Raw genomic sequence first — 232,995 nt, forward strand, 5'->3', positions numbered from 1 at the left:
ATGGAAAACGATTACAGAATTTTACAAAAGTTACCCTCTTAAACACTAAAATTTCGAATCGTTAAAATATTCAATTCACAAGAGCTGCGCTTCTATTTGCTGAATTTTTAATAAAACGCATTTATGCACACAGACTTTTTAATATTGTGACTCTTACCTTTTTATATTCCGAGACCATATATCAGATATTTTGATTCATTTAAAATTTGTATTAGGCATTATATGCTCTAGGGGAGCTGGAACACATTATTGCAGTGGTTCGATACTTTTTTAGGAGCCGTTATTTTAGTTTGGTTAAGTATTTGGCGTAATCAGAATATTCCAATAATGCTTTAAATAGACAGATAAAATCATTCTTAGGCGATATACTGCTATATTTTCGTAAGTAGAATTAAAGTTAACATTAAGAGGCTCATACCTCTGACTATTCTTATATCTAAAGTTTTGGAACAGTATTTTGCAGATAGCTAGCTCCCTTCCATTGAGGATCATATTGCATCAAAAAAACTTTATTTAACATGTTGACTGCAGCACGTGTTTACAGTGAAATCTCCTTCAGACCATGAGTACTGCTGTATGAAGCATATTCTGCTGAGTACACACACCGCCGTTTGTTTCCATGGTATCATGTCTGTTCATTTGTGTCCGTTACTTCGCATCTGTTTCTCATCTCACCACTTTGCATGATCTTTGCCGTGTAAAGAGGAGTATAACTCAAAATCTTTACCCTAATGTGCTGAAATTTTGAAAAGAAAATATGGAAAACTTATTTCTTAGAGAGTCAAATAGCAGTGAACAAGAAAGCTTTCACGAGGCTCACAATAATTTTCTTAATAAATAATTGTTGCATTAATTTTATAACAATTCAATAGTTTTGTTACTTCTTGTGAAATATCTTTTCAAATGCATCCGAATATCCTTCGCAAGTAGTTGAATAAGCGTCACCCCCATATGGGTGACGCGTCCCGATCAGAAACTTTCCTGGTACTCGAATATGGGTGACACCGCTGGATCAGAAACTTTGATGTCACCCGAATATGGGTGACGTGGCAGTCAACGTGTTAAAGTGAGTTTTTGTATTTGAAAGTTTACTAAAAATATTGACTGCATTAATTAATTTGTACGTTTTGAGATCCAACCTACGAAAAATGAAGATGAAATCTTAGTGCGTGGAAATCCATTCATTAAAAAAATTTCAATTAGGTGTTTATTTTTTTATTTAATTTTTACTTTGCATGCTGTGCTAAGCAGGTCAGGGATTTAAGTAATAAGTGAAAATACTGCTTTTCTAATGTGAGCGTGACTCTGTCCTTAGACTTTAACGATTGTTTGAGAGAGTTTAAAACAAAGCTTCCCAATCTTTTTTTCCGTCAAGGACCGGTTATAGTTAGACAATTTTACCGCAACCTGCTGAGGGTTGCGGTGTAGCGTGAGTGGATGTAGATTGTTAATATTGTAGACGTTTTTTTTTTAATAATTTTAATTTATTTTCATTTAAACTTTAGATTTATTTGCATTTGAACAACAAAATAAACTTCTATGCACGGTATTGGAGCGGCTTTAGATGACGTTTATCAGCTCCCAGTTAACCACACAACGCAGTATTACAGCACAGTAAATAAAATGGAAATAATTTAGTATTACATGAGTGGCCCGTTAGCGATTTTAGATTCCAGATGGCGTTTAACGACTCGCTCTTCTGTTTGGAATTTTCCTACATAAGTTTAAAAAAACCTTGACTTTATTTCGATTTTTTTCTTGACTTTATTTCTATTTTAGATTATAAAGTTTAAAAGAAATAAATCTTGTATCATAATTGATAGCAGCTACAACCAAAAGAAAACTCTTTAAGCAAGAGAACGAGTCGTTAAAAGTCGCTAGATTGTAAATTAGCGACCCGGTACCGCTCGCGGCCTTTGGAAGAGAGGGACAAAAAGTAGTTTTTGCCTGTCACAGTGAAGATTTTAGGATTACAAAGATAAAAAGGTGTCCAGCAATTCTTAAGAGGTAAAATATTGTGATAAAGTAATTGTGGCTAAACGTTCTGTAGTATGAAAAATAGTACACATTTAATAAATTTTGATCTAATGATCCGATATTCTAATTTCAAAAGGCGACTTTAATGTTTCGAGGGCTTAACTTTCAATATACAAATTAAAATTTTGTAAGTATTTTAAGTTGCAGAATGAGACACAAAAGTAATATTTTTCTAAATAAAAATTCCTTTTTTAACGGATATGAATTCTTGGTCACAAAATATGGGGGGGGGGGTAGCCACAATCTGAAAAATATAGTCCCTTTAGTTTAACTTGGAGAGCTGTTGAAAGTTTTGGATACTTTGTGTTAATTTCACTTTTTGAGTATTTTGCGGTAGCTCCGGAATTAATAAAGGGATTCAATCAATCATAAAAATGATTTTTTTAAATTTAATTTAGTAATGGTCAAAAAATTAATTGTAAGATACAAAAAAGTATAAAGCAATTTAGTATAAGTAATTTTAATTTCCTTCAAATTTCAAACCCAAACATTTGAAGGGAATCTATAAAATAGTTCTTGAAAAATATAAGCTTAGAAATAAGACTTCGGATTGCGGACACAAAAAAAATTAAATTTAGAATAAGGGGCCCAAGCTTTCAACCACCTTCTTGCCTAAAGTATTGGGATCATATTTTCAAGTTTGTGACTATCCCATCCTATATTTTGTGGGTCAAGAATTCTAATTTATTTTATAAAAAGAAAGTTTATTCAGAAAAAGTACGTTTTTGTGTCTGATTTTGTAACTATAATCTGTCCAAATATTATTTTAAGATACAATTTTTAAAACCGAATCCTTATCCCTAGGGAAGTATAACCCAATTTCTAACTGAAACGTACTGCGTGTGGGTAAAAAGCAAGATTTGTTAAAACCATGGTAAAGGGAGGGATAAATTGTATAAAATGGAGATATCGCGTAACATTGAAATGCCTATTATATTTACAAAGCGTATAGCATATTAAAGGGTAGGTCTTTCCACCATTAGAATTGAGCCTTAGTATATGTGGAAATACGATCATAAATTATTAAAAGTGCTAGCTTTTTTGAATTACACATTGCATAGCGAGCGAGAAAGACACTCTGAATAATTTTTGATAGAGACCTGATTTTTACGCTATAAGACGCAATCATAATAGCTCGAAAGCAGACCTGAAATATGCTAATTAGTCAGTGCAGACGATATTTTAAGTCATAAAGTCAGACACCAAAAATTTCAGGCCCCAGTTCTTTCTCTCAATAAATATACCTTTCATTTTGGTTGATTAAGATTTTGACTTGATCCACAAAATTTCAGGAGCAGCCGCGATCTTGAAATTAGATCTTAATAGTTTGGTAAAAAGAACGGTCTTAAGTTTGGACCCTTTGACGTTAATTTTACTTTTTGCGTATTTCGCGATATCACAAAAATTTCTTAAAAGGAGCCAAAAAAGTTTTACAGACAATTATAAAATTCGTTTTTCCGTAGCTAATTCAATGCAGGGAATAATCTTTAGTAACTACTTATCGCTCCTTTTTTATTTCATTTAATAGTAGTTGAACGAAAATTGAATTTTTAGGTACACAAATTTTTACATCATTTTGAAGGATCTAGTTTTGTATAACAAAATGCAAACTTTAAGCGAAATAGATCGAATAGTTCTTTATTTTGATCAAATTTTGTATTTTTCGATATAAAACTACATTTAAAATTTTGTAAAAATTTGTAAACTTTGCACTTTATAAATTTTTCAATTATTTAAAAATAAAATAATAAAAAATAATAAATAATTATTGAAACTTTCTTTTGTGAGAAATTATCTTTTTGTAAGATTGACTTTTATAATTGTATTCAAAACTGTTAAATTCACTTAAAAAAGTTTCAAGATATGAAGAAATACGGAAAAAGTAAAATTAACATTAAAGCGTCCAAACTTAAGATCGCTCTCCTGATCAAACTATTGGGACTATATTCCCCAGTTTGCGGCTACCCCCTACATTTTGGGAATCATAATCAGTAGAGAAAAAAAAAGAAATTTTTAACTAGAGAAAGTAAGTCTTTTGTATCTGATTTCGTAACTTAAAATATTGTCTGCACTAATTCGTTGGCGAATTTGAAGTCATTCTCTCGAATCATTAAGATTGAGTCCTGTTACTTGAAAAAAAAATTTTTTTTTTGCGTGTTTCGCTTTTTCCCTTCCTTTTTTCGTACTGTACATAGAAAACTCTGAATCTTTTTGGAATCATGTATATAAAAGTTCTGGAACGTAAAAATCTGAAGTCCTTGAAGCAAACAATTGAGGAACTTGGTGCAAAAAGTAAGTTCAGATTTAGAAAATATTTTTGGGGTCTAAAAGAAATTAAAAAATTCCTTAGGTTTGTATAGCTTTTCCTATAGTATTTACAATATCCTCCTAAGTCCCAGCTTCGAATATATTAGGCATTTTTATCTTTCTCATGAAATATTGATTTAAGAATCTATACAATGACATAAAAAGCCATAGTAAGTACTTTTTAAATTGTTTACTTTACCTACTGTAAGTACTTTTGTAAAGAAGATCTTAAACAATTACAAAGTAAAAAGCATAATTTATTTATTAATTTTTACTCATGAGCATGCAGGCTTGTGTGCTCATTATTAAATGCAGCTTATAGGCCGTTGTCAAGTTGAAAAAGAAATAACAGAAGTTAGAGGACTCCACGAAGATGTATTTATAGTCATGGTGGTATACGAATCCGCAATCTCCACGCCACAGAGCGCTTGATGAGCGAATCCGCTCTCCCAAGGAGGTTCCGAAAAGCATAAAGTCGTTTTATTAAAGCAAGACAAATTTCAGTATACACATTTAATACCTCCATTTAAATGCACGAAAAACCCATAATAAATAATTACTTTGACCTTGTGTGGTATTTGCTTTTTAGGGATGAGCTGTCGTCACAGTACAACTACATTAATAAACTTGCGGTGATCGACTAAGTGAGTCGATCACCGCGTAATAAGTACGGTGATTGACTCCTTTCTTCTGATGGGGCGTTCCTGGCTGAGCGGTATCACCCGCCAAATGCTGTGTGAAGCATGGAGTTGGCGGGTTCGAATCCCGCTTTAACCCTGGATGTAACCCTTGTTATGTCCTTTTCTGAATTCTTCTGTCCCGCAATGAACTGATCGTAAAGACACGGTTCTCAGAAGAACACCAAGTCAAGCATCACTAGTTGCGGTCAGTAAGCGGGTGGGTGACCACTTTGCACCGAGGGTGCATGGTATCTGTCCTCGTTAAATTGCTCTACTGTAAAGTGCTCGACTTCACATGCAGGTCATGGGGCTACTAAAGCAGGAGAGCCATTCCCTCTCCAGAGGATCAAAATTGCGATGGCATGTCTTCGAAACATTCTCAGGGATGTTTCCCAGGCCGTCGCCAATAGCTCATTGTGCAGCTATACTGCGACTTCAATAAAATACTTAAATTGTTCTATCTGTCCTTCTATCTGACAAAGGTTTATAAGCCTAAATTAAGCAAACAAGCCAGCAAATGTATGTAATTTCAATAAAGCAATACTTCTAATCCAAAGATTATGCAGGTGCGTACGTTGAATATATTACCACAATTCAGCTCGAACCCACTGTCTCTGCACCCCATCTCCCAACCACCGAATCACGTGTGTATTTGTCTTTGCTCTACAACCAACTGGATATTACATTAAAATAATTCGAACAACTGAGATGGATGGGAGAACGTGCAGCATTCTCAACTATCTTTCCTTTGGGGATTCCCAATCTATAGAATATAGATTGTGCCAAGTCTCAGCTCAAATCATAGAAGACGAACCATGCTTCCATTAACCATTGTACCAATTTACCCGTCATAACAAATGGTCAGCCCTAGCTCGATGTTGGAATATGTGGTACTTGCTAGATAGAAACTGTTTTAAAAGTTTGTTCGTGCTCCAAAATTATGAAAAATTTTAACGTTTACAAGCGAATGGTACACAAGTGCTTAAATAAAAAAGGACTAACTTGGATTGATTGATTTGTTCATTTACGTCGCACTTGTGCTGCACAATGGGCTATTTGCGACGGTCTGGGAAACATCCCTGAGGAGGATCCGAAGACTAACTTGGATGCAGAGACTGGAGTAGTGCTCTTCAAACTGTAAACGTTCTGTGCACTCATTTCACAATTTAAGATTAGACCACATATTTTATCTTTCTAACAACAAATTTAAATCGCTCAAGCTTCACTATTAAATATTTGTATGCTTTATTTATTGTAAACGTCGAAATTCTTCAGTGATTTCGGAACACGTGATGCACTCCATGGTTGTCTTAGTCACTTGTCTTAATAAAACAATTTATTATATATATTCATTGATACACATACACTTTCAGGCTTGTGTGTTAATGATAAAGACAGCATATAAGCCTTTGAATAATTGAAGAAAATATAGTAAAGATTAAAGGTGGATGTTGTTGTTAATTTACGTCGCACTAGAGCTGCACAATGGGCTATTGGCGACGGTCTGGGAAACATCCCGGAGGATGATCCGAAGACATGCCATCACATTTTTGATCCACTGCGGAGGGGATGGCAACCCCCGCTTCAGTAGCCCAACGACCTGCGCGCGAAGTCGAGCACTTTACGGTAGCACAGTTTAACGAGGACCAAAACCGCACACCCTCGATCCCTACGCAGACTGATCCAAGTGGTCACCCACCCGCACACTGACCGTAGCCAGTGATGCTTGACTTCGGTGATCTGCTAGGAACCGTGTCTTAACGATCAATCCACTGCGGGACATTAAAGGTGGATATCACATCTAGTGTTATGGTGAGATTTGAACCTTCTACCTACATTCTGCGGAAGTATGTAGCAATGATTAACCTTACCCGGTTTGAAATCAGTTCATGTAAATTTTAACAGTAACTGGAAAATATATAAAAGGAAAGCTTCGTTTGGGCAATTTTGTGGTTAGATGTGCAATAGAAAGTAGCTAATTTTTTTTTAAAGTTCCTATCGGACTGTCTACAATGGTAGGTAAAAAAGTTTTCAACAATCGAGTTCGAGTTAGTTTAAAATACCGGTTTTATGGAAAAATTCAACAGACTATTATTCATTATCTTTTTGTCTGTAACATTTATCAAATGAAACAGCTGTTTTAAAATTCGGTGCAGAGAACTCTTAATTGGATCATTAATTTGATTTCACTGAATTTTTTATTTTTACTCATTACATTTTGAAAAAAAAATTGAAATATCTGCTCCAATAGAATTAACTTATCTCATAATTTTAAATAATTTCGAATCAAAATCTCTAAATTTTGAGGTTTTAGAACTCTATTTTTCTATACACTCATTATATTCATAGAATATATATAGAATTAATGTTTTTTTCGCTTCTATCTACATTATTTATGCAATTTTCTTACTGTATATATTTCAAGATTTGTCTTTTATGTGATCATAACTATTAATCCTGAAAATGTGATTTCTACTAATCTATTCTTTTGATGGGAAATTTATCCCAAATTTCATTAGCTTCCCTCTCTAATATTAAGTATGCATAATACATATTTAATCATGTTCATGTTATATTGACAATCGTGAAAACAGCGAAATGTTTCGAAGTGTTTATTGACTCTATATTACATTTTTTTCTGAAATATCAAGAATGATTGTTAGTCTCATTTGCTTGAATAGAATAAATTAACTCTAAAATGTAAGGGAAAACTGAAATTTTTCAAAACTCCATATTTCTGTGTTTTGTTTTCGTTTTATTTGTTGTAAATGCATTGATTAAATGCATTGAACATTAGGCATACCCAACATTATAAAAATATTTTTATAATTTAATTTGATAAATTATATCAATTTAATATGAAAAATTGTTTTAAGTGGAATTGGCGAATTTCAATTTACGTCATAAACTTTAATTTTAATGAAAAAAAATATATAACCTTGTTTGAGTTTTGAAAGAGGGAAAACACTTTATATAAGTGCATATGAGATTAAAACAAAATTATAACATTTGGTAAATTTACAGTAAATACATAAACCTGATCTGTTAACTTAAAACATAAATTTTTCCAACAAAAGAATCTAAACAGATTTGAAAACTTATTTCGACATTTTAATATAAACAAATCTCAAAAAATTAGATCCATATAAGGTACCCGATATTTACTTCCAAATAAATTAAAATTAAATAAATTAACTTAAGGCTTGTCATTTTGACCGTTTTCGAAAAATTTGTTAAAGTTTTATCTAGTTTAAGGTTTAATAAATTTTCAATTTCTAGGTGGTAATTTTTACTACATAAATTTGTACTATTTGTAATACAACATTTAAAGCTACGTTAGTTCCGCATTTACAAAGTGCTAAGATTAAATTAGTGCGAGATTTCCAAATTTCTGTTTATGTGATTGGTTCTCCTTATTATAAATTAAGATGCTTTTTAAAACTTAGTGTGATTGTTAAACGTAGATTCTAATACTTTTAAGAGCTACGAAAATTCATATTTATGTGGTCTAATTTATTTTTAAAAATTACTTTAGTTGTCGCTTAGTCTAACGAATTGTGTGCTTTGGCCCTCCAAAAGCTTTCCTAAATTAATATTTCATGTATTGTAGCATTGTTTATTTATGAGAAATAAGATAAAGTGAATGTAAAAAAAAATGAAAACGAGTATTTATTCAAAAGCAAAAATTGGTTGCAACCAGAATATTGAATCATTATATAGCGGAATCTAACAATTCCTTTTGTACTCTAGAACCGTTAAATCGATCTAATACCTATTAAGCATATATATATGTATAACACTATAAAATCAAAAACTTTTAGAATTGTAAACGTCTTAAATTTCTAAAGCCTACTTTAAACTAGTTTTGAGTTTTTAACCGTGCGAAACTTATGCACTAGTCTTGAACATAAATTCTCATAATTTTCTCAAGTTTCATTGCTTTAGCAAACTTCACTTTTTTTCAATGAAGACTGAAAAGGTAATTTTGTACTACCACATGAAAGAAATTATTATATACAAAATACAAGCAATTTTTATGTTACAAAATAACTAAACATAGTTCTGTTTTTGGAAATATCAAATTAATGTAATATTTTTAAAGTCAAAAGTATTCTTAATTACTGCTTAAAATTAATGACAATGTAACTTCGCTCTGCTCACTATCTGGTATGAAGATAACTTTTCAATGTAAAGATCTATATACATATATTGTATGTATATTGACGTAAATTAATAAAATCAAAATTTATTTTAAAAACTTTTTAAAAATGAGTTTTTATTAGTAAGGGTAAATTTCTTTGGTTGAACTCATTATTTGTTGAAGATACAATTGTAAAATTTTTGTGCATTTTTACCATTTGAGTTTATCTAATAAATAAAACTGAATATTTTTGTTTAGAGATCAGCCTACTTACATTTTATGTGAATTATGTTTACATGCAATGAATAATTTCAAGAAATAGACGCGGAAAGTTACTTGTCAATAAAATTGTAATTTTCATAATTAAATAGAATAAAAGAGTAATGTTTAACTCGAGGAACTCTTTCTGAACATAATGGAGAATTTCTCTTACTTATATTGATTATGAATTCAACTTAGTTTACTCAATCTAATTTTATTTCTTTCGTGTATGCTTTCATTGCGGAAGTCATTATTTGATTACTTTTCCTGGTCATTTTGGATTTTAGTTTAAATTTATGATGTTGGTTTTCATGATGACTTTTAGTGGACTTAAGATTACGATTCTAAATTATACTTTTCGGAATAGAAAAATAGACTTCAAATTGTTTGAGGAGAAAAATAGTTTTTAGCACTACGGAATTTTTTTAAATTTCAAAAGCAATAAAAATTTTGTCTTCAAGAATGTTGGTTATTACTACATTCGAATTAAATCTTTCAAAAGTAATCGTTTGTGTGTTCAGTAATATAAACAAAAGTAACAAACTTGGAATTCTTAAATTAGTTATCAAAATTTTTCAAAATCTGAACTGACAAGGGTATAATAAACTACGTTTATAAAAATGCTGACATAATTTTTTGGTATAATTTAAACAAAAAATATATTGAAATTCTAAAATTTAGAGCAAATTTTTCAGATTTTGATTTAATGACGGCATTTAATTCTAAGCTTCGAACGATACTGTAAAGTAAAGAGAGATAGTCAGTTTCTGAAAATTTACTGTAAATGATTAAAAAATTAACTTCCCCACTCTGTGACCTTTGAAGATTGAATTCGATAGCAGGAGAAGCCTGCAAACAAGTCTGCAAAATTTTTTTGAAATTCTTAATGTTCATGTTTAAAAATGAGTGGTCAAGTTGACTATTATTTTAGTCAAATTGTCATTCTAACGCTGAAAGTTTTGGACAATATCGGTGTTGGAATTTTTTTTATAGGGAAGCTTCATAATCAGTGCGATTTACCATGTATTTAAATTTAAGAAAAAAATATGTATAAACTAGAATTTTACTAATCGTGGCTTCGTACCATTTAAGTCTTATATCCATTTAAGTCTTGTATCTATTTTTATCATTTTTCAAAATGGCAGAATGGGAAATTTGTCTGACCAAAATGATCCCAATCTTATTTTCCTCTGTGTAAAAAATAATCTATACATTATGCTAAGCCTTGTATTTTGATCTGCAGTTATCACTAGATTATTTCCCCATCACTGAATACGGTTGTTTCAGAAATTCCATTTGAAAGTATGAAAAATACCCGCATACTTTTATCTGCACAAATAGTTGCTTATAAAAAAAAAACGCCTAAGCATATTTGCTACTAAACCTAATATTTTTAAAGTTAATGCGATTCAAAATAGTTTTCTTCCTTGAACTGCTTTATAACCTCCCAGGGACTAGAGCTTTATAGAATGGCAGAAAGTAAGATTTTCACTTAATATGCAGTTTAGAAAAGAACTTTCAAATACTATAAAAAAAAATTAAATTGTTACATGAGATACATTTTTACTTTTAGTTCTTTTTTTCTAGATATTGTGGGATATTTTATAATGTGTTTCAAATTTTAGTCATGAAAAAAATTCGACTAGAAGTCATGGACCATGAAACAATCAGTTTATTTGACTCAAATTTCTTACCTCGTCTTACAATTTTACGCTGTAAATAAAATACAGAGGATAAAAGAAATCACTTTGCTAACATAGAATCTGAATTGTGCTAAATGTTGAATTTCCACTAAAGTCCAAGCTCTACTCTTTCAAAATGTAAAGTGAAATAGAATGATTCAAAAAATAAAATGATTATTCCGGGTCTTTTAAACCTTATTTTTGGCGTTTGGTCAATTATGAAGCTTAAGACTAAGTTTCACAAATGGTCAATTATTATGAAACTTGGTCAAATATTTATGAAACTTTATAACTGTAGGCATCAGCACGTGATTTTGACTGGATAGATGGCGCGCCAAAATCGGGTACTGTTGTGCCCAACAGAATATTCGTCGGTGGCCTTTCTGAAAATGTAAGTATGATTACTTTTCTCAGTGTTGAGCGTTTTACTGTAAATACTGAACTTTTAGATTTTTCAAATTGCTAATCTAAATTGATTTGATCTATATTTGAGACTTCGAGCACTTTAAAGATCCATATTTTCAAAAGTTACTTTCTTAGATCAAATTGAGCCTAAGTCTTTTTTCCAGTTGGATGAAAATTTCCGGAATTTCCTCTAGGTGGCAGCACAATATACTTTCGCCTAACTATAAATCTGAGCATTTTTTACTAAACTAGTCTGAACTTAAAAAAGTAACATTAAAATGCCCTAAACTTTTTGCTCTATTAGTTCAAATACTACAGTAAAGATGCATGGCTAAACTACCTTTTCATTTAAATTATTCTAGTATATCTACTTTTTCAATTCAAATTTCTTTTTTTATTCTCTGTTTTTATCCATCCAGATGCATAATTTGCAATTTAAAATTAAAACCAACCGAGCACTTTTTGTATATTCAATATCCCGGAGTTCAAGTATTTTCTACATTGAGCGTGATTTTTCGTGTTTATTGACCACCAAAATTTGAAAAGCATAAAAGGATAAAAACAAGCCTGATCGGAATTTTTAAAGGCCCTTTGCAATTTGGGCAATAAGTCCCGATAAGGCGACAAAACAAACGTTTATTTTGAAATCAAATATTGCGAAACAAGATGCCCCCTTCAATACAAAGAGAAACACTAATATAGTAATGTGAAAAAAATCAAAGTGCTAGCAATTTATTTTGATTTCTTTAAATTTAACTGTCCAAAATTATTTATTTACAGAGTATAATATTTTAAATTTTTCTTGCAGACTAAGGATGAGGATCTGACTAAACTATTTTCAAAATTTGGAAACGTTAAGTCTGCGAAAATCATTGTCGACAAGGGTGGTATATCAAAAAGGTAAGCATTTCATTTAAAACTATAAGTTCAATTAAAACTTATGTTTGTAAATTGTACAAATACTTAGTATTTTAAAATCATAAGAATTGCAATTTTAGTTTATGCTGTCAAAAGTTTTGGAATAAGTAGGATAAAAATTTTAACTCGGCGGTCATTGAGGAAAGAAATTCCTAAAAGAGAACTGCTATTATGCAAGAGCATAATAGCAGTGATATATATGGAATGATAGTATATGGAATTCTGAAGCCTATAGACTTAATTGAACAATATTGCTCAATACTACGAGAACAATTTGATTCTTTGCGTGAGTAATATACCACTGGAACGGTGTAAAGCTTTGGTAGCCGAGAGTAGACATACGACTGTAATAATCCGCGGGGCAAATCCTTTTATAAAGTTAATTCCGTCAAGTATATTTCGTCAATAAATTTGAACTTAAGAAGCATTTGGTTAGATTGGAATTTAAATATTTTAATTTCAAATAAAGTGAAATTTAAGGGGCGTTTTTTAGAGTCCAGAAAGAAATTTTACACTTTTGAATTTCAATACTAAATCGCTCTCCGAGAAAGTAAAATTCAAAACAAACTTTAAATATTTGACTTAGCATTTTAGTAAGAAGAAAATTTTTGATTAATGAATTTTGTAAAAGATAGCGTTGGGACAAAATATTGTGGAATGACTGTGTATTTTAATGAAATTTTTAAATTTCAAAGCATAAATTAAACATTGATGTATAATCTGGAATTTTCTTTTGCTGAATAAAAATATATTTAATACCTGTCGAAGTTATTTCGATCACTTTATATTTGTCTTTTGGTACACTTTGAGCGGAAACTACTTGAAGTAACGCATCAAATTTTTTATTAAGTGAAAACTAAATTTTACAACGCAAATATTCTCCAAATCTATCTCTTAATGTTTTGAATTTTAATGTCCCAAAATATTAAACTTTGAAATAAAAACCTTGCTGCATTGTTAAAATTATGCAACAAATATTCAGTAAGCGTAGAATACACTATTCTTATTTAATAAATCTTTACTTTTTGAGTTAGATTTAACAGTGCGCCAAAGAACAAATTAAGAGTCAAATTTATAATATATGTTATGCAAATGTAATTTTATAGGAAGTATAATAAGGACTGCTGCAAGCCATTTGTTGTTCATCATAAATTATTTTCAGAGAAATTCATTTGACCTCCAAATATTCTAATGACTTTCCAGCATTTCAGTATTTCAAAATTTATTTTAGATTTGGATTTGTTACATTTGAAACTGAAGATGAAGCGCAGAAAATCCTAAATGAGGTACGTTTTAGTTTATACTTTTTTTAAGTCATTCTCCCAAATAAAACTAAATTTTGCTTTTCAAAAATAATATTGTATATTTTGGGAACTTGAAATGTCTTAAACGCTTTATAATAATTCTAGTAGATTGCTGATTAAGCACAATAAGAAACTTTTTGAATTGATTTTTAAAGTATACGAAGAATGTGCTTTGGCTCATATAACTGTATTTTTTATGCAAAGAGTAACAAATTTTGAAATGCTTACTAAGGTTGTCAATTAATCTTAAATTTTGAGCATAAATACTGCTACAATTTTATTCAAAGTACAGCGTAGTATTGTATTGACCTTCATAAACATATCGCAGGTTTAAAACGACACTTCTGCTCATGTTGTTCAATGAGAAGTGAGTGCAGAAGTGTCTTTTTAGTTTCGAACTAGCGACATGGTCTAGTGCCTTGAACCATTAGTTAACAAATTTTTGGTTATTTTATTTACAATTTAAGCTGATTGAATTTGGATATGCATGAAAATTAAAACTTATTTTTAATGAAATTTTCCAGTATCCTTCCTTTAGTTAAAATAAATCTTACATTTCGTGGTAATTCAATTTTACAAAAATGTTCAAAAAGATTTAATTTTTACGTGTTGCAAGTGGCAGTCCTCATGGAAGTATATTTGAACCACTTGTTAATCTGCAGGACCTGTTTTATATACCTTGTACCAGTTCGAGGTACAATAACAAGTCTGATCAAAGGAACAACAGATTTACTCTTTATTATATTAGGCCTAGAAATGGCTATTTTTCTTACGGGGTATTTATTTGAATATTACTTCAGTTCTGTTTTCAAATAAGTATTAAAGGGTTTTTCAAAACAAATTGATTGAAGAATTATTGATCGGGAAAATCTATTAAAATTTAGCACATATCTGAAATGGTCACAAACATATAACAAGGTATAAACTAAATACTGAAGGCCAATTCCTTAATTTGGTGACTAAATTATTTGCCCAAAGTTACTGAAGGTATAACTCTTATCATATACCAATAGTATTTTTGGTATTTAAGGTTTTCAAACAGTGTAAGACCTGTTGAACTCTTATAGTTATTGAATAATCTCAATAAAAAAGAATTTTCAAATAAAAATTATATTTGTAGGATAAACTCCTTGTAATGTTACAATTTCTTCATCCGTTTGCAAGTTCAATTATTCTTCAATCCACCTTAGACATTTGCTTCACACTTTTGCTAAGTATGTAATTAATAGATTAAAACAAATTACTAAACTACAATAAGCCTTTATTATTTTTTTTAATAGAAACTTTAGTACAAGTTCTAAACTTTTTATAGCATAAATTTAATTTCTTCTAAAAATAGCAACTTGCTGATCAAATTATGACCCTTTACTTTTAAAATATTCTAATATCCATTATCCAAAGAGTAAAAATGACAAATTGAAATTTTGTAAATGTGATGGTTTCGAAGTCTGAACGAATAGATGAGAATAACTTGAGGCCCAACTAAGCTGTAATTTTAACTGATAAATCAGATAGAAAAACATTTTGTTTAGGTGATTTAAGAAGTATCCTTTGTGAAGCACTTTAGACTACAATTACTGATTAACTGCAAGTCTTAAAAATGTGTATGATTTGATCTTGTAGGTCAGTATTAAACTTTTATTTCAGTGGCTGCATTTTTTTCTTATACAGAGTTTTAATATTTGTATATTAAAGCACTGAGATGCAATATTAATGGTGTGAGGGTGTAACCTTAAATATGCTAATTTATGCAGATATTTTATTTTGCAAACTTACTTTCTCTGAACAAACAAGTCTTACTTCAACTGATTTAAATTTTCGTCCCCTAAGTGTGGTGGATAATCGCAATCTAGATAATAGGATCCAAGTAGCTTAATAGTGGTCAAAAATTTAAGCCCTCTGTTAATTTCACTAAACATGTATTTTGCTCTATCCTATTCATTAAAAGAACTAAAGGTTTTGCACAACTAGTTTAATCGGAAAATTCCATGCAAGATATGAGTTTCAAAGATTCTTTAATTTTCGAAGAAAAATTTAATTGTATGGCATAAAATTTTTTAAATTTAAAGCGGAGTTTGAATTGACTGAATTTGAAAGAAATCGATGCCGTAGTTTTATAATAAGTAAAACTCCTATATTTTTTTTCACTAATATATTGTATTTTCATTTGAAACTATAATTGATGCATTTAAGTACCTTACAATTCTATGAATTAACTTTTATGGAAAATCAGTTTGATTAGTTAAAATTTTTATACGATTCAATAGATCGATATGTAAAACGAAGTGCGCTGTATGCTACAGCTCTCCACTAAATTATTGAGACCATATTTTTCAGGTTTATTTAATGTGTTTGTATTAGATTTCGTAAGATAAAATTTTATTTGCATTAATTAGTCGTCATAATTAAAGTTAGATTCCAAAATCAAGATAATTGCAGGTGTTAGGATGTGATAATCCGATCACTACATCGAATACTCGGAACACTTAGCCGATCAATCGGAGAGATCTCGTTTTGTGAGCTCAGTAAGCGACCCACCTGGAAAATCTTAGATTGGCAATATTTAGCTATTAAAAAAAATGTATATATCGATGGTTTATAAAGATACCGGCGCATCTGCAAATTTATAGTTTTGAGATTTGATTCATTTAAAGTTATTAATGAAAACTCTCCTGGTAAAAATGCTCCTATTCATTCAGTTTTCATTCAATCTGTATAATTTTTTGCACTTACCTATATTTCTACATTATCTACGAGGAAAATGAAACAAATTTCATATAAACCTTTAAATTTTGAAAATATTTGCAGATGTGTCATTATAAGATTTAAAGTTTTGCCCTGTAAGTGAGGCAAGTTTTATCTAGTACCGATGTATTCCATGTTATTAAGTTATTCAATGTTAATAGTAAGGGGGAAATTGAAACGTATAATGACATATTTGCAAGAAGTGTCGGTATAGCATAAAAACAATATCAATATACAGAGAGACTTTAAAAAGATAATGACACAACAACCATTAGTTAAATTTACTCACCAGCTGCGTGACTTCTCCCATCAATGTTTTGCGAACGACTGACACAACGGACAAAGCGTCACTATCGGCTGCTGGTATAGGCTCAAAATCGCGCGTAAAATTAAAAACACTAAAGACACTAGTGCCTCCAGGAGGTACATTTTTGAAGTTACAAAACTGTCGTTATCCTAGTAAAATAGAGCATAAAATTACAAATATTTTGATACCAAATACTCAAAAAGTCATTTTTTGCACTTGTGCCGGTATCTTTATAAACCATCGATATATGGTTGCTGACTTATACTCGGGTGTAATTTGTTCGGCAAAGTGTTAAGGTGTTCTGTTTTTCATTTTCACTGTTCAACTTTCATACAATCTTCCATTAGAATTTGGTTTTGATTTCTAGGTAGAATTCGTTAACCTGAAAGACCTTAAATTGAACATAGCTCCGGCTGTGAAGAAGGAGGTAAGTCAAATTCAATTGGAATATTCCTTATTAAATTTTTTTTTTTAAAGACATATAAATGACTCTTAAGATTTAAACCCTTATTTTTCTTATTGCGTTTTTTCTAAATCAAAATATGCCATTGTGCATATCAGTATTAACTCGCACATTCAATTTTTAGATTTTTATTGACTCACATTTAATTTTGAGTACAGTAGAGCGCCGATTATCCGAACTGTTCGGGACCGAACGTGGTTCGGATAATGAAATGTTCGGATAATTGGAAAGTTGCTTAAAACCTAGTTTAAATGATTATTATTTATGCACCAACTTTCCTTCACACTTTTTCTAGGCTTAGGACTGGCAGTATTATCTAAAATAGCTCTGGCGAGTTTAAGACTTTTTTTTTTCAATTTTTAAATATATTTTTTTAAACTTTTTTTTCCAATTTGAATCATTTTTATCATATTTCGGCTTTTTTTATAATTTTTTTTTTGTCTGATTTTGCCACATTTTTATTTATTTTCCATTGCAAAAGATATCCAGCAAAGACTTTTGTTTCAAAGAACATGTTCTTTTTTGTGCAGCCATATCCTTTATTCTTTTTATATAAATCAATTGAATTGGATCAACATCATTTTGACGTTCTGGGCAATTCATTGCAAAATCTAATGAATTGCATGCTTTTTATGAGAAGGTCCACGATCTTGAACTTGATCACGTACTTCTTCCTCTTAATCTGAGGAGTTCCGATTTTCATGCAAAATTTCAGAAACAATTTCATGATCATTTAAAATTTGAAATCCTGAGTCGTTTTCAGTGTCTCGACACCAGTCTTCTACTTCTTCTGCTGTATAACATGGCATATTTTCACCTGAAAGATCTACCGATTCACAAATTGCAGTTTCGTTTGCTTTTCTGATAAGAATTTTATTCCAAGATTTAAGATTCCAAGCACTGTAATCACTAATCATTAACCATGAGTGACAACTACCCATCCCCCAATTGTAGAATTTCGGCACTTATCTATTCATAAACACATTCTGCTTTTCAACAATTGTAGATTGTCAAAATGAAGCTCGCATTCTTTGATAATTTTCAGTTGAAGAGGGCTAAAGGGGTATGTAGGTTTAACTGTATAACAATACATGTATGTATGGCTACTATAAGAAAACTGCTGAAAAAGGTTGTAAATTAAATATGGTCTTCAGATCTAGTGGATATTATCTATCCCTCTAAATTTAGAAAAATTGTCGATAAGTTAAAAAAAATTCTAAACTTAAAAAAGAGAAGAAAAAAAACGAATTCCGACATAGTTCGGATAATTGGACGTTCGGATAATAAGGGTTGGGATAATCGGCGCTCTACTGTATTAATAATTTTAATTTGAGGTTTTCTGATTTGCTGAAGCTTCTAAATTTCAGTCTTCAAAGCAATTATTTAAATTTAAATCTCAACTTTTATTCCAATAGTTCATTTAATAAGTGTTCAGTTGTCAAGACTTGTTTAGTAATGTTAATTGATAAATAGCAATTAGTAAAAGCTAATTTCTAATTAAAAACTGGCATATTTGCTTTTATGCAAGTTTGATTTAACTTTGCCCACATTTATAAGAACATGCTTTGTTAATGGAGTAAATGACTTTATTAAAGTTACTCTGAACCATGCTGTTTCAAAGAACTATATTAAACTAAAATTTCTTTAAAAAAAAAACATTACGATCCATTTCTGAATTTATTTTTGCCATCTTTTAGTTATCTTTAACCTATAAATGAGCTAGATCATTCCTAAAATCGGTGATATTTACACCAATACTCATCTAAACATGGTGTCTGTTTTTGAACCGTATTTTGTTATACAATGTTTCGAGTTATGAGGTTCATCAAAAAAGGTTCAAGAAATGTCTTGTTTCACTGCATAACTATAAGCTAAATAAAATATTGTTCAAAATTTTTTAGTACCATGTCCTATTTGTTGTCCTAAGTTTAAAATATACCGAACCTAAAGCATGAAATTAATAAAATACGAATTTTGGGGAAACAGAATTGCTAACATTTAATTAGTACGCTATTTTAATTCCAATTTTTCTGAAAGAAATAGATATTGAGGACATTAATAAATTGAGATAGTGTCTGAAAAATCTGATTTTTTCCTTTATCTTCATATACAGGTAGAAAAGGTAATTTAAAATGGTTATAAAAATACCCAGCTTGAATATTAAGAAAAATATGCATCTAACAGAAATAGTTCATTTGGAAAATTGATAGCACCCGAAATTTTAAAGCGCGTGTAAACTTTTAAATTGAAAAAAATTTGTATGCTACAAACTAAATCCAATGTAGTTCTAATATACAAATTTTTTAACTGGAGCAAAATAAACTTGGATTAGTTGTCCATTGAAAATTAAATTTATTCCTTTTTAAAAAATTTTCTTTTTTATAAAACTGCATTTATAGAAAAATTATATTGCATTTTCTTTCAGAAGATCTGCTCAGGTCGAAGATCTGTGGGTAAGTTCAATCGTCAAATTCTAGAATTTTGTTAAACTCTCTTAAAAAAAAAAAAAAAAAATTTTGAAGCTAGGATAAAGTTTAGTCTCTTGTTTTTAAATTATAAATTCAAATCCAATCTATTGAATATTGTGACTTTATGATGAATATACTTATAATTTATGCTCATAATTGCGATATTCATGAATAAATTTGGCCTGACCATATGGATGTCTATTAGTGCAGAAGCCATTTAAAGTGACTAAATACGACACAAATGTACTTTCTAGGAACAGTATCCACCTTTATATCGATGGATTTGAATTCTAGATTCTCAAAACATGGGAATAATTTGGAAAATATGATTCCAATTCTTAGGAAAGCAGAGCAAAGTTTCGTCCCCAGTATGTTAATTTTAGTTTGCATATTTGACTCTGTCTAATGCGTTTCTTAAAATTGAAACTAATTTATTTTCTTCGCACAAAACTAGCCTTCTAAGGATAATTCAAAGTTAACTTTTTATAGTTGTAATTTATTAATAGTCAGACAAATTGTAAATGTCTAAGTATAAATGTTTTCAAAATTTTAATCTTTAATTTAGAATTAAATCTGAAATTAGATGAATATCGGTTGACTAGCACTTGATAAATGACTTAGTTTTCAATAAAACTAGTTAGACATAAAATTCCTGCATAAAATTTTTTTAATCTTAAATTTTCATAGATTCTGTGTCTAGTACTTCGATGGTATGGCCTGCACATTCTGCTTCGACTGGATTTTCTAGGGATTCACTTTACTATCCTCAGGTGAGTTCTATTGCATGAATTTGGTAACTGGAGTAACTTTTTTATAGTTTTATATATTTCAGTTTTGGGTTTAGAGTAAATATGGGGTTCCCAGTTTACGCACGTGGATCTTTTGCCATTAAATTGTACGTTCAATATTTAAAAGTTTTTATGCAAAAAATTTAAACGTTTTATATTTGTTCAAAAAAATTTCTTTAAAACACTGGACCGATATCGAAACAAATGTATTATGTTCATTACAAATGTGCAGGATTGGTTTATTTCAAACACGCACTTCGTTGTTTTCTCAAATATGCATATTTACACTAGCCAAAGCTTGGAGAGACTTTAAATTATCTGCTCTCAGAAAATGCTGTTTAACCATAATTATTCCTATTTTGAACAGCTGTGTTATGTAAATCCAAGTTAGAACTAATTTTCAAATCTAATGGAAGATTAAGCTTAAACTTTTGACCTTATTAGAGGATTGCAATAAATTTGGAACACATTGAATTAATTATCATACAATCTTTTTAGATTGTGTAAAACTGTCGAAAGAGAGAAATTAAATTTTCTGCCCGAAATGAACCAGCTTTAAGTTTTGTTCAAAAGACAGTCGCTAGGAATTTTTTTAAGGTCTTTTTTTCCCTCTAATGTTAAACGTTGTGAAAATGAGTTTATCCCAAACTTACTTAAATTAAAATGATATTTTCCTGTTAGAAAGGCTGAGAGTAAGGGAAATTTTTGAGAAAATAAGCATAGTTTAGACATTTGTTATAGCAGGAAAATGGAGAAAATAAAAATACTGAAGGGTTTTATAGAACTAGCTTGATGTAAGGTTATTTAGAAAGTTATGCAAAGAAAAATGGCTGCTTTAAAGCTTTTCTTTGTCGAATCCTTTTCGAAGCAAATGAGATTGAATCAGCAACTCCTAAAATTAAGTTAGAAAGCTGAAACAAATTTTTCGATAGGTATGCAAATAGCGCTAAAATTAAAATAACATGAAAATAGATTTTTCAAAAATATAACCTTCCAGGAAAGTTCAAAATTGCCCGAAATTTGCTTGGAAATTCAAACTTTCATGCTTTTTAAAAATTTTAAATTTGCTATAATTTGAAGTCAATTGGTGAGGATTTGAGTTATGTATGTAGCAACTTTGTGATGTATTAAATATTTGGAATAAATACTACTAAATATTTTTCCGCTTTTAAAATTGAGTACTTTTAAGAAGTTAATGGACCTCTTTTCGCCAAAACCTAGTGACCTAAGACACAGCAGAAACTTTTGTAGTAACTGGTCATAGGAGCACGTGATTATTTTATATATACACATACAAGAAAGTTGTTATGCACTAAAAGTGGTTGGAAAATAAAATCAATACCAAAGCTATTAAGTGCCAGTTTCAAATATTTCGTGTTTAGCAAGTTTGAAATTTGTGCCGAAAGAACCTGTAATCCCTTCTCTTTATTTTGCTGTTACCCGTACCATTGCGTGCCTAATCATTAAAAGCAGTTCAATCGTGAAAAAAACTTAAATTTTAAGCCTGCAACATTAAATAAATCTTGAATGAAAACTATAAAAGTTATAAGCGGCAATTATGCCATTTGTTCCTCTTGTTCACTTATCATAATGCATAGGGCTAAGAAATTCTCTAAATTATAAATTTTGATAAAAGCACTATAATCATTCATTCAACTTACTAAGGGAAATTTGAATTTTTTAATTTCCAGACTTCTTGGCCTCTAATGTGGCCTCATCAGTTCTACCTACAACAACAGTGCCATCTTCAATCTGTAAGTAAATTTTAAATTTTTTGTATCTAGAGTTAAGTATTTGTTAGCCTTATTAGAAAACAGAGCCAATAATTTTAGGATCACTTTCAACAGATTTTGGTGTGCTAAATGTGCAAGCCCAGTGAATTCTGAGATCTTATATTAAGAAGTTTAGTTGTACAAGAAAAGTACTAATTGTGTTAGTACGAATTATGCAAGCAAAATTTAAATACGCTTGTTAAAACAGACTGAGTGTCCAGTACTCTACCCTCCTGGGATCCAGCGACCAATATTTGAAAATTTTTCTTTCAAACAAAATATTTAGTTTGCTTTTACAAAGCGATTGATTATGTAAACATTGAGTTTACCCTTATTAATAAGAAAGTTATTGAAAGAATGCGAAAGGTAATTATTGGAAAGGGAAGGAAATTTGTTCATGTAATCTTTCCGGCTGTTTTAAAGCACATAATTTCGTTCAGTAAATTTTGTTTCGTGACCAAAATGTGCAGAAAAAATTTAAAAGTTTTACAATATGTAACTGCAAAAAGTTGTATTTAAAATTTAATTTATTCAAAGAAAATTCCATTCAAAATGGTTTTTTCTTTAGATGTCGGAGAAATTAACTGTAAGGTATACAAGCTTTGAAAAAAAATATTTAGCAAAACACAAAATTTAAACGAAATTAGTAATAGTTTCTGAGAAATAGATTCTTAAATATCTAATATCTGACTTATTTTAAAATTATAGTTCTCATCAGATTCAATATATTTTGCTAATAAAAATCTTTAAAATAATGTAAAAATTTTTATACCATTCACTTAGTTTCCTACAATTTATATAAAATAAAAATTGCATGCAAAATAATTTTGAATTATCTTTTGGCTAAGCTGATTTTATAATTCTGTGCAAAAAGTTTTCGATCGAAAGAAAAACTTTAAAAAAAATTAGGCTAATTATTCCTTAATTTTGTACGATGTGCAAACAAAAGATTTTAATTTTATGCAGTTTTCTTTAATAAAAATAGTAAATGTCTTTTTCTTTAAGAATTCAGAGATTTAAAAAAAATCGACCCACTCTAATGTGCTGCAGGCACCTTTAGAACATTTGGCTTATTTCATTGCCCTTAAAATGTCATATTGAAAACAGATCTAACTCTTTTCTTATGTCTCATAAACTTGGTTATGTGGGAACTCAAGATTGCCTGAATACTGTTTTAACGTTAAACCAAAACTATCTTAGTATAAAATTGCATTATGTATAAAATTCAAATTCTATTAATATTGCTGTGAAAAATGCTGAATTTATATTTTAGCCCATGCAGGCACAGTCTGGCTTTCCGCAATATGTTTGTTCCATTGCACCGACTGGATATCCATTTCAAGCAATGGGGACAGTCTCTGGCACAGATTACTCTGAAACTTCAGCTGACAACAATGAAGTAATTTTTATATTTTACTCTTAACTAAAATTTTCGAAATTAAATTTTGGTAATTGCAATTATGATGGAATGTATTCATTGTTATCAATTATCGAAGTCCTTCAGCTTTTTGATATATCTGCCTTTTTGCTTTAACAATAAATTTAAAATTTATATTTAAATTTAACAAATATTAAGCTTCAGTATAATACTTTACTAACTAAAAGCGAAAATACTAACTTTTATTCTTAACAAGACTTCCAAGCGTAATCTGTTTGGAATCTAGAAATTTCCGGACACTTTTAAAGCAGATGTCAGCCATTTCTGGCGCATTATTTAGAAACATCTGCAAAATATGTAGCATGGATAGCTTATGTTCTAAATTTTAATAATAAAAATGAATCTCAGTTGAAGAATGATAGAAATCCAGCAGAAGTAATATATACCATCACACTCAGTTTTTTTAATTTTTTTTTTACAGAAATGAGAATATTTTTAAAATTTAGACTTGAAACACTATTTGTGATAAAGCATAAAATTGCATAATGTTTAAATTTGTATTTTCTGCAGAACACAAAAAATCGCACTAAAACTTCCGGTGCAGATTATGATCGCCATCATTCAGCTCATGCTAAGCAGAATCAAGCTAGAACAACAAGCCCTCAACGTTTAGGTACCTCTTCTCTCGAAACTCCACCAAATGTTTCTCATTCCACACCAGTTCATCACATGCACCACCCAGTCTTGGCCAAAACCGTTAATGGTGTCACAGTTATGGCTTATCCTAGCTACATGATGTGCAGTCCAACTTTGGTCCATGTTGAAGATGGTGCTACTGATTCTGACAGCGATGTGACAGAGCTTGGATTTTTGCATTCACCATTCACTTCTGGAACTCTTACACCACCTGCAACACCCCTAGTATCACTGTCTTGCGAATTTAATGCCAATACTAGCATTGAATCTCTTCGCAAAAATTAATGTTTGTGTAATGAGGATGGAAAACGAATCTTGGAAAAAAAAATGAGTGATGGTTAATGTTTCCCTCTTTTTGAATATATTATATATATTTAAAATATTTATACCTATCCTATTTTTTTCCATTCAGAGTGTATGATTAGTTACATTAGCTTATTGTTTATGAAACATAATGTAATCGTTTTATTTATTGTTTTTATGCCCATATGCCACTGGTTGCCTTTGTATCAAAGTAAACCTTTTTGTCGGCCCCTTTACGTATTTAACTGTGCTTTTAGTTCGGTAAACTTCTGTCAACAATTCAATTGACTCAGGCTAATTTTATAAAACTGCTTCTTAATTATCAATTATATATTTCATTTAATTTACTTAGTATACTGAGTTTTATGTGTATATTTGTGTGCTTGTCTCCCTACCTTGTCTACATTATAAATACTAACTCAGGTTTGGAAGTCTTAAAGTGTAAACGTAGACTGATATTTTAGTATTTTTACCATCTTTCCTGACATTTTAAAGCAAAATAAACACTGAATTGTATCAATTGTAAAAAAAAAAATTAAAGGCTTAAAAGCCAATTTGTATGTGTATTTGCATTTGAAAACTGAATAAAAATATTCTGTTGAAGTCCTGTTTGCTACACAGCCTAATTAGAAACATAAAAGTTTGCAATTAATATTCAAGCTTCATGTTTTTAGAACTGAGCTTTGTGAAACCATTGCGAAATTTAGATGAAAGCAAGAGACTTAGTTGAAGTGATTAAGATTTAATTAAGTTTGGGAATAGGTCATTTTTAGGGTATTAAAAATGTTTACTAAAGTCGCATTGAATTTACAAATATGAAGGAGAATTCAAAAAGTTTCACTTGGCTCTTCTGCTAATAAACGTACTTCGTTATCTCCAGAAAATTCTTTGTCCTACAGTACTTAGTGTCCCAAATTTTACTCAAATAACAGGAACAAGTTTTTGTTGCATTTATGCAAATACTTGATCTTGTGTAATTCTAGTGTGGGAATTTCAAATATGAAATTAGTTTTGCTCTTAAAACTAGATTTTTTAAATGACATTTTTAGTCTATTGTTAAATTTTAAAAACGTTATATGGATTACGTGAATGTTTCTACAAACTTTTAAAGGAGTTAAGGCACATCAGATGAATTAAACTGCATAGGGACCCATGCCTCTAGCTTCGTATGAAATTTTCGGGTATGGGTGCCTATGCAATTTTAAACCTGAGGTCCCATAGAAGTTTGTCCCAACCTTTACAAAACACCCTGATATATTCTTTTAAACTTGTACAGTTTGACAAAAAATCTAATAATGTCCATAAAAAGAAACTAGTTTGGAGAGAGAAACTATTTGAAATCTGCGATCTGTTAAAAAATTTCCTGCAGCAAAAGTTCCCCGGTGTAATTTTGAACAAGAATTTTTTATAGTTAATGTTAATGTTCCATAATTAATATTCTATAGGGTTATATTCGGGTTTATTAAATGTCCCGGATAGATTTGCTATTTCATAGAAAATTTTCAATGAGCATTTTGTGGCTAAAATTCTAAGAGCTATATTTAAAGGAATTTTTATTCTGACTGCATAAATTAGACTTTTAGTACTACAGATGAGTACATAGCTTAGAAGCTACCCAATGTAATAGTTTAAATTCCTTTTAGTTACATGGCTAAATGTTTACGGTCCTAATATAAATTTTGTCATGGCAGATACCAAATCTAGTCGAGTCTATCAGAGTAGTTGTTTTAATGCTTTACGATTTGCAATGAATATACAAAGCAAGCAAATTAATATTTAAATTTTTTTTAATCTTATTTGTTTAGTTGCATACAAGTCAATTCTGTATCTGTTAAAATAAAAACCGTATCTTCATCTTTTGTAGTGCATTATTGTAAAATCCGTTTTATATTTTATAATATAAGTGTGAAATGTTATTAGTTTTTAAATAACACTTCATAGTTCATGAGTTAAAAATACTTCCCAAATTTTTATTTTAAAAGAGCGTTTCTATCCTTAAAATGGGTACAATGTAGTTATGTGAATGCAAAGTATTCTAAATTTTCTAATATGGCAGTTAAAGATCAGATTTTACATTGGTGCAAATAGTAAACTTGTATATATTAATACATTGGATATGTGAATTTATAAAACATTGCATCACGAACTATTAATTTCAAGAGTTTTTATTCCAGAAAGTTGAAAGTTCTTTGATGTAAATTTGGGAAGTAAACTGTGTGTTGAGTGTAAGATGACATTGGGTAACTTTTCAAGAAATTTACAAGCTTGTGTTTCAGAGTCACGTTTTTAAAATCTTTACATTCCAGATTCAAAGCAAAAACGGCATACTTTCAAAATAAAAGGAAATATAATCTTTGGATACTTAGAAACATTTATATAGCTAATACATAGGTTATAGATAAAAATGTTTTTTAGACATTTTATAAATATTTTTAACTCGTGCAATTTGCGTTTGCTGAAAAGAACTTCTTACTTTACAGTTCCATTCGTACTTTACAGTTTGTTTAACCCCTTTCTTCTCGTTCCCGTGAAAATGACGGGGTGAGGTTTCGCCCTCTATTTCTCGCTCCCGTGATATTGACGGGCTGGAGTGCTCAGTAGTAACGCGCCAATTAAAATGAAACTAATTCATTTCTTTTGCCCGGAAAGCATTTTATTTCTCATTTTACACACCAGATGGCAGTACCAGGATATTTTTAAGGTAATTGTGGAAGAGATGAAAACAATAAGAGATATAGGAAGGAAACTCGGTACTACTGTCCAGATTGCGACGTTGGCCTCCTGTATCTCATGCTTTGAAATTTATCACGCAGGAAAAAATTACTAATCTTTATTTATATTATTCGGAAGTTTAATAAAATTCTTTTCTGATGTTTAAAACACATATTTTTTAAATTTTCCCTGCTTGCTGGAAAGCCAACATTAAGTCATAGTAACCCTGAACGTTAGCTTTTCCTAAAGATTTAATTCTTTAAAATTTCAAGCGAAAAACAAATTAAAAAGAATATATATATATTGTTCATACACATATTTTTATATAATTTTCAGGGATTAAAAAATAGGCACTTTTATGACCGTTTTCTTGAAAATTAACCGATCGTTAAGGGGTTAAGAAGGTGAATTAAAATTTATCTCAATGGTAAGCGTCAATTATATTTGGGGCAATAAAAATCTAATTTTCATATTGTTCAAGGAAACGTTTTTTTTTTAAGAGACTCTTAGGATAAAAACTGCAATTCCAATGATTAATATGCTTCTGTGTATTGTTGTTGTTAATTTACGTCGCACTAGAGCTGCACAATGGGCTATTGGTGACGGTCTGGGAAACATCCCGGAGGATGATCCGAAGACATTCCATCACAATTTTGATCCTCTGTGGAGGGGATGGCACCCCCGCTTCGATAGCCCGACGACCTACGCGCGAAGTCGAGCACTTTACGGTAGCACAGTTTAACGAGGACCAATACCGCACACCCTCGGTCTCTACGCAGACTGATCCAAGTGGTCACCCACCCGCACACTGACCGCAGCCAGTGATGCTGTGTATTGTACTGATAGTTACGGATGATTCCAGAAACTTTCAAAGTACCTACCCGGGCCAATATAAGGAATAGATGTAAAGAATGTCACCTCGAGAAAAAGTATGACTTAACACTATACTTTCCTAAACCTTTCATCTGCCTTTTGACCAAGTTGCGTCTTCATCAACTGCTTGCTAGTAGGTGTTCTATGACAGACGGTTTTTAAAAATTTATAACAGGAAAACAGATAAGGGTAAATTAACAATTGTTGGTGAGAGTTCTTGTACCAGGGTATACAGTTTCTTCGCAGAATCCTTGTTTTTAATTAAACATTTTTCCCACAAATGGTGCTATTTTTTTTTTTTTTTCGTTTTGTTAAAAGTAAATTTCGTCTTCTGATTGCAACAAGTGATTATGGCCGATGGTGGACATTTCTAAAATATTGTGATGTGATTTTCGATTGACCTTCCTTAATTTACAGGTTTTTACTTGCAGCGCCATCCTTCGAAAGATTTTAGAACTAAAGACAGGAACTCTGGCATAAAAAAAATTATACCCCCCTCACATGGATTTACTTAATTGTTTCTTTTAACCTTAACCATTTTCTTGTTATAAAGTTAGAAAAACCGTCAATCTAAATTAGAATCCTGTATCTTATTCCACACACATGCACTTTTTTTATTAAAAAAGTGCTCAGAATAATTTATTCAAATGTTTATGAATATAGCGAAGCATGGGTGGAAAGACTTATGCTATTGTATCGATACGATGTCTTGTATCGATACCATAACTGTTACCTTGGTTTCTGAAAAGAAATGAATTTTACTGTTCACAATTTCAAATATTTAAAAAAATTAAACATTTCCTCAGGAAACGATTTCATGCTCTAAAATGTTTCAGTTTAATTGATTTTTCTTTATAACATTTAATTAACATCCAAAATTAATATATGTATATATATTATTAATCTTTATTATCTGTTAATTTGAAAGTAGAATAATACTGAATAAAGACAAAACATTTTGGAAACAGTTTCAATTTACATGCTTTCTGTAAGCATAACAAGACAGCTATAACTAACAAATTGGAATTCTTATTGACGAAGAAAGAACACATTTACACAAGAATAGAACAGTTGGAACATATAAATAATGAAATATGTAGGATGATTTACATGAAAGATAAAGTTCACTACAGACTTTTACATGGTTCAACAAAACAAAATGAGTGGCTTTATTTTGCCCCTTGCTCTTTTTTTTCGATTTTATGTGATTATTCGAACTACCTACTTTTAGAGATATCACTTATCAACGTAAAGTCAACAGCCAAAGACTTATTGATTCATTTTATTTAGCTTTAAAGTATTAAATTCATATTTAGGACATCCAGCGATAAAATATCAGAATTAAAAAAGCATTATTTCTTAAACAATTGTAGGCAAAATGAAGAAATAAGCCGTTTATTGATTGGGAAAGTGTTAGGTTTTTTATACACAATGTTCGAAATTAGTTTGCCAGCTGATAATGGTGTCTAGAACTGTAAACATAAACAAAAATTTACACTATATGCTGTAAAAATCTTTAAAGATAGACTCTGTAATGCTACAATAGCGCACAAGACTCAATTTATTTCCATTTTTATAGCTCCTAACAGCCAACAACGCAATTAGTTGAGAACTTTTATTGATATTTTCAGTTTTACCCCGCATACAGCGTCACCTGTAAGCTATTTTTGTAACTAAATTTGAAAGTTTTGTAAAAAAATAAAGTCTTATAGCTTTAAAAATCAATACACCACTTATTTTATCACTTAATTTTAGACGTTTCGGATGTATTTAATTTTGAAATCGGATACTCCTTTGCAGGCCACACTACATAAGTTAAGTTTATTTTGCTTAGTTTTAATACAAGTGGATACTCAACATGGAAAATTCAAACTTTAAAAGTTACAGAACACGAAAAAAAAACATACTTTTTCGCTTTAGAACTTGAGCTTGAAAAATGAAAATGGATAATAGAATCAAGTCAAAGCACCGAACAGATTCAAAGTATAGAATACCAGAAAATATTAAAAGCTCAGATATTTTAATGATAGTTTTATGTAAGTATTTTTTAGTGTTAGAAATAAACTGGTAGATTTTTTTTATAAATTTAACAACTTAGAAATATTGATTTTTAAAGTAACTAACAATTTAAAAACAGGTTCTTGAAAATTGAATTTTTGGAAACTTCTTATTATTTTAATTTACAAATTTTAAGTTTCAACATTAAGAAGTAACAGAAGTCCCACATTAGCACTCGAATGAGGAGAAAACATTATAAAATTAGGACGAGGCATTAAAAGGATCTATAAAAACAAGGTGGAAAATAAAATATAGCAAATTAGTTAATTTATGGGTTGAAGCTGAAAGGTGATTCCTAACAAAAGTCGAACACCATTCAGATTTAGTCAAATAACCGTTTTTTAATGATTTAAATTCCACATTTGTTTCAATTGGCCTCTACGTTGATTTATGTAAGTTCATTTACCGATTTTATTTTTGTTTCCTTACTTAAATTGAGTAAAGAAGTGTCTCTCGTAGTTGCGACATCTTTTTTTTAAAATTACATTTAAGGTAGTGATTCAGAAACAGTCTTTTTAAATTTTGTTTAAATTAAATCAATTGCATCAAAACTTGAAAAAGTGATGCATGTTTAAATTTTACTTATATCTGAACTCAGCTAAACAAAATAAAAACTAATACTATAACATTATCTTTAAGAAAAAAAAATCGTTTTTATTGACAAGTGTAATTTTATTAGTGTTTTAACTATGAAATTGAATCTTGAATAGTGAAATTTCTTTATGTATTGTTTTTAAGTTTAATTTTTTTTGAGGTTCACTTCATCACCACACACTGTTTAAATTTGTTTCTCATTTCCAGTACTTAATAAATATCATATTTAAAATAAATAACATAGCGAATAATTACGTAACAAAAAACATAGCGAATAATAGCAAAAATTATTTTCGTACGTGTTTCAGTAAAACAGGATGTTTCTATAAATTATAGGATGCCCCATGTCAAATAAATGTTTGATTATAAATTTGTTTATCGATTATAGCTTACAGTCAATATGTCAAATGATTAACAGGAGAAATAAAATAGACAACGGTTTACAGACAAAATGAAGTAGACAAGGACTTAAAATAGCGTAAGTGAAATTGTTAATCATCTTATTCAATGTTGGCTAAATCAAATATTGCATATTAGCCTTCACTGGTAAAACAAGAATCTTGTTTTTGGAATGACCTAAAATTATTATATATTTGAACTTTGACGACTGATCCGACATTTTTTTTGATTTTTTTTCTTCTGATTTTTGATTAGCAGTTAAAACATTTTTCTTTCAAGTTATTGACCCGAAAGCAAAGATATTCTGTATAGCTAGTTGACAAATGCTTTGCAATTGTAGGCAAAAGTGCATTTATGTTCGTGTATTGATGTTTGTTGATGTTGTTGATTTATTTATGTTATGTCTGTTTTGATAAAATATGCTCAAATCATTTCTTTGATCTTTCACAAGCTGCGCACCAAGAACTTCATTTTCAGTGAAACGTTCGTAAATTTTTCATGGGAATATAATATTTTTTAAAATTTCTAATATCCTAATTCAGTTAAAGTTAAAATTCGTATGAAGTATAAGAATTGCCTATACTAATATAATGAGAAAAACAACAATGTAATAAATAATAATAAATGATTGAATGAAAATTTGTCAAGGATCAACATTAGTTTTTGTAATATTTTATTTTAGTATTAGTTATACAATAAGATCAAAAAAGTTAACTTTAAAAAAATTCCCCCCATAAGTATATATTCAATTGAAAAATATATATTTTTCACCATAACTAATATTCGCAAACTAAATAAAATGATGAAAAATATTAAACTCTTCCTTGACTCGTACATAAAAAAATGTGTATACATAACAAAAGATATACATTTATTCAATAAAAAATAATGAACAATATATACAGGGTGTTCCATAATGACCACCTTTAATATTTTAGATATCTTGCCCAGAATGCACGTCAGAGGTCACAAATTAATATATAAGCAAGAAAAAATAGCCAAAACTTCTTCGAAAACTAATGAATCACTACTGAGGAGATCAGGACTTATGAAAATCAAATAATGTTTGGTTGCCGGACAAAATAAAGAGGAGTTAAAAAGTAGTTATTAAAAACACCTCAGAGTCTCATACGGCAATCAAACATGTTTTGATGTTTTTCACCCCTCTTTCTTCTACAAATGATTCAACATGTTTCGAACTTGCTTAAATATTAATTTGCTACCCATAGTGTTGCAATTTTTTTTAAAATTTCATTCTTAGCAGGAATCTGAAAAATGTATGATAAGGGTGGCAGTTACGGTACGCGATGCATTTACTACTCCAAACTAAGAAACATATTAAATTCAAACAGATTTAATAGAAAAATAACAGATAATGGACAACAGGCGTTTTAAATACTAATTGTTCGAATTATTAAGCATATTTTTTTCATCTATATTTAGTATTAGTTTTTTCGATTCTTTAAGATGCAAGTCGGAGAAATTACCGGAAGCGAATAAAATACATTTTTAAGAAAATATTATATCATTTCGGCTAACTACTTGGAAATTGGTTTCAAAAGTCAAAACTATTGTTGACATAATCTAGTTCACTGTCATGTACTCCTAAAATGTACTATTGTATCACAGACATATGAACAACCGCACCCACGATCCATAGCTCAAAGAGCAAGGGAATGAGCCACCATTGTGAAGTATTTCACGTAGCAATATAAGCAAAGAAAAGTTATTAACAAATCTAAGGCACACTTCAATTCTTCAGTGTTTCAGATAGTTTATACGGCAGAGATGCCTCTGAAGTGTATCAGATGGTGAAATTTTCAAAAATATACTGGGGGCAGCTCAATTACCAGAACATATCTGAATCTTCATCTAGGGCATCGACTGGATCCTTATCTTTTAGACACTCGCTGCCCCCTGCAATTTGTCACAACACAGTATTGAAGACTGTCATCGATTTCTTGATGTGTTCATCCTGTCAAATAAACAAACAAAAAAGTGATGTCTTAGAAATATCTATCCCGACAATGAAATACAATCTTCTTGGCAATTTTTATATTCCGTTATTGTTCAATTTGTTTAAAAACAAAACGCTTCAAATTAATTTTTTTAATCAATAACGTAGGGTGATTTTGTTAGAAAACTAGGATTACCAATAGAGTAATACAGAGACGACTTAATGAAATAAGCATAGATAAATAAATTAGAAAGAATGACTGTTCTTACAACATTATAAACAAGTACTGTCATTTGTGAAGAGACACGGCATGCAAATGAAGAAGATTAATCGAGTTGCTACAACTGCGTCTAGGCAACAAAAGAGAGAAGGCCTCTGCACAGATCAATTTAATTGTCCGATTTAATGAAGTGCAGTGGGGGTTAAAAATGATGTTACTACTTTCGGGCTACTGCGCAATGGGAGGAAAATACAAAAGATATCCCAATGACTTCAGTAAAGGCTCGGATTTCTCGTTTATGGTAACTCGTGCGCATGCCTTCTTTCTTCTTGAAAGCTGGTTGTGGTTTCTTATTTTTTTCGATTACGGAACCCTAAATGATCGAGATTCTTTGGCGGAACCTCAAATCAGTCGCGAGCACAAGGTATAAGAAGTTACGGTCCCATGCATCCAGCCAAAATTGACATCCGATCAACGACAATAATTTCAAACACACAATAATTTCAAATTAAACACAATAATTTAAACACAATAATAAATTAAGCACAAGAAAACAAATTTCACACAATAATTTAAAAATACACAATATTTTCAAATTAAAAATAAATTGCATTTTTTTTTTTACTCTGAAATGTAATTTTTAAGATTGGATTCTAAAGTAATGCGCAAAAAGGTGAAAGGTGATACTCAAAATATTATGGAATTATGAGCAATAAAATATGATTTTCAAACAAATTTAAATATCCTTTAAATTTAATAAAAAAGACTAAAATATTTTGCTTGAATTATTTTTTTTTACCATGGAATAATTTCCGCTTATATTTAAGTATAAAATTGACTTAAAATATAGATTTATATAGAGATTTACATTTGATAAGTATTTATTTTATTTTTAATGAAACTTCTTCAAAAGTTAAAATTTTTTTTCTTTCTCTCCTTTGATTATGTTTCTTTTTCAAGGGTATATAATCGAGGATTTTGTTCCATGGGGCTCCTTCCATTTAACTCTGGTCCTATTCAATTATTATCAGCTATGAATACATACTAACCCAGTAAAGGTTGATAATTTTTTTAATTTTAAACTTGTATGAGGTTTGAAATTTTAAATTTGAAAGAAGGTTTTTGATTGGTTGATGAATTAAAAAAATAAGATTGTATGTCCAGGTATTTGATTTTCAGGTATTCATTGGCTTCTAGTCTAGTTCTAATTTTGTTTGTGTATGCATAAGCTGAAAAGGAATAAAATAATCGCGGTTTTAGAAAGAATAAAAAAAATGCATTTTTACCTGAGTACAAGAATTCATAAATTCCTCCATTGTAACGACGCCATCATTGTTCAGATCCAGTTTCTAAAAGAAAAATAGCATTAATATATATTGCTGCGGAGATAAATTTAATTACATTAAAACAATTTTAAACAAAAATTTACATTGCGAATAAATTTTAAATAAAAACGGGAACTTCAAAATAAAATTTTTAATTTCCTTTTTTTTAAAATTTAACTAATGCATTGTTATTTTCATTATTTTAAAAATAATTTATCTAAATTTTTAAAATTTAAGATCATTTAGAGCGAATTATATAGGCAATTCCACAAAATTGCTAAAAAGTATGTTATGCACATATGAAAAATACAAAAATAATCCCTATCATCTCAACTAAATATCTTCAAAATTTATCTAGTGTGGCAGAATAGGAAGGCCTTATGGTCTTCGACCAATTTGTATTGCTTATAATAGTGCGTGACTCGAGACCTTGTGTCACATGGCTTGGTGCTTTGCCGGTATTTCGCTATCAAAGTAGTGGTTTTTCAGTTGTTTATGAATGGGCCTTTAGGACTCTGGGTACTTGAGATTAATTTCTCTTCTCCAACTTTTAAAGAATTTTAAATAAGCATATTAAGAGTAGTTATTATAAAATACAGAAAAATAATTATGAAATACCTGAAAAACTCGTTCCACATGGTCTCTAGTTGTGAATTCTTCCATTGGTGGATCAATGGATTTTCCCATCATATCATAAATTGAAGCAATAATTCTACTCATCTCATCTTTAGTGATGTAACCATCACCATTAATATCGTACAGACTGAAAACCCAACGCAGTTTTTCTTGCAAAGATCCACGAGCCAGTACCGATAACCCGATCACAAAATCCTACAAAAAAATTACAATCTGAAATTTATGATAATTATGGAAATGTAATAAATTTAATAAAATAATGCAATATATCATTTTATTAAAAGAAAACACGTTTGAAAAAATTTATGTATTTATTTCACTCAGTTTGGAAGCACGTGCATGTAAAAAGTTTGTCTTATAAGTTACTAAACTAACTTATAAGTCTAAGTAGTTAATAAATTAACTTAAATTTAAAATTTATGATAATTATGGAATTGTAATAAATTTAATAAACGCAATAGATCATCTTATCAAAAGAAAACACGCTTAAAAAAATTTATACATTCATTTTACTCAGTACATGTACATGTAAAAAGTTTGTCTTATAAGTTACTAAATTAATTTATAAGTCTAAGTAGTTACTAAATTAACTTAAATCTAAAATTTATGATATTTATGGAAAGGTAATAAATTTAATAAAATAACGCAATAGATCATTTTATTAAAAGAAAACACGTTTGAAAAATTTATATATTTATTTCACCCAGTTTGAAACATGTAAAAAGTATGTCTTATAAGCTTAAGTCGAAACTTATGTAAGTAAGAAAGATAAGTATATCGTATTGCATTTTGTGCGGATTGATAAAATAAGCCCAACGATTAGACTACAGGTTTGAGTGGCCCTTTTCTATTGTTATCCATGAAGATTAATGTTTTTTTAACCTTCCAGAATTTCTGAAATTAGAATAACTTTCTAAGATTTTCTTGAAATTATTCAAAATATCTTAGAAAAGATTATCTTCGGCATGAATAAAGTTCTCTCTAATTTCTAAAAGCAGCATTATACACTCTCAAACAGAATGTGTTGCGACTACTAGAGTGCCTAATACTAGAGCGACTACTAGAGTGCTACTAATGCAATTTATACTGATTTGGGCAAAATTGGTGAATTTCCTTCAATACAAATAGTTAGATTAAAAGAGCTACTATACAAAAGAAAATTACTAAATTTCAGTTAGGTGAATTTTTCTTATTATTTAAAAAATTAATTACATACTTTATCGGGGTATATTCTATTACTTATTAGGAGTTGGGGTATTGTAAAATTAATATTGAGATGCATTTTCTTTTTCAATGTATTTTCATAAGAACACTAGAGTCACTTTAAAGCCAATATTAATTTGCAGTGTAAGTGACAATATTTTTTCTTAGGTAATATCAAGGATTTCGATGACATTTATGCAACTAAAAATTTACCATCATGGGTAGACTTTAATTTGCAATCAAGATTCTTTTTTACTCCTAATTGTTTCTTAAATAAAAAGTTAATCTTAAATAGGCGAATTTTGTTTTTCATTCAGCTTGAATAATTTTTATTTATTGCTTAAATACATCGAACTAGTTCTTAAAATTAAATTTTAATAAAATTTATCATAAAAAAATTATGACCGAGGTTTTAGTTTTTTGGCATTGCATTTTTTTTTTCACAGTTTAATTGATTCTGATAGAAATCGAATTAAATATAAAAGTATTACCTATAAAAATTCTCCTCACCGTCTTCTTTAAATATAAATCAAAGTTTATTTTATTTTTTAGTATTGAAATAATTGATATCTTTCAAACGAAGGAAAAAATAACAATAATTTTTATATAGTCTTACGATACTTTGTAATTAAATAAAATGGCATTTCGTCCGTAATATATGTAGTAAAATAGTTTTTTTTTTTAAAGCAGGTTTATTTGAATGGAAAATATAACTCTTTATGCTGTTTAACAAAATAGGTTCAAAAGTGGAGGTGCGGGGGATCGAACCCCGGGCCTTTCACATGCAAAGCGAACGCTCTACCACTGAGCTACACCCCCGATAACTGAATGGTAGATTTAAACAATCAATTTCACGTTTTTTGGTTACATTTTTTAAAATGCCTCAATATAAAACTGAAATATGAATATATTATTAGACAATTATTGGTACCCTGGAATTTAATACATTGAAAAATTTACTTTTCAACTTACGTCAAAAAATATTTTTATTCCTTAGAACCAATTATTACATTTCGTTAGATATTTAGATTAGATATCTAGAGTAATTATTAAAACTCAGTTCAAAGATAGTAGATTTTAAATAATAATTTTTTTTCAAGTGAGGTTTTTCTGATTTTTGATCAATTTTATTTATAATGAACTTCTTATGTTTTGAAAACATTTAAAAGCGTGACTTGTGGCACCATCTCTCAGTTGATTTGAACACTAATTCACAGGTGCCCTATTTCTTACTTAAATAGAGGAAAACTAAAGGATATAGGAGACCGTTCTATGATTAATTTTCATAATTTAAAATAAAAAACTGAATTAAAATTTACTAATTACTGAAAGAAATTCTAATCATTTTCATTACTGAATTTTCATTACTAATCATTACTGAAAGAAATTTAGAATCAATTTTAAAAAATACAGCTTCATTGAATTAATTATTAATTAGAATTTATATTGTATGTACATAACATAAAATTAAATTTAAGAAGAAGAAGGATTTTATAAAAATACAAAACTTAAAAAAAAGTTTACACTTGGAAATAGAATAATTAAAAAGTTTTTTATTAAAATATATACACTTTTTGACGAAATTTTGTTTAATTTGAAACATTGTGTTACCAATTTGATTTTTAGTTAGGATTTACCGTGCATTTAAAAATTAAACGAGATTTATTATGTAATAATATCTTTTAAATATATATCAGTTTATATAATCATTTTATTTTCAGAGAATTAGATCATATGGTTTTCTTTTTAATGTGCGCATTTTCAATTACTTATTAAGATAACTGTTAAAAGATAACAGAAATAATTGTTAAAAGATAAAATGTATTTATACGATAGGGGAATAACAAATATCAATATAAATTAAGAAGTCTTTATGATTAAGAAAAAACAATTTTTTTTTTCACAGAATATGAAGTTTAGAAATAAATAAAAATTTGAAAGCAAATTAATTTTTAAAAATTCTTTACGTAAGTTAATTTTTTCTTCTTCTTTCTATTTGCCAACATTTCGTGCGTTCTGTTATTTCCAAAATATTTAAATTAATACAGAACAACCTTGAGTGTCTAATCAAAGCCACCAGATGAAATTTTTCAATGGATCCAACCCTGAGAAATATACATTAAAATATTTCAAAAATTGTGTACAAATAGTAATTATTTGTAATTAAAAAATAACGTTTTTGTGTGTTCATATTGGACATCTTCTTAAATAATTTAAATAATTTGTTTAGTGGTATTGAATCTAAAGTTTTTGGCACAAAATTTAATACATATGTTCTTTAAAAAAATGAGCTTTCATGTGTCAACAAATAGTTAATACTAAAAATTACTAAGAAAAAATTAGTTTAATCAATCCAATATATTAAATGAAACCTAGTATGTTAAATTATAGCCTAACCTAATATATTAAATTATACCCTAACATAATATATTAAATTAAATTAAAATACTGCTTCTTACTTGCGTGCCAAATTTCTCGAATTTTTTCGAGATTTTTTTGTAAATTAAAGAGTAAGTTATTGAAAGTAAGTTAAAGATTGAGTTTATAAATTTATCATCTTTGAACTGCCAATAAATATGTTGCTAGATTTTTAAATGGGTACTTAAGAGGTTGAATTGATAAATTCTTCTATTAGTTCACAATAAAGAAACACGTAATACTTGTTTATTGTTATGGTTAACTCAAATACTAACCTAATTATTTACTAAAGGAATTTTATTGGTTGATTTTAAAAGCCAGTCTATTCAAACCAACTCTGTAAAACATTTCTGTAAAAATACAGAGAGAGAAACAAAAATCTCCGTTTCCAGTTAACTGGCTATGACGAATTACTTCGTTATATACGAACTACTACTGTAATCGGCGTGACGACATTTTCCGTCATGGAAATTACTTGAGGTGTGATGATATTACTTATAACCATGAGGAAAAAAGTTCTCATTGTGAAGCAAGTTGAAGTAAAAAAAGTAATTTCTTCCTCAAAAGTAAATTAACGAGATTATCAATAATATATTAAAGAAAATTTCCTGATTTTGCCTACGCATTTATTTAAAGGGACTTTCTTTCAAATATTTCTATGAATCGTAATTTATTTCTTAAATAAGTAACTCTCCAGTTCATGAGGAGAGTAAAGTCTTCGCCTAACATGCCTTCGCTTAAGGCTCGTACCCCCATATTAAAATCTGGTAGCACGATCAAAATGCACCTTTTCTGTTTTAGTGGTTTGGATTCCGATCGAAAATAATATTCTCGATGATTTCAGATCCGATAAGTTATTTACTTCGGTAACTTAACTTTGTTCCTCTAAAATGACTGAATGTTATTGGCATATTTTTCTGCATTTTCTCTGAAACTTTCAATTTTGTAATTCTTTATAATTTTACATGATACTCCTTAGCGATGATTTCTTGGAATTTATATATATATATATATATATATATATATATATATATATATATATATATATATATATATATATATATATATATATATATATATATATATATATTGTAAATGAAAAATAAGCGAAAAAGTGGACAAGTATGATAGCGAAGGCAGCATTAATATTCAGGGTAATAAAGGACTGCGATATGAGTGCACCACTCACAATTTAATAAACACATGAGAGAATTAATGGAATATAAAGTTGATCAAATAAGGTTGCGTCTACAGCAGAACATCCTAAAGTAGTTCAATAGATTGCACCATAACTTCACTCAAATCAGGCGAAGTGCTCACTGTTCCAATTTTCATTCTAAAATTGCGGTAAAATAACCTGCAACTGCAAAGTTTACGGTAAAGAACATTTTCTACCTACACTGTTTTGAAACCGTTTGCCCCTAGTATGGTTGAAAAAACAACGCAAGCAAAACTAAACTGTTTTTTAACATTTTATTACTAGCACACGATCTTAAAAACCATAAAAAAATTTTAAACTTCACATTGGACATAGTTTAGCTTTATGGTGCTGTCATCTATGTGTGAATGGGAGCATGGTGTTCTAATAGCTCAGAGTCACAAATATGGAGAATCGAGACACTTGAAAGTTTTTCATGTGTTGAAGGGAATGGAGGAATTTTGTGGTGTCATGGCTGGGACTCGAACCTTCGTTCTGCTGGTCATGAGATTAACAGATTAGCCCTCTTGACTATAATATGCACACAGCTGCCAGAAACTAAATGGCTTCATTAAGTGGACCTAGTTGGTGTTATAAAATTCTGGTTGTTTAACCTTATTAGGTTAAAGCAATTAAGAAACGGTTTTTCTCACAGTTAACAGTTTGAATACCAACATATTTATGGTTATTTGACTGCTTTGTTTGAATATGGTAAGATAACAATTAAATAAATTGTTGTTTAACCATTTTCTCTGATACATTTCTAACAGTGCACTCAGATGACTCATTGATTACATGTAATTTTTCCCCCAACCACGGCAAAGGATTCATGGGAGATTATGTTGTTTGCTTGCCCTGATTCTTGGCAAATCGGATATTGATTTAATAAAAATTTTACTCTTAGATCGAATTCGTAAGAAACAGTAACAGGTCAGAACAGTCGAACTTAAATATCAGAAAAATGCTGAATTTTTGAAGTAGAATCTTAGTACTACGCGTTATTCTGCTATGTATGCATCCTTTTTAAAACAACGTTACATTCACTTAAAATGCTATCATGCGACCTGATTAATTCGTTATTTGTATTAGACGGTACCCTTCTTCTATTCTTAATTTATAACCCTGGAGGATGGTACTGTTATTGTAACTGTATATGACTCTATCAAACGGAAGCACTTTCCACTTGAGCAATCCATTATCGAACCTATTTTTATGAAAAATAGCATCCATTCGTCATTAATGGTTTTTTATTTTCTATAAGTGTCTATCAATGCTGTTAAATTTTTATATTCTTCGCATGTAATAAAATCAACTAGTTTTATTTCAAGAAAGATCCCAAGGACACTTATAATTTTTACTACAGAATAAATAAACTTACCGTACACATCAGCTCGTTGAGAAGATAACGTATGAAAATCTAAATTTACAAGTTCAGGAGCAGGAAGATTAATTTTGTTAGCCTCTTAAATATTTGCAATGCCTGCTGAAGCGATATGTAGTGAAAGAAGAATCCATTTTTGTAGAAAAGAAGGGACCAAATATGGAATTTTAGTTTTGATTTCGACGTTTAGTTACGTTACTCACAATAATTCTCCGTATTTATTTGTTGGTCAAATTCTTCTGCAATCTCAATAGATTCATGCTAACACTGCTCTTTATGAAAAACCACGTAGATTTCGGAAGAGATAAATGTTATATTTCATACAAAAACGTTTTTTATTGTTACTTTGCACTCTAAACTTTACATTTTTGAATTTGAACACCGCAATTTGCAAAATCTTAATACTTAGATAAATTAAAATTTAAAAAAAAGTGAAATGTAAAAACGAAGGTTTCAATTTTAAGAAAAATTAAAATTTACGTTTTTGACCCATGAAAATGAAATCCATTCCGGGAGACAAATATTTATTAACTTGACAAAAAATTTTAAAATTATGTTAATTTGATCAATATTTGACGACAGTGAGATTGTTTTTTATCTACTTGAAATTTTTGATTTAATTTTTTTTTCGTGATATACCCTAGTTTCAAATACATAAAAATTTCTCTAAAAATTTAAAAATAATTAAATAAGTATTAAAACGAAAATTTTTATGTCGTGTATTTTAGAAATGCATAAAATATTATATATTTTAGATACCTTTATTGAATCCTTTTGAAATTTCAATTTGAAATTTGCCATTTAATCAATCATATTTTTAAAACAATTTTATTATCACGAAATATTAAACTCTTTAAAAATAATTTTTATATGAAGACATGCGAAATAAAAAAAAAGGTATTTTCTTTTGACTAAAGAAAAAATTGACAAAAAAACAACCTTTATCTGAACAATGCATACTGTAAAAAATCTGCACTATTAAATAGTAAATCTCTCAATTTTCTTGAAATTTTCCTGCAATACGATAAATGTTTTTACTATGTTTACCCATATTAATGCTTCACCTTACTCACGCACTTATCTTAAGTTTCAAGGCAAACAATTTACATAATTTCATGTATTGTAAGATATATTTTAAGTTTTCCTTTAAAGAAAATAAAATCTACAAATTTTTAAACAAAATATATTTAAGCATAAAAATATGCTGCAAATATAAAGGAAGCTTATTCTATTGCGCATTACAAGAAGGCAAATCCTTTTTTTTCAACTGAACTGAAACTTAAAAACAAAAATAAGAACTGGAAAACAGAATTGATCTAACCACTGATTCTTTACTGTCAACTGCTGTAAGCCATAATTGTCCCGACTTGAGTGTTTGTCACCGATTCCTTTAAGAGAATCTTAAGAATAATATGATTAGTGAAAGAGGAAAAGATTGCATGTAAGTGCTCTTCTTGGATAAAATGTTTTTATCCAAGTTATTCTTACCGTAAAAGTAATTGCACCAGTGTGATCTTGATCAAAAGTGTTGAATACGTAATGAGCATACTGGCTAGTGTCAGCACCTTTTGGAAAATACTGGGCGTATATTCCTTTGAAAGTCTCTTCACGTACCATACCAGAAGGACATTCCTGTAAACAGAATAAATTAAGTGCACACTAACTTTCATTGATTTGTATAAACCTATTGTTTTCTTTTTCTTTAAGTTTTTCTAAAAAATAGGGGAGAGTGGGGTAAATTGTAACAGGGTACGATTGTAACAGAGCAAAAATTTCGAGTGTCGGGTTCTAGATTTGGTTCCTAGGTGGCGCACAAGGTGTATTTAATAAATCTACATGTACACCTCTGCTGGCAACCATTTTTATGTACTTTTGAAAGAGTTACATCACAAAAGATATTTTCAAGGTACGTAAGTACTTCTTTTGGTATTAGATTATTATATTGTAACAAAGTAATTTTGTTTAAACAAATAAAAATTATTAACCGAATATGCAAGTGGACACCTTAATCAACATTTCAATAAAAATGAATTAGTTTTGTTAATTAACTAGCAATGTTTTTAACAAATGAAGCTGAAATGGCGTCTTGGGAACGATTGTAACAATAAGTAAAGGGACGATTGTAACAGCTGAAAATAAATAATTTTATGTTTAAAAACCATTATTTAACTCTTTAAGAACCACCAATAGTTTCCTATATCATTTATATTATGTTGCATGTGCATTATTTTATTTTTCACCTTTCACAGCATAAATTAAAATTCTTTACCCCTTAGTCAAAAGTTTAACCCTTTAGGTCTTGCTCATTATTATTTTTAATCCTAAAATATCACTACTATTTTGATCAATAAAAAAATATATCACAACTATGATAACATGCATAATTAACTATGTTTTAGTTGAATTTATGAACTGTTACAATTGACCCTGTAAGTGGGGACAATTGTAACAAGTGCACGACTGTCAAAAATTGTTAATAACTAATATAATAACATTTAAAATAAGGTATTTTTTTTCTAGTAGAGGATAGTCTACTTTACTCGTCTGTCAATTAATACTAATAATGTATTGGATTTTTTTGTTAGTTAAAAATAGTTAAGTAAAAAATTTTACAATTGACCCTACTCTCCCCTATACAACTTTTGTCTTTATCCTTTATTCAAGCAATGAAACCATTTTATTTCATAATTTAGTATTCACAAAAGAATCTGTCTTAATAGTGTTTTTCGAAATCAATTAAAATAAAAGCAGCGGTAGCGTCTTAAGGCAAAACTATAGTTTTAAATCATATATTTATTTTTTACTATGAAGAATTATATAGGCTTTACAACAAAGAAATAAAATCTCGCCAAATTGGCGATTTTTTAATTAAAAAAAAAGGGTAAAAAATAATTTATTTTATAATCGTTCAACAATGGTTATAAAACAAAATCTTTGAAACGCTATTAAAAATTTCAGAAATAGCCAATTTGGCGAGATTTTTCCACTTAAGAGGATAATTATCAAAATCAACGAATAATTTATTTTCTTTTGCGCTAATTTTTATAAGCCCAGATAATGCAGGGTTACAGTAACTTTTTTTTGACAAATTAGCTCACAAAAGTGCTTCATTTTTCACAAAACTGCAGCTTTTCTGCGTGTTGACATTTCGCGCTATTTTTATAACTAGCATAGATGGAGCTGTCCATAGATCGGTAAAAATTTAATTTACAAATTTGTTTAATTATTAGAGAATAACAACAGTTATATAAATAATATATTATGCATCAAAAAGTCTTATTTTGAGTGACGACTAAGCCTTCAAAATTAATTTTCTTTAAACCTTCCATAATCTCTTTAATAATCCTAATAAACCTAAAATTTTCTTTTTAAGTTAGGTTTCCCACTTAAGAAGAGATCCATACAATCGGAATATCTAATTATTTAACATGTTCAAACTTCCAGATGCACTGTAATTTTAATTGCATTGAATCACCTTTCACAAATGATTTTGCCTTATTTTTCTTATGCTCTTGTGGAAAATGATTCACCTGACATCATGTGTAACTAACATACTATGGTTTAGTGATCAAATCTTAATATTATAATTTTCCTTTTTGAACGACGTGCTAAAAAGATATTTTAACGACAAATTTTTTGAACAGAAATAAGTGAAAGCAGTTTTTAAGACAGCAGTTAAGTTAATAAAGCATTGAAATACCGACTACAAAGCTAATTTATCTATTGATATTTCTAGGGAAAAATAAATTTGTATATTAGATTATGTTTAGTGGTTTTGTTGTTTCGTCAGTTAAATATTAATTTGTGACAACCCATGCGCACAATGTGTATACTTTTTTGTTTTCATTTTTTGATAAGGACTCCAATAACATACATTAAGAGTTTAAGAGTGGTTTTTACGAGACACCCGTTTATATTATCTAAAACATCATTATCTTTATAGTATTATATACATATATCTAAAACATGTAAGTCGGTATAACTTTAATATTTCATTCCCGAATATATTAGTTTAGAAATGAAATGTATTTTAAATTAAGTCCTAATGGGTCCACGCAACCTTTATATATGTCGGTATAACTTTAATTTTTCATTCCAGAATATATTAGTTTCAAAAGGAAATGTATCTTAAATTAAGTTCTAGTGGGTCCACGCAACCTTTATATATGTCGGTATAACTTTAATTTTTCATTCCAGAATATATTAGTTTCGAAAGGAAATGTATCTTAAATTAAGTTCTAGTGGGTTTACGTAACTTTTATATGTGTCGGTATAACTTTAATATTTCATTCTAGAATACATTAGTTTTAAAAGGAAATGTATCTTAAATTATGTCCTAGTGGGTCCACATAGCCTTTCGTTAAGGTAAGTAAAAATAATACGAAAATATAAATAAACACTGACGTTGCGACTTAAAAATTTTTCAAAATAAATATTAATTCTATATTTTTATTTTTTTCAGAAAAAAAAAATGAAAATAGTTGTTTGAAGAGCTATTTGAATCAGAAATATCTCATAAATTCCCTCAAAAGTAGCTTAAATAATATGACTTAAATCTAAAATGCGTTTTGTGCAATTTCAAATATTGGGGCTATTCAATGAAAACCTTGCATGCATTTTTGAACGCGAGTTAAAAGCAAAAAGAGAGAAAGATCTTGAAAAGGAATAAAATCTTACCTGCTTGAAGCCTCGATACATGAGTTGAAGTTCTCTTTTGTTGAATTTTGTCAGCTGACATAGGGTATCAATAGCTTCCGGCTTGAATCTTGCTTGGGCTCCATCCATTTCATCGAATTCACTGTCTGGAAAAAAAGAGCAAATACTCTCCAAAAGGCAGTTCTATCAACACAAGTCTATATAAACACTATAAATATAAATGATTTCTTTAAACACCAGAGAGCTAATATTTGTCATTTGAGAACCATCGGAATAGCACAAATATTAATTCTATATTACTGTTTGCTTAGTTTTTGGTGCAGCAACATTGCGACAGATTAAAAAAAAATAGTTTATTATTTTTAAAAAAAATATATATCTTTGATAAATGCTAGTTGAACAGCATGCTTATGACTGATTTTTTAAACTTTTTTTTATTCTTTGATTGCAGAAAATATTTTACATGTAGTTAGTAGTAACGGTGGCTCAGGGGATAGGGTACTCTCATTCCAAATGGGTATCCTGGGTGTATGTATCGGTGATGTCTACATATTACAAGTTCTAACCACGTTTTAGTGAATTCTTAATACTTCCATTAAAATAATTAACTGCATGTTAATCCCGATTATTTGTTTTACAGCTCCTGTTGCAAAGGTCTGAGTTTGAAGAGAAGTATAATTCATTTCTGAGCACCTAATTGTCATAATAATTGGAACAAAATATTACTGAAACTTGACCTTCAGTTGCAGCACATAGTTGCGATTTTTTATAACACTTACTTTCAGCTCATTGTAGCCTATTGCAACTTACTTTCAGCCCATTTTAATCCTAATAATTGTTCGTATTTTTTTCATTCTTAATTTTTTACTTTTATCTCTGCTTATATTGTCAATTTTTACACTTAAAAGCACAATAAAATTTATTTCGGACTAGAAAATTATCAGAACAGTTAGAAAAAAAAGTATTTAAAACTAGAACTTTAGTTACAGTTTATAACAGTAAACTTTTATGACATGTGGCTATTGCAAATAGCTGTCAGCTCCTCTTAATGCATTCCTTGTACTTTCACCATTAGAATTGACCTAATTTAAAAACCTTTATTTTTCATTCTGAGCTATGGTTACAAAGACTACTTTCGCTCTTAAAAATTAAAATTCTGAACATATAATTGTTAAAATATACAGTTGTGAATACATTTAAATGAGCTAAAGCAATTACAGGTTGCTATTCAAATAAATTCACACTACTTTTATCATAAAAACTGATTGCGTTTCAAGTCCAACACTACAAGAAATTATTAAAACTGAATCTTTAGACTCAGTTTATTCAGTCACTCTAGTAAAAAGTTGTGATATGTAGTTATTTTACATTTTTGCCAGATTATTTTAATGCATTCGTGATGCTTTATTTATAAGATTTGACAGTATTTTAAAATCTCGATTACAGACCTCTCGAATACAGAAACTCTGGGTGAAGAACTCATCTGTATATAAAAGTGCAATGTTATTGATTTCTGAACACATAATTATAATAACATTTAAGATAAGAAATAATTACAACTAAAATTTTAGTTGCAGTTTATAAGATTAAACTGTATGAAGTATAGCACTGATATAAATTTTAACCTCTGACAACAATTAAGTTTAAATTTAATTTACAATAAATTTATATTTCTGTTTATTGACATGACTTTTTGTAATATAAATTATTACAAAATTAATAGATACAATAATTACAATAAAAATCAAAAAATACAATAAAAATATTTTTTTCCAACCAAAACGGACAATTTAAGACATTCATGATGCTAACTGAGCTAATGCAACACCAAAATAAATAAATAAGTAAATAAAATAAATTAAATAAATGAAAATAAAATAATATCCAGTCGTTAACAAATAAAATTAAGAGTATGGAGTTTGAATAGATTGGTTACTTGACAAAATTCTTACCTAATAGTAGCTATAGATAAGTTATGTTTTGCTGTGTAAATGGATTGTAGAAAAAGCAATTTATCGTTTTGATGCATGTCCAAAATGCATCGTACGAAACCACGCTATTATTTTAACAAAAAATATATTGAATTAAGTACTTTAAACTTATTTATCTATCCTTGAAATAATTCTTTAAGCATTTAAGTATTTTCTTATGTTTCTATGAAATATTTCTGGAACAAATATCCTTGAAATAATTTTTTAAGCATTTAAGTATTTTCTTAAGTTTTTATAAATATTTCTGGAACAAAATGCCATTTTTTACGCATGAAATTTATCATTGTTTAATGTAACGTTTAATGTATTGTTTACTGTAACAAAAATGTAACGTACGCAACACCGATAGTCTTTTAACATAAATTTAGTATTTAAGACAATCTAATGTCCTGAAATTCAATGATAAAATTTATTTTAGTTTTGATTTTATTTAAATAGAAACTTATATTGCATAAGTAGTGAATATTTAGTGCATATAACATAAATACCAATAGAATTCAAAATTATCTGTTATTACGCTCTGTTTCCCATCTTTTCGAGCTACGTCGTTGTAGCAATTATTAATTGCTGTTAATTCATTCCATGTAGTTAATATATTAATTACTTTTGCTTTCATAACTGTAATTAATTTGAATGATCCCAGAATTGAAAAAAAAGTAATGATTATACATTTTCCCTCATCTTTAATTTTGGCATGAATTTTCATTTAAAAGAGTCTTTTGGAAACAAGTCAACACAAATGACATTTGAACAAATATTAATGCTCTTCATAATGACGAACAGCGAAGGAAAATTTAAATCAACTGCTCTAAAATATAATGCAGATTGAGTTTTGAAACAAATCCAAAAGCTTGTGACACTTTTACTTTAGTTAGTGTATAAATATGAATCAAATTAGACAACGCTTTGCAAATCTATGACTAGTATATTTTCAGTAGTTATTAATATTTTCAACTGACTGTGAATAATATTCTATAGATAATTAAGCATATTATATTTGAGAAAATTACTTTTCTCACAATTGCGAGGTTGATTTATTAAACTTATAAATTCTTTTTAAATAGTGAATTGATTCAAAAATATTTTCTGATTAATTCAGGGAAGTTGAATTAATTTGTTAAATATGCAAAATATACGAATTGACGATCATGTTTCATAAATAATCAGCTAAGATTTAATTTAATTTGCGACAAGCCGTACTATTTTGCGTAAAAGTTTTTTTTTCTTTTTTTTTTTTTAGTTGAAAAGTAAATGTGTTTTTCTTAAAAGTAAATAATTGGTTTTTCTTGCAAGATTTATTATTTTTTTTATGAATGCAAGAATTTAGTTAAATTTAAAGTGCGAGTCGTGAAGACTCAAGGGATAGAGCATTCGCCTTCCAATGAGGTGAATCGGGTTTGAATCCCAGTGATGTCTGGTCGATATGAATTCCGCATCCGGTTTGCACTGACCACAGTGCTAACGTAATATATCCTCAGTGGCTGTAGGATTATGGGTTAGAGTCCCTTTGCAGTCAGGCTAACCGAGGGAGGTTCTTGTGGTCTTCCTTTCCATGTAGCGCAAAGGCGGGTTAGTTCCATCAAAAGAGTTCTCAACGAAGGCAAATTTTTCACAATGCGTGATTTAGGAGTTCCCTTGTCTTCTGGATTTGATTCAAAATTATAGGGCTACGGAGTTGAACGTTATAGTCTTAAACCCAAAGAAATTGGGTCTGCTGCTCAACGACGGTTATAAAATAAAAAAATAATAAAATTTAATGTGCGTAAACACTTTTCAGAATCAAATGTCATATATTAAAGAGAAAAATTGCAATACATTTTATTTCATTTTTTAACAATTTCAAGCGTTTTGCTTAAAATGGTTTATTTGAATCTTTAAATATCGAATAGAAAACTGAATAATAACTGGAAAAATCAACATTACTTTGTAGTAAATTGAAACTTTAAAGTACAATTTTTAACTATGAACCTAATACATTTTACAAACTCGTCCTTGATTTTAAATATTTGCTGCACAATGCCCAAAAATTTAACCATAGCCTGAATAATTTCAATGGTCGAGTAATAAAATGTTATTTAATAGTTCAATGTTGATAATAATGACAATTAGGTAGTGAAAACGGTATTTTAAATTACGAAACTCAGACTCAAAAACTATAATTTCCCATAAATACACAGTTTAAAAAATTTTACGTCTATGTTACTGTCAGTGACCAAAAAAAAGTGTTCCAGCCATTGACTGCTTATGATGTGAAAATACAAACTTTTCGGGAAAATTTTTTCTCGTAAAATATTATGGACACACACCATAAATTAACATTATGTTCGTAAAAGGTATCTTTATTTCGGGAAAACTAAAACATGCCTATGATTTTTATGTCATTTTAAATTACGTAATTCTAAATGACCAAGCCTAACTTCAACACAATTAGTCAAAACATTCCAAAAAATTATTTTTTCATTTTCTCAAAACTTTTCGTTCAAGTTTCATATACCATTGAGAATTTAATAGTTCAAAATTATATAAAAATTGGTGGGAGCATTATTTTCTTTTTTTTAAACTTAAGAAATGCTAAATTCAGTTTTTAATTGTTATGAAAGAAGACTTTTACATAGAAATACTTCATTGTTTCAAATTAGTATTCATTTGGGGAAAATAAAATCAGCAATATTCTTTATTTTGAATGTCACAAACAAAGCAAATTTACCAATCACTCGTATTTTCTTAAAAATCATTGTTCTTATATTTAAAGAGAAAGGGTATGAAAATATTTCGAACTAAATATTCTAACTCCATTTGCGATAAAATAATCTAATTATGAAAAAAACAACTTAATTAACTATTATATGTGATGTACATATAAACGTAATTGATTACACATATATTGATATTTCGCATTTGCTCCAGTTTGGAAATCAAAACTGAACAGAGAAATATATTTTCTAAGCTTGAGCATTACAAGAGAAATATATCTTCTAAGCTTGAGCATTACAAGAAAAATGCGATTAAAATAAAAATATTCAAGACGAAACTTCAAAGACGAAATATTTTGCGGTCTTTTTCGTGCACTTTATATTCACGTTGGTTACCGTTTAAAATATTTTATTGCAAGATGTTATTTTTTTAAAGATAAAAAGTAATTTTTTATTTAACAGGACATCAGTTTTCTGAGAGCAAAAGGAATTTTTGATTAAGTTTTGAACTGATTTTTGGATTGATAAATGGAAAAGCTTCCGAAGCTCGAACGAATGTTTAAGTCGAAGGGTATTTTTGAAGAAAAAAAAATACCATTTTGAAAGAAATTTGGGATTTTTTTCTTTTTAAAAATATGTTTTTTTTGCATTTAGAATTAATTATGATAATGTTTTTCTTGACAGGTAGAGTAATAAATCGCTTTTCTTTAAAAGAATCTTGAACTTTAAAATTAATGAATTTACTCAGATTGTTTGTGAAAGACTTTAGAAACAAGACTTTGATGCATAAAAGAATCATATTAATGTCACATTAATATGATATTAATGTATTTGATCACTCAAATGTTTCTTTTTACGAATTCAAAATTTTTAAATTATTTAAGTTATTATTTTCTTTCTAATTCTGAATTTTTTTAAAATCTTATTTACCTATTTTTTACGCAAGTATGAAATTAAAATCATGCATTTCTATTTTTTTAAAAAAAATCTACGAATCTTTATGATAATTTAAAATGCTATTATCGTAATACAATTTAGGTAATTCGTATTACAATTCAGGTAAAATAATCTCACACGGAAATTGCTGGTGAAATTACCATACCGGATGGTAATGACACTTGTGGTAAAAAAAAATTAAAAAAAAACGTAGTTCCAGCTAATAAAATCAAAACATACGGTATTTGATAATTTTTCCTTTTATATGGTAACAGTTTGCGGGAAATTCTGGTTTTTAAAATTATAGTTCTCAATACTTAAAGTCCTTAATAAAAAATACAAAACTGAAAAGTTAATTAAACAGAATTAATGATTTCTATGCTATATGCTGTAAGGTATCATGATAAAATTACAAAATTTTACCGCATTTACCGAACTTTATGACACATTATAAAACCATATTTTATTGTTAATTTTACCAAAGTGCTTTAGTATAAACCACCGAGCTTTTTAGTGTTGTCAAGGAGTCAGAAACACGGTAAATTTTACCATATTCCGGTAGTTTAATTAGTGTATGTTTCAAAAACGTTTTATATCGCTTTTATTATTCTCTGTCACGAATAAAAACTTAATTATCACAATTACAGTCTGATGATTACCTCTACTTTACATTTACTTTCAATTCGATATCCTAATATTGTAGTAAAATAAATAACAAATATTTCAAAAAATTTTCCGTATGATAAATAAAAATTTAATTATTGCAATTGAATCTCAAATGCATTTAATTAAAGTATTTTTAAAAGTGTTTTTACAAAAGTTTTTTTTTCTTTTTCATAATAACTATCGATTTTTGCAATAGTGAGTGAATACAAAGTTAACGTAGATATTTAATGATTTTCAATTGCATCACATTTTTATTATGTTATGCGTTTTTTTTAAAAATCAAAGATAATTATTTATTTCGCATAATTATTTATTTCTCCTTATTGCTTAAAAAAAACGGAATAATATTTATTTAGTTTTATTTACAGTTATAAAATACTCGAAATTATTTTTATATGATAACGACTGAATTAGTGATAAAGTTTACTTAGTTCCAGGAAAATTATTGACTTTTTATCTAGTTTTAACATAAAATTTATAAACTGCTGTGATGCAGTTGATAAATTTGACAAATTAATGATTAATGATGATTGACAAATTAATTTTTGCTTAAAATGTAAATTTTCAAAATACTCATTTTTAATATACTGGCACTGTTTTTATCACAAACTTGTATAAAAAAAGTATTTTAGTTGAGAGATACTTCTTTAAAATAGAATATGAAGTTTTATTACTAAATTTGCTAAATTGTAATGCTGTGAGTGAATACAAAGTTAACGTAGATATTTAATGATTTTCAATTGCATCACATTTTTATTATGCTATGCGTTTTTTTTAAAAATCAAAGATTATTATTTATTTCGCATAATTATTTATTTCTCCCTATTGCTTAAAAAAACGGAATAATATTTATTTAGTTTTATTTACAGTTATAAAATACTCGAAATTATTTTTATATGATAACGACTGAATTAGTGATAAAGTTTACTTAGTTCCAGGAAAATTATTGACTTTTTATCTAGTTTTAACATAAAATTTATCAACTCGTCTCCTTCTTATATCTTATGGATAAACGAAGAAATGATTCTCCAGAGTTTCTTGTATTTAAAATATTACTGGTAAAATAGCCAAATATGTTTTTGAAAAAGTAAAAGTTAACCGTTGCCTTGTTTAAAATTTCACTGGATTTTAAATATTTGGAATGAGTCCTGTTGTCACTATCAATATTATGTAACTATATCCCATTACGCTTTTTTTATATTTGCAGTTTAGTACCCTAAATTTCTTTCATTATGGAATCAGTAATGGTTATGTTCATTTTCTTTTTGGCATACATTGATACGACCAGCATTGTATTGAAAACATTTGGCATGGTATCTCTTTCTATTGAAATCTTGGCGAATTTTTCTTATTTTAAAAACAGGCCGAGTGCCAGAGAAGATTTAACTCAATTCCCAGATTTATATTGAGCTCGTTTAAATTATGAATAACTTATGTATTCAAATACTGATAATTTTTTTTAACTTTATCTATCAAAAAATATTTTTTAATAACCTATAAATAAATCTTATCTATTATGTTCAAACTCAATTGCTGGTATTAAATTTTTATTGAAACTTGAGGTAGTTATATAAGCAATTCATACAGTCTGCAGTACGTATTGCTTATATAATTACCTCAATATGATTGACAAATTAATTTTTGCTTAAAATGTAAATTTTCAAAATACTAATTTTTAATATACTGGCACTGTTTTTATCACAAACTTGTTTAAAAAAATATTTTAGTTGAGAGATAGAATATGAAGATAATATAGAAAAATAGAATATATTTAGAAATATATATGAAGATAATATAGAAAAATAGAATAAAATAGAATATGAAGTTTTATTACTAAATTTGCTAAATTGTAATGCTTGAAATTAGTTTTAAAATACACTCTTATGCTTCATTTAAAAAGTTTTCTAAAATTTATTCTAGAAATATATCATTCGATGTCAAAACTTAATATTCCCAACAATTTCAATAGTTTTATTCAATTTATGTCTTTTATGGTCTTCTATTTGTCCTATTCTAGTCTTATATTCGATTTAAGTCTACTATTCAATTTAGGTCTTTTACATTTCTGAGCCCAATTTTTTAAAAATATGATATAAGCAGAATATACCAGAAACGTTGCTGTAAGTTATTATTTGGATAGCAGATTATATTGTGTGTGCCACTTGATATTGTCTGTAAAATATTGTATTTACGTTATAAAATGGGAATTGAATAGCAATGCCTGCTTTTCGTTTTGCTTTATCACTTTATCGCTGAGCATTTAACCCAGAATTTAGGGTCATTTTAACTGATTATTTTCTGGTAATAAAAAGTGTTTTTCTTTTTCTCAGGATATTCAATGGAAGCCTGAATAATACACATTAAATCAGTGGATAAAAAATAACACTTAAAATAAAGAAAAAATTAAAAATTAGTTGAAGCACTTTACGCAAAAATATCACGAGCAGAAGAAAATTATGGTAAAATTACCGTATTGTATTGACATTTTTGGTAGAAAAGAACATAATTCATAATTCTGGTTAATAAAACCAAAATATGTGGTATTTGAACAACTCATTTGGTAATTATTCCTTTCATATGATAACGATCCCCTGGAAATTCTGGGTTTCAAAATTACAGTTCTTATTATCACACATTTAGTGAAAAAAAAAGAAAAACTGATAAGTAAATTTGACTGGATAGATGGTTTTTATGCCAAGCTCTAAGTTATCACGATAAAATTATCAAATTTTATCACATTTATCAAATTTAATCACAAATTTTAAAACCATATAGATAAAATCATCACCAAAGCTATTCTTTAAAAATTATTGTGCTTTTTGTTGTTCTAATAAAACCCGAAACAAGGTAAATGTTACTACATTCTAGAAGTTTTGACCAGATGTTTTTTCTCAGCACATATTAAAGTATAATAAACATCAATATCTAAAGAGGAAAAATTTTAACCAATGTTTTTTACTCGCACTTACTTTTGCAGCATAGAATCTCACTAGGGAATCCTTAAAAAAACTTAGTATGAAAGTAATAGGTTAGCTGGGACAAATAAGTACTGAAAGATATTTACTCCATATCAGGAGAAATTATCGAAATCGAGTAGCATGAACAAGAAAATAAAAAGATTTTTACGTCATCCAAGGGACTAAATGTTTAAAGTAACAATGGGCTTTCCACATAGCATGAAGAACTAACAACTTCTAGATTTACAACATTTCGAACTAGAAAAAAAAGCGACCACAACTAAGGTGATTTGAGCCGCGATGGCTCAGGCTATAAAACGTTCGCCTCTCACTGAAATGACCCAGACTCAAATCGTAGGGCTGGCGGATTCTTGCGAATTCTACACCCTGCTCACACCGACCACAGTTCTGACATAAAATATCCTCAATTTTAGGCGGATCATGGGTTAGAATCCCTTTACGGTCGGGATAACCGTGAGATGCTTTCGAGCTTTTCCTTTCCATGTAACGGAAATGAGGGGAGATTTTATCAAAAAGGTATCCAAGAAGGCTAGTTTGACTCAATGTTTGATCCAGGAGTTCTCTTGTCTTCTCTGTAGGATTCAAAATTGCAAGGCTACGGAGTTGAACGTTGATATTCGTAAACTCAGAACTGAGTCAGCTGTACAACGCCGGTTATAAAATAAAATGAAAACCAAAGTTGGTTTAATGTTTTGAATTCCAGTTTCAAATTACATGAATTAAGAAGCAAGAGTAGGAGATCAAAAGTTTTGTATCGCTTAATCCTGTATTAGATAGATAATGGTTAAAGATAATGATAAGGCAATGAATACTTATTTATTTAAAAGCACTACCAACATTAAATGATTTCATACGAAATATCAAATAAATTTTATCTATATTATATGCATGGCTTAGTGAGAATGACTTGCATGCTTGGTGTTCCGTAATCTTAATGCTCATTAACTATTTTTCTTGTGAATAAAATAGTTAGAAATAGAGCAATGCATTGCATTGAAATATTTTATATTTTAAGAATGAATAATTTTATCACAAATATACCGTGGAACTAAATGTTCTCTACATCTATCTGAGCAACATTTCAAAATATTTTAAATATGAATTGCATTATTCAGCCTTTTAACCATCTATATTTGATATGGTATAAGCTCTAATTGTTTTATTTTTAACAGAAATGCAACAATAGAAAAATTAAAAAGAATATTAAAAAATTATCAGACTAAAAGTTTATTAAAAATAAAAAGCGCAATAATTTATTTTGTACAAAACAAGGCATACTATTTGCATTTGTTATTATTTTTTAGCAAACACAACTCATTTATTTTCAAAGAAATGTTAATATATGTAATACTAAAAAATGAAGGGAAAAAAAACTTAAAAAAAATATTGCAATGTTTGTCAAGATTAACTGACAATTTTGGAAAAAAATAAGAACAATAGAATAAACAACAAATTATAAAGCATTACCAAACAAAATTGATATTTAACATAAAAACAATAGTTTGTTTTGTAAAATATAAGATGCAGTCAATATTCGTTATTTTTCTCTAACAGCCATCACACACTAAGAAAAGTAAATATATTGCAAAAAACATAAATTCAGAAATTTATTGCAATATATTACACAATGTTCCATTGCACTTTTTGAAAGAAAAATTATTTTTAAAAAAATGCTAGGTATTGCTGGAAATCTCTTTCCTTATGGAAGAAAAGGAAATTGAAACTGTGCCCTGATTTATAGTGTCTACTCACGTCTGAAGATTTAAAGACTGCTTTTAGAGTATTTTAGTAAAAAAGAAAATATTCTATGATGTTCCTTGGATTTGAAAGTCTGATATCCGAATTTTTGAAAGTTTTCGAATAGTTCTTGTAAAAAGAAGAGAATTGAAAATAGATTGCCAGAAAAATGATATCATTTACTCAAATATCGTAAACTGTACCGTTTATTTGTCGATCTTTTCTGAAAGATTATTGTTTTAAAATGGATTGCTTGAAATGTTATAAATTATTTTAAATGCTTCACTTCTTTGCAAACTACTTTTCAACATAATGCTCTTAGTTTTGTTTCTTCAAAATACTATTGGAATTCTAAGAAATATGGAAATAAATATAATTTATATGTATTGCAAATAAATTTAAAGTAGTAATGAATAGCAATTTTTATTTACATTGTAATTAGATAAGTTTATATTATTTTTTAAATTGCATAATATATTTGACAAAGGATTTTTATATTATAAATATGATACGCTAAATGATTTTTATATATTTATATGAGATATAGATGACAATCATTTTCTAAAAAAATATGCTAAGTACAAATATTTTTAAATTTTATTATAATAATTAATTTAAAAATGAATTCAAAGTACTAATTTCTATTAATAATTAAGAATTATATTGTAAAAAGAGAAATTATAAAACGTTATCTCTTAATTTTTGTTATTGCGTTGTATTGCATTGTGTTGAGCAATACAACGCTTTTTCCTTTACAAATTGGTTTCGTGACCCCAGCATTTGTGACCTTTCCTCCTTTTAAGGTTCATTGCTATATTTTTTTAAAGGTATTTACATCAGTTTTAGTTTCTTGCATCATTTAATTTTATTTTTTTATGAAACTAACATTGCAATTTGCAATTACTTTATGACATAGCCAATTTCAACAATTACATCAAATTTTTGTGTTAAAAAGTATTTTTATAAAAAAAATTAAAATTAAACAAATTTTCAATAATTGAGAAAGTATTTGCTACTTTTTAAGTACCCAGTATATTTAATGAAAATAAACATTTATTACACAGCATGAAAACTAAGATAATTAATATACAACTGAAAAGAAATACATCAATGAATAGAAAAATATGAATGCAATGAGCAAGAGGTTAGTTACAAGTAATTATTATGTATTTCTTTTGGCATAATAAAATTAGATATTGTAACAAACTCTCCTCTTTCCCCCACTACAGCGCAGAGGAGAGTTCGTTACAATATCCATTTGTTTTAAAACATCTTTGAGAATATTTATTGAAAAAATATGTAAAAAAGAAATTTTAATAAGAAAAACACTTCTGGTAGTAACATGCTACTGTTAATTTGATAAATAGGAAATGTTAATAGGCATTTTAAAATATTCAAAAGGGTTTAATGAATAAAAGTAGCTATATTAAAAGTGGGTAAAACATAGTTGCTACAAATATTAATATGCCTTTTTACTATGTCTTAGTTATAGATACTAATTATGATATTTATTTATAATATATCAAAAAGTAAGCGTTAGAAGCAACAACTCCTTAAGTATGAAACTTTTTAAACTCAATGGAAAACAACTACTATTGAAGAAATAAATTTTATCGTTAACGTTATTTTCCTTCAAATCCTCTATTAAAAATCGCAAAGAACAAGCATTTCTAGATAAACGTGTCAGTTAGAGTTTCATACTTTATGACTTTTTCCTAACTAAAGATTATAATAGTCTTGAAATAGTTTTATAATGAAATCACCCAGCAAAGAAAAAAAGTCTTGATATATACCGAAGTAATTTTTTTTAGAAAACGTATCACAAATTTTACGCTCTTTTAAAACGATTTCATTGATGTGTTCTTGCAAGAAGAAATTTAGACATATTTGAAATATTTTATCGTTTCATATGTGATCTTTTTAAAATTAGCTAATATTTAAAAACTAGTAAGGTCATAACTTAAAAAATATAATAATTTTTGTTTCTGTTCCTTATGCGGCCATAATAGACATCTATTTCAACTGCAATTAATTATAAATACTGATTATACTGAAATTGTAATGATGATTACAAGCAACCTAAGCATACAAAGCATGTATATACATTATAAATATACATATGTTATATCAAAAATATTTGTTTTTTAATAAACATGTAATTTTAAGCAATGATTGCTAATGCATTATCTACCTACCACAGCTTTAATATTTCTAAAATCTAATAACAAGATATTATTAAAAGAAAAAACGGAGAGCATTAGTTACTAAGATTTCCCTCAAAAAACATTTATTTTAACAAAAACCTTCTTTAAACATATTAATTATGCGTCTCACACTGAGAAAAAATTATGGTCAAAACTGCCAGAATATGGTAAAATTTACCCTGTTTCTGGCTCTATAGGATCAACAAAAAGCTCTGCAATTTTTACCGACACGTTTTGGTAATCATTTTTGGAACATTAACACTAAAATATGGTTTTTTAATGTGTGATAAAATTTGGTAATTCTATCATGATACTTTAGACTCTAAAGTATCATCTAAAGTTTAAAGAATAACATAAGTCATTTATTAGGATAAGTTTACTTTTCAGTTTTATATTTTCTACTAAATCTGTGGTAATAAGAATTATAATTTTGACGAATTTCCAGAAAGGAAGAATTTATGGTAAACCATTACCATTTTAGTTTTATTAACTAGAACTATTTATATATTTATTTATTTTTATTAAAATCGTCATAGCTGTTAATGTCAAAATATCATGGAAGATTATTTTACAAGAATTTTTTTTCTTTGGGCAATGGCAAGTGATCATTTAAGTTGTAATCGTAATTAATGAGTGCATGATCATGAGTTGTGATCATGACTCTGCAATCATTGATCATGATTGCTTGTAATCAAAATTATCAAAGTTAGGAATATTTTTTAATCAAAGTTATGTATGTTAAAGTTATGATTTATCAAAGTTATTATGAGTACTTGGTTATGAATAATTACACCGTTTACGAGAAGTTGGTTATTTGTAATCAATTAATTATGAGCTAAGCTTTGTTGTGCCGGGCATTAATTAGCAGAACACCACCTGGTGCCTGAAACACACGTTGGAACCCTCGTTAAAAAGACATTGCACAAAAAAAAGGCGAAAGCCATGAATTACTTATGCTCTAATGATCGGATTTTAACGCACTAGAACTCAATATTATTGGTTCGGGGACTTACGCTTTAATATTCAAATAAACTATACTAATAATTAGTGGATATTTTAGGATATCAGACACAAAAACGTACTTTCTCTTGACAAACATGTTTTTTTCGTTGGAATTTGGTTTTTAACCCTCAAAATCTGGGACATAACAGCTATCTAATCATCAGATTAAAAGTTATTTGGAGTGTTCACCCCTTTTTTATTAATTTTTTTATTTATTTATTTATATATTTTGTGTACACTGTACACTGTTTAAAACTTTGGAGCAATTTGAGCTATAATATAGTTTAACTTAGCTAAAACACTTAGATGTTGATAAATTGAAAAATTGAACCATATTATCGCACTTCTTACAGTGAATTACACTATACTTAGGCTCAACCTGAATTCCATAGTTAAGTTTAACACTATAACAAGTTTAAAAAAATTTGCACTATATTATGGCTCAATGATGAACCATTTTTTTTTTCCAGAGAGAGAGAGAAGTGCGATGCAAACACATATCTCTATTTATTAATAATGTGTGCATTACTCTGTAAATAACGAGTAAAATTTTATTGTGCATTAATGTAATTAATAAAATGTATAATTGTTCAGTTAATTTAAGCTGTGGCTTTAAAGTAAGCCTATTCGTTAAAACTGGGAAAACATTTATTAAACTTCCACACTATTAAAAATTTCTCGGAAAAAATGGTTAAATAACAATTTATTTAACTGCTATTTTACCATAGTCAAACATAACAGCCAAATAACCATAAATGAAATTGTATTAAAATTATTACTGCGAAAAAAAACCCGTTTGTTAACTGCTTTTGCCTAATGCGGTTAAACAACCAGAAGATTACCGGACCATTAACTAGACACACCTAATGAAGTCTTAGTTCCCTTCAGCTGGGTACATATTATAGCTGAGAGGGATAATCTGTCAAAAGTTTCCCGTATCCTGCACTCTCGAATTCGTGACCCTGAACTATTAAAATACAATACTCTCATTCACGCATAGATGGCAGCAACATAAAGCTACTTCACACAAAAAAGGCTAGTATTTTCATGCCAGTTGCAAATGGTTAAAAAACTATATAGTTTTGTATTCATGGTTTTTTAACCGTGCTAGTTATAAACGATTCCAAAACCATAAAAGTAAATAAGCGTTTTTCACCTTAAACTTTTCGGTTAATTGGATGAACAGACTGCTGCCAGTTACTTTACCGAAATTTTGGAATGGAAGTTTTAAAAGTGTAGAAAAAAAAACTTAAATGAACGCGATTATCAAGCATTGAGTTTTGAAATTAAGAAAAAGTATGTATTCCAAAAGTTTTTTAAAAAATGAAAAGTACATTAAAATTCTTCTCCCTCATTTGAGATAGCAACATACTGAGATCGAAATAAAGACGTAGTTATTGCTTTTTTCAGAGTATTAAATCAAATAAGATAGAATAATTTATTTTTTTTATCTACTATTTCATTAAAATGATTAAATAACGTGCTTCAAACTGGATCCATTGATTATAATCAATGCTTCTCTATCTTGATTACTCGTTATCATAGCTCAACTTAAACAAAACCAAGGTTTGATTAAAAAGGACATTTGCTACATTCTTAGTAAGCATTAGAGAGATTTTGCAAAGCTCATTAACCGCAATTCTAATCCCGTTTTCCGTGATGCTTCGTTATGTAGGGTAATTTTTCGCACGTGCGCTGTGAAGCTCAAATAGCGTGAAGCTATTTTTTATAATAAATTAATTAAAATTTTACAAATAAATTAAGAGCTCAATAATTTGTCAACATCATAGTTTATTTTAAAATGATTTTAATACAACATTTCATTTGATAGTTTACCTTTAAAAAGCAAATAAATATCTTAATTTTTTTTTAACGAATAGCTTCAAATGAGCTGAAAATTTTTCTTCGATTTCTGCAACATTTTACAACATGCTAACCTAAAACGATAGCATGACTGATCATTTCGAAAAGCTAAATTAAACCGTCAACTGAAACTTTTTTTTAAAAAAGTAATAGTTATAGCTGAAAAGTTTTTCAAAAAAACATTTTACAAAGAGTTAGTTCTTTGAACAAGTTTCTTAAAACTGTGGGAAGATGGGAGAGGGTTGTTTAAGAGAATAACCCATGGGATTAAAAACGTAAATGGAGTGAGATGGGTTTGGTAAAAGGGTTCATGCACCATCAAACGGAAACTTCATACTTGTAGTTTCTTCCAGTCGGCTTTCGAGATTTTGTTGCTGTTGAATTTTTTGTTTCATTCTTTCCAACGTAGGTTGAAGGCATGGAATGCGAGAGGCTAAGAACTCCAAAACAACCTCTTGGATAGTTTCTGAATTTACCAAATGTATATAAATCTAATAACCATCAAAATATATTTTATGATTTTAAAGTAAATAATAAAATGATAAATGATGATGTTAAACCATTAGTGCTCACATTGGATTTTTTCACTAATAATTTTCACATATATTTTAAATTATAATAAAATAATCATGAAACTTTACTAAACTTTCTGACAGGAAAAGTCTGATTTACTTTTTTAAAAGTAAAATTAATGAATTTGTAAAAATTTAAAATGCAATGCTAAATGTAAAATAATAATAATAAATAAATAAATAACATCAAAAGTTCAGTCAGAAATTAATTTTGCAATTATATGCAGTAAAATATTTCAAATAATTAATAAAAAACTAGAAAAAAAGCTTTTTACTTTTTTCTAGATATGACAAAGTGAAACTTTCGAGTTTTTTCTTTGAAAATAATAATAAATATTAGCAGAACACTTAATACGTGCTTTCATTCAAAAAATTTAAAGGAGAGAAACACAATGCACTTTTTCTGAAATTTGAGCCAAAAACCAATTCATGGGAATTTAAATGCTTTTTAAGACTGTTCCAAAATGATATTCAACTCATTAATGGTTTAAATTACAATAAAAATTTATTTAGTATTAAATTGAACTTCGGTTTTCTTTCTATGCTTTGTTTCATAATGAAAATTAAATAAAACTTTCTGCTTTTTAAACTACATTTATATTGAATAAAATAACTCTAAAACCAATAACTGGCAAATAAAATTGAAAAAAAAACACAGTATGCAGCATGTTTCTTAAAAACCAACCGCTTCTCATGCGAATAATTAAGAATACACAGATCATTTTGAAAAACATCAGTCAAGTTAGAATAAAAATTATCTGAAAAGTTGAGAGACAGAAACAATTTAACTCCTTAATGGGGTAGCGGGACATTTAAAACAATTTTTCTTACACCAAGAAACTTGGTAATTTTCACCGAAGTCCCTTGGTAATAATTTTTATGAAATGAACTATAAAATATGGTTCTTTAATATGTGATAAAGTATAGTGACTGTGGTAAAGTTTGCCAGTTTTATCATGATACATTAGAGCACGGCATAAAAACAATTTATATGGTTAAATTTACCTTTCAGTTTTTTATATTTTACTAAATGCATGAAAGTAAAAACCACAATTTTGAAAACCATAATTTCCAGTAAATCGTAATTATATGAACAGAAAAATTCAAAAGTGCATGGATTAAATACAGTATATTTTGTTTTGTTTTTTCAATCAAAATTATGTTTTTTTTTTACCATGCAATACGGTAATTTTACCAGAATTTTTATACATGTAGAATGAGCAATTATAATTACAATAAAAATTTATAAGTAATTTAAAGAATCTAAGAATAGGCAAAGAATTTATGTTGATTTTTGGAAAAGAAGTACATATAGCTGGCTTTAATACAAAGGCAAAGTTTTTCCAAAAGCGTAATGCAGAATGTTTATTTCATAAATTCTCCAAAACAGAAACGTTGAAAAAAAGTTCTTCAAAAATTTTTTAATAAAAAAAACAAGCTAAATTGAGCTTTTTGAAATAAAATAACTCGAAGAATCCAAAATATAAGCAAAAGAATTTAGTGTTCAAGATTGAAGAAAAGAAACATCTTACTCGTTTCAATACTGAAATACTTAAATAAAAATATATTATTAGAAAGAAAATATCCAGAAAACTTTTTTTAAATTAGACTACGAATTTCATAATTTTGTTTTGAAGAAAATAAACTATTTACTTCAAAAATAATATCTTTTTTTTAAACTTAAGGTTGACCTTTTCTATAGCGGAGTTATTTACTTGGTGCCATAATTTTTCGTAGTCGATTGAAAAAGTAAGTCAAGATAATATCATTACTGTATTTTTTTCAGTATTTAATGCATTTCTGTAAACAAATTCGGATTTAATCGTAAACGGGTAAAAACTATTCAATTAATAGTGCCGCCATGATGGCTACTTTGGCCACTACAGAGCTAGAAAAATTGCCAAGATGACGGGGTCCCAAAGGGATCTTTTTTATGTCACTCGCATTGGGGATATGCCAAGTATCATTGTTTATTTTTGCCGCTTTTGAATCGCAACAAATACGCTATGCTTTGACTTTAAGGAAACAATAAAGACCAAAAAAGTATATCCCACGAGTTTTACAGCACTTTTTACGGTGTATAAAGGTGACAACCTTCCTTTTTTATTTAAAAGTGGTATAGCTCTAAGAGTGTAGATAGAATTGAAGAGAAACTTGACTTAACTTAAGAATGTGTTATTTATTTGAAGGTTTTTAGCCATCGAGAAAATTGCTTTTTCATTTAAATTTTATCTTTCTGCGTTGCGTAGTAGGTTTAAAAAAGATACACGTTTACTTCATGTTTATGCATAAGTGCGAAATAATAAAATGTATTTTGATTGTTTGATAAAATGAATTTTAGATTGATTAGTAAAAAAAGTTTAGGATGTAAATCATAGGAGTGATAATGAACAGCACCTAAAACTATATGGTCGAATTCATTATTGAAAATGTATTATTTGTGTACAGTGATTTATAACTTATTCAATTTAATAATAGCTATATAATAGTTCTATAAAAGTTATTAGTTCTAATTTAGTAAAATAATTCCTTTCAATAGTTTTAAAAAAATTTAGTGCAGCATGGAGCATAAACGTATAATAATACAAAATTCTTATATTCTAAGCTGCTTAGTATATTATAAGAGTGCAGTTTTTTTTTTGCATATTTGCATGACACTATAGAAAGTACATGACCAAAAGGAAATTATGAAATTTAATAAAATTTAAAATCTTAAAGAAAGGAGACCAAATGAGGAGACTGCGATACTAAATAAACGTTGTTCAGATTTTCTATAACTACACTGATAATGACAGTATGGTAAAAACTACTAGAATGTGGTGAAGCTTGCTGTGTTTCTGACTCTATGAAAACTCTAAAAAGCTCGATAATTTTTACCGAAACAGTATGGTAATGACTTTCGTAAAATTAACGATTAAACTTGGTAAAAGTGATAAAATCGTTAAATTTGCTTTTCAGCTTTGTATTTTTTTACAAAATGTACGGTGATAAGAACTATAATTTTTAAAGCTACAATTTCTGGTAAACCTTTACCATATGAATGGAATAATTACCATGTATATGGTTTAATTATCATATATTTTGGTTTCATTAACCAGGATTATGGTTTATTTTTTACTTGAAATGTCATTATCATGCAATACTGTAATTTTACCAGAATTTTTTTTCTCCGTTTAATATATAATAAAAACATCAAAATGATTTTGATTGCGTGTTGAAATGTAAAGGTTTTCTATCAATCTCCTTTCCAATTTTTTTCTGTTTCCTTCAGCATTCAAACATGTTTTGATTTCTTCAACCCTTTCTTCCTTACTTGCAATTCGTTAGGCTTCTAAGTCACTTTATTTTTCACACAAATATTAATTTGTGTCCCTTATTGTGCTTTCTTTTAATGCTCCATATTTTTGACAAGCATGTTACGGAACACCCTTCATTAAAAATGTATTATTTTCATCCTTATGCCCATGTCCTTGATTGAGAAAAATACAGCTCTAAATTTAAGCTATATAACTGAAATAAAATTTAATTAAATTATTACAAAATTAGTGCACTTACGAAGACTGAAAGAGCTTTAAACTGTCAATCTAAAAAAGTTAAAGTATTTAAATACGAAATATTCATCTATTATTAATGATGACGGGAGGTCAGTCGAAATTAAAACTGACACTTTCGCATTTCTTGGGTGCTTTGGTTTTAAACGACGTAACTTCAATAAATGATTTTAAATTTTTTTTTTTAATTTAATGAAAATTCTTTTTTTGAACTTACACGACAATGTTGTTCTTTAGATAATTGTATTTTTTCTGACGGTTTTTAACCTCAACATGGTATTTTAAAATATGTGAAAATGGATGGAAAAAAGAGAGTAAAATTACAATTTAAAAAAAGATTTTTTGCTCAAGTGTAATTATAAAATTATAGTTTATATAATTTATGTTTGAATTATAACATATATAAATATGCTATAAATTAAAAAATATATCTTCGTTTCGGTTTTATAATATAAATTGAGAATTTTTTTTCTTATAAAAATTTTTTTCTCAAAAATTAATGAAATAAAAAGGAATTTCTCTTTTTATTTTATGAGTTTATTTTTAAGCTTTTTTTTATAAAGCTGTTTTTGCTGGAAAATTATCTGAATTATTGCTTAGATCTTCTAAAACATTTTCTACGGTATTCCACTACACGAATGTTGACTTAAATCCTTAGACATGGTTCGATAAAAATATAAATTATTTTTTTTCAGAATTGCGAAGAAAAATTTGCGTATTTAATAAGTTATCTCTGGGTAAATTGCATTAAGTAAAAGGCAAATTTGTCGTTATGAAAGAGAAATTTAATGCACGTAGATTTTTCAAATTTATGCAAAAGTATTTTATAGCGTAATTTGTGCTCTTTTTAAAAAGAAAACTCGCAGCGAATGGAATTGTTATTTAACGCTTTTCTAACGTTACATATATAAGTTTTAAACTAGTCAATACTTCGTAAAATGTTACATATATTATATTTAAGAAAAGGAAAATGTACAAGATGTCATCAAAAGGTTTTATTTTTAATTAACATAAAAGTTTCAGAAAAACAGTTAATTTAATTATAGTGAGAAGTAGTAAAATACAATGATTGGAAAATCATTACAGAATTTATTTGATTTATGCCATAAGTGACAGGGATAGTTTACATTGTAAATTTCTTAAAAGTAAACGACATGGAAGCAATTATTCCTTTTAATATAATTTAAGACGGTGTTTAAAATAAGAGAATATAAAATTAAATTTATGATAAGTATTGATCGAGCTTTTACTTACTAATTTGAAACTTCAAAAGTCTTTTGTGCTATTTGTGCTAAGTTTATGAAGTCAATAAATTATTCAAATAAAAATAATAAACAAATTTATTTCCTCTGCGTAAAATCTACTGTTATCTCGAATCCTAAATATTTCTGAGAATATTTTAATTATAAAGTGTAAAATGTAACTTATTTAGTTCAAGTGTAATATATCTTAGTCATTATTTTCATGACTTATGTTGAAGTTCTACATTGTAAAAAATTCCGAATCAAATTACGGTATTAAGTACCGATTCTTTGAGGGAATCAGTCATAAAATATCATTTTTACAGTAAAATATTATACTGTAATTAAATTACGGTATATCAGATTACTTGCTCCATAACATGTTCCGAGAATAAGTGATTTTACAGTAAAAAGTACAAAGGAATTTTTACAATGTGGTAATGTCTTACAACAAAGCGTTTCCACAATTTTTTCTTTTGTTGAAATTGAAAGAGAATCCTTAACAATTTCTGACACAATAATGATTCTTTCACTTTTTTAATATAGATGATTCTCAAAAACATTTAAAAAAGTTTCAAGTTATAGTTTCTGAATTAGTCTACCCTGTACAAAATGCAGAGTAGCTAATGTTTATGAAAAGAGTAACGTAGGAGAAACGTCAGCAGAAATTTAATGTTTACTGTAAAATAAATTTCCCGAATATTATATTGCAAATAACAAAAGTCATTATTGATTTTGTATTATGCCATATATGTATAGAACATTTTTAAATTATGCTGTTCAAGAGAGAAAAATATCTGGAATACAATTCGAGAATAAAAAAATGGAATATCTTTAAAAAAATTGCTCAAATTTTTATTTACTAATTTGCAATCTAATAGTTTGAAATACATACAGAGACTACACTAAATAGTATGAGCAAACTTCAGTGAATTAAGAAATTATGAACATAGAAACGTACTTTCGTTGAATAAATTTTTATTCTTATGAGAATAAGAGATTTCATTTGAGCTACACATAAATAAAACAAAAAGAAGCTACACATAAATAAAAGCATATAAAGGTACATAATTGGAAATACATACTATAGTTTCGGTTCTATAAACAAGAACTTTCGTCTCTAAACTCACACTTTGTGTTTAGACGGTGAGGTAGGTTCCTGTTTATAAAACCGATGCTATAGTATGTCCCATTTATTTGCTTTTATCTGTGCTTTATTCAAGTTTCCTTTGTTTTAAATTTTCATTTTTATAATTTTCAAACTTTCGAACTTTCAAATTCTCAATCTTTCAACCAGAATATGGTCTAAGGCTTCAAGATATTCCCTTCAGTTGGAATATGCCATGCAGCTTCAAGATATCCTCTTTATAAAGTAATAACGTCTTGATTATCAGATAAGACAAAAATCTTGTGATAATTATGGATTAAAGCTGATGTCCGGTTTATTGAACACTAGGTCCCAAAATCCTCCTTTAACAACCAATTATTGACTAAAGAGGTCACGAAGTTTAAGATTCCATAATTTCGATACCAACGATGTAATGGTGGGGCGTATGGCTCACCAGCAACTTTTATTTCCCAATCAACCTGGTACCCAATGATATGAAGCTGACTTCTATCCAAAACCGAGTTTGGATAGAACTAATGTTTGATTTCTATCCAAAATCGGGGATTGAACCCCAGTTCACCATTTGCGAGTTCAGTAACTGAACCACTTTGTCATTGGAGCTCTTCTATATGTGTGATACGATAATAATATGTAATCTACAGTTTTTAATGAATGGGTAAATGTTTTTACAATGTAATGTTCGATGTTTATTTTTAATCGAGATAAAGTGCTATCCAATTTGTTGTAAATATAATATATTGCTAAACGGAGAGATAAAATTGTAAAATTCCCGCACTGTATGGAAATGACATTTTAGTAAAATAAAAACTATAATTCCAGTTAATAAAACCTAAATGTTCGGTATTTAAATCATTCATTTGATAATTTCTCCGCTCATATAATAACAGTTTATCAGAAATTCTGGTTTTCAAAATTATCGTTCTTTTTACCAGTTCTATTATAAAAAACACAAAACTGAAAAGTAGATTTAACCGAATAAACAATTTACATGCCATGCTTTAAGGTATCATGATAAAATTACGAAGTTTTACTGCATTTGCCAAATTTTATCACATATTATAAAGCTATATATTATTGTTAATTCTGACAAAATATTTATAAAAGTACTTCGGTTAAAATTAACGAGCTTTTTGGTGTTCCCATAGAGCCAGAAACACGGTAAATTTATTCTGGTAGCTTTGATCTTACTTTTTTTTCTCAGGGAACTCATTCTTTTTATTACAGGTGTTCCATACTTTCTTCTTTATTTTCAAGGCAACGTATCTTAATTTTTTGCCTTTCGTTTGATTTGAAGAGAATACTTTAAAAACTTATTTTTCAATTCTGCTTATTCCGCTATATTTTAATGCAGATTCTTAAACATGCATTTTTTTTTTTTTAGAAAAATGATCTATCATTAAATTGTTTACCCTATACTGCATGAATTTATGTGCTTTGCACTATGTAATGAGAAATAGTTTGAGAAGAATGAATATAATGAAAGATTAAAAAAAATTTAGTGTCACTAGATGTCAAACTCTTATGGAAATATTATTAAAGAAAATGTTTATCTTCAACTAAATGACTTGACCTATTGCAAACGTCAAATTTTTAGAAAACACCAGATTATAAGGCTTCTCAAAGCATCATAATTAAGTTTTAATGTTTACTTTTGAGACACAATTTTTTTCTTTCCTATAGCTGAAGTTTATTACAGCTGAATAAATAGTGAAATGAAAACTTCTATGTTTAGAAAACAACATTAATGGACAAAATCAATTTTTTTTCTTCAAAAATTTGCATAACAAGAGATTTGAGAAAATGGTGTTGATCTAAATAATCCAAACTTTCTCTTAATATGCAAATTTGAGTGTAAAAATACTCTTGTGTTGAGCTATAGGATATTTTTAATATAAAATATGTTAATTGAATTAGATTTAGCTTAGAAATATTTTGACGTACTTTATATCGGCACACCCATATATATATATATATATATATATATATATATATATATATATATATATATATATATATATATATATATATATATATATATATATATATATACACTCATGGACAAAAAATTAGCGCACCAAGAAGGAGTCGTCAAAATGAAGCGAAATTTTACATACGTAATGATTACTTTGATATAAGTAAATGATTAGAAAAATCAAAGAAAAACTATAATCCTTGATTTTCTAATCATTTACTTATATCAAAGTAGTCATTACGTATGTAAAATTTCGTTTCATTTTGTCTCCTTCTTGATGCGCTAATTTTTTTGTCCATGACTGTATGACTGTATATATATATATATATATATATATATATATATATATATATATATATATATATATATATATATATATATATATATATATATATATATATATATATATATATATATATATATATATATATATATATATATATATATATATATATATATATATATATATATATATATATATATATATATATATATATATATATATATATATATATATATATATATATATATATATATATATATATATATATATATAACAGTATTCGGGAGAACTGAATTATTTCTTGGAATGTTTTCAATTTTACAATAAGAGATGTAACTTAAAATTAAAAACTGATAACAGTAAACTTAAGCAGCAATTGTGAATAACATTTTAAAATTAATTATGAATAACAAATATATGAATAATAATTATTAATAATAATTAATTCCAGTTTATAACAGCATTTCTTGTAAACCTAATTTTTGAAACACTTTGAAAAACTAAATTCTTAATGTTTTCAATACATTGTGTATGATATAGTGTTAGCTATTTATGTTTTAAATGATGAATATTTTTAGCTGTATAATTTTAAGATGGTTAGTAAAAATGGTATCCAAAATTTAAATTTTTAGCTTCAAGAATTGCAGAAACATATTTTGCTTTGCTTAACAAATATATTTAACTCTTAATATTTCAAATATTAAAAAAACCTCCTTTTTCTTTTATTAAAACAATCCTTTAATTTTCTTTACCACCCTTATAATAACTATAAGCTTAAAAAGCGATATCATCATTTAATGTTTCCATTGATTTTACTCAGTTTTTAGAAACTGCATCATTTAATTATTTTTAAAATCAATATACTTCACAACATTTTAAGATATTACAACAAAGCGACATAAGTCAAAATCATCATCATATAAGAAATTAATAAATGAGCAGCGAAAATATTAATATAGCGCAGAGAAGCAGTTGGCAAGCCGTCTGTTATTATTTGCATAAAGCTGATGTTTTCATTTGCAAATAGTCATAGTCATACTCACTGCTCCCACTTCCCCCCTTCCGCCGCTGTCGTTTCTTGACAGGCCGGTTGCATGGAGTTGCTCTTGTCTGTATCCCTTGCATATCTAGACTGCTTTGAGAGTTAAAGAAAGAGTCCCCAGAGCTGTATCATCCACTTTTGGACTGTGTCCCAAAACTTCCCTATTTTTGTCCCACATTCATCCTCCCCCTGTAAAAACTTTCCCCCACACCTCTTTCCCTACATCCACCTTCTTAGGTTTGGAATAGGAGCCAGAAAGATGCTGGATGTTCAAACGATGACACCATTCATTAAAACAAGAAATTACGCGACATCTATGACATAAGAGTTAGCATAAGCATAAAAATCCACTTTATTTTCTTTTGTTTGCGACTTGGCTTTTTTTTCGTCATCTTTAAATCTAGATGCATTGTTATGTCTTAGAGAGCAGCTTATCACAATGCAATGCTCTTTTAGAATTATTATTCATTTTTTTTTCTATTTTGGCTGTTTGCACCAATTTGACAAATGAGTACAACATATTTCTTCGAAGAATCGAGATATGTTGTTGAAAATAGATTTACTAAATATATTACTTCCTGTCAAATATATCATCGATAATATTCTTTGAACTTATCCACTCCATTGCCTATCGGAACTATTATAAACTGATTAAGAGTACGACGTTTGGTTGAAATAGTTATATATAGTTACAGTTAAATAGTTATAGTTAAATAGTTACAAAACTGTTTGTTAGTTTAAAATAGTGATTTGAATATGAAATTCGAACAATAGATTTTATGTTTTAGTTTAATTTATAAGCTTTTGATCTATGTGTATTAAAATGGTTTTTTGAAATTTGGAGTTCATTGATTAATATATAGGGTGTGCAAAAAGTAAGGAAGCGGTAAAATATCTCGAGAAATATTCATCGGATCGAAATAGTTAAATTCATCATTTTATATTTTTTAAAAACTGTAAAAGGATACCTAACTCGATCTTTTACCCCTACCACTTAGTGTCGGGATAGGAGGAAACTTTCAAATCTTTAATACGAACTCCTTTTTATTGCAGATTCGCATTATCCAGAAAAAATAATCCCATATCACATATGGTGCTGTAGCCGAGGAAACCAAAATAAGGTACAAACTGTTTGAAATGGCGAATCACGAGACGTATCAGATTAAGAACAAAAAAATAAGCTACAATTTTTAGCAATTTTTATTTATCTATTTATTTATTTATTTTTATGAAAAAAATGCATAAACATTTTTAGTTTCATTTCTTTTTTGTTCAAGGAATAGAGCACTGGCCTGTCAGTGAGGTGACTCAGACTCGAATCCCAGTGACGGTTGGTCGATGCGAATTCCGCATCTGACTCTCACCGACCACATTACTCATCGACCGCACTGCTGACATGACTGAAAATATCCTCAGTGGTAGTAGGATTATGGGTTAGAGTCCCTATGCAGTCAGGCTAACCGTGAAAGATTTTCGTGTTTTTTCTCTCCATGTAACACAATTGCGTGTTAGTTCCTTCAGAAAGTCCTCCACTAATGTAAATTTCTCCCAATACTTGATACAGAAGTTTCTTTGTCTTCTGGATTGGGTTCAAAATTACAAGGCTACGGAGGTGAACATTGGTAGTCGTGCACTCAGAATTAAGTCGGCTGTTCATCGCCGGTAATAAAATAAAATTATATGAAATAAAATTTGTTTTAAATTTACTCTAAAATCAGGACAAAAACATGCTATCCTGGTATGCCTAAAGCATTTTCCAAGCATAAGATTAATTCAAAAATGGCTAAAAAAATCACCGAAAAAATAAAAATGCAGAAAAGAAAGTTTCATTTTTTATTATTATAGAAAAAAAATTTTATAGAAAAAATTGTTATGGAAAAAAAAATGTATTCTTCTATTGGAAATGTTGTTATTGAATTTTTATTTTTCGGAGTATGAAACAAATGTATGCTATTTTAAGAAATAAAGTTTTTACTTAAAAACAATATGTCAGAGTTTGGAATTTAGAAAGCGAACAAATAACAACGTAGCAAACTTTTATCACGTTTCGAAATCTTGTTACAGTTAGAAAGTGAAAAGGAATAAACGAAAGGGGAAAAAAACGAAATATCCAACAATCTAGCTGGTTACAAAATCTAAGCCTGTTTTTATGTGGTTTGAAGTTTTTGAATGAAAAATGTGTGAAATTTAAGCTTGAAAATGAAGGCATGTGAAGAAAAAGAATTTCAGAATAGTATCCATGTATCTCGATGAATTGCTATAAAGTCAAGCAAAACTGAAACTTTTTTCACTCTTTTCTATCTTATTTTAGTAACATACTTTTGTCTTTCAAAAGATGTTTTTAACTCTTTATTATAAATAAAAAGAAAAATAAGATGCATAGTCTTCCAAATTTGATGAATTCGTTACAATTATCACTATCACTGCTATAATTATTTTATCATTGTTATAATTATCATTGTCACATAAATTACAAAAACTTTTCGTACATAGGAGTTTAAAGTTTCTTTGTAACAAGCGGAATAGATTTGTTACCTGGTACATTGCCGTTTTTTGACGATGCTTCTTTAAATTAATGTTAATTAGTGTCAGTTTTTTTAATCTCCAAAATTACATGCAAAGTTCAAAATTATGAAAGATTTGTTCTAAAATGGAGTCAAAAATAAAAAAAAATATAGAATAGTTGATTTTAATTAATACTATTAGAAAAGGATAATTACTGATATCCAAAATGAACAATATCCAATCCAAAAGATTTCTCTACTTGATTAGTGCTATATTATTATTATTATTATATATTAACCATATTCACCTAAATACGTCTGTAATTCGTACAAAATTTCTAATAAATACCTTTAAGACTTGAATACATTAAAATACCTTATTCTGACAGCTCTTGATTAATGACTAAATAAGGAAAAAAAGGTGTATATTAAGTAGCAGCGTATATAAGTAGACATACTTGTAAACGTGTTTTAAGTAGTTAAATTTTGTTACTTGCTACCTTGAAATAGTATGCAAGCGTCTCTCATACTTATACTCATGCTCAGAAAGTCAAAAAGCTATTCACTCTACAAAATGAAGAATTATCTTATTCTTTGAATTTTCAATGAATTGTTATCACTTTTTTGAGAATTGTTGACAAAATAATTATTATATATGTAATGGGTATAATTAAAAATTAAATTAGGTCTAAATAAATACGAAAAATTAACATCAGGTTATTAGTCTTATGAAACTCCTAAAATTAGTTTAATAAGAATCTTAAAATCAGTCTCATAAAAGTCTTAAAATATAATATGACTTATAAATATAATATGACTTATGTATGACTTATAAAAGATGAATCTGCAAAAATGCTATATTGTAATATTATTTACATATTTTACTATGTGTTATTCATTAATTTTATGATAATTTAAATTTAATTATTGTAATTATTAACGTAATAATTAAACGAACATTATTTTCGCTATATTTATCTTAAATGCGTTTAAGCTTACCTATTCATTTTCAATATATTATTACAGTTATTATTATTTCTTTTTTTTCAAATTTCAAGCAAATAGGACTAACAGAAATTTCTCCTATTATTATTAACTCCGAATTCTCATATTGTTTTCAATTATTCTAATTATTTATTCTGTTGATCTAATATATTTTTTATTCATTTGTTATACTTTATTCAAAAGTTATATATTTTACTACTTTAATGTTTTTTATTTTGTTATTATATTATTGTTTACTATTCTGGAATTCTTCATTCTATTATTTGAATTTTTATCTTGCGTTATCAACTATCCTGAAAGTCTCACTAATAGGATGTTTATTAAGTAAAAACATTAAAACATTAATTATTTTTCTTGAAGAAAAACTTTTAAGAACCAAGCGAGCATCAACTATCATAAATTTTACTGAATTTTACTTTCATGCATTTATTAGAAAATTAATGTCAATCAGAACCTTTTCCAGAAAAGATTAAAATATATTTATATAGAAAAGAGAAACCTAACCATTTTAACTACTCTCTATATTACAACTAACGTACACCTGCTTGGTCATCTAACGTATTTGTTTTTGATGGTTTAACATTTAAAAAAAAATCACTTTCTTTAGTATGTTATTAAAAAAACCTATTATTTAGAATGTTATTAAAATCTCTTTCTTTACTATATTAAAAAATAAAAAAAAAACTAGTATTTTCTGTTCATTGAACTTATTTCGTAGAAAGCTTCAATTTTTTGCACAGTTTATTTCATTTAATTCAATAATAGTTTTTTAGAAGAGGAGGTAATACCGGAAGTGAATAAAACTCGAATAAACTTTGCCATGTCTAAAAAAAAAATGCATTTTGTATCTGAAATGCTTACGATCAACGGCAAGAGATGGCAGCACAGACGTAAACAGTATTGAATAAGATGAGCTAAATGATAACTAAGTAAAATAAGAATTATAATGAAGGCAGGTATCAATTATTGGTATTATTTATCCTTCTTCTACTCAAAAAATAAGCAAAGAAATTAATTTAAAGAAGAAATCGTTCATTGGATAACTTAATTTGCACGGATGTTTAATTATTTAAATATATAAATTTTATTAAATAGAATACTGAATCCACATTTATGGAGGTAAAACATCAAAAGTTAATATATATATTTTTTTAGTGCGAATAAATATTTTTTAAGACTACAATTTTCAAATCTAATTTAAATTTCTACATATTGATCTTTACATTTTTGCTTCCTTTTTATCTTAATTTTACTTTAAAAATCATATTCAGATCATTTCTTTTCTCCCTTAGTTTGTAAGTTCAATGTTACCACACATAAAAGTGAAAGAGAAAACTTTCGGTTCTATAACTTGTTAAAAGAAACATATCAAAAAACAAGTTTCCAAGCTTTTTATAGCATTCGAAGTGTTGCAGTAAAATTATTACTGAAAAAAAAAAGAGATCCAGCATGACAATAATTTTCAATATACAGATAATGAGAATATTAGATATTTCGACATAGTTTTTTCATTATAAGCTTTTTTATTAAACTATAAAATATCAAATAATTTATGGAGAAAAAATAATTTCTGTAGCAAGAGTTTGAATGCTGTGTTAACTATGATACACAAATTTAAACCATTTATCGCAAAAAAAATTTTAAAGTATTGTTAAACCAGCTTTTTCTTTAACATTAAGAATCATACAATATTTATAAAATAAAATTTTAAAAGTGAATATATTGAACACAATAAATAGTGAAAATATAGAACAAAGCTATTTAAGGAAATATATATTGAATTTGATTTGGTATCTTAAATGGTATAATGTTACGACTGTTGTATTTTTAAAGAATCAATTTGTGAAAAATGATAATTCGATTTTTCAAAGTAAGCTAATTAGTATATATTACTTTAGTACGCGCTATTTTAAGAGTAACGTAAGTGTTAAAAATTTGGGTTCATGTTTTACAATGAATTAGGCCATTGTTTGGAAGTTGCATACTCTAAGTAAACTATAGTCGCTACTACTTTTCGTAGTTTGTAGTGTAATGAGATATCTTTTTTTTTTAAAAAAAAGTTGTGCAGTGAGTTGAGTAATACAAAATAAGAAGAAAAAAAAACAATAGTAGCTATTCCACTTTTGACGTTAGTTTTGAAAACGAAGAAACGAAAGAAACGAAGCTGAGGCTTAACTAATTTTTGTAATCTGATTGATGCAATCCATCAATATAAGCGATGAGAATGCCCCAGTGGGCCAAGCGTTAATTTGTTCTGTGATTTGCACTTCTAAGAGAAATAAAAGAGCATTAAATACTTAACAAGATTGTAAGTAGTAGATAATTTCCTTGAATAACGAGAAGTTATAAACGTCTGGATTTATTAACATTATTGCCCTACTTCATATTTATAGAGTCACACAGTTTTTCAAACTAGGTTCATCTGAAGAGAACAATCTTTATTTATAAAAACGAAATTTAAATGTTTATCCAGTTTGCGTAATGAAGGTAAAGAAATTCTTCGATCTGGATTAAATCTCAAAAAACTGATACATAGATTTCTTAGATTCAGCACAGTGTTTCGATTTAGTTTAGAAACGTTAATATTTTAGTAGTTGATGAGAATGCTGCTGTTACATGCTGATGAAAATGCTGTTGTTACATGCTGATGAAAATGCTGTTGTTAAAAATACTGTAAAGTGTTGCAGTGAGTTGAGTAATACAAAAAAGAAAGAAAAATAGCAGCTATACTACTTTTAACGTTAGTTTTGAAAATTAACGAAGCTCAGACTCAACTAATTTTTCTAATCTGATTGATGCAATCCATCAATATACGCGAGGAGAATGCCCCAGTGGGCCAAGCGTTGATTTGTTCTTTGATTTGTACTTCTTACAGAAATAAAAGAGCATTAAATACTTAACAAGATTGTAAGTAGTAGATAATTTCCTTAAATAACGAGAAGTTATAAACGTCTGGATTTATTAACATTATTGCCCTGCTTCATATTTATAGATTCACGCTGTTTTTCGAACTAGGTTCATCTGAAGAGAACAATCTTTATTTATTAAAACGAAATTTAAATTTTTATCCAGTTTGCGTAATGAAGATAAAGAAATTCTTCGATCTGGATTAAATCACAAAAAACTGATGCATAGATTTCTTGGATTCAGCGCAGTGTTCTGATTTAGTTTAGAAACATTAATAGTTTAATGGTGTTAACGTTAATAGTTAAACGTTAAAATGCTGTTGTTACTTGTTATGTTTTCACTTTATTTCTGAGGATGTTTAGATGCTTCCCAATTATGCAAAGACCATGACACATATTTATCACTTTATAATTTGCGTTAATGTGTTGACCACTAAAAGGGTATCTATATAAACAAGACAATTGATCGTACAGATTTCTTTACATCAAGTGAATCTTTCTTTTTGTTGCCTACTTTTAAAAAGCGCTATGCTCAGCTTATAAAAATATAAATATTTATATAATTAATATGTTATGTTAGACAAACTATCATGTTTCTGTAAAATGGATCCTAATTATTGAACACTTGCGCTACCACATTTATCTATTTTGAAAAAAAGAATCGTCCTTCTTAAAAGAAGCTACAGTAAGAAAAATTCCTGATCAATTTCCGATATAAAGTAGAGCGTGATTTGGATGCGTCATCCATAAAATTCATTTTTGCTGTAAAATATTGTATAGTAATTATTATTTTAGTTTATATTTAATTATAGTTATTCAGTGATTTTAAGATAATTATTACTGTGAAAATTATGGTAAATCAGATTTTTTTGTTCCGTAACATGTTACGGTAAAATTGGATTTTATGGTAAAAAACCCCGGTGCCCTGCTACTGTTACCGTAATTTGATCCGTGCGTAATTTTGCAGTGCAGGCATAAATAGGTAAATAAGCTATCTCATGTAGGAAATACTTTTAAATTTACGATATGGCGAAATACAACTACAAGTTTCTAATCGTCACTTTTTAAATTTTTTTCTTCAAGAAATATTTAAAAAACCAATAGTATTACGCTGCAAAAAATGAGAACAAAAATTCTGTGATGAAGACTTTTCTTGATTCCAAATAAGAAAACTCTGAGTTGAAAAATTGAGAAGCTTGTTTCAAATTTATGCACACCAATAAATTTCTAACTGAAATTTTTTTTAAAATATTTTTTCCAGAAATACTTGAAAACTGTTAGTATTTAATAAAAACTGAAAAAAATATAAACTGGGAGTTTCCCTGAAATCTAAATTAAAAAAAATCTGCACTGATTAATCGAGTAATTTGATGCAAATTTATTTACAGCTACAATTTTGTAGCACTCACTTTTTTATGATTTTTATCCTCACAGGAATGTTCAAAAAACTTTTTTAATGTGACGCAAAGCCTGTTAAAAAAATTCAGAGGTTTTCTTTGGTTTTTAAAGAAAAATCTTCGTTCAGGAATCAGGGAGCTTGGTGTAAAAGCAATGCAAGTGTAAAAATTTCTTTTTCTTTTTTTATTACATTTGGGACGGTAGACGGTGCTAGTTGCTTCGACTAGTAGCAGAAATGTATGAAAAATGTTACATCCGTCCTCTTCTGTGTGGTAAATAATGCAAAAAAAATTACGTGAATTTTTTTTAAAAAATTCCTTTAGCTTTCCTTAGCAATGTGGGAACCATATTTTGCATCAAGTTCATCAAATGATAAACCTTGAGCTGAAGTAGCTCTGGAGATAGAGTGCTTGCCTCCCAATGAGGTGACCCAGGTTCCATCACAGAGTCGGCTGGTGGACTCAAATTCTGCTTCCAGCCCGCACCGACCACTATGCTGATATAAAATATCCTTAGTGACAGACGGATCATGGGTTGGAGTGCCCTTGCTATCGGGCTAACCGTGGAAGATTTCCGTGGTTTTTCCTCTCCAATGTATCGCAAATGCGGGGTAGTTTCATCAAAAAATCTTCCATGAAATCCATAGTTTGTCCCAATGCTGAACCCAAGAGTTCCTTTGTCTTCTGGGTTGGGTTCAACATTACAAGTTTACACAGTGAACACCGATTGCGGTAAACTCAGAATTGGATCAACTGTTCAACGCCGGTAATAAAATACAATAAAATTGATATACCTTTCATTAGAACTTGCTATTTCAAGGAATTTTAAAGGTAATGGTGAATACTGCTTAAAACTGGAAAAAAAAAATCAACTATTTATTTTTTCAAGAAAGGAAGTCATAAGAACTGTCAGATGCCGATAATATCAGAAATAAAATAAATCAATGAAATAAACTGAAATAAATTTAATTAAAAAATAAGTTTGGAAAATGAGTAAACAGATTATTAATTCTGCAAAATATGATGAAAAAAATTTTTGTTATTAATTATATTTTATCGCTATTATGTCTATTAAATTAATGTAAAATGTAATAGTAGTTTTATTTCACAATGGAGAGTATAGGACACTGGAAATTCTTCAGGCGTGTTAAAGGGGATGGAGGCGTCAACGTTGGGACACGAACCCCCGTTCTAACGGTCATGAGATTGACAGATTAGCTCTCTCGACTATAATATGTACGCCGTTGTAAGGTACTAAGTGTATTCATTAGGTAGTCCTAGTTGGTTCAATAAAATTCTTGTTAATTAACCGTTTCAGGTAAAAATAGTTAATAAACGATTTTTTTCACTGTTAATAGTTTCCTTACCATGTTTATGATTATTTGACTGTGTTTTGTTTAAATATGGTAAAATAAAAATTAAATAGATTGTTTTATAGCCATTTTTCCTGAGAAATTTCAAATGTACGAATACCTTTAATATGCATTTAAAGTTGTCATACTTTCAGATAATGCAATAAAAAAATAATTTATTATTTTCAAAAAACATTTCATAAATTTTGAAAAAAATTACAATAAAATTACTTAAGTATCTAGCTAGTAAAACAATACAACATCTTTCCCTATGTAGATATTAAGAAAAACCTAGATTCATTTAATTAAGCAAAATATAAAAAATGTAATTCGTAATAATACATTTTGGCCAATAACTCAAGGATAGAAAAGGAAGAAAAATCAGTTGCCGTTACTTCCGTTTGGTTATCTCTGTTTTACCGTTAAAAAAGTGTTAGTTTAAGTAAAACTTTTGCTTGTATCCATCTTAAATAAAGTTACTTTTTCTTTGTTGGTCGAGATTCAAAAGAGAAACGTATATCATGGATACAAATATTGCTTACGTGTCGACAAACAACAATATATTACAAATGCAAGGTGGAAAAATAAATTGAATTTTTTAGGAGAATGTTGTATCTACTATTTTTACATGAATAAAAACCAAAAGAGTAACATAAAAAGAATATTATACTTGTAAATCAAAGACAATACATTTTTTTAATATTATTTAAGCGTAAAATTGTTTCTTTTCATGTAGTTTGTTTTTAAGGAATTCAATTTAATTTTTGGAGAAGTGGTATATTTATATCTTTTGTTTTCTTATAAAAAAACAAATAGATAATCAACAACAATAAGAAATGAGGAGTTAATTTTTCTTATTGAACGGAAAATTAACTATTCTTGTTTCTAATTTATATTTAATTATTTATATTTTACTTTATAAGTATCACTTCTGACAAAAATCTAAGAGGAAAAGGAAGAAAAAAGTAATGATAAAAGAAAAAAAAATAAGGTGACTTTTTACTCAGCATTTAAGTTGCTAAAACCTGATTTTGTTATTTACCTATTTTATGAGTAAATTAAAATACTGTGCTTTTGTTTGTTCTCTAATTATTAGTACAGTTATACGAGTTTTTGTGCAAGGTAATAACAGTGGATAGACTAATGATTTTAAATCTTTAAATGCTTTGTATCTCAAAATCAGATTTTTTCACATTTTACACGACCTCAAACATGATATCTTTTGTTCTGTTTAATATAATTGTTTACAATTTTTCTTCAGTGTTTATGATTATAGCATAGATGTCTTGAACTCCAGACAAAGAGACGAAAGAAGAATTTCATTTCTTATGCATGTTTATTCGCAATAACAAGCGTGGTACCTTTTAAAAATTGGCTTTTTTAACTACATTGATACCTAACTTAGTGGCATATGCATTTGAAGATAATAGTTCAAAACATAGTTGCTATCCTTCAAAGCAAAATCCGTAAAGAGATTTTTCTTTTGAATGATAGAAATCTTTTTTTATAGTGTTTAGCGCATATTCAAAAAAGTGCCTTACTTTTACCTAAAAGTAACCATTGAAGAAAATAATAATGTTCTTTTTTGCTAGTTTTATAAGTTTTTATACATATTAAGCCAAATAAACTGATTTTTTATTTGTATTTAGAAAATAAGTTGTCAAAACTTGTCGGATACATTAACAGAAAATAATATTTTTTGGGGGAATCAATGCAATTTTAAGCATTAACGCTATAATTTGTTTTCAAGTTTTAATTATTCAAGTGTTGGGAGTTTTGTTATTTACTTCAAATCATAGGTTCAGGTAATGACTCTCTGACCTGACTCAACTCTCTGACTTTATATTTCTCTCAATATTTATCTTGCCAAATATCAATTAGTATTGTTATTTTTACTCCAACTGTGTTGACAAAAGTTATAGAATTAAGCTAAAATATTTGAGATTTTGTTAACCGGTAAAGATTTTAATCAAAGATTGCATAAAGATTGCTGACTAGTTTATTTAAAATTAAGTTTTCAGATTAAAATAATTACAATTTCGTTGGGGCAATAAATAGTTGCAATTTCTTAGTTTCTACTGCAGAAATGCACTCGGTGTCCTTAGTTTAATTTTACTACTTTTAAAATATAGTTAATTGCGAACAAATTCTACTTACCTAATAACTTTTTGATTTCACGTAAAATTGAATAAACTTAATAATCCCAAAAAGAAAGAAAGAAATAGGATAGAAATTCAATTTAGTATGAATCAGTAACAATTCTGATTTTCCAACTTTCTTTCGAAAGCAATCTATGATTAGATATTGAATCAGCACAAACGACTGATTTTTGAAAATCGAGATATTTTACTTCTTTGACTCTTTAAAGTGATTACAGTAAAACTTTTACGTAGGATTTGTCTAAAATCAGTTCCCATATTTCATTTACTGTATTTTGTGGGCATATAAGTTCTGCTCTAATCTATACGTCAATATTTCATTAGAATTAAATTATTAAAAAAATATTTCTGCTACTGCAATATAGTCGTTCGTAATTATTGGAATCTGATAAGAAAAGCCAAAAACTTAAACCCATCCGTGGTTAAACTAATCATTACTTTCAACTTTCGACTTTAAAATAATTACAAATTTGCTTTTGACAGTGCTTTTATAGATATATATCGTTAAAAGATTCTATTTCCTTTAATATCGTCGAAAGCAGTGTAGAAAATTCCAGATCGTAAAATTTTACGTAGCAAAGAATCTGATATACCGTAATTTTTACAGTATCATTGACTATAAAAATACTGTAATTAAATACATAATACTGTTAAAATTACGGAATGAAGTTTTACTGTAAAATGGAATTTACAGATGATGCACCCGGGATGCCAGTCGGAACAAAAAATCTTATATACCGTGATTTTTACAGAGTTATTTACTATAAAATCACTGAATCACTGTAATTAAATATATATTACTCTAAAAATTACATTACAAATGTTTATAGATGATGCACCCGAGACCTGAAAATAATAATTTGCCACATGACGAGTCAGAGAAAAAACTTGTTGAATTTTACTAAATAAACAACCAATCACTTTCTCCCATCATTTTAAAAAAAATCGTTTTATGATACATCAATGCAGTAATTAAGTACATCAATGCAGAAAGACTCGGGAAAACAGAATTTTCGTTAAAATGAATGTCTTCATTCAAAATTTTGATCCTTCAGAATTCATTCATTTGCGATGCAAAGATTAAATGTGTAAGGAAAGTTCTTTAAATATTCATATATTTCAAAAATGTAATGTCTACATTAAATGTATTTTGCTTCCCCAAATATTTTTAAATTTATATACTAATATTTCTAAATTTCTTTAAAATCAACATGCTTAACTAAATTGTGTAACATGTGTACATTATTTTTACTGTTGAATTAACTTTTTATAGCATTAGATTACTTCTAGTATGATTATTTTTTTAAATGATTTTATCCAAGCAAAAAAAAAAAAAAAAAATTAAAAAAGTGGCTATTAAATGAAAAGGGCATATCGATATTGGTCACCGGCTTATTAGGTTTTGAGGAAAAAATGGCTACTAAGTTATTAGAGTCTATTCGTCATTGGCTACTAACTAAAAATTTAAATGGCCTAGATGCCTAGATGCCAGTACTTTTCACCGCAAATTGATTCGAAGTTTTTTACCGTGTGAATATTCGGAGAAATACTAAATTTCATTGTTATATCCTTTTTCGTCATTGTTAGATTTCCATCTAAATCAGAAATAAGATTAATTTTAACTTTTAGTTTAGGAGTTTATAACTTTAATCATAAAGCCTTCTTTCTAAAGCCTTTTTTCTTAAAAAATTCTAACAACAAATGATGAACGCAAATTTCATGCTGAATTTGATGGGATTGAAATGAATGAGATAAATTAGAATGCATGTATCTTAATTGAATCCTATCATTTTCAAATTCCAATGCAATACAGTACAGAATTGATACCGGCAATGCAAACAATACGAGCAAAGGGTTTTTACTCTTTATTGCGCACATGTTCCAAGAAATGGGGCAAAAAATTGTTACCTTCTTGTATGCGGTATATTTTTATCTTTTTGCTTTTTAAAACTATAAAAGATAGAGTAATCGTTTTTTAAACAATCGAGTTACAGGTAGTCAGACTCGAGTAATTGAGTCTTAAAGTAATCGAGGTAGAAGAATAGTTCCCATGATACTAATACAATGAATCGTTTTTATGAAATGTATCAATAAGGATATTTTGATGAAATCAATATGAAAAGTCATTACGTTTATAATAAAATCAATGTAAGATAAAAGGGTTCGAATCGCATGAGAAAATCGAGTTATAGAATTATTAGAGTTATCCTACTTCGATTTAAAGAGAATTGTCTGTGTATTTGGTTAGGTAAATTCTTCCCTGCCCAATTACTTCTCGGTTGAGATAAGCAATTTTTTTTTAAAATTTCTGTTAGCTTAGTTAAATGATGACACAAAATCTGTGTGTTTTCCCATTTCCCTGTGCAAAGAGATGGCGCTACCAGTTCCATTTTTTTTTCACAATTTCCACAGAGAGAGTTCCCGTCTTGAATTGAAATCAAAATCGATTTGAATTTTTGCAATTTCGCTTTCATTAGTGTTACCATTACATGTCAAAATAGTTATGATGTTTTCAGAGTGAGTCGGAAGACAGTGAATTTACTATCCCTTAGTTGGAAGATGATAGTTCTGATTTATCAAGTGAAAGTTTTTCCTAAATATTTTTTACATATTTTTAATAATTATTTTATGCAGATATTTATTTCAAATATCTTAAAACAATAGGGTTAATAAACCTGATACCACAGTGTATTTCTTTTTAAAGATAAAACTTGCGTTCATTGCATGGAAAACTGGAGATCAGTGGACGGCGGGACATCACACATTTCACCACCAAGCAAAAAACTGCTCGTTAACAAAATTATTTTACTTTTTCGTATTTAGGATAGAACATATATTAATTGTCAGCAGCAAAAAAAATGCTTTTTTTGGGTCGGAAATTCAAAAAATATTCGTTAGAGAAGGAGAAAAATAATTTTATAAAGTTATCGAATTCAAAAGGAACTATCAAAATGTTGCTCTAAAGAAGAAACAATTGATAAAAAAATGATAAAAAAGAAAATAATTACCGATTTAATTAAGCAAATCTTGGTAAAACAAACAAAATAATAAACTGAAAATTATTTTTATATTTTTTAATTTTTTTAATTTTCTCCTCCTGGATTTAAAATGAAAAAAGGCAATTGTTTGTCTAAAAATGACTACAAGGTTCGTTGTACAGGATCTAAAAAATTTTTTAGTAATCGTTTCTTACATTGATTGGAAATTCTATAAATGCGAATCATTTAAGCGATTTCGGAAACAAATTAGTTTTCAGCACAACCTCATTAGTATAGCCCAGTCAACCAACTCTCTGGAGATGTTATTAACTAACCAAATGTTACTTTATCGCCACATCTGTAAAATACAATGTAATTTATTAAAATTTTATAACTTATTACTACGTATGACACGGATGTTGCTTATCTCAAGATTGTCAGACTGTCAAGATATAGACTCTATTGTTAACAAATTTATTTATTCACAAATAATATGTTTTACTTTTATTTCTAACGGATTGAAACTTACTGTTTAAGAGATGTTTATCTAATCAACACTATCAGAAATTTCGAACTAAAAATTATTAAATAGCAATTTGTTTAATTGTCATTTACCATATTTAGACAAAAGAGTCAAATAATCATAAAAAAGATGATATTAAAACTGTTAAGTGGGGAAAAAAAACGTTTATTGATTGTTTTACCAAGTACAGTTAAATTCCATCAGATCCAATTAGGCCCACCTTATGAAGCCAGTTTGTTCCGAGCAGCTGGGTGCAAACTGTTGTTAATAGTGCAGCTGTGTGCAAACAGTTGTTAATAGGGCTTATTTTTATTTTTATGGCTTAGAATAGTTCTAAACGGTTACTAAACCATTTGTATTTACGGTTATTTAATTCTACCAGTTGTAAATGGTTTTAATACCGTAAAGAAATGTTCATAACCATGGACAGATTGCTGCCGGCTATTTTACAGCATTTTCAGAATGAAAATTCTAACAGTGTAATGGTCTTAACCAAAAATTACATATGGAATATATATATATATATATATATATATATATATATATATATATATATATATATATATATATATATATATATATATATATATATATATATATATATATATATATACATATAGCGTATTAGCAATGCGTTAGGAATCACTGATTAGGAAAAGCTGGCCTAATAAAATGTTTTCTTATTCATGTAATGAACCACCAATTAAAGAGAACTCTGGTCGAATGAAATATTTTCTAATTGATTTCTAATCGCAAAAATATTTAAAATAATGGTGCTATAACGTGTCGCAATACACTGTTTGGAAAACTCTGACTAAACATAGAAGTTTTAACTTAAACATAACTTAACATTAGTGTTGCAAAACTTAATCAAACTCAAGTTTAACGTGTTGAAATAGATTGATTTAGAAACTCAGGCTGAATAATATATTTTCTAAATAATTTCTTATGGAAAAAATATTTCAAACTACATATCGGTAACTTGCCGCAATACAACGATTGAGAAACACTGACCTAATATAAAGGTCTTGTCTTTAGCCTACAAATGCAAAAACAAAACAAAGCTCATCATGTAATTGGTCCCGATTCAGAGATTGAAAAATACTTGCCTAACGTAGAAAAAAAATTGTAATGAACTTGTGCAAACAAAAATTTGTAAGTATCTCTTAAATGGAAAACTCCGGATGAAGGTAATGAAATTCTAATTCCTATAGGCAAATATATTTCAAATAATTTAAGAAAACATACCTTGAATACTGATTCAAAACAGGCAACAATTTTGTTATGTACGTTTGTAAGCAAATGTATATTCTGTACCTAAAGCAGTTCATAATGCATTGATTGAAAAAAACCAAGGATCAGTACAAGAGCTTGTATTGAACTAATGTAAACAAAAATGCTTACAAGAAACGTGTTTGATAAGCCAACATGCTGTCTACACACACGCATCAATTTCAGACAGACATCAACTTCTGACACACACATCAAATTCACAAGGTGTTATAAAGTTTGATATGAAGATTTTGAATGTTCTTTTGGTTGAAAAGATTGGTTTATGGAGCAACATAATTAGTAAAATTCACTTCTCCAAAAATAAGAAGATTTAGTCACACAGCATTTAACGTTTTTAAAAACTGAAGTAATTATCAAAGTGCATTTTCTCGACAATGAAATGCATTTCACGTGATCGAAAAAGTTTCAAACTTTGAACAGCAATTGGCTTTGTTTTGTTTAAAATCGATTTATATAAAATAGCTTTTGTAACTACTTGTTCCTCAAACAGGCTGTGTAGCAACAAGGTACCTAAATCAAAGGAAGAATCGGCCTTTGTGGATAATGGCAAAGAAGAGAATAAAATGAAATGGCACTTACGTTTGACAGGTTCTGGTGTTTTAGGAAGTACCTCCTGCACCACTCTCCTCACCCTGGAGGCAGTTAAAGCAAAAGCACTATTTGCTATCATCTCCGATTTAATTTACTGCCTATTTCTCAAAGGGCAGACGCTTTACTATTTTATCTAGCATTTCAGAAAGAAAGTGCGAATTTTCATTATTGATTTAGCTCAATGCACCTACCTGGGTTTTCTGATGTCGTGCGGTCGGACACACAACTATTTAGGAAGTCAGATCATGCACGGAATAAAAATGAAAAGAAAAAAGGAACTTAACAAACCTGGTACTGAAGTGTACTGAAAAAAAAAACAGAAGGTACTTAAGGGCTTGATATGAGACTTTATTTTTATTTTATAGGTTTTTTTTTTTTTTTTTTTTTTTTTTTTTTTTTTTTGAAACGTTATCGAGTGAATGAAAAGGAAATGGGTATGCTGGTTTTGTTCGATTCTTGCAATTATAAGTTGAAACTTTTTTTTTCAAAGCGTTTAGTTAAGGAAACTTTAACGAGCCTTGGACACCATTCTTTTCTGTGATTGTAAAGGGGAAAAAAATTATAGAATTTTTTTTATTGAGTTTAAGGACACAGCAGAACTTAAAAATCAAACTCTTTTACTTTTGGTGACAGGAATCTATTTTTTTATATTTATATTTTATTTGTCAGCTGCATAGTGCATAAAAAACGAGACATGGTGATTATTTTTTAAACAAAGGGTTCCTCTGAGGTTATGCAACGTAAGGGAAAAAAATGCTGGTCAGAATTACTATACTGTATGGTAAAGACATTTTTATTAAAAAAAATATATTAATTCTTATAATAAACCAAAAATATTCGGTATTTAAATCATTTGCATGGTGCCAGTTGAATGGAAATTCAGGCATTCAAATTTGTAGTTCTTATTACCACACATCAAGTGAAAATACAAAACTAAAGAGTAAATTTAACCAAATAAATGGTTTTGCTGTCATGCTTAAAGATATTATGATAAAATTACAAAAATTTACCGCATTTACCAAATTTTAAATCATATTATGAAACAATATTTAATAGTTAAATTTCCCAAAATCATTACCAAAGCTCTTCGGTAAAAGTAACCATGATTTCCGGTGCTTCCATACAGCCGGGAATACGGTAAACTTTACTATATTCTGGTAGTTTTGGCAATACTTTTTTTCTCGATGAAGATTTAGACTTTCAAGCTATAATAATACTTTGAAAGGTTGATATTAAATTGTCAAATGACTTAAATTAGACAATTATTTATGCTGCAAAACCATGCAAATTGCACTACCTCTTAATTAATATACTTTTTTTACGATTTTTATATTTTTATATTGCTAAAAATATTCGAAAACAGCCTCATTCTGGAAATTATGGTTTCAAAAACTAGTCAAGAGAATGAGCGAAAGTGTGTGCCTATTAAAGAAAATTTTACTTTTTATGTATGTATATATGGCTGTACTTTCAAAAATATTTGCGCAATTAAAGAAAAATGACTTACAAATTAGTGACAATAATTTAAATTTTGTGAATTTGATTAATTAGCCTTAAAGTTTATATATTGCTTTTTTCATTTCTTCTCGTGAATGCACTTTTTGTTGCTTTCAGTATTTAGGTATGTTGGTGAAGACTTAACAAAGTTTTGGTTGGTTCTGTCTTTTTTAATACGGAAGAATTTTTAATAATTTCGGTAGATAGCATCTCTGCTTCCATTCAAATAAAGTATGCCGTTTAGCATTAAGCATATTCACTTCTTAAATAGAAGACTGATTTAAATATAATTTTAATGTTTATAGCTGGCAAATGGGCAATGTTGCCCAATGCATGATAAAAGGCGCTTACGTCATAATATTTTATTAATAAATATTGCATTAATTTGCAGTTAACGTAAACATACTTCTCTTACACTCTTACGTAAAAATATATTTTAACAATTTTTTTTAATATTTTTCTATCAGTGAAACGAAAATATTTTGAGAATCCAATTTTTCAATTCGGAATGAATATGGAAATAAGAATTTTTCTATGTTTTCATTTAACTGATAAACCGGGTTGCCTTATCAAGCAACTTCTTCTAGATTGGTCTTTACCTACAAATGTTCCTCAGTTTTTTTTGTCCGCAGTAGCAGTAGATCTTTTTTTAAAGCAGTCTTACCATCTCAAATTTTGTCTGCCTTACCTTCAATTACCTGTTTGTCATGAGAATTTTTCAGTGGTGCGGTCTTCATTCATATTAATGAAATCATCTGTCTATTTAATTCTTCGTAGTTTAATGATATCTGGTTCTTTATAATAGAAGTATAGCTCTAAACTAGATCTTAGCAAAGATTATACTTAGGCTTTATTTCTTGACGGCAAAATTCCAATTTTCCTAATCTATAATCCATAATATTCATTTAGAATATTTTTTTACGTAAAACTTTAAGAAAATTCATTTCTTACCAGTGTTTAAATGTTTTAAATAGCATTTCATCTAACATTATTTCTATATCTTATTTGAGATATAATTAATAAAAACAAAAAATAAATTTAAAAAAAAGAAAAATCTTTTGTAGCAGAAAATACATTTTGCATGCAACAACGTAACTCTAAATAATGTCAAAAAACGACATTTACTGAATGATAACACTTTTAGTATGCAAGTGTCATAAAAGAAATAAGAAATATCTTAGGAAAATTTCCATGGAAACAAAGCAGTGAGAATAGCAAAGAAAACATGCATGCAACTCTTATGACTTGCACGCATAACTTGCAAGTTAAAAGGGAAAAGTCGCAAGACATGGGTGGGGAATAGAGTTTGATAATCACTCATTCTAAAGAAACCATTAAATAATACATCTCCTCTCACTTACCTAATGCTAGCAGCACCGAAATCTATCACATACCATATGAAAAATGTAACTATAATTTAACATTTTCCTGTTGAAAGTTCCATTGTAAGGGAATTTGGGAAACAAAAATTTAGAGTTTTAAATTATTATTGGAAAAAATCACACTATTAGAAAGTGAATGATGACTGAATTGCCTTTCTTTGTAATAAATTCTGAATGATATTGATATATAACATTATATTTTTTATACTTCTTTTTAAATTAAAAATGACAAGCTATTTTGAAACCTATGATCATGGTTAGCCAGGCCTTTCATAGGTTTGAAACCTATGAAAGCCAGATAAAATATAGATATCCTAAAAGCATTATGTGTCGTGTTTTTATATTAATCTCTAAGCCATTCTATAACTAGTGTTTCAATTTTTGTTTTGTCAGAATTAAAAGCCAAACCAATCATACAAAAAAAAAAAAAAAAAAGAGAAGGAAGAAAAAATCACATAAGAGCATGGAGTCAGAAACGTTATCCGCTAGAGGGTGTTTTTAACGAAAGTGCAAGGAAAAATCGCACGGCTACCATTGTCACCAAATTTGTCTCCCGTAGATTATTGTTATTATTTTTTTTTTAAGATTTTGTTAAAGGACTATTTCACTGAAGGAAAGCTTAGTAAAAAGAATTATTTAATATTTTGAAGAAGGCGATTTTTAGACAGAAGCAGAATGTGCCGAGATTATTTCAGTTATATTCAGTTTCACGAGATACTCTTTCAATACCAGAGAAGTTGAAGTTAAACTGTAATCAATTTCCACTAAATTTATAGTTTTACACAGTCAATGGCTCCTACTTCTGCGCAAATGCGTTCTTGTTCCTGGAGTGTGTTCGACATTGCTGGCTCAAAAACAGTGTCTTGAGCGTGTAGGTGAAATGATTGTCACTTAACCGCATGACCACTAAGATACCCAGACCTTATGTCACGTAATTTCCTATCATGATCATACATCAAAGACCCCGTCTATGGACCACCGATGTCGAAAGCATCTTTAAGTTTAGACAGGATGCTGAAACTTAAAAGGAACTTCTTTTAGTAACATTAGGATGGAGCGAAACTGTAAAATGCGTTTAACAAACTAGATTACAATTTAGATGTTTATCAAGTAACAAAAAGTAATACATTGAGCATATTTAAATGAAATAAAATACATTTTTGTCGAGTATCATTAATAGTTATATGTGTAGTAGCTTCGAAAATATACATTTTTATAACTCGGTCATTTATTTCTACTAAGCCTGCATAACGTATTTAACGCATTGAAACTCTTATAATCAGAATCTAAAACATGAATTTTGAGATTTTTTTAATTATTAGTAATTATTTTTAGTCCTTTCCTTCCGAAAATAACAGAAGAGCCTTTTATTCAGTATAGTCTTTTGTTAAATATGTTTAATCTTAAATAAATTGAAAAACAGTTAATTAGTTAGTAATTACGCAAATTAAACTTGCTCATTAAATGAAATTAAATTCATTTAGATAACGAGTAGTTTTGACTAAGATTAGAAGACAAAATTAAAATGTACACGAAAGATTTGAGTACTAACAAAGAGAAGAAATATGTGTACAAGATTTAAGTTAATAATTTATAATTAGACTGAATTTTTATAATTAGATGGCATTTGCATTCATTGTTAAAATAAATAATTGTTATACAGTTTCGTACATCTAGGGAGAAATTAAAATAAGTAATATTTTAAAAATCTTATAACTAAAAAACAATAAAAAAAAATACGACGCAACTTGATTTCGGACTCGAAAAAATAGTAGTAAAGCTTGAATGTGATAGCAACAATATACAATTATCTAAATAGGGCATAAAATCAAAAAGCTATTTAAGTTCAAAAATATTTCAAATACACATAAAAACGAAAAAATTTTTACTTAAACTTTTATTAAAAATAGGTGTCAGCTATTTAATAAAAGTATTTATTTACTTTTTACTTGTTTTTTTTAATTATTTTTCGCCGCAGGATAATTCTTTTAACGATTCAAATGAGATCAAGTATTTAGCTATATAATACAAATGACATAATTTAAACTGTATTTTAATGCCAGTTAAAATTATAAAAACTGTCTTCAAAGACTTGACCTTTTTATTAGATTTTTTTGCAGAAAAAACGTGTAGAAAAAACCTGAAATTTCACAAGGAATCTAATTCAAAAAACCGCTTTTTTGCAAATGTCGCCGAGATTTTGCAATGTGCCAAGTTTATTAGAAATCTCTTATGAATTTTCAATTATGCTTGACACTCTTTAGTTTATTAAAAACTGAAATACATATTGCTACGATAGTTTAAGTAAGAAATGAACAACGAATAACTCAATCAGACTGAATTTGCTGATTGAGTATTTGAAAATATCAATTCGATTCCCATTTTGTTTTTTAGAGCTTCTAAATTATCAAATTTTCCATAATGAAATGTGACAGTTTTTTTTCAAGCTCTAGAAATTTTTTATATAATGTAATATATAATATAATATAATATAATATAATATAATATAATATAATATAATATAATATAATATAATATAATATAATATAATATAATATAATATAATATAATATAATATAATATAATATAATATAATATATAATATAATATAATATAATGTAATATAATATAACTGTTTTTCTACGGAAAATTCAATCAGCATAAAGAGCTTTTGTTTATTGTTCCAAATAGCCCTCATTCCTAAAAACAAAAGCTTCACTCACCCTGGGTTTTGTCACTTGAGGGTTGTAAAGCACTCTTAATATAAATCCTATTATATTTTTGTTGATTTTCTGCCTTTTCAAAATTACTGGTAAAAACGATAGTTTTGTAGTAGTTTTTATTTGTTTAGTATTTATACGTTAGTCAGGAGAAGAAGAATTGAAAAGAAGACAATAACATAAATTCTGTATTTGATAATAAGTAATGCAATTGGCCTTGAGCCTTCCTTACCTGAACCTTTTACCTTAATGGACTGCCGACTCTTAAAAAAATTCAATAACAAATTGAGTGGATTCCTGGGGGTTTTTAGTTATTGGATAAGGATTAGTGTCAATTTAGATAAAGGCAAATTCTCATTCTGTTGATTTATGACAAACGTGCCCCTGAGCTAGCATTAAAATTTCAAGAAGAAAGTAAAAACGTTGTAAAAAGGCATTGGTGAAAGTAGTGTATCTACACTTTTTATTTATTAGACTTCACTACTGGTAAATAAATATTAAATAAGAACGGAAATTATATTAGGCCGAAGCAGTGGTGTTTTTTTTAACTGGTCAGTTAAATGAAAATGAGAAATTATTTAAAGAAGTGTAGTTAAACTTCCTAAGTAATTCAATTTATAATTTTAAGCCAATGAAGATTAAAGAATGCGAAATTATTTTAGAATACAAAGTATTGCATCGATTTTTCTCCACAGCAGAAATTTCCCTCCTGTAATTTTAAAATATCTCTTTTTTTCCTGGAAATACATCGTAATTTTAATTTAAAATAGAAAGTTTTGTAGAAAATAAAAATCTTGTGCGATGAAATACACTGTTAGAAATTTCTCGGTAAAATGCTTAAATGACACTTCATTTTATTGTTATTTTACCATATTCAAATAACGCAGTAGAATAACCATTAATAAGATGGTATTTAAACTGTTAATGCGAGAAAAACAGCTTACTACCTGCTTTCACCTAATACGGTTAAACAACCAGAATTTTATCGCACCAACTAAGCCTAACTGATGGAGCTACTTAGCTCCTTGCAGTTGGGCACATAATAAAACCGAGAGGGCTAATCTGTCAGTCTCAGGACTAACAGAACTGGGGTTCGAGTCCCAGCGTTGACACCACAATATTTCTTACATTCCCTTCAGCTCATGAAGAGTTTCCTGTGTACAGCTTTGTCCAATGCCTTACCTAACGAAAAGCATATGTGCAATGCCCAGTTAAATTTCCTTAAGCCGTAAAGGTAAAAAATGTTCGTTACCGTAAGCTTTATAATGAATCGAAAGACAATAGATCTGTTGAACAAATATTTAATTGAAATGGAGAATTGGTTCACAATCAATCTAGCCCACTGACAGTTTTGCACGTAAAAAGTCGTATTTTGACCTGCAGTCTTCTCCTCATAGAAAAACCGGTTTTTCCATGTTATTAGAGAGGGCAATAATGTATTGCGGAGAAGCAATATTGCCCATTTTCTAAACCGTCAGTGGGCTGAAAGCACCCTAATGTTTTTTTTTTTTTTTTTTTTTTTTTTTTTAAATGCACATAACACTTTAAAAGATAACGAATTGGAATGCTAATATTTAGTCAATTTCATTAAATATATTTAAGAAATCATTGGAAATCATTTTTGCTTTTAAACCTATTTTCAACAGTTATTTTTTCTTTCTTTTTCTATAAAATTCATTAGAATTTCTATTTAAACTAAATGACTATTCACGGAGAAGGAAATTCTGGGAAAATTACCGCACTGTATGGTATTGATATTTCTGATTAAAAAAATGGCATAATTCTGGTTAATAAACCTAAAATGTACGTTATATACGGTATTTCAATTTAACGATTTACAGGAAATTCTAGTTTTTAAAATTATAGTTCTTATTAACAGTCGTTTAGTAAAAAATAGAAAACTGAAAAGTAAATTTAACCGAGTATATGGTTCTTATGTCATTTTCTAAAGCATCGTGATAAAATTAACAAAATTTATCACTTTTACCAACTTTTATCTCTAATTTTACCAAAAGTCATAACTAAAGCATTTCGGTAAAAATTACAAAGCTTTTTGGTCTTTCATAGCGTCAGAAACACGGTAAATCTTAAAGTATTCTGGTAGTAATGACCATACTTTTTATTATCTCAACAAAGACAACACAAAACAATAAGCCACGTACACCATAGCCAAATTAAAATACAGCATTCAAAATATTTCAGAAAATTCTTAAAGTACTAAAATAATTTTCAAAATTTAAATTAAAAAACAAAGAATCCCCGGAAAGATTCGAATTATTATGAAACAATTCTAAGTTCAATTTTCACGTAAAGACTTAATTTAAATTAAGGATATATTGCAAAAATATAATACTATTTATTTATTAAAATTATTTTTTGCTGTTTTTTTCCGGATCTTCTAATGTTTCTAATTAATTTGTTTGTTTTTTTTTTACCCTTTTTCCTACATAAAAGTTTGAATGTAATTATATAAGAAAAGAAATTTTTACACAGAAGTTTATCCATTATACATTTGCATGTAATTTACTTTAACTTATATAAAATGAAGATAAATAAAGGACTGATTTCTTCCCATCTGTTTAACATTACCTAAATATTACTTTTCAACATTACTTATTATTACCTGTTTTTTAATAAAACATTTTAAAAGTTTTCACATAATTGATAGCCCTAAAAGTACACTGTAAAAATATTCTGGAACAAAATACTTTAAGAAGTACTGTCAGCCTAGGTGTCGGTGCATTTTACTGCAATTTGATTTGGATTTTTTTTACATTGTGTAATTTAATTTTAATTTTCATGTACCTATTTATAAATTAAGTCTTATTTGTACGTTTCTTTGTACACATTTTTATATTTGATATATGAGTATCACTTATTATTACTTAACCATTTGACGCAAATGGGACAATGAGGTCGTTTTTATAGATTTTCTTTCTGAAGCTCTAATTACAAGCAAAAAAACATTTTGATATTTTATAATTATGAAAAACAGTCTATATACTAAAAAAATTTTATTTTATCGGAATTATTTTTGTACTGAAATATAAAATCTAAAAGAACTAGTTTGAAAACTATTTTTAAAACTTAAACTTATTATTGTTTATGTAATTATATTATTAAATTTTTATGTCATAAAATTATTATAATTTTTTTATTTATTCAAAAAAATTGTAAATAAAGAATTGTTTTTGAAACTTTAATATATTTTCTTATTTAGTAAAATTATTGATGTAAATGCATCGTATGAAAACCCTTACAGCATAAGTATCTGATTTTTTTTTCGTTTCAATAAATCAATAAAACTTTTTTTTAGTTGTTTGCTGCGACTGTCATCACTACCCCTGAAATATTTCAGTTTTTATCTGCGAAACTAAACTCAGTTTTCATGTTATTTGCGTGTATTCTTCCATGGCATATAAACAATTTTAGGATGAGAAAGTTTTAAAAATATAGCTTTGTTGAAATAAATTATGATTTATTATGATGTATTGCTGAAACAAACAGTGAGATATATGTGTTTTTGAAAATGTCTTCAAGCGTTATGGAACGAAATTTGAAGAAGAGCAAATGTATAAATAGAACATTCTTTCAAGATATTTACCTTTGTAGTAACTTTATTTATCTTAATATTTAGGAAAGAGTAATTTAGTTTCTAAGAATTATGTTTACTAAATTTGTTTGAGCATACTATTCTATTGACTCATCTTATGTCAAGTTTAAAGCAAAATTGATTTAGTCGCAAAAATGTCATAGCTTTTAAATCTGAAATCTGCATAAAGTTGAAGTAAACGAATTACTGAAAACTTTTATTTTCAAATACTCTAAAATCAATAATACAAATGTAATGTAACAAAAGTAATTTCTTTGAATGTTTTTGTTTTTTTAAGAAATTTCATGCTTATTCATTTTGTTTTAAAGGTTTAAAAGACAACTTGTTTGTTTATACATAGATGAGATAATGAGATAAGACCGAAGTAGTGTGAGTTGCAATTTTTAAATTTTGTAATTTGTATTATTTCCTAAGCAACAAAAAATTGTACTTTCCGTACACCAAGAATGAAAACTATTCCTAATTGCCAATTACTATTTTGATTATGTTAAAAGGAAAAAAATCCTGATAAAAACGAATTAGTCCCCGTTACAAACAAATTTTTTTACCATATTAAGAAGTAAAAATATCCTTTCAGAAATATTTTATTAGAATTAACTAAATAACAAAATAATAAAAAGCATTCACGCGACTGCCAGTTGAGGGCCAGGGAGGTCACGGAGGTTCAGATTGCACAAATTCATGACCAACTGCATGATTATGGAACCAGGTCTAAGTTGGCCTCAAGCAGCCTTTACTTCCCAGCCAAGATGACACCCATCGTGATGAGGCTAAGTAGGCTACGAGCAACCACTATGGATCGAACCTTTACAATGGCAACTCAAAGATTTTACCGCCGGCCCATCGCTGCTCAGTATAAATATTACACAAGTATAATATTTCAACACTTTAGTAAGAAATATAATATTTAATAAAATTAATAAATAATAGTATAATATTACACAAGTAACAAGTGTAATACATAATAAGACTAATAAATAAAAATACTGATAAATAATAATATTTTGCCACACTAGTAGCAAGTATCTCAACAAGCAAAGTGTAAAGTTTTTTTTTTTTCAATGACCTCCTGGATATTGATATTCATCATTCGGGTATGGGAATAGCTAATTTGTTGACCACTCTTTCATGGGCATCATATTAGGTGGGTCAACGCAAAGTATAAAGTAGTTGCCATCATCTTTGGCGTTGTGATACTTTTACTAACTTTTGCTTGACTTTTACTGTAATCTTTTTTACTGAGTGTACGTAATTGGTGCAATCGGTACAGCCGTTTTTGTTCTTGATACGTTTTTATTTTTGAGTAGTGTTATTGTAACTATTATAAAGATCCTTCAAATATATTAAGTTCCAAATTATCTATCTATCATAATTATCTATCTATCATTATCTATCATAAACAGGGTGTAACAGCTACCCTAAACTAACGTGTTTTAATATACAAAGAAATATCTGCTACAAATGTGTACAACTACTCTCGGAGAACAATTGGTAATAGAGAAAACGTTTCAATTATAGTACGAAAAACGAAAAACTTGTTTTTGATAAAGCTAGTATTGCTGAATTTTTCTAATTTATTCAATTGTATCAGCAAGATAAAGAGACTATTTTAGTTACTCTAAATTTTTTGGTTACGTATACGACTGTTGAGTTATTTATCACATAAATCAAAAATAAAGTACTATAGTAAGTATTATATTAATGAAGTTTTTGTGGAACAGAAAGATTATTTTTATATGTGCGATTAATCTTGATTTTCTTAAGTGATAAATGAAAAAAGTTTCTTTGAAAAAAATAGGGTACAGTTGGATAAAATGGAGCAGTCCTAATAAAAAATTTAAAAAAATACTGCAATGTTTAACATTTTTGCGAGATTATTTCAACATAATATTTAGTCCATTCGATAGTAAAATACAACTTTTAACTAATTTTTTGACCAATTTAATTATATATTTTATTCTGTTTCATATTTATATTCTATTATATTCCTTTAAGAATAGTTTTTGCATTCGTTTTTTTTCTTAGCTCTCATTAAAACTTTTTTTAAATAAGCATTAAATGTCTATCGTCTGAAAATCTATTTAAGGTATTTTACTTTGATTTTCTTCATAAAATTTGAGAAATATTTTGAAATTTTATTTTTAAAATTTTCTGTGTTTAAATATGATTTTTTTTTAATTTAAGAAATTTTAAAAAAATACTATTATACGTTAACAGCAAAAAATTCTGAATAGCAAAGTAAAGTATGGATATTTTTATTCAAAAAAGACAAATGTCTTTTCTTCTTTTATCATCTTAATAATTTGGAATTTAAAACTAGCAAAAATTAGAGTAGTTTGTTAATTTAATTTAGTTTAGTTTTAGTTTAAACAGTAATTTTTTAATTTTAATATTTTTTTAAAATGACTAATTTAAGTGATTAATTTAAGAGTTATGAGTATATATATATACCTTTTATATGGCACAATTGTATGAAAATTCAACACAAAGCTTGCATTTTTTATAAAAATAAAAAATAAAAATTAAAAAAAGTAAATTTTTTTTTCATACTTTCTTAAAATATAATTTTTAGTACCATGACGAGTTTCTTAATTAACCAATAGATGAAACAATATCTTTTTCTCTGACTTGTTTTGAAAATTCAAAATTCAAAAAGAAAATGCAAGCACTGATTTAGCAGAACATAAATAATTTAACATAAAATTATGTAAAAATATTAACATAACATAACATTATATTTCATTACACTACATTAACATTGCATGACATTAACATAACTGAACGTAATAACGTAAACATAAATAACGCGAGTCAAAATAGTCATTAAATACTTATTATTAGTCTGTTACTTCTTATAGAATTTTGTGATGACAGCTTCTCTAAATTGCAATTAGTTTAAATGGTGCCAACAAAGAAGTATTCTACAGTCTTATGTATACTCAATATTATTTTTTTTTCTTTTCACGTTGTTATATTTCTTGATTATAGCTAATCGATTGAAAGGTAATTTAAGAACAATAAATGGAACACGAATTTATTGATTCTATAGCCGCTTTGGTATCAAAGTAATCTAATTTTCTCGGCAAAAAAACTCATTTATTATCGTTATAACACAGTAAATGTTTCGATGACTTTTGGACTTCAGGTCATTATTACTTCAATGAAAAATAATTTTCTCTGCTTTCTAATGAATCTTAGGATAAAGAGGAAATATATTTTTTGTTACTTCAAATTATATTTCCAAGAGATATTCAATCTTAACCATAAAAAGAGCTTAATATGAATGAAAATAATAAGATATAAAATAAAAATGATAAAATATTTATTAAAATATTAAAGATTTATCAAATGGACTAATTAATAAACTATAAAATTGATCCGAAAACTCTAAAAATATTATTGTTTCAACTTGTAAATGAATGAATAAATAAATATTCGTGTTTAAGGGAAAAAAACCTAGGTGATAATTTTAAAACAAAATAAATTTTTATATAATCGTCAAAACAAAAATTGAAAATTAACGAGAATTTCTTCGTTATTGACTGGCTCCGAGCAATTATTTCGCCGAATTCAAGAAATTACTTTCATCACTTTTTTAGTGATGGGAATTTCGCCATAAGCACGAGGAGTAATGCAACACATCAGTTATCAAATTTGATTCGGAAATAAATAGCACTACACAGAGAGTTCAATAAATAATTATAATACTTACTAACCAATTTATCAAATTAACAGTAACATATAATTAACATCTTTTTAATGTTAAAGTAAATTTTTCTAACTTATTATTTTTTAATCTCTATTCCTTATTTGAAATCACTAAAATAATAACATTTTAAATTATGAATTCTGACCAATAATACTTGATTGAAAATTTCATTGGTTTCAAAAAATATAAAAATGGTAATAAAAGTGGACATGTTTCAAGTGCTCAAAAATAAGCGCCCATTCTCAAGACTTGCTTGACACAGATGAAGGAAACAAAATTGATTTCAAAACATGAAACGTAAATTTGCCAGCTAAAAAAAGAAAATAAGAGGGAAAAACAGTAGCAGGAAAATAAATAATGATAAAAAAATCCTTAGGCCGGAAGAAACGATACAGGGCAAAATGCATTTCCATGTGCTATGGAAAAGGGGTGAGGAACTCGTGTCGTTAATAAGGTAATCCGTATTCGTATGAATGTAACCAGATTAATCTAGTGATAAATCATCAATCGTCGTACATTGTTGGAATCTTGGACACGAATTCAATATCGACAATGACAAAAATATTTTAACCCCTGCTACATCAGCTCATCTTGATGTTCTGGATTCTTGTTACATTCACATGAATGTTAAACCCATTTTGTTAACTGTTCACCTTTCCGTAGAGAGTGGTCCGTAGAGAGAGATTTTGTCGCTATGATTTTTCTCTCTCGGCCACAGGAACCGAGAGAGAAAATCACGCGAAGAGATAAAACGTGGAGTTATTGGAGTTTTTCTAGTTTTGATTTTTATCGTTATTTATTTTTCTGCTTTATTTTTGGCTACCAAGGTTTTTCTAGTGTTGTTTATCACCGTTATTTTTTCTTTTTTGTTGGCAACTATACTTCAAATCACTTTTGCTTCTTTCATTCACGTCTGGCAAGTGTTGAGAATGGGTACTTAATTTTAAGTGCTTCAAACATGTCAACTTTATGACAATCTATATAATTTTTTAAGCTAAGGAAATTTTTAATCAAGTATGTCTTATCGGTTCAGTTTTTTGGAAATATTCATTTAATTTAGCTAAACAATAATGTTTGCGATTATTATTATTTTTTGTCAGTTACACTTACTGATAATTGCATCTTCGAAAAAAATTTATCTTTCATTAAACAAAGCAATCAGTAAAAAAGGAAAAAGACGAAGATTAGTAACTTTTAAAGTGTCTTAAAATGTAGAAAACTGCACTTATTTACACTGCACTGTTTAACCAAAGTTGTAAATGAAGTTAGCATTAGAAGTAAAAAGTTATTAAAAAAATTAAAAAGCGTCTTTTAAAGAAATATAGATTTTTTTTTAATAAATGAAGCTTCATAATCACTTTTTGTAGCGAAAATAAAATTACCATTGCATCGTACATGCATTTATTTTATTTCATAGCTGGCGTTGAACAGACGACCCGATTCTGAGTTTACGACTATGAATGTACAACTCCGTAGTCTTGCAAATGGGAAGCCAACCCAGAAAACAAGGGAACTTTTGGATCAAGGATTGGGACAAACCAGCCTTCGTGGAGGACGTTTTGATGGAACTAAGCCGCATTTGCGTTACAAGGAGAGGAAAATCACCTATGGTTAACACGATGGTAAGAGGATTCTAACCCATAATCTGTCTACCACAAACGATGGCTTGCGACATCACCATGGTCGATGTGAGCGGGGAGCAGAAGTCTTATCAACCAGCCACCGCCGGGATTCGAACCTAAGTCACCTCATTCCATGACGGACATTCGATTCACTGAACAAGTTCTCCACGTTCACCCATAGTAGTAAACTACTGAAAATTCCAATGAATTACTTTAAGACTCATTTTATATGAATGGATTTAGCGAGTCAGAATTGCATCATCCGCTTTGAGTTCCCTAACAATTACTTGACTAAGATTTAATCAAAACAATACCAAACTTTTTTGTTGCTTCTCAAATATTTTTTTCAGTAATAAGAATACAATATTTCATTTGATATTAAAAATATATCATCTTAAATATTTACCTTCCTTCCTTCCGTCATTTGAAGCTAATTACTAAAATTCCCTTTAAGAATTATAGTACTTAGAAGTTTAGTTAATATAAATGGATTTCACAAGTTGAGAAAGTATCCCCGCTTTGAGTTTCTAAACAACCACTTAGCGAGCTCATTACTTCATTAAAGTCTGTCAAGAGAAAGCATAAATTGTTAGAATACGTTGTCTCTTCCTAATTTCAATCTGATTCTAGGGTATGTAACTACATTCTGGTATGTACTAATTGTTTCTCAGTCAGGAAATTCACTGAATTAGCCACGATGTTTAGGGAGCAAAGATTAATTGATTTTTACGAGTAATTAGCATGAGATTTCCTTTTATCTCCTGTAGAAAATAGACAAATGTAAATCAACCGTTTATTTAGGCAAAATTATTTGATTTGGGGGAGTAATTCATTGTTTGCTACTTTAATTTTGGGGTGGGTTTGTTTTCGAAATGTCAACCTCAAGGACAATATTCCGTATTGTAAGAAATGTTGGAAAGAGTTAGCACTCATGTAATTTGTTGTACCCTGCTTCGCTTCCCTTGTTTAACCGCCGTGAACAGTCAACAAAATTTTGCATTTATGACTACTAAGGTTCAACTATGTAGCCTTGTAATTCTGAAGCCAATCCAGAAGTTAAGGGAACTCCCGAATCAAGTATTGGGAGAAATGTGAAATAGGTTAAAATTATATAATCTAAGTGTTTTGTAAAAAACAGTTTTAAACTGTCAAATATATGATAAAGTATATGAAAGAACCGGAATTTCTTGTGGCTTGCGGGTAATGATTAAAAATGTAAAAAATCTGTATTGGTCTTCAAAGAGTTTTAATCTGTAAGAAATCTGGGTTTTTCCCAGCAGAATTTACAGTTATTTTTTCAATACATGTACACTTTAGCTGTTTAAAAATCGTATTTCTGGGTTCGAGAAAATCTATAAAATACAAATTTTTAATAATTGTATTGTGGTGAACAAAAAGCATGTTTATATGATTTACAAAAACGATTACTAACTTACCTTCGCTTGTTAAATATTTTAAAGAAACTATTTGTTTTTTGTTTTTAATCATATTCCATTTATAAGAGGTTTGATAGATTTATTATTTTTTTTTTAAATCATGAAACCAATCTCAATATTTTACAGACTTCTAAATACTTTCTTGAAACATTCTTTCGTAGACTTCTACATGCGCTCAAGCATTACTGTATAGGCTTAGTGAAATAGAATTTTGACATTGTAATTCAAATAATTTCTTTAAAATAATTGATTTTGATAAATGCGTCGTAGATGAAAAAAAAAATCCGTCATTTCGCATCTTCGGTTAGTAACACGACAAGCTAATTGATAACAAGCGAATTGATTACAGTAATACCATATACCTTTAAACAAATAATAAAATATACGAATCAGTCTGAATTTATGAAGGTCTATTGCAATGAACCTTGCAGCATGCCATCGCTTCGAATAGCGTAAGTATAGTAAATCATGTTGACATAAAGAATAGAACCTCCATCCTTCTCAATGTCAGTTCAATGTTAACCAATGAACTCTTAATTTACAGCAGTTTTTTTAATATTTTTAACTTGAGTACACTGTTACACTCTATACTTTACATTAGAAAATTTGAAGTTGAGGAATTTTCTCCATTGACAAGTATATTTTCCCTCCTAGTATCTAAGCATAATTCTTTTCAGGTATACTCTATGTTTGCATGTAAGAAAAGAAATTAGGTAGTTTAATTTGCACCGCAATTTAGGGTTACTTAAGACATTCCTTAACATAAGTTGTTTTCCTACTAAGCGATTTTATAACAGGGTTTTACCTGAATCAAAAGAGACAAAAAACTTCAGTGGAACTAAAATTTCAAAAGTTAATAGAAGTGTATATGAATAGAAAGTACAATTTCTTACAGACCTATTTATGCTTTTGACATTGCTATACAGACAAGTGAGCCATTGTTTCTTATGTATTGCATTCATGGCAAAGCCAATAAAACAAATTTTTATTCAATAAAATTAATAGTTTTGAAGTTATAATTGTTCTATGCTTTGACGGATATATACCAAAAGTTATAAATTTCACTCATGATAATTCTTCTAAAATTTCAGATCGATCACATTAATTTTCATTTTATTGGAATTAGAAAAAATACATAAAATATATAGCCTCACTTGTTGGTTAGGGAATAGGTTTAAGATTAAAAGAATACAAGTGAGTAAAAAATTGTATTTTTCATTTATAAACATTAATAACTTTTAAATTTTCAGTTTATCAAATTGGCAGTATTTTTATTCATTTCAATGCAATTAAGTACATTAGAAACAATTCCTTATTTGTCTAGAGAAGACTATTTTAAGTTTGTTCCTTTCAATAGAAGATATTTGAAACTAAAATCTATAAAAAAATGCACAAATTATTGCTTAAAAAATTTATTTATATCTAATCACACCACAGACTGGCCTCCAATTTCAGTCATTATTAATGACTTATAACTCTGAATGTTCTATCCATTTCGTTAATAAATGACAACATATTGGATTAAGGGCTACAGAAATGAAAATTTCACTTCACTATTTTTTCTAAATTTATTATCCAAGATATTGGTTTCCAAACACTTTTTAGTTTCAAATCAATTCTTTGGTTTTGGTTATGAATTAATTTCATTTTAATCGTTGAGAATGGAAATTAAAAATAAAATAAATGTTGTGTTTGTTGGTGTGTAAATGCTGCTTGACGAACAATTTTTAAAATAAATAATCAAAATGAGATGGATATGAAATTTTAAATTTATATTCTGCAGCAATCGCGATTTATAGTATACATTAAAGCACAATTTCAATCAAAACAAGTAAGTAATTTAAAATTCCCACCAAATAATAAAATAAAAATTAATAGGCTTCTGTCTTGCAAACAAAATTTACATAGTCTTTAATAGATATCCAGTAATATCCCTTAATAGCATAAAATATTTAAATGAAAATGTAAAGATATTCAGATTGAATCAGAAGTATCATTTCATAAACTTGCATTCTGTTCAACATAAAAGTATTGTTTTTATCCAATGAATTCGGAATAAATATCTAAAAAATATCAATTTTTCTTTAATATTAACACTAGAAAGACTGAAATATTGCATATATCTATATTGCCTGAAAGCAGTTAAAATGACTTGATTGTGACAAAATAACTAATATGCAAAAAAATTTGTCTAAGATTAATTTTTCATATTTTTTATATTATTTACAGTTATATAACAAGTTATTAGTAAATATTAACAATAAAAAAAATTATACGTTTTGCAAAAAGTCACGAAATTCTAAGAAATTGTGTCATTATACACACTAATTGAAATTAAAAAAGCAGTCAAAATGACTTCCTTGGGCAATCTTTTTATTTCAGATAATTATTGTTGCAAACTGATTTTTTGCTTCGTAATATAACTGGGTTTTTAAGAGAGTTATGTAGATGTCAAAATAATGATAAAAAAGGTTTTGACATGTGTTTGAATTAAAACATGAATATTTAACTTTGTTCTAGAAATAAATTTAAGAAAAGTACCTTTCAGCCATGCAAATTTGCATTTTAATTGAAAAATGTATTTGGAGGAAGGCATTATAAATTACACGCTTTTTGGAGTTTAGCATTCAACACTGTGCTCCATTTTCTTTTACTGTGTGAAGACTATTACATCAAAAAACAGTGTTTAAAAACCGTGTTTAAAAAACCGTGGCAATATAAAAAAATTTCATTTGAAGACTAGATCAAAACAAATTTAACGTTGGTTTTTTTTCTGACCTAAGTAGGTCGTTGAATTTTATTGAAACATTAGTTCTTACGTGATATATATTTCAATCGTGTTTCTTTAAAAATTTCATTTTAATAGAAATTGAATAAAGAAAAGTCTGAAATGTTTACATTGTATGGTTGTGCATGCAGGTCAATAATTAAGCGTTTTCAAATTATATGTAAAGTATACGCATAAAAAAATTCAGAGACATATTTGTATATAAATTTTAGTAATTTCGAAAATTATTTGTTTTCTCTCTAAGACATATTCGAAGATACTGACTAAGATTTCTTAACCATTTGATAAATCAAGAAATAATATCATCGTTTTATGAATAGTATGAAGTTCATGATAACTTACGGTATTACCTTTTATTTAATCTTTAACTAACAGATGGAAAAAAACGCGATTTTTAAAAAATTACGAAAATAACACGAAAGTGAGGGAGCAGTTTAGTCAAATATGTGAGAGTTCGCGTTTCGTCAAAAATCATGTGACGTCGAGAAGAAATGGTATTTTGACATAATGGAACACAGTTGATAGATTGTTGAAACAATGAAATTAAAATTTATTTCTTTGCTTATTAATTTATTTACTCAATTTCTTTCATTTTTCAATCAGTTTTAACTTCATGTTTGTTTGATTGTTTACTCGCTATATGACGTTTCAGTCTTCTTATATATTTTCAAACACTCCAGATTTTGATTTTTTTTAAAAATGTATCAATAAATCAGAAATTTTGCTGTTGAGTTTAAATTTAAAATATCATATTTTAAAAGTTAACAGTAAACAATATTATCATTCATACAATATGTACATTATGTAAGAGAATATAAAAATTCGGATTTCATCTGACCTGGATATTGAATTTACACAATATATATATATATATATATATATATATATATATATATATATATATATATATATATATATATATATATATATATATATATATATATATATATATATATATATATATATATATATATATATATATATATATATATATATATAGATATATATATATAAAATAACGTTGATTTTACAATATTTACTATTCAAAATTTATTCCTGACTACCGCATTTCAATTTTGGATTCGGATTAGCTCAAAATTTTGTTCGAATCAATTGCTTGAAATCGAAATCAATTCTCAAACTGATTGCTCGAAATCAAATATTTGATTCACCCAAACTTCTGTACGCTTTTTCATTATTTGCCATAAGATTTTACTTTTGTGAGATGAACAATCTTTTCACACCTTTTTTTATTTAACATTATAATGCGCATAGAAGCGTAAAAAAACCCATCACTCCATTTCAAATTGCTTTTTTTTAAATGCATACAAGTTAAAACATTTTTGTTGCAAATTTTGATTGATTGTCTAATTTTTAAAGCAAAAGGCTTATAAATTCAAGGAAATTTTTCATCCCTAAACTTTGTTGCTCAGTGGTGGTATGGTTGCTAAGAAATTTCATCAATATATTTTTTTAAGAAAAAGGAGCCCGCATTAATTTTGAAGCAAAATATTTGATATGTTGTTCAAGGGAAGTATTAAAAATAAAACTTATTTTGGACAGGTGCATATTAAATCTTAAATTTACGAAAATTAAATGTTACGAAAGCATTTACAAAGCCATTTAACTTGAAAAATAAGAAAGAACATCTTTGAGAATTACCCAATTTATCTCTTATATAAAAATGATTATATAATAATGCATTATTCTTAAAAAACATACATGAAATATAGGGGAATAAACAGCATGTTTTAAAATAGGGCTTAGATATAAAATAAGATATTTTCCGGTTGAAATTATTCTTATTTTGAACTGAAAAGAAAATTCCTCGTATTTTCTTCCTTCACTTAATCCAGCGTGAATAAAAAGGGGGTTGAAATAAACGACGAAAGTTCCTGAAGTCGAAAGAATAGATTAAATTTGACTCCATTCCTTATACACCCACAAATAAAAGCATAAAAAGAAAAGTTGTAGGTTATATAATGTATATATAACTATTCCTCGTATTTTATATTTTTACTTGGAAACATAGATAAAACCAACAGCATATAACTGCTAAGCTTTACGCTTTTTATGAAGGACTCTTTTAGATATAGGGAAATATTATTTGATTTGCTTAATTTTGTATTAAACAGTTTAATTTTGCCAACACTTAAAAATATCTCTTTGTAAATAAGAGGTTTAACAAAGGTTTAAAAATATATTTTGAATTATTAGCATTTCTTAGAGATCAAAATTATTTTAAATTACATCTTACAAAACAAGAATTAAAGAACATTTTGTTACTGTTGAAAAATAAAAAATCAGCCGAAGTTGAAAATCTTTAAAGCTATGATACAGCTTCTGCCAATCCCAGTTTTCCCTGACCAATGCTTGTGACATGCTTTTTTATTTCTATATAAGTTCACAATTTACAGATTTATTGTTTTTGTTGTTTATGTGCTAATTTTGCTAACATGGCACTAATGCAGTTATTTCCACTGTTGATTATGTGTTTTAAAAGAAGTGGCATACATTGCAAAAAAAATTCCAGTAAATACGGCAATAAATATAACTGTAAAAGGCATCTCTATTAAAAAAACAACATTATGCTTATTAAAACCGAAATATGTGGTATTTAAACTACTCATATGGTTACTATTGTCGTTCATATGGTAACCAAAAATATGTTTTCAAAATTATAGCTCTAATTACCACATGTACAAAACTGAAAAGTAAATTTAACCGAATAAATGATTATCATACCATACTCTAAAGTACCATGATAAAATTACCAAATTTTACTTAACTTATAAAATTTCATCAAATATTATGAAACTGTATGTAATAGTTAATTTCATAAAAACCTTTAACAAAGCGTTCCGGTAAAAAATACCGAGTGTTTTGGTGTTCCAATAGAGCCAGATATACACGGTAAACTTTTACCATATTCTGGTAGTTTTAACTATACTTCTTTTCTTTATGCGGGATAAGTAGTTTCGTTTAATATTAATATAGAGGGAAATAGTAGCTTTCTTCTTATTTAGTAGGACATCACAGGGCCGAGATAGCCTGGTCGGTAGGGCGCTGGCCCCATGTCCAACAGTTCGTGGATTCGAACCCAGCCGACCGAAGACTCCCCGTGTATTAAAGTGACTGATGCAAGCTAAATCTGTTGAGTAGCGAAGTCCTCCATGTTCCCATAACAAATCATTACCTCTGGGGGTACTAGTTTGGAGATTGATCGTTCTCTGATTCAGGTCAAAACTACGATCTGTGGATGAATGAATGGATGTATGAATGGGTCAGCCCTATAAACGGGTGCGACGTATGGCTTGGCAGAAGTCAAATTCTTGGCCATAGATGTCGCCACTGGAAAACAAGAAAAATCGCACCCCCTCTGCCTAAAACAGGCATACGTCAACAACAGTAGGACATCACGACAAATTTTCGAACCTATTTTATTCTGATTCTAAAACCATTATCTCAGTCTCAGAAATTGATTGTCATTAATGTTTTCCTGAAATTTCTCAGAATTTTATTTTATAATGTAGTATTTATAACTAAAACTATATTTAAGCAGAAATAAATTAAAAAGAAATAAAAAGAAATGCACTTTAAACTTTTAATTTAATTATGAAAATTTTATGAAATACTTTGAAATCCTAATGATTTGATTGGTTAATTTGGGATGTGATAAATTATCGATAAGAAATGACATAACAATCCATTTTTTATATTTTTAAAACATTCTAGGAGCCTTCTGGCCCCTGTTTAAAAATATATATTGGACAAGGAAATGTAATAAATTCTAAAAAATAATATATTAATAAAATAATAATAATAATAAAATAATTTAAAAATAGATGCTATCATCACTATTTTTGAACTACACAAAACGAAAAAAAATTATAATTAAACTTCTTTTCATTAAAAAAAAACAGTTGAGAAATAAATAAACTAAAATTATTAAATACTCGGAAATGGTAACTAACACAGAATTGTCTAACTTTATAATAAAAATATTTAAATTTTATCCTCTATTTGCGACACATAATTAATTAGAATATAAAAAAATCTCAAGCAACTAAAATTATGAAAAGAATATCAATTTCTAACTCATTGTCATTAGTTTAAAAAATATAATAATATGTTTAAAAGAAATTTGAAAGCAATTGCAGCTAATGAAAATTCTAGCGATAATATGATTTCTGAAATTACGGCTACTCAAGTTATTGCTTAACTTTTTACTAGAAATGGGACTTTCACAAAGGATTTGAGGTTCTATAATAAATATCTGATATGATTATTGCTTTTAATTTCCTTTATTGAAAAATTTCTAGATGCACAAATAACTTACAGGGAGTTAAAACATAATTTATGTAGAATTTTACATACTAATAAATACGGAAGTTTGTTTTCTTAAATATTAAAATATGAATTATTTTTTATCCGTTTCTTAGGGAAATGTGCACAGTAATTTATTACTATTTTTTAAGTAATGGGCGTAACAAAACTAAAGTAAAATGTTACACTTTTGCATGCAAAATAAAAAAAAATATTTGAAAAAGAAATTACGTAAGCCATTAAAGGAAAACATTAAAATATTATTTCTTTTGTAAATCTTTTCTCCATAAAATGCAGCGTTAAGTTATTTCAGAAAAATTAAAAAAAAAAACGATTATTTTTTTAAATTTTTTCAAATACAAAATCTTTTCAAATAACTTTATTGTAAAGCAATTCAATAAAAGTTCTAAGTAACATCATAAGACTTTAGAAATTTTAAACATCTGAAAAATTATTTTTTTGTTCTTATTCCTTAAAGAATTAGACATGCAATTTTCTTAGCCTTAGTTCGATATGTTTTGTTTACGCATTGAACTTTATTTCAAAAATGTATGTCGTTTTTTTTATTTATTTTTTAAAACTGTATTTTTTAAATTTATGTTTTTTTAACTTCATTAAGATGCAACGTTTATTAAAGATATTCAAATGGCACGTAATTTTAGATTTTACTAGGTTTATTACTTCTCCAGAGAAAAATTGGAAAGCCAAATTAAATTAATATTTATTCTTTTAAGTAGAAGAGATGAAAAAAAAATTTCTTAACTCTTAAGAATTTCAAACTTAAACCTTTTATTACAATACTGCTACATTTTTTCTCATCAAATCATTTTCTTATATTTTTATTACTTTAATTTATTTCGTGTATTTCGAAGTAGCGATTAAGTTATAAACTGTTAAAGACTCAAATTTTTACCTTGAATGCATTGTCCAATACTAATTATCCTACAGAAAGAGACACCTTTGTTGGCTGAAGAACATTTTATTTTTGTGAATCTTTTAATATTTGCTTTTCAAAACGCTTAAATTAAAATATTAAAATAAAAGTTCTATTGCTCTAAGTTATTATAACTTTACATTTTAAAAGTACTTTTTTTTTAGATAATTATTTACTTTCTCTATTTGATCTCTAACGTTAAATAATTTGAAATTTATATTTTTCAAACATCTTTAAAGTGATTTAAACATTTTTTTTAAACATCTTTAAATGATTCTTTTCAAATTAGCTGGGTTAAAAATTAATTACTATGGTTATTTTGAAAAATGCAAGGTGCAAAATTTTTAAAAAAAAAAAAAAAAAAAAAAAAAAAAATATATATATATATATATATATATATATATATATATATATATATATATATATATATATATATATATATATATATATATTATTTTCTAACTAAAAATATATATAAAAACATTAAGCTTCTTTTGCAAGGGATTAATTCCTTGCTAGACAGGGAATTAAATATTTTCTTAAATCTACTTGTGATTTATATTTCTTAAACTACTTTAAAGAAGCTTAAGAAAGTGCCTTCATGAAATTTAAGTAACCCACACCATTTTCACTGCAATTATGTTTTGTAAAGTAATTTACGTAAGTGTTTTTCCCTAAACACCCTATGATATTTTAAACATTTTAAACTATGAACCATGTTGAAACATCTTGTAGAACTTCTATGTAATTTCATTAATTGAGCTTCAAAAAATGGAGCATAAATTTTTAATTTATTTAATTTTGAAGTAAATATTTAGGAATAAGTCTATTAATTGCTAGAAATAATCCGAAATAAGTATGCAGTAGTAATTCAACAATGTTATTAAAATATTATAAAGATGAATATTTTCAAATACAGCAAATAGATATTTTCAATTTTCTTTTTTTTTGTACTTATAAATGTGCAAAAACACGAAAGAAGCGTAGTTTTGCCATCATGTAAAATTTGTTAAATTTTTGATAGCATTTTAAAATGCGAAAAATAAAAATAATTATAAATATTTCTCTAATTTTATACAAATCGACTCTATAATATATTGCGTTACAAAATTTGTAACAGCATAATTGAGCTAATAGCAGGATTTGTAAGGCCAAGAGTACAATTTAGTAAATAATTCATTAATTATTAGAATACATGAATAACATTCTTTTTGAAAAAAAAATCTTCTATTTTTTAAAAAATTTTATTACTAAGTTACTTATAAAATAATTGTATGTGTTATTAATATTTTAATTGTGTCTACACAAAATTGCCTATATATATTTATATATATATAATATATAATTAATTCTTGACTGTTTTTTGGTTTTTTGACTTGCGAAATTTTTGTTTACAGTAATTTAATAGAGATTCTGCTTTCAGGTTATTGGAAAACTTAGCACAGAATTCATCGCAATAAATATATTTCCTGAAACTTATTTAAGACACACATTGGATATTTTCAAAAACTTGAAATTTCAAACATGAAAACGGAGGATTGAAAAGCATATTGTCTTCAGCCATTTTACATTTCAAAGTAAAGAGTGATTAAATAAACAGAAAAGGTTATGAAACTACAACAATTTTATAAACATAAGTTTCAATCCATGCATTTCAATAAAATCTTACTCTTTACTCTACCTTTATTTAAGCATTAAGTTTTTCGCTTTCTCTTAAGTATACCAATCATTAAAAATATACATATATATATATATATATGTAAATATATATAGTAGCGTAGGTTCGTGGAAGCGGAGTTACATTTGAACTATTTCGATTCTTTCCACAAAACCTTTTTACGTGAACATATTGGAATTAACGTGATAAGGTAAATTTGTTTTTATTATTTTATTCTTTCTTTCTATTATTATCGTATTCTATTATTCTATTCATTATTTTATTTTATTCTTTCAAAAGTAAGATAAAAAAAGATGGATTTTAAAGTTACATCTTCCTTAACTTTTACATTCCATTAAATATAAGAGTTTTATACCAATGCACAGATTTGAAGTTCTAGCATTCTTAAGTAATCACGTGTGCACGCGCAGTTACTTTAGAAGATGTGTGCGTGAACGTAAGATCACCAGTAAAAAATCTCATAAGCTTCTTATGCATTAATTTTCATTTTAATGTTATCTTGTTTTAAATACTTAAAACTTTATAAATGATATCTTTCTTCCATCTTTAAGTATAATCCTCTTTTCTTTCCCAAATTAGCTGATTTAAAACTCACTCACGCAATCATATATCACAAAACGAAAATTATTTTCTTAAAAGCCGCATTTTCAGAGATTTCCAAGTTAGAAGATCCGCTACCTTTGATACTCTTACTGTTATTACAGAAGATTTTATTTTATTTGTGGATTTTTCTTTAATAAAGTTACATTACAAAAGAATTCAAATAAACGTTTCTACTTTCGTTTTTATTCGAAAATGAGAAGAATGAAAATTTAAATGATACCTTGGTGATACGCATTATTTAATTCGTTAAATAAGGGTGGTAAAATTTTCTTTTGCTTTTAAAACTAATGGATTGGTTTTTGAAAAAAAAACTCAAACAACATGATCAATGAATAAATGCTTTAGAAAGGGATAATGAAATGTGTTTTAAAGTTCCAAGGAATACATTAATCATTCGAATTAGAAAGTTGATTTAAATGCAAGAATTACTTATTTTAAATAATAATGATTTCTCCTAACATTTTATCTCTTTATTTTCTTGATTGATTCGTTGCGTAGAAAAAATACTTACGGATGAAATTGATATGAAGTCAAATATTTGCTGATTTGTCTTCACATAAGAGAATTTTTACATAATTTATTTTGAACAGTAGCCTAGGGCTTTATTTTTTAAAATCAATGTTCGCGATTGAATTTATTGTCAAAATTTTAAAATAATTCATTACTATTTACAAATTAAAAAGAAATTAATCGTTGAAGCTTTCATTTTGAATTGCTGCATAAAATTAAATTTTTTATTACGCTCATTCAATTCATTTTTTCTTCTGGATGTTTAAAAACTTTCCCACGATTATTTTCTAAATAACGAGTTTTTGTCTATTCTTATTTATTTTGAGAAAGACCCAGACTCAAATATTTATATATTTATTTTGAGAAAGATCCTGAAAGACTCAATATCCAAACTCAGAACTGCCACTGCTTTCAACCAATGCACCATCAAAGAAAAAAAAAACCCAAATAATCGCCCTTCATAATGCTAAATATTGAAAAACTTGCACTATCAAATGATTCTTCCCCCAGACACAGTTTCCCCAAACTCCTCTCGTGAGATCGATATTTTGACAATATAATGCTTATACTTTTCCGTAAATTTCTCAATATGCACTGCTAGAAATTTCTTGGAAAAATTAGTTAACAATGATTTATTTAATTATTATTTTACCATATTCAAACAAAACAGTCAAATAACTATGAATTGTATAGTATTCAAACTGTTAACTGTAAGAGAACTGTTTATTAACTGCTTTCACTTAATACGGTTAAACAAGCAGAATTTTTTCCCCTCTAATCAGGTCCAGCTAATGCACCCACTCAGTTCCTTGGAACAGGGTAAATGTTATAGCCGATAGGGTATATATTCGAGCCATTAATCTGTTAAACTCATGACCAACAGTCCCAATGTTGATACCACAATATTTTCTTCCTTTCCTTCAACTCATAAAGAGTTTCCAGTAACGATACCCTCACTCATGCATAGATGGCAGCACAAAAAAGTCAAGTATTTCCCATCTCTTACACTACGCAAAACATCCAGATAAACTAATTCCGGGGTTTATTTGAAGAAACACAACTCAACCACAACCTATTCTAACACCCATTACCTACCGAAAAGCCTAGCTTTAATGACTAGTTAAACTTCTTTTTTACGGTTTTGAAACCCCGCTAATTATGAATGGTTAGAAAACCGTATAGTTTTGTTTTTATGGTTTCTTGACCATACTAGTTGTAAACAGTTTCAAAACCGTAAAGGTACAAAATGTTCATTACCGTAAACTTCACGGTCAATTGAATTTACAGACTGCTGCCAGTTATTTTTCCATAATTTTAGAATGAAAATTCTAACAGAGTGTCAGAATATATTTAGTAAAGTACTGAAATCAGTTTTAGTTTTCTGAATTATTTATTCCAACTTGAGAATTTGCTTTTTTTTTTCAGAATTTTCAGATTGTATTATCTGACTCCCAGCCTTGTATGCATCATTATTAATTGATTTTTTTAATCATTAACTCATTTATTGGTAATGTTTATCTTTCAGATTTTTATCGAAAAAGAAAACAAGTTGCACAAATAATAGTGTTAATATTATGAAATCAATTGTTTTTATAGTGAACATGACAATAAATAAAAAATCGAAGATTTTTTTTTCTAACAAGCTTCAAAGTTATAAAGAACAAACTTTTCACTGTAAGGCCAACAATAGTTCTTTAGCTGGTTGTGTGCTCAAGCACTCTTATCAATAGAATTCTGAGTCAGTTCATTTAAGAAACTTATTTTCTTTTTTTTATAAGGTTGTAAGTACAAATGAAAGTAGCTTCACTATTTGCTGAGTTTCTTTATCTTAAACTATTAGAAAAAGTGCGCTCGAGTAGAAAAATTGAATGCATTGATTTGTTTTTAAATTTGATTGAATTCATTTAGCTTATTAGGTAATTTTTTATAACCACAAACAATGAAAGTGACACTTCCTCGTAAAACGTGGATAATAGCTACGAACAACTGTTAAGTACCAAAATATTTGCTAATGATCACTTCACTAATTTTAGCAATTGATTTAAGATTTAAATGGGGAAATAAAGCCGCCAAGCAATTCAATAGATAAGATGTATATTATTATAATTTATTCAAGTGGCAAAATAGTAGCATGCAGAATTTAATTAAATTTAAATAATCGTGTGCTTTAAGTTTTTTTTTTTTTACCAACGTCGTACATTGGATGCTTCTTTTTATCTTACAAAATGTTAAGAAAATTTACAAAGAAACGCTGTTCGGACAATGAAAATAAATTCAATAGCTTAGAAGCTACGTGATTTTAGATAAAACTAACTAATGTAGTGCAGACAAAAGCGTTACCGCAATCTAATTTTCTTTACTTTTTCAGATAAAGAAGAAAAAAAACGTTGTCGCTGAAATTGCTGAAACATAAATACGTTTTTCACAATTTATTCAAATACTAATTAAATAGTGTTATTGGATTTTTAGCGAAAAGCTAAATCGCTAAAAAAATACTTAAAACTAAAATTTTATACCTTTTTGGTGATTATAGAAATTACATTTATTGCTCTGCTTGAGTATATGTTGATCTATAATTCACTTAAATACTTATAATACTTTAAATTCTTGTTTATAAATTTGGTTAACAATGTATCAGCAGGAAAATAAAATAAAAATCTTAAAAATAAAAATTTAAATTAAATTAAAAGTAAGAGAATTATTTCCTAAAGTTATCTCTAACATTTTTTCCCTGTTATATACCTATATTTAACATATATTAATCAGATTCAAAAGGCCACCGCCCTAGACTTCGCAGCTTACCTTCCACTTTTTTTAGCAGCGGGAGTCAACCACATAATTACAAAATTGAGTGATCTCTATAAAAACTCCCTATGATAGTGAGGTTATCAAAGTTTTGTAGAAAGTCATGAAATTGATTTTAAAAAAATTAACCGGAAACGAAAAACTTTTGATAAATCAGAATTTCTATTGAAAACAAAACTTACAGGGTTAAGAGCATTGAAAAATAAGAGTTAAAATTTCTTCCAGGCTATTAAATTTCAGGTTACACTTCTTATTTCCTGAGATTCCTTTATTTCTTGATAAGGGTTGTTTCCAAGCACCCTTCATTTCCTGATTTTTTTATTTTTTGATCTCTTATTTCTAGATTTTTTATTTCCCGATACCCTTATATCCTGATATCATTATTTCCTGATCGTTTATTTCTTGATTCTTTTATTTCGTCATGCCCTTATTTCCAGATCCGTTTTCCCGATCTCATTATTCCGTCATTTTTAAGCTCCTTTATTACTTAATATCCTTTAGCAAGACTTTTTATTGCGTGATTCCTTTATTTCCTGATCCATTTATTTCCTAGTACCCTTATTTCCTGATACGCTTTTTTCCTGATACGATGTTTCCTGATACCCTTATTTTCAGATACCTTTTCCCTGATTTCGTTATTTCATGATCTTCTAATATTTTGATCTCTTTTATTACCCGATAGCCTTTTTACCAGATTTTTTGGTTTCTGATTTCTTTATTAGGTGATACCCTTATTTCCAGAAACTCTTATTTTCAGATCCATTTAATTCTTGATCTCTTAATTTTCAAATCCGTTTTTCTTCCTGTTCCATTTATTTCCTGATATCCTTATTTTCTGAATTCCTTATTCCCTGATCCTCTTGTTTCCTAGCATCCATTTTTCCTCATCACTTTATTTCTAGATGCCTTTATTTCCCGATTCCATTATTTCTTGATTCTCTCCTATTTATTGATCCCCTTATTTCCTTATTACCTTATTTTCTTTTACCCATGCTTCTGGATTTCGCTATTTCTAGATCCCTTTATTTCATGATCTGCTTATTTCTGATACCCTTTTTTCCCAATACCCATATTTCTTGATACTCTTGTTCCTTGATCCCATTATTTCTAAATATCTTATTACAGGTCCCATTATTTCCTAATATCCTTATTTCCTGATAACCTTATTAACTTATAACCTTATTTCCCGATATCCTTTATTCCTGTCCCAATTATTTTCTGATACCATTATTTTCTGATCTCATTGTTTCCTGATGAACATATTTTCTGATTCCTTATTTCCTTGTTCTCTTATTTCACTTACCCTTAATTCCCGATCCATTGTTCTTGATTTCATTAGTTCCGATTCCTTTTTTTTGCCTAATATCCTTTTTACCATGCTTTTTTTCTGATTCTTCATTTCCTGATTCTTTTATTTTTCTGATGCAGTTATTAATTGATATCTTGTTTCTTGATAGGCTTATTTTCTGATACCTTGCTTCCTGTTACACTTATTTTCTAATCTCATTATTTCCTGATCCTCATATTGTCCGATTCTCTTATTTCTTAATACCCTTATTTACAGATCCCTTTTCCCCGATGATATTATCTCGTGATTTTTTTATTCCCGATTCCCTTTTTACCAGATTCCTTCAATTCCTAATTTTTTTATTTCATTATCCCTAAATTTCATAATCCTGTTGCTAAATGATTCCCTTATTTTCTGATACACTTATTTCCCGATCTTTTTATTTCGAGATCTTTTTATTTCCTAATCCCCTTATGTGCTTGTCCTTTTATTTCCTGATCCTCTTATTTTCTGATCCCCTTATTTTCGAGTCCTTTTGTTTCCATGCACCCTTATTTCCTGATTACTTTATTTCTGCTTGCCTTTATTTCCTGACTTCATTTCGTATCCCCTTATTTCCTGATTACCTTTTTTCCTGGTACCCTCATTTCTTGATTTCATTATTTCTTGATCCCCTTAATTCCTGATTCGCTTATTTCCTGATGCTTTCATTTCCTAATATTCTAATTTCCTGTTGAAAATATTTCCCGACTCTCTTATTTTCTAATACCCTCATTTACCGAACCCTTTTCCATGATCTCATTATTTCTTGTTCTCCTTATTTCCAATCCCTACTATTATCGGATACCCTTATCTCCAGATCACCTTAATTTCTAATCTCCTAATCGCAGAATCCTGCGATTATTCGATTCTCCTAGTTTTTGAATTTTCGTGAACTTAACTGGAAACTTTTATTTCCTGACGGCGTAATTGCTGATCCCATTATTTCTTGATCTTTTTTTCCTGATTTTCTTATTTCGTAATACCCTTTACTGCCCCAACTCTTTCCTGTGATCACATTATTTTATGATCTCCTTATTTCCAATCCCTTTTACTACCCCTTTGCCCTTTTAACAAATTCTTTTATTTCTACTGATGCCTTTATTTTCTGATACCTTTAATAATTGATACCCTTATCTCTTGATATGCTTATTTTCTGATCCCCTTATTTCTTGATCCCCTTATTTCTGATCCCCTTATTTCCTGATCTCTTCATTTCCTGATCCTTTTATTTCTTGATCCTTGTATTTTCTGTTCTTATTTCTTGATACATTTACTTCTAGATCATTTATTTCCTGATACCATTATATCTTGATCCTATCATTTCCTGATGGTTTTATGCCTTGATTATTTTATTTCGTAATACCCTTATTTCCCAATCCCTTTTCCCTGATATCATTATTTCGTGATTTTCTTATTTCCGATCCCCTTTTATACCTGATAGCTTTTTTACCAGATTCTCTTATTTCCTGCTCCCTTAATTTTCAAATCCCGTAGTTGAATGATTTCCTTATTTTCTCATACTTTTATTTCCTGATATCTTTATTACCTGATCCCTTTATTTCCTGATTCACTAATTTCCAGATACCCTTATTTCCTGATATCCTTATTTCCTGGCAAACACATTTCCTGATGAACATATTTCTTGATTCTCTTATTTCCTAATACCCTTATTTCCTGGCAAACACATTTCCTGATGAACATATTTCTTGATTCTCTTATTTCCTAATACCCTTATTTCCCTGATCTCATTATTGCATACGATTTAAGAAAGCAAAAATTTTATGCAATTTCTTTTCAAGAGTTGGTGATGCTGATATTCGTTCGCGCTGGAAGCGAATATCAACATCCATTTGTCGTGCTCCTAGATGCAAACGGGCTCTCTCCAAAGGGATAATGTTTTTCTTTAACTTGCAACAGAGTATAGAATATTTTACAAATATTATTTTTTTTTAATCTTCTCTCGATTTGGCGGAAATCATACTTAAGAGAATATCTGAAGTACATTTATTAGATTCGTTAAAGTTTAGATTTTGTAGAATTTCCTCATAATTTTTAAATTAATTATCACAATAATTGTCGCTGTGACAATGAGTGTTATCTGGGTATATATCTGTGTATTTATATGACATGTAGCACCGTAAGAGAGTAACTATTATTATTTGGATGGGAGAGGTTAAGTAAATAAAATGACTTAAGTACTTTTAAGTTAAATATTTTAGAGGTACGAAGTTTCAGAAACAGTTAAGCATGTATATACCGTGAAATTAAAGGTTTGTTAAATAATAAACTGAAATTTAGTTTTTCAGCAGAAAAAATTTGAATTCGATATTTTAACCGAATAAAAAAAATTGCTTACAGAACAATTACTTTTTGTCTAGATTTTTCAGAATGGCTACTTTACTTAGCCCCATCTCTAAAAAATTAATGAAAAAAGACTAAAATTAAAAGAAATTATAAAATAGTTATTCATTCAAAATATTTGCATCCCACGTGACTTCATATAAATAAACATTGTTTACAGAAAAATTGTTTACAGAATACATTTTATTTTCAGATTTATTAATATCTAAACAGAAAGATTTTTATACGCGAGAAAAAATATTTTTGAAACACAGTTTCAAAGCAGTGCTAGTTATAAAAGAACAATTTTTCTCAGCAAGTTTACTTTTTTTTTTTTTTTTTTCGAAAATATATTTTCTAGAGCTCATGCTGCCACTCTTTGAGAAAGCTTTCGTTTACATAAACATTTGGCCAAAAAGAGAAAATTACTAAGCCAGCAAACCCTTGAAGCATCAGTTTTCAAAAAAATAGTAATTTTAAGGCCACATCCAGAGAAATCTAAATTCAGAAGAAAAAAATTGAAGAAAGAGAGCCAACATTGGGCAAGATAAAATATGAAGTACTCATTTTTTTCTTTTGTTCGAAGTATACTGTCTTATTTATGTATATATATATATATATATATATATATATATAATATATATATATATATATATATATATATATATATATATATATATATATATATATATATATATATATATATATATATATATATATATATATATATATATATATATATATATATATATATATATATATATATATATATATAAAATATATGTTTAGTTGTAACAAAATCTAGAATAAAATTAGCATTTAAATTTGTTAAAATAATTATGAAAAATTACTGCTTAAAATTAATATAAGTGCGAATATATATTACTAAATTGAATAATTTCTAAATGCAAAAGATGTGTCATATCATTTAAGTTTTCAAGTGAATTTGAAAGCTAAAAAATAAATTTGCTACTAATTTTATCGAAACATTGAGTTTAGTAGGACTGGACTCAGTTAATAGATGATCCTGAAAGCTTATCGTGATGATAGTCATTAATAGAATCTCAAGTTTTACGATAACAACTCTTCTCTAAAGCATCCTGTTATTGAGTGGCATATTTTGGAAATGACCTTGTTTAATTTATTTTAAAAGAGTATCACGGAGAAATTTAAGAAAAATATTTTCGAGTTGTTTAATTTTATATGCTATGTATCAATATTTATCTGCTTAAAAGATTATTCAATTTTAATTGCAAAGCCGCAACGAAACTTATCAAAAAATGACAGTATAGAATGTAAAGTTGTACAAGGTTACTTTAAAAAAGAAACTGATTAATATATATACATCAAAGCAATAAAAAGTTCATGTATGAAAATTATGATATCGAATAGCAATAATTGTACTCAGCAATGATTCGTCTTAACACTTAAAATCACAGTTTAAGGATTTAAGGAGACACATGGTTCTATTTAAAAACTACAAAGAAAACCAGTTTCCCATGCTATTTAATAAATAAACTGTACTTTGCAGGAAAATATTTGATCAGATAGTTATTCAAATATCACGGCATATAAGGAGCTAAAAAATCTTATTAAACTTAATAAAGATGCAGAAAAAAAGTGCTGGATATTCATGTACTAATGAAATACAGAACAAAGCTTAAAACCAGTTTCACTCAGAGTTCAAGGAATTAATAGTCAGGTAATTCGCATCGGCAAAAATTGCAAAACAATAGTTGGTATCTCTAAGCTAGTTCTAATAGCAGTTTAATATGAGTTTTCTCTAACAGTAGCGTGGAGAAAAATATCTTATAAAATTACCGTTCTGATAAAGTTACCGTAATGATATCTCTGGTAAAAATACACCCATAATTGTAATTAATACAGCCAAACTAATACGGTATTTAAATCATTCATTTGGTAATTTTTCCTCTCATATGATAACGGTTTAACGAAAATTTTGGTTTTCAAATTATAGTTCTTATTATCACACATTTAGCAAGAAATATAAAACTGGATAAACTTAGCCATATAAATAGGCTTTTATGCCATACTTTTGGATATCATGTTAATATTACCAAATTTTTACCAAATTTATTTAAAATTTTTTAAATCTTATTTTATAGTTAATTTTACGAAGATCATTACCAAAGAGTTTCAGTAAAAATAATTGAGCTTTTTAGTATTTTATAGAGCCAGAAACACGGTAAATTGCTTATGTTTACCTTATTCTGGTAGCTTGGACCATACTTTTTTCTTAGTGTGGAATCTCTGATTTAGGCCCATGTGCTTAAACCAATCAGCATTCTCAAGCCTACCCGTATACATGTCACGTCAAGACATCTAATTTAATATGAAAATATTTTAAAAAGAAATCATCATTCAGAATTATCAGAGGAATTTTTTTCTAATTGTAATTTATGTTTTGAAATTTGTCCTTTATAATAAGTAATAGACTCTCGTTAAACAGATATGTTACAGAATTCCAAAATGCTTATTAAAAAACTGTAATATACTGGGCTGATTAACTAGCTCGGAGTTCAGAATGCTTTACGAAAGAGAGAAGACGATCATAATGTATCAGATAGTTTCAAAATTCAGAAATGTGAACAAAATTTTGTAAATTTTGAAAGTTGGGGTAAATATACATTTCCCTGCTAAATATAACTTTTGCTAACTTGGCCAAATGGTCTTTGAGATTTAAATTAGGAATCTATGTAGTTTTGAAGTTCTCTGAACTACATAATTACATAGACTACTTTTAATTATTGTTCACTGTACAATAATCACCTGAAATTTAAAAACGTGCTTTTAAAAACACGTACAGTGAGAAAAAAAAAACTGAATAACTTTTGATCTAATGAACAGATCTTCACGTTCTATGACTCAATCTTAATGTTTCGAGGTGTGACATGAAATATACTAATTAATTAGTGCAGATGATTTTAAGAATCATCGACGAATCACACGAAAAAACTTACTTTTTCTGAATAAACTTACCGTTTTTATGACGGATTCGGATTTCTGGCCCCCAAAGTATAGGGAGTAGCCGCAATCTCGGAAATATATTCCGCATAATTTAGTCAGGAGAGCAATCCAAAGCTTAGACCACTTGATGCTAATTTTACTTATTGCATATTTCGCCATATTTCGAAAATTCCTTAAGAGAATTAAAAAATGTTGCATAGAATTATAAAATTTGTTTATTCAAAGAAAATATGTTTATCCTTGCAAAAAGTAAATGTTTGTAAATTTTATTATTTTTTTATTATTTTACGTCCTAAAGTTAAAAACTTCACGAAATACGTCGAAATACACAAAAAGGGGTCCAAATTTTGAATCGCTCTACTGATCAAACTATGGAGACCATATTTCCAAGAGCACAGGGCATAGAGCATTAACCTTCCAATGAGGTGAACCGGGTTCAAATCGCATCGATGGCTGGTCCATACGAATTTGAATTCCGCACCCTGCTCGCACCAACTAGAGTGCTGACGTAAAATATTCTCATAGGTTCACTTTTCATGGGTTAGAATACCCCTGCCATCAAGCTAACCGTGGGAGGTATTCGTGGTTTTTCTTTCCATGTAACGGAAATGGTGTTAGTTGCATCAAAAAGTCCTTCATTAAAGCTACTTTGTCCCAATGTTTGATTCAAGAATTCTGTTGTCTTTTGGATTGGATTAAAAATTAAGTTCAACCAACAGCTGCAGCGTTGAACATTCGCATATTGATTTTGCACATTATATGGATTTTTTTTTAATATCGTGAAATATTTCTTGTATTTTTAATCTTCAAAAAACTAAAATTAAAATTCTTTTAGTATTACCACTGTGAGAAAGTGCTTTATAAAGCACTAATACCGCATAAGTAATTTTTACTACTTCTGCGAAATTTTATAGTTATAAAATTAATTTGAAGCTTTACATAATTTGTTTTTCTAAGGATGAAATATGCTGTGCAAAAAATAGCAACTTAAATCAAAATATAAACCAGAATCTTCCATCCTATTTAAATTTCTAAAAGCACCTTAGTATACCTGTTACATAACAGTAAGATAGTTTTTCATTTATATGTTTTTGAGCATGCATAAATATTTGCATACGCACATTTTCTATTCAATATCTGGTATTTCTTATTGGATGAAATTTTTTGAGTGAAGTATCTCATTTCTTTAATTCACAAAACAAAAATATAAAAAATCGAAAATTTAAATAAACTTAGTTTCTAAAATGATATCTTGAAAGAGTCTGTAAAAGGTCAAAGTCGCATGTGCTGAAAATTTTGGTACTGAAAATATTACTTTGCCTTAAATAAATAAGCTCTATTCGGTTGATGCAATTTAAATATTTATTTCAAATTTTGATACTGATTATTTATGTTACGTTATTTATTTTAACGGATTAAAAATAGTTTTTTAATTCTACAGCTGAGTAAATTGTTTTAACCCTTGAATACCTTTGCAATTTCCAAACAATTCTCAGAGATAATGTTTACACTTTTTCAATCTTTAAGTTTTAAACTTTTTATCTTGAAATAAATTAAGTTCAATAAGATTAAGTTTAGAATAGTTAAAAGAACAATTGAGATTTTTCTTCATTTATTGGTGTCTTTATTCTTTAATTAAAGTAAATTTCATTAAATATTTGTAATTTATCAAATTTTATTTTAATTTAATTTATAATTTAATAATATTTATAATTTAATTTTATTAAATTTTTGGTATATATTAAGGACATATAATTTTTCCAGTCATATAATTCATAATAAATACATATATAGGTCGTTTTATGTGTTTGAATAAATATGTAAAATGCTTATTTTCCGGAAGTAATAATAATATAATAGTGCATTACTATTATTATTAAAGTAATAATATAATAATAATATAATAATAATATACTAATAATATAATAATAATATAATAATAATATAATAATAACATAATAATAACATAATAATAATATAATAATATAGCAATAATACAATACGTACATTGAGAAAAAGTATAGTCAAATCTACCAGAGTATTGAAAAATTAACCATGTTTCTGCCTCTACTAGGAACTTCAAAAACCTCAGTAATTTTTACTGAAGTGTCTTCGTAAGGATTTTGAAAAAATTAACAATACAATATGGTTTCATAATATGTGAGAAAATTTTGTAAATGTGATAAAAAAAGGTAATTTTATCATGATACCTTAGAGTATGGTATAAAAACCATTTATTTGGTGAAATATGCTCCTTATTTTTTTATTTTTTTACAAAATGTGCTGCAATAGGAACTATAATTTTGAAAGCAAGAATTTCTGGTAAAGCGTTACAAATGAATTGAAAAGTTATCAAATGAATGATTTAAATGCCGTATATTTTGGTTTCCTTAACCGGAATTATGTGTTTTTTTCTAACAAAAATGTCTTTACTATATAATGCGGTAATTTAACCAGTATGTTTTTTACCCTATATATATTCACTGTACAAAAGCATCCCAAAGCCTTAAAGAAATTTCAAAAATTCTTTATGCATTTTTTCATAAAATTTAGTAGTTGTTTTATGAAAAAAGGTAAACATATTGGTATTTGTAAAATAATTTTGCTATAAAAAACGTAAGGAAATATATTTGAATATCTTTAAGAACCCTTGAATCAAGTCTTCATCTTTTTTTAAAATTTTATTTTCCAAAGCAAAAATATCAAAACTTTGCTTCTAAACGCTTCAGGACTTTTCAGGTTTTTTTTACATATTTTGAGTAGAAATGCTTGCGGTAACTTCAAAATTTTTTAGGACAAATGCCTTTTTTGTAAGGTTATTTACAGAATTCCTTGAAATGTTCGAAATTCCTTGAGACTTAGTTGAAAGAATCTTACAAATTTTGATAAGTTTTCATTTTTTTTATGATTACTCGACTGCTTTAAAAAATTTGTTGACGGAAAGTTACATTTTTAACGGTTCATTAAAGTTTAATTAACAGTTTTTTTTTGTTTCTAGGAAGCAATTTAGTGGCAAATTAAATTTTAAATGCATCATGATTAAATATAGCTTAATTTCCATAAATTCTTTAGCATGAAAATCTTGGAAATTTTTGCTTGCAATTCCAAGTTTTTAAACTTCGAAATCTGTACAGAAAAAACATATTCAAATTTAGGAAAGGTTTAAAAAACAAGGCAAAAACGCTATACTAATAATAAAATATAATGACTGCATATTAACTATTGCTTTGAATAAATGAAACAAAATAATTAAGTAGTGTTTAAAAATATTGTGCAGAATTATTTTAGAGAAAAATAACCTAAAACATTAAAATAATGACACTTCCTTCCTTAGAGTTTAATATAGATGTACGCTTTGAATTACTTATTTCGGAGAGTCGTCATCGTGAAAAAAACAAGTTTTATAGTTTGTTTTTTCAAGATGCGTGTTTTTAATTATTATAAAGAAATATGCATCTAAATTAACCGCGTATTTTCTTATGACACATCTAAGAACATTTTTATCAATTTTATATTTTTTCTCTCGCTTTTTTAATTTCATGGTAGGAAATCTACTGGCAAATAAATCATAAACTAAAATTAATATTGGAACTAAAAAAACATTATGCATGGCGTCAGAAAATTGTAATTAGAAAACGTTTTTTATGCTTAGTATTTGCTTTCAAAGCAACTGAAAACTCTAAATTACAAAACGTTTCCTAACATTTCTTCACAATTTCACAAAAAATAATTAACCGAAATTCATTAAAATGAGACGAAGAGAATAAAATAATTGTTTATCAAAATTAATTTAAAAATTTTAATCAAAGTAATTATCTAGGTGTGATACGTGATCAAGCGTATTCATCTGAATTTTTCAAAAAAACACAATGCTATAAAACAGATAATAAAAAATAATAATAAATTTTCTTTTCACTGGAAGTTGGTAATTGGAATCAAGGAAATCTATAAGAACTCTTTAGTGTAATTTAACATAAAACATAGAATAAGGAATTTACACTAATTTAAGGGTATGTTTTTCTTTTAAATCTTGCCTCAATAGATGAAATTCATAATACGTATATTATTATATATTAATTACTGGATTCTTAATATATTGTTTCAATCGATAATAATAATTTTAAGTATTATTTTTCATATTATTTTAAATATTATTTAAACAATTTACTTGATCTCTAAAAGAGAAAAATGGAATATATAGTTAAATTATAATTAAATTCACCAAGGGTAAAGTCAATGTTGGAAGAAAATCTTGATATTTACTATGCGCAGATAAAGCTTTCTTTAAATCTATTAGTTACATTTTATGTTACATTGGTAAATAATGTAGATTTTTTATTTATTTCTATAATTATATCTACTATGTATATATATATATATATTAATTATCGGTTATATGTATTATATATTTCAGATATTTCTTTCTTTCTCTCTTTATTTTAGAAATATAGTAACTTAAGCAATAAATAAGACAGTTAAAGTTAGTTTTTGCTTTGTTAAAACACCCACGATTGGATACCGTCTTTTAACGGGTACTGTCAACTGGGATTACTTTGTTCACTTTTAAACTTCTAGAGAAAAATTTGTGAACCTTTCTAACAGTTGCAGAGTGGAAAATAATTTCTAAATTTGGTACTGGGCTTATTGAATTGATGGGAGGTAGCTAAATGTATTAAAAAAATAATGGTGAGCAAGTTAGCCCATTTGCAAGGGTAATTTTTTAGTTTGTAGGGGTAACTTTAGGAATAGGGAGAGCATCAATATACAAAGAAGTTATACATTGATGCTTTTTCTATAAAATTTAAATTATTTAGACCTCCTAAGTCCATTTAAAGCCCTGTCCAAAATTACTCCATTACTATTACTTCCTAAATTAAAGATTTTAATGAAAACAACATTGCATTTGCTTTTTAACGTAAAGTTTATTTTTTTAAATTTTTTTATTCAAAACTTTTTAGGTTTGGAAATGCAAGACTAGACTGTTATATATTTTGTACCACAAAAACTATTTTTGGTGAGCACAACAAACTGTTAATGTGTTTTAAAAACGAGCGATCGATAGAAAAGCACGTTCCTAAACCAAATTTCGTTGTGCTTATCTGAGAAATTAGTGAAAGGTGCTTAACTTGAATTAACTTTACTTGAAAATGAAACTTAGTGTTATTCACAAAACGCTTTCAAAAGAACCAATTTTAATAACGTTTTTTTTAATATTTTTTGATTAATATGGAAATAAAAGAGAGATACAAAACATTGTTTTAAAATATTTGTTTAATTTTTTTCCATTTTTGAAACTTAAAGTGGAAACTGCTCTTTAATTGTTACTTAAATTTATAAATTTAAGTTCACAAGTTAGTTAAGCCGAAACCAAGCACCTAATTTAACGAATAATTTTTAAAAAAATATAAAACCAACTTTAAAGATTTTTTCCATTCTACTTTTTTCTCGTACCTTTAAAATCGTTGATTAAAACGCTAATAGTGAGTTTATAAACTTAACTGATATAGTTTTCAAAGACAAGAAAACCTTTAAAATCACGACTTTGTAAAATGTGGAGCACATAATTTCGTTTTTTATGTTTACATAAAAAAGCGAAATCAATTATTTTTCAAGTTTTAGAAAATATTCGTTTTTATTCTTCACTAGAGGAAAAAAAACGTGATTTCTTTTTTCTCCTATATTAACCATCAAGTAATGCTGAAAATTAGAAGGCTTTCGCTTTTCTGTGATCATTTTTCATGCTTTTTTTCCATCTTCAAAAAGAGCAACATCATAACATTAAAAGAAGAATCTCTCAAAATCTTATGAATGTAACAGCATGAAATTTGAAATATTTATATTTTAGTTATTTTGCTTCAATTTTACTTTAAGAACTTTGTAAAACATTTCTAATTTCTAGTTTGTAATTATTTTAGGAAATAAAAAAGAAAAAAAAAGGTTGAAATTTTTTAACTTTTTTATAAGCATCAACAAGAAAAAAAAAAATTTTAAACTTTTTTATAAGCATTAACAAGGAAAATATGGAGAATTCAAGTATATTCATCTTTATTTAAAATAAACCAAAATAATTTAGAACTGAAGCAAACAAGTTTTTAATATCAAAGTTAGAAACATAAAATTTGTAAACTTTATACACTTTAAATTTTAATTATTCAACAGCTAAAACAATGCAAGAATTGAAAATGATTCAAAAAATTTGTCCCAGGTATTTCTTAAATCGCTAATATTACAACTATTAAATTTTAGTAAACTAATTTCAAGACATAGCATTGAGTTAAAACTTATGATAGAAAATTAAAAGTTTAAATATTCAAATTGTTTAGCCACTATACAATATTTTAAAGGAAACTCATTTGAAATTTTCTTTCATAAACAGTAGTGACCTTTAAACGTCAAAGAATGATGTTTTTTAAGTTCTTTTTCCAACATTCCTTGATATAGAAGAGATTATTTTGCTCGGAACAGTAATGAAATATTTCCTTATTTACATCTAAAAGCGATGCAATTTACGGCAGAAAAGCAATCATGTTTAGATTTTGCACCAAGTTTACCTTCAAATATTGATTTTTGGAGCTGTTTTCGAAAGTAAATTAAGGATATCGAGTAGTTTTTGTATTTATTCTACTTAGTTAATTTACCTTACGTTTTGATACTTAAGTATTCTCCTAGGCTTTGTGACAATATATGGTATAGTTACTAAAGATGATCGCTCCTATTAAACTTAATTTGAAAATAGTTGAAAGTGGAGAGAGCAGATTTCAAAAAATAAACAGAAGTGATATATTTGCTTAATGTAAGATTCAAGAACGCGTAACAACATAAATATATAAAATATTTCACGTTACGTGTTTCATTACACATTGATTTAAAATTATATTTATATCCTTATTTCACATTATTTTTGTATTTAACTATACTATAATACAGATTTAATATACAGTTATTTTTAATATTATTACACTTATAATTTATAATAATAATAATCTTATTATAATATCTTATAATCTTATTATAATTTATAATAATAATCTTATAATAATAATCATTTATAATTTATAATAATAATAATAATCATTATATTAATTTACAATAATAATAATAATAATCATTATATTAATTTATAATAATAATAATAATCATTATATTAATTAATAATAATAATCATAAATGTTTCATTCGGCATGTATTATACAGTTCAATTATACTTTGTAACAGTTTTTGAAACTTAATTACTAACTTAGTGATTATATATGGTACAGTTACTAAAGATGATCACTTCAATTAATGTTAATTTATAAATAGTTTAAAGAGGCAAGAAAAAATTTCAAAAAATAAGCAGAAGTAATATTGGAAGAACCAATAACTTATAAAAGCATAACTATAAATAATAACTCGCGTGCTTTATTACACAGTATTTCAAAATCATACTTATAAGTTTTTTTAAAAATTATTATGATTCTTAAGTTTATTATCATACAATTTTGCCGATGTAACTAATATATATCTATACCCAAAATAGTTAGATAATAATATGCCGTTATTTCACGCCTCTATGGACCATGCTCACAGCTATTATCCCAAAGGGGAGGTTCGCGCCACTAATCTGATATTTAAAATCATAATAAATTTTCATATGTGATTTGAACACTTAAAGAAATAAGGCCGTTTAGCTCCTAATTTTGCAGTATTCTTACCAAATGTTGCTTTAAATTACAGCACATTCAACTTCTCAATCTCCTTGTCTCACAGTTAGTTTTTGTATATTACAATTCGTGTACATAATATGTAATTAGTTGTTTTATTATATTAAATAAATATTTTAATTTTTTCTTCATTTTATTCAAAAAATGATAAAAAATACTCTAAATCAGGATATTAATCGAAAAAGTATTTCTTTTTTCGACAAAACACTATATCTAAGTATTTAATTTACATTTAGCTATCATATATACGCAATTTTTATGAGGTACGTATTTTATTACCAAAAATGCTTCCTATAAACAAACTTTAAAAAAAAGTTAGTTGCTTTTAAAAGTAATAACTCATAATATTGCTTCATAAAATAATATTTAACTGATAGATAAATATTTATTTTTTATTTTAACCTTTATGGGTAAAAGTACTTTTACTTTATTTAAAAAAAAATAACATTTGTAAATTATTCAGTGTTTCTGTATGCTTGCACTGTATACATACATTATTTTTTTGACTCTATAACAATTTTTCTAAAGCAAAAAGTCTATTGGAAGTTTCATCAGTTGGACTGTATAACATCTATGAAGTAAAACTAGGAAAAAATGTGACTTTTGCAAGATTTTTTTTTCTTTCCCCGCCATTTAATGAATAGAAAACTAAGGTGTTTACAAAGCACTTGTCTTTCTTTATCTCTTTCGCTCCTTCCTCAAACATAATTTGCATAATACATGCTTTCAATTGCTTTTTTATTTTCGGGAGAATACATAAAACATAAAATCATTTCTGAAAGTTGTGTAATGTATTAGAAACACAGGCTTTAAAAAAACTCGCTGTAAGTGCATCAACTTTTTTATATAAAATAAAAAGTAAATATTTTTTACATAAAATATATATAAAATAAATTATTTAAAATTTTTCACTGTGTAAGAGAGCTGCGATTGTTCATCGGTAAGGCGCTGAGTTGTAATTGTGAAGGACTTAGGTTTGAACCTCAGACGGGCATGAACCCACTTGGCAAATATTAGACACTTAAATTTCACGTAACTGCCTTCGTTTTTGATGAAACTAGTTCCTGATTCATGCTCCGATCAAAACTTTAGTTAAAGTGACGAAATAACTGTTGCCACTATTCAAGGAAGAAATAAATTTCGTCAAAATTACAGAAATATTTTCGTCAGTCTTATAAAAAACGGATAGTGTCTGATGTATCTAACTTTTCTAATAATCACTTAACCATGAGCTCCATAAAGGTATATCATTGTTGTCTAAACAACGCAAGAATGATAGATAGGACAGAGAGGTTTTTTACAACTATGCCCGAAGCGAGGTACGAACCCATGATCTCCCTGGTTCGAGGCCAACTCATTGATCACCATAACGGTCGGTCGGTTGGTTCCTTTACTTTGTTTTCGATTGTCCAGTCTTCATTTTAGTTTCGCCGTTCTAGTTAATAATCTCCCAAAATGCACTGCAATGAGGTTTCGAGTTGAGGATACATTTTTGTTACATATTAGATAATTCGCGTTTCATCACAAATCCCGTGATTCCGTAAGAAAATGATTCTCAAAATTATAACTTAATGTAACAAAATATAACTTAAGGATAGCTGAATTGTCAAAAATGAGAATTTTATTTCTGAAAGTGCACCCAATTCACAGCTCGAGGGATACCATCTTCTCAGGAAAGTAAATGCGGCTTGCACGCAATGCTTACTACATTGGTCATGACTTATCCTCCCCTCCCCCGACACACAGAGGTTTTTTATGCTAATTCTTGACTTTTATGCTTCATAAATGAAATTTTTGTTTTGAATGAAATAAATAATGAATGAAATTTTCGCTTTCCCTATTTTTTTTTACACCTGCGCATCCGTAACGAACTATAAAACTTTATTTGGAGCGATTTTTTTGAAAATTTTCAAACAAATGATGCTGTAATCATAGTCCTCGTTATGCTGCGTAATAAAATCTATGTAGTAAATATAACCATTGCATTAGATCATCCAAATGTTTGATATATCACTTCAAATTGAATTGGTTCCTTATCAAAACTGGTCGAGAAATTCATACTTAAAAATCGAAATTTTGTTTATTGTTTGCCTAGAATTTTTTTCACTTTTTCTCTATTATTTTCTATAGCATAGTAATAGCAGACTCAAAAAATTCCTACAGAAAGCAAATTTGAACAACAATAGTGAAATCAATCTTGAAAAAATGTAATTAAATTTTTGTCATCATTTTACAATTTAAAATAGATTAAAAACATTAACAAAATGAATTATTGATTAAGAAATTAAGTAATATTTGTAAAAAATTGCGAAAATAATGTTATTGGCTAATAAGTTATCCATTAAAAAGAATAACTCTAGTTTTCTCATTTAACGAGCATTGCATTCAGTATCAGGCATAAAATATTACATGCTCTAGAGGTAATTTTACGGGTACCAAGCTCATTCAAATCTAATTCTCATACATTTAAGTGAAGTTCAGATATTTCAACCAAACTACTAATGTCATAGATTAAAAAAAGTAAATGACACGTCTCGGAAAGATAAAAGGAAGGTAAATTACTAACCATTTATTCTAAAAATAATACACCAATTTTCCATTTTAAATACCTCTGTTTCAGCCTGAACAATTCCGTTTCGCATCGAAAAACGTATAGTTTATTTCAAAATTCTTTGAACAGTTAGAAAATTTGGCGATAAATACACTATTAATACATATTTATTACATTTTTGTTAACGAGTGGGAAAAAATGTACAAATAAACTTGTTACCTCACAGATATTATTTAAAAGATACAAAATGAAATGAAATTGTAAATAAATTAAAATAAACCTACAATACAATGTATGCATTAATATTACCACTTGTTTTATGAATATACAAATGATGAACAAATTAATTTGACTGATATACAAAGATGAGTTTTTGAAAATGCTATCGATATGCATTAATCAATTCTTATAATTACATCGCATTAACATACAATATATTGCATACGTTGTTGTTTTTATTGCATTTTTTATTGGGAACATGAAAATTGCAAACAAATTCATTTTACTGCAAACATAATGTTTTTCTTTTCCTTTTTTTTTCTTACTTTTTTTTTCCTTTTTGTAAATGTTACAGAAATACAGCGTTCTTTGTTTTGCCGAATTAGTCTTGTATATTATTCATAGTATATTATTCGAATAATATACTATGTATTACGCATAATATTTTTATTATATCCTTAAATGATAAATTGAAATTTTCGAATAAATTTGTTTTAGAATTGCAAATTTTTTATTTGTACATTTTTTGCATCTAAAGAATTTATTCTATTTCTGAAATGAAAATGAAAATAAATTCCTGAGTAACATTCCACTCTTTTTTGTTTTTATTTTGATTATGAAAATTATAAACAAATTCATTTTGCTATTCTACTATGTTTTATTTTTGTAAATGCGTTATACGTAAAATATTTATTTTCATCCCTAAATTGGTGATGCGAATTAATTCATATAAAGTCATGATTATTACATTCTCATTTGTGTATATCAAAATAACGAACAAATAGATTTTGCTACCACAAATACATATTTGTTAATGGTGAAGTTTTTAACATTTACAATAAGTTTGGTCACAGAAAAAGATTGCTAGTTTGTCTCGTATTGCAAAATTATGGTTTTTTAAAACTCAGTTTTAACACAATTTTTGTAAATATTCACTAGTACTTTTAAACTAAAGTATTAATAAATATTAAAATGTATTCCAACTGGAGAACAATGGTTATTATATTTCAAATATTTTTTCTCTAATTCCAGCTAAATTTGTTTCAATAATTTACTCGAGTTGATGAAATTGCGCAAAAAATTAAATTTTGAGAGTCTGCTATTTTGAAAACAGGTTGCTATAAAAAAACTTTCCACCATTATAGTTTATTTAAATACTGGACATTTAACTACGCATAATTAGTATAGCTTTTCTGCATTATGACATAACTATATAATACTTATTTTATGAAAAAGCTCATTTGAAATAAATATCAATTTAATAACAAAGCAGATCACGATAATTTTTATCATCTTTCATATTATTGATTATATTTATTATTTCCGCAATTTTATCATCTTTAAAATGAAATTGTGATGTAAGATTCTGAGCTAATTTGTTATTTAATTTAGCCTCAAATCATTGTCTAATCAATTAATCAATTCAGGGTCAAATTTTATTTTGTCATAAATTTTGTAAGCATAGTTTAGACAAAGGGTTTTAGTTAGGGGAATAAACTGAAATTAAAAAAAAATCCAGCTTTATTAGAAAGCTGAAATAGATCATAGGCACGAAGAAAAAAAATAAAACATTCAAAAGTAATTGAAATTTAAAATAATGGCACAATGGCTTACATAGAAAAGAACAGCCTATGGATAGGTCAATTAAATAAAATTATCCTGAAAATCGTCAAATGGTTTTGTTTTAATTTTAAAGTTTTGTAAATATTAGACCCATATTAGACCTATGAAATATTAGACTTTGTAAATATTAGACCTATAAAACCCATATCTAAACATCAATGTTATAATTACGACATGTAAAAAAGATGTTGAGAAAATAAAATTTAGTACCATTGGCTCTACAGTGGATACGGGCATAAATTAAATAATTACCTAATTTATATTTAATTACTACTGATATGCTTTTAATAAACGCGGTACAGCAACATACAACAAGAAAAAGCTGCAGGGTGTTAGGCAGGATAAGATTTATTTTGTGCAGGGTCACCAGCCAACTCATTGCGAGTCATTGAAAGCAACTAGGGAAAAATCTTCTTCTGCCTTTATGCACTGATTCGCAAATCGATCAGATTATGATACAATTTACCATGTTTCTGGCTCAATGGAAACACAAAAAAGCTCCGTAATTATTTCAGTAAAATAGATAGTAAAATATCGTTTTGTAATCTGCGTTAAAACTTGGTAATTTTATCGTGATACCTTAGAAAATTACATTAAAAACCATTTATTCGGTTAAATTTACCTTTCAGTTTGGTATTTTTACTAATTGTGTGGTAATAGGAACTGTAATTTTGAAAAACAGAATTTCCGGTAAGACTTTACCATATATAAATGAAAAAAATTACCAATTGAATTGCTTAACTATCGCATATTTCAGTTTTTATTACCTCAGTTATTATTATTTTTTACCAGAAATTTCGTAACCATGCATAACGGTAATTTAACAGAGTTTTTTCCTTTGCGTGTTTTTGTGGTGATCAAATCAAAAATTTAATTTTATGCGATAATTTTGACGTTTTATCGAAATGCATATCTACAAGTCTTTGCACACATTTTTTCAATAAGTAAATAAATATATAGTTTTAAATTTCATTGCAACTATTAGGTTTGATTTTTATCTTTTTGGTATATAATTAAAAAGTTCATATTGAATGAGTCTTAATTTTTCTCGTAAATTTTTACCTAAATAGAATACTTATACGCATTTTAATACAGTTAAGTGAATTCGGTAATAATATAAACTAGTACCGTGCATAAGGCATAAGTTTTCTTTTGTTCGCATTTTTCTATTATACTTGTTCAAATTATATTTGTTTCGATTAACTTGTCTCTCCAACACATTTCAATTATACTATTTAAATTATAGTAGTTAAAAATTTAGTAATTTAAACTAAATTGTAGAGTCAAATAAATGTAAAAATAAAAAGAAAGAAGACAAAGAAAAATTAAATAATGACTGTAAAATTAAAGATTGACTGAAAGCTTCCTACAATAAAACAAAATACGAAGAGCATGCAACTTTTGAAAATGGCGAAAGTGTTAAAAATTCCATTGTATTAAAAAATAAACTCTAATGACAAGAAATACAGATTAAAGTGCTCATAAATGCCAACTCAGAAGTCCTAGAACCTCACAAAGTGGTAACAAAATAACAATAAAAATAACCAAAATTTGTTTAATTTTTTTAAGCATTTATAAACTTTACAGCACGATATGCTCTTCTTGTATATTTCCTTAAATTTATTACATAAATAGTGGTCAAAATCATTGTAACAAATTTTATTCAACTGCAATGTGCTTTTTTATAATTTTTACTTTATCTGTGCCTTTCAATGTATGCATTGTACATAGATTTTTTTATATGTGTGTGCCACGTAATTTTATTAGCAAAGAATCTCCCCTTGCAACCCAAAACTTTGGTGCCTTTCTATTGAAGTGATTCAAGTGTCTGTATACAAAATAGTTTCTTTTCATGACGAAAGGTTAAAAAATCAAACTAAAATACTATCAATAAAAGTTATATATGCCGATCATAATTCATAAAAAATTGCATTTTAAATACTAGAATCAAAACGAAACATTTTTATTTGAAATTAGCTTCGTTTCTAGACATCAATCATCAAAATAAATAGTTTTCCATAAAAATCTATATAATAATTCATATAACTCGTTTTCATGTAAATTGATGCTATGATTAAAAATTTAAGAGATAAATATTTAAGTTAGATTTCAAAAAAGTTTACAATTTCAATCCTAATTTTAACCAATATTGGTAATAAGCACATTTTAAAAATAACTTGTATTTTGTAGTAACATACAATTTTATTTTCATGACTACAATTTGTATTGATATTAACATTCAGAAAACATTGCTAGATAGATACTCTGTATATATTTTTATCTAACACGGCGTTTCTGGATACAAATAATTTACTCTGTTTTAGTTTCTCTGATACCATATCAAGAATCACTATTGAAAATTGTAAAAAAGTGATATTTGATTTGTTTTGCAAAAAAGTTGTTTCCTTATACCGTAATTTCTAACTTGGAGTGAATGATTAGTAACAATGAATAACTAATTTCTAACATTGCTCCTGATTCCTTAAAAAATAAATACTTTTGTTTACCAAATTATTCATAAGTATTATACATATTATGCATGCATTATAAAGGATATGAAGGAATTTTCAATAACCATTTTTCTTAAATCTTAGTGTCATTGTTAAAAGAAAGTATTTGTGAAGAAAATGAAATGTGCATTAGATGTTGTGTACACAATTTTCAAATGAATTCTGTGGTGTTATATTTTCATTTTTTAGAAGGTCACAGTATTTATACTTTAAAAAAATAAAAGCTCAAATTAATTTAAAATACACTTTTATTCTTACAATTAGTTTTAAGGCAATCGTAATATTTGAAGCATTTATATAATTTTATTTATTTAAAATAGTTTCTACTTGGCAACTTTCTTTTTACTTTAAATCATTTATCAAATTTTTAGGAAAGTTTTAATAATTTACATCATTTAAAGTAAATTACAAAATACTTTCCTCATTCATACCATTTACACTGCTAGTCTTAATATTTAAACATTTTAGCAGTTTGTTACAGTTTTTAAAACTTTCGTTTAACTTAATATTGTTTTTAAAACATTTTCCTGTAATTCTTATAGTTTTAAAGCAGTTTTGTCACTTGTAATTGTTTTACTTTAAATATTTTTCTCCTTAATTTCCTTTTTTTTTAAAAAATCATAGCTTGAAGCTTTTTAAATGTTTTGTACCTTTTTAGATCTTTAAAGCAATTCCAAAAATCGATTTGTTCTAAAACTTATCTTAACTTTCGTTTATTTTGACTCTAATTTGTTAAAGTTTACCGTCTTTTATCTAATAGTTTTTTGATTAAACTTTAAGCACAAAAAATGAAGCGCTTTTGACAAAAAATTAAATATCATTTCATAATTCTAAAAATCATATTAAGATATCTCTTACCGTTTGATTCTGTGATACCGTACCAGGCATCCCTGAGAAAGGAAAGGAATCTTCGAAAACAATTGCGGTGAGTTTTCTTGGACGAATCATATGAGGGCTGCTCAGTTGATACTTGGGGAGTAAAAGTTTTTGGTCTAACTCGGGAACGTGCCCCGGAGTGTTGTGAAACTACACCATACATTATATGGGATTCTACTTAAAACATCCTTGAAAAATAATTTTTGTCACATTGATATGAATGGAAGGGATATGTTCATGCAGAAGGCTGAGATTGAAGAAAAATTAAAGGAATTGAAATGAGAAACATAGAAAGATTTTATAGTAAATGCGCGAAGAAATTATCCTGGAAAAATTCAACTTTGGATGCTAAAGGCAAATATTTTTATTACTTTGATGTTAAATATATTTTGGAGCACATAATGCTCTTCTTATGGAGGTGCTGGCCAATTTTTAACAAGTGAACCGATGGCAACAGATATGTAGTATATTGACATTATAATTTCTATGCTAGACATCTTTTAGTTAAAAACATCATTTTCAATGGAAATTACTTTTCATAAGGAAATCTAATATCATCAGGAAGTTTGCATTTCAGGCACGGAAAAAAGCTCTGAAAATAACGACATTTAATAAATGGAAATTATCACAGAAAATTCGGAAAAGAAGTAAGTTTCGAAAAAATTCCGCGAACTTTGAATAAGACATGATAATATTCCTTTTAAGATCTTAAAACACAACTCAAATACATTTATATTTTGTTGTGGTTGACAGCTATCTTTGGAATAATAAAGAGACTACATTTATCACAGATATAATTGGACAATTAACAGTAAGTTTTAGTTACAGGTGGTCATATTTTTTTCTCTTCCTGTAAATGGAAACTCGCCAGACATCGATATAAAATATACTTTCTTTTAACCAATTAAAAGTTGTTGTTTTTTTCTACCGCTAAGTTTTATTTGTAAATACGCCGATGTGTTGAGATATTTTTACAATAAGCTTCCATTCTTTATTCTAGAGTGAGATGACATCGTCCCGTTTTGAAGAATTTAGAAATCTATGAAGTTTGTTTGTTGAGTTTACGTGACACATTGTCAGTGTAAGCTCGTAAGAGAGGATCCAGAAGTTTTCGTTTGGCGGGACCTTTTATAAACTGGAACGTGATGTGCCTATGGCAGGAAAAACAAGTTTTTGGCAATCATCACGTGGTCTGATTGTAGATAGTGAAGCGACACGGGATGATTGCATGGCTCGTCATTGGTTTTTCATCAGTGATTGATTGAGAAAAGGGATGAAAATAGGGAGCGGGCAGGGAAGATGCAGGGATGCTGAAGCCTGTTGCGCCCTCCGCTTTACTGGCAGTCAGAGAGCTGGCATCCTTTCCTCCAGATTGTCACAGAGGGCGCTGGATCGGATCTGCTCCTGCAGAATCCTGTTCATCCGCTAACACGATCTCATCAGTAGACCAGAAAACTATCCCAATAACTTCACCGCTCCGAGTATCTTTATATACGAAAGAGTTTTTCTTCCAGCTAATAAATAGTAAAGGATTAAAAATAGTAATTTCTAATCCAATCAGAAAATTAACTGATATTATCTAATGCTTATTAAGAAAAACTTATAACAGGTCTGTTTTTTAGTTTAAAAATATATAAAAAATAACAACACTTTTTAAATTAAAATATAAGTAACTCTTCTAATTCAGATGTAAAAAGTCAAATTATTATTTTATATTATTATTTACCTAGTAATTAATAATTATCAAATTAATTACTAACTTCCATTTCAGAAATGTTTAAAATGAAAACACCTATAAATATTATTTTTTTGAATGAATTTCAAAATGGAAAATATATAGCAAAATATTATGATTTTAAAATTAATCTTCCGTGATATTATTTTTTAACTTATTTCAGAGTATCTATATCTATATCTATATATATATATATATATATATATATATATATATATATATATATATATATATATATATATATATATATATATATATATATATATATATATATATATATATACATATATATATATATATATATATATATATATATATATATATATATATATATATAATATATATATATATATATATATATATATATATATATATATATATATATATATATATATATATATACATATATATATATATACATATATATATATATATATATATATATATATATATATATATATATATATATATATATATATATATATATATATATATATATATATACAAATATCACGATTAGCGTTCTACTCCCATGCTTTTAACATCAATCAAAATTTTAAAAAATGAGTGGCATTTTATGCAATATAGATCTTTTTAAGTATTGCTTAACCTAGTTTTAAAACATTCATTGTACAAGTTAATTTTAGAAACACATTACCTGCTTTAGAGATATTTCAGTTAAATAACAATTTTATTTGATTTTTTAAATGTTACTATCAAAGCTATTCCAAATCAGGTTATTGAATGCAAATAAAATCACAAAAGATTTAAAAAGAAAAAAAGATAATGAAGCTCTTTATTCTTTTTCAATCAATAGAAACTATTTTTCAAAGAGTTTAAATTTTGTATACCGATTCTCATTACAGAAAATCGTGAAGCGCTTCTTTAGTGATACTTATTAATGCTTTTTTTATTAAATAATAAAGTTACTCAATATTTTGTGATATTGTTTTAGGTAAAGTAACAGTTTTGCGATGTCAGTAAGTTTCAGTGTAACTAAAGGTGTGTTTTTACTTAATAATTATTAAATGTTATTTTGTATGTGATCTTTTAGGGGAATTGGAAATAACATTTTCCCTGACAGCTCATATTTAACAATTGAATTAGCGTTGAGAAACTCTGTATTTCTAACTTTCAAGTTTCATATAATCAATTAACCATTTTTTTCTTCAAGTTTTAAAATCTTTCTCACACATTTCTTCTTCCTTAACACTTTTTAGACTATGTATATTGTTCAAAAATAAATATGAGCTGCTTCAATTTTCAAATTCGACTATTATTAGTTTCAGATCTATTATGACACACATTTTGCTGTGTATAAGTGCATAATGATGAATTTCTTCTGATTTCATAATCTGCAGTCAATCATAGAAAAAACCACTAGTTTTTTTAAAATTCGACCAATCCCTTCAATTTTTCATTTCTGGAATGAAACTATCTTTGCAAAGTGGAATTTTTTCATATTTAGTGCTAATATTCTCTATTTGAGTACTTAAACACAGCCGTAATTATCTAATATCTGTTTCTAATGCAACTATTTCATATTAACTCTTTCTCGTTCATTTTAGGCTTGTGCAAATACCACTTCAAAATGAATAAACGATTAAAAGTTTTTGCATCTGAGTAAATAGGAACAGATTTTAACAATGCCTTTTACTGAAACTTGATAAGTAATTAGTTTCGTTGTTTCGTTATTGAGTTTCTGAGCGAGAACAAAAAATTTCTAAGCTGTAAAAAATATCTTTTACAACGACAAATTCGAAGGATTGCGACCACTAGTGTTACAGTGAAGTATTTTTCTCGTACATTATCATATTGAGCTAGTAATTTGGAAATTTAAATACAAGTCGTAATTTTTTGTGGAACATATGATTAGGAAATTTAAATAAATAAATGAATATATAACATATTATTAATATCTGCGACTATAAATACATAATAAATTAATGATTCTAAATAAAATATACAGTTCATTATTGCTATGTTTTATTTAATTTTATATCCCATTTTTCAAGCTTTTGCTGATGAAAATTTTCACAACCTAAAAACTATTATATCGAAAGTAGAGAGTCTTATATCAAGAATATCACTAGATATGAAATAATATTTTTTGGTTTTTGCGTCATAATACGTAATCTGTACAAATTAGTCGAACAAGTATTATTGCATTACATATTGGGTTTTCGTATAATATATTTTTAGAAATTTCGTCAAAAATGAAGAAATATGTACCCGTTAATTATTATTTAATCAAGAAAAGAAAAACAATGTCGAAATATGATAATTCCTCAAAGTTTAAGGTGGTAGACTGAATAAGTGTCCTTACATTATGAAGCTTAGGGGTACTTTGAATGACCTTTGAAACCCACTCTGTTTCCTCGAGCAATCAAACAGGTTTCGGGGTTTATAGTCTCACCTTCCTCAGTAGTGATTTGTCAAATAATTTTATTTTTTTTTCTTGGTTTTTTTTATTTTTTAAATGCTAATTTGTGATAGCATACTTTTGAGGCAAAAGTATGCGCAAATAGGCATACTTTTTAAAATAATTTCAAACAAGGATTTTAATTATATACATTAAAGGTGTTCATGATTGAACACCCGTTATAATTTATTCAGTAAGTGCTATTGTTTGTTACAAGTATAACACTCATCATTGTCGCAAGTTACACCTATTTTTAAATTTTTCCAACATTTATGTCATTTTTCGTTTTTAACAGAAACTATTTGAATCATTAAGCGTTTCTCCATGTGTTGAAAATTTTCAACAATCCACTTAGATTTATTTGCTTTTTTTTACTGGTGTGATCAATGAAAATAATTTTGGAGTTCAAACAGACACGTTAAAATTTTTTTTTAATTTTTGAAATGTTAACAATGATTTTTGATTTACATTTTCTACGTTTTTTTTTAAAAATTCCAAAATTTAAAGTTTTCGAAGCTTTTTTAAACTAATTGTTCCATAGGACAATAGTTCTGGTGGAAAAAACAATTTTCTTTTTAATGAAAATTTGCTTTCTGATCTTTTATATTAAAAAATGCTGAATGTGAAATTGAAAAAAAGTTCATTGACTTTTTCAGGACAAAAACATGGCTGTTTCTTTATTGACTTACCCCAATGAAATTATATAAATATTAGAAACTTTCTTGTAGAAACGTTTATTCATATTGAGTTGATCATGGTAAAGAAAGTAATTTGAAATGCCCACATATATATATAAATATCTAAGAATTCAAAGTTGCAACAATCTGTTCATTTATTTAGAAACAAAATGTCAAAACAATAAAATTATTCTGTGCAAAAATTATAATAAAAGCTGAAAAATAATGAGCATTTTCAGTTGAGCACATTTAATTACAGACAAGAAAGGTACTCTTAGTGTCACTGTTAGTGTTATTTTCTTTTTACATTTAACTTTTTTCATTTTAAAATAATCTGCTTAAAAGATTTTTCCAATCTCGAAGTGGTTACAAGAGCTTAAATTGTTGAAAACATAAGTTTGAGTAAAATTATTTGTCAGGAATGACAGAAATTTCACAGAAAATGAGACAAATAATGAAGTCAGAAAGGATCACGATACTTATTAAAATATTATTTAAAAACTATTTCTCTAAAGAAATGAACGTTTCTCTAATGAGTTCGAATTTAGCTAATAATTTATTACAGAAAATACTTGTGAAATACAGAATTATGCTGGAACTTTAGAATCTATTATTCAAACAAACTGAATTTTTATTCAAATTTTTGAATTTAAGCTTTCAAATGTAGTCATTAAAAATGCAAACAATAAAGTTTCTGATTTGGGAGAAAAGTCTGAAATATAAAATAATTTTTTAGCTAACAATGCTTTTCGTCTGAATAATGAATTAAACTTGGTGACGTATTTAAAATAAAAATTGCAGTTTTCCGTTTTTTTTTTAAATTTATAACTTAATGATTCTATGAATAAAAAAACAACGTAAAAGCTATCTTTAGAAGAGTTCAGTCCGATTGGCTTCGTTTTCTTGAATGATCAACAAAAACTTCAGTTAATAAACTGATTAAAGTAGAGAAAAGTAAATTTAGACTCAACGTAGTTAAAACATTTATTAATAATTATCAATGATTGTATCAGGCTTATTGTGATAAAATAATAAGCTATATGAAGGTATATGGATAGGTAACACTAAAAAATAAAGTTCAAAAGTTTGGGTTGGTTATTAATTGATACACATACACATGTAGGCTTGTCTGCTCATTACAAAGTTCAGATTATAAACTCTTGTCAAGTCAAAATACAGATAACACAAGATAGAGACAGGCATCACAAACGTATATCCCGGGATTTAATCATTCGATTTACAGAAGCCTCACTCACCAAGTAGCATCGCCTTTCCACCAATCGCTATGTAAAAGGGCTCGAGTGGGTTTAAATACTACTGCAATCTTGGATTTGTAATAATAAATAAATAAATTTGATTTAGGTACGTATAAAAGAGTGTGCGCCTTATACAAATAATTGCTTATTTGTTGTCAAATTGAAGATTGTTGTTGTTGTGGTTCATTTACGTCGCACTAGAACTGCACAATGGGCTATTGGCGACGATCTGGGAAACATCCCTGAGGATGATCCGAAGACATGCCATCACAATTTTGATCCTCTGCAGAGGGGATGGCACCCCCGCTTCGTTAGCCCGACGACCTGCACGCGAAGTCGAGCACTTTACGGTAGCACAGTTTAACGAGGACCAATACCGCACGCCCTCGGTCCCTACGCAGACTGATCCAAGTGGTCACACACCCGCTCACTGACCGCAGCCAGTGATGCTTGACATTGGTGATCTGGTGGGAACAGTGTCTTAACGATCAGTCCACTGCGGGACGTCAAATTGAAGAACAGACCAAAATAAAAGAAGACATCACATCGGAATTGAACCCTCTACCTTAACGCTTCAGAACGCTTGGTGGAAGGAAAATATGCGACATCAGCAGCTTCAGTAATGTGTGGTTGTTTTACTTGCAATAAATGCTAAGGGGTCTTCGTGTGGTATCGCTGTACAGTCAACTGCTTTGAAGATATAGGGAAATCAAAAACTTGTGCTATCTGTTTTTCAAATTGAGAAGAGTTAAGCAATTCTTTGTATTTTTTACAAAAAAACCTACATATGTAAAGGACTTCTACTCCCATAAAGGATGAATAGAACAAACGCATTAGCTTGATGTATGCGAACATATTATTTTTAAAACACTTGAAAGCATTATTTTGGCTCATTTTCCCTCTGATCAATAAAAGAAATTAGGAAAATAAGTACTTAACAGTCATCTAATTCCTATCAGCCATATAAATAAACCACTATTTTGAATAAACCACAGAGATGTAAACAGACTACAGCTCTTCTATTAGTTAAATATTAGGCATTATAAAGTAATTATTACCAAATAAATGATAAAAAGAACGAAAGTTTTGAAAAATTTCTTGGTAATTTTACTATAATGCTGTAGATCATGGCATAAAAATCATTTATTTTTGCTAAATTTGCATTTCAGTTTAATATTTTTACTAAAGGCGTGGTAATAAGAACTATGATATTGAAAACTAAAATTTCCGGTAAATCGTTAACATGAGAACGGAAAAATGTATAGTTTAAATACTGTTAGGTTTTATTATGTTGTCTTTTTTTTTTTACCAGAAATATCATTACCATACAAGCATGATAATCTTACTAGCATTTTTTCTGCGTGTGATCAGATCTGTTAATGGTTAGAGTAAACGATATTTTAAGTTAAATTTGGCTGCAAAGTATATTTAAGCTTTATTGACAGTGTATTTAAGCTTTAACTACTCAAAACAGGAATTTAGAAACAAAGGATTATTAAGTAAATAGGATTAAAAGTTTTAACCATCACGTCCATTCATTTAATGATATTTAAATCTGGTATTTAGCTTTTATTTTAAAGGCAAAAGAAATTCTGTATACTTAGCAAGATAAAATCTCACCCAGGAAATATTTTTCTAAATTAGATATAATTTTTAAAAAAAGCCAGCGTTTTAACTTCTATTATTTTGATTCTAAAGACGTTATAAGTTTTAATTATGACAGTGACTTAATTCATACAACTTAAACTTAATAACTTTTAATGTAACTCGAATTCCATTCATAGTTGCTTATTTATTTTGAACACATAAAATATCTTAGTGATTTTTAGAGCAGTTTGAGATAAAATAAAAGGAATTAGAAATTATTATTAACTTGAGAAATTCAATACAAAATATTTTGCTTAGTAACATTCTGTAATTATTTTTTAGAAAGATAATTTAAGTTGTTTTTATTGCTTTTTTTAAGTAAAAAATAATTGCTGAATGAAATACCATACTAGTTTTCAGTTATCATTTAAAATTAATAGTTGATGTATAAATTAATGTAAATAATCCATTAGTGATAAATGTAATTAATAATTAATGTATAATTCATAATAATGTATAATGTATAATTTCATATAGAAAAAAGAAACTGACATAATATTTTTACTTTATAGTTATATCACTTAAAATATCTAACGCTGAAAAATGTGAATAAAAATGAATTAATTAGATTAATTGCAGAATTTAAGAGTTTTCAGTTTCTTATTAGTTTATATCCATAGCTTATTAACACTTTATTGAAAATAATCGAAACTGATTTATTTCCACTTTAGGCTGAATACAATTTAATTGTCCGTATTATATTCTTCGCGATAATAATATTAGTAAGTCTAGAACAACAATATCAAGGTCAGCAAAAATTTATTGTTTTCCTCCCATTTATTCCTCTGTAATCTTGTTAATGGATTTTAATTAGTATGAGAAAGCTTAGGACGTTAAGCTGATTATAATTTAATAAGCAATTTAACTGTTAATTAACAAAGAACTGGCATAATTCTTAGATGGTTAACTTTTGTCCTACTTTGAACATTAGATTTAACAATTTATATGATAGATAAAAAATAATCGATGAACTACTGAATTACATTATTAATGCTATAAGATCGTTCCCAAGCATTAAACTCTATCCATTTCAATTGTATGAATATTATTCCAATCGCATTTATTGTTTTGTTTTGAAATACAAACGATCATTTTCAAGAAGCACATTTGGATTCAAATGAGAGTAAAAGACAACAAATATCAATGAAGAACTAGTAAGATGTATCTAAATGTACTAGTAAGATGTAAGACTAGTATGATGTATTAAAAGTAACTTTCATACAGGCTCATTAAAAAAACAATTATCATGCGCTAGATACCACTATTCGGCATACACATCACACATGCAAATTAATTAATATTTCAGTAAAAAAACTGAAACTATTTACATCTGAAATATCTAAACATGAAGCATGAATAAATAAAACAGTTTCATTCATATTTATGTGAAAAAATACTTTACTCTACATAAAAAAACTAAACTCAGTGGCGCGACAGCCTATAGAGGGCCAAGGCCTAATGTGCCCATCTCAGTTTTCTTGACCATGGGCTCTGGGTTGCAGGATCAGAAGTTCCGGTTAGGTGGTCAGCCGAACGCGAAACCCCTAGTGTTTAGCTCCCAAGCATGCTTGGTACTCTTTTATCAACCCACTGAAGGGATGAAACTCTGAGTCAACCTTGCCCGGCACGAGAATCGAACCCAGGACCTGTGCCACAGCAGCGCGAAGCGCGACCATTACTTTATATAACAAATCTTAATTTCTAATTGTCTTGTACGAAACGGGAAAATGATTCCAGACTTTATGCACTGTAAAAAATTCCGGATTAAATTCCGGTAAAAAGTATTGTTTGCTGTAAAATCCATTTTTACCAAAAGGCCGTGCATTTTTAAAATCCTTTTTTACGTTCAGACAAAAACGTATGCATCAAAATTTTTGCATTAATATTTTCTGCGAAACCCCTGAATCTCTGTAATATAAATAAATATTACCGTAAAAATCACTATAAATCTTTACTGTAAAAATGAATTTTACTTAAAAATGGATTCTATGGATGCTTTACTCAGTGGATTAGTGCTTTTTACCGTCATTTGATCCGGCATTTTGTACAGTGTAAGATAACAGTTTAAAACATAAAACTTTACATTACTTTCCAAATAGTAATACAATATTTTGCCAAATCTATCGAAACCACATTCGTAGAAATAGCGTGGTGCATTTAATTGTCGCAAAGTTATTCAATAAATTATTCATATATATGAAGGCTTAAATGCTTTAACAGTTTACCAATGACATAGTGAACGACACTTAGGCCATGTCTCTTGACGAATATCGTAACATCAAAATCTGTAAACGTGCCATCGAAAGGGATGTGTGCATATTCAACAACCATCAATATGACAATCTATTCAACTTGTACATCAATGGTAATACTTCAAATAAAGTCAATTTTGAGGAGAATTATAACTTATCACTGGACTTCATTTGGAAGCGTTCTAGAATAGAATTGTTGTATTCTACCGAACAATTAATGATCTTAGAATTTTCTGTTGAATGAAGTAATAAAGAATATGTGCATATAACATACATTATTGGCGACTTATCATTATGAGCTTATTAATAATTACGAAGCATTAGTGAAATTATTATGAACTATTAATAATTTTAATTTAAGTATTAAAAATTCCAAAATAAGAACAAGTATTTTTGTTTGTGTTCATTTTGAAGTTGTTTACTTCATCACGAGATGCAAAAAAGTGGTTTTAAAATTTGAAAAAAAAAACAGTACGTTGCGATACTTTTTCAAACACTGCAAAAACATCACCAATATTGTGTCGCATGAATTTTTGCACCTCCATCTCATAATGCAAGATACTTTGGTATGATTTATTTTGAATTTTATTTTATTAAACTAATAGTTAATTTATAAAAATATATAAATTAGTTTTTTTTTCAGTAAGGCAATAACGCTTCACGCGGGAAAATAAAATTTCGATCTTGTTTCTAAATAAACTGATCTAAAAATATTATATTCATATTTTTGACAATAACGTCTTTTTATCAATTCCTTATATTTATATATTCTTTCTTAGCTTCTATTAAACACTTATTACAAAAAATATCTTTGTCATTTAAATTTCCTGCATAATATTCAAGCTTATTATTTTTTTTGTATTTTTTTGATTTCTAAAGTATGAGCTAAATATACATACATTTAGAGTATTTTTTATCAAATATAAATGTTAAAGGTTATTTAAATATTTAGATCAATGTTATTTTGAAGACTTAGTTTTATTAATTTAGAAAACTTAGTTCCTTAATAAAATGTTTTCTGCTATATGTTGCTAATTCACCATAAAAAAATATTTCTTGCGCCCAGAAAATATTAGTTGAGGAAAAGTGAGGAAGGCAAAACAGCTTAAACAAGTTATAAAACAAAGCATATGGCAAAGTAACCTTTTCCTCTTTCCAGTAAATCTCAGAGTTCCTACAAAATTCAGCTAGAAGACGAGGAGAAAATCAAAAAAGAAGAAAAATTGCCTGAGGACTGAGACTAGCGAAGAGATCTTTTCCATCTTTGTGAACATGTTTAGACAGGTTTCAGCTCCCTCGTTCTTTACGGGCACAAATTATATGGTTTCTGTATTTCTTATATCGAAAAGTATGAATATTTTCAGTTATCTTCTCAGTATCAAGAAGAAATAATTTGCGCAAATTGAGATACTTTGGTAAAGCTGAGAAACTAAAACAAAAATAAGTAAATGACCATAGCATTTTTTCGTTTTGTTTTGAGGGGAAAATAATTTTTTATTTCCTTTTTTGGAATCTTCAATTGTTAAAAATCACCTTCCAAAGTCCTTCAAAAAATTCAAATTGCTTGCATGTTTTATTTTTTTTAAAAACAGTAAACATTTTGTTGATTATATTTCAAAATGCTGGTATAAAGATACTTTTACATTAACGAAACAATTTATAAATATTTTTTTTAAATAAGCAATTGAAGAAAGCGTAATGATATTTATTTGATTTTGAGAAATAATTTCAGATTAGTTCTTTCTGTTATTGCTTGTGATAGGTTGAATTAGAATTATTTTTGATACTTCCTGTAACTTTTGATAAGGTTTTCTCAAAAGGAAAGGAAAGGTAAGGAAAATCTACAACATAAATAATACCAAAAAGAATTTATTTACGGAAAATTCCTTATAAAAATTTAAATTTAGAAAGAAAATTAAAATTTTGTTTTCAAGCGGGCTATTAAAAATTTCAGACAGATAAAAAAAATTTCATATAAATAAAACATTATATAATCATTTTTATCTTGTTTTATAGGGACTAAAAAGGTAAACTGGTACTCTTTGCTCTTGTGGATTTTTTTGTTCCAAAAATCACTTAACTGTAAGGCTCAAAGAGTTGATATAAAATATGCTAACTCAGACACAATGCAATTTCTCTAAGTAAACATACTTTTTTTTGACGAATTTCCAGTAAAATCGCATGTATTTTTATAGATATAAATTATATTATTAATTAATCTTAGTTTTCATGTTTTGTAAATTTTCATTTAGTCTTATTCAAATGCGTAAATTGTTTATAACATTTCTTGATATCGCTTACAATATAATTTCTCTTACACGCTGTATTTTAGAAATGTACGTCATGAGCGCATAAATTATGCAAATGAGATTTTATTATAGAAAACCTGTAGATTAATGAATGAACTAATGAGGAATGTTTTTTGATTCGCCCACTGAACTCAATAAATTAGTTTATGAGTCACGCGTTTTCTTTGAATCATGTCAACATCCATTATTTTTGTTTAAACGCATTTTCCTTTTGCTTACAGAGAAAGCAAATATATTTACACGAAAGATTATTTTCAAAACTTGAAAATATATTTAAGAAATAAATTGTGAACAAACATCTTAAAGTTTGTTTTTATTTGTTTCACAGAAAATTTTGTTATGTTTAAAAAATCCAGGCAAAGTCCTTTTCTGGGGCAAAGTCAATAAAACTACAAATGTAAAGATGTTTCAGTTATCAACAAAACAACAGAATTAAGCCAAAATATCGTTAAGAGGTTCCAGGGTTTACAAAGCATTTTTGCTAATAGTGTTAGAACATGAAAGAACTTTTAGAAGTTTTGCTATCTATGTATTTAATGTAGATAACTACAAAATTCATTCAATATTTTCAAGAATTAAAATTAAATAATGGCATTTTCAAATCGGATTATAAAATTAGAACTGAAATTTTTAAAAAATTGTCTTTTGGTGTATGGAATTAAAAGTTTGTTTTCATAAAAGTGTGATGCAAATATGTAGAACAGTGAAAAGACTAATTATTTGAAAATGTAGAATATTTTAACTGTCGGAATCGTTTGAAATATTTCAAAGAAATCTATCTAAGCTTTTTATACTTAAAATTTCATAGTGCTATTTCCAATATTTCTTTGATCTAACAGTCTAGAGTAAGTATTTGGTTGCAAAAGATTAAAATTGGTCCTTTGAAGATTAAATTATTACCTGTTTTGGACGCTGTTTAAATCACATTACTTTTAAATTTCTATTTCATTTGAAGCATTATTTGCGCCATTTGAAGCAAATATATATATATGATTAATTATACTAAAAATAGGGCTACAATTTAAAACAATGAATCTACCCGCATCTACTTCATTTGATATTCAAAATATCTAAACAATAGATTATAAATACTAATGAACATTTGTTTTATCCTAAAACTTAGAACATTAGCTAAAAATCAATATATATACAGTTTTCCTATCTAAACATTGATAAATACACCTTAATTTCAGATTGTAAGAACATTTTAATAAAACAATTAATTCCATAATTAATCTGTCTTTGCGAGAAATTTCACTAAAATTTCTTTAATTGCATCGTTATAAACATAATGATTATACACTGAATTCTGTATAATCTTTATGGAAATTACTCAATGCAATTATTTATTTCTCAACGGAATTGCTGAAAATGCACACTTAAAATGAAACAAATTCTTTAAATTGCGATACCATTGAATGTTTTAATCAATGCTACCTATCCTTTATTGATATTATCACAATCAATTATTTGAGTGAGTAGAGAAATTTCATTCGAATTAAAATTCTTCAAATCCTCCAGAAACCATTTTCAAATCAAATAACCTTTAAATTAAATTTGGTGTGGAGAAATAAGAAAATAACGATCTACAATATGTCAATTGCACTTTTGATTCTATACAAATTATTAATAAAGTTTAGTGAGTTTTGTTGAAAGTATACGATGCCCCGTACTGACTGCTTAATTTCAAAAATTTCAACAAAAAAAAGTTAACATCGTACATTATTAGTCGTACATTAATATTTACACTCAGAAATAAAGTATGATAAAAACTATGTCATACTATGTCAACTTCAGCATATGTTAAAATTTATCGTGTTTCTAGCTGTATGGGAACAATAATGCTATGGAACAATAATAACAATAAGAAATAATGGGAACAATAATAACAATAGCTCAGTGAATTTTTTTCGAAGATCTTTGAAAATGAGTTTTGAAAATTAACCATGAAATATAGTGCTATAATATGTGATAAAAATTGTCAAATGGAGTGAAATTTGGTGGTTTTATCATGATACCTCAGAACATGGCATTAAACCCATTTATTTAGTTGCATTTTCTTTTCAATTTTGTACTTCTTACTAAATGTGCAGTAATACGAACTATGAATTTAAAAGTTAGGAAAAATCACCATCGAAATCTGATAAATATTTTACTCTGGAAGACGAATATTTTGCTTTGGTGCACTGAAACAAACCAACACTATTTTGATTGACGGATAAAATTTGAGGTGATTCAAATAAACCATTTTCTCCGGCAATCAAATAGGTTTTTAAATTACACCTTAGTCTGTTGTGATTTGGTCAATTTCTATTTTCCTCTCTATTCCACCAAAGATATCGATTCAAGACATCTGATCAGATACCCAATCTTAAGCACCATTTTTCGGTCTTCTCCCTAAACCATTATCGGCGATGTCTCCTCTACTATACCGACTAGAAAGTAGGTTAGTCGATAATTGGTTATATTTCTCACTGTATGAACCCATGAAGTGAGATGGTTTGAACCCATGAACATATTAGGCTCCAGTCACCGAAAAAAATTCTTAGACATAATAGTTGCCTCAAGTGCAGATTGCCTGCATCCAATAAGTTCAAAAATGACCTACATCCAAAGTTTGAAAGCCATTTCAGGTACTTGAGGAACTTGACCAACATGCAGAAGATATGCAAAAGTATTTAAGGAGCATTGATCTCTAAAGTTGGCACTTCTCTCTTATCCTACTGGCACTTTTCTTCACCTCGATTATCACGCTAAAGTGTGTTCAAGAAGCTGAATAATATAATTATGTCCAAGCTGTGCTTTTTCTGTTTATTTAATGATTTCAGCAGATTTATGTAATTTACTTAAGCTTTATGAAATAGTTTATCTTTAATGAGAAATTATGATTAGCAGAAGCATGATTGAATGTACATACCTCATATGCTTATACTTAGCCTGTTGTAAAGGTAGCATAAAAATTCAACAAGCTTTAATGATAATTTTGCTCACACTTTTTCGATTCAGAATACTTAGTTATTAGACATCATTCAAGTTTTACGTCAAACTAATTAACCTCTTAAAATGATTAATATACCATCAGTTTATCTGGGTTATTTAAAGTTTGCAAGCCATTTCAGGCACTTAATACTTAACCAACTTACAGGAGATATGCAAAAGTATTTAAGGAGCATTGATCTCTAAGGCTGGCACTTCTCTCTTATCCTACTCGCACTTTTCTTCACTTCGATTATCCCGCCACAGTGTGTTCAAGAAGCTGCATAATATAATTATGTCCAAGCTGTACTTTTTCTGTTTATTTAATGATTTCAGCAGATTTATGTAACTTACTTAAGCTTTATTAAATAGTTTATCTTTAACGAGAATTTATGATTTTCAGAAGCATGATTGAACGTACATACCTCATATGCTTTTACTTAGCCTGCTGTAAAGGTAGCATAGAAATTCAACAAGCTTTAATGATAATTTTACTCACATTTTTCTATTCAGAATACTTAGTTATTGGACATCATTTGAATTTTACGTTTAACTAATTAACCTCTCAAAATTATTAATATACCATCAGTTTATCTGGGTTATTTATCTATTACTTTGCAGATATAAATAGTCGAGGTTGAACTAGATTGATAAATAAACTTACGATCAAATTCATCCTTATATAGTATAGTAAATCACAACTGTAATAGTTAGTAAGATGATGAAAGTTGCTGCAAAGATCCATAGAACTATACATTACCAGTGAATCACGTGAAAAGTTTCTTTTCTGCAAAATAAAAGAGTTTCTACTTTCGAACCTTAAAATCACCAAATTTTTTTTCAAGGGGATTTCTGCTCTTAACTTTAGCGCATTTCTGTAAATTTAATAAATGCATTTATGCAATAAAAAGAATCAGAAAAATCTTTAAAAATGAGGTTTTTACCTTTAGAATGTCGTAATTCATAAAAATCAGTATTTCTTTGTGTTTTATTAAGGAGACAAAATATTAATATTTTATTAAGAAGACAAAATCTCTTGCAAATTTTCATAAAGATCTTGCCATTAAATAAAATCTACATTCTCAAACACTGCACCGGTGTTTTTATACTCTAATTTGCATGAAATAAAAAATAAATACCTTTTCTTACCTGAAAACGGGATGTAATTTTTCTTACCTAAAAATGTAATTATTCTTTAAATGCAACTTTTCTTACTTTATTTGAAAAATGAATACTTACGTTGCAATTCCCAAATTGTATGTATTATTTATCTCACGCAGCAACAATTCAGAGAAATTAGCATATGAACATATGCATATGCCTCATTTAAGTCATTTAAGTATGAAAAAAATTAATTAAATCAAAATTAATATTACATTAAATAAACACTAAAAAATAAAGTATTCCATCTAAATTTTTACAAAAATAAGAAATCAATCAATATGCTTCAAAATAGTTTAGCATATCCAAGAAAATACCTTCAAAAAATTATCTGGTAAGTTTGTTCTTTAGTATTAGAGAAAAATAACATAAATATGGTGCACTGCAAAAAGTTCTGGAAAAAATTCCTGTAAAAAATATTAGCACTCCAAGTGCAGAATCTGTAAAATGCATTTTCTCCAGAAACCCATTTTTACCGTAATATTGTCAACCCTAATTTTTACAGTACTATTTATTTAGTTACAGTGATTTAGCAATTTGAGAGTAAAAATCACTGTAAAAATTACGATATATCACACTTTTTGTTCCATAAAATTTCACAGAAAAATGGATTTTATTGTTAAATGTACCGTCACCCTGATGGCCTGTACTCTTTACCGTAATTTTATTCGGAATTTTTTACAATGTAGTTTTTCGCAAGTAAAAATCGCAATTGTTTTAAGAACACGTCTGGTTCTGAAATGCTTTATATACTTTGCAGTAAATAATATATGCTAGCAGCCAATCACAATCAAAAGCGCGATTTGTGCACAGTCTCTTAAATAGAAATAAACGATATTATTCTTCAGAGTTAGGCTACATTTTACATTCAAGGAAAAGAAATTTACTTCAAAATTAATTTTGTTCTAATAATTTGCTCTTAAATCTTGCTGATTAACTATAATGCTTAAAATTTATTTAAAAAGTTATAGCGCAAAATAAGAGGCAAAAACTTGATTTCTATGAGAAATATTACATGATATATAATATGGTTATCTCATAGACAAAAACTCCGCCATTTATTTAGGTTTAAAGCATATAACTGCATATGGTATTTTAATGTCGGCTGAAATTTCATTTCAGATATTTAATATTCGGGACACATTTCAAATTAGCAAATACTGCTTTGTCCAGAACTAATAATCTTCTGATTTAAATATTTTATGCAAGGAAATTATTATTTGCTCGATTACTCACTCAATTGCATAAATTATCAAATGTAAGTGTTGTTATTGATATCTCCCAGGATCACTTGATAATTATGAAATGATAAATCACGCATATAATAATTACCAGCTTAAGTAACGACTCACAATTTACAGAACTTCAAAGCTATTCCTTATATGAAGCTAAACATAGTATAATAAATTTGAATTATTTATTAACTATAACTTTTATACAATTTTGAATATAATCATTAATATTACATGCTACCAGAAATGATTATTAAAGAGTCATTTCTTATTAATTCTGTACATCATTATTAATTGGAAATGTATCAAACTAACGTAAAAAAACTCCTTTTTAAGGAAAGAATTCAATTTTATAATTTTTTTTAAGTGTTAATAAATTAATAAATACTCACCAAGTAAGACCTTTAAACTTTTTTTGTGTTTGTGTATATATTTCTTACCTATAGTCAAACATTGGCCCCGTCATTGGCGTAACCAAAGTCACAGGGATCATAATCCCCTATGTACACTGTTAAAAAAGGAACTCAATGTTTCACCCTATAATAGGTTCCAGTTTAACTGCGAACAATATAATAATTAACATATTGCGACTTTGTAACAAATTAGTGTTGTTTTCGGAAGCATTGTTGCAGTTAAGCGTTGAACTAAATCTAGTGTTATTCTTTAGATAATCTTTAAGCGAGACGTTATCCCAAGTTCCAAGTGTGATAGTAAACAAAAGTTTAGGTAAAAGATTGAACAAAGCATAGTAATTTTTAGACAAATTTTAAGGCGAGAGGTTAAACTAAGTTTTAGATTTTGCTGTATTTACCTTCATGAGAATGATTGGACTAAAGTTAAAAATGGAGTTTGATGAGATATTGAATCAAGTTTAAACTTTAATTCAGCACACGTGCAAATATTTTGATTTATGTTTTTATTATATGCGTGTGTGAATGCCGATATCCAATGAATTTTACACTGCAAAAAATTCCGGATCAAAAAAAAGTATTGACACCTCAACTGCAGTATCCGTTATATCATTTTACAGTTAAATCCATTCTCACCGTAAATTAAATTTTATCCTAAAATCCATTCTTACCATATAATCCACATTTAAATTGCACCGTAAAATTTTATATCAAAATTATCACTGTAATATTTATTTAATTACAGTGATTCAGTTATTTTACCGTAAATATTATTGTAAAACTTACTGTTTACCATATTTTTTGTTATGTAATATTTCACTGTAAAAAAAATGGATTTTAAGTTAGAATGTACCGCCACCCTGAGTGCCGGTTCTTTTTACCGTAGTTTTTTTTTCACAATGTGGTATAATTTTTGCGTCAATTCTTCCACACGATACTCATCAATTATTCAAGTATGGACCGGGAGTGCTTGGCTGGTAGGACACTGGGCCGATGTCCAAGAAGTCGTGGGCTCAATCCCCACCGAACGAAGACTCCCCGTGTAGTAAATGGTGACTGATGCACGAGTTTCCTTTTGTAGGAGCTTCCTTTTCGAGTCTCAAAGTCCTCCATGCTCCCATAACAAATCATGGAAGTACTTATCCAGGAGTTTCCTTGTCTTCTGGATTGGTTCAAAATTACAAAGCTACGGAGTTGAACATTAATAGTCGTAAACCCAAAATTTTGTCGGCTGTTCAACGACGATTATAAAATAAAATAAAAATTATTCAAGTATATTATTCAATTATTTTTTCCATCAACTATTTGAGAAGTTTTTCTTACTATGAACATTTTCGAGCATAACAATAAGCGTGCAAGAGTGCAAGCAACACTGTTGTGGTATACAAAACACGATGCGTCACGGTAAAGCAAGTGTTGGTGACACATATTGCATGGTGTTACGTGACACGAGAACTAAAATTAACATACCCAAAGATGAGAAAAGAGAACCAAAACTGTTTTTTCGTTGCTTGGATGAAACAGTTAAACTTCGGATGGCATATGTAACTGAAAAAAGAATTGTTTCTTAATAATATTTTCTCATATCTGGCGGACCAGAAAGGCTTTACATTTAAAAATTTTCTTGAGATACCTATTTGATTTAATGTTCAAGAGTTAAAAATGATATTCAAAAATATTTAGAAAGTCAGATTTCGCTGTAATAGACTTTCGGCTAAATACACTGCACAGAACAATAAAATTATATTGCAAGTCTTGCATAAAATTACGGTACAAGCATTTTTTGTGCATAAAATAGAGGAATAAATCATACGAATGGATTGGCCAGCTTGTTCTCCGGACATGAACCAATCGGGACACTCTAGGCAAACAAATTACTGGACCCCTACCACCCCTACAAACTCTCCAAGAACTGGAAAGAGCTCTTCTGGAGGAACGGGACAGAATACCCTAGCCCCTCATTAATAGCCTCATTGACTCGATGCCTCAAAGGTGGTCAACGTTGATGGCCGTCCGGTAAAACCATATCCCCTACTAAAAATGAATTTCTTTTAAGGAAACACTTTTTTATTTGTTTTCTCATTGTACAAATTGTGTTTTTTTTTTGCTCTCTTGTACCCAAATGCTCAATAAGACGCATTTTTTCTGCCAAGCAAATGTCATTTTAATCTCATGTAGCTCCTACTAAGTTTGACGATAATGCAACAATCATTCAAACAATTCACCAGGTGCAAGATCAACCCACAGCCTCAATATCCATTAATTGTTTTGAGCAGTGCATGTAAAAATATTATTGCTCTATTTTTTTGTAACACTCACCAGACGTAACAATAAAAAATAATTAGGAAGATAGTTTTTTAGTGATGCCTTAGTACATAAAATGATTTTTCGAATATTTTTATCGAACATTTTTATTTATATTCGAATTCGAATATTTTTATTTATATATTTCCCTTTATCCTTCTTTTAGTATTACATGTCACAACAGCCTTTAAAAATATTTATCATTTGATGATAGTAATATATAAATTTTGATAACGTGTGGAATGATTTTGGAAGCAAAATCTGTTTTCTTTAATATTAAATAAACTTGCTGTACTTGCTAAAAAACTAAACTGAACACATATACATTAAAGTACTTTCAGTACTGAGAAAAAAAGTATGATCAAGACTACCAGAATATGGTAAAATTTATCTTGTTCTTGGCTCTTTGGAAACACCAAAAATCTCAGTAATTTTTATCGAAACGCTTTGGTAATGATTTTGGTAAAATTAATAATGAAATATGGTTTTATAATTTGTGATGAAATTTGGTAAATGCAGTAAAACTTGGTAATGTTATCACAATACCTTAGAGCATGGCAAAAAGACCATTTAATTGGTAAATTTACTTTTCAGTGTTGTATTTTTAACTAAATGTGGGATAATAAGAACTATAATTTTGAAAATCAGAATTTCCAATAAAATGAAATTCTGCTTTTCAAAAATAGACAAACGGAAAATTTGCCAAATAAATATCTTAAATACTGCATATATGGGTTTTACAACGAGAATTATGCTTTTTTTACAATATATGTTATTACCATAGACTACGATATTTTTACCAGAATTTTTTTCTCTGTAAGGAAAGTTTTCAAGACACAAGAGATTGGATAACTTATCAAATAATTAATATTTTGTTTACGTAGCAATTTTTCATTTATGATTGAGTACAATATTAACCATCATTAAATAATATGGATAATACATCTTTAACATTGAAATTAATAACATTCAGATGTCATGAAATAGTTTTTTATTAAAATAAAGTGAAAATGAGCTTGCAAAAAGTCTTTCACAGCGCAATGAGATGGTGTGATGTCAATAAATTCCTCCTAAAAACAAACTCACTATATTTGAAAAGTGCAGGACATGACAAGGAGATATGCAGTACAAAGTTAGAAGAAAAAACATTGCTTTAATTCAATCAAACGCATTGCGAATGTTACCTGTAAAGTTAGAAATAGAGCTTTTATATCTCTCATCTAACATTGCTTAAATTCAATCAAACGCATTGCGAATGTTACCTGTAAAGTTAGAAATAGAGCTTTTATATCTCTCATCTAACATTGCTTTAATTCAATCAAACGCATTGCAAATGTTGCCTGCAAAATTAGAAATAAAGCTTTTATGTCTCTCATCTAACATTGCCTTAATTCAATCAAACGTATTGCGAATGTTACCTCTAAAGTTAGAAAAAGAGCTTTTATATCTCGCATCTAATACTGCTAAAATACAAACTTGAAAAGACAGGAGTAGAATCTGTCGGTAAATGAAGCGGTGGCATAAAAATAACACAATAATGATGAAATACACTGCTTTTTTTGCGTTGCAGCTTCGGTCAAAACGCATGTTCATACTCGTACAGTGAAAAAAAATTCCGGATCAACTTACGATAACTTTTCACCGTAAAATCCATTTTTACTGGAACATATAGTGGAACAAAAAATACTGATATGTCATAATTTTTACAGTAATTATTACAGTAAAATCACCGAATCACTCGAATTAAATATTTATACTACTGTATATATATTACTGTAAAAATTGTGGCGTAATATTTTACCAAAATTTTTTTCGGTAAAATAGATGGGTACATATGACGCACCCGCAAATTCTTTGCTCCGTAACATGTTCCGGTAAAAATGGATTTTACAATTAAGAGTTCCGGGATCCGAAGTAGTACCCAGGTACCACGCCAGATTTTTTGTTTTGTAACATGTTCCTGTGAAACGGGATGTTTTGGTAAAATGTCCCGGTACCCTGAGTGCCGGTACTTTATACCACAATTTGACTCGGAATTTTTTTACAATTTTAGTGATAAAATAGTATTTATGCTGAGCATCATAAAAATGGGAATAAATGACATGTTTATTTCTGCGTGCAGTCATCAATCCAAATCTAAATAATAAAAATATATTAATTTAATTCAAGTATATATATTTTTATTTTTTTACAAGCTTTGTTAAAAATTCTTTGAGAGTCTGTATAATAATGGTCATACAAGTTAAATGAAGAAAAATTATATTGCCTTTGGAGACCTGGTTGCTTTTTTGATAATCTTTCCCCGTAAATTTACATAGAAATTTTCCCATTAAAGAAAACAAAATGATTGAATATTGACTGTGTATTACTTCTTATAGAATATCAATCATACCATTTCAAGATAAATTGTATATTATTACCTTACTTTTCCTATATTTGAAGGTTACCGTGCAGCGGGGGCTACTTTGTGCAAATTCGAATTTGGCATTTTTCAAGTGCTGCTATTCAGTATTATGCTTATTTCACGTTAAAAATGTGTAGAATTTGAAGATAGAAGTCTCTTCTATTACTACAAACATTATTCGAATTTTAAAACAATCTCAGAGAGTGTTTCGTTCATCCAATGTCAACAACTTTCCGAGGACATCGGATGTCGAAAAGTGTGCGTGGAAACTTTAGCTGTGAAATGCAAAGACGTTGATAAAACAATTGTCGTAAGTGCAAAATTTTTTATTTATATATTAATAAACAATTATATCATGTTAGCGTTAAAAAAATTTGAAAATTAATAACAAATAAACGGAAAATGAAAAAAAAATGCACTTTGGGGCTACTTTGTGCAAAGTTTCATTCGTTTTTTTTTTTCAGACGTTATAAAAAAATACCTGGAACAAGAAACTACGTGATTACACTTTAGAAAAGCTGCAACAATGTTTGCAAGCAGTTGCTGGTGGTATGTCGATTGCAGAAGCTTCTCGGAAGTACAAAATCCACAGAAATACTATCTCTAATAAAATTCACAAGAAACACGTGAAACTTCCTGGTAAACTATTATTTTTCTTCTACAAAGATTTTTCTAATGAATTAATCAAACGATTTAACTCATAAAAATATATTTTATAGGACATCAGATTATTTTGACAGAAACTGTTCTGTCATGTGAAAGTTCTGCCATGTTCATTCAAGCATGTTATGTTCAAATTTATCAATATTATAAATGTTAATGAATATGTAATAATTATTATTTTTGAAATATCATCCATTTAAATGTTGAAAAAAAGTATATGGTTTCCTTTTGTTTAAACTCAAATGTTTTGAAATAAACATTCTTTTTAAGAAAAAATTCTTCAAAAAAAAAATGGTTTTTTAACGCTGAAAATTATTTTCAAACTAATATCTTTACATATCTTGATGTTTTTGTCTTTAAAAATGTCAACAATTAACTTTTTTAACAATTTTATATCAATATTTTACTAAAAACATAATTATTAAACTGAATTCCTATCGCTGCACAAAGTAGCCCATTTGGGGGCTACTTTGTGCAAGGTATGTTTTGACTTATTATTCGTAAATATTACATACAAATAATGCCAATATTGATCAAAATCACTCGTCTGAGTCCAGTTATGAATATAATATCGATAAATTTTACTAAAGTTTGAATTAACATAGTTTTTTTACATGTCAAAGTTCAAAAGCTGCGAAATCCTGCACAAAGTAGCCCCGAATGACGGTACATTTAACAATAAAGCTATTTCAAGGAAAAAGTAACAATTTATACTACTCGTATAAGGAATATTTTTTATTAATATGAATAAAAATCAAACATAAACATGAATAAAAATAAAAATACCTTTTTTATTAACTATTCTTATTTTTTGCAATTTTTCTCTTGTCTTAAAATATATGCTATGTTAAAACATATCTTTAAATCAAGAACTGTATAATGTTATTTATGTTGTGAGAATAACTAAAATGTGAGAAAAACTATAGAGAGAATTTTGAAACATAAGAAGTTTCGAAAGCCATTCACTTGACAGTTCTTACTTATGTGAAGAGTGAATAATATACCTTTTCATTTTTTTTAGTGTTAAAAAAACTGTACACGTGTCTTAAAAATAGCCTTTTTAACTGAAAGCTTACAACGGAAAGAAGATAGTTCTTATGACTGGCAGCCCACAAGAATGTTTTCCAGATAAGTTGCAACTGTTTTAAAGAAAAAATGAATGCCATAAATCTTTAACTGATTGTTTCTCCTGGTGGTTTAAGCTTTCACAAATAATTGACAGTATTTCTCTTTTCCAAAAGAATGATTGTTTTTTCTCTAAAAGATGATTTATGTGCCTCAAAGTAAAGCAATATTCAGTTGAGATTTGCATAGTTTTTGTAGAAATTTCAAAACTCTTTTGACAGAATAAAGTGCTTATTTGAGACAAAATATTTACATGCTGGACTATGGCATATGGGATTTTAATAAGTTATGTTCATTGTCATTGTTTGTTATAAATAAACGAAAATTTAAAAAAAAATAGAAGGATGTACCAATATGAGTAATTAATAGTAATGGGTAGGGAGATAAAAATATTTTTACAATTAAAATTTTCTCAGAGTTTATATGAAATTAGAACTTATGCATGAAAATGAAATAAATATTTATTATAAGCATTCTAGCTTTATTTAATGAACAATGGGCTTTTAAAATCTTTAAAAAAATGCTCTTTTCTTTTTAATATATTTTTATACTCTTAGATAATAGAAGTCAAACTTTTTTTGTCTTATATAAGCTGTTTCATGTGCCAATTTTCATTAAAAAACGATGGAAATTTAGTAACATATTAAATAATATAGCCTTTTAATTTCATGTAATAATGCAAAACAATTTTCTTAATTATTTTCAAAATGCTTATTAACAAATAAAGACTAGAATAAATGTGACATGAAATTATTATATAACTTATGATTTATAACGAAACGTTTTCTTTAAAAAAGGACTTTTTCGACAATTTTTCATTTTAAATAGCGTTTTGTGCAACCTTTAACATATTCTTTTAAAACTATTTTAAGTAATGTTTGTAGTAATACTTTTTGTGGCCAAATTTTTAAAACAGATTATGTTATTGTTATAAAAAATGTAAAAGCCAGAAATTTTTCATAAGGTTTAAAAAAACAATATAGTTTAAATAATACCTCATTATTTTCTTTATATTTTTAATACATCAGATTAGCTGTAGACATATATTAGTCACAAGAATTAGACTTATGGCATTTAAAAAGTTTTAAAAATTATTTTAAAAATTATTAACATTTCCTTAAAAGTTTATTTCATAAATTATAAATCTGCCTGACATAAAATGCCTTACGACTATGCACATTTTTTGGATTTAAATCATATCTTAAGATTTGGTAACTAATAAACTATTTTAATAAAAAACTTTTTAACAAATTAACTATTCTATTTGTAATTAACTATTAAACTATTAGGATCAAATACTACTTTCCTGAATTCTCTTAAAAATAAATTAACTTTCAAATAAACTTTTGTTAAAAAATTTAGCACGGAAAAGTCAATTTACTTCACAATTAAGTTGCCCATTTTTAAGCGAGTTTCTCGATATTGGTTTGGGATTCACACTGTGCGTTAAATATTTCTTTTCCCTTCATCAAGATTTCCAAAATATTTAAGCAAAGTTAATTGTTCTAAATTCACCTTCTAATACTTCTTTTACACTTGATATCGATTATACGATCAAAATTTGGTTAAAATACGGGGTCTGTAAATCGAATAATGCATATAATTTAAAAGAAATAAAATTTATGTATAGTTATTTAATAGAACTTTTAGATGAATTTAAAATTAAAAGTTTTTTCAGTACCATTGCTAAAATTTTCAAATTCAATAACTAATTAAATGGTATTCAGGTTTCAAAAAATGATTTTTTTAGGTATTTTACTTTCCTTTATCTGAAGGATACTTTTCATGCTGCTAAAAATAACTTTAGTTTTTTATTCTTATTTTGCCTGATCAATGAATTTTATGAAAATTTTTCAATTTTCGTAACAGAAAAGGCGTTAAAGTGTGTTAGTACCAAAAAGGTGCACTGTAAACAATTCCAGATCAAATTACATTAAGAAGTATCGGCACTTTGCATCATCCGTAAAAACTATTTTTACAGTAAAATCCACTTTTACCGTAAAATACCGCAATTTTTCAGTAACATGTAGATAATTAGAGTAATTTGTTTAATTACTGTAAAAATAATGGTTTATCAGATTATTTGCTCCATAAAATGTTCTGGTAAAGATGCATTTTACGGTAGAAAGTAGCGTCAACCTGAGTACCGGTACTTTTTACTGTAATTTGATCCGGAATTTTTTACTGTGTAAGCACAGCTTTAATAGATATTATTTAAAAATAGTACCTTAACGACAGTAGATTAAACTTGTTTTATCAACTTATTTTTATAGAGGAAACGTTTTCCTACAGAAGATTTCAAAGATTATGTAATTATTTACCTTATGCCTGAATCTTCATACATGGGAATAATATTGAAGAATAAACATGCTTATAATCCGACAAAACATTTGGAAAATAATAATTTCTTTCTTTTCTAGTTTTTGCTAAACACTTTTAAGACACAGATCTGAAAGTCTTTCTTTATTTAACCTATACCATTAAATGAAAAATTAATATTTATATTTTTTCTAGCATTTTTACTTTTAGCAACGATTTATTTGTCACGTAAAAGGTTTTGTTTTAACATTTTTGTACATTGTTTTATCATAACAGCAAACGTTTTATTTTTGCACCATAAATTTATGTTATTGATTTCAGTTAACACTATTCCTATTATATATATAACACATTAATAAAAATCCTAATAACAAGCATTTATTACCTGATTACAGACAATTATATCTTAAAAATTTCAAAAGTACAGATCATAAGAGTAGATCGATGAATAAATAAACTACGACGATATTACACCAAGCTGTTACTTTATTTTACCAACCTTAAATACCTTTTGGTTACCATCTGGCTTTAAATCCTGCTCTTATTTTTCTCAACATGGACTTCGCAAGATGCTGATAAGTGGTTTGTAGCAATTGAAAATTTAGAATTGAACAATTCATTTTGCAATTGTAAGAGACAGGGTGCTTGTAGTTCAAGATGTCAAATGGCTCTTTCATATGAGAAATACCGATTATGATTGGTATTTGGGGATTGCGGAGGATAATACAACAAAATGAACGATGTTAATAGAGTTTTATAACATCTGAGATAATGAATAAATAGGTTTGATTACTAGTAGTTGTTTCATTACTAATAGTTTTCAATCCCGTGAGACAGAATGGTTATGCTTGTAGATGTGGGATGGCTGTTTAAACTTCCATAAATTTTTAATTCAGTTGGAATGTGGAGATTGTGTAGACAATTCCAAAAAAGTGAATGATTCGAATTGATCATTTGTAGAATCCGAGACTAAGGTTCGATAATAGGATTTTAAAATCGTTTGAGACTGGATAGTTATAAATATAGATGACGAATGGTTCTTTCAACTTCATACCAGAAATTCTCAATAAATTTGATATCTGGAGGACGTGGGGGTTAATAGCCCCTTTCATATTTTTTTTAACCTGAAATATAGAGAGACTCATTATATTATTGGCAAGCAATAATGTTTAGGCATGGTGTCTTTTTCCTAGTGTAAATATACACATTAAATTAAAGTCCTGAAGTAATGATTACTTTAAGCTAGTTCTTTAGGAATTACACTGTGACATAATAGCTTATTTGCATAAAACAGTTATTTGAAAATAAAGAAGTGGCTGCTCGCTGGATTCATGGGCATTCAAAAATTTTACTAGAAATATCATCATATATTTTGAGTTCAGTAGCTATTTTTTAAGGAATAAAAAAACTTACTTTTATCCGTCCAACATTTAACACTCTTTGTTTCCTGGGAATCTTCTTCAATTTTTCCCAACTCTTTTAAACTTTCATCTGCTGAATAAAAGTATAATATTTAAACAAAACAAAAATATTATAATTATACACAATGGAAAAAAAACATTAAATCTTCATATAATCAATGACATAGAAGGTTTTCTCAATACAGAAGCTTTCAAGTGATTGGAAAATAATTGTTGATAGAAAAGCTTTTAATGAATTACAAAATAACTGTAGCCCTTAACAGTAAAATAGTTTCTAATAACATATGAATCATTTCTTTTTTTCCACTTTGAATGTACAGCATTAATTAAGTAAGGCCATTAAATACCTGCTGTCACAGTTTAGTGGACTAGATGAAATCTCTCTCGAAATGTCAAAGGGATGAAATAAATAATGAAGCTCAACATTATTTTCTAGAGATAGATGTCTAGAATGTGGACAAATTAATTGTTGAAATTGTATAAATAGTTGTAAATATACTACATTTCTAAGATTAAGCGTCTTTGGCACGTTACTAAAATGAGATTTCAAATTAATGAAAATATATTGATTTGAAACATGTGTATGATTTTAATTCATATTTGTCAATTCAATAGTAATTGTAATGTCAGGAACTTAAATATTAAATATTTATTCGTTTCATATTCAATGCATTAGCACATTTATTAACTCCTATGAATGATGGAAAAGTAAAAAAAAAAGTCATATTTTATCAAAATGTTAATAGGGTAATAAGATGCATATTAGTTTATTATAATCAGTGTATTAGAACATTCATAATATTTATGATATTCATTGTATTAGAACCCTTATGAAATCTTTTGAATAATTGAAAAGTAAGAAAAATAAGACGCAAATTGTATAAAAATGTTAATAGATTAATGAGATGAAAAATAATTTAAAACATGAAATAAAGTTACAAGATGAAAGTAGATTTTAGATTTAGATTAGATACTAATAGGGGCAAAAACAAATGAGGCTATAATATGCGAATGAGGTAATAAGATAAAAAGGGGGAAGGGTGAAAAACAGTCATATTGAGTAACGAGATGCATCTTGAATAATAATAAGATAGATAAGTTAGGAAAGGAAGCATACATGTGTGAGTAATTTGATCAGCATGAGACTGCTTTCAAAAATTTAAACACCTTACTGCGTGCAGTATGTGACATTCTATTTCATCTTGTCCTTCTGACTATGCGTAAATATATATATATATATATATATTTATATATATTTATATATATATTTATATATATTTATATATATATATATATATATATATATATATATATATATATATATATATATATATATATATATATATATATATATATATATATATATATATATATATATATATATATATATATATATATATACACCGAAGAGCCATTACATTATGATCACCCTCCATCTATAGCAATGGGCTCGCCCAAGTTTTCATGGTTTCTCGTCCAGGAACAATGTTTTCATGGGGCACATTAGGACCCATAATCCTCATAGAACAATCCCTGACGTCTGTAAGCTACTTGAACATAGTTGCAGACTAGGTTCACCCATTCATGGCAACAGTTTTTCCTGCGGGGGATGGTGTTTACCAACAAGATAATGCACCATGTCATAAAGGTCGAATCGTCATGGATTGGTTCGAGGAATATTCAGCGACTTTCAAGTGATGTCTTGGTTCCCAAATTCACCAGACCTTAACCCAATAGAGCATTTGTGATACTACTTGGAAAACCAAATTCGTGCTGCAACGCTATGTGAGAGAATTGCAGGACCAGTTTTTGAGGGCTTGGTACCAGATACCTCAGTCTGCCTATCAGCACCCTGTGGAATCAATGCCACGGCGGGTGTTAGCAGTTTTGAGGGCTAAAAGTGATCCTACATGTTATTAGCAGGGTGGTCATAATGTAATGGCTCTTCGGTGTATATTTTCACTCACCAAATTTTAAAGTTTTAAATTTTTTAAAATCATACTATTCGCAAATTATTTAATTGCAAGTAAAACTTATGTACGACTAATGAAACTAAAAAACAGTAATGGTATCATCCTGTTTTCAACTTCTGGTCTACCCTCTAAGTCTTAGAAGTAGGTGTCTGAGTTTAAAGGATATAGTTTTAAACCTAATGAAAAACTAAATCGAGCAATAATTGAAAATTAAGCACTGCATGCAACATGAGTGAAGATGTTTCAAGCGAAATCATAATTTTCAAAAATACGAAGTACAAATATGTGGCTACTGCTCTCTGAAGACAAAAAAAAACCTAAAAAAAAATATTCGAAATTTAAAAAGAAAAATTCCATAATATAACCTCATGAATATATTTGGTTCAAACGTAAGATAAGCATCATGCATTAGAGAAACAATCAAACTTAGCAGTATGATTATTTTATTAATGTATGCATTTAAATTGTCTATAAAATTATTTTGAAAATATTTTTCTTATCACTCAAATTTTTATTCACTTATCATAAATAGAAAAAAACATTAGGGTATGAGACATATTGCTTGTAGGACGCGCAAATGAGGTATTACGAATATAAACAAAAATCAGACTAGATTTTTTATTTTATTTCGTCTGGTTATATCTAATTTATCAGTCTAGTAATTTTTAATTGTTGACATTGACAGTGGCCAGGAGTTCCACTTTGACAAATAACATAACATAAATAGAATAAAGATTTGTAAACATTTATAAACTCTTTAAAATTTGATACATTTATGATGATATTCAAAGAAATTTCCTGAAGGTGTTTTAAATGAGAAAAATGCTATATAAGTACTTTATAAATAATTATTTGCTAAGATTTATTACATCCAAAACAAATAGTTTTATCTTTTGTTCCTTTATAGAGTTTTATATATATTATAATTTATATTTCGTAGTTTAAAATTTAACAGTTTGTTGCGTGAAGCAACTGATGTATGAACAAGATATTTGACTATTTACTGAACACAATTTTCATTCTAAAATTATGGTAAAATAATAGGCATCAGTCAGTTCATCCAACTAACCATAAGGCTTACGTAAAGAACTTTTTTTACCTTTACGGTTTACGGTTTTGAAACAGTTTACAACTAGTGTGGTTATAAAACCATGAATACAAAAATACTCGGTTTTTAACCATTTACAGCTAACAAGGTTTTGAAACCGTAAAAATGAATTTAACTGAACATTAGACCTACGCTTTCGTTAAGTATTAGGCATTGGAGAGTACAGGACACCCTTTAAGTGCTGAAGAGAACGGAGGAAATATGTTGGTATTAACGCTGGGATTCGAACCCCTGTTCTGTCGGCCATTAGATGATGTACGCAAATGCATGGAAATAAGTAGCTTCATTAGGCGTGCTTAAATTCGTTTATACTCCCTGTACGAATTGTCTCCAAATTAAAGAGTGGGGGTCAATCAGTGGGGCCATTATTAATTGTGTCGGTATTTATATTTTTCTCCCTTCAAATTTTCGATCTGATATACGTTTCTAGAGACATTTTCATTTTAAAATAACCCTCATTTTCTTTTTTTAAAATTGCAATATCATATAATGCGAAGACTTACTTATCAAATTAGGTTTTTTGTGGAAAACTACTATTGATGATAAAAAAAAAAATTTAAATTATATAATAGAATTTTAAGTTGATCCCATAATTTTAATCAAACCACCAAAATTTCAATCAAAAGTTTATAATTTTTGAATTTATGAGCTTTAACAATTTTTTTAATATACAATATGAACTTTAATTTTTTTATGACTTATTTTAAAAGTAGTAAATCTAATTTGAAATAAAGAAATATATTCATCGAATTCAACTAAAGAAATTTCTTTACTTTATCGACTAAAGCCTTAAAATCTTTTTTAAGGAACATTTACTTTAGAGATATAGCTGCAAGATGTTAAAGTTTTCTACTTTTTTTAATAATTTCGAAATAGAGATATTAAAAACTAAAAAATTGCCAGAAAAGAGTTACATAGAAGAAGAGATTACGATATTTATTACTAATTTTGTGAAAACACTTCCGTAAAAGTTGAGTAGAAAGAAAGATAAATTTTATTCTAAAAAAATAAAGCAAAGAAAGATTATACTTTAGATATCATGTTTGCGGCTGCTAATATAACTTTAATAGATGTATACCACAGGAAAAAGGAAATTACTTTTGATTATAACTGAAAGGAGAAGCAGAAAGCTCGAATAAATTTTATATACTTATAACTGAATCATCAAAGTTTACTTTACTGATTAAAAATGTTAAAATTTAAACAATAAACTATAGAAGTTCAGGTAAAATCAATTTATTATTAAACTATATATATATATATATATATATATATATATATATATATATATATATATATATATATATATATATATATATATATATATATATATATATATATATATATATATATATATATGGGTCATTCTCACGAAAACTGTCATTATTCAGTTCATAAAATCCCAAAAAAGTAAAGTGAATAAAAAGCTCTGAAACTTTTTATATTAATTGAAATATGTAATGGCATTATAAGGAAAGTATATATCCTATAAATTATACTTACGATTTAAATTAATTAATTTTTCTAATAATAAATTTATAATTAATTAATTTTTCTAATAATAAATTTATAATTAATTAATTAATAATAATTACTAATTAATTAATTAATTTAATAAATAAATTAATTATTTTAATAAATTAATTTATTAATTTTTTAATTTATTTTTCAAATTAATTAATAAGTAAATTAATTATTTTCACTATTTAAAAAGTGAGGGAATGATACTAATAGTGAGGGAATGATATTTTATTTTAATACATGTTTTTATCTAAGTTACATCTACCTAAAGTTTGAAAATGATAACATACTAAGTATATCTAATATTTATTATAATTTAGTCTTATATATTTAATAGTTTTTACAGGTTTGGGAAATAAAATTGGCTCTCACGATTGAACAAAAAAAAATTTGATAATATACTCATCTTGAATCATTCCCTCACTTCAGCGTCATTCCCTCACTTTATACACTAGTGAGGGAATGACGAATTCAATAAAATTTAAAAATAACAGTTAGGGCTAATTAATTTCTGAAGTCAATCACATACAATTATATTCATGCAAGAAAGCAACATATAATTATCCACTTTCTCGATGAAATTGTATTTTATTTTACTCTAAAAAATAACATGAGGGAATGACAAATGTAAAAAATTTTACCTGGTTTGATTCATTCAAATTTATTCCACACCAAAGCTTCTTTAAGTTGAAGATGGAAACATACTACAATTTTGTTCTATGATGCCAGTTGTTAACTTCTGAAGTTTTTATTAAAATATTTTTATTCTAAGAAGAATACAGGTGATAAGAACATTGTTGTGAGGGAATGACGCGAAACACTGGGGACAAAGTTTAAAATAGTGCTGTGTTAATATTTTTATCAGAAATTAAATTTAAAATTGATTTTCTGAATTTTATATTTTAGTATTCTGAAATAAAAAACACGAATTTGTAAAAAAATAATTTTTTTTTCAGAAACAATTTTTTTCTTTTTTTAAATCAGCAGTGGGGACAAGTGAAGGAATGACATATTGGTATATTTTAATTACCTAAAATAAATAAAAAATAAAAATTTATAATTTTATTTTTATTCTTTTGTTAGCTTGCATTCTGAAGAACACTTTCCCTGAAATTTTTTTCTTCGTAAGCTGTGAAACAAACATAAAATATACTGGGGACATGAAAATGACTGTTTTTGTGAGAATGACCCATATATATAAAAAATAAATAAATACAAGAAAACACTAAGAAAGTTAAGAAAAACAATAAGTAACATTTATTGCGCTTAAGCTGCAAGTAAACAGCACTCATTAGATAAGTTCAAAATGAAGAATAAAACAAAGAAAAATTATAGACATATGAAAAAAAGGGGGTGGGAAATGGGCTGAAGAAAAGATTATATCTTTTTTTTCCGGCTTTTTTTCCGGTTTTTTAATTATCATTTCACTTTTTTTTTTTTTTTTTTTTTTTTAAATAAAATTTTGTTTGTTGTTTTTTTACTTATTATTTCCCACCCCCTTTTTTTCATATGTCTATAATTTTTCTTTGTTTTATTCTTCATTTTGAACTTATATATATATATATATATATATATATATATATATATACAGGGGTTGGACAAGATAATGGAGACAATTAAACAATTCTATACTAGCACATTTCTTCGTATTTCTTAAGAAATACTTCTACAATTATTTCAAATTTTTAGTGTTTAAGTCATGCGATTTCTAACACATATGAATGAAGTTTACAGCTTTTGGAGATCTGAAGAACCAGCAATATATTATAAAAGAAAAAGATTATCAATTAGGTTGATAATCATATGAAATAATTGCACAAAATTTCGTATGCCTCTGGCTTAAGTGTTCATGAAGATATGAACATATTTTTATAATAAAAAACTTATTTTTTTGACTTACTTTTTCTAACTATAATTGTCGAAATATTCAATAAAATTAAACAAAATTTTTAATTAATAATAAAAATATTAATTTAAAATTTAAAAATTTTTTTTTCAAAAATTGCCCACGATACGAGTATTTAAAGTAATATTTTCAGACTGCGCATCTTATTTGATAACTTATGAAATAGTTCGATTTAAATATCTTGAAAATTTAAGAAGTTTCTAGCAATTTTCTGAGTAGTTTTCGCTAATTTGAAAAAAGAAAAAAAAGCTTTAAATGGTTAAGCGTTGTACTATCAAACAATATTTCTTTAAAAAAATATCGGCGTTATATAGGACGAGACCTATATAAATATATATATTTGCGTGTGTGTATGTGTCTGTGTGTATTATTTTATTATAAGAATTATTCCGTGAAATGCTATGGTAGCAAAATGTATTGTAGTTATAAATACTTTCGAAAACCGTAACTTTATAAATATGCTTTGAAATATTAGTTAAAAACTCACGTACTGAGCGATAATTTACTTAACGAAAAATCCAATTTATTAGGAGTATACAATGCATCTAAGTTTTTGAGGTACTTTCCGTATGAGATATACTATTGTACATTGTTAGGAAATTTTTTGGTAAAAAATAGTTAAATGGCAATTCATTTCATTGTTATTTCGCCATATTCAAATAAAACACTCAAATAACCATAAATAAGATGGTATTCAAACTGTTGAGCTTGAAGAAAACCGTTTATGAACTGCTTTCACCTAATACTGAGAATTTCATCGTTGCAACTGGGTCCACTTAGTGAAGCCACTTTGTTTCTTGCAGGTGGGTACATATTATAGCCGAGAGAGATAATCTGACAATCTCATGAGCTACAGAACAGTAGTTCGAATCCCAGCAATGTCGATACGATACTCTTATCTCATTCACGCATTGATGGCAACACCGTAAAGTGGCTGAATTATCTCTAATGTCCAGTAAAATTTATTTATTTCTTTTAGGTTTTGAAACCATGCTAGTTGTAAATGGTTTAGAAACCGTAAAGGTAAAAAATGTTATTTACCGTAAACTTTACGGTTAATTGAATGAACGGACTGCTGCCGGTTATTTTACCATATTTTTAGAATGAAAATTCAAACAGTGTATAACCAGCGTCTAACATTTAAGCCACATGGTGATTCGGCAGCTTTTATACTTTAAATTATGCATTTTTGGTTTTAGAATGTAACCCAGAAGACAAGGCAACTCCTGAGCCAGGAATTGAAACAAATTTGCTTTTATGTGAAGGACTTTAGGAGTGTAACTGAGCATTATTTACGTAACATGGAAACGAAAAATACATTTTCTCGGTAACAATTGTTTAATATTCGGAACGTAAGGTTAAAATGTTTTCATATTTATTTAGGTGAATGTTGTATCTGGAAGTTGAAAAGTTTTTTTCTGACACTGCCAAAAATAATTTAATACCATTTTTAAGCAACTTGTCAGTAAATAATGTCTTTGCTTTCTTGAATATTCCTGATTGTCTGGGTTTAATGTTGGAATGCATGTAGTCATATCTTATTTTGCTGATCGATTTCGCTATGTTTTATTGAATTGCAAACCGGATACAGACTGTGAAGGATATAGTTATGAAATGCCATTAAATTACAATGATACCTAACAATCTCAACATCCACGAATTCAAATTTATGAGAGGAATTATTTAATAAAATGAGTGAGCTTACTTCTAATACCTCAGGCAAAATATTATTGTCATTAAAAAAAAAGAAATTGCAAAGCTGTTGATATGTCGAACATAAATAACAGAATAAATTAATTTTCTTGAAAATCTATATAGCAAAATTCTTTTCGCCAAATCAACAATCAATTCGTAAATTTCTTTTAAATAGTATTTCAAATAATTTTTTTAATGGTAAAATATTCTTGTCATTAAAAAACGAAATTTCAAAAGTGTAGATATGTCAAACATAAAAAGTAAAAGGAATTTTTCTTATTATATTTTCTTAAAGCTTTATATTGTAAAATTCTTTTCGTCAATTCAACAATCAATTCGTAAATTTCTTCAAATAGTGTTTTTTGAAAGCACATAAATTTCGCTAGGAAAATAAAGGAAAAAAAATTATCTCCAGTTTGATGACGCAAAATATTAGAATTGTGAAGTAATGTGTCTAAATGATAATGTCTAAATTACCGAGTTTCAATTTTAAATTACTACAGCTGAAGTAAAGTTTTGGAAAAGTCATAAAGTAAATGTCTTAATGGAGAGTTTAAGAACTGCTCATGGCAGAATTTTAGTACGACTTATACTTTTACGTAAATTATAACTATAACTAAACATTTTTGATTCGTTACATAAAATTTAAAATTCAGTACTTAGTATAAAACATTGCATATAAGCTTGTTGATGAATTATTCATAACAACTATCAATGAAATATAGTTGCATTGGATTATAAAGAAAACAAAATAATAAATTTTCAAGGAATTGAGGAAGAAAAAAATTTGTTTTATTTGCTTTTATAAGTCAATGAAGATAAATGTTACCATAAAAGTAATATTGAATAATTATGCTTACAAAGCTACCATTTAGCTTTAACTTTGCCTCATATTTTATTTTGTTGCGCACTTAATCTTTTCGTGCGAGGATATTAAATTTAAAATGCTTAGAAAAGAATTAAGTAAAAACTAATATAGGGGAATAGACTCTAATTTGTATAATGACACTTAAGACACCTTAAATGTGTCGTAGGCTCATAAGAAGTATTTTCAAGATATTTGGCATAAATTATTTTTAAGCACACTGTTAAAAACGAATATTTAAAATTTATTCAATTTTTGTCATTTTTGATTAAAAAGGTTTTAGGGAAGTGTTCAAAGGGAGCTTTTCGTCAAATTGGAGAAATTAAAATATTCACTTGTCTGAGGATACATATTTCGAAAAGGCACCATGAATGATATTACATATGGATGAACACAATGGATAAAAATCAAATTTTTATTTGACATAATTAATTCATGATATATATTTGGCATAAATTATTTTTAAGCACACTGTTAGAAATGAATATTTAAAATTTATTCAAATTTTGTCATTTTTGATTAAAACGGTTTTAGGGAAGTGTTCAAAGGGAGCTTTTCGCCAAATTGGTGAAATTAAGATATTCACTTGTTTGAGGATACATATTTCGAAAAGGCACTATGGAGGAACACAATGATAAAAATCAAATTTTTATTATGTGGCGTATCCGAAATTAACTGTTAACCGTGTTTCAAGCCAAAACGTAAATATTTTCCTCATAAAAGCCAGTCCTTTGCTCCGAATATAAACAAAAAGCAATTCTGAAGCGTGTGAAGAGGTTTTCCCTTCCTCATAAATACTCAAAGCAAGGCTCGTTACTTAATTAAACCAGCCGAACCTCTTCCCTTGCTTCGGTGATCACCTTACTTAAAGGCCTGTTATGAGGCAAACAAACATTCAAACGAGACAGTTAAAAGTCTCCTCCCCTTTCATGTTTTTAATTGTTTAGGAAAGTTTAAAAAAAAGTAAAAAGACTATGAACGATAGAAAACTTAGTATATTAGAAATTAAACTTGGGGAAATTAGTTAACGAAAAGCGCTTATAAGCCAGCGTGCCATTTTGTGATAGAATTCAATCTATCTAAAAACTAGATTAATAATAATGACGGAAAGTTTTAACCATGCACTGAAATGAAAAGCGAGTGAGGCAGCAATTTTGTGAAATTTTAAGAAAATCGTGCTTTGCCTAAAAACACGTGAAGTTTAAAAATAACGAAACGAAATTCGGGAATTGCTGAATAACAATAAATGAGAATTTATTATTTTGAGGGCAATAATTTCTTTAGAAATTTATTAATAGCGACACTTTCTAGACACTGCAAAAGTAGTTTTTAGAAATGTCTCAAAGAGTATTAAGTTTGTTTAATCATTTGTATGCATCAAGATGACAGATGAATGTTTTATTTTCTAATTAAGGCTTTCTTTATTTAACGCAGATGGTTATATCATGAAGTAAAATTTCATCCGTAAGAAGACAAACGAAAAGAGCAACATGAAAATGTTGATTGTAAAATGACTAAACCTACAGAATTTTAAAAGCTTGTTCTTTTGAAAGAATGTCTTGTTGTCACTCCAATGAATTGTGTGATTACAGCTTGTATTTTCGAAATTTACAGGTTTCTTTTCGCGATAATTATCAACACAATTAATTTTTCGAGTCACGCGATTCGTATCGTCAAATTTTAGGATTACTTACCATAATTCATAATGTCAAATTTCTGGAATACAGATCCCGATTCGTGTTCACTCGATTTAATTTTTACACAGAAAAACATTTCATCAACAAGACATCGCAATTCACACTTACGTAATTTATGGATCAATGTTAATCAATATTAAACTTTTAGAAGAATTGGTTTAACAATGGACCAAAAACCACCCCAGATATTTTTGCAAGCCTAAGAATATTTTAAATTTAGTCTTGTTTTAAAATTAACTATGCTTAAAATAAACCATTCTTAGCTTGCAGCAATTCATAAAAATGGTTCTAGACACTCCAAAATGTTTAACAGTGAAATGTGAATGATAGAAAGTCTCTTCATAAATGTAATAATTTTAAATAATGTTGCTTATAAATTTCTCGAATAAATACAATTGTAAGTTAAGAGAGGGTTGTAGGATAATATGTGCATAATAGAGTGAATGAAATTTGACACCCAATTACGTTTGTGGTCACATTCTCCAGTCCTTTTTTTGAAGATTAATAATCTAAGTCTTTTAAAATATGTGCTTAGTTAATTTGTTGAAGTTTGTGTCTCATTGGGAACGGAAATTTGTGCGTTATTCTTTATTTTTATTCAGGTTCTTTCACCTTTTTGATGTATAAGGCATCACTTTTACCTTTCTTTGCTCCCTAATCTCTGGAAAGGAATCTTTCCTTTAAAATATTAAATCATGTTTTCTTACACTTTGTCTGAATTTGTTTTTATTATGTCATTATACGCAATCCCTTTCTCCAGTCATCGAAAGCCCAAAACAATAAAACTTGTATTAATTTTTCTCTTGGTATTCTTACTGAATGTTTTTATATATTGCCACCTGCTATTAGTTAATTTCTTCATCTGTTTTTTCTTTCCAGGTTTTTTTTCCAATATGAATTTATTTCTTATTCATACTGGTCATTTTTTTAAAGATTCTTTCAGACGTATTCAATTTGGTAAACTGGTATAGTTGTATACCCCAGACCAGGAAGAGTTAAGAGGCTTTATATAGTGGACGCGCAATAACTCAATGACATCCATTTTAACTAAGTAAAAATTAAAATTGAAATTACTAATCTCCCGACTAAGCTATTGGGACCCCTTTTGTAACATTGAAATTTGAAATTAGCATGTCATAATGTTTCATGGCCGTGTCCACTATATAAAGCTTCCTAACTATCACTGGACCGAAGTGTATAACTATGGTTGTTAGAGTATCCTACTATATGAAACCAGAGGTCCTTGCTTCGAATCCAGCCTGCAGCCAACAAACATCACATCACTCATTTCTCCTTCCCTAACACTTTAAAAACTATGCGTTTTGCTCAAGAATGTGCTGTTACAATTGTGAACACACAAAGTTTTTAAATTTGACTCTTATTTGTTTCGGAGCTATTTTAGCACATTTTTGCACAATTATAGTACTTATTATTTTAGTACTTATAGTACTACATTATAGTACTTATTATTTTTATAGTACTTATTATTTAAGCTATCATAATTTGAGCACTTTAACATTATATATTTAACATCAAGCACTTTGCATCAACCGTTAAGCAGAATGAATTAACAGTTTTTTTTCTTTTTTTTGAATTTAACTTCTTTTAGCACAGTATACTGATATTTGTTGGTTAAAGTTAACTACTTTAACCTTGAGAGCTATGAATTTAGAGCGACTCAAATCGAGAGTGTGTGTAGAGAAAACAAGTTTCCATTGTTTCTTCTTTTTCAGAAAAATATCTATTGCCATGCAAATTTCTGTAGCTTAAATTGTTTATCACTTGGGTTGTGCTGAATTTATATTACAAAATTACTGCTTCTAAATTTACCTGTATTGCAATTAAAAACTGATTTACTTATAATTAACATATTACAGTTTTTGAAGAAGAGTTATCACAATTTATGAAACAGTTTTAGTGAGATTAAATAAACGTTAAATAGCGTTATACATCAGTATTGCTGACAAAAAACGGTTTTTTAGAGCATTATACTTTAAATATTGGAAAATTTTACTCATTGTTTTCACTTGCTTATGACTATTTTATCTATCTTAAATTATTAAAAGAAATTATTCATTAATTTTCAATATTCATCAGCCGAAAAGGGTTTTACGTTTTCGATCAGTCCAGATTTTTCAATACAAAATACTAGACTGAATCCATGAGGTAAAAATGTTTTCTCTAAATAATCTTGCAATGGATATAAATGACGTTGTTTAATCAATATAAAATTATATATTGGCGAATAAAAGTTAAACTTATTTCCATATGTTCTATTATCCTTTAACTTCTACCCTGAAAACTACAGATAAGACTTGTATGTCACATGAAGTTTTGAAAGAGTTTCGTTTGCTTGAAGAAAAACATGTGAAGGGTGGAGTCTTGTGAATCGTTCTAACTATTAGATACAAACCCCTTTATATAATTGAATGTCATGTACTTAAAAAATAGACATAGTAGATTTGAAGAAAAAAAAAGGCATTTCGATTAGAATTACAGAATTATGATTTTCAGCAACAATATTTTTTGAACACGAATTCTAAATTCCGATATTATTCTAATATTGTACTACACTGTTAGAATTTTCATAATAAAAGTTTGGTAAAATAACCGGCAGCAGTCTATCAACCCAATCAACCGTAAAGTTTACTGTAAAGAATATTTTTTCCCTATGGTTTTGAAACCATTTTGCAACTGGAATGGTTAGAAACCATGGATACAAAACTATATGGTTTTTTAACCATTTACAAATAGTATGGTTTCAAAACTGTAAAAATTAAATTAACTGGGCATTGGAGCTAGGATTTTAATTAGGCTAACTTTTTTTGTGTTGAGGAGCGATATGGTGCTGCCATCTAGGAGTGAATTGGAGGCTCGTATTTTAACAGTCCAGAGTCACAAATATGGGGAGTACAAGACACTGGGAATTTTTCATGTGTTGAAGGGAATGGGGGAAATATTATGTTATCAACACTGGGACTAGAACCACAGTTCAGTTGGTATGGAAATCGACAGATTGGCTCTAGCGTCTATAAAAAGTAATCAGCTTCATGGGACTAAGTGGCTTCATTAGGTGGGCCAAGTTGCCGCATTAAAATTCTGGTAGTTTAACCGTATTAGGTGAAAGCAGTTAATAAACGATTTTTCTCACACTTAACAGTTTCAATACCATCTTATTTATGGTTATTTGACTAGTTTGTTTGAATATGGTGAAATAACAACTACATAAATTGTTATTTAGCCATTTTTTTCCCAAAAATTTTCTAACTGTGTACCGTTTCTTCTTACAATATAAGGAACTATTCACTTCATTGCTTCATTCTTAACCAGTGTTCACTTTTACTTTATTACCATGTAAAAGATGTTCAACTTTAGGAATTTAACAATTTAGGCATCTAATTTTCCTCTGACAAAAAATTTCGTGTATCAAGAATCGCGACAATTACACCACATGATCACATATTTCATTATTAATACACTGAGAAAAGAGTATGGTCAAAACTACCAGAATATGGGAAAATTTAACATGTATCTGGCTCTTAAAGAAGGTCAAAAAGCTCTAGTAATTGTTATTAAAGTGCTTTGGTAATAATTTTGGAAAATTGACCATAAAATATAGTGTTATAATATGAGATAAAAATTGTCAAATGGGGTAACATTTGGTGATTATATCATAATACCTTAGAGCATGGCATAAAGCTTGTCTATTCGGTCACAATTTCTTTTCAGTTTTGTATTTTTTACTAAATGTGTAGTAATATAAACTACAATTTTAAATTAATTTTTCAAATAATTTTGTGAAATTAATAAGAAAAAATATGGTTTTGTAATATGTGATAAAATTCGCTGAACTTGGTAAAATTAGGTCACTTTATCCTGACACCTTAGAGCTCACCATAGAAACCATTTATTTGGTAAAATTTGCTTTTCAGTTTTGCATTGTTCACTAAATGTGTAGTAATAGAACTATAATTTCAGAAACCAGAATTTGCTGTAATATATGAACTGAAAAATTAGCAAATGGATGGTTTAAATGTCCCATATTTTGGTTTTATTAAATACAATTATGTTTTTTTTTAACTATAAATGCCATTACTACACAGTACGGCAATTTTAGCAGAATATTTCCCCCTATATATAGATACTGTTTTAAGTTGCATCTTCTGCACAAGAACATAATAAAAACATGTATTATAAAATTTTTCCGATTCGTTTTTTTTTCTTTGAAAAAAATTCGTCTAAGAAAAAAGTTTTAAATCTTTAACTTGTTCACATTTTTCTATTTTTCAAATGAGTTTGTTTTGTGAAGAAAAGTTTAGAAACTCCTGAAAATCAATAAATAATTCCAAAATTCCAAAACGTAAGTTTAAGGAAAAGGCCAAGCACCTTATTATTTCATAAGAGTTCATTTTGTTTGGAAGATTTAAGAAACTGGACTGTTACCGAAAAAAAGTAAATCTTCCACATAAAGTTTTCAAAACCAATCCATGATGCTAAATAATGACCATTGAAGCAAAAATTTTAAGAGCAGCTGTTGTAATTCAAAAATTTAAAATTTTTACAAAAAATCTACATATATTTTAGAAAAAAAAAAGTTTTCAAAATATTTTAAAATTTTTGAATTAGGAAATAAGATAGTTTTTAGAGGGGACACCTTTGATGCTAATAACAAAAGTTAAAGACAATGTATAGTGCAAAAAAAGAACTAAAATAACTTTTTATCTAATGACTGCCGAAATGGGTCCAACAGTTTCCGAGAAACTAAATTTTAAACATTTGATACTTTAAAATTAGATTTCTTGGGATTTGACCAATTTCATTCAAATTTCGTATTTTGCCATATAAAATTTCTTTGATTATTGTTAAATAAAGTAATAAAACATAATAAATTGTAATTAAAAGTTATTTTTGCATGGAATCTTTGTATCTTTAAATAAATGAATTTTGTTTCTAAAAAATGTTCAATTCGCTCAAAACATACTCTAGATATGGTGAATTAAGCAAACAAAAAGTTTGGACCGCTCTCCTGGAAATCTCATTTATATTTAAATTTTTAAAACTTCCCTTGTTGTGTACATTTAGATATTACCAAGTGCTAACAAAATATATACAACATTGAGTACCAGCTATGTAAAATTAGCTTTTCGTAAAAATGCGAAACTAATAGGATTTTATTTTTTAAAATTTTGAGAAATCCCTTTTAATACATTCTCATTTTTTATGGCAATAATACTAAATTTTAACCATAAAACATGAAAAACAAACAAACTAGAATTTTTAATTTCTCCAAAAATAATTCGCAATAATTATTTTAGAACTGATCTAATACATTCTTATTTTTTTATTGCAATAATACTAAATTTCAACCTTAAAACATGCAAAACAAACAAACTAGAATTTTTAATTTCTCCAAAAATAATTCGAAATAATTATTTTAGAACTGATCTAATATCATTTCGATAAACTTCATTAAATATTCCTTATTTTAATTTTATTACATATTGTTTAAATTGAACTTATTAAATATCATTAACTTGAATTTTATTTAAAATAATTTTTATAACATTATTAAATATCACTTTTTTTAAATTTTGATAAACATCATTTTTTAAAGCTTAATCAAAAATTATCTGTTTGAGTTTTATTAAATTTAATTTCGTTGAATTTTTTAGATATTTATTTAATTTTAATTTAATAAATAAGATCGAAAATAGATTTTCCTTAGTTTTAATTTATATAATAATAATAAAAAAATCCTTAAAAATCTTACATTAAACATCGCTTAGGGTAAAAATTACTATTATATTAAGATACATTTTTAATAATCCCGGGAATTCGTAGACGTCTAAAGCTCAAATTTCATTTTAACGTGAATGACACCTTAAACTGAATATTTCATAGAAATATCAGATTTTTATTATTTACGCGGTACACGTAACGTTGCCAAGTAACCTTGGCTTCAGTTTGTTGACTTAAACAGCCGTTTTTCTTTTTTCAATCCCTTTCGACGAGTTTCTATGATTTCGGAAAAAAAATAGTTTTTGAGAATAAATTCTAGTCATAGTATAACTTGTATTAACGGAATCTTTTTAGTTTGAATTTTAACTTTTTTTTATTTTTTTCAAATGACCACTTGCCCAAACATTAAATACATATCTTAATATCTTGGAGATTTTCATAAAGTACAGCTTGTTAAAAATCATTTATTATGTTTTTCTTCAATATGATGCATATAAAATATGCAAAGCATGAGCTTTTAGGTCCCGCTATTCCAGTCCCATTGCCGTTTTGGTTTAACTATTTCGCTACAATTTGGTCTATTTCAGTCCCATTTGGCAATTTTGTGTTTCTCTGTCAAGTATTGAAATTTGAAAAATTTTAACAAATATGAAAAATTTTCCTTGTAATGACCATTATTTCAATTTCATTAATTTTTGGTTCCAAACATTTAGACTCTTTTTAGACATATTTTTTCAGGGTAGAAATTATTTTAAAAGAGTTTCCAAATTACATCACATGGAAGTAGTTAGCACAGAAATCCATATTTATTTATTTACTGAGCTTTACAATAATAATATATTATTGCATAATAATTAACATAATTACATGAAAAATAGAATACAAAAATGGATAATTTTCAATGAAACATAAAACTATTTTTCGCTAATCCATTATAAAATCGTGGGAAATCTCTCGTAAATATTCTTAATAATTTAGAAGTTTCATTTCATACTTAATAAATTTTATGTACTTAATAACTATTAAAAATTCCTAATTTCCTGTCACTGGAACTAATAAATAACTAATTTAATAAACTAAAAAAATTATTTTTAGGGCCATTGAAACATAACCCTGTAATAAAATAAATATGTAAGAAATTGAATGAAATGTCTAAATAATAATCGACGAATCGAATTCGTAACGGAACTGAATCGGGAAGCGATCACAATGGCAATTTAACCAAAACGACAAAGAGACTGAAACGACGGTACAAAACGGCAAGCAGGAACGAGACCAAAACGACAAAACCAAAATGGCTGGACAAAATGTCATGGAACGAAAGAAATGATACGACGAATGTCAACAAATGTTATAAGCCTATAAGTATGATTTTCAAGTGAATGAGAGATATGCAGAAAGTACACAGAATTAACTCAGAAATGATATTCAGAATTATAGGTGCAAATGTATGGAAACAACTTATTTATAATACTCTGTCATGATATTTGAAGAAACAAGTAAACCAATTAATATAACATTTCTCGCGATTGTTAATTTGTATCAGTTTCGTAGAAATAATTTAGTCTGCAAATGTACAAAAATATTTTTCAGATAACCAAGCAAATCTTGTGTAATTTCATGAGTTTGTATATGCGCAGTGCGCAAAATAAAAAACGGACCACCCTGAATAACTATTTATTTAAAGATCAGATCTTCACGTTCTATTATTCAATCTTAATGGATCGAGGAAGTGAACTCAAATATGGTAATTAATTAGTGTAGACGAAATTTTAAGTTACGAAATCGGACACAAAAGCATACTTTCTTTGAATCAACTTGCCTTTTTTCGACGGATTCGGATTTTTGACCTGCAGCCTCAGTCTGGGAAATATGGCCACAATTGTTTGGTCAGGAGAGCCGCCCAAAGTTTAGATCCTTTAATGGCTATTTTATTTTTTCCTTATTTCCCCTTGTATCGAAAACTTTTTAAGCGAATTGAAAAATGTTCGCACACAATTATAAAACTTATTTAATCCAAGGATATGTCCACGTAAAAAAACTCTTAGTAAAAATTTTTCACTTCTTTTTTTTATTTAACATTAGAAGAAAACATTTTGAATTGTAAGGTATACAATTTTTAGATCATTTTAAAGAATATAATTTTACATTGCAAAATATAAAATTTGAGGGAAATCGATCGAATAATTTCTCAGAAATCGAATTTAAAAATGTAGTATTTCAAAAATTCCATTTCTCGGGAAATAAGATCATCATTTATATCAGACAATAATTTGAAGATGCCATCAACTTAATAGAAAGTAGCTCCCCTCCTTTTATCCCTTTTTAGTTAATATTACTTTTTCCAAATATTTTATTAACACACAATAATCCTACGCGAAAAATAATTGTTTTATGTATTTATAATTTTTTATTATTAAATCATACATAGAAAAACTTTAATTGAAACTTGATCACATTTTTATTTTGCATAAATTTATAAACTAGAAATAAAAGAAAATACAAAATTTGAACTTACCCGATAGAATAGATTTTGAAAAATTTAAATCTAAATATATATCATTGAATTGTATGACTTCGAAGCTTTATGACTTATTTTGGATGTCCTTATTATAATTTACGTTATATAAAGAAGTAAAAAAGAATTTACCGTATAATTCGAAAAAAGTTTTGTTAATTTATAAATAAAAATATAATAAATAGTTCCAGAGAAGAAGCAAAACACACAAGATGTATAATTATCATTAATTGACTCAATTTTTTTATCGTTCGTCCGACTAAACAAGTGGCACTATATTTTTCAAATATCGTCAAAACTCTTCCCCCTTCCTCTTTTTGAAGAAAGTATGTTTTTTGTCTTATTTCATAAATTAAATATCGTCTGCATAAATAAATTAGCTTCGTCAAAATCAAACCCTAAATCCAAGATTATATTTTCAAGGAAAAGATTATTAAAATCAGCATTTCAGGAAGTTTGCTTGAAAACGTAAGAAATAAATAGTTAGAAATGAGTTCTCTATGTCACCCATAAAGTGTTCTCTTTTCTAAACAGATACTATATCAAGATATTTTATAAATTTTATTTTTTTAAAAAAAGAAAAAACAATCGAAAATATTGATTAAAAACTACTTAACTACGTAAAGGTGTTTAATACGCATTTAGTTAGTTATTTATTTTTAAAGTAATGCTTACGAAAAAGAATAAATTTGCTTACCCGCAAACAACTTGTATTTAATGCCCAGAATGTGTTTTGTTTTATAATCGGCTTATGTTTAAGAGCATTAAATTACTTTTTTTTTAAGTTAATCAATTTTTTTTCAGATTTTAGCATAGTTTTGAAAAAAAAGTAATAAAGCATGTTTATGATAAAGTGCTTAAAGTTTAAAAATAAATAAATGTTGAAAACACAAAATTTTTGAAATTAAAAATTGAACACTGCTACAACAAAGAGTATTTGAATTCACAAATTTCTTTTTTCAAGTTCACAAAGTTGTTCATAAGCATTTGTTTTAATATGGACTGAGTTAATTATAAAGCAATAAAATTTCTTTAAAAAGTTATAAGATATTTCATTTTGCTAGCATTATTATGAAGGTAAGATCTATGAAATACTATTAGCAGTTTACTGGACGCAATGAACCTCACAGGTCAAGGGTTTTCATTAATAGTTCCTTTAAATAGAAATAGCTCAGTGCAGTGCTGAAATATTTTTGCAACCTTTTCACGTATTATATTCCTATGGGTACTTCCAGTACAGCACACGATGGAAAAACTAATGCTATTTGTGTCACTTTGGAACAAATTTCCTATTTCCTTGACACATTTATGAATGTCGCTATCTTTTCTGATTCAAGAGAGGTTTTTTGTTCTATATAACTTATTGATAACCATCTTCTTTTGATGCCTAAAACTACCAAACTCCATTCTTAAATCACATCAATTGGGTAAAACTGTCACTGACCAATGAGTTTCAGGGCACTGCGGAATTATAAGAAATGAGGGATGATTTTCCAAAAAGAATAACCTCACGCACTTAGACAACAATAATGGGATGCCTTTTCCAGATTTAAAAATAACTATGAGACGCAAAGTTTAACAAATTTCCCTACACAATTAAGAAAAAGAACTTTTACGGAAGAATGGGGAGATCTCTGATCAAATGCCATTTCCGACTAGCCTGCTCATAAGAATGTGGCTCAGTTTCGACTATTTGACTGCTTGATTCTGTAAGTACAACCTCATAGGTCTAGCGTCTTTGTCTTGACTGTTCCATCGCTTTGGAGCAATTTGTTAAAGATGGATGACATGATTTTCCACTATAGTACTTTTTTGGAAAACGTCAATAGCCGATTTCTATTTCAAAGAAGAAAAAAAACGAATGAAGAAAAGACTATTTTAGTTATTATTCCTTTATTCTTTTTGTCAAACCTCTAACAGTAAAGAAATACATTGAAAAGAATTAAAGTTTAATACAGCATGTTATTCATTGATTCAGTATGTTTAAACAATATCAGTATGCATGTCTACTATTATATTCCTCTTTAAAAATAACTGCATTATTATTAAAATAATAAGTTTCTTTATATGAGTATTTTAGAAATATTATTTCGAATTACTTAGAATTTAGTAATTGAAAACTTATGTGTAATGCTTAACAAATAGAAGATAAAATTAATAAAATACATTTCTTTTTTATATCTATATCAGCAGGTAAAGAATTTTCTATCTCAAACAGATATGATATATACTATAGCAGTGATCATAACTAAATTTAAATTCTTCCATCATAACAGGATTTTCTCAAGATTTTAGTATTCTGAGCCAAAATGAATTTGTTTCTCCTTTCGCAAATTTGTTTCTTTCGTGAACTTTCTTGCTTTTTCTTTCAAGCAGCATCCTTTGTGATGTGCACGTGACTGAATATACACTTTGAGGAATAAGGTATGATTAAGTTATATTTTTTAGGGATCGTTCACACAATTCGAATCTTTTTCTTTTTGTTAAGCGAAACTTACTGTTAAGGATAATTTTATACATTTCAGCATTGATAATTGTTTAAATGTCTACTAATTTATCTTGAACTCCTTGTCTATTGATGTCTATTTAAATGAAATTAGCATATACATATATATATATATATATATATATATATATATATATATATATATATATATATATATATATATATATATATATATATATATATATATATATATATATATATATATATATATATAAAATACGAATTCGTGTTTTGTCATATATATTACGAAACGCTCTCAGAATATGTTACCAGACAATGTACATACAGTAAAAAAAATCTGTTAAATTTACTAAATTTACAGACAAATAGTGTAATTTAAAAATGTACGCCTGTTTTTAAGCGGATAATTACTGCTATTAAAAAAAATCTGTTAAATTTACTAAATTTTCAGACACATAGTGTAATTTAAAAATGTACGCCTGTTTTTTAAGCAGATAATTACTGTTATTAAAAAAACTCTGTTTATTTGATAAATTCTATTATTATTATAAATAAGCTCTGTTGTTTTTTAAAAAGACCACTATCAAATCTCCATTACAGCATTGTAGTCAGTGTGGGTCGAGAGCTCTGGGGTTCAAACCCAGGTGCCCTCAATCAGAGGCCAGAGCTCTGTCACCAGAGATATGACAGCTTTCGTGTTTGGTTATGAAGAAGTAGCTTAAAGTGTCTTTTATCTTAAAAGTATTACTAATTAAAATTATATTAAAGTGTAAAAACGGTTAAAACTATACTGGCCCACTCTTATAAAAATGTCTGGCAGCTTAGCTTACTGAAAAATTATATCTAAAGACAGATAATAATAAGATAGAGAATCAATTCGACTCACAATTTATACGATGTTAAAAACCATAAAATAAATTTTTGAAAAGTAAGTGCGTGTTTATAAATCAATCGTAAAATGGTTTGCAATAAGATAAAGTCATCTAAGCAAAACTGCATGGTAGAAACCGGAATTTGAATCCGCATATAAATAGGGTCAAAAACAGTGAAAAAAATGTTTTGTGACAAACAGTTTTTAACAGTCAATTATACGGAAAAAAAATCTGTAAAAAAATAAATACTGCTGAAAAAAAAGAAATATATGTATTTATCTTTAAATAGTTTTTCTATAGAATTTACAGTCATTTATTACAGAGTACACATAGAGCATACACGCTGTCAATAACTAAAACTTTCGGTTACTCCGATTTTTGAACAGCTCCCTTACTTTTTGCTTCATTACAGTGCCACAGACAGACAAGATTTCAATTTTTTTTCAACAAAAACTTTAGACATATTATCTACATAATGCATATATTAAGTTTCATTTCAGATCTGCTTAGTAGCATCGAAGTCTCAGTATCGTCGCACATTGGTGGGAACAAGGAAAAAGTTGACCAAAGCTCAAACAATTAAATAAATTATAAGTTGATGACTTGAAGTTATTTAATTATTGACATAACTTATATCATTGATGTTTTAAGGCAACAAAAGCATGAAGAATAATATAAAATAATTCATTAACACGATATTGTAATTATTATCATTGTATTTTCCATGCAAATTAATTAGTAATTTTCCGCATCTGGAACGCGACTTTTTGTTATACACTTCTATTAAGTGTTACTTCAGAGATAATTATATCGTCATTATTGTAACCGGTTTTTCATATTTTTTAAAAGTTTCAAAATCAATTTTCTACGCTTACTGCAGTAGTTTGGTCACCGCAGCCGGTCAGCCGACCCGCGAAGCGGGATTTCGACTTTTCGCGGACCTCTGCGTAAATCTACATCCCCTGCACTTCCGGAGGTCGTCAGGGCCCAGGCCTGTTGGACGCGCAAACCACGCAGCCGTCACCCAGAAGACGCGTGTGCAGTCCTGGGCACCTAGTGCCTAATCCTACAACCCTACAGACCTACTAAGCCCGTCTGTTGAGGCTTCTAAAAGGGAAAAAGTTAGTACATACAAAAACAATTTAAGAAAATTACCAATTACAAACAAAATTACTAAAATTGACAATTACAAATTACACAAATGATGAAAGTTAAATGTTGTTATTGCGCGATTGTTATACCTATTAGCTTATTTAGCAGCTGGTTTTATTATGGAGATTATACTTATATATATTGGTAGATTACATTCTTACAGAGATTCAGTAAATTACTTTAATTTAAAAACAACTGCAGTAGTTTAAAGCCTTTGTGCAAAATGAAATGTCTCATATAATTTTGCAACTTTATTGTGATTGTGATTGAAGATATCCCCCTTGTTTTATTACAGAGATACCATGCGGAATGATCCATGGAGAATCAGAGAAAACAAAAAATAATCACGAAAAATTTCCCCTATTGATTTTCTTGATAAAAATTTTAAAAAAAATAGCTCGATACGTATAAGGTTGGTGCGTAACTTTTATACATATATTACAATAAATAAAATCAGCACTTCTATGGTCATTAATTTGATAAAATTATAATTTTATCAAATTATCAGATTTATTGGAATATTATACAAGATTAAAAGAATCATTTACCCACAAAATATATACCAAAAATATATGATATATTCCAATGAGTTCCAATTATTTTCGATTTTTATGATCTTGGAATCGAGATCTTTTAACACTTTTTCATACGTATCAACCTATTGCAGATTATTACTGAGTAATAATGGCTTGAACAGATCTTCAAACAATCTATCACTCACCAAATAATATAAATGAAATAAATAAATAAAATAAATAAATAATATAAAATAAATAGTAAATAATATAAATAAAATAAATAAATAATATAAATAAAATAAATAGTAAATAATATAAATAAAATAAGTAAATAATATAAATAAAATAAATAAATAATATAAATAAAATAAATAGTAAATAATATAAATAAAATAAATAGTAAATAATATAAATAGAATAAATAGTAAATAATATAAATGAAATAAATAGTAAATAATATAAATAAAATAAATAGTAAATAATATAAATAAAATAAATATTAAATAATTTAAGCAATTCCAAGATTTAAAAAATATTACAATTAGTGCTTATGCCACTTAAATTATGTCCTATTCATGTTTAAACTTATAAACAAAAGTTAGCAAGCACAGGTTACTTAATTTCTACTTGCTATGACGCCTAACAGGTTTAAATTTTTAAAAGATATCATTATGAAAGTATTGCAATATCCGAGCAGAATTAGTACCGAATTTCCAGTACAATAATGCAACTGAAATGTTTACTTTTTTATCAAAGAATATCGTAAATAAATTATATTTACTACATCGTAAAATGTCGTATCGCTAACGTTACTTACTTTGCATCGAATGTCGAATCCAAAATTGTACTTAATTTGCATAGAATGACGAATTCAAAATTATACTTATTTTGATGTACAGAATTGTAACAGCAAATTCACTGTACGATATTATAGGAAAAAATTCGTAATATATTTCTTGAAATTCATATTTGATTATAACCAATCATTATGATATTCATAGTTTTGTATCTAATGTGCATATGAGTGAGCAAACCATTAGGGATCGATCGAATTTGCCAAAATTCGACGGGAAAAACCACTGCAGCATTTTCTAAAAAACAAAAGATATATATAGGGGAGAGTCGGGTAGCCCCGCCCACTTACGGAGTATTCCTTATATTTCTGTATAATATTGAGTAATAATCAATATTTTTGCATGTTTCTATTATTTTATCATCTAATTAAATAATGCAAAAAGAATGAACCAAAAAGAATAGTTTAACTTAAAAAAATAGTAATTTAAAAAAACTTGTTTTTCAGCTCTTTTCAAAATGTGTCGAGTAGCCCCGCCCAGTTACAAAAATTACGTTTTTTTACTGTTTTTTCAAGTGTAAATGAAAATGACCAATGTATTGACAATAGATAAACCTCATTTATCATTTTTATCACAAAATTATTTTATTTATTACATATTTATATACTTTTAGTGAATTTTATCATTTAATAGCAATCATTTAATAACAACAATATTTGTTTTTAAAAATGCATATAACATTCAAATTTGAAGCAATAAAATAATAGTCTTCGTAACCGTACATTTATCGACGAAATAAAATTGGGCGGTGATACCCGACATTCATGTGAGCGGAGCTACCCGAAATCCAATTTTTTTGTAAATTTGTAATTACTCGAACAATTTTTCTCATATAAACTTCTTTTTTTGTGCAAATTAACTTAAGACTACATACTTTAATGCTGTATGTATAGAAAAAATTATTTTTTTATTATTAAAGTGAAGTTTAATCGAAACATTTAGCCAATTTTTCTTAATTTCATGACTACTGTATTCAACATATTTTCAAAACTATTGTTTACCATGTTACCAGCTGCATAAATACTTGAAACTTTGAAAATAATCTTTTTTTAATATAACAATTAATGTCCGATAGCCAATTGACTTGAAAAAATATTCTATACATATGAAATTGTATAGACACTCCCCTATATATGTTAACAAATCAGCCAAATCTAGAAAGAGTGTCCTAACATATAATAGAATGGAACCAAGACAATGCCAGTTGTAAAAATAAGTAAGCTCTAATTGATATTATCTTGAACTACGATTGTTTCTAGACAATATTTTCAGAAAAAAATATTTATTAAACATAACAGAGTATTCACTCATATTTGACTGAAAGTATTGCACTTCACTGATCAAATTTAAAAACACAAACATCATCCATGCTCGCACTTAAGCCATTCGAAAGCCTCTGTTTTCTCGCTGTCGCCTTCAAACAATCTTCACATGCATTTTAAATTATTTCTGGTTGAGTTCACCGTCTCCTTTTACTGCAATACGAGCGATGCATACAGGGAACTATCGCATATCAGACGCCTTTCTTTTACTAGGTTCTCAGCCAAACGTAAATTTTAATTATTTTATTTTAAAAATGCAGATCGGAAATTCTACTTATTTATTCAAACAATATCGTAACGGAATAATTTCGTATTTTTAAAGATTCTTATTATTCGTCATAATTAAATAATATTAGATTCACAATGTATGATTCACTAAAATATAGATTCTCAAAAGAGAGCCCCCTTTTCTTAGTTTTTAATAATTTTTAAATTTTATCACGAAGCAGCCTACTCTATATGGTGATGCGTTATAAATGAAAAAAATATATTTTAAGTAAGTTAATTTAGCTTAAATCTAAATCTGGTTAAAATTTCATTAACGAAGACACGAGGTTTTTAATAAAAAAATAAAAAATAAATGTTTATGAAATAGGTAGTTCAATGCTTATTCGGAAAGCAATAATGTATTGCGAGTAAGCAAAAACATTCTACTTCATTGCTTATTTTAGCAATATTAGAGAAATATATCATACCTCTCCCTTCGGCTTGAAACTTTCTTCGACTTAGATCAATATTGCGCAAGCTCTGGATATCAAAAAATCTTTTTATGTTTGCGCAAATTCATGTAGTTAAACGGAAGAAAGAAGTAAATTAGAGGGAGCAAAGTTTAAAATTATATTTCTCCTCTTTCAGTTCGACCCTTTGACTTTCTTCTCACTGTTCTTCGATATTTCCATACTAAATCTGGTTTGAGTTAACAGATTACATGCAGGTAACTTCCGAAGGAATTTTGCTAAAAATGTAATTCACCTTTTATATATTTAGATATAAAGAAAATTTTGGCAAAATTAATAATTGGCAAAGATGAATTATAATTGGCAAAATTTAATAGTTGACAAAGATGCCCCAAACTTGTTACTTCAGCTACTAATTCAATTTAATTCTTTTTTTTCTTCCATTATTAAATACATATCTTCTGAATCATGTATATTAATAGTAATAACGAATAAGTTAGAATATTGTCACTTAATTCGGGAAAAAAATTGTTTTGGTTCAGTATTCAGTGTAAAATTGTTTAAATTTTTTTTAAGTAATATGTTCATTAACACTAGAAAGACGACTGGGGCCATTTTGGCCCCTCTTGTCTTTTATTACTCCGTACTATTATTACTCCGTTACTATTTAAAAATTAACTTACTGAAATAATTTAGTATTTCTGACTTCGTATGAATTGATCCTATTTAAGTGCCCATTTCATTATTCATGCCTTAGCGTAAGTATAGGAATATATATATATATATAGCAAAAGAATTTCACATATATTCAGCTATTGTTTATCGAGAAAAGGAAACTCTATTATCTAAGAAAGTAATGGTTAAGCATAATTGAAATTTCAGTGATCTGTTTAATCAGATATCCCTCGTTAATCAAATCGAATAAAATACTATTTTCGATGACTGAGTCTCTAATATATTTCTTTTTAAATTGATTATGATTATATATTAAGATTTTGCATTTCTAATTGATCTATGTACAAACAATCTGGGAGGGGCCAGACTAGCCCCTTCTGACCTTCTAAGTATGCAACAATGCTCAGTCTCTTTAATGGGTAGCATCGGTATATAATTTTACGAAGATATACATCTGTCTAATTTCTACAATCTATAAAAATAAATTTTAAAAGTTATTGAAATAAAAATAAAGTTAAGAAAGTTTTGAAAGTAAACAAAACATCACTTAGTTCTTAACACTACGAAGTTATACTTTCTATGGACATGTTTTTTCATTTCTTCTTTTTTCATTTTTTTAAACAAACTCTAGTACCAAGGCAGTTTTTCTTCTTGCTTTGCTCCCACACAAACTTCAGTATTAAGTAATTATTTTCACTGAGTCTCTGGAAAGTCTAGAGATTCAGAAATTAATCTGGAGTCGAAACTGAAGAGATAATCAAAAGAGTGAGTGTAGTTTCCTTTAATTTCAGGAAAAGAGCTCATTTATTCCCTTTCCTACTGAATCGATGGCAATAAGCTTCTGAGAAAGTAAACTAGATAAGAATCTTTAAATTCAATGAGAGTTAAGACTAGTTTATTTCTGTCTTTAAAACTCAACTTGAGACGGAAATTGTTTGCGTGTTCAATTTAATTCAAAATACGATCAAAGTTTTAAGTGTTAAGAAAATAAAACTTTTATAAAGTTTATATTCATTTCATTTGAAATTAAATAATATATGTGATTTTTTTAGACATTTACGAATATTTTCCGAGCATGAAAAATAAATGACATCAACACAGAACTACTGTGGTTTGAAACTGGAACAATTTTCTAATTCTATTCTTAATAATATGACTCTCAAATATAAGAAGAAAATGCTTTCGCAACTAAAACCTCATTGCAGTACATTGTGGGAGATCGTTATATAGAATGAAGACTAGATGATCGAAACTATTATTACGAAATAAGCTAACAAAGCTGTATGGTGGTTAAGGAGTTAAGCTTCATGCCAGGAAGATTCCGCTTCTATCTGTCTTTCTTGCGTTTCTGGGATGACAGAGTTTCACCTACGCTTTGACTCTATCAACAATAGATGATTACATCCGTCAATCATCCATGAGATACAAAAAAAAGTAGATGTATGAAACATTTATTTACTTTTGACGAAACTCGTCTCCATAAAAAAGTGATGATAATCATTTCGTCACTTTAATGAACTGTTCTCTTGGAGCATATACCAGGAAACGGTTTCGTCAAAAATGAAGATTCAGGAAATTTGAGTATTCATTTTTACAGTGTAACTATTAAGCTGTAGTTATGAGTTTTCAATGCATTTCAATAGCATAAATAGGGGGAAAATATTGCCAAAATATTCGAAAAGCTTCCAGATATTTTTTTGTTATTTTATTTTTCAATATAATTTCGCTCTACTTTATTTAAAAAAATTTTGGAGAAAATCGAACACTTACCAGTGTTTAGTTGAATATTTTCGGGTATCTTAACACTGTCGTTTAACGGTGGAGGATATCGATTTGAAAACAATATTTCAGGAGGCGGAAGCATATGGCCGTCACCTAAAAATATAAATGACGATATCAAAATATGTTTTTTCAGTTAAAAAAATTTTTCTGAATTAATTCTAACTATTTTAAAATTGAGTGCATGTTTAATAAAAATTAATTTTTTGTATGAGATTTCATTTTTATGTTAAATTAAGACATACTGGGAGGGCATGTCGTATCATGTAATATGTAGCATAATACATGAAAATTCGATTATTACTTTATAAATAGATTAGGCTGTTACACTGTAAAAACTATGGTGTGAAATTTCCCCGAATTTTATACTGAAAAACCCTAAAAGTTGTGTAAAGTTACACATTTTTTCAAGTTGAAACCAAATCGAACACCTTATGCACCTTATACAATTTAAAAGGTGTATGAAAGTTCTAAACATAAAAAATATTAAAAGTTTACACCAAGATCACTTGCCTTTACACCAAATTTTCAATATTTTCGCATCCGAAAACTTCAGAACCTGGCAAGTTCCTCCTATAATTATTTACTATCAACACCGAGGGGCGATATTTGCTGATGCCTTCAATATTGCTTTTCATCTGCAGAAACTAAAGTTCACCGTTCAAAAATATGCATGTATGTTTTTAGTTGTGTAATAAGAATAATTATATTTTAATTTTCAAGTCCCTGTAAACCGTATTAAATAATTTTATAATGTATAATTTCTGTCCTCTCCTGCTTAGTTATGCCTAGTTTGAATTTATCTTAATATTCGTGCTGCCACGTGTACGTTTCATTTGCAAACTCATTTTATAAAAGGAATTAGTGCATGCATGCAACTTAAATTACAGACTCTTATTTTATATTGTTTCGTAAAAATAACTTTAATGATTCTTATGTGTATCATAGTTTACTGTAATTATGAATTTTAGAGTTACTAAGTAACGAACATATTGGTAGGTGGCTGTTACTTTGAGCATCAAGAAGTGTAAAATAACATTTTAGGTGTTTCACAGCATCAGGAACTATTCTTTAATTTTAGTGTAGGGGAACGCCACTTTGGTGTAAAGTAGTTGTCATCTTTTTTGGTGTTCTAATACAGGAAAATATTTTATATTGTAGGTATTAATTTGCCAATTGTAATTATCAGAAGTTCACAAAACGTATTTTTTTTTATTTTAAAGTGACTAAGTTTAATAATAAGTAAATAGAATTATTAAAAAAAGCCGAAAATCTTTTATAATAAAATTTTAAGGCTATATTTAAAAAAAATTAAAAAATTAAAAATTTGTTTGTGTTATACTTTTACAAAAATACCTAAACCATAGAGATTCGAGAAAGCGATGAAAAAATTATTTGCAAATTCTTAAGCTTACTTACTTAAAAACAAAATAATTATTTAAAATAAAAATAGCTAATTTACTTAAAATAAAAATAACCAAAAATCCAATTTAATGAAAATCTTTAAGTTTAAATCAAAACACTCTTGGCATTGTGTGTTTAGGGTATAGAGTAAAATGAGAAAAAAGTGACATGGAAAATTCAAAATAATTTTTTTTTTAAAATAAGCTAACTATTTAAAATAGAAATATCTTTTATACTTAAAATTAAAATAACCAAAAAATATTTTAATAAAAATCTATAAAGCAAAACCAAAATTCCTTAAACATTGCGTGTTATATTACTTGATTTAAAGGTTCATTCTCTTCAAAAGTATATAAATAGAAAATAACAATCTGCGTGCCTCAAGCGCTCAAAAACAGGAGCACATTTTCAAGTCTTGCCAAGAGAAGAAGAAAAAGAGAGCTGAAATAAAAGAGTAAAGTTGCCAACAAGAAATGGAAAAATACAGATAAGAAACGAAACTAGAAAGGCCACAGTAGCCGAGAGAGAAAGAGATGAAAAACAGAGCAAGAAAAATCACAGTGGTCGAGAGGGGAAAATGCATCTCCAAGCGCTATGGACAGTTTGTGAGGAACTAATGTCGTTAACAAAGGAATTAGCACTCATATGAATAAAACAAGATTCCAGGGTATCAAAATGAGCAGATGCGTCTGGAGTGGAAATAATTTTGGGTTTGTCGAAATTGAATTCATGCCCAAGATTCGAACAATGTGTAGCAATTGATGATTTCTGGCATTCTTGATAATGGACATATATATTATGTTCCTTGAGTCTAAATTTTAAAGCACGTTTAGTTTGTCCAATGTAGCCACGGTTGCATTGGCTTTATTCAATTACGTCATACTTACACAAATATACCTAAAACAAGTCTGTAAAATGATAAAAAAATTATCATGTAAATTTTAAAACTACTTTACAGATAACCGTGAACTTTTCCAATCTTTTTTTTCATTCATTTCAAGTTCATTCATTATTTCAAGTTCATTTAGTTGCATCCTTATAATCAGTTCAGTTACAAGCATCTGATATCAAAAGAGAATTTATGGATTAAAAAATTTACTGCAATAATGAATTTCATTGTCACAAAGAAAAATTTCTTCTGCTTTAATATTCCTTATCGATAATTACTTTACAATGCGATATATTTACTGAATTGTTTTTGTTTGCAATTTTCAAATAATCCTTTTTTTCTTTTCACTAACAGAATCTGAAAACTTGTAGTGATGCTTATTTAAAATAAACTCTTAACAAAACAAGAGCTTTTGAAACCCGTTATAAAACAATTTTGTAACTATACCTCACAGAGAAAAAAATTCTGATACAATTACTGTACAGTATGATAATGAAATTTCCAGTAAAATAAAACATACTTCTGGTTAGTAAAACCTAAACATATGGAACTTTAAGCCATTCATTTGGTAATTTTTCCGTTCATATGAGTAAAGGTTTAACGAAAATTCTGGTTTTCAAAATTATCGGTCTTATTACCGCATATTTAATAAGAAGCACAAAACTGAAAAATAAATTTTACCAAATAAATGGTTTTCGTGCCATACTCTATGGAATTGCGATAAAATTTTATCACAATTATAAAATTGTACCCCTTATTATAAATCCATATTTTATAGTTAATTTTACTAAAACTATTATTAAAGTGCTTCCGTAAAAATTTTTTGGTGTGTCCATAGGGACACGATAAATTTCATCATATTCCGGTCGTTTGACCATAATTGTTTTCCGATTGTGGAACATGCAGGAACATGTCATAAAAAAATTTCATGTCTTACATTCTAAATTTTTTCGTCTAAAAGAAACATTAAGTCTTACTTTAAAAACAAATGTTAAAAGTGCAAAACGCAGGAAAAATAAACTTTCAGATTATTTAAACAAAATGATTGTAGTGACTTCAAACCTACTAGATACCAACCTCTTAAAGCTTTTTTAAAAGTTTTAATATAAAATTCTTCAGTTTCGTTAGAAAAATCTTTTGCTCAGTTTTTGTTTTAATTCCAATATAATTAAATTACTTTATTTAAATGATTTTGATTGCTTTCAATGTTAAAATAATTTAAAAGTTAAAAATATATTTATAAGAGATATGAATGTTATGTTTTAAAGGTTATGAAGAAAATTGTCGTCGTTTGTCATAAAAAATATATAAAATATAACCAGATCTTTCATGCGAATAAAAACATTTTAATTAAAAGATTTTAAAAAAAACAAGTAAATATTTCAGTTTTTGAATAAATTAATTTGAACTTCTCAGAGGCAAAAGATTATTGCAAAGATATTTTATTAAATCAAACTATTATCATGCATAACTATGAATTATATGTAATCAAATGAACTTAGTAAATTCTTAAAATAAATTTAAGAGTCTGATTTAAACACAATTCAAACTATGAACTAGAACATTTGATGAATTAAGTAAAAGTGAAAACCTTTTACTGTTGAGTAAATACATTGCCTAATTGTTTTTTTTTTTGTCTAGGAGAAATGTAGGTTTAATTAGTATTATCGGATAGTTTTTATTATTGGCTCTTAACTATTACAATTGACCAAAAATAAATTGCAACAGGAACCGAAGTAATCATTTTTAAGGCAGGAGGGTTCTGATAAATAATATTTTTACTATACATTAGAAATTAAAAACTGAGAAAGAAAAATGTAAAAACACTAAGCAAAACACTCTGAAGAAATGAAGCTTCTAAAACTATCAATGGTTCTAAAACTATAAATGGCTATTAGTTAAATGATTAGAAAACTAAAAACATCCTTTAGGTTTTTTTTAAATTAGAATTCTCAAAGTTTTTTTAATTTGTCTTTCAAAAATTACAGCATTAAAATTTGATTAAAAGAGCAGATAAAATGCATCATTATTTGAAATATTTTCTAAGTTTGTCAAAAAATAACAATTTTTAACAATAAAATTCAGAAAAAAGTAACCCTTTTAATCAAGTAGCTTGCTCCATGCAAATTTTAATGGGTCATAAAATTTAAAACAGTCATTGGAAAATTCAAATGTCTAACACAAATTTTTAAAAAAACTGCTCTTGCAATTTGAATGCAATACGAGCAATATAAACGAAAAAATATGAGAAGGGTGCGACAGACATTTTGCAATCGGAAAAATATTACTTAGCTTACGTCTTACGTTATGCAAATGTTTATTAACTATAAACGTACGTACATGCACAAAAAATTTTAAGATTTTAAATAAATTAAAATAAATTAAAAAATAAATAGCTGATTGAATTACGTTAAATTTTTCAGTAAACAAGCTTTATTTTTGGCAATTACATTTTAGATTTGACCCCTTAGTTGTAGATATATGCGATAAACAGAAAAACCAAAAATAACATTCAAAATATCAAACTTTCTAGCACCTTATAAAAACTAATAGGAGTAAGATTAACCCAGAAATGATGCAAAATCAGTTTGCTATTCATATTTGTTTTACATCCAATCATTGAACCAGATGGAGAGTTTTTTCAAGCCCATTATTTTAACCTTTCGAGGAACAAAAAATTTGGACGAAAATTTTAGTCAAGAAACCATAAAGATTTTCATAATATGCTTTTCTCTACATGTTGCAAAATTTAAAGCGATTGATAAGAAAAAACAGCAAATTATTCATTTTATAAGATAAGAACTAGTATATATATTAATGGCAAAAATAAGTGGTTTCAATTTGTAACCGGCAGCCAACAAGGTGCTAAAACTATCCTCAAGAAAGTGAACTTACTAGAAGATTCTTTATATAGTTGGAATACTTACTGTAAGATACATTTGACGCCATTCTGATGTAAGCTGATCACCGAAAATGAGGGTTTGTCAGATCGTCCTCTGTTTCTCTGTCTTGATCAATTGTTACGTTTCGAGCACAAATAGTTTAATCCTTTTTGATTAAAAATTTTGCTTGCTCCTTCACTAATTACTACAGCATTAAAGAAACACCCTGAAGTTTTGATATCTTGCTTAGTATAGAAGATATTATACTATTGTTTTGGTAAATATTCCTTTATCTCTGATTTTTTTCAATAAATATAATTCATTTTTAAAATTAAAAAAGGTTGTATTTTAATCTATAAAACAGATTTTTATAGCCATTTAAAAAGGGTTTAGGTATATTTCTATAAACTAAATATTTTTTTTCACATAAGCAGCGAAATATCGCACATTTTCTCCTCTAGACAAATACAAATCTATCCCAAAGGACCATCGGTCAGAAATCACTGTTCTAAAGAACCTCTCTCATTCGAAAAGGAAAGAACTAGTAGGAGTAGGACGAAAAGATTTAGTTCAATTAACGAATCTGGCTGCGAAAATACAATATTCGGTTCTTCCCATGGGAGTTCTCCCAGAGTGTTGCCAATGGCTATATGGAGACGATCATGATAAAAAAAAAATCCAATCAATCCGATTCTTATTACTATTCTTTTACCATAAATGTACTGTCAAAAAACAAAACTACCGTTGGACAGTTGCCTGGTCGACGATAAAATTCAATCTGAAATATACGTATTCTTCATTTTTGTTTTACAATTTTTATCAAATAATCCCGCGCAGCTATTCGCGCAGCATTAAAGTAGGGTCAAAATACTGGGTTTATATGATCGAAACTGTGAATAATAAGATTTAATTTCTCAAAATGTTTTCGTAATCTGTTGAAGTACATATCGCTGCAAATTTTGAAAGAGATCAGTATATTTATTAAGATGTTTTACACACAAAAGTATAATTTCATTACGGTGAAATAATCACTTTCATCATAGATATCCAAATAATAGGCGAAATCTTTTCTTATAAAGTGCCATTTAAAATATAAATTAAAACGAAAATTGTTTACTTAAACGGTGGCTCTTTGGTTACACAAATTAAAAATGTTTTCTCAAATTAAAAAATGACGCATGGAGAGTTTAAAGTTAAAAAAATGCCACAAATAATGCCCTTTTCTTTAATTATCACTAAAAATTGCGGTATTTTAGACTTCTTGTATCGTAACATATTTCGGTAAAAATGGTTTTTATGGTAAAAAGTACTGATTATGATACAGAATTTTTCACAGTGTTAGTTTGATGGTCCGTAATTCATCAAAACTGCATTGAACACTGATTTTATATCAGTGTGGACTGTTTCGTATATTGATTCGATTGTTTCGAATTGCTTTCTATAAACGTGCTGTTCATTTTCCTCTTAAAACAACATCTATAGAGAGAGATAATTATACTGACAACATAACATTTTTTTTGAAATATTTGGAAATCATTCTATTTTAAATATGTAACATCAGTGGTAGAGGGATCATTTTGCCGTCAGGCTAACAGAGGACGGTTTTCGTGTTTTCCCTCTCCATCTTGTTTAAATGCGTGTTTCCAAAAAATCTTCCGTGAAGGCTAGTTTGATTCAGGAGTTTCCTTGTATTCTGGAATGAGTTTAAAATAACTAGGCTACAGATTTGAACAGTGATGGTCTTCAACTCAAAAATAGCTCAGATGTTCAATGCTGGTTAGAAAAAAAATAAATTCAAAGACATTTAGTGACTTATTTGGAATATTCAAATCTTAAATAAATTTAATTAATCAATTAACAGTACATGTGGAAATCTTTATTTCTAATAAGATTATAACAATTTTTATTATGATAAAATGAACGATGCGTCTTTGATTATAAGTACAATTAAATAAAGCATTGCAAATCATCTTAGGAAATAGCTCTAGGAAATATTTATAATTAATCTAAGAATTAAATTTTACGAAGAATTCTCGGAAAAATACTTCTTTAATGTTCTAAATTAAATTATCTAATATTTATGCATCATGCGTTTTTCTTATAAACTTTCGTTTGTAATAACATTCAGCATTATTAAGAAAACTGTTAAAATATTCAAAGATTTTAAATAATTAAAAAACTAAATAATGTGTAGGTATCACTTTCTATCTTAAGTCATAAATGATTTTATGCATTTAATAATTTACAAAACTTTTTAATCTGAGCAGCAACCAATTTTTAAAAAAATGTTCAAGTTTTATCTTTATAAGTTTTATAATTTCGTTAAGTTTCATATTATTTAATAATTCATATCACTGACATTAAATAGTTTCACAATATAATTCGAAACTTTTAATGCTTTTATCTACGCGTTAAACCTATTAAAAATTCATTATTAGCTGATCATGGTAAATGTAATGAGTTATAAGACAATTTTATATAAAAAGGGAAAGATTGACATATGAAGGGAAGAGATTAATTTTTAATAAGGAAAATTCGGTATAAAAAGAAAGAGAAATTCGTCAATACATTTTTCACTCATTTTCTATCTAAAGGAAGAGGAAAAATAAGAGAGAGAGAGAAAGAGAGAAAGAAGATCTTCGCTTCTTTTTTTTTTATCAGAGTTCATTGGATAGATGAAAACTTTTTTTTCCGAATTTAAAACTGAATTGAATAAATATTACCGCACTTTTATTTAATTAATTCGAATAATATTATTTGGTGAAATTATTTGATTATTTTAATTTTATTAGTTAAAACTGTACACATTACAATATGATTACAGGTTAAAATATTTCTATTATGAAATATTATTAGATTAAGCTATAAATTGCCAATGCAAATCATGGATAGAAAACTTTTTTTGTCTATCTCCTTAAACCTATTTTGACTTTACGATTTCAGGCATGCCATAATTTTAAAGTTTGTCTGAGTAATTTTCATATACCTTTGTATATGTTTATAGTCATTAAAAAATATAATTTTTGAAACAAGCACGTGAGATTTTACATTGCTTAATAGAAGCCACATATTTGGAAGAATGAAAAAATATTTTTTACAAAATTCGTGGGCATATATACTGGGTTTTTATAATGCTTATAATTCACCAAATGAAAGGGATTTATTATGTTTGAAGTGATTGCAAAGATACATGGTAACCTAACTAGGGAGTAAAATTTAGGTTAAAAATACAATACACAGTAAAAAAAAAATTCCGAACAAAATCACGAAAAAAGTACTGTTAGCCTGAGTGCAGTATCAGTAAAATCCATTTTACCGTAAAGTTTTATAAGGTAACTTTTAAAGTAATATTTATTTTTTACAATTACTCAGTGATTTTACAGTAAATGTTTCTCTAAAAATTATCGTTTAAAGATGTTTTGTTCCGTGAAATTTTGATGTAGAAATGGGTTTTCAAGAAACAATTTTTTTTTCCTAAAGTACCGGCACTCTAAGTGCCGGTACTTTACATCTTAATTTGATACGGAACTTTTTACAGCGAACAATATATTTTCATTAAATTAGTTCAGATTAATTTCCTACATGTTTATATTTTTAAGATTAAATGCAAATTTTGCAACTACGTGTGAATTGGTTCATTCTACTCAACTTTTCTGTCCCATTGTATAATATTCAATCACATTGTTGCACATATTAGACTGGATATCACCATATACCGATAGTTATTGTTCAAGATTTGAGTCGTCATTACAGTATTGCAGATTAGTATGCTTGGAATAGTTCATAAAACATTGAAAGAAAATTACAACAAATTGAAAATATTTTCCCCGTTAAATATTCAATCTCTTAAACCTTTTCGTGATGCCATCATGTTGTATGGCAGCGCTGAGACAATCAAGTAACTTTTGCAGAATTTCGAAAGTGATTCCTAATTCGCCTACGCTGTAACCCAAAACTGCCCTCTTTTATGAATTTAGAAAAGCACGGAAGAGATGTCACTTTCACATGGATTACTAATGCAATGTGTGCATGGGCAACTGGTCCGCATAGCAGCCTATAGCTCTTTAATCATGACATTATGTAACTAATTACACGATGTGACACATGCTTAAATAGTAGTAGACCATACTTTCTGATTTATTTACATAATCAGCATGAAATAGTCTCTGATTTGTTAGAAATTGACTATGCCTAATATTTATTGATTGATAAATAAAAACATATTTTTTTAAAACTCAACATATTTCGAATTACACTTGAAACAGTTATAGTGAAAGTTTGGAAAAATCTAAACAAGTACGAATACACTGCAAAAATTTCCGGATCAAAGTACCGGCACTTTGGTGCTTCATTCGTATAAAATCCATTTTACCGTAAAATCTATTTTTACAGCAAATATAATACTGCAATTTTAACAGTAATATTTATTTATTTGGAGTGATTCGTTGATTTTACAGCAATTATTTCTATAAAAATTATTATATATCAAATTATTATGTTCCATAATATATTCTGGTAAAAATGGATTTTATGATAAAAAGTACCGGAAAAGTACCGGCACCCAGAGTGTTGGTATTTTTGACTGTAATCTGATGCGGAATTATTTACAGTGTAATAATCACTAACGCAGTGTAAAAATAAATTTGTTTAAAACCATTATTGTTACATAAAATAATGAATATTTAATATTTTAAAAGTTTTAACTGCTATATTTTATTAAACCTAAGAAACCTTTGACTGCAAACCGATTCATTGACACCAGAAATAAAATTGTCCGTTTCGGATTTTAAAAAAATTAGGATTATAGTTACTTTGATAACCATAAAAATTTTTCGATCAAATAAATTGTAGTAAATCCTAGGATTCTTCATTTTATATGCAACACTTTCTTTTTAAACTATTCGTTACCTCTTCATAGATCATTATTATTTTTATTTCTCACTAGAACTCGAAAAATTGAACAATAACACTCAAGAAATATATAAATATATTTATTTCCCATTTCGGATTTTTATATCTCTTTTAGTAAAATTCCAAAGCATCTCATCAAACACATTTACTTTTTTCAAAATGTCACAAAAAATATATATTTGTTATTCATTCGAAAAGAGATGGAGATAGAATTTTATTTTCCTTATCGATCACAAGAAGACAACAAAAAATGGGTTTTAACACTAAAAAGAAGAATATCTAAGATGTTTAAACTGAATCTGAGTGTAAAAGGAAAAAGAGGAGTTCTAAACAGAAAATACATTATTTATAATGCAAAGACTCGAACAGATGTCTAAGGCAACTTTATTCTAAAATACCTTTCTAAACCAAGCGAACATCTTGAAGGAGATGATAAGATCTTTCGTATTTGCGTATCATCTTTAAGTAATGGGAAAAAATATTTTAATGGATGATAATAGCTTAGAAAATACAAATATTTTTTTTTTCTTTTTGAAATTTAGTAAGTTATTAGAATTGTTTAGTTTTTATGTTCTTTTTCGCAATTTTATTTATTTATTTATTAAATTTTATATTTTATATCCGTCGCTGAACAGCAGACCCAATTTTTGGGCTTACGACTACTAATGTTCAACTCTGTAGCCTTGTAATTTCGAAGCAATCCAGAAGACAAGGAAACTCCTGGATCAGTACCCCTAGAGGTATTGATTTGCTAGGGAAACATGGAGGATTTGCGACTCGACAGATTTAACGTGCTAGCAGGGATCGAATCCACGAACTCTTGAACATGGGCCCAGTGCCCTATCAACCAGGCTATCCCGGTCTTCCACAATTTTATTTGCCAAAAACCTAAGCCTAACATTTTCTTTGAATTTTGTGGATTATATATATATATATATATATATATATATCATTGCCAAAATTATTTCTTTGTTAATTTGTATAATTTTTCCATGTGCAAATCCATTTCGGGCAAATCCGTGGTTAGAATTATTTACTAAAAATTCCTTTACTAAATAATTTTCTTTTTTAATCTATACAGTTTTTCCATGTGCAAATCCATTACGGGCAAATCCGTGGATAAAATTGTTTTCTAAAAATTTCTTTATTAATTTATACAATTTTCCATGTGCAAATCCATTTCGGGCAAATCCGTGGCTAAAATTATCTACTTGGGTTTTTTCTTTGTTAATTTTTCCATGTGCAAATCCATTTCGGGCAAATCCGTGTCAAAATTATCTATTGAAAGAATTTTTTCTTTGATAATTTAAATAATTTTCCTATGTACTAATCCATATCGTGCAAATCCGCGGCTAAAATTATCTGCAAAACAGGCAATTTATGTTTCTCTTTTCTATTTTATACTTTTTCTTAAATAAACATCTATCTTCTAAAACTATTTATGATCAATTTTTAAAATTATCCAGTATAATATTACCTTGCGCACATCCATTTCGGGCCCATCCTTGGTAACTAACAAATCAAAACTCAGAATAACAAATCACTTCAACAGTGCAGTAAGAATGACACTTTAAAACCCTTTTGTTACACTCGATTTGCGCTTTTGTTTTCATCTTTTGTTTTCATATTTTGTCATCTGGCAATCTTTCTGCGAAAACATTTTTAAATCATTCTTGAAAAATATCCGTCCATGTAAGTTGAACTGATTTTGCTGCTCGCTTTATAGTCTCCCCTTTTTAATGTTTTTTCTTTTTATTTTATTTTATTATCTGTTTTTACATGTTATTTTTACTTATTTGTACTTTTTGTGATCTATTTCAATTGTTGTTATTTTTTAAAAAAAATTTTTGAGTGCTCCTCACACTATTGTATTAATTTATTTAGCTTCGGCTCTATTGATACAATATCAGAAAGCACTCTGTTTTGCGGATATAATCGTGTGGGCTGAAGAAAAGATTATATCCTTTTTTTTTCCGGTTTTTTAATTAACATTTCATGATTTTTTTTTTTTAGTTTTTTTAATTTTTTTATTATTTATTATTATTTTTAATAAACTGTTGTTTGTTATTTTTTACTTATTATTTCCCCCCTTTTTCATATGTCTATTGTTTTTCTTTGTTTTGTTCTTCGTTATGAATATATATATATATATATATATGTATATATGTATATATATGTATATATATGTATGTATATGTATGTATATATATGTATATATATATATATATATATATATATATATATATATATATATATATATATATATATATATATATATATATATATATATATATATATATATATATATATATATATATATATATATATATATATATATATATATATATATATATATATATATATATATATATATATATATAAAGTTAAAAATAAAAATATGCGAGAAAACATTTAAATTAATAAAGATTAATGAAAAGAGATGAAGAAAAATAATTAAAATTAAAAAAATTTTACAAATATTTTAAAAATATATATAAGATATTATAAAGTTAAAAAATATTATAAAGTTAAAAAACAAAATAATAAAAAAATATAATCTCTTCTTCGTTTTTCTCTTTTCTTCTTATCCTTTTTGTCTTTTGTCCATTTTTGCCTTTTGTCCATTGTACTATATATATTTATATATATTAATATATTAATTAAGTAATTAAAATTCATAAGTCCGTAAAGCATTTTGATAAAATGAATCTTATGCTTGTGAAGAGTTTCCTTTAACATAGCCGTTAATATATAATCTTATAAACGTTTTTAAAATGAAGTTTAAAAAGCATTTACACTATACAAAGTTTAACTAAGATCAAAAATCAAAAAAAAAAATTTTCAATTTGATTAATTTTTATAAAGATTGTAAAGATATAAGAAGAAATAAAAATATCGTTCACTAAATACATAAAGTGAAAATAAAAGACGGGCATTATATTTTTATTAATGCTGGTATTTTCACATCTCCCATTTATTTATCTTCTTTTGAACAGATATAAGATTTTAAATAACATTTTACCTCGAAGGTGGGATTTTCTAAAATGGATGTTACACAAATAAATCATTTTATCAAATAAATATTACACTTACAGAAAGATATTTTCAAATTGTTAAAAATACTCGTAGTTTTTCCGGAGTTTCTCCGTATGCTTAACTGTTCAAAGCCGTTCTGTTAACAAAATGGTTTTTCTCAATTTTTCACCTTGATCAAGAAAGGATTAAAACCGTTATTCGAAAATGTTGCATTTGCCATGCAGTTTTGCGTTTCGTAATATAACTTTAACTTTTCTCCAATCATTTTACGGTTATTTTCCATACTTTCTCTTACTTTTTAGCAATTATTTATGGTTTTGAACATCAAATAAACAAAACTGCTATTCGAATTTATTGTCACATTGATAAAGTATTGAAGTGAATTTCTCCCTATCCAAATTTCTTTATAATAAAACACTTGAGCCGCAATAACTTAAGGTATAGAGTGCGCACCTCCCTATAAAGTGACCCAACTTCGAATCCCAGAGAGGACTGCTTGATCCGAATTCTGCCGACTTAAAAAACTCACATGTGATGCTAGTACGAATTTATTTCGTAACTTTCACAGAGAAAAATAAATCTGTTAAAAGAGATTTATTTTTGTTGTAAAAACTTGTATTGTTACGGTAAAAAACCAGTCTGATTACGAATTTTCATCTTAGTTTTTAAAGAAAAAACTCTACAGATAATTTTTACAGAAAAACTTTTGTATTGTAAAGTACAAAAACCGTTGAGGCTACAGATTTACTACAAAAAATTTTATAGTTTCACATAATCAACCCACATACCGGCTTAAGATCGTAAATTTTGTAGGATTTTTTAAAGTTTATTTTAAAAATTAGAAACTTGCATGATTGAGTATATATAATTATATATATAGTAGATATAATAGTTTAAAATATTCTATTATTATTATATGTCCTGTTATCTAATATTAAATACCCCATAAATAATTATGTTTACATTAATTATAGTCTTAAATTACGTCTTATCTTAAGTAATTTCCACTATTATATTCATATTGAAACAATTTTCTTAGATTAACTCATGTTTAAATTAACACAGTTTTCTCCGAAAAGCCAGCAAATCTTTCGAAAAAATTCATGTTGTTTCGTGATTATTTTTTCTCCTTCTTTCCCTTTTAATCTTGAAATTCTTAATAAAATATTTCTACAATCTTTGGAAATTTCTATCTTTGGAATTCTTCTTTGGAATAATTTATTTTTTTAGATGAGAAAAATTTAAAAGCTAATTTAAACTTTTTTCAAAACATTATTGATTTAGGAGTTCAGTTTAAAGGATACGATAGTAAAGAAGTTAAAAACTGTTAAGAAAATCCAAAGTTAAAAACTGTTAACAAAGTTAAAAATTTGCTTAAGCTTTCAACAAAAAATGTATTTTCTATGAATAATATTTTTCAACCAAAGGCAAATAAGTGATAGAATTAAATAGTACTTAGAAGAAATAAACTCAATACAGAAATTATATAAAAATTTCGAAATGCTAGAATTAGAGAATGAGGAATAAATTGGGAAAAAACAGAAATATTGAAATTCAAATTATTACCTAGTCAAATTATTTTGATACTTTCTATCATAATATCTGTGAAAATAAATAAATGAAAATAAATAAGGAAATGGAAAAACTAAAAAGAAAAGTTAAAAACAAGAATTAGTTCAAATAAAATTATGAACTTTTCTATCCTATTATTTGTGAAATAAAAGATTTTGAAAATAAGAAATACTGAATTCTATAGAAAGAAATATTAAATACTAAAATACTAAAAGGAGATAAAAAAAAAACTAAGCTTGCTTATCTAGTAAAATTAGAGATGAAATTTTAATCCAAACTATTTGCTAAATTTAAGATTAAAATTAAAACTAAAATTAAAACTAAAATTAAAAAAAGAAGAAAATGAAAAAAGAAATATTGAAACTTTAAAACTGTGTCCCTAGACAAATTAATTTGACCCTTTTTAAATGATTTGTGTAATGAAATAATTAGAAAATCATGAAGAGCTATACAGCACTAAAGAGAAAATTTGAAAGTGTGAGTTTAATCAAATTAAATATGAAACTTAACTTTATGTCAAATTACTTGTGAAGTGAAAAATTTAGAAAACAAAAGAAGAACTCAATAAAGAAAATTGAAATTATTCATCGAGTGAAATTATTTGCGAATTATTTTGTGCAATAAAAACAAAGAAACTCAAAAAACTCGATAGGAAAATTAAAATAATAAATCTAGTTTAAGTATATATGAAATTTTCATTGTTGCAAACTTAAAAAATAATTAAAACTAAAAGTGTCTTATCACTTCTTAAATTTTTTTTTATGATTTAAACTTTCAATATATACCAAAATACATTAATATTATAAAGAACTCCAAATATTTTTTAATTTACACAGACAGAAGAAATAAGTTCTTCCACTTTTACAATTACAGTGAGAGTAACAATCATGTCGAGACAAACAATTCTTATCTCTTTCTAAAATGATTCTTTTGTTTATAAGAAATGACAAGAAATGACAAGAAAAAAATGAGGGAGAATAAGAGAATTTTTTTATACTTTTGTATATTGATTGAAAATATGAAACAATTTTCGATGAACCTTCCTTTTGTTTCTTACTGCGCATAAAATTTTTAATAAATATGACTGATATTTTTCAAAGCTAGTAGTTATAAAATGTTTTTTTTTCCTTTTTATCAGAAAATATATGCACCTAAAGACATTGGTTTCTAAAAAAACTTATTTTATTCTGATTATACTTAGAAGCTATTTTAAAAAACAGGCTTAAATATTTGTCTTTTTCGAAAGGAAAAAAAGGGGAGTTTGTTCGTTATTCAAGATAACAAAGGTATCAAATCTTTAAGTTTAATTTTCGTTTTTATTTTTATATTTAAAAATAAATATAAAAATTCTATGTATTTGTTTTAACTCTATTTTTTTCTATTTATTTTTAGTCAATTGCATTTTTTTATTTTAACTAAGTATAATATTTACATTTACAATTTCCTAATTTTCCTTTATATATATTTCAACTCACATTAAATTTTATATTTTTTTGCTTGCATTTAATCTTTATTTATATTTAAACTATTTTTTATTTATATTTAATTTAACTTAATTATTTATATTTAATTAGCTTTTATTTATATTTAAACTATATTACAAAACTATTTTTAACACATTCAGTTAATCAGAAAGAGATACTAATCTTTTGCAAAAGCTAAAACCAGTCCTCGTTACATTAATTTAACTTACGAATGGCTTGTTGACAAAAATAAAAAGTAACATTAGAAAAGTTCAAATATTTATTTTTCATCAAACTTACAAAACTGTTTCTACCCCCTATAATATTGTTTGCATAAAAGTTCTGTATTTTATATTTTTTGTTGGCATTTTATTTTTATCTATATTGCATACAAAAATATTTTTTACACATTTAGTTAATCAGAAAAAAATAGTAATCTCTTCCAGGAGCTAAGGAAAAGTCTCGTTACATTAATATAACTTATGAACGGCTTCGCGACAAAAATTAAAAGTAACATTGAAAGGCTAAAATATTTATTTTTCTTCAAACTGTTCCATCAAATTATTCATCAAATTTCATCAAATTATTTCTTCCCACTATAATATTGTATCATAAAAATATCCCTTAAAGAAAATTATCTGAACAAGTCATGTAAGTATGATGACGAAAGTCTGAGAAAGAGAAGGGAGAACAGCTTCACGTTTTTCTAAAAATTCCCAAGCATGCTTGATAAATTTCAAGTCAGGTGATCGAGCTGGCCACTCAATGCGCTGAACTGTAAGATGCAAATTCCATGCAGAGTTGCGTTATCGTCCTGTAGAAGGAAATCATCACTTATTGCAATAGCATAAGGGCGCAAATAAACATAAATTATGTCATCTCTATACACATGAGCATTCATGGTTTAACGTGGAAAGGCATGCATGTCTGTGCGTGCACCCAATCAGATACCACCCCACACACAGACACTGCCTCCTTGGTATGCATCTTTTTGTGAATATTTGATGGTATCGGGTTCCAGGTTCTGGCTGCATGAAGAGAGAATCTGAGATGACTCTGAGTTGCCGTTCTAATTTTGCTTGCACATAGCGATAAATATTGGTCATGGGCCCTCGTCTTAGCATTTGATGTCCTTGGTGCCGTTTTCTATTGAAATTCTTTGGTCAAATGATGCTTGGGGGTCATTATTACTAATTGGCCGTCTCAGATTTCTAATTTTATAAACACAGCAAAATTCGTAGGAATTTTTGCTTGCAATTCGGATAAATAAACATATGTAAAATTTTCATATGAATTGCAGAAATTTTTATCAAACATAAAATTTCATGTACATTGCAGATAACGTCATTCCATTGCTGCGCCAACAATTTATAAATTGCAGTATCAGCATCTCTTATTTGACAACATATTCTAATTTCATTGGGATTGGTTTATTTTTGGAGGAGTTATTGCTATTTTTTACCTTAGGTTATGATAGGTTGAATTAGGTTATTTTTTTTCCTTAGGTTATGATAACCAGTGTAGAGTATAATATTTTCAATATGCTTTCTATCGATGTCTTTGACGTGGAAAAAGCAAATAGAAAAATTCTGCGACAATCGCTGGTTTCAATTCTTTACTCTTAATGCTAAATAAATTTACTTTTTGCTCTTATTTTTCACTTAAAATGTCTAAACTGTTTGTGTATTGTAAATAATTGCAACCTGTGTTCTACGCAAATAGCATTGAATTTTAATTCATGAATTCTATCCTTAGTTAAGAACTTTCCTCATTACATTATAAATTTTCATTTTTTAACGGCTTAAATTCAAAGACACAACTATTAGATATATATATATATTTCTTCGAACAGAAAAGAAAGTCTTAACAAAAAATAGAAGAATCAAAAGGTGCTAAAAACTAAGTCTGAAGCTCAGGCAAGAAAGAAAAACAAGAAAAAGCAAACGAAGAAGAGTACAATGTCAATAAGACACCGTTAAAACTTGCATCTGCGATACTCAAACAAGGATCTATCGAGACATTTTAGATAGAAAATATTAAAAAGTTAAATGAGATTGAAAGAAATAGATAATTTTTTAATTTATATATTCTTATAAATTTTGAAGGCTTTATTAAAAGACAGCGAGATCTCAATAAAAATATTAAAACTAAAAAAGTTGTTTCAAGAGTTGCAATCAAGAGAACAGCAATTCATGTCATAGGCTTTTGAGTGTAAATATTTTACGCAGTCAAAAAATCACTAGAAACCAAGAAAATTTGAATTTTCTTTCACAATGTTTCAGATGCAGAAAAAGGTAAAAAGTAAACCTTGAAAAGAGGCTATTAATGTAAAACATTTTCAATTATATTTCCTTTTCTTTCTTTTTCTCTTCAAATGAATCCAAGTTCAATTAGTGATAACTAGCAACAAACAATTATTATAAACCTTTTTTCTTGTTTGAAAAAAAAATTTCCCTTGAACTAGAAAAAACCCACTAATAGCCTAGTAAAGATTAATTGCTATATATTTAACATATATTTTTTGAATATTTTTTTTTATTCTTATGCTTTTTTTTTCATTTAACGAAAAAAGCAAACTAGGTTTTGTAATAAAAATATTATCAAAAACATACGATTTCGGAGTAATTTGAAATTGGAAGAAACATAATTAAATTTTATTGTACGTCACACTGTATCTGACACTAGAATGACACTCATATCTAGAATGATTTCTAACCTATTGAAAACTTGTAATCAGATGATATTGGTCAGCACGTGTATATGCGTTCGGTTTCATAGCAACTACCACAACAATCGGTTTCCAAACATTCTCTTTACTTCAATTCAAACATGAGATACGTTTATTTTTTGTGTTAAGTAAACACAGATCAAAGAAAAATAATTTCATTACTTTTTCATTTTACTGGAATAACACTAATCACCGTTCTTAAAATATAGGTTTGAAAATAAAAATTTTAGTAAAGTCTTCAAAAATTTGAAAAAAAATCAAAAAGCAAAATGTAAATGTATTATTTTTTTGAACTTATAATATATATTTAAGGGCTTTTTATTTTCTATCCAACTGTTTCTTCTTATTAATTAATCAATGTGAAGCTTTCTAAGATTTTTCGCAGCACAATTGAATATAAATTTCACTTCAAACACTCAAAAACAAATTCCGGCACAATATCTAAAATTCAATTCTGGTAAAAAAAAAAAACTTATTTCTTGTTAATAAAACCAAAATATATGATATTTAAACCGCTTATTTGGTAATTTCTTTTTTATTTACATAATAATGGTTTACCAGGAATTCTGGTTTTAAAAATTACAGTCCTTATTTCCATACATTTAGAGAGAAATAGAAAACTGAAAAGTAAATTTAAATTACTAAATGGTTTTTATGCCATGCTCTAAGGAATCATAATAAAATTACCAAATTTTATCACATATTATAAAACCAAATTTTATTATTAATTTTACAGAAATCATTTCACAGAGCTCTTTGGTAAAGATATTTCAGTCCCTATACAGCCAGAAACCCTGTAAATTTTACTTTTACCTCTGTGTAGTTTCAAATTGAATTAAAATTAGTCTAAGACAAAGAAAGTTTAAAAAAAGAGGCAATTACATCCCAAATTCTGTTCAATCGCATAAAACATGCATGATACAAATTCAAATAACAATTATGAAACAATTTCGTAAAACTAGTACACTATGAAATCGTGTATCCAGCTGCAATTAGCAGCAATTCACAATTTCTTTATACGATAAATTTGTTTACATAGGTAGCAAATGTATGTTGCTGACTACTCTATGTACCACAAAAAGACAATTGGAAGCCAAATCATGGAACAATTAACAGGAGTTAAAACAGGGGTAGCGTAGAAATGCGTCTAATGAAGTTAAGGGTGTTTTTTGAATACCTTGTCCTTACATGAAATAATTTCTTTTTTTACGAATAATATACATAGCTGCCGTGAGTTGGCAAAATTTATTGATAACTGTTAGGTCAAGTTTAGCCTTTCTCTAATCAGCGTCCAAGATGAACAAAAATGGCTCAAAACATCAATGTCTGAAAATGATACAAAACGTCAACATAAGCAAAAGGCACAGTTTTGTGAAAATGACAAGCGTTTACTATCTATTTTCTTAAATTTTTAAAAGGTCACTATTAAGCTGCATTGAGCCACGGCTGCTCAGGGGATGGAGCATTTGCCTCACTATAGGTTGATCTAGGTTCAAATTCCATCAATGGCTGATTAATAAAAATTCTGCTCTCAGACTCAAGACTTAAAATATCCTGACATGACGTAAAATATGCTGAGTGGTAGACAGTTCATAGGTTAGAGTCCCTTCGCAGCCGGGCAAATCGTTTCCATGAAACGGAAATACAGGGTAGTTTCTTCAAAATATCTTCCACGAAGACTGATATTATTTCAAGGGATCCAAAACTTCCCTTGTTTTCTGGGTTGTGTTCAAAACTAACATAAACCTAGAAATGGGTCGGCTGTTCAACGCTGGTTGCAAAATAAAGCAAAACGCTTCATTATTAGGGCTCATAGAGATTTGGAAAAAGTGAAAATTATTCATTCATTTTGATAACTTACATCTATTTGGAAAAATCTTAAAAAATTGGCTATTTAAAAAAAAAAAGCTTTATAGGTTTTAAAATATTTGATCAGACTTCATGAATGTATATGAATTTTGGAAATATTCAACAATTAGCATAGTCAAAAAACCCGGTTGTCAAAAAGTGCGCGATTATACGTGCATGAGAATTTTTGACTCTTGATTTTGATCATTTGTCATGTAAGGCTACATATATAGTTCACTGTGTTGACTGGAATTTATATTAACATATATTTTTAATTTTAAACGTTTTCTTAATTTATAATTTATTTAGTTACTGTTTATTTATTTAATTATTACTATTATATTTTATAATTTATTTAATTACTATTTGTTTATTTATTCTTAATCTTTTCTTATAATTTGTTTTTTTATATACTTTCTGGAATATATCATTAATCGAGTTTTTTACAGCTAACTTTGAGAAATATTTTGCATGCTTTGAATTATTAATTTTAGAACTTAAGATTTTTGTGCTTATTGCATGTGCAGTGCGCAAAATAAAAAGAAATTAATACTCAGAAAACTTTTTAATCTAATTATTAGATTTTCACGTAGTAAGACTCACTTTTAATGGTTAGAGGGCCCAACCTTAAATTTGTCAATATATTTGTGGAAACTATATAAAGTCGGGAAATAAGACGCAAAAATATGCTTTCTTTAATTAAACACTTTTTCTACAGATTCTGGACTCTAAAAATGCGGAATACAGCCACGAATTGAAAAATAAGATCATCATGAGTTTAATAGTTTGGACCCCGTAGTGTTAATTTAACTTTTTGCGCAATTTGCTCTATTTCCGAAGCTTTTGAAGCGAACCCGAAAAATTGTATACACTATTAAATATTCGTTTATTTAAAAACAATTCTAAGCAAAAAAAAAATTTTTCAATAATTATTTAATATTTTATTTACCTCATTAAATAATAGTCAAAAAAATTTTTGAACTGTAAGGTATACAAATTTTCAAATCATTTTAAAGAATGCAATTTTAAATCTCAAAATTTGAACGAAATTAGTCAGTTTTATAGAGAATTTAAGTTTCAAACATGCGATCTGTTTTTAATTACTTTTAGAACTCACCTTATAATAAGAGTTTTAATTTATTTTACTTTTACATTAATTAAGCCTTAGTCTACACTAAATTAAATACTAATATTTACTGACACCTAATTTCTTTTATTTGTATCAATTAATGTCTGTGAGAGTAAAATTTGTGCACAGATTAGGATCCTTATTTTTATAGAAACACTTTAATACAATATCAAAGTGCTAAAATTAAAAAAGCTGCTTTTATATTAAATAAAATGATGCATACAAGGATAAATACAAGGATCAGAATTTCTCTTATTAACATTTATATTTTGTCAAATAATAATCGAGACAGCTACAGACTAGTAACCATCTACTTCCTTGGTATCTATTAATTTTGTAGCAGAAAATGCATTTCATTGATTCTGCTTTAATCATATTTTCAAATATTTTTCCTCTATGTGAAAAATATATAATATGTCATAGTATTCCAGACACAATTTAAACTATACATAATGTAACAAAAGCTGTAAGGCTGTAATAATTTATGTTTTCCGACAATTTATGCAAAAATAGGGCATTTCAAAATTCAAGTTGAGCTCACAAAACCTTAATAACAATTAAAATTTAAGACTTTTGCCCTATTAATTAATGTAAGAAAACATTTCATATTTTTTACATTATTCACGAAATTTTACACAATTTACAAATGTCTACAATTGTTATGCATAGGCAAATAAACGTTTAGGATTATTACAAATATTTCATAAATATTCTGGCATGTCTGACACATGTTTTAGGCAAATTAATTTGCTCAAAAAAAGTGTTAAAAATATTGGTTGGAAATTGATCTTAATTGAGGTTAAAATTCTTTTACTACACATTTGAAAGGAAATCTTTCATATTAATTTCTATTTCCTTTCTGGCATGAAGCCATAATATTAAGGGTGAAGTCAAAATATGACTAAATGATCGCAGATCGTCTCTAAAAGCTAGTGATTCATTTTTAATCATACCTTTGCGTTCGGAATGAAAAATTCTTAACTATGAAATTTATCAAAAACTGTACTTTCAGTTTTACATTTTCCTATGATTTGCTTTCCTGTATACTTCTTTATCCACTATTTTTTTATTACTTTGCCAAACTCAATGAAAAGACTACGTAGCAAATTTAGAAGTTTATGTAAAACATGAAACATTATGACTACAATAGATTTCTTCTGCAATTACTAATAGATAACTAAATGAGTGATTATTTTTAATCACACCTTTGCGTTCAAAATAAAATATTTATAACTATGAAGTTTATCGAAAACATTTATTTTGCTTTACTTTCTCTCTTACATTCTCCTGTAGCTTTCCCTGTATTCATTTTTATCTACTATCTTTTATTGCTTTACTTATTTCAATAAAAAAGACTACTAAGCAAAATTAGTGCTACTCAAGTTTATGTAAAACACGCAAGCATTAAGACTACAATAGATTACTTCTGCAATTCAGATTTAAAATATTTATATTAGCCTGCATTTTTAATATCCATCCAATGTTTATTATATAAAATAGTTTAATCTTAAATAACGTAAATAATAGAATGAATATAAATGACATAAATAATAGGATAAAAATAAATAAATACATACAAAAAAATATAACTTGGCAATTATTTTTAATCTACAAAAAGGTAATCATTTTATTCAGAAAATGATAATAATGTTATTTTAATAATTAATTTAGATTCATTAAAACACTCTAAATTCAATGCATTGATTTTTGAATGGCTGGACTATTAATAATTTTGAAATAACAACAAATGTAACACAACAAATTATATGAATAAATTATATCGAACAAACAAATCATATATGAAGCAAAATCTATATAATATACATATAATATACCCCATGTATATAATATACATACATATACATGTAATATACATATACATATAATATACATATAATAAAATAAAAATCAATTTTCGTAGAGAAAAGTTTCATTAAAGGGAAAACATGTTTTGTCTCGTATATCGATTTATTTTCCTATTATAGACAAATATGTTTACCCTAGACCTATTTTTTAAGATGTTACTTGGTAACCTAGTCCACGAACATAAACAACTTTGCTCTGGCTATAAAATGTAATTAAGTCTTTCTTACTGCGTAAAAATTCATTAACTTGTGATACGGAATTCATTGTTATACTTTCGATTAAAACTAACATTTTCTAAAAATAGTGAAACCGTTAATTAACATTAAATTGTTAAAACAGTTGTTTCCTTTTCATTATATTTAGAAAACATATTTTCTCCACTATGATATTGAATCATAAAATAGTTATGTATTGAAAAAATAAATGTTTCTGAATAAGTTATGAAGGTAATCAATACTAACTGCTGATTATGCGACTAATACGAACACTATCATGTGATAACAGCAAAAAATACGAAAATACGAATATGAAAAATCTTAAAATACGAAAAGATGTATTTAAACTAAGCCATAAATTACATAATTTATACCTTAAATTTTGAAGATAGCGCTTTTTTAGCAAAAAGGTATATAGTTTAATTTGAATGTTTAAAGTAAATTTCATTGGCTGTGAGTCCACAATGTAACTTAGTATTCAAAAGTGAAAACTTAGTATTCAAAAGTGAAAACTTAGTATTCAAAGAAAATTAATGTGCGCTTCCAGAATATTAAATTTAGTGAATAAAAACTTTGTTTTACTTGTATCTGAAACAGACAACATTTAAAATTAACTGTACATTCTTATTATTTTTTATTGAATATATTATTTTTCTTTACTTTTGGGGGGGCGGGGGAGGAAAGTAGAATATGCATTAAGTTTAGTTTTCCCTCAAATCTAGTATCCAGAATATCGTACATCAACTTTAAATTTCGATAACTAAATAAATATTTTTTTTGGTTAAGTTTGTTTTTTATTTGATGGTATAGATCCTTATACAAATTACGAATTATAATTTTGTATTCTATAATAAAAAACTTACGGAACATTAAATTTTAATTATCATAAATGTTCATGAGACTGCATATTTAGTTTTGAAAAGTATTATAGTTAACTCTTTTTTTCAAAGTTTGCTTAAAAAAATTCTTTTCCAACCCGATCGGGAGCCGCAGCAAATGCTGTAAAATGTTTATGATTCAACATCGTATATGCAAAAAATAATTTTCTAGCCTTTCACATTTCTTTTGGTTATTATTTTTTATATACTAAAATTTGAAAATCTTAAAAAAGAGTTTTCATATACTTTACATATTTACATATAGGGCCACATTGCGGGCTCCCTAATTAGCCTAAAATAATTTCTTTTGATATGGTACCTTGTAATATAATACCTGGCCGAGTTTGAATATTATGGGTTAATATGAAGCGGATATATAGGACCATGTATGAATGCAGTATAATATAATGCATTCATACATGGTCCTATATATCTTCACGAAATTCTGGCTTAATAAGCCAGAATTTCGTCATTTTAACGCTATTTAACACACTATTATATATACATTCATAGTTACATATAGTGCCACATTGTGGTCCCCTAATTGGCCTAAAATAATTTCAAGGAAGGTATCCACTTGTCATTCGGGAGGAATTGTTTTAGTGAATGGTTAAGTTAATGAAATGTTTGGAACTATTAAAAGCTAAAATATGAGCATCTCCTCCTTTCAAGGAAGGTATCCACACTGAGAGAAAGGTATGATTCGATGTTATGTCTGAAAGGTATGGTGGGTTTATGGCACAGTGGGAGAACAAAAAAGCATTGTAGTTTTTATCAAAGTGCTTTGAAAACGACTTTTGGTATTGTATTGTTATGGTATTGTTGTATGATATTTGATAGTAAATGAGGTAATATTTAATAATTTTATGATGAAAAAAATTTGAAATGGTGAAATTAGGTAAATTTATCATGATACTTTAGAGAATAGCATACAAATCATAGCTCTGCGGGAACACAAAAGGCTCGATTATTTTTACTGATTCACTTTGGAAATGATTTTGGTAAATTTAGCAATAAAAGAAGGTTTAAGATAGGGGATAAAATTTATTAAAATATGTAATTTTTTCATGATATCTTAAAGCATAGGATAAAAGCCACTTATTTGATGAAATTTACTTTTCAGTCTAGTGTTTTTAGTATATATGTGGTAATAAAAACTGAAACTTCGAAAACAAAGAATTTCCGGTAACTCAATATCCAGCGAACGAAAAAAATTCAAATGAATGGTTTAAAAATCGATTATTTTGGTTTTATTACCAGAATTAAGTTGTTTTTTTTTACCAGAAGTGTCATTGCCATACAAGTACGGTATTTTAACCAGAATTTGATTTCTCCTTGCAAAGTGGTTTTTATGACAACACTTGACCTATTTATCTTTGATTATGATAATTAAAATTTTAAAACAAAATAGAATTTTCTAAAACTCTCTGTCGAGTAATGTTAATAATAATTCTATAATTCTACCTATTTAGTTTTATTTAGATTGAAATTAATAGCAAATAGTCAGTAAAACGACTTATAAAGTACTAAATATTGTCAATTTTTTAGTAATTTATTATCCATTGAAATAAAATATTCTATCGCTTATAAATTATTTCATTAATATTGCTTGAAGCATACACATCATTGCTTTCGTAATAATTTTTTTAAAATGAGAAGTTTGCAAATTGAAAATTACTGAACGGTTTCAGAAGCATGTTGCTTATAGAATTGATAGTTCTGTCAACTGTAAGTTGTTTTTTTCGTCTTTTTTTTATACTTTTATACGTGAAAATATTTTAATACAAACAAGGTTTCTATAATTCGAAAATTTGTCAGTCTAAATAGTTAGATATACTATCTACAAATATATAGGCAAAAAATATGTTAATAGATGTGTAAATATATAGGAAAGAATTTCTTCTAAATAAGATATTATTGATTGTATGATTTTATGATTTTTTTCTGATATGATGCTCTACAACCATTCCTAATAAATTGCATATTAAATTTATCTTAAACGAACACTAAATTGTTGGTAAAATAAATGTATTGAAATTTTATTAATGAAATCCAAAAACAGTTTTACCAGCACTTTCTGTATTTTCTTCTTTTTTCATTTGTTTTCAAAAAATATGCATAGATAATTTTTGAATTTTGAGCAAATACTTCAATTTTATTTTTTTTTTAAATATTTTTAAAAATAAATAGGAATTCGTGTCTTATGAAGAGTAACAAAAAAGAATATCTCAGCTTAAGGTAATAAAATTAAATATTCAAAGTTATGATTAAGTATGAGAAGATAAGTTCAGCGAAGCCGAAGTTTCAGTTGAAAGTAAATGTTGTTAAATGTTCCGTAAAATGCCAAACCAGGAATATTTCACAGTTGGATTAATTTGGAGAGGTAAAGGTATAATTATTACACTTCCAATACCTCCGCATAGTAACAACAAAAAGAACCTCAAAGCTGTTTGAAAACTGTATCTGGAGTAGAAAGTTTATATCTGACTACAAACTTCATTTATTAAATTTTATGCCCGTTTTAAATATACTTTAAGAATTATTTCTACAAAGATATGCATGATTTCCTTGTTTGGAGAATTGTTTATATGCGTTTTGTAAAATTGATTGAAAAATTCTTCACTTTAGGGGGCCAGAAACATATTTTTGAAACATTTTTTTTTAAATTGTCATTACAGTTTTTGAATTTTTTCTTGTACTCTCGCACCATATTATAAGAAGAAAAAAATGCTCACAAGTCTAAGAGCAATTTTCTTTTTTAAAAAAATTATTAAAAGTTGAGGATTTTAAATTTTAATGTCTAACGAAAAATATTAAGCTTCATTGATAAAAATTTATTAATAATTTGAATGAAATTATTCGTTATTTTATTATATTTTGTGTTTTTTACTATTAGTGCTGAAATAACTCAAAATTTCTAAAAACAAAATAGTAATTCTTTTTATTTTTCATTATTTTTTAAAACTCATATAAACGGAAACTAAGTTATTTTTCAAATTTTTAGACAACAAATTTTAATAAAATAACTAAATTATATTATTTTAGTTTGCCTGTAATATCAAAACTAAGTTTTGAGATATATTTTAATAGTAAAATGGAGAAAAAAGTTTCGAAGGAGATGAAGAAAATACCTTCAAAGTTGCAACATCACTAAAAGTTTAATGCAGGGAAGAAAATGTAAAATATAATCTTCTCTCACAATCTAACTGAGAAAAAGAACATATTTTTACCTCCTGATACATAATTAATGGTATTTTTTATTTTGTAAGAAAGGAAAAATCTCGAAATTTAATTCTTTAACCGACATATGACTTTAATATCATAAACCCCGTTATGGAGAGTTGAGTTGAATGTTCTCTCTGTCTACGTTGGATTGACGTACTTCGCCATAGCTTACGTTGACTTGGTTTCTCAGAAAATATTCAATACATTTTAAAAAAAATACTTAATCCTTTAAAATTAGGCATGCTTACATTTGGATTTTTCTCTTTTTAATTGTAAAAAAATTTCTCATTTAATTTGGAATTTAATAATTTGCTTCTTAGAAAATTTACTTTGAAAGTAAGTGGAAAAAGTAACAAATGTTTTTTTTTCTTGATGAGAAGAAAAAAACCAACCATACGTCACGCCCGTTTATAGAGCGGTCCCATTCATACATATATTCATTCATCCAAAAATCGTAATTTCGGCCTAAACCAGAGAACGATCAATCTCCAATTCAGTACCCCCAGAAGTATTAATTTGTTATGGGAACTTGGAGGACTTTGTGACCCGACATATTTAGCATGTACCATACACTTCAGCTGGCTGGATTCGAACTCCCGTTCTCACAAACGTGAGTCCAGGCCCTGACAAACAGGTTGTCTCGGCCACACATTTTATATAGATTTTTTTTATATAGAAAAATTATTTTATATAGGTTAATAGGAAAATTTTATGTAGATTAACTATTCAACACTGATGTTAGTACAGCTTGAAATAGGAAAGTTTCTGTCTGATTGCTTTGAACTGTAGAATTCAAGACAGTTGTTTTGAATGATTGAAGTCACGTTTTTGCCCTTGATTTAATTTTTGATCTAAAATAGAAACTGAAAACAAAAAGTTTTATAACTCTAATTAAAATCATTCACAGCAAATACAAAGTGTTTCAAGTGCAAACGACCCAAACGGAAAAGAAAAGTTTGAAAAGGAATTGAAAAAAAAGTCTTTTTCAGAAAAAAATGCATTTTAAGTTCTAAATCGGAAATATAAACAGATCATGCAATAAAGTCCTTTACTTATTTAGTCAATAAAGATAAATAGATACTTTTACAAACAGAAAAACAAGTATGCTCGCTAATAACTATTGCCTACATTTTAAAGTGAGAAGAAATTACTTTTAAATTAGTTACAAACAAAAACTCCACAAATTTTCAAGGTTTATTTTTACAAGGTAAAACAAAGGCATAAATCAATATTACCTATGAACCAGCATAGTTTGTTTTTAATCTGAAGATGTAAATTTATAATGCTAAATATTAATGTGAATTTTAGTTTATTATCAGATATATTATAAGTAATGTTTAAAAGTTACTGATTATTCAGAAAAATTATATTAAACATAAAACAAATTTGTTTCTTAGTTGTGATTTTCTTCAATTATTGATACGTCTATATAAAACCTTCGATTTATTTAGGAATGCGCCTAAATGAATCTAAATTTGCATTAAAAAGCAATTTATCAGATTATTTCTAATTATTAGCTGAAAATATAAGTAAAATTACAACTTAGGAACCTGATGATTCAAAAAATACTGTATTTTTCTAATTCGTGAGCTTCGAAAAGTTTTTAATAGTAAATTTAGTTGTCGAGTTTAAATGAAATTTCTTGAGATATTTTTTCATAATTAATTAGTATAAGAAACTGAATGTTTTTAAAATAATAATATAAAGGAAATTTTAAAGGATTTTCAAGTATGCTTGCTGAAATAGGGAGCAAGAAGAAGAAAAAAAATTAAGATTGTGTAAAGTAGTTTTTGCGTGCAAAATATAACAACTCATCAATTTGTTTACATTCAATTAAAATACCACATACTGTGACCATCTCTTAATGACAAATTGTTTACACAAATTATACCTATTTACTGCTTGAAAATGAAAATAATAAGAATCGTGAGATTGAAAGAACCAGATTATTTAGAAAATGGAGAGCATTTTTCCTATTTCTAGTTCCAGGGAAAATATTTTTACACTATATATATTTTCACTACATATCAACAAAATTAATGTCATATTGTAAAATGTGTGATTTATAAAATGATTAATAAACCAATTAAAAATCAAACATTTTTTTCAGAGTTTTTAAGATATATGTTTTTTTTTTCAAATACTAAGTTTATCAATATTCCTAAATCATTTCTAAGCTACTATTTTTGCATAAGAAGCTGTCATTTAAAAGAATATCCTTATTAATCTAGAAGGAAAACATTCAAAGCAAAATGTTTTCAATCAAACACAAAATTAATCTGATAAAATATGGACTAATAAATGGATGATAAAATATGAATTAATGATAAAACATTAACAGATGATAAAATGCAAAATCCTATAATTCGAAATAATAAATAATTTTTACGATAATTTTAGAAATATTTTTAATGCAAAGAACAAAGGAAATATTTTATTTATTAATATTTTTACATTGTTTATTCCTTTATTTTTGTATTGGAAGAAATGAATAATTTTGAAAGAAATTTCAAATAAATATGCTCACCGTCACCCTCCGTTCTTCTTTCTGGATGAATTGCAACTGTGAATCGTTTGACCCGGGTCAAACCTCCACTAGCCTCTCCACTATCTTTATCCATCATAGAACATAATATCTTTCAGCTCTCTAGAGAAAATGATACCTATAACACTTTTAGCTGAGCACGATCGCTAATTTTAGGAAAAGCTTTTTCTGGCGATATTTCCATGCATCGTCAAGTCTTTTGAGGGTAAAGAGTTAGCGTGATGAGCTGGCGTGCACTGTATCGGACATGATGGTGTCGCCAAAGTAAAGGCGCCAAATAAAGTTCGATTAAGCTAGTGTAGTTTCCTCTCGTTTACTCAGTTTTTTGAACTTGTCTCGGAAAAAGTTTTGTGAATGACGATAAAATTTCGTGACTACTCCGCACTCTTTAGAACTCGTTGAAAGACAAAAAAAGGAAAGGGTTGTTTAGTAAATGGAAAACGATTTAAGTGAAATTTTTAGCAACAGTAACATGCTTTCTCTGTCACTCACGTATTCTTTGGCTTTGAAGTAGCACTTTACTTAATTTTATTTGTAACACTTTAACACTTTTGTGCATTTTAAAAGCATTATATTTAAACTTCATCTCAACACATCCCAAATATTAACTCATATAACTTTTTGCACATCTTGTAACATGCATATAATTATATAAATCCTTTATTGGTTTACCATGTCTAATATTTTGTTTTATATGATAAGAAATGGAATAGTAGTATAAATTGGAAGAATATTATTGTATAAATTATATTAAATATTTTAATTGTATTTTTTTATTGTTTATCCGATTATTATTATCTAATTATTATTATTCCAATTAACATAATTCCCATCAATATAATTCCAATTACTCTTAATCCAATTGCTATTATTCAAATTATTATTATTTCAGTTATTATAATTCCAAGTAATAATAATATTAACATATTTCATAACTAAGAAAATATGTTTGCTAAGTGTATTAAAAAATACACTTCTGACCCAGATAAGAAACAAATTCATACATTAAAAGCGCTTTTGAAATTATTTTTTCAGTTCTTTATATTTTTATAAGATACCTAAATAATGGAAGACAAGCTTTTAGAATGGTTGAGCCAATAATATACACTGAGAAAAAAGTAAAGGGTTTAGTAAAAACTACCAAATTATGGTAAAAATTACCGTGTTTCTAGCAGCTGTATCGGAACACTAAGTAGCTCAATAATTCTTACCGAAACGCTTCGCTAATGATTTTGGTAAAATTAACAATTAAATATGGTTTTATAATATGTGATAAAATTTTGTAAATGTGGTAATTTAATTATGATACCTTAGATCATGACCTAAAAATTATTTATCAGGTTAAATTACTTTTCAGTTTTGTATTCTTTAATTAATGTGTAATAATAGGAACTATAATTTTAAGAATCAGAATTTCCTGTGAACAGTCAAATGAAATTACCAAATGAATGGTTCGAATACCGTATATTCTGGTTTTATTAACCAGAATTATGATTTTTTCTCTTGAAATGTCATTACTATACAGTACGGTACTTTTACCCAAATATGTGTACGTATTGTCTGACATTTTAAATATTATCATGCCGTATTTTATTTTATGTGCAGATAAAAACCTCGCATACAATTTAACCCAACAATTTAGGGTAAAATGAAGTAAACATAAAAATTTAAAAAAATAAATAATAATAAATGTTATCCTATACACGAAAAATTTTGTATTCTTATACAGAAGTTATTGACACTTTAATTAAAAAAGCGAGCATGTTTATTTAAAGTGATAACACATATACTTTGTCTCATGAAACTTAATAAAGAAATCAAAGTTTTCATTATTTTTTTTAGTTTCAACTTTAACTGGAAGAAACTAAGTTATTTTAGAAAATAAGTTTACGAGTTTTACAAAATAAAATTTATATACAGAAATTACATCTAAATGAATTTTCCCTTTCTCTAATCTTATCCCACTGAACAATACATCCAACTCTATTTTTATATTGCAAAACATTATGATTACGCTTTCCTATTAATTGCAAAGCATGCAGCCTTCATCAGCCAAGAATTCCTCCTAGAATTAATACAAAGCACTTGTTATGCTCACGCTACCATAAGCTTATATGGAAGAAGCGCATGGCTTAATTTTACCACCTAACCGTTAATGTTGTTTGCAGAATTATTTTTATTAAAAAGTCACAAGCAGTTGCTCTTAGGGTGCTCTTAAGCTTTTAAATTAAAATTTTATTTCTCATTTATTTTTAACTGCAATTTTCCTGTTTACGAAACACTTTTGACGTATTTTCGCCTGCATATTTTAAAAACGATTATTTTTCATCTCATTGTATGTTATGTTTTATTTTTGTATAATTATATGATTTCTTTTTTGCCTGAATATATTGTTAACAATTAATATCATCAGGCTGAAAAATATTAGACAACATAAACGACAGTATGTTTCAAATTTCACATAGTATTATTTAATAGTGATTAAATTTTTCTAAGAGTAACATCGTGAATTTAAAAATGCATAAGTCAATTAAAGGATTCGATTTGATAAATTCAGTCTATAAATGTCATGTTTCCTGTTACTGCCAGAGGCTTGATATTATCAAAAAATATTTAAAAAAATTTAAAATGCTTTAAATTTTTTCATAAAAATCACATTTTAAATCATATTTACTCAGACTAAATACATATAACTGATTTTGAACTAGGATTATCAAGTAAATAACAAGCTGGTTTTACGGCTTCCGATGGAAGGAGCATTGCATGCACTGCAAAAAATTTCGGATCAAATTACGATATAAAGTACTTTAGGTGCATTATCCGTAAAATCCATTTTACCGTAAAATCCATTTTACCGTAAAATCCATTTTACCGATAAATATTACACTGTAATTTTTATAGTAATATTTTTTTTAAATTAGAGTAATTCAATAGTTTTTCAGTTATTATTACTGAAAGAATTTCTTTAAATCCATTTGATCCGCAACATATTCCTGTAAAAGTGGATTTTACGGTAAAAAAATACCAAGACCCAAGGTGCTGGTTTTTTCTACTGGAATTTGATCCGGAATTTTTTAAAGTGCAGCTTACGTGAGACATTCATAATTATACAAAGTCGTCCAGAACTAGGAAACGTGTCTTACTAAGGGTTTTTTCCGGTATCTTATACCATAATTTGATCCTAAATTTTTTACAGTGCGATCTCTTTACTGAACTGCACGACTGGCACCCGGATTCAGAGCTTTCAGCTTCACCTGCAATGCACGACACGGCTCGCTGCAAACGACCTTTGAAAGTCCTATCTCTTTTATGATTTTGAACAGCCAATTGATAAGTTCCATTCCTTATTAGACACTATATGATTGTTCTGAATATAGCCACTTTATTGCAACTATTTTCAATATAATGCGAACAACATTTTTTTCTCATGTTATGTCAATCGATGAAGTCCTACACTTCTGAAATAGAATCTACATCATTGCACAGCGTGTTGAAACTTTACTGTAACTTAGCATTGTTGTATCGTAACTATTTATAGATCTTTTTAGTTTAACTATAATAGAAGGAACAAATCCGTATATCAACTTTTAAAGCACAATTTATTTAGTTAAAACATTATTTTGGAATCTAACCGGCCGAAGACTCCTCGGGAAACAAGTGGTGACTGGTGCACGTTAGATCTGTTGGGTCGCAAAGTCCTCCATGTTCCCATAACAAATCAATACCTTTGAGGGCACTGAATTGGAGATTGATCGTTTTCCGGTTCACGTCAAATGGGTGTATGAATGGGACTGCCCTATAAACGGGTGTGGCAGAAGTCGAATTCCTGGTCATAGATGGCGCCACTGGAAAATATGAACAATTGCACTCCGTTGCTTTAATGACCTACGATAACAACAACACTTTAAAATAAATGGAGCATATATTTTAAATGTAAATTTAAAATATATGCTCCATTTATTACCTTCATTTCACTTCATTCTCACATTTCAATTTTACAAAATTACTTTTAAAACATTAATTTTACTTCATACCAAAATTTCAAATACGCAATGTAAAACTGAAATGTGAGCTATATAGTAAATTAATGTCCTTCTCGTATTTTAATATTATATCAATGCTTTGTCATTTTTTACA

General features: G+C 27.5%; 2 protein-coding genes and 1 non-coding gene across 13 annotated transcripts; 1 reads left to right on the forward strand and 2 right to left on the reverse strand.

Annotated features, from left to right (window-relative positions):
- Nucleotides 1-6,897: 6,897 nt before the first annotated feature.
- LOC107446667 (uncharacterized) lies at nt 6,898-25,258 on the forward strand. 4 transcript variants are annotated; one of them, XM_016061367.4, is made up of 10 exons: nt 6,898-7,039; nt 11,407-11,499; nt 12,322-12,413; nt 13,663-13,717; nt 17,155-17,214; nt 19,676-19,703; nt 20,406-20,488; nt 22,198-22,260; nt 23,552-23,677; nt 24,227-25,258. In XM_016061367.4, exons 1-10 carry the CDS (start codon nt 7,037-7,039, stop codon nt 24,635-24,637), a joined length of 1,014 nt encoding a protein of 337 aa, XP_015916853.2. In that variant the 5' UTR covers nt 6,898-7,036; the 3' UTR covers nt 24,638-25,258. The 4 variants fall into 4 exon arrangements, with proteins under 4 accessions (XP_015916853.2, XP_015916854.2, XP_071043537.2 ...); XM_016061368.4 differs by having other exon boundaries at nt 19,679-19,703; XM_071187436.2 differs by lacking the exon at nt 11,407-11,499 and having other exon boundaries at nt 6,979-7,039.
- Nucleotides 25,259-31,947: 6,689 nt separating this feature from the next.
- LOC107446668 (A-type potassium channel modulatory protein KCNIP1) lies at nt 31,948-229,071 on the reverse strand. 8 transcript variants are annotated; one of them, XM_071187429.2, is made up of 9 exons: nt 228,841-229,071; nt 198,259-198,363; nt 168,922-168,999; nt 160,164-160,241; nt 46,307-46,431; nt 43,118-43,261; nt 35,412-35,624; nt 34,755-34,817; nt 31,948-33,266 (listed from the first exon to the last, which is right to left on the reverse strand). In XM_071187429.2, exons 1-9 carry the CDS (start codon nt 228,935-228,937, stop codon nt 33,219-33,221), a joined length of 951 nt encoding a protein of 316 aa, XP_071043530.1. In that variant the 5' UTR covers nt 228,938-229,071; the 3' UTR covers nt 31,948-33,218. The 8 variants fall into 8 exon arrangements, with proteins under 8 accessions (XP_071043530.1, XP_071043529.1, XP_071043534.1 ...); XM_071187428.2 differs by having other exon boundaries at nt 168,922-169,002; XM_071187433.2 differs by lacking the exon at nt 198,259-198,363.
- Nucleotides 37,380-37,451, reverse strand: TRNAA-UGC (transfer RNA alanine (anticodon UGC)). Its single transcript has one exon. It is a non-coding gene; the product is annotated as a tRNA-Ala (tRNA).
- Nucleotides 229,072-232,995: the final 3,924 nt, after the last annotated feature.

The sequence above is a fragment of the Parasteatoda tepidariorum genome, chromosome 11, assembly GCF_982258835.1.
Source record: "Parasteatoda tepidariorum strain Cologne lab strain chromosome 11, Ptep-v5.0, whole genome shotgun sequence".
Lineage (NCBI taxonomy): Eukaryota > Metazoa > Arthropoda > Arachnida > Araneae > Theridiidae > Parasteatoda > Parasteatoda tepidariorum.

Bases quoted from the DNA above. Each gene is read 5' to 3' on its own strand.
- LOC107446667 (XM_016061367.4), top strand. The intron at 17,215-19,675 runs GTAAGTCAAATT...ATTTTCTTTCAG, and splicing joins CTCCGGCTGTGAAGAAGGAG to AAGATCTGCTCAGGTCGAAG. The intron at 22,261-23,551 runs GTAAGTAAATTT...TTTATATTTTAG, and splicing joins AACAGTGCCATCTTCAATCT to CCCATGCAGGCACAGTCTGG.
- LOC107446668 (XM_071187428.2), bottom strand. From the start codon at position 228,937: ATGATGGATAAAGATAGTGGAGAGGCTAGTGGAGGTTTGACCCGGGTC. The intron at 43,262-46,306 runs GTAAGATTTTAT...TTCTGTTTACAG, and splicing joins TGTATCGAGGCTTCAAGCAG to GAATGTCCTTCTGGTATGGT. The intron at 34,818-35,411 runs GTATTTCATAAT...TTTTTCTTTTAG, and splicing joins ATGTGGAACGAGTTTTTCAG to AAACTGGATCTGAACAATGA.